At 43.4% G+C, this 288,358-nt stretch overlaps 1 protein-coding gene across 5 annotated transcripts; it reads left to right on the forward strand.

Moving 5' to 3' along the window:
• The first annotated feature begins 67,747 nt into the window (after window positions 1-67,747).
• CCSER2 (coiled-coil serine rich protein 2) lies at window positions 67,748-237,801 on the forward strand. 5 transcript variants are annotated; one of them, XM_044302564.1, is made up of 11 exons: window positions 67,748-67,962; window positions 116,313-117,681; window positions 122,737-122,939; window positions 153,141-153,231; window positions 159,504-159,636; window positions 166,250-166,454; window positions 171,975-172,061; window positions 182,103-182,189; window positions 187,287-187,385; window positions 199,890-199,974; window positions 234,247-234,495. In XM_044302564.1, exons 2-11 carry the CDS (start codon window positions 116,346-116,348, stop codon window positions 234,345-234,347), a joined length of 2,427 nt encoding a protein of 808 aa, XP_044158499.1. In that variant the 5' UTR covers window positions 67,748-67,962; window positions 116,313-116,345; the 3' UTR covers window positions 234,348-234,495. The 5 variants fall into 5 exon arrangements, with proteins under 5 accessions (XP_044158499.1, XP_044158500.1, XP_044158496.1 ...); XM_044302565.1 differs by having other exon boundaries at window positions 122,740-122,939; XM_044302561.1 differs by lacking the exon at window positions 199,890-199,974 and having other exon boundaries at window positions 234,247-237,801.
• Window positions 237,802-288,358: the final 50,557 nt, after the last annotated feature.

Genomic DNA, 288,358 nt, shown 5'->3' on the forward strand with positions numbered 1-288,358 from the left:
TTCTGAACCTGAGCACAACCTGCATGACCAGGCACCTGCATGCAAAGCATGAACTGCAGTGGAGTAAACACCTTAAAACCAAGGAAGTCACTCAGGCTCCCCCTGCTACCTCTTCTGCTGCTGCCACCTCGGCCTCTTCTGCTGCTGCCGCCTCGGCCTCTTCCTCCGCCTCTGGAGGAACGTTGGCACCTGCCGCCCAGCAAACAGGGGATGTACCACCAACACCACCACCACCTCCGTCACCAAGCGTCTCAACCATGTCACACGGCAGCGTTCAGCTCTCCATCTCACAAACATTTGAGAGAAAGCGGAAATTCCCACCTAGCCACCCTCGATCCCTGGCCCTGAATGCCAGCATTTCTAAACTACTGGCCTATGAAATGCTGTCATTTAGGCTGGTGGACACAGACAGCTTCAAACAGCTCATGTCGCTTGCTGTCCCACAGTATGTTGTTCCCAGCCGCCACTACTTCTCCAAGAGAGCCGTGCCTTCCCTGCACAACCAAGTATCCGATAAAATCAAGTGTGCACTGCGCAACGCCATCTGTAGCAAGGTCCACCTAACCACAGATACGTGGACCAGTAAGCATGGCCAGGGACGCTATATCTCCCTAACTGCACACTGGGTAAATGTAGTGGCAGCTGGGCCCCAGGCGGAGAGCTGTTTGGCGCACGTCCTTCCGCCGCCAAGGATCTCAGGGCAACATTCTTTGCCTCCTGTTGCCACCTCCTCCTTCTCGGCTTCCTCCTCCTCTTCTTCCACCTGCTCATCCAGTCAGCCACACACCTTCACCACCAACTTCAGCACAGCCCGGGGTAAACGTCAGCAGGCCATTCTGAAACTCATATGTTTGGGGGACAGGCCCTACACCGCACAGGAGTTGTGGCGGGGTATAGAACAACAGACCGACGAGTGGTTGCTGCCGGTGAGCCTCAAGCCCGGCCTGGTGGTGTGTGATAATGGGCGAAATCTCGTTGCAGCTCTGGGACTAGCCAATTTGACGCACATCCCTTGCTTGGCGCATGTGCTGAATTTGGTGGTGCAGAAGTTCATTCACAACTACCCCGACATGTCAGAGCTGCTGCATAAAGTGCGGGCCGTCTGTTCGCGCTTCCGGCGTTCACATCCTGCTGCTGCTCGCCTGTCTGCGCTACAGCGTAACTTCGGCCTTCCCGCTCACCGCCTCATATGCGACGTGCCCACCAGGTGGAACTCCACCTTGCACATGCTGGACAGACTGTGCGAGCAGCAGCAGGCCATAGTGGAGTTTCAGCTGCAGCACGCACGGGTCAGTCGCACTACAGAACAGCACCACTTCACCACCAATGACTGGGCCTCCATGCGAGACCTGTGTGCCCTGTTGCGCTGTTTCGAGTACTCCACCAACATGGCCAGTGGCGATGACGCCGTTATCAGCGTTACAATACCACTTCTATGTCTCCTTGAGAAAACACTTAGGGCGATGATGGAAGAGGAGGTGGCCCAGGAGGAGGAAGAGGGGTCATTTTTAGCACTTTCAGGCCAGTCTCTTCGAAGTGACTCAGAGGGAGGTTTTTGGCAACAGCAGAGGCCAGGTACAAATGTGGCCAGCCAGGGCCCACTACTGGAGGACGAGGAGGACGAGGATGAGGAGGAGGTGGAGGAGGATGAGGATGAAGCATGGTCACAGCGGGGTGGCACCCAACGCAGCTCGGGTCCATCACTGGTGCGTGGCTGGGGGGAAAGGCAGGACGATGACGACACGCCTCCCACAGAGGACAGCTTGTCCTTACCCCTGGGCAGCCTGGCACACATGAGCGACTACATGCTGCAGTGCCTGCGCAACGACAGCAGAGTTGCCCACATTTTAACCTGTGCGGACTACTGGGTTGCCACCCTGCTGGATCCACGCTACAAAGACAATGTGCCCACCTTACTTCCTGCACTGGAGCGTGATAGGAAGATGCGCGAGTACAAGCGCACGTTGGTAGACGCGCTACTGAGAGCATTCCCAAATGTCACAGGGGAACAAGTGGAAGCCCAAGGCCAAGGCAGAGGAGGAGCAAGAGGTCGCCAAGGCAGCTGTGTCACGGCCAGCTCCTCTGAGGGCAGGGTTAGCATGGCAGAGATGTGGAAAACTTTTGTCAACACGCCACAGCTAACTGCACCACCACCTGATACGCAACGTGTTAGCAGGAGGCAACATTTCACTAACATGGTGGAACAGTACATGTGCACACCCCTCCACGTACTGACTGATGGTTCGGCCCCATTCAACTTCTGGGTCTCTAAATTGTCCACGTGGCCAGAGCTAGCCTTTTATGCCTTGGAGGTGCTGGCCTGCCCGGCGGCCAGCGTTTTGTCTGAACGTGTATTCAGCACGGCAGGGGGCGTCATTACAGACAAACGCAGCCGCCTGTCTACAGCCAATGTGGACAAGCTGACGTTCATAAAAATGAACCAGGCATGGATCCCACAGGACCTGTCCGTCCCTTGTCCAGATTAGACATTAACTACCTCCCCTTAACCATATATTATTGGACTCCAGGGCACTTCCTCATTCAATCCTATTTTTATTTTCATTTTACCATTATATTGCGAGGCTACCCAAAGTTGAATGAACCTCTCCTCTGTCTGGGTGCCAGGGCCTAAATATATGCCAATGGACTGTTCCAATGTTGGGTGACGTGAAGCCTGATTCTCTGCTATGACATGCAGACTAATTCTCTGCTGACATGAAGCCAGATCCTCTGTTACGGGACCTCTCTCCTCTGCCTGGGTGCTGGGCCTAAATATCTGACAATGGACTGTTGCATTAATGGCTGACGTGAAGCCTGATTCTCTGCTATGACATGCAGACTAATTCTCTGCTGACATGAAGCCAGATTGTCTGTTACGGGACCTCTCTCCTCTGCCTGGGTGCTGGGCCTAAATTTATGAAAATGGACTCTTACAGTGGTGGGTGACGTGAAGCCTGATTCTCTGCTATGACATGAAGACTGATTCTCTGCTGACATGAAGCCAGATTGTCTGTTACGGGACCTCTCTCCTCTGCCTGGGTGCTGGGCCTAAATTTATGAAAATGGACTGTTGCAGTGGTGGGTGACGTGAAGCCTGATTCTCTGCTATGATATGAAGACTGATTCTCTGCTGACATGAAGCCAGATCCTCTGTTACGGGACCTCTCTCCTCTGCCTGGGTGCTGAGCCTAAATATCTGACAATGGACTGTTGCATTGGTGGCTGACGTGAAGCCTGATTCTCTGCTATGACATGCAGACTAATTCTCTGCTGACATGAAGCCAGATTGTCTGTTACGGGACCTCTCTCCTCTGCCTGGGTGCTGGGCCTAAATATCTGACAATGGACTGTTGCATTGGTGGCTGACGTGAAGCTTGATTCTCTGCTATGACATGCAGACTAATTCTCTGCTGACATGAAGCCAGATTGTCTGTTACGGGACCTCTCTCCTCTGCCTAGGTGCTGGGCCTAAATTTATGAAAGTGGATTGTTGCAGTGGTGGGTGACGTGAAGCCTGATTCTCTGCTATGACATGAAGACTGATTCTCTGCTGACATGAAGCCAGATTGTCTGTTACGGGACCTCTCTCCTCTGCCTGGGTGCTGGGCCTAAATTTATGAAAATGGACTCTTACAGTGGTGGGTGACGTGAAGCCTGATTCTCTGCTATGACATGAAGACTGATTCTCTGCTGACATGAAGCCAGATTGTCTGTTACGGGACCTCTCTCCTCTGCCTGGGTGCTGGGCCTAAATTTATGAAAATGGACTCTTACAGTGGTGGGTGACGTGAAGCCTGATTCTCTGCTATGACATGAAGACTGATTCTCTGCTATGACATGAAGACTGATTCTCTGCTGACATGAAGCCAGATTGTCTGTTACGGGACCTCTCTCCTCTGCCTGGGTGCTGGGCCTAAATTTATGACAATGGACTGTTGCAGTGGTGGCTGACGTGAAGCCTGATTCTCTGCTATGACATGCAGACTGATTCTCTGCTGACATGAAGCCAGATCCTCTGTTACGGGACCTCTCTCCTCTGCCTGGGTGCTGGGCCTAAATTTATGAAAATGGACTGTTGCAGTGGTGGGTGACGTGAAGCCTGATTCTCTGCTATGATATGAAGACTGATTCTCTGCTGACATGAAGCCAGATGCTCTGTTACGGGACCTTTCTCCTCTGCCTGGGTGCTGGGCCTAAATATCTGACAATGGACTGTTGCATTGGTGGCTGACGTGAAGCCTGATTCTCTGCTATGACATGCAGACTAATTCTCTGCTGACATGAAGCCAGATTGTCTGTTACGGGACCTCTCTCCTCTGCCTGGGTGCTGGGCCTAAATTTATGAAAATGGACTGTTGCAGTGGTGGGTGACGTGAAGCCTGATTCTCTGCTATGACATGAAGACTGATTCTCTGCTGACATGAAGCCAGATTGTCTGTTACGGGACCTCTCTCCTCTGCCTGGGTGCTGGGCCTAAATTTATGAAAATGGACTCTTACAGTGGTGGGTGACGTGAAGCCTGATTCTCTGCTATGAAATGAAGACTGATTCTCTGCTGACATGAAGCCAGATTGTCTGTTACGGGACCTCTCTCCTCTGCCTGGGTGCTGGGCCTAAATTTATGACAATGGACTGTTGTAGTGGTGGGTGACGTGAAGCCTGATTCTCTGCTATGACATGAAGACTGATTCTCTGCTGACATGAAGCCAGATTGTCTGTTACGGGACCTCTCTCCTCTGCCTGGGTGCTGGGCCTAAATTTATGAAAATGGACTCTTACAGTGGTGGGTGACGTGAAGCCTGATTCTCTGCTATGATATGAAGACTGATTCTCTGCTGACATGAAGCCAGATCCTCTGTTACGGGACCTCTCTCCTCTGCCTGGGTGCTGAGCCTAAATATCTGACAATGGACTGTTGCATTGGTGGCTGACGTGAAGCCTGATTCTCTGCTATGACATGCAGACTAATTCTCTGCTGACATGAAGCCAGATTGTCTGTTACGGGACCTCTCTCCTCTGCCTGGGTGCTGGGCCTAAATATCTGACAATGGACTGTTGCATTGGTGGCTGACGTGAAGCTTGATTCTCTGCTATGACATGCAGACTAATTCTCTGCTGACATGAAGCCAGATTGTCTGTTACGGGACCTCTCTCCTCTGCCTGGGTGCTGGGCCTAAATTTATGAAAATGGACTCTTACAGTGGTGGGTGACGTGAAGCCTGATTCTCTGCTATGACATGAAGACTGATTCTCTGCTATGACATGAAGACTGATTCTCTGCTGACATGAAGCCAGATTGTCTGTTACGGGACCTCTCTCCTCTGCCTGGGTGCTGGGCCTAAATTTATGACAATGGACTGTTGCAGTGGTGGCTGACGTGAAGCCTGATTCTCTGCTATGACATGCAGACTGATTCTCTGCTGACATGAAGCCAGATCCTCTGTTACGGGACCTCTCTCCTCTGCCTGGGTGCTGGGCCTAAATTTATGAAAATGGACTGTTGCAGTGGTGGGTGACGTGAAGCCTGATTCTCTGCTATGATATGAAGACTGATTCTCTGCTGACATGAAGCCAGATGCTCTGTTACGGGACCTTTCTCCTCTGCCTGGGTGCTGGGCCTAAATATCTGACAATGGACTGTTGCATTGGTGGCTGACGTGAAGCCTGATTCTCTGCTATGACATGCAGACTAATTCTCTGCTGACATGAAGCCAGATTGTCTGTTACGGGACCTCTCTCCTCTGCCTGGGTGCTGGGCCTAAATTTATGAAAATGGACTGTTGCAGTGGTGGGTGACGTGAAGCCTGATTCTCTGCTATGACATGAAGACTGATTCTCTGCTGACATGAAGCCAGATTGTCTGTTACGGGACCTCTCTCCTCTGCCTGGGTGCTGGGCCTAAATTTATGAAAATGGACTCTTACAGTGGTGGGTGACGTGAAGCCTGATTCTCTGCTATGAAATGAAGACTGATTCTCTGCTGACATGAAGCCAGATTGTCTGTTACGGGACCTCTCTCCTCTGCCTGGGTGCTGGGCCTAAATTTATGACAATGGACTGTTGTAGTGGTGGGTGACGTGAAGCCTGATTCTCTGCTATGACATGAAGACTGATTCTCTGCTGACATGAAGCCAGATTGTCTGTTACGGGACCTCTCTCCTCTGCCTGGGTGCTGAGCCTAAATTTATGAAAATGGACTCTTACAGTGGTGGGTGACGTGAAGCCTGATTCTCTGCTATGAAATGAAGACTGATTCTCTGCTGACATGAAGCCAGATTGTCTGTTACGGGACCTCTCTCCTCTGCCTGGGTGCTGGGCCTAAATTTATGAAAATGGACTGTTGCAGTGGTGGGTGACGTGAAGCCTGATTCTCTGCTATGACATGAAGACTGATTCTCTGCTGACATGAAGCCAGATTGTCTGTTACGGGACCTCTCTCCTCTGCCTGGGTGCCGGGGCCTAAATATCTGAGAATGGACTGTTCCAGTGGTGGGTGACGGGAAGCCAGATTCTCTGCTATGGGACCTCTCTCCAATTGATTTTGGTTAATTTTTATTTTAATTCATTTCCCTATCCACATTTGTTTGCAGGGGATTTACCTACATGTTGCTGCCTTTTGCAGCCCTCTAGCCCTTTCCTGGGCTGTTTTACAGCCGTTTTAGTGCCGAAAAGTTCGGGTCCCCATTGACTTCAATGGGGTTCGGGTTCGGGACGAAGTTCGGATCGGGTTCGGATCCCGAACCCGAACATTTTCGGGAAGTTCGGCCGAACTTCTCGAACCCGAACATCCAGGTGTTCGCTCAACTCTAGTGGCAACGAATCGATTTTTCCTGAAATGGCAGTAAAAAAACTAAAATACATACTCAACTCATCTATTTGCCTGTGGAGAGGCTGTCGTGGTCATCTTGTGCGCTCTGCTGTGTGACATCACCACATCATCACGCTGGCTGGGCATAGTGAAGTCATCAATAATGACGTCACCACGTCTGCCCAGCGTGATGACATGATGGTGTCATCATGTCAGCGCATGTGAGATTTTGCAGATTTTCTTCAATCTTCCCGCGAGCAAATGGACTGGGAACAAGTGGCCCTGGAAAAAATACTAAAAGTGGCCCCGTTTTGTAGTTGGGTTAAAATTGATGGAAGGTAGGGCCAGAAATACCATATTGTGGCATATTATACCACCCCAACAGAGCCAAATACCACAGTCCATTATAAAATACTGCCGCCGGCAGCACAAAATACGCCCCCAAAAACTTCCACTGGCCAGCCGTGAGAAGGGCCCAGATTGCCCCCTGGGCATTAACCCCCCCGGGAAACTTCCCTCTAAGGTCTATGGCCAATCCGCCCCTGATCATTGGGATTGTATCCAAAAATTCTCTCAGTTGCCCTCCACTTATGACTAGCCTTATAGCTGTGGCAGGTGAAAATACGTCGGAATTTGATTGTTTTGACTGTGCCAAATTCAGCAAGTGCTGTCCACCACTTTCATAAATGTGGTGCATGGACTGTTACCTTTATAAACAAATTTGAAGACAAACTTTAAATTTGCCCCTGTGGATAAATCAGGGCCTAAAGTTTATATGTTTAGATTTTAAGGGAATTGTTATAGGGAGTCTTATTGGTCAGGCAATGCTCCCTGGGGTAAAGAACATGTAAATAAGACCTTATCCAGGGGAACAAAAGCTGGTTCTCTAGTGTCACGTCTTGGTTGGCTACCCACTAAGTCACTGTCTGGACTTTTAAGCAGGCTTTGGAACAATGATTTGGGATATAAGCCAAGACAAGAACCTATTTAATAAAAAAAATCCATATGTTTTAGGATTTGTACCCCTCATGAGCGCAAACCACATCAAGGGCCTCTCATCCAGCCAAACCAGTGCCCTGCTCTACACTGATGAGAGGCAAAAACACAGATGTCTTCAGATGGGTGTCTTTTTCTTATGGAAAATATTCTAGTTTTGGCTTCTATCCCAAGTCATTGTCCTAAGGCCTGTATAAAATGCTAAACAGTGACTTATAGGATAGCCATCCGATAGGAAGCACAAGAGAGCCAGCTTTCACCTTTCTGAATGAGAGCTTATTTACATAATTAAAGGGGGCCTGTCACATTGAACATGGTGTCTGAGCAGCAAACAGCATGTTATAGAACATGAGGAGCTGAGCAGATTGATATACAGTTTTGTGGGAGAATATTCAGTAAAACTTGCATTTTATTCATTTAAACTCCTGGTCATTCTGGGCTTTGAAGTCAAGGAGGCGTCCTATCAGTAAAAGTAACAGTGTTCCCGTGTATACAGAGACAGCCGTAAATCACTGATAGGACCACCTGCTTGACTTTACTACATTTTTTCCCTCATAAATTATTGGGGTCATTCATCAAAGTGGTGTGAAGTAGAACTGGATTAGTTGCCCATAGCAACCAATCATATTCCACCTTTCATTTTCCAAAAGAGCTGTGAATAACGCAAGGTGGAATCTGATTGGTTGCTATGGGCAACTAAGTCAGTTCTGCCTACAGCTTACATTGCACTTGCTTACATGCAGGTTCCCTTTAAATTCCAAAGATGCATATGAAATGTTTAGTGAAACTGCAAACGTAGGAACAATGCATATGTGCCATGGCGACAATGACATTTCACATGATAATTCACTAGTACGTTGCTTGTAAAAACCTTAGATTCACACAAACATCGAACTCTGTATAGTAAGGGTACTTTCACACTAGCGTTATTCTTTTCCGGCATTGAGTTCCGTCCTAGGGGCTCAATACCGGAAAAAAATGATCAGTTTTATCCTAATGCATTATGAATGGAGAGCAATCCATTCACTATGCATCAGGATGTCTTCAGTTCAGTCACTGTATGGTTTTTGGACTGAGAAAATACAGCAGCAAAATTCCGGAACACTTGCCGGAATGCCGGATTCGCCATTATTTTCCATTGAAATGCAAGGATCCGGTTTTGCAGTCTGCGCATGCGCAGACCTTTAAAGATGTGAAAAAGATAAATACCGGATCCATTTTTCCAGATGACAACCGGAGAGACAGATCCGGTATTGCAATGCATTTCTGAGACGGATCCGCATCCGGATCTGTCTACAAATGGTATCCATTTGTATACAGATAGGAACTGCCTGCCGGAATCCAACAACGCAAGTGTGAAAGTACCTTTAAAGGGGTTGTCCGGATTCTGATATTGATGACCTATCCTCAGTATAGGTCATCAATATCAGATTGGTGGGGGCACATATGGAGCAATAAAACTTCAATTATTTCTAAGACGCTAAGGGGGTCATTTATTAAGGCCAGCCTCATAGACACCAGTCTTAAAAAGGCCCTTGATTTAGACCATTTTCTATGCCTAAAACAGGCGTAGAAAACTATGAATGAGAGGGGCATGCCGGCTTGTCCCCTTTCCCCGCCCACTTTTCTAGACCTGGATAGAGCAGGGAAAAGTCGCAGATTGCGGCACAAAGAACCTTTGTGCCGCAATCTGCGCCAGAAATACGCCTCATATAGATGTATTTCTGTAAGTAAATAATCCACTAAGACCCTGCTTTATCAGTGGTTTTGCCTTTATGTTGGAGTAAATTGGGACTTTTCTATTATTTTATTATCGTTTTTAATATTTTTATTATCAACTGCTCTCCACTCCTTACCAGCCTTCGCTGTGGCAGGCGAGAATAAGTCAGAATGTGATAGTTTGCCTGTGCTAAATTCAAAAATTGCGGTGCACAACTTTCATTACACATATGCATTGTCTGACTCTTGGGCACTGGCCACATGGCCGCTGCAGACCCAGTGGGGATCAGAGTGGCATCGTTTAGACATTTTAAATGTGCTATGCTCCATGCCCATTTTAAAAAATATTCGAAAACCTTCTAAATTATGTGTATTGTAAGGGTATTTTTAAGCTGCTATCTTGCTGAATGAAGACCACAACCAACTTTTATGACCCGTGGTGCACGTGAGTGGTCCGTGTGGACCTGATCAAGTTATTCCTGCTTATCAGTTCAGGACATAAGACTCTTGCCTTTGTATATTGAGGCATCTGTGTGGCCTGTGTTTATCACTTCAGGGCACATACTTTTGCCTTTTTAGGTATTGTGGCACCGTAAGTTATCTATATATGTTTGACTACAATATTTCTGCCCTTCTAGGGATCTATGTATACACCTGAAGGGTATTTTTTACATTTTTGTAGTCTCCATTATCAATTGATTATCAATCTTTTGCATTGTTTCTAATTTTACTGTCCTAACTATATATCCCCTGATGAACCTTTGAAGTAATTGGGGAAACGCTTCTGGACATAGGGTATTGTTTTTTTTATCCTTGATAGGGCTTCTAGGGGCATATCAGGATTAGGGCTCATTCACATCACCGTCTGTAGTTCCGTTCTATTCATCCATTCAGAGGATGAATAAAACCGTTTCCGTTTGAAATCCCATTAACTTTAATGGAGGTGATAAAGTGTCAGTTACACTCTGTTTTGCTCCATTCCAACAGCTTTACGTTATTTTAATGGATTTGTGACGGATCCGTTTTGTTTTGCATTAAAGTCAATGAGTGACGGATTGTAACGGATTGCTTTGTATGTGTTCCGTTATGCAATCTGTTTTTCTGTTCCGTTTTCTTTTTCTGAGCATGCTCAAAGGAAATTGTCTTCTATCTGCAAAAGTTCTCTAGTGATGGAAAAAAGATCATGTGACCGTCACCTGACCCTCCAAGCGGCCATCTTTACAGCTTTTCTGTATGGTAACACACTGCTGCAACTTTGTATACCTAGAAAAAGTAAGTAAAAGTTTATGTAAAGTCTGAAAAAGTGCAATAACATGTTCCTAGACAAAATGTATTACAATGTGGTGCAGGAGAGAAGGAAATATTTGCGTTTAGGAATGCCATCCACTTCTCCCCACATCCACATCACTCCAGTGAATACCATGGACATAGCCACCTTGTGTCTGCGTTTTCATTATCCTTGGTCCGAATGCTAGAAAAATTATTCTACACACAATAACGTTATAGCTTTGTGCCCATATTGTGGACTGCACACGATGGGTCCACAGTACAAAAGCCATGGCGTTGCTAGGGTCTCAAAAGATCCGGGGTCCAAGCCCCAATGAATATGGCCCAGTTCTCTAAGTCACCCCCCCCCCCTCCCCCCACACCGCATTTTGCTGTACATGCAGCATAGAGCCTCCCAGGTGACGTCTCCTCCGATGTAGATCTTCTCCGTCATCATCTTCTCCATTTGGTCCGTACAACTTCTTTCAATTGTGCCTCGTCTCTGCAGAGTGTGACACACAGACATCTTAGCTTCCTCACTTTTCTATCATCGTCCCCCAACCTGGAGCCCCCACAGTGTTATCCTGCTGTGCACTGTGCTTCCCAATGCCCCCAAATACTATCCTGAAGAAATATGAGTGTCCCTCATAGTAATAGTGCTCCTCCAAGTCCCACCAAAGTAATTCCTTTCCAGAATGCCCCCATTAGTAATACTGCCCCCTACTTTGCCCCCAACAGTAATAATGCTCCCCAAGAGTGCCCCTATTAGTAGAAGAGCTCTCCAGTATTAATAATGCCTTCACAGAGCCCCCAGAAATAAGCCCCCTATTGTTCCCCAGTGATAATAAAGCTCTCTACAGACCCCTCAGTAGCAATAAGGCCCCCATAGTGCTCTTAGTAAAAATAAGGAGGATCTATAATTCCCTCCTATAGTACCCCCAGTAGTAATAAGAACACCTATAATGTCCCCTGGATTTGCAGTACCTCCTGTAGTTATATTCCTCCCTCCCCCATACAGTTCCATGTAAATAGCATCACACCATCTCTCCTGCCCTCTCCAAAATACAGTCCTATGTAAAGAACATCACTACCCTCCCTTCAGCCCCTCCAACTTACAATCCCATGTAAATAACACTGTTTCCCTCCCTCCGCCATAGAGTCCCATGTAAATAACATCACACCATCTCCCCAGCCCCCTCCAATTTACAGTCCCATGTAAATAACATCCCTCTCTATCTACAGCCCCCTCCAAAACACAGCCCCATGTAAATAACATCACCTCCACCCCAGCCACCTTCAACATACACTCCCAAGTAAATAATATCTCCCCCTCCCCAGCCACCTTCAACATGCAATCCCATGTAAACATCACCCCCTCAACATTCAGTCCCTTGTAAATAACATCATTCCCCCCACCAGCCACCTTCAACATACAGTCCCATGTAAATAACATCGCCTCCTCAACATTCAGTCCCATGTAAATAACATCACTCCCTCCCTCAGACCCCTGTAACATTCAGCCCCATGTAATTAACATCACTCCCTCCCACAGCCCCATAAACATACAGTCCCATGTAAATAACGTCACTCCCTCCCCCAGCCCCCAGCCCCCTCCATCATACAGTCCCATGTAAAAAACATCCCTCCCACAGCCGCCATCAACATACAGTCCCATGTAAATAACATCCCACCATCCCCCAGCAACATACAGTCCCATTTAAATAACATCACTTCCTCCTACAGCCACCATCAACATTCGGTCCCATGTAAATAACATCACTCCCTCCCTCAGACCCCTGTAACATTCAGTCCCATGTAAATAACATCACTCCCTCCCACAACCCTCATCAACATACAGTCCCATGTAAATAACGTCACTACCTCCCCCCAGCCCCCTCTGTCATACAGTCCCATGTAAATAACATCCCTCCCTCCCTCAGCCGCCATGAACATACAGCCCCATGTAAATAACATCCCACCCTCCCCCAGCCACCTCCAACACACAGTCCCATGTAAATAACATCCCTCCCTTCAGCCCTAACATACAGTCCCAGTTAAATTACCACAACTCCCAGCATTGCTCTGCCTCTCCCTTCACTAACCCTCCTCCTGTAGCAGACATTACTACAGCTTCTTCCCCCAAGACTTTTCCTCTTCACTGCCGTCCTCCCCTGCACTGGTCACATGATGGTGACATCATGACAGGTCCTTCTCAACTACTGCCTGTTTTACTGGTCACATGACCTATGATGTCACCACAGGTCCTTCAGATCTTCCACTGCATTAGATTCAATTGTATTGCCATCCTGAGGACTGGGACAAAACATCAGGGGCACAGGCCCCAAATGTTTTGACCTAACAATGCCCCTGACATAAGCACTGACCATGTGCACTCCATGTTGCGCATGCTTCTGTGCACTTTCTGGTCTTTGCCTCCACTTCTAAAATGGTCTTATTGTGCGCATAGCAGACCCATTAAATTAAATTAGTCTGCAGCCAGAAGTTCGCTTGTCCGATGCATCTACACACCCATAGTTTGCAGTCTGCTATACAGGCACGAAGCCAATATGCTCATTTTTAGGAGCCTTCGAATCAATTTGTCCCTTGTGCGGTTTTGGTCCAATGTGATAACAGTTTTATAGCAAAATATTGCTCTTTTCACAGTGCAATGTTCCCAGTATGGGAACAGGTTGTTAGTCCTTATTTTCCAACATGACACGTGTTGAATAATTGATGCCAATATATGTTTATTTTTAAATTGTGTACCGTATTTTTCGCCCCATAAGATGCACGGGGGGAAATGGCAGTGCATCTTATGGGGCGAATGCTGCCATTTTTAAAATGCTAACAACATTGATACATCGCCGGCTGTGATGCTGCACAGCGCAGCAATGTATCAGCAGGGAGGGAGAAGGGGCTGGAGGCCGGCAACTGCTGTTGGAATGGCAGCAGGGCCTGGTGCAGTCAGTGTACTCTTACACCGGGCCCCGCCGCTCGCAGCAGTCTTCATATCTAAACTGTATTTATCCTTAACCTCTTGGTAATGTTAGTTAAAGTAGCGATATCCCGTGTACTAGTACCTACAGGTCCTTCTAAAAAAATTAGCATATTGTGATAAAGTTCATTATTTTCTGTAATGTACTGATAAACATTAGACTTTCATATATTTTTGATTCATTACACACAACTGAAGTAGTTCAAGCCTTTTATTGTTTTAATATTGATGATTTTGGCATACAGCTCATGAAAACCCAAAATTCCTATCTAAAAAAATTAGCATATTTCATCCGACCAATAAAAGAAAAGTGTTTTTAATACAAAAAAAGTCAACCTTCAAATAATTATGTTAGTTATGCACTCAATACTTGGTCGGGAATCCTTTTGCAGAAATGACTGCTTCAATGCGGCGTGGCATGGAGGCAATCAGACTGTGGCACTGCTGAGGTGTTATGGAGGCCCAGGATGCTTCGATAGCGGCCTTAAGCTCATCCAGAGTGTTGGGTCTTGCGTCTCTCAACTTTCTCTTCCCAATATCCCACAGATTCTCTATGGGGTTCAGGTCAGGAGAGTTGGCAGGCCAATTGAGCACAGTAATACCATGGTCAGTAAACAATTTACCAGTGGTTTTGGCACTGGGAGCAGGTGCCAGGTCGTGCTGAAAAATGAAATCTTCATCTCCATAAAGCTTTTCAGCAGATGGAAGCATGAAGTGCTCCAAAATCTCCTGATAGCTAGCTGCATTGACCCAGCCCTTGATAAAACACAGTGGACCAACAACAGCAGCTGACATGGCACCCCAGACCATCACTGACTGTGGGTACTTGACACTGGACTTCAGGCATTTTGGCATTTCCCTCTACCCAGTCTTCCTCCAGACTCTGGCACCTTGATTTCCGAATGACATGCAAAATTAGCTTTCATCCGAAAAAAGTACTTTGGACGACTGAGCAACAGTCCAGTGCTGCTTCTCTGGAGCCCAGGTCAGGCGCTTCTGTCGCTGTTTCTGGTTCAAAAGTGGCTTGGCCTGGGGAATGCAGCACCTGTAGCCCATTTCCTGCACACGCCTGTACACGGTGGCTCTGGATGTTTCTACTCCAGACTCAGTCCACTGCTTCCGCAGGTCCCCAAGGTCTGGAATCGGTCCTTCTCCACAATCTTCCTCAGGGTCCGGTCACCTCTTCTCTGAGTTTTTAAAAGCCTCAGGAATCTTTTGCAGGTGTTTAGAGTTAATTAGTTAATTCAGATGATTATGTTAATAGCTCGTTTAGAGAACCTTTTCATGATATGCAAATTTTTTTTGATAGGAATTTGGGGTTTTCATGAGCTGTATGCCAAAATCATCAATATTAAAACAATAAAAGGCTTGAACTACTTCAGTTGTGTGTAATGAATCTAAAATATATGAAAGTCTAATGTTTATCAGAACATTACAGAAAATAATGAACTTTATCACAATATGCAATTTTTTTTAGAAGGACCTGTACTATCAAACTCCCGTAGCATGCAGGGCGGCCGGCAACGTAAAAGCCACTCACGTCACGCGCCTACTCCTCCCACTTTATTAATGAAGTAGGCGGAGCAGGCGCGTGACTTTACGCTGCCGGCTGCCCTGCATGCTACGGGAGTTTGATAGTAAGTGCTAGTACACGGGATAGCGCTACTTTAACTAACATTAACAAGAGGTTAAGGATGATTACAGTTTAGATATGAAGACTGCTGTGAGCGGGCCCTGTGTATTGGGGGACACTGTTATGGGGGGGATCTGTGGATGAAACATATATAACAGTGTCATCCACAGATGCCCCCCTAACAGTGCCATCGACAGATCCCCCTCCCATAACAGTGCCATCCACAGATAGCCCATAACAGGGTCATCCACAGATCCCCTCCATAACATTGTCATCCACAGATCCCCATAACAGTGCCATCCACAGATCCCCTCCATAACATTGTCATCCACAGATGCCCCATAATAGTGTCATCCACAGACCACCATTAGTTCAAAACCCACCAAAAGCACACCTTTTGGTTCAAAATATTTTTTTCTTATTTTCCTCCTCAAAAACGTCTTATGGGCAGGTGCGTCTTACAGGACGAAAAATACGGTATTTCTCTTGTTTTCCATAAATGTCAAACAGCAGTGATAGTAGTACACCACCGTTGGAGATTGTGGTAAATAAAAAAAAAAAATTATCTTTGTCCCTCGGTCTTTTCTCTCTCTCTATGTATATATACAGGGAGTGCAGAATTATTAGGCAAGTTGTATTTTTGAGGATTAATTTTATTATTGAACAACAACCATGTTCTCAATGAACCCAAAAAACTCATTAATATCAAAGCTGAATATTTTTGGAAGTAGTTTTTAGTTTGTTTTTAGTTTTAGCTATTTTAGGGGGATATCTGTGTGTGCAGGTGACTATTACTGTGCATAATTATTAGACAACTTAACAAAAAACAAATATATACCCATTTCAATTATTTATTTTTACCAGTGAAACCAATATAACATCTCAACATTCACAAATATACATTTCTGACATTCAAAAACAAAACAAATCAGTGACCAATATAGCCACCTTTCTTTGCAAGGACACTCAAAAGCCTGCCATCAATGGATTCTGTCAGTGTTTTGATCTGTTCACCATCAACATTGCGTGCAGCAGCAACCACAGCCTCCCAGACACTGTTCAGAGAGGTGTACTGTTTTCCCTCCTTGTAAATCTCACATTTGATGATGGACCACAGGTTCTCAATGGGGTTCAGATCAGGTGAACAAGGAGGCCATGTCATTAGATTTTCTTCTTTTATACCCTTTCTTGCCAGCCACGCTGTGGAGTACTTGGACGCGTGTGATGGAGCATTGTCCTGCATGAAAATCATGTTTTTCTTGAAGGATGCAGACTTCTTCCTGTACCACTGCTTGAAGAAGGTGTCTTCCAGAAACTGGCAGTAGGACTGGGAGTTGAGCTTGACTCCATCCTCAACCCGAAAAGGCCCCACAAGCTCATCTTTGATGATACCAGCCCAAACCAGTACTCCACCTCCACCTTGCTGGTGTCTGAGTCGGACTGGAGCTCTCTGCCCTTTACCAATCCAGCCACGGGTCCATCCATCTGGCCCATCAAGACTCACTCTCATTTCATCAGTCCATAAAACCTTAGAAAAATCAGTCTTGAGATATTTCTTGGCTCAGTCTTGACGTTTCAGCTTGTGTGTCTTGTTCAGTGGTGGTCGTCTTTCAGCCTTTCTTACCTTGGCCATGTCTCTGAGTATTGCACACCTTGTGCTTTTGGGCACTCCAGTGATGTTGCAGCTCTGAAATATGGCCAAACTGGTGGCAAGTGTCATCTTGGCAGCTGCACGTTTGACTTTTCTCAGTTCATGGGCAGTTATTTTGCGCCTTGGTTTTTCCACACGCTTCTTGCGACCCTGTTGACTATTTTGAATGAAACGCTTGATTGTTCGATGATCACGCTTCAGAAGCTTTGCAATTTTAAGAGTGCTGCATCCCTCTGCAAGATATCTCACTATTTTTGACTTTTCTGAGCCTGTCAAGTCCTTCTTTTGACCCATTTTGCCAAAGGAAAGGAAGTTGCCTAATAATTATGCACACCTGATATAGGGTGTTGATGTCATTAGACCACACCCCTTCTCATTACAGAGATGCACATCACCTAATATGCTTAATTGGTAGTAGGCTTTCGAGCCTATACAGCTTGGAGTAAGACAACATGCATAAAGAGTATGATGTGGTCAAAATACTCATTTGCCTAATAATTCTGCACTCCCTGTATATAGCATATATATATATATATATATATATATACACACGCACATACACACACACATACACACATGTACACATTTTATTTCTACTTACTTTTTGTCCACCAATATTTCAGGAGCAATCCTCAACTAGCAGTTCACAGGATGCAACGGAGGAGACAAACATAAACCAAATGGAGACATTATGTATTTAAAAAATGTGGCATACTATTTTCATTAAATGCGTTATAATAATTTAATGATAGACAAAACTATCAGGAAGTGCAGTAGGGGAAATCGGCGGTACACTGCCTCTGGAGCCAACCCAGGTATACTTGATTTTCAATGGAAAAAGACATTCATAAAGTTTGCGACATAATTTATAACCATTTCTGTTCACTTTAGGATGAAATACCTGTTTCTCCTTAAGTCACAAAACCGAGAGGCCCAGTTGCTAGGGGTCGCAGAAGGAGATCAGTTCGAGGTGGTCAGGGCCATGGTCGGAGTAGGACTGTGAGTAAATATATTTGCTTCCGTTATAAAAAGTTTGATTACAGTGGTGATGGGCAACCTCTGTAACTCCAGCTAAGGTAAAACTACAACTCCAACCATGTTCCATTCTTTTCGATGATGTTGAAAGAACAGCTAACGAAGTGTGCATCCTGGAAGTCTTACTTTTACCACTGCTGGAGTGTCGGAGGTTTCCCATCAAACTTCTTTAATAACTATCACTGTCATATAGGGTTCCAGAAGCCACTCAGATGATGATGTACAACCAGCATCACTTTCAACCAGGAACTCCTCATCCATTTGGTGAAGGAGAGACCGGCACTGTGGGACCAGTCCCACATAGCTACCCGGCGCATGTGGAGTGAGATCTTTCAAGCTCTTCTGGAAAACTGGGACCAAATGAGTGAACGTGAAAAACAGGCTTGTGGTGAGTTTTTTTAAAGTGACATCCAAACCTGTGATGTTTTTTGCATGTATACGTACTAAGTATTTTAATTCAGTAGGGGAGATCATAACTATCCTGTGGAGATCGATGAGGGATCGATTTATCTGTGACCTCCACAGGGAAAGAACTGTTTCTAGCGGCTCCGGGGCAAGAAACGTTCGGACATACTGGTACGCTCCATTGCTGCAGTTCTTACGCCGGGCTGTGGAATTGAGGCAGTAAGTATTACATCTGTAGTTTAATGTTTTGGGATTCCATTTTGGAGTAGCCAAAAAATGTATTATTTGTTTTTCTCTTTGTAGGACTCGCTCAAGCACTCTTCGGCCACCAGAAGAGGAAACAGAACATGCTGCTGGACCTTCTTGTCCAATCCTGTTCCAGATACAGAGAGTATTTATATTGCACTTTAATATACAACATTGATATAAATAACTTTTAATAAAAAAAATCTTTGAAGTGGTGTCTTTTTTCCCAAATATTTACAAACAAAACAGTATACAGTATGTCTTCCCACATTTGGGAAATAAATGTAACAAATTGTTTAACATCAACGTATATGTCACCTACCCCTGACACCAACAGACTGTACAGGCATAGGGGGGTCAATATAATCTGTCAGAATCAGGTGAGGCAGACAAAAACACACATGCACACACCATCCAAAAATTATGGCATGGACAAGTCCATTTAATGAACCACACTACAAACCGGATTCCAAAAAAGTTGGAACACTATACAAATCATGAATAAAAACTGAATGCAATGATGTGGAGGTGCCAACTTCTAATATTATATTCAGAATAGAACATAAATCACGGAACAAAAGTTTAAACTGAGAAAATGTACCATTTTAAGGGAAAAATATGTTGAATCAGAATTTCATGGTGTCAACAAATCCCCAAAAAGTTGGGACAAGGCCATTTTCACCACTGTGTGGCATCTCCCCTTCTTCTTACAACACTCAACAGATGTCTGGGGACCGAGGAGACCAGTTTCTCAAGTTTAGAAATAGGAATGCTCTCCCATTCTTGTCTAATACAGGCCTCTAACTGTTCAATCGTCTTGGGCCTTCTTTGTTGCACCTTCCTCTTTATGATGCGCCAAATGTTCTCTATAGGTGAAAGATCTGGACTGCAGACTGGCCATTTCAGTACCCGGATCCTTCTCCTACACAGCCATGATGTTGTGATTGATGCAGAATGTGGTCTGGCATTATCTTGTTGAAAAATGCAGGGTCTTCCCTGAAAGAGATGACGTCTGGATGGGAGCATATGTTGTTCTAGAACCTGAATATATTTTTCTGCATTGATCGTGCCTTTCCAGACATGCAAGCTGCCCATGCCACACGCACTCATGCAACCCCATACCATCAGAGATGCAGGCTTCTGAACTGAGCGTTGATAACAACTTGGGTTGTCCTTGTCCTCTTTGGTCCGGATGACATGGCGTCCCAGATTTCCAAAAAGAACTTCGAATCGTGACTCGTCTGACCACAGAACAGTCTTCCATTTTGCCACACTCCATTTTAAATGATCCCTGGCCCAGTGAAAACGCCTGAGCTTGTGGAACTTGCTTAGAAATGGCTTCTTCTTTGCACTGTAGAGTTTCAGCTGGCAACGGCGGATGGCACGGTGGATTGTGTTCACTGACAATGGTTTCTGGAAGTATTCCTGAGCCCATTCAGTGATTTCCTTTACAGTAGCATTCCTGTTTGTGGTGCAGTGTCGTTTAAGGGCCCGGAGATCACGGGCATCCAGTATGGTTTTACGGCCTTGACCCTTACGCACAGAGATTGTTCCAGATTCTCTGAATCTTCGGATGATGTTATGCACAGTTGATGATGATAGATGCAAAGTCTTTGCAATTTTTTGCTGGGTAACACCTTTCTGATATTGCTCCACTATCTTTCTGCGCAACATTGTGGGAATTGGTGATCCTCTACCCATCTTGGCTTCTGAGAGACACTGCCACTCTGAGAAGCTCTTTTTATACCCAATCATGTTGCCAATTGACCTAATTAGTGTTAATTGGTCTTCCAGCTCTTCGTTATGCTCAAATTTACTTTTTCCAGCCTCTTATTGCTACTTGTCCCAACTTTTTTGGGATTTGTTGACACCGTGAAAATTTGAATCAACGTATTTTTCCTTTAAAATGATACATTTACTCGGATTAAACGTTTGATCTGTCATCTACGTTCTATTACAAATAAAATATTGACATTTGTCATCTCCACATCATTGCATTCAGTTTTTATTCACAATTTGTTTAGTGTCCCAACTTTTTTGGAATCCGGTTTGTACATTGGTGAGTGTGATCTTCCGTTCTGGACACCCCTTGTCTTGCCAGAGTGCATAGCATTATCATGATTGATAATTCTGTGCCTCTGCATGACCCTACTTTCGACAAAATCATACTGACATAAGCGGTCACTGTTATTCTGTTGAAATAATGCAGAGGCACATATGATTATCCGTTCTGATAATACCTTGCGCTCCTACAGACCAGAATGGAGGATGCCTCTCACTTAATTAAAAGTAGCGGGATTCGAAAAATCTACTTGCCTTTGTGCAATAGCTCTAAAACGGTATAACGCTCAGACATGGTGCAGGATTTTATGCCAGGACACACTCCTCTCAAACAACCATAATGAGAAATATAGCTGATATTCACATATACATATGCAGCAGAGCTTTAATCACAATCATAAAGCATGTGATAAATCACCAATTGTACTTGCATACGTACACTGTGGGAGATTTATCAAACTGGTGCAAAGTAGAACTTTTTTAGTTGCCCATAGCAACTAAGAAGATTTCACCATTCTTTTTTATAAGGAGCTGTTGAAAATGAAAGGCGGAATCTGATTGGTCGCTATGAGCAACCAAGCCATTTCTACTTTATACCAGTTTGATACATCGCCCGCATTGTAATTACCAAACAATTATTAAACAAATTTGATACTCTATATATTCCTGCCAAGGAACAGAACCGGGGACATAAAATATTGGGCAAAGCTGTCCCGCAAACGGTTAACAGCCATGGTTGAACGTGGACCAGTGGCATTTTCTTGAATCACACAGGCTTTAATAACATGAACAATACAGTCTGTTTTCAATTGAATAGGTCTGGTGATTATTCTCCATCGGTTGGTCGGTATCCCAAATGCACATTCGACCATACGCCTTGCCCTTGCGAGTCTGTAATTAAAGATTCTTTTACGATCATTTAGTCCACAACTTGCATACAACTTCATCAGATTACAAGACATTGGAAGGCCTCATCGCTAACCAACATAAATGACATACTAGATTCAGTGGTTCCTGGTAAAGGATACATATTGGGGAAACCAAAGTTACCAGAGTATACTCTACATCCCATATTAGAGTTTTTAAAGACTTTTGAATCATTTGTCCGACAGTAGGCCACAATATCCACCTCCACAAATTTGTACTGCGCATCTGCAATAGCCATCAAAATTACGAAGAAGTATTTTTTTATAGTTAAAATACAATGAACCACTTCTCTGAGGTTTTAAAATCCGAACGTATTTAACATCAACGGCTCCAAGACAGTTGGGAAATTGAATTATTTCATAATATTTTGTCACTATTTCATATCACTGTTGTGTTGTTGGGTGTGGAATATAATCATCATGAAGCATATCCCGTTTTGCTTTACATGTTTCTTGTACTATGTAGGAAATGGTTGATTTACCCAGGCGAAACTGAAAGAGAAGACTTTCAAGAAACCTAAAATATAAGTTCTCTAGATAACAAATCATATCATCATATTAAAGCTCAGCAAACTTACTGTACATAAAAAATGTAATTTATCTTAGGGTAACCATTAAGCATTCTTTGAGTGACACGCAGCGTCTGAATTTGGTATTCCTTTTACGTAGACGCTGGTGAAGTTTCTGCACAAACTCATTAAAGCTAAAGCTTGTGTGCCGATTCGCTCTGGTAGTTAGGATTAGCGGGTGCAGCACAGAGGTAAAGTTCTTGGTTCAAAACATCAGTGTTTATTCACACGTGAAAGCAATACAAAAAGTTCATATACCTTTTCTCCTGGGTGTTACTTCACACCCTGATGGAAGTTTTGCCTTGTCAAATCAACAGGCATGCGTTAGGCGGCCTGTTCGCCCTCACAGGGGTCTGAGCCCTCCAGCCCGGCTCTAGCCGCAGATCCCAACACAGCCCTCAGATCACAGCACACAGGCCTCCTGAGCTGGTAATCCTCTCCACCTGGCAGTGCTGGCTGGTTTTCATGCCTGCCAAAACCCAGCCTGGAACATAGGGAGTAGTCACCCACCCAGCATTTTGTCTACTCCCAGTAAGAGCCATCTTGGATCAGCTATTATAGCCATACTAAATATCAAGGTGCCATACAAGGCCGACTTCAAAGCAGAGAAAGCCTCTTTCGCCCGGTCATTCCAGTGAACCATCACTGGCTTGCGTCTCTTCAATAACCCTGTCAATGGCGCGGCTACAGTTGCAAAGTGGGGAATAAATCTCATGTAATAGACTATCATTCCTAGGAATGACTTTACTTGTTTAGTAATGTCAGGTTGGGGCCAATTTCTTATCGCCTCTATTTTGTTTACTGGGGTTTGATCACTCCGCGCCCAATGACATACCCCAGGTATTTTGTCTCCTCTAACCCTATCTCACTTTTTTTGGGTTAGCGGTTAGTCCAGCTTTTTAAAGGGAGTCTACTACAGCCTGCACTGTGATTTTTCCAGTCGCTACTGTGGATGACAATATCATCCAAGTAAGCTGAAGCGTACCGAAGATGTGGTCACAGCACAATGTCCATTACCCTTTGGAAAGTGGCGGGGGCGCCATGCAGACCAAAGGGTAACACCTTATACTGGTATAGCCCCTCCGGTGTAAAGGCCGTTTTCTCTTTGGCAGCCTTCGTTAGGGGTACCTGCCAGTACCCTTTGGTGAGGTCGAAAACAGAAAAATACCGGGCTTTTCCTAACCTCTCAATCAGCTCGTCTACCCGGGGCATGGGATATGCATCGAACTTGGAGATTTCATTTAGTTTCTGGAAATCGTTACAGAATCGTAACATCCATGATTTACATTAAAATATACTAGTATTACAGCCCTTTGTATTTTCATTTGTCTAAAAAATTGCTTTAAATCATATGTTAATTACCTTGATAAGTACTATGAACATGAACACCTTCCCAATATTTAAAATATACCTTTTAATAAATTCTCATAAAAAACTGGCCTACGGCCAGACTAAGTCCCAAGGATCAGGACGACAAATACAATCTCATAATGTGATTGTCTTCAGTATCAAAGATACTCAGTATTTACTCACGGTTATCTGAAATCACATTAGAGGGGGTGATTGTCGACCGAGTGGAGGGACAGAGACGGTAGATAGGGTCCAGAGATGACGACAATGAAAAGGTCCTTTGTAGATGGTATCAAAGAAGAATTGTGGATCACACATATGATATCAGATACGCCAAGTTACATGGACGACCTAACGTATTCCTTGTGTCGTCCCTAGATAGGCTAAGCCCAGGGACACCCCTTAAAGGTAGGGGCTCCCTGCCCTCGTGCCTAGTCTATTGAACCCTAAACCACCCTATCCTAAAGAAAGCCGAGTACAAAAACAAAAAGAGAAGACATACTGACAAAAAAATAAAATAAACACACACAATTCCCAACATTACGTTTCCCCAGCCGTTATATACCACAACTGGTTCGTCAGGGGAAAAGGAGGGTAATACTCCAACATAAAGACCCCACAATGGAGATTTACGTGCAATGTCCCACAATCGAGACCCTTTAGGAATGGCAGCCCCAGGATGTAGGCAAAAGATGACCGGTGTCCCCATGTCTATTCCAAACCTGGCACATTATAACAGGTCTGCCCCCACACTTAGTCCCTCCCCCTTAGTCAACTCCATACATAATATCTCCAATGTTAAAGCCTCACATATACAGCACACTCTTCAATCAATCATCTGATAAATATGTTCTGATTGCAATAAGTATCGAGGAGTAACTTTAGAGAGATTAGATCTCATAGAACGCCGCTTTGGAACGCATATGCGTTCCACCCACCGCAAATGACGTTCGGAGCCGGCGACCAAAGCGGAAGTGACGTCAGTCGCTACAGCTATGCACATAGAAAATAGTCCTGGAACGCACATGCGTTCCACTATGCGGATGTCGAGTCTATGGACCAAACAATGACTCAGTATTCAGGCGATCCCCAATCAGGAATGATTCACCATCAATTTATTTCATTAAATTCCACAAGGGGCACAAGTATATAATCACAATAGACAAAAAGGCACTACTGAGTCACAACCGGCCAGAGCATTATTGATATACAAAATCCCCCCAAGATTAGATACAACTTATTAATCCCCAAATTATGAATACATGGGATGGGCTATATATGGACATAGTATTTTGTATATATTTAAACTTGGAGAGTAAAGGACGGTGGAAAATCCATAAGATCTATGGGGTAAAGGGGGGGGGAGACACTCATAGAGTTATCAAGGGGGAAACAATTTTTTTTTTTTAATTCACCGGACACTTCCATAAGTTGCCCACATACATTAGACTACAGCTGGGCAACCACACATAATAAGGGAAACCCAGTTGTAGCTATAAGATACATATTTTTAGATCATTTTCGATCCGATAATCCAAGGAATAGCAGGGATAACAATCAAAATAGAATCCCCACTGAAAGCTGGATTTTTTATTTGGAGGAGGAGGAGAAAAACTCAGAGGAAAGGGAAGGGGGTAAAAATGGGGGGAGAAAAAGAATAATAATAAAATAAAAAGATAGGAGGGTATAATTCTGCCCAACTGGGCCGGGTATGAGGAGGAAAGGGAGGAGAGCATCCAGGGATCATAAGAAACAGCCAAATGAGAGCTGTTCATTGAAGCTATCCGGACTAGGTTTTTATTCTATAGATCCACTGACACTCCTTCTGTAGAATCCTTTTATCCCAATCACCCTTACGCAGAGAGGGTGGGACAATCTCAATGATCGGAAAACCTAAAGAATTGGCATTCCCACCATGGAACTCATGGACATGGTTTGCCACAGGTTTATCTCGTCCATGTTTGATATCGCTAAGATGCTCTCCCACTCTCCTACTCAATTCCCTCTTGGTTTTACCCACGTAATTCATGGGAAACTGACATGTAATCAAGTAAACCACTCCACAACTACCGAAGTCTCTCATTTCAAAGGTTCTACCCGTCGAGAAACTCCTGAATATTTTGGATACAGTGATGTACGGACATGCTATACATCCACTGCACTTAAACATTCCTAACGGTCTCCTTTCCAGCCATGTACCTGCAGTTCTTGGTATAGTATAAAGACTGTGTACTAGATGATCCCTGATGGATCTCCCCCTCCTAAAGGTAATCCCTGGTTTCTGTGGAAGTATGTCAACGAGGTCCCTATCAGTCCGAAGGATACCCCAATGTCTTCTAAGGATTTCAAAGACCCTCTCATGGGAGTTATCAAATGTCCCAATCACTCTAACAACTTTATTCTGTGGTCTACCCTTTTTCTGGGGATCTAGAAAACAGTCTCTATCTGTGGCCAGGGAGTGTTTGAAAGCTTTTTTTAGGGTCTCATCTGGGTAGCCTCTACTTAAAAATCTGTCTCTCAAGTCCTTTGATTGCATCATGAATGTGGAAGTGTTAGTGCAATTCCTTCTTATGCGAATGTATTGGCCCTTTGGAATACCTTTCTTGACTGGGTTAGGATGAAAACTTCCCCAGTGCAAGAGGCTATTGGTGGCCGTTGGTTTCCTGAAGGTTTCAGTACATAGTGTCCCATCCCTTTTCGAAATTTTTATATCCTTTATATCCAGGAATGAGATTTCCCTGTTACTAATTTAACAGGTAAATCTCAGTCCAATTGGGTTGTGATTCAGTGACGTAACAAATGACCTAAAGGCAACCTCTGGACCATCCCACAATAAAAAGATATCATCAATATACCTTCCCTAGAAGGTGATGTGGGTGGTCCAGGGTTCCTCTATGTCACTAAACACAAGTTGGTCCTCCCACCAGCCCAGGATAATGGGCGCGGCTGGGCTCCAACGGCCGGAGGAACAGCCCCTTGGGTCCTTATCGAAGTAATTAACATAAGATTAAAAGCTATTTTCTAGACAAATGAAAAGACAAAGGGCTGCAATACTAGTATATTTTTATGTAAATAGTGGAGACTGATGTGGTGATGTTAATAGCTCAGTAAGTGAAATCCAGGTGACAGTGTCCCTTTAAGACTATCGGACTGGCCCACTCACTTTTGGACTCCTCAATGGTCAGTCAGAACCTCTTTAGGTAGCCCCACTCTGTCGAACATCTCCATTAACTCCTGTGCTATGAGTTTGGCCAATGTATGTCGCAGTGGCACCGCCTCCGGGTAGTTTAGGACAACCAAGATATGTTGGTGCCCTCTAGCGGACTAAGGTACTGGGCCTACGAGATCCATAGAAATTCTTTCAAATAGAGTCTCGATAATCGGGAGATGCACTAAGGGACTAAGGAACAGGTGCTGGGGGCACCTTCCGGCTACCGTGGTTAGAGTCACCAGCGCTGTGGGGTAGTCTTTAAGTCTCCGTGAATGCACATAACCCCAACTTTTGGGCCAGTAAACTCAGCGGACCGCACTAGGGTAGCCTTTACTAGGGTCACCAAGCTCTCCAAGTCCGGCAGCTCCTCAGCTTGAGTGTCTCCCACATCCACCTGGCACAAGTGGTCTAGAGCCTCCGGGGTACCTGTGGCACACAGTTTCATATCATACAGTGACTGACAATAACCACAATTAGTGTCCATGGGCTCAACCCGATGGGGACACTCAGCCCATATATGGCCAGGTTCCTAACACCGCCAGCAGATTACCTGGGTCTGGACCATAGTGGGATCCTCCCAGGTGGGTTTCACCGGATCATACTGTTGGGCCTGGGGTGGGGAGTTCTGGGGTTCACCTGCCCCACTCCCGAAAGAATATGTCAGCCAATAGTCTATCCAGCATAGCCGTGGGACTCAGCACATCAGGCTGTAGCCACTTTTGCAAAAGGTAAAGTAAGTCATAATACTGGGGTCTCAGCCGGCTTAAATCCCCACTGATGTACCCGCTGGACCAACACATTTACCCCCAGTCTTGCCAAAATCTCACCCTTTACCTTTGGGTAGTCAGCCGCTTGATAATCTGGCAAGTCGAAATATACACGCTAGGACTCTGATGCCAGTAAAGGAGCGATGACCTCAGCCCACTGGTCTTGAGGCAGCTTTTTCCTGCCTCAAGACCAATACGCAATATTATTTAACGCAATATTCCAATACGCAATATTGTCCAACGGGGCTTGTTTCACGTATATGTGCTCCGTTTGTTGATTATTGAGGTTTTCTGAATATCATCATATATTCACCCCTATCACCCCCTGATGATCCCACTCTGTGGGTGAAACGCGTCAGGGTTTCTTTTCTTTATCACTCTAGATTATTATCCTCAACTATCACACTAGAGTGCGTGTGTGTTTTTTAATATACTTGGTGTACCCTGTACCTCCTGGCGCTCCGTCACGAGGGCTATATACAGTGGGCACCTTTTTCTATCTGTTTGTGTATGTGTTAGTTATCTACTGGTAGGCCACTCTGGTACCAGCTTTCACCACCTGTCACCATTCCAGGGTTAGACAGGAGGCGAGGCTAGGCTCGAGGACAGGGAGCTCCCCACCACCAGGGGACGTCCCTGGGCTGAGGTTTAGACTAGGGTAGCAGTTTAGTGACACCTTTCCCCACCCATTAGATAGCTCACCCAGCCAAGTGTGGGCCTACCTTGGTAACTATATAGGTTAGTTTGTCATTCTCAATAAACATTAGCTATCTTTTCTGTACTAAGGGTTTCATTGCTGGGCTTGAGCTTTTTCCTGGTGGACACTTTCTCGTACATTGCCAGGTAGGTTTTGATGTCGTCTGCGGGTTTCATCTTAGAGATCGCAGCACGTACTGCTTTCTGGGTATCGTGTACGCTTGGGGTTGCTCCTGCTGTCTGCAAAGCCATCACGTGTTGTAGCAGCAACTGGTTGGTCTCTTGCTGCTGCTTATTAGTCTCCTATTGGTGCAGGTTGGTCTCTCGCTGTTGTAGATTAGCTTCCACAAGGGCCTTCTCAATAGCCTCCAATTTGTCGTGGGGTATGGGGTATAATACCACTGGTTTGATGTACGACATACAACCGTGCCCAAAAATGCAAACAAAAAAATATATCAGAGTTCACGCCAGCCTCACTGCGCTTGCTCGCATCGTTCACCAAATGTGGGGATTCGCTCTGGTAGTTAGGATTAGTGGGTGCAGCACAGAGGAAAAGTACAAGTTCGTGGTTCAAAACATCAGTGTTTATTCACACGTGAAAGCAAAACAAAAAGTTGCTTGGTGATTGTTCAGACACATGAAAAGTTCATAAGTTCATATACAAAACAGTCACCTTTTCTCCTGGGTGTTACTTCACACCCTGTTGGAAGTTCTGCCTTGTCAAGTCCACAGTCAGGCGTTAATCGGCCTGTTTGTCCTCAAAGGGGTCTGAGCCCTTCAGCCAGGCTCAAGCCGCAGATCCCAACACAGCCCTCAGATCACAGCACACAGACCTCCTGAGCTCCACTGTCAGACAGAGGTAATCCTCTCCACCTGGCAGTGCTGGCTGGTTTTTATGCCTGCCAAAACCTGGCCTCGAACATGGTGAGTAGTCACCCACCCAGCACTTTGACTTCTCCCAGTAAGAGCCGTCCCAGATCAGCTATTATAGCCATACTAAGTATGAAAGTGTCAAACAGCAACTGCTGCTGACACATAAAACCCGGCTCTTACTCCACCAAGGCTAGGAACCTCGGTGACACGTACCTATCATCTACAAGGCCACGAGCTACCCGAGCATTGTTTCTGACCATGTCCATCCCTTCATGACCACCATGTACCCATCCTCTGATGGCTACTTCCAGCAGGATAATGCACCATGTCACAAAGCTCGAATCATTCCAAATTGGTTTCTTGAACATGACAATGAGTTCACTGTACTAAAATGGCCCCCACAGTCACCAGATCTCAACCCAATAGAGCATCTTTGGGATGTGGTGGAACGGGAGCTTCGTGCCCTGGATGTGCATCCCTCAAATCTCCATCAACTGCAAGATGCTATCCTATCAATATGGGCCAACATTTCTAAAGAATGTTATCAGCACCTTGTTGAATCAATGCCACGTAGAATTAAGGCAGTTCTGAAGGCAAAAGGGGGTCCAACATCGTATTAGTATGGTGTTCCTAATAATTCTTTAGGTGAGTGTATATATATATGTTCTAAAGCCTTTTTTTGTCTTGTATTAGTGGGGAAAAAGAAAAAGGGCTTATTAGCTGTTGTGTGGTAAAGTTAGAAATGTAAAGCCCTTTTAGGCATGTATTAGTGGCAAGAAAAAACTTTATTTCCCGTTCACGGGCGCAGTTACATATTCTAAAGCCTTTTTCGGCGTGTATTAGTGAGGAAAAAGAAAAAAGGCTTATTAGCCGTTGTGTGGTGAAGTGAGAACATTAAATACCTTTTTGGCGTGTATTAGTGGCAAAAAAAAGTATTATTTGCCATTCACGGCTGCAGTTATATGTTCTAAAAACTTTTTTGGGGCATGTATTAGTGGGGGGGGGGGGGAAGGGGCTTATTAGCTGTTGTGTGGTGAAGTGAGAAAATTATAGCCCTTTTTGCCGTGTATTAGTGGCAAAAAAAAGTATTATTTGCCATTCACGGCCGCAGTTATATGTTCTAAAGCCTCTTTTTGGCGTGTATTAGTGGGGAAAAGGGGCTTATTAGCCGTTGTGTGGTGAAGTGAGAAAATTAAAGCCCTTTTTGGCATGTATTATTGGCCAGAAAAGTTTGGGTTCCAGTTCGGTGTTCGGGCATTTAATAAAGCTTTTGAAAGGCTGCAGGGCAGCCAATGAACAAGCTTTTAAGCTGTGGGCACATAGAAGCCATCACAGCCATGCCTAAGAATGGAATGACTGTGATTGGCCAGTGCATCATGTGACCCAGCCTCTATACAAGCTGGATCACGTGTAGCACCGCCCATCAGCTCTGAGTAGTGCAGGGACAGGAAGCAGGCAGCTGAAGTGAGGGAGTGTTAGGAATCTGGCTATTTGTTTTGTGGGTGACCAATAATGATTTTTGTGGGTGCGATACACCAGCTTTGCACCCATGACACAAAATTATAATAGTTAATCCTTCTGTTAGTTCGGCTGGTGACATATGCACAAATTTATAAAAAAAATAATATATATATATATATATATATATATATATATATATACATATAAAGAAAAGAAAAAAAACTGGTTGGTACCTCCTCCTCCTCCACCGCCGCTTCCACCCACACTGCCACGTCCACCGCCTCCTCAACCTCCCACTCCACTTTGACCTCCGCCTCCTAAGTCAAGATTTTTTTTTTTTATTCTATGTTATTGTAAGTCATTTTCCTATCCACATTTGTGTGCGGGGCAACTGCCTGCTCCTATCCCCATTTCTCTTTCTGTTGCAGCCCTCTAGCCCTTACTACGACTATTTTACAGTCATTTTAGTGCACCAAAGTTCGGGTCCCCAACGGGGTTCGGGTACTGATGGGTTGATGGGTCTGCTTATCCCTATTTATTTGAGGTTCACGGCCGCAGTTATATGTTCTAAAGCCTTTTTTTGGCGTGTATTAGTGTGGAAAAAGAAAAAGGGCTTATTAGCCGTTGTGTGGTGAAGTGAGAAAGTTATAACCCTTTTTGGTGTGTATTAGTGGGGTGGAAAAGGGGCTTATTAGCCGTTGTGTGGTGAAGTGAGAAAATCACAGCCCTTTTTGGCATGTATTAGTGGCAGAAAAAACTTTATTTGCCATTCACGGCCGCAGTTATATGTTCTAAAGTCTTTTTTTTGCCGTGTATTAGTGGGGTGAAAAAAGGGGCTTATTAGCCGTTGTGTAGTGAAGTGAGAAAATTAAAGCCCTTTTTGGCATGTATTAGTGGCAAAAAAAACAACAACTTTATATTCCGTTCACGGCAGCAGTTATATGTTCTAAAGCTTTTTTTTGGCATTTATTAGTGGGGGGGAGGGGCTTACTAGCCGTTGAGTTGTGAACTGAGAAAATTACAGCCCTTTTTGGCAAGTATTAATTTTCTTTTTATTTACTTATTTGATCTAACAGTATGTCAGACAGAGAAGTGACAGGCCCTGCATAGGGGAGGGGCCTAAATGTTTCTGGCGCAGGCACAGGTCGCGGCAGAGTAAGGGGGCGTGCCAGCAGGGGTCACTTCGAGAGGCCTGAGCCCCCAGTGTCAGCTAGCAGTCGTGTCTTGACCAGCAACCCAGCGGTTCTTGAATGGTTGACTCGATCTTCGACTTTGTCACAAGGGACATCAGACACCCCCAGCCAAGAGTCGGTGTGTTCGTCAGACACAACCCTTAGTTGGCATGGCCTGGGAGCAGGCCCTGTGCCCTCACCTGTCCTCAACCTACCTCTGTCTTTTTGTGTTCCCTCAGCCAGAGAAATACTATATCCTGTGGGCTCAGCTCCACTATACAGCGAGGATGAGCTACTAAAGGACAGTCAGCAGCCACTGCCCAGCCCAGATCCTGAGGAGACATCCGCTGCTTCCTTCGGTAGGCGGGCAATTCACAGTGCCCCAACAGCATCCACATGTGCAGGGCACGGTGGTGTCATGCTGTTCTGCACCTAGTTTGCCTGGGCAAACGGCGTCACACAAGGGAGGAACTGCTCTGTGTCCTTCATCAAGAAATCAAATCCTTGCTGTCTCCGCGACAACTCAAAATCGGAACCATGGTGACCAACAACGGAAAGAACATGGTGTCGGCTCTGCGTCAAGGAGGGTTGAGCCATGTGCCCTGCATGGCGCATGTGTACAATCTGGTTGTCAAGCGTTTGTACGAACAGAAAAAGGCCATAAACAATTTCTTGATAATGCAGGCGGACAGAGGAACTCCCCTGTGTAATTTTGATGTTAACCAGTGGCAGCTCATGCGTGACACCTGCTGTTTGCTTGTGCCCTTTGAGGAGGCCACTTTATTTGTCAGTCGCCAGGACTACGGGAGGAACAACATCATTTCACTGATTCATATCCTGGAAAAGATGCTGGTAAATCTGGCTGTGGTGTCTACATCGCACGGCCACATGAGCCCTGTGGGGGCTGAACTGGAGGAGGAAGAGGAGGAGGACATTGGAGCACAAGCAATCTGTAGCAAAATGGGTGGTTTTTCTACACAGATGACAGGAGAGGAGGAGCAGGAGCAGCCGGAGGAGCAAGAGGGAGATAAGGAAGACGAGGCAGATGACCCAGACACACAGTGGCAGTATGCAGTGGAGATAGAGGCAGGGAGTCCCTCAAGAGTCACTTGCACAAATGGCCCGATGCATGCTCACTTGCTTGCGTAGTGACAGCCGAATTGTCACCATTTGGCAGAGGGATGACTACTGGCTCTCCACCATGTTAGACCCTCGCTACCGGTCTAAAATGGGGGTCTTTTTTTACACCTGCTGAAAGAGGGAGGGCAAACTGAACTACTATAGAGACATCCTATGTAGTCACTTGGCCGCTGCCTATCTGCCCCATTGTCCATCCTCTCGCAGGTCTAACCGGGCCCTCTGCACTCACATTCCACTGCCACAGCTGCTGGGTGATGGTGGTGGCTGGAGCGGTACAAGCTCCATCAGCAGCAGCCTGAGTCTAGAAACGCTGTTGAGCAGGTTTCTTCACCCGCATAGAGCAGAACCTGAACCAGCAGGTGGTGGCATACTTGGAGTGAACCCTGCCAGCAGTCATTGAAGATTCACTGGACTACTGGGCAGCCAAACTGGATTTGTGGCTGCAACTGGCTGAGTTTGCCCTGGAAAAGCTGTCCTGCCCGGCCAGTATTGTAGCATCAGAGCGGGTGTTTAGTGCGGCGGGGGCCATAGTTACCCCAAGGAGAACTCGCCTGTCCACCCAAAATGTGGAGAGACTGACCTGTGTCAAGATCAGCCAGGATTTCCACCCACCAATGCCTGATGCATTTAGATTAGATCATCCATGCTGCCTGACCCAAACCTTGACAAAAGAGACTGGTTTCTTTTGGCTACCTGCCTCAGCTACTATTATGATGCTGCCACCTGCCTGATGTCACACATCTGATGCCAAGTAGTCCTTCTTACACCCACCATTGTCAGCGTGTACTGTTAGAGCCACCCACCTCCCCACTTTGTCACCAGGTCACTCTGTGGTCTCCCGATGCTGCTGCTGCCACCTCCACACTATGTCACTGTGCCACTCTGTGGTCTCCTCATGCTGCTGCTACCACCACACTATGTCACTTTGCCACTCTGTGGTCTCCTGATGCTGCTACCACCCCCACACTATGTCACCTCGCCACTCTGTGGTCTCATGATGCTGCTACCTCAACACTATGTCACCTTGCCACTCTGTGGCCTCCTCATGCTGCTGCTGCCACCTCTACACTCTGTCATTGTGCCACTTTGTGGTCTTCAGATGCTGCTGCTACCTCCAAACTATGTCACCTTGCCACTCTGTGGTCTCCTGATGCTGCTGCCACCTCCACGCTATGTCATTGGGCCTCTCTGTGGACTTCTCATGCTGTTCCCACCCTCCCCACTTCATGACTGGGCCACTATTTTGCCTTTTTAGCCTGGCTGACATCATCATTTATTTGACCATTCTTCTGATCTGTCAGAAGGACAGAAAAATGAGACACACAACGGATCGTGTTTGTGTAGCAGCTGTAAGGACTGTATGGTCCCATCAGAATTAGCTTATGTTTTGATAGCCAAAAGCAGGAGTGGGCACAAAACACAGAAGACATGCAAATATTCCATTCACGGGTCATCTCTCTTTTCGATCCACTCCTGTTTTATTTGGCTTTAGCAATACTGATGGATTACTGACCAAATGCTGACCAAGTGAATGCGGATGCTCAAAAGACAGGATCTGTTTTTTGGGGGGTTATTGTTGTGATGGATTCGTTATCTCTAATTATTTCCACAGGTTCAGTGAGGCCACTGTTGGTGATCACCTTTCTCAGCTAGAGTTTTGGGTGTGACAGCCAGCAGTAGGTTTGCTGCTTGATGTACTTTTGCAACTGCTTGCCTGTGTGGATACTCTCATCAAGGCCAATCAGCTCCAACACTGCATGGCAAAGCTTGACTTAACACATGATAGAAAGAGGGGAGAGTGGAGCGACGCCTGTTGCTGTTAAGGATGAGAGTGTGTCCATGAAGGAGGAAGTGGATAAGGCTCCAAGGCATGGTGTCAGACTCAGAAGTCAACTCCATATCATCCTGCTATGATTGAGCGGAAGAGTGAGCCATCCAATCCAAAATCTCATCCTCTTTCTCCTCAATTATAATGTTGCGCCTTTTTGAAGCCAAGGAGAACTGCGGCCTATTACTAGAACTACTTCTGGCTGGATTTCTAGAGCTGTTACTACTCACATTCTAGTTCTGGGAGGACAAGGCCTGGCCCTGGGTCTTTCACTTGGAACCCTTCCACACTCCAGACATTGTTTGGTCTAATGTACTCAGTCACACATAGTATGGACACTAGTACTAACAATTTAAAATAATGCAGTATCAGCGCCACTAACAGATTTGTTTTATGTACGTTCAAATATTGTCATTGTAAGTGAGGATAAGAGGAACACCAAGAAAACAAACAGCAACAGGTAAACAGACTAGGCCCCAAAGCTAGGGGCCTGACTGCTGACAGTATGAGCAAGTCCTGATGGTGAACGAACTCATACGCTGGAACCTAAGCCCTGCTGACACTGTAGCAAACACTAACTTAGGTAGAGGGGAATGAGACAGTCGGTACCTTCCACTGTGAAACGACCAGCGTCTCCCTGAGACCTAGCAAGCAACACACTCACAAAGGAGAAAACAGGAGGACTTAGCTAGAGACAAGCGGGAGGTAGAGGATCCACAAACAACAAGTATAGAACTCCAGAAGGAAAATATCAACTGCTAGAGCCTCTTAAACAGCTAATGAGCAGAACCTGAGGATAGGTGGGATCCAGCCCACAACAACAAACAGAAAGGAAACACAGATCTCTCAAAAGGCAGGCAGTGACAAATATGCTGTTTCAGAAAAAGAAGCTCTCTGGTGTATAACACAAGTTGTCAATCTACTATGAGATAATTCCCCCACACACAATCACACACACACATACACATACACACCAACACTTGAACTGTCTAGCGATGCCCAGACATAGATTTCAGTCTAGTATTTTATGTGTTTTCACTCAAAGATTTAAAACGCTACTCTCTGGATTGTAAAACAGAAATTGCACACTTGTATTGGTATATTTCGAAAAAACTAAAAAATTCTTGAACTGTCTCGAGTTGCCCTGACAGATTTCAGAATTTAATTCGTTTTCAGTTAAAGATTTAAAATGCTACCCTGTGGATTGTAAAATTGTAATACACACGTTGCACACTTGTATTTGTTAGGTCTGCAGTTCCTACCTACCAGTCTCCTGCTGTCCCTTGTGGTTGCAGATACTGCACTAATCAACATGCCATCCGGCATCCTGGTCGATGGCATCCTCTCCATGTTGCAGCCTCCATCATCTTGCCTAGTGTGCCCTGTCACAGATTTCAGACTAGTATGTCATGTGTTTTCACTCTAGAAATTTAAAACACCACCCTCTGTATTGTAGAACAGACTTATATTGCTATTGTCCCAAAACATCTGGAGATGCTCTGTCACAGATTCCTCTGGGTTGTAAAATGTGTTGTACAGTTGTATGGAGCTCATTTCCACCACACCAATACAAGAGAAAAAAAGCTGTATTTCTGTTTAAATGGGAGAAAAAAAATGTTCTTGCAGGTAGCTGCTTTTGAGGTTCTGCAGCTGCAGCTGTTTTAGACAGCAGTAACAGCAGCTAGAAGGCACTTCCTAGCACAACCAACCTCAGCTCCTCATTTCTCACTCCCTGGCTGAACGCTTTCCCTGCTTTTCCCTATTCTACAAAATTATTTCTAGCCTTTCCCTTCACTGTTCCTCACACTAGAATCAAAGCTTGATTGTGACTGTACACTGTCCCTAATATCATTTTCTGCCAAACACCTCATAGACCCATCCACCCTCATTGAAAGCCCAACACAAAATAATATTCATTCTAGTCATTCTGCAAGGGCACCTCCCTGCCTATCTGCCTATCTGCAGTACTGATCAGCTCATCCAGGCGGTCTGTCTGCCTGTGAGCCAATAAGGGCAAGCCCTCCCCTTCTCAGTTGAGCATCCTTCTTCCTCCATTGTGCTTTTTCCTATCAACATCTGCAGTTAAATGGCACTGTGCATTGTGTTAATAGATTAGTCCAAAGCGAACCTGAAAAGCTTTGGGTTTATCTGGCGGACGTAATTTGGGGACGTTTGTAAAGAACGCGGTTCATTACGAACTGATTCACTCATCTCTAAAAGGGATGTGGTGCTCACTGGGTTGCCACAATTCTTTTATTTAGCTGATGATCAGAGAATCAGAAGTCGAAACTTCAAAGATCAGGCATTGATGGCCTAATTGTAGACCACAGTCCTGAACACCTTCTTATTGTTCAATAGAAGTTTATTGAAAGTGTGTTCAGTACAGTTTGAAAATAAAACATATAGGGCGAAAAACCCAAGTAAATAATTTGAATTGAAAAAACATTTTTCAGTGAAATTATAAAGAACAAATCAAATGCGAAGTCTCTGAAATAGAGGCTTAAAAGGAAGAACGAGAGAAAGGAGCAGAAGAAAGAGAAAAAGACGAAGAAAAAAAACAAAACAAAAAATACATGAGGGAAGTAAATATTAATTCTGGTATGAAGCATTCTGATCCAGTACTATACATTTTCCAGGTGCCGAAGCTGGTAAAGAACCAAGCGAAATCCAAGTCGGAAATAGCTGAGAACAAAACTGGGTCCAGGGTTGCCAAGTCTTCTAAAATTTAGAAAAAATACTCAGACGTGTTATGTTCCTCCATACTTATTAGAAAATTCAAGGGATTAGCCCATTGGTTTGTGGTTGGAGGTGAAGGCGATCTCCACTTTAGGAATGATATGCCGGTTCACCAGAACAAAGTGATGGAGCAATCCCTTTATGATCATAGAAACACTCCCCGAGAAAAGAGACAAAAGAGCCACAACTGGAGTGAGGACCAAAGAAGTATGGCAAATAAAGTTGTAGAGAGAAATTATATCTTGCCAGAAGGGAAAAATCAATGGGCAGCTCCATCAAATATGGGGCATGGTACCCGGAGCTAATGAACAATGCCAACAATTAGCAGAAACAAAAGGAAACATGCAGTGTAATTTGACAGGCATTTTATACCAATGAGTCAGTATTTTGTAATTAAGCTCTTGAATATGATTAGAAAAAACAAGAGATTTAGTCCACTGCTCCTGTTAAAATGTGCACCCTAACTCCTTTTCCCAAGTGGCAACAAAATCTGGACGAGTCCCCCTTCTCCTCCAAAAGTAACAGTTTGTAAAACAGAGATACAGTGTGTGGGGGTGGCGACCCTAAAAAACAAAGAGACTCAAAAAGTTAGAGAGAAGAGGATAAAGTAGATGTAGAGGCCAATTTAGTAATGAACCCCCATAGGCAAAAATATTGGAGTCTTCTCAGCACCCATTATATCTGTCAACTTTCGTAGCTCAGAGCCCTGAAGCACATTCCTCACCCTAGGATAGGATCCACCTTGAGATTAAAAAAGGAAGAACTAAAACTACTATCAGGGGAAGTTATCAAGTGGGAGGAATGAGCAAACCTCAACCAACACAAGTGTAAAGAGCATAAGAAAGGGGAAAGAGAAATATCCTTTACAAGCCTCTAAGGAAGCCAAAAAACGGCCTAAATGGGATACCTTAAGGGTATGTTCTGAAGCCACCCATAGTTTAGAGGACCAGTGTTGAAAAAGGTCCAGCACACAAGTGCTAATCGCTGCCTTGTAGTATCAATGAAAATCAGGGAGGCCTATGCCACCCCTAGTTCTTGGATATGTAAGTACGGAGTATTTCAAGTAAGGTCAGGACTCTTTCCAAATGAAAGAAGAGACTACCCTTCTAGGGTCGGGTCACTTGGGAAGGGTCAGACGGTAGGTGAATGCCTAGGTATTTAATTGAAGAATTAAAGGTGGAGCCCCTCTTCCACCTCAGTGGTTTACAGAGAGTGAGAGTGACTCCAACCCAGGTTAGCTTATTCAATATATCATATCAAATATATTTCTTCTCTCTTTTTTTTTTTTCTGCTACACCCAGTGCACAAATAGGAAACCAAGAAAAACCCCAGGGAGGGAATAAAGAAGGGTGCTGCCGTGGGGTCTGGAAAATCCGATTACCGGTAAGTGTAATCATCATTTTTCCCTTCACTAACGACAGCACCACGGAGAGAGATTACAGAGAAACACCCCTTCCTTATGGAGGGGCCACCACTTGCAGAACCTTAGTACCGAACAGAAGGTCAGAGGAAGAATTTAGGTGAAGCCGATAGTCCCGAAAGAAGGTAAAAGAAAAGGACCACATGGCCGCCCTGCCAATTTGCTCAATAGAGACATTCTATCTTTCCGCCCAGGAGGTGGAGATTGCCCGAATAGAATGTGCTTTTAATAAGAGGGGAGAACTTACAGAAGAGGTATAAGACAGGGAAATAATTGCCCTAATCTATCTGGCTAGATAACTCTTTGATGCACCCTTACCCCTATTTACGCCTGAAAAAAGGACAAATAGAGCAGAGGATTTTCTCCAATCCTTGGTTACCTCTAGATAGCGCAAAAGGCATCTAGGCAGTGAAAAACCTTCTCTTCCTGATCTTTAGGATCGTCAAATAATGTCGGGAGCACGATCTCCTGAAGCCTGTTAGATCTGGACGGAACTTTGGGCAAAAAGGCAGGATCTGGCCTTTTGCGCTATCTAGAGGTAACCAAGGATTGGAGAAAATCCTCTGCTCTATTTGTCCTTTTTTCAGGGATAAATAGGGGTACGGGTGCATCAAAGAGTTATCTAGCCAGATGGATTAGGGCAGTTATTTCCCTGGCTTATACCTCTTCTGGAAGTTCTCCTCCTCTCTTTCTAAAAGCACATGCTACTCGGGCAATCTCCACCTCCTGGGTGGAAAGATCGAATGTCTCTATTGAGCAAATTGCCGTCCGCAAAAAAAAACCCTGAAGGCTGTATTTCTTGAAATTTTATATATACAGGTTTCCTAGCAACCATCCGCCCCCCAAAAACGGATGTGGATGACATATGGGTGGCTTCCGTTGGTCATTTGCATTTTTTTGTGGACCGATTGACTTTAATCAGTCCGCAAAACGTTTATTGCGGACAAGAATAGGACATGCAATACTTTTTTTGCGGACAAGAAACACGGACAGTGGACGCGGAAAAGAAATGGTTGACTACACCGCAATTTTAACGGCTCCATAGAAATGAATGGGAAACCATCCGATCTGCCCAAAAAAAAAACAGAACGGAGGCCGCAAAAAAAACACTGCCATGTGCATGTAGCCTTAACTGGAAGAATTCTGTCTAATGCCTTAAAGAACCTAATCACCCAGGGATCACCACCAAAATGTTTACCAAAAAGGGCAGACAGTGCCGAAACCTGCACTTTAAGAGTGCTCTTAGCAAGCCCCAAGGTCAACCCTTTTTGAAGGAATTCTAGGACCTGAAAGACTGACGTCTCCTCTGGTAAGGAACCTGACCTGATGCCTAAGAAATCTAGAAACTTTTTCCAAATCCTGGCATAAATGGACCTAGTCACAGCTTTCCTACTTTTTAGCAATGTGGATACTAGGGCTTCAGATAACCCCTGTTTAATCAAAAGTGCCCTTTCAAATTCAGGCCGTTAGGTGTAAACTCTTGACTTTTGGATGGTAAACTGGGCGCTGTGTCAGAAAGTCCGGGATCTCCGGGAGTATCCATGGGTCTGTCACAGACATGGACCTCAGTAGTGAGAACCAAGCTCTCTTTGGCCAGAAGGGGGCTATTACAATTACTCTAACACCCTTGTCTCTGATCTTTTTGAGAGCCAGAGGAATAAGTTGAAAAGGAGGAAAAGCATATCCTAAGCGGAAACTCCATGCTTGACGGAGAGCATCCGCTCCATTTGGGAATTCCCTCGGGTTTAGAGAGTAGAATCTCTCCACCTTCCTGTTCGATCTGGTGGAAAAAAGCTTGATGCAGGGAAGTCCCCATAGCCTGAATATCTTTGAAAAGATTATTGGGTTCAATGACCACTCTCCCTGTCTCAATTGATGGCAACTCAGGAAGTCTGCCTGGAAGTTCTCCTTGCCACTTATGTGGAGAGCAGAGATGTGACTAACCTTTCCTTCCATGCTTTGAAACAAAAGTGTTGCTTCTCTCATGAGGGGAACAGACCTTGTCTCTCCCTGATGATTTACATCTGCAACTGCATACTGTTTGTCCGACATAATCCATAATAGGTTGAATGAATGAATGGTATCACTGCCTCCAAGGCTAGTCTTACTGCTAGTAATTCCTTTCTGTTTAAAGAGAAAGTTTTTTATATTGGTGACCATTTCCCCTGAATGACTTGGAAAAAAGCAGAGGGACTGGCACCATGGTCAATACCACTGGATCGGGATGATTCCTTGATTTAGATTTGACCTGTTTTCCCACCAGCTCAGATCTCTTAGAGTCTTTTTTGATATTATTTTTTAGCGCTAAAAGGATCTCCTTCTGTCTGAGCATGGAACTGAGCCCATTCTACTGCTGGTATACATAAGATCAGTGATCCCAATACTGACATTGCTTTTCGAATAATTAGATTCTGTGATGACTTCAGGGTCTGCAGTTTCGTCTGGACACGAGAAATTTTCTATTCTGTCAGAAAGATCCTCTGGACAACTGAATCCAAGAAGAGACCCAGAAAAACTTAACGAGACTTCGGTACAATTTTTGATTTTTTTCTGATTTATTATCCAACCCAATCCTTCTAAAACTTCCGTCACCCTCTGTACTGCCATCACGCAGCTCTGTTGAGAGTTTGCTATAATCAGAAAGTCGTCTAGGTAAGGCAGGAATAAAATGTCTTCTTTCCTTATAAATGAGGCTACCTCTGCAATCACCTTTGTGAATATCCTGGATGCCATTCAAAGGCCGAAAGGAAGCGCCTGAAACTGGAGGTGATGAATACATCCCCTGATGTTTACTGCAACCCTGAGAAACTGTTGATGTAAGGGGTGAATAGGGATATGATAATACGCATCTTTTAGGTCTAGGATTGCCATGAAGCAGTTGACGAATAGAAAATGGATCTAAGAGATCTTATTGTTTCCATCTTGAACTTCCTCAAAAGAAGGTATTTGTTTAGCTGCTTTAAGTTTATGATCGTGCAGAATGAATTGTCTGGTTTCTTTACGAGGAAAAGAGGAGAGTAGAACCCTTTCTTTTGTTCTGCTATTGGGACTGGAGTTAGTACTTGCTTTCCTAATAGTTCTATGACCTCTACCTCTATAGCCGACAACCCCTGAGCTTTTGTTACTACAAATCTCTGAGCAGGTTTTGCACAAAACTCTAGCAGTAAGCCTTTTCCTATGATATGTCGGACCCAAAAGCCAGGAATCTTTTCCCATGTGGAAAGGAAGAATTTTAGTCTTCCCCCCCACCTGGCGTCATTGCTGGGATGGTTTTTTAGGTTGAGAGGAGGAACCGCCAAACAAGAAGCCCCTACTTCCAACCCCCCTGGATCTAGAACTCTGGCTCTTGTCGTTACCTCGGCCTCATCCTCGGAATTCAGATGAACAAAAAGGACGTCTGGATCTGGAAAAAGAAGCGGAGGGAAACCCTGTAGAAAACCCTGGACATTTCTTCTTCCTATCTGCCAATTTTCCAAAAGGGAGTCTAATTCAAGACCAAACAAAAATTCTCTGCATAACCTTTGTTTTGAGGACAAATCTCCTCCTTTCCAATTTTTTTTACCAGAGAGCTCTACGAGTAGAATTGGAAAGGGAGGATGCCTGCACCAAAAGTTTGATTGAGAGTCCACAGAGGCATCTGCTATAAAATCCACCGATTTCTGTATAGTAGGGAAGGAGGCTAGAATTTGTTCTCTGGGACATCTTTCCCTAATTTGACATTCTAACCGTTCTAACCATATACAGGGAGTGCAGAATTATTAGGCAAGTTGTATTTTTGAGGATTAATTTTATTATTGAACAACAACCAAAAAACTAATTAATATCAAAGCTGAATATTTTTGGAAGTAGTTTTTAGTTTGTTTTTAGTTTTAGCTATTTTAGGGGGATATCTGTGTGTGCAGGTGACTATTACTGTGCATAATTATTAGGCAACTTAACAAAAAACAAATATATACCCATTTCAATTATTTATTTTTACCAGTGAAACCAATATAACATCTCAACATTCACAAATATACATTTCTGACATTCAAAAACAAAAGAAAAACAAATCAGTGACCAATATAGCCACCTTTCTTTGCAAGGACACTCAAAAGCCTGCCATCCATGGATTCTGTCAGTGTTTTGATCTGTTCACCATCAACATTGCGTGCAGCAGCAACCACAGCCTCCCAGACACTGTTCAGAGAGGTGTACTGTTTTCCCTCCTTGTAAATCTCACATTTGATGATGGACCACAGGTTCTCAATGGGGTTCAGATCAGGTGAACAAGGAGGCCATGTCATTAGATTTTCTTCTTTTATACCCTTTCTTGCCAGCCACGCTGTGGAGTACTTGGACGCGTGTGATGGAGCATTGTCCTGCATGAAAATCATGTTTTTCTTGAAGGATGCAGACTTCTTCCTGTACCACTGCTTGAAGAAGGTGTCTTCCAGAAACTGGCAGTAGGACTGGGAGTTGAGCTTGACTCCATCCTCAACCCGAAAAGGCCCCACAAGCTCATCTTTGATAATACCAGCCCAAACCAGTACTCCACCTTGCTGGCGTCTGAGTCGGACTGGAGCTCTCTGCCCTTTACCAATCCAGCCACGGGCCCATCCATGTGGCCCATCAAGACTCACTCTCATTTCATCAGTCCATAAAACCTTAGAAAAATCAGTCTTGAGATATTTCTTGGCCCAGTCTTGACGTTTCAGCTTGTGTGTCTTGTTCAGTGGTGGTCGTCTTTCAGCCTTTCTTACCTTGGCCATGTCTCTGAGTATTGCACACCTTGTGCTTTTGGGCACTCCAGTGATGTTGCAGCTCTGAAATATGGCCAAACTAGTGGCAAGTGGCATCTTGGCATCTGCACGCTTGACTTTTCTAAGTTCATGGGCAGTTATTTTGCGCCTTGGTTTTTCCACACGCTTCTTGCGACCCTGTTGACTATTTTGAATGAAACGCTTGATTGTTCAATGATCACGCTTCAGAAGCTTTGCAATTTTAAGAGTGCTGCATCCCTCTGCAGGATATCTCACTATTTTTGACTTTTCTGAGCCTGTCAAGTCCTTCTTTTGACCCATTTTGCCAAAGGAAAGGAAGTTGCCTAATAATTATGCACACCTGATATAGGGTGTTGATGTCATTAGACCACACCCCTTCTCATTACAGAGATGCACATCACCTAATATGCTTAATTGGTAGTAGGCTTTCGAGCCTATACAGCTTGGAGTAAGACAACATGCATAAAGAGGATGATGTGGTCAAAATACTCATTTGCCTAATAATTCTGCACTCCCTGTAATCATGGACCTGGCCGTAACTGTGGTTGCAATACAAGGCCTAAACGCAGAAGCATCTGTCTCCTATGTACCTTTAAGACAAGAATTCACCTTTTTGTCTAATGGGTCTTTAAGACTTCTTATGTCCTCGAAAGGCAAGGAGGAATTTTTTGATATCTTAGAGATAGCCACATCTATTCTTGACGCTTTATCCCATGAAGAGTCTTCTTTCTCAAAGGGATATTTTCTTTTGAAACTTTTGGGAGTATAAGCTTTTTTATCTAGTTTCTTCCATTCTTTATTAATTAGGGCCAGAATATTTTTGTGTAAGGGGAAGCATATATGTCTCTTTTACTGAAGACCCTCAAAACGGAATCAACTATCACTTTATCATCTTTAATATCTTCTAATTCTAACATAGAAAAAATGGCTTTTAACAATTTGCAAGTGTCTTCTATGAGGAAAAAAATTCTACCCTCCATATCATCTTCCGAGGATGAGGATAAGGGTGATTTGTATGTCCCCAGATCCTGTTAACTATCAGCTGCTGAGAAAACTACCTCCGACAACCAGTCTGCTGCTGACTTCTTCTGACGCTTACAAGACTTCAAGGAACTTTTAACCTTCGTTCCAATAAGAGACTTGATATTCTTTAAAAATCTAGGGGATTCCTCCGCCCATGTCTTGTCAATACACTGCTGGCAGAGCTTTTTAGCATATGAAGAAGATAACGGACATCCACATAATGCACACTCTTTGCTCTTTCTTTTAGCCAAAACTTTTTTAGGCTTTGTCTAAAATAAACAATCAAATTATCAAAAAGTATCATGGTTGGGCACCTAGTCCTTCTCAAAATAATATCGTTACCGGCGCAAGGCTTTCCCCTTCTGCCAGGTCAGGTCTATTTTCTTCTTCCATAATATCTGCCAATAATCTTCTAATATAAGAGAAGCAATCAGTAATTTTATCACATTGTGGAGGGGTCCAGATCTCATCTGTACCCCGCATATCTGGAACCAAGAAGAAAATAATGGTTAATAATACTCAATAATACCAGAGAAGGCAGGAATCCAGAATCAGGGTAAACCAGAACAGAACAGCACATCACCACACCAGCCCCGCTGGTGTCTGCGCATTTTCACTGCTCCTGCCCCCTCCTCCCGGAAGGCATGCGCCTGTGGAACGCAGAATTCGGCCGAGAACCGGAAGTGCGTCATGTGGAATGCACGGCTTACCAGAAGCGACATCCCCTACTGTGTGCCGCCTTCACGTCTGTGCTGCACGCTGGAGAAGGCACCGGAAGACATCACCATGACGCCGGGCTGCATGTGGTGGAATGCATCACCCCCTGGGGCTGGTTCCTTTGCTTTGCATGGCCTTACTCCCCTGGAGGGGCCTATGCACCTGCCGCAAGAGCCAGACGGAGGGCCCGAACCCCCACGACTCCAAGGGTCCTGCCGGCCCAACCTATGGGCGATGGACCTCAGCAGGTATTTACCACATAACCTTCCAGAACCTTTCTGTGACTTCTAGACTAGCAGTACCTAAAAGAAAACTGCAGGTCTCCCACTCCAGGGACAGGAAACCACTGAGGTGGGAGAGAGGCTCCACCTTTTTATTCTGCAGTTTTCCTGTCCCTAGAGGTGGATCCTCTCTCTGTGGTGCTGTCGTGGAAGAAGGGAAAATATTAAGTAATTCAGTATTATGTAACCTGGCCATACCGCTGAAATGAATGCATTATTACAGAGAGAATAATTCTCTGTGATGTAACATAAAGGAGTAGGTCATCTGCAAATAGGGATCATTTATGATCCTCCAGTCCTACTCTAAGTCTCTGAATGGACTTGTATTGTCAAAGTGCATTGGTCAAGGTTTCCTTCACCAGTACATAAAGGGAGGGGGAGAGAGGACGATCCTGCATTCCTTTATGGATTGAGAATGGAGCAGAAAGTGCATCATTTACTCTAACCCAAGCAGTATATTGATGGCCATAATACACTCCTGCATGTGATAACCCAAGAGTCAATGTAAATTCCCAAAACTTCCAATTTACCCTGTTGAAGAGCTTTTCAGCGTCAACAGTCAGTAGGCATAGGGACTGTATGGAGGCCTTAGCTCTGGAGATTAAGGAAAGGGACTTTATGGTACTGTCCCTAGCTTAAACACGGGTTCCAAAAATTTCCCGTTCACCCTGTTAAACGGCTTTTCAGCGTTGACAGTCATTAGGCATAGGAACTGTACAGAGGCCTTAACTCTGGAGATTAAAGAAAGGGACTTGATGGTATTGCCCCTAGCATCACGGCCTGGGACAAACCTCACATGATCATGAGGAATCAAATATGGAACAAAAGACTGGAGTCTCAGAGGCAGAATCTTAGCATATAGTTTTAAATCCATGTTGATCAAAGAGATAGTCCTGAAGTTGCAGCAGACAGAGGTATAGTTACCTGGTTTTAAGAGAACCAAAATAAGTGCCTGAAGAAACTGGGGATGGGGGGTTTGAGACAATCCGAAGAGATCGAGTTGAAAGTCAAAAGTAACAGAGGGGAAAGCTCAGTTTTTAACACCCTACAAAATCTGGGTGTGAACTTATCAGGGTCTGGACATTTTCCAGGTTGTAGGGAAGCAATGACATGATGTGCCTGCTTTTCTGTCACATCAGACTTAATCCCTCTGGCATCATCTGCAGGGATCAACCCTGGTGAGTGATGTTCGCACTAAGAAGATATTTCCCCAGAAGTGGGATTCTCTTTGGGATCCATAGAGCACATCCGAGAGTAGTTTAATAGCTGATAAGAGACAAGGATAGGAGACAAGTATATGATTAAGGCTACAATGCTGTTATGAGCTAAAGAATAGTAACTAAAATCCTTAATTCCTGGGTGAAGGATGCGCCACATGTCCACAAGAGTTAATGACATCATCTCTCATCGGACCCTGTGGAGTGCGGAGGAGGAGACGGAGGACTTAACAAAAGGAGAATCCAAGGAAGGATCAAAGAAAAGGTTGAAGTCCTCACCCACTATTATGGCTTAACCTGTGAGCAATCACAGCCAAACTTCTGAGGATACATATCCCGAACTGACCTTGGCCCTGGTTTGGAAAATAAACAGAGGCAAAAGTATAAATCACATCAGCAACAGAAACTTTAAAGGGTGTATTAGACACCCCAATACCACAGACGATTGTCGGGAGAGAAGCGGTCCGTCCCAGCAATCATCAGATAGCTAGCGGACAACACCATTGTGATTACACGCAGCAATGTCCTCTGTGGTGTGGGGAGGAGTGATCACTATGCCATCGCTCGTCCCCATGCAGGGCAATGGTGTGCCTGTTGCAGGTCACTATTACACAGCACGATCTGCCACCGACACCATTGTGATTTTTAAGCATGCTTAAAAATCACACCTGCTCGATAAACAAGCATTTGGAGGCAGTATTAGACTGCCAGATAAACGCTAACGAGAGTTCATAGGAACGCTCGTTAGCGATCATCTGCCAGAAAATCTGCCTGGCTAATACAGTCTTAATATATACAAAGCATCCTTTAGAATCAATATCAGTGGAGAATAATGTACAGGTGAAACTCGAAAAATGTGAATATTGTGCAAAGTTCATTTATTTCAGTAATGCAATTTAAAAGGTGAAACCAATATATGATATAGACTCATTACATGCAAAGCGAGATATTTCAAGCCTTTATTTGTTATAATTTGAATGATGATGGCTTACAGCTTATGAAAACCCCAAAGTCACAATCTCAGGTACACTTTGCTCAGGGGGTATGGAATAATTAGCTGAATAGAGCCTAGAATATTGAACCTTTTCACAATATTCTAATTTTAAGTTGTATTAATGCAACTCCTTTTAAGTTGCATTACTGAAATAAATGAACTTTTGCACAATATTCAAATTTTTGGAGTTTCACCTATATATGAAAGAGACTTATGAAAGGCAATGGAAGCACCGCAAGCTTACTAGTTGGCTGAGGACGATGAAACCAAGTAGGATAGGTTTTAGAGGCATACTTAGATATAATGCATATGTGAAAATGCGTTTTCTGAAACATGACCTAGATCTGGATCTTTTTCTTTTGGATATATGATAACATCTGGCTCCTCCTTTCAGGCTTGTTAAGCCCCCTAGCGTAATATGAGCAGAATGATATGTAAGCCATGGTCTACCGTAAGTAAGCTAAAATATAGGGATAACCCACATTGTACCAAAGAAAGAAAGAGGAGGAAAAGGAAAGGGAGAGAAATAGTGTTTTGATAAGAATTAGTAGCCAAATGACTCATGTTGTACATAGCCAAGAGCTATCAGCCCTGAGTGGGAGAGAAGAAGCTGATGACACAGCTGCTCCCTAATCACCCCCACAGGAAAGACAAAAACGACTACTAGGAGCCCCAATTAGTAAGGTAAACATGCCTATATGTACAAAAACAGAAAATAACATAATTAAAGAGGTTGTCCGGGCTTTTAATATTGATGACCTATCCTCAGGATAAGTCACCAATATCAGATCGGCAGGGGTCCTACACCCGGCACCCCAGCCGATCAGCTGTATGAAGAGATGCACAGAGCGCACATGCTGTCTCCCATCTATCTTCCTTCTCACCGCTGCTGTCTATGGCAAAGCAGCAGTGAACAGGAAGAGAGACTCCTCATACAGCTGATCGGCAGGGGTGCTGGGTATTGGAGCCTCGATGATCTAATATTGATGACATATCCTGACGATAGGTCATCAATATTAAAAGCCCGGACAATCCCTTTAAGTAATACACAAATAGATATTAAGAAACATTTAATAATGCATCGGGGCAAGGATGGTACAGCCCCACCTCTCAACAATATGCAATGGCTAGCAGGCACACAGTTGTGTTCAAAATAATAGCAGTCAGACATCACTAACCTGATCAATCACTGTTCTACATGGCAAATAATTTACTAGCAGGTGTAGTAGTGTAATAGAAATCCAATAGACCCAACAGTCATGCCATGCATGCCGCTGATTCTGTGTAATTGAATCACTAATTGAAAGAGGCATGTTCAAAATAATAGCAGTGTGGAGTTCAATTAGTGAGGTAATTCATTCTTTTAAAAACAGGTGGCAATTATTGCCCTTATTTAAGGATGGAAGGCAGCAAATGTTGTACATGCTGGTTACAGTGCATTTCTCTCAGAAATTCTGAGGATAATGGGTTGTTCCAGATATTGTTCAGAAGAACAGCGTACCATGATTAAAAAGTGTATTGGAGAGGGGAAAACATATAAAGAAGTGCAGAAAATGATAAGCTGCTCAGCTAAAATGATCGCAAATGCTTTAAAATGGCAACCAAAACCTGGAAGACGTGGAAGAAAGCAAAAAACTACCATTCAAATGGATAGAAGAATAGCCAAAATGGCAAGGACTCAGCCAACAATCAGCTCCAAGAAGATCAAAGAAGGTCTAAAGTTACCTGTGAGTACTGTTACAATTAGAAGACGCCTATGTGAAGCCAAGCTATCTACAAGAACCCCCCGCAAAGTCCCACTGGTGGAAAAAAAGACGTGCTGAAGAGGTTACAATTTTCCAAAGAGCACATTGACTGGCCTAAAGAGACATTTTGTGGACTGATGAAAGTAAGATTGTTTTTTTGGGGGGTCTAGTGGCTGGACACAGTTTGTCAGATGACCCCCAAACACTGAATTCAAGCCACAGTACACTGTGAAGACAGTGAAGCATGGTGGAACAAGCATCACGGTATGGGGATGTGTCTCATACTAAGGTGTTGGGGCCTATTTATCGCATACCAGGGATCATGGAACAGTTTGAATACATCAGAATACTTGAAGAGGTCATGCTGCCTTATGCTGAACAGGAAATGACCTTGAAATGTGTGTTCCAACAAGACAACGACCCCAAACACACCAGTAAATGTGCAACATATTGGTTCCAGACCAACAAGATTGACGTTAAGGAGTGGCCAGCCCAATATTCTGAAGCAAAACCAAGAAATAGAGAAAGGCTGTGAAATGTAGTCCAATCATCCTGGGTTGGATTACCTGTTCACAGGTGCCAGCAGTTGGTTGACTCCATGCAACACAGATGTACAGAAGTTCTCAGAAACAGCGGTTATACAACTAAATATTAGTTAAGTGATTCAAAGGAAAGCAAAATCTTCAAATATTTTTCAGTTTATATAGTGAATGTTTGAGTCTGTAAATTTTTAGAGGAACAACACAAATTTGATATATTTTTCTTTATGTTTTGATTTGGAATAGAAAGTGTAGTGTTCCCAATGCATTTGTGTGTATGGGAATAAAAGCTATTAGAAGGATTTTGAGCTTTATTCACTTTTTTAAACACACTGCTATTATTTTGAACACAACTGTATGTCAATGAAAACAAAACAATGCTAGAGCTGGTGGTATATGCTCAGAACTAGCATAACACGGGAGCCCTTGGTCCTAGGATAAAATTGAGGCATCAAAAAGCAAGGATGAGATCAGTCACAACTAGGCGCCGGTGAACGATGCCTGAGCTGTGCCCTTTGCGGCTTGGGTCCAGATACTTGGCACTGCTCCCTTTGTGGTGGAGAAGCTATGGTCGGTGAGGAAGGCCAATCCGGGAGAGATATAATGGGTAAATCAAAGGTCCCAAGGAATTTCGGGAGGTCCAAGGCGTGGTGACTGTGGAGGTATCATCTGCCATATTGCTACGCCTTAAAGAGGACTTTTGACTAGAATAAAACATCTAAACTAACTATACAGACAAGGAGAGCGGCGCCCAGGGATCTCCCTGCACTTACTGTTATACCTGGGAGATCCCTGGGCGCCGCTCTACATGTCTGTATAGTTAGTTTAGATTGTTTATTCTAGTGAAAGGTCCTCTTTAAATCCATGCCCTGAGATGGAGATGCATTGAAAAACTGAGCGATATTGCCTGCTTCATTACCGTCAGCCAGAGCAAAGGTAGGAGGTATTCTCCGTTGTGGTATCACCCAAAAATTAAGAGATAATTAAGCCTGGATGTTTCAAAATGACAGGGGTTTTTCAGGAGCTTGAGCAACAAATGTCTCATCGAACAAGCTCCGCCCCACCCTGAACACCCTTTTAAAAAGTTTACAGGATAGACACTAGACCCCAGTTGTCACAGAGCTTCATGACCAAAGAAGCTAGGAAAATAAGTCATCCAACCCATGGTCCAATATATTCATATATCCGTGGGGAACGTGCTTTATTAAGATCAGTTTCAGGCATTTAATTTTAATACAGCAATCCAATAAATGGATAAAATACATTGACGGTAGTTACACATATTTATGTTTGACATGAGCATAAGAGGGTTATGAAGAATCTAAATCGACCAGGTCATACTCTGCCACAGCCAGTTTTAACTTAGACCCCCATTGATAACAGTTCTGGGGCATGTACATAGCACTGCCTCTCTAGTGATCATGTTGATTACTGGAGTTTGTGGAGCCAGGGACGCCTGTACCTGAGTAGCTAGAATTTGGCTGAAGAGAAAAAAGAGATTTGTGTGACTGTAAAGGAGACATTTTCACTGCCTATATTCCGGTCGGATAGTGGGGAGTCCATGTGAGATTTAGCTTTGCTGATTACCAAACGCGACTGCTTTTAGGACATTGTGTTTTTTGGACAAATGCAAAAGTGCCAAAAAATGGTGGATTCACACATTTATTTTTGGCAGCATTTTTCTGCACTTTTGCATTTTTAATGCCACATGCACACGACCGTGGTGTGTTTTGCGGTCCGCAAATCGCGGATCCGAAAAACACACGGATGGCATCCATGCGCGTTCCGCAATTTGCGGAACGGCACGGACAGCCTTCAATATAAATGCCTATTCTTGTGCGCAAAGCGCGGACAAGAATAGGACATGTTATATTTTTTTAGCGGGGCAGCGGAACGGAGCAACAGATGTGGACAGCACACGGAGTCGAACACACCAGTATATTCAGTTTGATGTTTTTTGGGTCTCTCTTTTTTAATACAGCATGTTGAAGCAGTGACATATTTACTTATTGTTTCTATCTGCTTCTCTATAGGGACAAAAAAGCCTGAAAAAATGTGTGGAAAAAAACACATCCACACATTTTCAAAATAAACCATAAAAATGCAAGCGGCTTTTAAGATGTTTTTTTAGCGGTAAATAAATGCAAGAGCAAATTTGTTGCATTATCAAATTAGTAGAGTTTTTGCGATTTAAAAAGACTATGTACAGAATTGTTCAACTCTCCCTTTCCGTAATCATTCAAGAACTCTAACCTGAATCAGATTTGTTCTTTAATGTTTAGCACTGAAGCTTTTTCATGAATGTACTATGTGAATTGATGGTTGAAACTGTTGACCTAAAGGCACAATTATATATAGTGCACGGAAACCCCTCCCATGCCTTATTCTTCCTGACAAAAAGTTCTACCCTGCAAGAGGCAGAAACTTAGTCAAAGCAACATACTTGGAATTCCACTAATTGTTCTGTAAGCTGAAAGTATTTGTCTTGCCTGGAACCAAGGAATCAATGCTAGTAATGCTTCTGCAGTCATCAATGGCATGAATACACATAAAGCATAAGGCTTGTTAATAAGAATGAAATATTTAACTGCCACTTTTTTGGATGGTATCTTCTACTAGTATTCTGATGATATCATTCTAAACATGTGCAAGAAGTCCTTCTGCCAACAACTCTAAAGACTACAGTCACAATGAAAAATGGCAGTTTTTGTTTTAAGTAAATGGGGCTATTCATACAACCGATTTTTTAATGGCCAGTGAATAGCGGCTGTCAAAAAATAGAACATGTACTATATTTGGCCTTTTTCCAGGCCAGATGGACCCTATTGAAATTAATGGGACTGTTTTTATCGGCTGCTTAGACGGAAGTGCATCCTCCTAACTCACCTCATCCACTTGCACGCTGGGAGCACACGGTGATGTCATCACGCTGGGAGCACACGGTGATGTCATCACGCTGGGAGCACACGGTGATGTCATCACGCTGGGAGCACACGGTGATGTCATCACGCTGGGAGCACACGGTGATGTCATCACGCTGGGAGCACATGGTGATGTCATCACGCTGGGAGCACAAGAATGTATCAAGTGAAGAATAACATGACATGAGCATGCAAGTGGATAAAGCAACTTTTTTGTGGATGAGGCAACTTTTTTTCCTCATAAAAAAATGCTGCACTTTAATAATGTTGGGGGCCACTCTGGGGGACATTATGTTTACTGGGTTGAAACTGAAATAAAATAAGCCAATGAAAATGAAAAGGATGTAACTGACAGTGTCTGTTTTTCATGGCCATTTTGCATCTGTCACGGAGGGGTGTGGGAGGATAATTCCACGCTGACCACAAGAGGGAAGGGAAAAGGTACTAGGCCTGGAAACTAGGGAAAGGGGGAAAGGTCACCACCTAGTGAATCCCTAACCCGAGCCCTGACTATTATAGAAAATTATTTTATTGATGTTTTTTCAAAGCATTTTTGGTGGCGTAACTGTTTTTGCATTTTAAGACACGTTACAAAATAAATAAAAAATCTGGCATTTTAACATCCTATAGTGAAGCCTATGGCAAAAATGGCACAAAACCCAGAGAAGGCCACTGACTCCCGAAATATAAATTCTGTGTATATATGCATTTTTCCAAATTTTGCTATATAGTCTGGCCACAGCATTTTTGAACTTTGAAACAGACAGGAAAAAATGTGTTAAAATGTTGTTTGTAAGCCCACATGCGCACGGTCGTTGTTTGGGTCCGCATCCACTTCAATGGGGCCGCAAAAGATGCCGACAGCACTCCGTGTGCTGTCCGCATCCGTTGCTCCGTTCCGTGGCCCCGCAAAAAAAATAGAACATGTCCTATTCTTGTCCGTTTTGCGGACAAGAATAGGCATTTCTACAATGGGCCTCCCGTTCTGTTCCGCAAATTGGGGAAGGTACATGGGCGGGTTTCATTTTTTACGGATCCGCGGTTTGCGGACCGCAAAAAACGGCACGGTCGTGTGTATGTAGCCTTAATCCAGCCTTCAGAAAGTAAAAAAGTTGAGGCAAACACTGATCACATACTGAAACTGCCCGTTGCCCTTTACTTCTCCAAGCAGGATACTTTGCGATGTACTTAAATTCCTGAAAGTCTCTGGCTTCCCTGTTCTAAAGTTTGTTCGTGTGATGCCTCCTCTTTTGTCAATTTTTGAACTTCTTCTAAAGTCCTGTTACTTCTCTGGTGCCTTTTCTTCCACATTCAGCACCTACAGAGGAATCTGCTCTACTGTGTGAATCTAGGGCTGGCTGAGAAGCACTAGGAAAACTGGGAACAAGAGAACAAGAACTGACGTAATATTCCGGTGGTGTCTGAAGGCTCAAGGTTATAAAAATGTGATGAATTACTTTGCCACTGAGCGCAGTACTTTGTAAGTTGCGGCTGCAATGACGGGGAACGGTGATTGCCTCGCCCCCATCATTGAATCCCTCAGATGCTGTGTTCATTGCTGATCGTGGCATCTGAGATAAATATTAAAGGCATTTCAGGGGGTGATCAGCTAAAATAAAATAAAATTTGAGTGCAAAGAGGCCACCGCAACCATCTTGCTTGAAGATCCAGCACAAAATCTAGCACGGTGCGTGGTGACGTCTTACATCACCGCACACAAGATTTTGCATGGGATCTTCAAGCAAGATGAGGTGAGCATTATTTTTTTTAACTTTTACCGCCATTTCAGGGAAAATTGATTCATTACCACGCAGCACGAGGAAATTCGGGTTTGCGGCAAATTACTTACTGTAGATTTGGGCAACACTAGAAAAGAAAAAGGAGCTCTACAGAAGTTGATACAACAGTTCCTGACATGATATTTGAAGTTGTATCTGCTTTTATGGGCATCCTTGATGACATAATTTTGGTGGAAGAGTTAGGCCCCTTTCACACGGGCGAGTTTTCCGTGCGGGTGCGATGCGTGCGGTGAACGTATTGCACCCGCACTGAATCCTGACCCATTCATTTCTATGGGGCTGTGCACATGAGCGTTGATTTTCACACATCACTTGTGCGTTGAGTGAAAATCGCAGCATGCTCTATATTGTGTGATTTTCACGCGACGCAGGCCCCATAGAAGTGAATGGGGTGCGTGAAAATCGCATAGCATCTTCAAGCAAGTGCGGATGCGGTGCGATTTTCACGCATGGTTGCTAGGTGACAGTCTATTCACTGTATTATTTTCCCTTATAACATGGTTATAAGGGAAAATAATAGCATTCTAGAAGGTGAGTTAACTTTTTTTTAACAGCTCATTCAAGAAGTAAAGAGACCGGGAACTACGCGATCAAAAGGAGAAGGTGAGTTAACTTTTTTTTTATTTTTTTTAACCCCTCCAGCCCTATTATACTATGCATTCTGTATTCAGAATGCTATTATTTTCCCTTATAACCATGTTATAAGGGAAAATAATACAATCTTCAGAACATCAATCCCAAGCCCGAACTTCTGTGAAGAAGTTCCGGTTTGGGTACCAAACATGCGCGATTTTTCTCACGCGAGTGCAAAACGCATTACAATGTTTTGCACTCACGCAGAAAAATCGCGCATTTGTCCGCAACGCACCCGCCTCTTCTCCGGGCCAAAAATAAGACGCCCGTGTGAAAGAGGCCTTAAGCTTTGCTTTTTTCTATCACTTACTGTTTGAATGTCTTCATGATTGATGATATTTCTGGCTCTGACCCTTCATTACGCTTCAGGTTCCTCTGTTTCTTCTTGATTGTGAAGTCTTGGCTACATATATGACTCTTGAAAGCTACAGCTTCCTTAGACCCTGCAACTGTGCTCATGCTTACAAAGGTCTTCTATCTGTCCTGTGAATATAAATAGATGAACAAAACTATTACTTAACACCACATAGCAAAGGGTAAAGAGACTCTAGAGTTCATAAAAGTGTAAACTTGTCTTTTCTTCACTAAAAATAAAAATAGTCCCTATATATTGTACATCTGAAATTCTTATAACCATATTGAGTAAAGTTGGTTTGCAAAATAATATATATATTTTTTTTTTTATTGTGCCTGACTACGAAGAGGGCTCTTTGCCCTCAAAATGCACTGCAAAATAACACATCTACATTTTTGGGGTCATTTATCAAACTGGTGTAAAGTAGAACTGGCTTAGTTGCCCATAGCAACCAATCAGATTCCACCTTTCATTTTACAAAGGAGCAATCAAAAATGAAAGGTGGAATCTGATTGGCTGCTATGGGCAACTAAGCCAGTTCTACTATACACCAGATTGATTAATGACCCCATTTATCTATGCCTGCTTTGGAGTCCACGAGAGACAGTGCCTAAAACTAGGTTACATTTTTCTCTCCAAATAGAGTTTACCTTATATCTTGGCTCATCTCTCCTAGAGCATGGCTAGCTGAGAACTGAGGCTGCAGTCCAGGGGGACAAAAAAAGCATGTTGTTAAGTTGTATTACCAAACATTTTCAGGGTGTACCTCCACTTTTTATTCTTCTACATATTACCATATTGAGACAGACTTAGTAGTAGAGACGCGTTCACGGTGAATCTATCGTCACAGTCGAGTGCCATATTTAACACATCCGAGTGGAATGGTACACTAGTCATATAGGAACCTGAGCTAGTGATCATGAGGAGAAAGTGTGAAGTAAAGCAGAAAGAATGTCAGCTGTCCATTGTTTACAGAGAGGTACATGTTCCTGTGAAGCTTTCAGACATCATCTACTCAAAGAACATCATGAGAAATCAAAACCTTACACTTGTAGGCACTAGGCAATGCATTTTTTTTCTAGAATTCTATCTTCTAGGATTGCTTTATAAATGAAAGTTCTTAAACTAAAGTTGAAGATGTTACTAAAAATGCCACAACTATAGCCTTCTGTAAAATAGGATGTTGTGCCTTAAAATCATGGCTTTCAAAGGTCTCCTTCACACAATTTTTGCAGCGGTTTAGAATGGTTATCAAAAAAATAAAATGTTGCAACCATTTTCATGGTGTTTTTTTTCCAAGTGCTTTTTGTATCATTTAGGGCTCATGCACACAAAAATGTATTTTTCTTCTGTTTCCGTTCCGTTTTTTTACAAGTCCATATACAGAACTATTCATTTCAATGGGGCTTGCAGAAAAACGCAAATGACTCCGTGTGCATTCTGTGTCCGCAAGTCTGTTGGTAAATTAGAGCCTCAAAAAAACTGGATGCAACACAGACATCACACAGATGTCATCCATTTTAATTTTTTTTGCGGATCCATTTGGACTGCAAAATACATACGGTCGTGTGTATGAGCCCTTATTTTGTAACATTAGAAAAGCCTACAGGTGTAATGCCATAAAAATACTCTCAGCTGCTGCGTTTTGAAAAAAAAATGCAAAAAAACCCCACAAAACAAAAAATCTAAAAGTTCATCAACCAAAACACTTTTTATGTATGTTTCACTAAAAATGTTAAAGGGAATCTGTCTTCAGTTTTTTGATGTCCTAAGGGCAGCATAAACTGGTGACGATGCAGAGGCAAAACTCGCGTCGAGGTATTTTAGCTGACTTGCGCTGCTCTGTATACCCCGAATCATGTCCTGTGGTATGTATCGCACATAATATTGTGGCAACTTGTGGCAAATTTTGGTCACATTGTTATTGGCTTTCCTGACCAGGTTGTGAGTGGTGGCTTTGGGGGGTTTCTCTTCTTCCTTTTACTTTTCTTATTTTTTCATTCTTCTATTTTCTGTTTTCTTTATTCACCCCTCCCCCCCCCCCCCCCCCCCATTTTCTCCGTCCCATTGCTTATCCCTGGGCTCATGCTGTACCATTCTTTTGGGCAATATTTATTAAGGAGTGAGGATACACTTCCTAAATGTGATAAAGGTATCTACCTGTACTGAGGGACATACCCATGCATGTAGTAAGAGGTAGGCCGTTTGTGATATTCATGTTTTATAGTGTATATTCTTTGGACATGGTGACACTTGACATGTGGAAGATCTTTTTGGGAGTAGTAGCAGCATAACTCAGGTGATTCTGGCACCCTTATACATCACTTGTTTTCCTTTTATCATTACTATTATATTGTTATATATTGGGTACATGGATTTTTATGCAATAAAGTAGATATATTTTTAACTATATGGGGTATGTCTTTGTTGTTTGTGAGTGAGCAACATTATAGGTATATGTTCTGGTCAATATACATACCCCGATTTGTTGTTGTATTGAGGCCTGTTTAGGTTTTGTACATACGGTCGTGTGTATGAGCCCTTATTTTGTAACATTAGAAAAGACTACAGGTGCAATGCCAGAAAAATACCCTCAGCTGCTGCGTTTTGAAAAAAAAATATATATATTTAAAAAAAAATCACAAAAACACCAAAAAGTTCATCAACCAAAACACTTTGTATGCAGTGCATTTTAATGTGTTTCACTAAAAACATTAAAGGAAATCAGTCTTCAGTTTTTTGCTGTCCTAAGGGCAGCATAAACTGGTGAAAGATGCTCTTAAAGGGCATCTGTTAGCAGATTTGTACCCATGACCTGTTTCATGTGCACTTGGCAGTTGAAGGTATCTGTGTTGGTCCCATGTTCATATATGCCCACATTGCTGAGAAAAATTATATAATTAAATAAATGCAAATAAGCCTCTAGAAGGAATGGGGGCATCGGATGTCCGTAGAATGGGTGCGGAAAAGATGCGGACAGCACATAGTGTGCTGTTCGCGTCCGCATTTCTAGTCCGTGGCCCTGAACTTCCGGTCCACAGCTCCGGTAGAAAATAGAGCATGTCCTATTCTTGTCCGCAGCTGTGGACAAGAATAGGAATCCTCTATTAAGTGCCGGCGATGTGCGGTGTCAGTGTTTTGCGGTCCGCAATATCAAAACGCTAGACGTATGAATGGACCCTTCCACCTAGAAGCTTTTCTCTATCTGTAATTGCAGCGCCCTCTCCACTTTGATTAACAGGGTCAGGCAGTGAAATCATCATGTTTGGCCCTGTCAATCAAAGTTGAGAAAGTGCAGCAGTTGCAGAGAGAGCTGAGCCTCTAGGAGTAACGGAAACACCCTAATTGCTCCTAGAGGCTGATTTGCATATTAAAAGTAACGTTTTCATGCAAATCAATGATAGGGTTACATGAGACAAATGAATGAGACCAGCTGAAAGTTGTGGATCTGGTAGCAGAACCCCCACTTCTACCTGAAAGTTGTTCATGGTTCCTCTTAGTAAGCAGCCTGTTTTCGGTCTTAGCGACCAAGCAATTTTTTTCATTGTTGCATTCCAATAGCTATGTATAGCTGTATGAGGGCTTCTTTTTTTGTGGCACAAGTTGTAGTTTTTTATGGCACCATTTTGGAGTACACATAACTTACTGAGTAACTTTTATTAAAGCTATATTCACACGACGGCCATCTGACGGCCTTTTTTACAGCTACCATCACATGGCCATCTTTAGAACAAATTGAAGTCTATTCTTATGGCCTTTGTTTTTCAAGGGCCAGTGAACAGCGGCAGTTAAAAACTAGGACATGTCCTATTTTTGGCAGTTTTCATGGCCAGACGTACCCTGTTGAAATCAATGGTGCAGTTTTTAACGGCTGTTAGATAGAAGTGCACCTATGGGTACACTGGTGGAAAATAGCGTTTTAGGGATTAAAATAAAAAATACTCATCTCATCCACTTGTACGAGCATGTTCGCCGGGAGTGCAGGTCCTTCAGCATCAAGATAGGAGCGACTGCCTCTGCAAATTGCACATTGTTAATGCTGGAGGCCACTCTAGGGAAATTATTGGTGCGGGGGACCTCTATGCAGTACATTATTACTTCTGGAGGTCACTATGGGGGACATTATGTATACTGGAGGGGTTGGGATTTAATTAAATAACATTTTTATTCTAAAGGGGTTGTCTTATAATGGACAATGGGGGCATATCGCTAGGATATGCGCCCATTGCCTGATAGGTGCTGTTCCCACTGCTGGGACCCATACCTATATTGAGAATGGAGCCCTGCAAGGTGGTGGCTGGAGGACTCTGGTCCGGCCACTACCAAGCCAGCTACCCATAGAAGTGAATAGGAGCATACCATGCATGTGCGGCCCCCACTCCCATTCATTTCTATGGGGCCGACGGAAATAGCCGAGCCAGTGCACGCGCAGTGCGTCCTCCTTCACTTGCAGGGCTCTGTTCCCGATACAGGTGCGGGTCACCCCAGCGGTGGGACCCACACCTATAAGAAAATGGGGGCATATCCTAGCAATATGCCCCTATTGTCTATGATGAGAAAACGCCTTTAAAGGCCATTAAAAATGGATGCAGAACAGCCATTCTGTGTCAGTTTTTTCATGGCCATTACTCTCGTGTGAATGTATCCTGTTTCTGGGGATTGGGAGAAAGAGCAACGCTGCCACTGAGTTTTAACGTTATATATTTTGCAGTGTTCACTTTTCAGCATAAATAACATGATAACTTTATTCTCTGGGTCAGTATGATTATAGCAATACCAAACACATAAACTTTTTTATTTTTTTTCTACTTTTGCACAATAAAAACCCTTTAAAAAAAAAGGTTCTGCATTGCCACATCCTCATTTTTTCATTCTACAGAGCTGTGTGAGGGCTTGATTTTTGGGGTATGACTTATACTTTAGTATCATTTTGGGGTACATAACAGTTTTTGATCACTTTTTATTTTGTTTTTAATGGCAAATAAGCAAAAAAGATTTTTATTTTATTTTATGACATTCACCATAGGGGATAAATTACATCATAATTGTGTAGTGCAATTTATTACGGACGCAGAAATATCAAATATGAAGGTCTCCTGTGACAGCTGAGCCTCTGTTGTACTGGAGACCCATGCATCGCTTAGACTGGGCCGCTATACAAAGGCGGCCATGCCTAAGAGTAATTGCTGTAAAAAGATGTATTGATGGTCACTGATGGGTTAAAAGCAAAGTTTTCCTGTTAGAAAGGTGTATATTTTTTAAACAACACTCCTGTAAAACAATTTGGTTTAGGTTGGTCTTGTTTTATCTCATCAGATAGGTTATCGGTTAAAAAGAGTTGGGAAACCCATTTAAAGAAAGTGAGTAAAAGCCAAATTTTATACTTACCTTAGACACTGGAGTCTTCTGCTACTGCTTAGGTTGAGTTCACATCAGCATTCACCCTTTCGGTTCTCCTGCTCCATTATAGGAGCAGGAGAACGGAAAGGAAGGATTCGGTACATAACTGAGCCGAACGGAGCCTACGGACCTGTTTCCGCTTCAAAAATCTTCCTCCGAGCAGAAATCTAACGGACCCCGTTATGGTCTATGGCAGTGATGGCTAACCTTGGCACTCCAGCTGTGGTAAAACTACAACTCCAAAGATGCCCCCCTTGCTTGGCTGCTCTCAGAACTCTATAGAAATAAATGGAGCATGCTGGGAGTCGTAGTTTCACCACAGCTGGAGTGCCAAGGTTAGCCATCACTGGTCTATGGTATCCTTAGGCACTGTTATGTGCTGAATCCGTTCCCATTCTCCTGCTCCTAAAATGTACTGCACATTTGGCATTCGTTTGAGCCATTTCCATCTGAGATCTGTTGTTTTAGACGGACCAAAAAAGTACTGCATGCATCCTTGTGCTGTCCACATCTATACGTCCATTCTGTAAATTATAGGACATGTCCTATTCTTGTCCTTATTGCAGAAAATAGTGATGGGATGGAGAAAAATGTTGATTGCACATGGGAGGTATCTGCGCTTTATGGATCTGTGGTTTGCAGACCGACATACAGACGATATTCAGAGATATAAACAAGCCATCGGAAAGGGTAAAATGGTAGAAGGTAACAATTTGTTGGCTTCATTACGACACACAATAGAAGAATCTGAGATTTCATGGAAGAATATATAACAGCTGTAGTTTGTTGAAAAAGCTGTCCCGGGTATTCATGGCTCTCAATTGCTGCTTTATGCTTTAGAGTTAGAGAAAAAAAAAGGTCACACAGCTGCTGCCTGGCCATAAAGCTGTCCTTCTTGGAAATATAGATTTTCTCAGTTTCATGATCTATGAAGAGGCACCAGCCAGGGTGGAATAGAAAAAAGATCTGGTGTGCTCTCTTTCCCTCACACAAAGGCAGACACATCTAGAATAGTAAATCAGCTTCTTTTCTGTTTAAAACTGTACTAGAAAGTAAAGCAGAGAGAAAGGCGTAAACGCTGCTGGAAGTAGAAGATCAGTATTAAGTGACTGTCCTTCCAGATGTCAAAGACCCGAGCTTGTAGCAAGCAGCGCTGCTGTAGACTGTTAATGAGCCGAGAGAAGCGAGGTGTTTGTGGTCAGCTTCCTGTGGAGCGCTTCTTTACTCTTACTATGTAGTGGATTAGTCACTTAGGAGACGTACAATGCTTTAATCATGATTGCAGATCCGCAAAATATGGATACCGTCCGTGTTGCCTCCACATTTTTTGTGGACCCTTTGACTTCAATAGGTCTGTGTACAACCAGTACAGAACATGTTCTATCTTTTTGAGGAATGGACATACAGATGTGAAAAGCACATAGAACATGTCCGCAATAGGCAGACCATGGACCCACTGAAGTTAATGGGTCTTCAAAAAAAAAACGTAATTAGACTTACCGGTAATTCTGTTTCCTTGAATCCACCATGACGGCTACACATGAGATTGACCCCTTGACCTCTGTAGGGGCAGGAACACACAGAGTTTAAAAGGTCACCACCCACCGCCACCCTCAGTGTTTACAAATTAACAAAGTGGGTGCAAACCTTTTTTTTTTTTTTTTTTTTTTTAGTATTACTTCATTCTTGAAATTTGATAACCTAAGGGAGGGAATATATGAGCCATCATGGTGGATTCAAGGAAACAGAATTACCGCTTAGTCTAATTACGGTTTTCAATTTCATCCACCATGACGGCTACACATGCCAGATTACGTGGTAGGGGGGGCTACTGCTTGCAGGACTTTCTGGCCAAAAGGTCAGATCTGTAGAAGCAGAGACATTTAGATGATAATGCTTTATGAATGTATTTATAATTGACCAGCAGCTCTACAAATGCTGTCAAGGGAAACAACAGCTTTTTCCACCCAAGAAGATGCCATTGCCCTGGTGGAATGGGCTGTAATGTTAGCGGGACTAGTAAGACTCATTATAACAGCAGGATATTGTGGTTTTAATCCAACTGCCTATGGAAGCTTTTTTTCCTTTATTTTGACCTGCGAACTGAATAAGAAGAGAGTGAGCCTGACACTACTACTGCTGTAATGCATGATGTCATCATTCCCAGGATGCTGATGGCCCCTCTGATAGAGCACTGTTTCAGAGATTGGAAGTTCCTTATTTTCTCCCTGAAAGACTCCATATTTTCCTGTGGGAGAGATGATGTTTGGGTAATTGAATTTAGCATTACCCCTAAGAACTTTCTGTCTATTTCTGTCACTGGTACTAGGCAAGATTTTTTTTTATATTTATCAACCAGCCCGATTCCAAGATTTTATGTATCACGTATTTAGTCTGTCTGGTCGTTTCTAGTTCTAAATTCCCTACTATGAGGAAATCGCCTAAGTATGGAATAATTTGTAGCCCCTCTAGTCTGAAAGGGGAAATCATTTCTAATACCATCTTTGTGAAGACTCTTGAAGCGGATGATATACCGAATGGTAGAGCAATCAACTGGAAATGATTGACTCTGCCCTCTTCGTCTTTCAGTGCAAATCTGAGGTATTTTTGTGACTTTTGATGGATAAGAACATGGTAGTAGACATCTTTTAGGTCGATGGATGTCATATAGGCTCCCTTTTTGATTAAGGGAATTATTGATGAGATTGACTCCATTTTAAAGTTTCTGTAGGTTATTGATTTTTAGTCCTTTTAAATTTATAATAGTACGGGAATGTCACGGATGTAGTAGGAGAGAACACTAAAAGACAACAAGAAGGAAGAGGAAAGACACTAGGCCTCACCGCTAGGGAAGGAAAAGGGTCAACCCCTATAAAACCCTGCTCCTGGCCCTAACTCCTATCCGTATGGGCACCTCTCGATGGTAGAGATGCCCATACAAAGGAACCTAGAAAACCCTGGTAAGCCGTCATGGTGGATGAAATGGAAAATGCAGATGGCACAAAGACTCAATTGGCAGACTGCAAAACGTGACTGTGTGCATGGTTATAAGGGAAAATAATAGCATTCTTAATACATTTTTTACAAAATTAAACTCGCCTCATCCACTTGTTCGCGAAGCCACGGCTCGTCTTCATTCTTCCTTCTTCTTTGAGGACCTGGGAGGAAAAGGACCTTTGGTGACGTCACTGCGCTCATCACATGGTCCATCACCATGACGTCACCAAAGGTCCTTTTCCTCCCAGGTCATCAAAGAAGAAAAAAGAAGACGAGCCGGGCTGCGCCAAGTGGATGAGGCGAGTTTAATTTTTTTTTTCAACCCCTCCATCCCTATTTTACTAAGCATTCTGTATTAAAAATGCTATTATTTTCCCTTATAACCATGCCGATCGCCACCTAGCAACCATGCGTGAAAATCGCACCGCATCCGCACTTGCTTGCGATTTTCACGCAGCCCCATTCACTTCTATGGGGCCTGCGTTGCGTGAAATACGCACAATATAGAGCATGCTGTGATTTTCACCCAACTCAGAAGTGATGCGTGAAAATGCGTGAGCTGTGCACAGCCCCATAGAAATTAAGATAAGATGCCTTTATTGTCACTGTACAATACAATTAATACAATGTACAATACAATGAAATGTTGTTTGGAGCAATCCTAGATGCCATGGACAGGGGCACAAGAACTGACATTTAAACTAAAGCATTACACTAGAAAAAAAAAAACATTGCACTAGAAGGCATTACTATTCACAGTTCAAAGCATATACAGGTCCTTCTAAAAAAATTAGCATATTGTGATAAAGTTCATTATTTTCTGTAATGTACTAATAAACATTAGACTTTCATATATTTTAGATTCATTACACACCAACTGAAGTAGTTCAAGCCTTTTATTGTTTTAATATTGATGATTTCGGCATACAGCTCATGAAAACCCAAATTTCCTATCTAAAAAAATAGCATATCATGAAAAGGTTCTCTAAACGAGCTATTAACCTAATCATCTGAATCAACTAATTAACTCTAAACACCTGCAAAAGATTCCTGAGGCTTTTAAAAACTCCCAGCCTGGTTCATTACTCAAAACCGCAATCATGGGTAAGACTGCCGACCTGACTGCTGTCCAGAAGGCCATCATTGACACCCTCAAGCAAGAGGGTAAGACACAGAAAGAAATTTCTGAACGAATAGGCTGTTCCCAGAGTGCTGTATCAAGGCACCTCAGTGGGAAGTCTGTGGGAAGGAAAAAGTGTGGCAGAAAACGCTGCACAACAAGAAGAGGTGACCGGGCCCTGAGGAAGATTGTGGAGCAGGACCGATTCCAGACCTTGGGGGACCTGCGGAAGCAGTGGACTGAGTCTGGAGTAGAAACATCCAGAGCCACCGTGTACAGGCGTGTGCAGGAAATGGGCTACAGGTGCCGCATTCCCCAGGTCAAGCCACTTTTGAACCAGAAACAGCGGCAGAAGCGCCTGACCTGGGCTACAGAGAAGCAGCACTGGACTGTTGCTCAGTGGTCCAAAGTACTTTTTTCGGATGAAAGCAAATTTTGCATGTCATTCGGAAATCAAGGTGCCAGAGTCTGGAGGAAGACTGGGGAGAGGGAAATGCCAAAATGCCTGAAGTCCAGTGTCAAGTCCCCACAGTCAGTGATGGTCTGGGGTGCCATGTCAGCTGCTGGTGTTGGTCCACTGTGTTTTATCAAGGGCAGGGTCAATGCAGCTAGCTATCAGGAGATTTTGGAGCACTTCATGCTTCCATCTGCTGAAAAGCTTTATGGAGATGAAGATTTCATTTTTCAGCACGACCTGGCACCTGCTCACAGTGCCAAAACCACTGGTAAATGGTTTACTGACCATGGTATTACTGTGCTCAATTGGGCTGCCAACTCTCCTGACCTGAATCCCATAGAGAATCTGTGGGATATTGGGAAGAGAAAGTTGAGAGACGCAAGACCCAACACTCTGGATGAGCTTAAGGCCGCTATGGAAGCATCCTGGGCCTCCATAACACCTCAGCAGTGCCACAGGCTGATTGCCTCCATGCCACGCCGCATTGAAGCAGTCATTTCTGCAAAAGGATTCCCGACCAAGTATTGAGGGCATAACTGAACATAATTATTTGAAGGTTGACTTTTTTTGTATTAAAAACACTTTTCTTTTATTGGTCGGATGAAATATGCTAATTTTTTGAGATAGGAAATTTGGGTTTTCATGAGCTGTATGCCAAAATCATCAATATTAAAACAATAAAAGGCTTGAACTACTTCAGTTGGTGTGTAATGAATCTAAAATATATGAAAGTCTAATGTTTATCAGTACATTACAGAAAATAATGAACTTTATCACAATATGCTATTTTTTTTAGAAGGACCTGTATATAGCAAGAGCAAAGTAGGAAGTGCTTATGGGGTCATGAATGCAGCAGTCACTTTCAGTCTGTGGTAGTTTCTATCCTAGGAAGGGGCAATAGTCTCTGAGCATGAATGGGTCCGGATTCAGTGCGGGTGCAATGCGTTCACTTCACGCATTGCACCCGTGAGGAAAACTCGCCCATGTGAAAGAGGCCTTACTCTGGTGGTGGTAGAAGGGAAGAGGGAAAAAAAAAAAAAAAAAAAAGTCTTCCCATGGCCACAAAATGGTTAAAGGGGTTATCCAAGACCTATAATGCTCCCCCCCATATGCCCAGGCCCTCACAGAGCAAGGTAAGTACAATCTGTGTGAGGGGTCAGGTCATTTGGGGGGAACTATATAGGTCTTGAATAACCCATTTAAAAAAAAAAAAAAAAAAACTATGCTCACCTCATCCACCGCTGCTTTTCCACTTCCTGCTCCTGTTTTGACACAACAGGAAATGCTGCTCCTCCAATCACAGCCATGACCCGCCTCACCCAGTGATCGGCTGAGCATGCATGTAGGACCCAGGCCCACAGCTATTGGAGGTGTATGACATGTATGCTGTGAAACTACAACTCCCATCATGCGCAGCTCTTGGTCTAACTCCCAGAGAAGTGAATGAAGCACTCTGAGAGTTGTAGTTTCTGAACAGCTGGGGTGGGGGTGGTTGTGAGCAGATCTAGGGGTGAAAAACTTAGCACCTCGTTTTTTTGGGATACATTAATTGGCTATGAAACCAGTAACATGGAGTTCATGCGTCTGAGAGTCAGATATTAGCAATCAGGCGTATGGAATGGCTGGCAGCAGCTGCTATTGAATCAGTGCACGCCTCTATCCAGCCCGGGGATGAGTCAAACAGACAGCGGCCATATGAATGGAACACTACCCCCACCATCCCGGACGACTGCCCCCGGCGCACAACGTTCTGGCTGTGACGCAACATCAATGACGCGCTTGCGCTTCCAGATCACTAGCAGCCTCCAGACGCGCATGCGTGTCCCGAAAGCTCAACGTCACACACGTGCCCGAGCACCAGGGCGAAGATTGGCCAGTGCCCGGTGTCCTGACAGGGCACAGTCACCAGGACAACTCGGGGTCGGCCGCAGCCGGCGATGGCTGCCCATCAGCTGCTCTGTTATCCGTAGTGTCAGCGTGGAAGAAGGGATGTGAATCAGAGACAGGAAGAGGTTAACGGGCACCGCCAACCCAAAGGTAGGTAGTATGCGTCAGCTGGAAGGGCGGAGCAAATGGTAATGATGGTGTGTACCTTGCATCTCACCTTCAGGCCGCTGACGTGACTTGTGTCAATCACAGCAGATTCAGTGACCACATAGTGATCAGACCATGAGTGATCTGGAGAGGTGTGATCCAGTCCTGATGGTTACACATGATTTGTGGACCAGTCCTGATGATCTGGAGATGTGTGATCCAGTCCTCATGTTTACACATGATGTGTGATCCAGTCCTGATGGTTACACATGATTTGTGGACTAGTCATGATGATCTGGAGATGTATGATCCAGTCCTGATGTTTGCACATGATTTATGATCCAGTCCTGAATGATCTTGAGAGGTGTCATCCAGCACTGGTGATCTGGACCTGTGTGATCCAGTCTAGATTATTGTGTGATCCAGGTCTGGCTATCTGGAGAGGTGTGATCCTGTCCAGATGGTTTCATAGGATGTGTGATCCAGGCCTGATGATCTGGAGAGGTGGTATCCAGTCATGATTACTTCACATGGTGGAGATGAGTGATCCAGCACTGATTATCTGGAGGTGTTTCATCTAATCCTGGTGATTTCACATGATGAGTGATCTGGAGATGTGTGATCTAGCCTTGACTGGTTTACATGATGCATGAAATGGATGATCCGACTAGCTACCTGTGGAAAAAACAAGTGTTGTCATGGGTTGTCCTTAACAATCTTTCATGTTGGTACATAGTTGTCATCTGGGCCAGTTATTGGTTACTCCATCAGTAAAATCTGTATTTCTGTGGCCAGCTCCATGGTGATGTCATATTGAACGTACGGGTCATTTGTTTGTGAGATATTACCTAATCTGCGCACGCAGTGCCATAATGTCATTTGGGTTAGCACAGGCCTGAAGGATGGTAGGATGTGGACTCCCAGATGCCCCACACCCTTGTTCTTCTTATTGACAGGTGCTGGTACATAGAAGTTACCATACAGATGTTGAGGACTGGACAAATTACATGAGTTAAGGACCTGAGGAGCTTGGTGACAGATCCAACCATGCTTACACACATCCTCCTATAATGGTGTACAAGTCACCTGCTGACCTTCCTGGTCTCTGTTCTTCCAGCTCTGGTAATGACGTGTCTACACAACATGCATATGACCGCTACGGTCAGTCCATGGTTATAGCTTTGACGTTTGAACTGAGGTTGCCACTCTGGCCTGTGATTGGCTGCCAATGTCACATGTTGACACGTTATCGTTAGAGCATGAAGAAGGGGATAAGTGAAGCGTTGGCATCAGAAGTAAGGTGAGGATATGAACGTTGTAGGCTGTCAGTGGATCATACGAGATGGTGAGTCCATCATGTTACAGTCTCAGAGATGGCTGCTGACTGCATGTATCCTGCCAGGGTCAGAATTGGGCCTAGCCGTGTAGGTGGACTCGCCTTTTCAGTATATTTTCCTCAGACTAGATTTGGAAGAAGAACAAAAACATTTCCAAAACCGATCTTCAGATGTCTTGCAGATTGTGGCAGAAATACATCTGGAAGGAACCAGACAGCAGCCATCTAGAAAGCCTACACATAGAGAGGCACGTACATGCGGGCAATCCGATTTACACACCGCCTTCTTCACATTTACAATTTGTGGGGTGCCATTATAACACCGTAGAAAGCAGAAGGCTGTCATCTTTCCTTTCTCATTTGACAGAAAAACCTGCACAGATTTGAGGGCATACAGTGGAAATTGCAATGTGTGGCGTTCCCTGGCTGGAAAATGCTGGGGTTGTCACCCGTTGTATAAAGATGCATGTATATCCAAATGGAAAAGGGGGTCTTTCACCTAAACTGACCATTATAGAACACTAACCCCATGATCTGCATTATAGTCCCCATATTGGAATGCTACTTATCGTATAGCTGTGCGACGCTTATTATCGCTAAAAAACACTTTTATTCGATATGTTAATTAGGTTCTGAAGGTGCCCAGGCCCCTCGTCGCTTTTCATATGAAACCCCTCCCCTCTCACCCCTCTGGCCCGCCCTAGGTTCTTCAGAAATCCAGATCCAAGATTCGCCACCCCTGCGCACCTCATTCCCCATTATGGGCAGAGGCACAAGAGCGTTTATTTTAATGCGCATGTGCCAAACCGTACATCTAGCAGGCCTTGTGCCTCTGCCCATAATGGGGAATGAAGTGCGCAGGGGTGGCGAATCTTGGATCTGGATTTCTGAAGAACCTAGGGTGGGACAGAGGGGTGAAAGGGGAGGGGTTTCATATGAAAAGCGACGAGGGGCCTGGGCACCTTCAGAACCTAATTAACATATCGAATAAAAGTGTTTTTTAGCGATAATAAGCGTCGCACAGCTATACGATAAGTAGCATTCCAATATGGGGACTATAATGCAGATCATGGGGTTAGTGTTCTATAATGGTCAGTTTAGGTGAAAGACTCCCTTTAAAGGTTTTTTCCAGGACTTTCAAATTTACAGCTAATTCTTGCGATGGGCCGTCAGTATTAGATATGTAGGGGCACGCCTTTTGTTACCCGCACCAATCGGCTGTTTTAGGGGCCGGTTCATTACAAATCACAGTGCCATACGTTCTGTAACCGCTGTGCGTGGCACTAACCCTGGGTTCACACCTGAGCGTTCTGAAAGGAGCGCTCTGTATGCGCGATTGTACGGACGTTTGCAATCGCGCATACAGAGACAAGCGAACTCCCATTGTCGCGCGTTCCCGAAAGTCTATGTACGGGAACGCGCGACAAGACGCCCCAAAGAAGCTCAAGAACTTTTTGGAGCGTAGGGCGTTAAGTGTGAACCAGGGCCATAGGGAAGCATTGGTTTTCATGTGTTGAGCGTTTTACAGCGCGTTTGAACGCGCTGTAAAACGCTCAGGTGTGAACCCAGCGTAAAGCTCCATCCCTTTCAGCTGAATGGGACGAGTCACAGTACGAGTACTACCACATGTCCTATGCTTGTCTTCAAAGTGCTGACCCATCGAAGTCGATGGGTCTGCAAAAAAATGCGGCATGCATACACACGGCATCTGTATTTTGCGCATCCGCAGTTTGCGCATGAGGCTTTAGGCATACGCCTGGCAAATGTAAGTTTTCTTTTGTGAATAGCTCAGGGTACTTTTCAGTCAATAATTCAATGTGTAAGGCTACTTTCACACTAGGGTTAATATTTTCCGGTATTGAGATCCATCATAGGGTCTCAGTACCGGAAAAAAAAACACTTCAATTTTGTCCGAATTCATTGTCAATGGGGACAAAACTGAACTGAACAGAACGGAATGTTCCAAAATGCATTCCGAGACCAGAGAGCATGCTACAGTTTGCTTTCCGTCCTGGGATCCGGAACAAGACAGATCCGTCATGACCCCCAGTGCAAGTCAATGGGGACAGATCCATTTTCTCTGACACAATAGAAAACAGATCCGTCTCCCATTGACTTTCAATGGAGTTTATGACTGATCCATCTTGGCTATGTTACAGATAATACAACCGGATCCGTTCATGACGGATGCAGACGTTTGTATCATCAGTAACCGAGCCCTGCCGGATCCAGCAAAAACGCTAGTGTGAAAGTCGCCATATTGTGTTGTGAATGTTATGATTGGCCACTAAAGAAAAAAAAAAAGTACTTTCCAACTCTTGGCGTCTACAGCATTGTCCATCCCCCAATTCTACTGTTGTCAAGCACTAGTACAGCCTTCCAGCCCATAGGCTTTTATTTCCCCCTATTTCCAAAAGAAAAAAAAAGTACTTTTTGCCAGACAGTGATAAGCATGCAGCCTATTCATTGATGTGGGTCAGAATTAAAGGGGCAGTACAGCAATTTATATTGATGACCTATCCTATGACGGGAATCTGACACCTGGAACCCCCGCCGATTGGCTGTTGATGCAGTGCTCCATGTGAGTGCTACTTCCTTTCAAGTGAATGGAGCAAGTACTTCCGAGAGGAAGTGCAATGAACAGGAAGCGGCGCTCACATGGAGTGCAGTCTCCTCTTCAAACAGCTGATTGGCGGGAGACCCAGGTGTTGGATCACCACCATTGACATATTGATATAAATCACTGCACGACCCCTTTAACTCACAGAACCATGTGACAAAAAATTCTATTGGACCTAAACTAGGAATTTTTAAAGAACTATCCTCAGGATAGGTAATCAGTATCCAATCTCAGCTTTTCCTAGGCTCATCGGTCATGTTGTCCTAGGAGCAGCTCAGCCCAATGAAGTGAATGGGGCTGAGTGTGTACAATGTACTGCGCTGTGGTGCCCACAGGAGCACGGGTGCCTTTTTAAACAGCTGATCGGCGGGGGTCCCAGGGGTCCAATCCCCACCAGTCAGATACTGATGACCTATCCAGAGGATGTTATACTCATTGTTTCCAACCTTTTCTGATCCTCCGTTCCTCTGCAGCCATGACATTGCTTCCCCTATACCGCACGTGACCATTGCAGCCAAACACTGGCCTATGTGTCACATGACCATTGAGGCCAGTGATTGGCTGCAGCAGTCATGTGGGAATGTCACTGCTTCAGTCATGTAACAAAACAAAAAAAAGTTTTGGCTAGGAGGCTCGGAGCGCCAGAGCAGTGGAGCGGTTAGGCATCTTTCACACGGGCGAGTATTCCACGCGGGTGCAGTGCATGACGTGAACGCATTGCACCCACACTGAATCCAGACCCATTAATTTCAATGGGGCTGTGTACATGAGCAATGTTTTTCACTCATCACTTGTGCGTTGCGTGAAAATCGCTGCATTTTCTATATTCAGCTTTTTTCATGCGACGCAGGCCCCATAGAAATGAATGGGGCTGCGTGAAAATCGCATCGCATATGCGAGTAAGATGCGATTTTCATGGATGGTTGCTAAGTAGACGAAGGATGAGCGACCCGGGACTCCATTTACTTTATTATTTTCCATTATAACATTGTTATAATGGAAAATAATAGCATTCTTTAATGTCAATTGAGGGTTAAAAAAATAATACAAACATAACTCGCCTCATCCACTTGTTCGCGCAGCCGGGATCCTCTTCTTTGTTCTTCTTTCAGGACCTGCAAAAGGACCTTCACTGACGTCATCGCACTCACCACGTGGTGACGTCAGTGCAGGTCCTGCTGAATGAAGATAAAAGACCTTCTATCTTCATTCAGCAGGACCTGCGCTGACGTCACCGCACTCACCACGTGATGAGCGTAGGTTACGTCATCAAAGGTCATTTTTGCAGGTCCTGAAAGAAGAAGCAAGAAGACGATGCCGGCTGCGCGAACAAGTGGATGAGGCAAGTACATTTATTTTATTTTTTTACCCCTCCAGCCCTATTATAACAAGCATTCTGTATTTAGAATGCTATTATTTTCCCTTATAAACATGTTATAAGGGAAAAATAATACAATCTACAGAACATCTAACCCAAACCTGAACTTCTGTGAAGAAGTCCGGGTTCAGGTCTGGGTACCACATTGAGTTTTTTATCACGCGCATGCAAAGTGCATTGCAGTCACGCAGCAAAAACTGAAGAACGCAACGATTTTCCCTGAACGCACCCGCGACGCCAGTGTGAAAGAGGCTTTAATGTAACTTCTTTGCTATAACCCCTTCCCCTTTAAGCTTGGTGCCGTTACTGATAAAGTTTCAACAGTTGTTGTCTCCCACCTTTTCCAGAGACCTGAATGGCACCCATCTAGTTGTGCAGGTGCAGTATACAGGAGCAGGGCAGGTGGGGCACAGTTTAGCAAAGTTTGTCCTAAAGTTTCTCAAAGTTTTGCAGATCCAAAATAGTTTTTTGAGATGCCCTTATAGGCGCAGTTGGAAGTTCCATAGATAGGAGCGACTTCAATATCCAATTTTTGTGCCAAGGTAGGAAACCATTCATGCAGTGACTCAGTTGCCACCCGTGACGTCCGATGGAAAGTTACAGGAAGCGGTTTTCCCTGAGCATCATCTTTATGCAAAACTGGTTTGGTAGCATTTCAAAATTCTGGATGGCACCGAGTATATGTACCTAGAATTCACATCCATGGACTACTTTTATGATGACATTCCACCTCAGTAATAATTTCAACATAATATGATTGACACACTAACCTTTTCAAGAGGTTCTGCAGCTGCATGTGGTCTACTGTAGAAAACACCCTGGCCTCTGCAGAACGTACTAGTTGGTCATTGAAACTTACACAGTTCCAGGTACTGCAGAACCTCTTAGGTCCATCAGTATTTAAAGTGAAAGACCTTTCTCCTGAGGGTTCCTTGGTCGTATTATAATTTCTAAGGTGCCATACCATAATTCATGTTATTAGCATAGCCTAAATCAGTATGTAGGAATATTAAAGGTGTTTTCTGGTGCTTTAATATTGATAGTCTATCCTCAGGATCACGGAGGTCCGACACCCTGCACCCCCTGCGATCATTGCAAAAATAAAAAGTCCTACTTGCGTTTGTTAAAATGGCACTTTTTAATATACATCATTGATGGTGTCCCGACCTGAAGATATTCTCTTTGGTTCTGGATCTTGGCTCCTCCGGCTCAGTGCTGTGTGTGACTGGCTCATTTCAGTAGTTCAGTAATAATGAGGTCCACCCATCATCTGTGATGGAGAAGGGGGCTGGCTTAGCATCTTCACACACAGGACTATGATGTGCCAATACGAGAAATGCTGTCCTATGGAGGAGTCAGAACCTAGACCAGGTTCTAAACCTTGCTCACAGGACAACCTCTTTAACTGAAACATTTGTCTAGTTAGGCTAGCGCTAAAATTATCCGGCAGGCAGTTCCGGTAGAGGAACAGCCTGGCGCAGTTCATTATATCCAGCATAACCAGATCTTACCTTTCCACGTTGGAGCCCTTTGACTATAATGGGACCCATCAGGGATTCTGGCATTCAAGCCAGGGATTGACCGGACAAAAAACTCTCCTTGTAGCGGTATTTGTCTAACCGAATCTCGGCTCAGTATGGAGCGTGTCTCCACAGTTACGTAAACAGAAGACAGAGGAGGATTGCTATAGCTCAAAATGGGCGTATGAATGGTCCGGATCCATTCCGCAATTAAGTTGTTGACAGCACACAGTGTGCTGTTTGCATCCGCATTTCTGGTCCGTGGCCCTGAACCTCCGGTCGGCGGCGCCACAAAAAAAAATAGAGCATGTCCTATTCTTGTCCACAGCTGCGGACAAGAATAGGAATCCTCTATTAAATGCCGGCCATGTGCGGTGTCAGTGTTTTTGCGGACCGCAAAACACTACGGATGTCTGAGTGGACCCTTAAAGTGTAACGGTCATTCATTAATGTGTAGGGGCAGTAATGGTGACCATTTTTGTAATATACTTTATTTACTCTAATCGTACATTTCTATCAGAAAAATTGCTGTAAAGTGGCCCATTTCGAGCCTTAGCAACGCTCCTCTGTCTTCTGTTTAATAACAGTCAGTGTGGAACGTGGCTCCACTGCTATGTAAACAGAAGACAGAGGAGCGTTGCTAAGGCTCGAAATGGGCCACTTTACAGCTATTTTTCTAATAGAAATGTACGATTTCAGTAAATAAAGTATATTACAAAAATGGTCACTATCACTGCCCCTACAGATTACAAAAATAAAAAACAGAATGACAGTTACACTTTAAAGGAGTCAATATAATATAGCCTGCGCTATGGTATAATGATAGCATGGGCTTTAACAGGCTGCGCGAGCAATCGATTGCTTGAGTGAAAGACTGACTGGGACCTCCGAGAGAAGACAAGAGTGCTGTGTATCTCGGCGGTCATGTGATTAGTCACCTAGGAGGTATATGTATCAAATAATACTTATTTACAATAGACGATGGTAAACACAAATTAAAAGTCTGTTAATTCTTACTAACAGAACAGGTTAGGCTACTTTCACACTAGCGTTCGATCGGATCCGTTCTGAACGGATCCGATCATATTAATGCAGACGGAGGCTCCGTTCAGTACGGATCCGTCTGCATTAATAACTTAGAAAAATTTCTAAGTGCGCAAGATGCCTGAGCGGATCCGTTCAGACTTTCAATGTAAAGTCAATGGGGGACGGATCCGCTTGAAGATTGAGCCATATGGTGACATCTTCAAGCGGATCCGTTCCCATTGACTTACATTGTAAGTCTGAACGGATCCGCACGCCTCCGCACGGCCAGGCGGACAGCTGAACGCTGCAAGCAGCGTTCAGCTGTCCGCCTGTCCGTGCGGAGGCGAGCGGAGCGGAGGCTGAACGCCGCCAGACTGATGCAGTCTGAGCGGATCCGCTCCATTCAGACTGCATCAGGGCTGGACGGAGGCGTTCGGGTCCGCTCGTGAGCCCCTTCAAACGGAGCTCACGAACTGACCTATGAACGCTAGTGTGAAAGTAGCCTAACATTGCTAACAAAAATGTGCCTATTTTTGGCGTATCTCTGGCGTACATTGCGGAGCAAAGGTTATTTGTGCCTCAACCTGCGCCTTTTCCCCGCTCGCTGGGGCGTGGTGTGGGCAGGGAAGGGGACGGGCCAGCAAGGTCTAAATTTAAGCCAGCAAGGAAGTGCTGTAGAGGCCGGCGCCTGTTCAGAACTTCAGCAGATTGACCTCCAGGCTTAATAAATGACCCCCTTAGTTCTCATCAATGTGGATGCCCAAAACAGCTGATCAGTGTGAGTGCTGGGTGTTGGGCATCTACCATTCTGATATTGATTACCTATCCTGAGGTTTGGCGCAAATCTGCAGCATGTACATCCTTACTAAAGTGTTCGCTGGACTTCAATGAAAGTTTTCTGATATATTGGGGAGCTGCTTGTCAGTTCTAGTGACTTATTTTATTTTTATTTTTTTTTAAAAAGCTTCTTCGTAAATTTCCAGGAGGAATGCCTAAGGCATGGCACAACGAGGGAAAAAAAAAAAGCATGAATTCATGGTCATTACAAGTATTTAGTGAAACAGATCTAACAGGAGAGCAGCCACCAATGCATGTGATTTTGCACATTTCCTTAAAGGGGTTGTGCAGGCCATACATATTAATGACCTATCCTCAGGATAGATCATCGGTATCTGATTGGCGGGGGTCTGACATCCAGCAGCCCCGCCGATCAGCTGTTTGAAGAGGAGGTGGCGCTCCATGCCAGTGCGGCTTCCTTGTCATTACACTACGCGTCGTCTCGCTAGTAGTGGCGGTGTAGTGAATGGAACGAGTGCTTACACCAGTGTTTCCCAACCAGTGTGCCTCCAGCTGTTGCAAAACTACAACTCCCAGCATGCTGGGAGTTGTAGTTTTGCAACAGCTGGAGGCACACTGGTTGGGAAACACTGGCTTACACTACGCTATCGCTGCAAGGGAGATGGCGGGTAGTACGCCATAGTGGCCTCACCCCTGCGGTTAATGTCTGCGACTAGCCATAGCGCCGATCACAGGCATTTAACCCTTTAGATCAGGGATGTCAAACTCGTGGCCCTCCAGCTGTTGCAAAACTACAACTCCCATCATGCCTGGGCATACTACAGCTATCAGGGAATGATGGGAGTTGTAGTTTTGCAACATCTGGAGGGCCATGAGTTTGACATCCATGCTTTAGATGGTTAAATGTGACCATGGCATCTACATGCAGAACACCTGGAAGCGCACGCTTATGGGCTGTGAACGGCACCTCCATCCAGCAATCGGGTGAACAGTTCCTTCTCTCTGAAGAGACCCAGCGTACCAGAGTTGTAGTTCCTTCCTATGGAGGCTTGCAGGTGGTATGGCTACATTCAATTACAGCAAATGGAGCTTACATTGTAGTTCTGTTGATGACCTATTCTAGCCTCCTAAAAATTTCCCCAGACTTAAAATAAAAATAAACAATAAAAACAAAAATCATAGGCTTCACTGCATCTGAAAATGCCTGAACTAAAAAAATCTTAAAATAAAAGCAATCGTATCGCGATAATCGATGGTTGCGATATTCCGATTTGGCCGACCCAAAAATGCTGCTATTACCTACAATGATACACGGCCGCCGCTTTGCCGCACAGCGCGGTCGGCGGGTGTATCAACAGAGGGAGGAGGGGCTGGGGGCCGGCATCTGGATTAGGAATGACAGCGGGAACCGGTGCAGTCCCTGTATTCAAATGCACCAGCCTCGCTCGCTGTTGTATAATCTTATCTAACCTGTAGGCATTGTTAAAATATAATAATCATGTGTAATCCAGCTGTATTACTTACAACTAAGTTCTGTAGGAGGGAGGAGGCAGGTCGGGAGGGCGGGCGTGTGGCGTGTAACTCACTACGTCATGCACCTGTGCCGCCCACTTTATGAGTGAAGCGGGTGCGTGACGTAGTGAGTGACGCGTCGCCTGCCCGTCCTCCTGGCCTGCCTCCTCTCTGCTACAGAACTTAGTTGTAAGTGATACAGCTGGACTACACATGATTATTATATCTTAACAATGCCTACAGGTTAGCTAAGATTATAAAACAGTGAGCGGGGCCGGTGCATTAGAATACAGGGACTGCACCGATCCGTGCTTTCATTCCTAATCCAGATGCCGGCCCTCAGAACCTGTATTGGGGGGCATTCACACTGCAGGGACACTGTTTTATGGGGGGGGTGGGGGGGGTTCTGTGGATGGCACATAGCATAAGATGCTATATATGTGCCATCCACAGATGCCCCCATAGAACAGTGCCATCCACAGATGCCCCCATATAACAGTGCCATCCACAGATGCCCCCATATAACAGTGCCATCCACAGATGCCCCCATATAACAGTGCCATCCACAGATGCCCCCATATAACAGTGCCATCCAGAGATCAAGAGTGTGCAAAGCAGTAATCAAAGCAAAAAGTGGCTACTTTGAAGAACCTAGAATATGACATATTTTCAGTTGTTTCACACTTTTTTGTTATGTATATAATTCCACATGTGTTAATTCATAGTTTTGATGCCTTCAGTGTGAATCTGCAATATTCATAGTCATGAAAATAAAGAAAATTCTTTGAATGAGAAGGTGTATCCAAACTTTTGGTCTGTACTGTGTGTGTGTGTATATATATATATATATATATATATATATATATATATATATATATATATATATATACTGTGTCAACTTCAAACGGATCCGTCCCCATTGACTTACATTGTAAGTCTGGACGGATCCGTTTGCCTCCGCACGGCCAGGCGGACACCCGAACGCTGCAAGCTGCGATCAGGTGTCCGCCTGCTGAGCGGAGCGGAGGACAGACGGTGCCAGACTGATGCATTCTGAGCGGATCCGCGTCCACTCAGAATGCATTAGGGCTGGACAGATCCGTTCGGGGCCGCTTGTGAGAGCCTTCAAACGGAACTCACAAGCGGAGCCCCGAACCCAAGTGTGAAAGTAGCCTAACTGTGACATCCAGAGATTCCCCCTCCCCATAACAGTGCCATACACAGATCCTCCATAATAGTGCCATGCACAGACCAGTTCAAAACCCACCAAAAGCACACCTTTTGGTTCAAATTTTTTTTTCTTCTTATTTTCCTCCTCAAAAACCTAGGTGCGTCTTATGGGCAGGTTTGTCTTAAAGGGCGAAAAATATGGTATATTACCTTATATTGGTGCTGCTGACTATGGTGTTCTTTAAAAAGTTCCTGTTTGTTCAGTGTGAAAATCTTATTTTAATGAACACATGTTCTTGTATCTATTTTATTTATCTGTTCTGTGCAGCGCTATTAAGAAAGTGGAAAGTTTTGTATTTTGTACTGTTGCAGTAATACAAATATGTTATTTACTTTAGTAAAAGATGTTTTATTTTGAAAAACACTGTGCATTTCAGTTCTTGAGTTAGGGCTCTTTCACACCTGCGTTCTTGTCTTCCGGCATAGAGTTCCGTCGTCGGGGCTCTATGCCGGAAGAATCCTGATCAGGATTATCCCCATGCATTCTGAATGGAGTGAAATCCGTTCAGGATGCATCAGGATGTTTTCAGTTCCGGAACGGAACGTTTTTTGGGCCGGAGAAAATACCGCAGCATGCTGCGCTTTTTGCTCCGGCCAAAAATCCTGAAGACTTGCCGCAAGGCCGGATCCGGAATGAATGCCCATTGAAAGGCATTGATCCGGATCCGGCCTTAAGCTAAACGTCGTTTCGGCGCATTGCCGGATCCGACGTTTAGCTTTTTTAGAGTGGTTACCATGGCTGCCAAGATGCTAAAGTCCTGGCAGCCATGGTAAAGTGTAGCGGGGAGCGGGGGAGCAGCATACTTACCGTCCGTGCGGCTCCCGGGGCGCTCCAGAGTGACGTCAGGGCGCCCCACGCGCATGGATGACGTGATCACATGGCACGTCATCCATGCACATGGGGCGCTCTGACGTCACTCTGGAGCGCCCCGGGAGCCGCGCGGACTGTAAGTAAAACGCTCCCCCGCTCCCCGCTCCTACTATGGCAACCAGGACTTTAATAGCGTCCTGGGTGCCATAGTAACACTGAACGCATTTTGAAGACGGATCCGTCTTCAAATGCTTTCAGGACACTTGCGTTTTTCCGGATCCGGTGTGTAATTCCGGCAATTGGAGTACACGCCGGATCCGGACAACGCAAGTGTGAAAGAGGCCTTAAGCATAACTACATTTCAGCATTATCAGTGATTTGTGTGTGCTTTTGCCTTGAAAATCCAAGCAAATAGACCTCTAGCACAATTCCCTTAAAATATCACATCGCATACCGTTATCGCAATTTTTAGGGCCCTAATCGCAATCGCACAAAATTCCCATATCGTGCAGCGAATATTTTTTTGTGACTCTGCAACTTTGCATCTTTTATTTGGTCAGTGGACATAGACTGGGCGTAATTGTTCGGTGTATTCGGTGCTAATTACGGCTGGTTGGGTTTTTTCCAGGCTGTCCAGGAACCACCTGGATAATGTTCAGAAGTATCTCCTACAATGTAAAGGGGTCCCACTGAATTTGCCACACGTGGTCCCTCGATCACTCGTACAAGAAGTAAGACTTGTTATTTTGTCCTGTGAGAGTAATGTAGTGCATTTCTTTACCCAGGACTCCTCGGTAAATCACATATTTATTTCGTGAGGGCCAACTAGCAGCGTCAGTCTTTTTTTCGTGGAGCCCACCAGAGAAAATTATTCTCAAAGCCCAACCTCTGTATCGTCAATAACGTTTATTAGGTTTTGATTCAAAGAAATAGATCCTACTGGCTAGCGATTGGCTCCAGATGTTGTGTTTTTTTTCTCATGGAATTTTGGGGACCACTACTGCGCCAGAACCTGGGCCCGGCAGAAGGGATAACTCATGTAAACATTACATTGGCCATATGCCAGTACATTATACAGGACCTCTGTTCTTGTGATAGAGGTAGGTCCCAGTTGTTCGACCCCTACTGATCAGACAAGTATCGACTGACGAAGCCGTAAGGTGAAACGCGCGTCGAGGTTACGCGCTCAGGGTCCGACAATCCATCTACCACCATGTCTTCAGGTACGTTCTGGCATTAGCATTGCTTCACACCGTCCATTGGGACTTCCGCTCATATCCATAGTGAGTCCCTTATATATTCGTTGTGCATACTGTTACCATCTTCTTCCTGACTGAGATACTGACTCTTATATCGAGTACTTGTTATCACTACGGTCGGTTTAGATATTTATGCACTGTGTCATGTGTGAGAAAGCTCATGGTTCACCGGGTATGGTCACTTGCACAATCTGTGCATAGTTTTACTGCGGTGACCTTGCTGCTTGGCCATCCTGGTTATCCCTGAGCTTTCATTATTCTCATGGATTGTACCTTTCTGTGTGTTATATCTCACAGACATATTGGTGTTTTTTGGCATCAGTGACCCTGCGCTTCTCCGTATCTTTGTATGTCATCCTGTAGTTTCCACATCCTTTATACTTTATAATCAACTTATATTTTTATACATCATCTCCACTTGTTCGTTTTGGTTTACCTTGTATGTTTTACGAGTGGTAATTGTAGCTGTCTAGTTGACAGGTGGCCTTTTGTAGGTTAAAGGTATCGACTACACTGTGGATAGGTGATAATTATTTTTTTTCCCCCACTATTTCCACTTTAAAATTCACTTGCCCCAATGAAAAATGTTTAATAGGCCATACAATTGTCAAGTTCCATCTATCCCTTATGTTGTAGGTGGACCCTCTCATGCACCTTAATCCAGATCAGCTGATACATCCACTGCCCTATAGCCCTGGCACTAAAACCCACAAATTTGTATTGGAGTAGACGTATCTCATAGCATCCATTTTGAGTCTCTGTATTATTTTCTAGTTTACAAAGTGAGAGTTTCTCAGCAGGAAGCTGTGGGCAAAAAAACCCTCTTTGATACTTTAGTTCTACTGATTTTGTGCATGGCTTCATTGCCATGGCATTGACTCATTTGGGGCTAAAAAAAAATAGTTTTTTGCGTAATCGTGGATTTCAGACATGCATTTTTCTTTCATTATGCTATCATTGTATTTGTATATATTGAAATCAAAATTACTGTCCATTTTGCCTTTACTTTGACTCCAACTGATTGGTTCACTTAACAGCCAAGGCTACAAGGCCTCTCTAGACAAACCCTGTCCATATGCCCTACTAGCGCATATGGGCATCGAGGGCAGTCCTCTGTTCATGGAAAGTCCTTTTTTTTTTTTTCTTGCATCTGACATTTCGGGGAGAAAGGCATGCTCTATTTACATCATGTTTATGGGCTTCAGTTTGACGTTGTTGGTTGCTCTCATATCATCGTCTCAACCTGAATATCATAAATTTACTCAGTTTTGATAGTCCCTTGTTAGTGAATTCTTCTGTCCCTACACCCTTCCTGAAAATGGCTGCTGGAGGGGTATGTGGCACTGCCCGCCCATCAGCACTTTCCGGTGAAACGCACTGTGCCTGTGCTAGTTTCCTACATCTCCAGAAGCTGCGCAAATGCAGGTGAAAGCATTGTACCAAGTTCTTATCTGTGCTTGGGCACTTTCTGGACACGCTAGGAACTAGCGCAGGTACGGTCCATTTCGATGGGTGGTAGTGATCCTTCAAGCATTCACCATGTGCTGTTGGGACAGATAAACAAGGAGCCTTGGCTTGAGGAACAGTCGAAAAGGTCCAGATCTTGTAATAAAGATGTAATTAGTAAGTTGATGATATTTAGGTTTCTAACGCTTATGACAAGATTATATGTCAACTTGTGGCATCTGTCATCCATTGGCTCTCAATGTAAAATAAAAAGTAAATGTTTAATATCTATCTTTTTATTTTTTATTTTACTGGATACCTTTCTATGGATTAGTCAGTCTACTATGCTTATTTTGTACAGTTTTTCTTGTGGTTCACAGCAGCAGACTAGTGATTGAGATATTTTTAAAGGGTTCCTTATATAAATAAAAAAAACACACATCTCGTGATTTCCTAATTATTCCAGTCCATTGTGGTGTGACTGTACAGCCAATAATATAACCCAGTGAGTCTATCCTGCCCTGTTACAGGAGGGCTGGGACGTACAGGGTTTGGCATCCTTTTGATGATTGTGACGTGCTTGATGCTGCAGCATCTGCAGAAACCTCATAGGCCTGAGGATGTGTCATTGCAAAGCATAAGCTCAGAAAGGAGTCGCCTTCAACCTGTGCTCAACATTAACTATTTATGAGGAGGACGATGACTCTGCTCTTCCATAGCGTACGTTTTACTGGGAGGGAATACATTTTTCATGAACAAAACAGAGTTAGATGCTGAAGGCTAGGAGGAAGATGAAGGTCTTCCATCCAACAACTTGAAATACCGAAAGGTAACAGCAATGTATATAGAATATTTTCCATTGTGTCCATTTAGCTTTTATTTTCTTTATAAAAAGTTGGTCAGGATGTCCAGTTGCGAGAGTTTTCTTGGCTTGTATACAGTTTGACATATGGTCCTTCAGGTCCATCTTGAAGATGAAAGAATTCAGCAGTTGTTATATGGTTTGTAGCATATACAGTAATTGAAGTTGTGGAAAAAGAAGAATTTATAGAATGTGGGCAGTGTAGGAGTCTGGATTCACAGAATGTTTCAGCCTCTTGCACATAAGAAGTAGTGTCATGAAAAAAGTGCTTGTCAGACAGGATGGTTGTAGTGTATTATTCGGTACAGATATGAATTGTTAGCTTCCTCGAAATTTTAACAGGTTCTACATCAGAAACCCAGCCTTGATGCTCTCGAAGGGAAACAGTTTTATTTTTTTCTTCTTCCAGGAAAGAGCCACACTTGTTTGTGGGTTTTGTGTGCTGTCAGATGAACGGGGCTGAGCTGCAGTACCAGACATAACCCATAGACAATCGTGGGACTATTCTTGGGGGTGGGGACGGGGGACTCAGTCTAATCTTGGCCAACCCCTGTAAAAGCAAAGTATGGTACATTAACTGCTGACCTTGTGCTTTTATCTACCCTGGATTGGCATGTGATGTGTTTGCTCTGTCTCCTTATATTTCACAATGGCAGACCACATTAAAGGGGTTATTCACCTCCGGGGGCCTTTCAGGCAGGTCCTGTAGATAAAATCATACTTTATCTGATCCATGCTGCTGCGTTCCAGCTCCTTCACTCCACTTCGCAGCACATCTTGGGTCTTCCTGCCCCGACATCCGTTTTGATGTGGGTCACACGACGCATGGGAGACACATTTCCACTGTGGCCAGTCATTGGCTGCAGCGGTTACGTGACCTGCAACAAACTTGATGTTTACGTGGGAGACCGATATGTGGAGTGGCGGCAGGAGAGCAAATGATCTGGAACCCAGTGTGGATCCCTCTGCAGATCTACCCAAACGGCCCCTGGGAGTGAACTACTTCTATGTAGCTGGTCTATTTAGAGATGAAGCCCAGCTAATTGGTGCACTTAGCCTATTAGACTACCCAGTAGATGATGAGCACAGTAATGGGCGCCTGGTTGCATCAGTCAACGAAAGTGAATATGAGAGGACCAGTTGCTTCCTCCCTCATACAGTTCCATTCATTATTGGCAAGACATCCCTGGACAAGGTGTGAAATCAAAAAAGAGAATCTGTCCTTTTATATGGTCTCTCCTTTTATGATCCACTCCTGATTTGGGCTTCCAGAACTGCATGCAGAAATTTGACCATGTGGTCATACCCTTATGTGAGCCAGTTATTGGTAATGGGCATCCCTATCAGCTCTTTTTCTTGATAACTGACCTGAAAATCACTGTGCCTAATAGGATGTCAAATGAAGTGTTATCTGTATATATATTTGAGCCCCTCAGTGAGCTCTCTTAACCCCTTAAGGACCTGCGCCATACGTGTACGGCACAGGTGGATGTGATTTAAGGACCAGCGCCGTACATGTACGGCGGGCTGAACGGGCGGGTGCAGGTGCTGCGCCCGCCCGATCAGCAACAGGGGTCCGACAGTCACTGACAGCCGGACCCCTGCTACATACTCCGTCGTCGGTGAAAACACAGATGCCGGTGTGTTAACCCCTTGTATGCCACGCTCAAAGCTGACCGCAGCATGCACAGGGTTTGCGGACTGTACACGTCCCCTCCACTTCCCCATCGGGTCCTCGCACTGCAGTGACAGGGACCCGATGGCAGAGAAGGCAGCCTGATGCTTTTCATAGGCATCAGGGCTTGCCTTCTATGGAAGCCTGTGAGATCCAGCTCTTAGGCTGGGTCTCACAGTCAGGCTGTTAGTATACAAGCTGACATGCAATACATTGCAATACACGATGTATTGTAATGCATTTCAGAGAGGATCAGACCCCCAGAAGTTGAAGTCCCAGAGTGGGATGAAAATAAAAAGTAAAAGAAAAACGTTTTTTTTCCATAATAAAGAAATAAAGTTAAAAAAAAAATAGCATTGTAAAAAAAAGAAATTGAAAAAATAAATAAATGGACATATTTGGTATCGCCGCGTCCGTAACGATCGACTCTATAAAAATATCACATGACTAGGGCTGCAGTAAACAATTATTTTAGAAATCGAGTATTCTATCCGTTATTTTTTTACGAATAATCGAGTATGGTAATCTAATAAGAAAAAATTAATGAATAGACTGTGTTTTCCTTTATAAAAACTCCATCAGACCCCTACCATCAGTCCCAAACACCCTTTGTTCCCCCCTGTACGATCATCCCAAGTGCATCAGTTCCCCCCCGGTGCCATCAGCTCCACTATTCCCCGGTGCCATCAGCTCCACTAATTCCCCGGTGCCATCAGCTCCACTATCTCCCGGTGCCTTCGGCTCTGGCCCACCCCGGTGCCTTAGTCGCACCATCTTACCTTTCCAGCAGGGGCGCTGCCGACACTCCATTGTTCCGCGCTGCTCTGCACTTGACGTCACACTGCGCGTCAGGTGACGGCATGCGTTCGTCAGGGGGTCAGTGCAGCACGGGACCATTGACTTCCTGTGGAGTGTCCGGAGGCCCCATGGAAAGGTGAGTATTCCGAGTGCAGCGGGAGACCACGGAGCGGGGGTAATAGCAAGAGCTTCACTCCCGCTCCGTGGGCACGTGACACAAATGAATCCTCGATGCAAAAAATTTGCATCGAGAATTTTTTTGTTTCGAACTACTCGATTTAGTCAAGTACTTGTTGCAGCCCTACATATGACCTAACCCCTCAGGTGAACACCGTCAAAAAATAAAATAAAAACTGTGCCCTCATCCCGCAAAAAATGAGCCCCTACCTAAGACAATCGCCCAAAAAATAAAAATAAACTAGACTATGGAGACACTAAAACATGATTTATTATTTTTTGTTTCAAAAATGATATTATTGTGTAAAACTTAAATAAGAAAAGTATACATATTATGTATTGCCACGTCCGTAACAACCTGATCTATAAAAATACCACATGACCTAACCCCTCAGGTAAACACAGTGAAAATAAAAAACTTAAAAAAAAACAAAAAACGTATCAAGCCATTTTTTGTCACCTTACATGACAAAAAGTGTAATACGAATTGAAATCTGCCCTCCAAAAACCACATAGTGCTCCTTTCTTTCTGCGCCCTGCCATATGCCCATACAGCAGTTTGCGATTCCAAATGGGGTGTTTCTGTAAACTACAGAATCAGGCCTCATGCACACGGCTATTGTTAGGGTCCACATCCGAGCCCGGTGGCTCGGATGCGGACCCATTCACTTCATTCACTCCATGTGCTGTCCGCATCCGTTGCTCTGTTCCGCGGCTCCGAAAAAAATATATAGCCTGTCCTATTCTTGTCCGCACTTTGCGGACAAGAATAGGCATTTATATTGACGGCCTTCCGTTCCGCAAATTGCGAAAGGCACACGGGCGGCTTCAGTTTTTTTTGTGGATTGCGTACTGCAAAAAACGCAACAGTGGTGTGCATTAGGCCTCAGGGTAATAAATATTTAATTTTGTTTGGCTGTTAACCCTTGCTCTGTTACTGGAAAAAAGGCTAAAAATGGAAAATCTGCAAAAAAAATGGGAAATTCTGAAAGGTCCCCTACATTTTCCAACTAACGCTGGGTTCAGACCTGAGCGTACTGAACGTACGCTCTGTATGCGCGATTGTACGGGCGTTTGCAATCGCTCATACAGAGGCAAGCGAACGCCCATTGTCGCGTGTTCCCGCTGAAGTCTATGTACGGGAACGCGTGACAAGACGCCCCAAAGAAGCTCCTGTACTTCTTGGGGCGTCGGGCGTTTTACAGCGCGATCGTACGCGCTGTAAAACGCTCAGGTGAGAACCATTCCCATAGGGAATCATTGGTTCTTGCCTGTTGAGCGTTTTACAGCGCGTAGGAACGCGCTGTAAAACGCTCAAGTCTGAACCAGCTGAAAGGGTAACCAAAGTTTGTAAAATCAGTTTTGAATACCTTGAGGGGTATAGTTTTTAAAATGGGGTCATTTTTGAGTGTTTTCTATTATGTAAGCCTTACAAAGTGACTTCAGACCTGAACTCGTCCTGTCAAGATTTACTTCTAAGCCTTCTAACGTCCCCAAAAAATAAAATGGCATTCACAAAATGATCCAAACATAAAGAAGACATATGGGAAATGTAAAGTAATAACTATTACGGTGGGGCAGAAAAGTATTTAGTCAGCCACCAATTGTGCAAGTTCTCCCACTTAAAAAGATGAGGCCTGTAATTTTCATCATAGGCATACCTCAACTATGAGAGACATAATGAGAAAAATAAATCCAGAAAATCGCATTGTCAGATTTTTTTTTTTTTAAAGAATTTATTTGCAAATTATGGTGGGAAATTTTAATATTTGGTCAATAACAAAAGTTCATCTCAATACTTTGTTATATACCCTTTTGTTGGCAATGGTCAAACATTTTCTGTAAGTCTTCACAAGATTTTCACACACTGTTGCTAGTTTTTTGGCCCATTCCTCCATGCAGATCTCCTCTAGAGCAGTGATGTTTTGGGGCTGTTGCTGGGCAACACAGACTTTCAACTCCCTCCAAAGGTTTTCTATGGGGTTGAGATCTGGAGACTGGCTAAGCCACTCCAGGACCTTGAAATGCTTATTACGAAGCCACTCCTTTGTTGCCCGGGCGGTGTGTTTAGGATCATTGTCATGCTGAAAGACCCAGCCACGTTTCATCTTCAGTGCCCTTGCTGATGGAAGGAGGTTTTCACTCAAAATCTCACAATCCATGGCCCCATTCATTTTTTCCTTTACACGGATCAATCATCCTGGTCCCTTTGCAGAAAAACAGCCCCAAATCATGATGTTTCCACCCCCATGCTTCACAGTATGTATGGTGTTCTTTGGATGCAACTCGGCTTTCTTTCTCCTCCAAACACGACGAGTTGAATTTTTACCAAAAAGTTTTACTCTACTCCTCTGACCATATGACATTCTCCCAATCCTCTTCTGGATCATTTAAATGCTCTCTAGCAAACTTCAGACGGGCCCGGACATGGCGTACTGGCTTAAGCAGGGGGACACGTCTGGCACTGCAGGATTTGAGTCCCTGGCGGCGTAGTGTGTTACTGATGGTAGCCTTTGTTACTTTGGTCCCAGCTTTCTGCATTGGACTAGGTCCCCCCGCGTGGTTCTGGGATTTTTGCTCACCATTCTTGTGAATATTTGGACCCCACGGGGTGAGATCTTGCGTTTAGCCCCAGATCGAGGAAGATTGTCAGTGGTCTTGTATGTCTTCCATTTTCTAATAATTGCTCCCACAGTTGATTTCTTCACACCAAGCTGCTTGCCTATTGCAGATTCAGTCTTCCCAGCCTGGTGCAGCTCTACAATTTTGTTTATGGTGTCCTTCGACAGCTCTTTGGTCTTGGCCATAGTGGAGTTTGGAGTGTGACTGTTTAAAGGTTATGGACAGGTGTCTTTTTATACTGATAACAAGTTCAAACAGGTGCCATTAATACAAGTAATGAGTGGAGGACAGAGGAGCCTCTTAAAGAAGAAGTTACAGGTCTGTGAGAGCCAGAAATCTTGCTTGTTTGTAGGTGACCAAATACTTATTTTACCGAGGAATTTACCAATTAACTTATTAGAAATCCTACAATGTGATTTCCTGTATTCTTTCCCCCCATTCTGTCTCTCATAGTTGAGGTATGCCTATGATGAAAAATACAGGCCTCTCTCATCTTTTTAAGTGGGAGAACTTGCACAATTGGTGGCTGACTAAATACTTTTTTGCCCCACTGTATATGAGGTATCACTATCTGTTTTAAAAACAGAGAAATTGAAATGTGGAAAGTTGCAAACTTTTCCAATTTTGGGGTATTTTATTTTTTATAAAAATGAAAAATATTGACTGAAAATTGCCACTATTATGAAGTACAATATGCCACGAGAAAACAGTCTCAGAATGGCTTGGATAAGTAAAAGCGTTCCAAAGTTATTACCACATAAAGTGACACACGTCAAATTTCCAAAAAACGGCCTGGTCCTTAAGGTGAAAAATGGCAGGGTCCTGAAGGGGTTAAGGTGGCCATAAACATTAGTCTGGATGGAATTGACTGAGTGTCTAATGTGTCTAATATGAGGCTGTCCCATGCAGCAGATGTTGGAGGAAAGGAGGGCCAGGTACGTTGGATTTCAATATGCCTGATCAATTTTTTCTCAAGTGAGATAAACTACTGCCAGAGACTTCGGTTTATTCCTCGCTCCCTGTGGAATTGCATCGGATGATTGGGAATTTGGTCAGCAGCTATCCAAGATGTATGGCCACCTTTAACTTGATAAAATGGAAAACTTACAGTCACACATTAGCGGCCGTGGCTAGTGCTCGTGGTTTACTGCTATTTGCCAGCTGCGCCTGCATCTGCCATTGTTTCGGGTAGCAAGTCCAGATACAGCCCAGCCGTTAGTAAATCGAGATCTCTAACTATTGTCAGTATTTCCCACATAATAGCACCCTTTTGCTGATTTACAGTAGAAGCAGGTGCTAAAGGAACAGAAACATATGGCGCAACATAGGGTACCGTAAGTACGTCTCGGAAATAATCAAAATGGAGTGCAACGCCTAAACTGGACGCTCCGCTTAGTGTGTGGTGCTAGGATAGGAACAACTCTATTGTAAGCATGAAATGTAAATGCGGGGTCTGCTGCCACAGTTGGATGCCTCCAGTGGAGGTCCCTTATATAGCCTGATGAAGAGGAAGTGTAATCCCCGAAATGCATTAGGTTATACACATCTTCAATAGAGCAAGAATATCTTCATCACTGCAAGCTGGAAGTTTTCTTTTGCACCATGCAGTGATTTACTGTGGGACTTCCTTTTGCTGGTTTGACATGGCTGTGTCAGATGTGTGAAACAGGCTCAGTTTGGCGCATTTTCCGGACCGACCATGACTTACCTGAGAGGAACTTACTGCTTCATCATCATTATTGATGATTTAAAGGGAACCTGTCACCGGGAGTTTGTGTATAGCGCTGAGGACATGGGTTGCTAGATGGCCGCTAGCACATCCGCAATACCCAGTCCCCATTGCTCTGTGTGCTTTTATTGTGTAAAAAAAAAAAAAAAAAGATTTGAGATGAGTCCTGTCCAGGACTCATCTCAGGTTAATTTGCATATGTATCAAATCTTTTTTTCTTTTTTACACAATAAAAGCACACAGAGCTATGGGGACTGGGTATTGTGGATGTGCTAGCATCTATCTGGCAACCCATGTCCTCAGCTCTATACACAAAATCCCGGTGACAGGTTCCCTTTAAGTTTGGTTCAGACAAGTTGCGGTATGTCCGGAAAATAAGGCTGTTAGTGTTGAGCGAACTTGTGTTTTAAGTTCGGCGTCTAAAGTTCGGGTTCGGGTTATCGAAGTATCCCGTTATGGATTCCGCTACCATGGACCATAACGGAATTTAGAATCCATAACTGGATACTTCGATAACCTGAACTCGAACTTTAGACGCCGAACTTAAAACACAAGTTCGCTCAACACTAAAGGCTGTCATACAGGACGTGTTTTAGGCAGCACAAAAAGGCTTTCTGGATCCAAGGCTCACTCACTTGAGTAGCATGGTTGCATTGGGACACCTTCATGGAGGTTCTGTGTTCTCCCTGTACTTGTGCTTTTCCAGGTTTCCTCTCCTTTTCCCAAATGTATGGAATATATTGGCACTGTATAAGCAACAGGGAATAAAAAAAGCTCCTGACTTTGCCATTGTTTGCTAAAAGGATGAGTTGGTGGTGGCCGCTGGGTGATCTCCTTGTTGAGACTCTATATAATCCCATTTTATTATAAGTAAATATTTCTTAGTTCTTTAGCGGTTGGACTTCTAATCATCTCAGTGTCCATTACATGCTTGTCCAGCTTTCTCAGATATCTACAGATAGGTTCTCATTGGTGTAACTGGAGTTTCTTCACTATCCTAATTCTAGAGTTACAAAAGAAGCTATTCAAACTTTAACCATTTTTTTGCTGGATTTTTTTTATTTTTACACTGGACATAGAAAAATCACCAAAACATTTTGTCCTATATTGCAGTTAAGCCTGCTAAATATATAAATGAATCTTCTCTCTGTGTCTGCAGAGAGATCTCCTAAGAAAGAGAACCATCTCACCAGCGTCACCTATTGGAAGTGCCTTCCCATTAGGGCTGAAACTATTACTCAATTAAATTGAGTAATTTGACATCGAGGATTCGTTTGTGTCATGTGACCACAGAGCGGGAGTCACATGACCGCTCTGTGGTCACCTGATGGCCCGCACCGCGCTGCACTTTCCTCCTGACACATTGTGAGGACATAATGCACACTTACATGCACTATGACCTGACGCTGTGTGACGTCAGGACGTCAGTGCAGCGTGGGGAAAAGATGAAGGAGCTGTGGAGCGGCGCCCCTACAGGAGAGGTAAGTACATTATTTTATTTCACTGGTGCTGGTGGCACTGGGGGCAAGCTGATGCCACTGGGGGACAGCTGATGGCAGACAGCAAATGGCACTGGGGGTGGGGGTGGCACTAGGGGGGGAGTGAACTAGATGAACTAGATGGCACTGAGGGAGCAGCTGGTGGCACTGTAGGGGATCCTGATGGCACGGGGGGCGGCGGGCGGGGCTGATGAGTTTTTATATAGAAAAACATTCTTTTAATTAGTTTTTGTTATTAGAGTACTCAATTAATCGTTTGATTAATCAATAGACCAGTGAATCACAGACGTGTGCTGTTCATGTTCTCCATGGAAAGTGCACTTATCCATTGATTTCTCCATGGAGAAATGCACTTTTTTTTGGTCCTAATCAAATATATGTTATTATAATTGTTAAAAACATCTCCAGTAACACCTTCACGTTGTGTTCATTGTCATAATTAAGTTACATGGATTGGACATTTTGTAGGCTTTATGAGCCAGGAGTCAAATTATTGGCCTTCAGAAACGGCACTATTTTTGAGGTGACCAACAGCAAATCTTTGCTTGGGTGATCAGCCACCGGTGTTTATCGAGCTCCATTCACACTGAATTCCTAGACTAGAGCATTATACTTTTTAGTAGTACATCAAGGTTTCCCTTAAATTCCCCTCTGCTCAATTATCCTGTTCACTGGTCGGCTGTGGTTCTGACTTTGCTTTTCCAGTTAATGGTTTACAATTGTTTCCATACTGGAACATTTAGTGTGGGCTTCGGTAGCTCCTTTTTGCAGTACTTTATCTGCAAAATCCATTAAGTGAAAAATAATGGTCGGTCTGGGAAAAACCTGTCTAGTGTTGGACAATTCCGCAAATGAACGCATGGCTTTAAGTTTGTGTTAATGGATTCCTTCTAGGGGAAATTATTTTTCTGTAATATTTTATTGGAGCCTGAGCTTCCCAGTACTTGTATTTCTAATATTACTTAGGCCTCATGAACACGACTGTTGTTGTTTTGGTCCGCATCCAAGACGCAATTTTTGCCATTCACTTCAATGGGGCCGCAAAAGATGCGGACAGAACTCTGTGTTCTGTCCGCATCCGTCGCTCCGTTTCGTGGTCCGCAATTTTTTTTTACCCGTCAGTGTTTTGCGGATCTGCGATTTGCGGACTGCAAAACACACCGGTTGTGTGCATGAGGCCTTACTGTCATAGTAATGGTAAAGTTGATATATACCGGTCAGCCACAAGTGAATATGGATGTAAGGATCTAAGTGACAAGGGACAAATTGTGATAGATAACTGGGTCAGAGCATCTTCAAAAGGGCAGAATGTTTGGAGTGCTCCTGGTACGCAGTAGTTGATACCTAACAAAAGTGGTCCACGGATGGACAACTGGAAAACAGACATGGGCACCCAAGGCTTGTTCATGCATGTCCAGTCCATGGAGGCCCCACCTGGTTTCAGAGCACACAACCCGATCTGCACTCATTCACCATGAATGAGTGGAGCATCGGAGCTTTTCACACGATGCTCCCCCTGGCCCTGTGCTGAATCGTTTGCTTATATTTTGTCACTGCTAGGCGGAGGCCTCCGCCTAGCAGTGTTCCTGGTGAAGTCACTGGCTCTAATGGTCGTGCTTTTCCACTGCCCTAGTTATGACGGATATTTATGGAGGAATACCCAAGTGCCCTCTGTTGGATTTGGGGCGATTAGTGTGACATCACAGCCTTTATTACTCTTGGGCTATCTAACGTGTACAGCTACCTTTTTTGTTTCATAATGTAAGAACTGGATCTCGATGCTCATTACCGTACTTTGCCTTATGATGCACATTCTGCAGACAAATCTCCATGATTTCATCCTGCAATCATTTTCTAGCTATATTTAATTATTCACCATACGGCAACGCTAGACTTTAGACTATAGCTTTTACTCTTAGATGCTATCCTTCAGAGAGCCATTTATTGCAGTGCTGACAAGATAATTTGCTGTTATGTTCTGTTATGTTTGCACTTATGTTCTCTGTGCACAATGAAGCCGAGGCTAACCATCTTAATTTCTCACACATACACTACCACTGTGGCCCATTTTATATGAACAATTAAAGGGTATCCAAGAATTTGATAGTGATGACCTGTCCTCAGGATAGGTTATTAGATTGGGGGGGGGGGGGGTCAGACTCCTGGGACACCTGTCGATCAAATGTTTAAAGAGGCGGCTTCGCTTACCAGAGGTCCGGTGAGTGCTGTGGTTTCTTCACAGCTTACCAAACACTGCACCGTATGTTGTATACTAGCTGTGCTTGGTATCGCAGCTCAGCCCATGGACCTAGGCCATGTGACCGATGTATGGTGACATCACTGGCCTAGGAAGAAGCCTAAGCGCCATGGACCTAGGCCATGTGACCGACGTATGGTGACATCACTGGTCTAGGAAGAAGCCTAAGCGCCATGGACCTAGGCCATGTGACCGACGTATGGTGACATCACTGGTCTAGGAAGAAGCCTAAGTGCTCCGGAGCAATGCAGCCTCGTCACTGCAGGAATTGTTCCCCCACCGATCTCAGGATAGGTCATCAATATCAAATTCCGTGATAACCCTTTTAATGGCAGACTGTCCTTATGATAGTTCACAATTAAATACGTGTAGGTACTCAGGAGCAATAGAAATAAATCCTTTGAGGGATATGGACACCTTCCGGGCCAATTTTTTAAATTATACGATTCTATTTATTTTCGGCTAAAATGTGTTTTTTTTTTAAACTGGTCTTTATTGAACATTTTTCTCTTTACAGCTGCCAGTTTCTGTCTATTTGCAGACTATAGGGGTAATTTATCAAACTAGTGTAAAGTAGAACTGGCGTAGTTGCCCTTAGCAACCAATCAGATTCCACCTTTAATTTTTGGCTCCTTTGGAAAATGAAAGGTGGAATCTGCTTGCTATGGGCAACTCGGCCAGTTCTACTTTACACCAGTTTGATAAATGACCCCCTATGGCTTTGTGTTTACACTCCTGCCATGCAGCAGCTCTATCAGTTCTGTAGCTCTTATCTCTGAACTCCGGACAGCTCATAAACACTCCCTATAGCTCCCTTCTTATCAAACTGATGAAAACTGAGTGGCATTCTCATCTGGTATAGATTTTCTAGCGGTATTGTTTCCATTTCTTACGAAGCCTGTCGGCTTCTGATTTCTGTTATAATATTTTAATTTTGCATTTTATATGTTTATTTTTGTAACTCCTCATTAAGTGATGCCCTGTGGCCCTTAGTGTGCTCAGATTTGTCTCCGTCAGGACACACCCATGTAATTATGATGATTCATAGTTCTCTATGTTTTATACTCTTCCAGACAAACTACGGTAAGACAAGAACATGTGTTTCCTTTTGAATGATTTATTTTTCTATTTTTCATTGTGTTTGATCTGGGTTTAAAGGAGCATTTACCAAAGTCTCTACCCTCCAAATCTTCCGATGTGTGGGGCTGTTGTGTGACTTTTAGTTTTTCTCTGGTCGCCCTCAGCCGTACTCCTCATTACTTTTTACTAATCAGTGAGCGTCTTTACCACCACCAAATCGTTTGTATTTTTATATACCTTCTTTGTACTGTTAGGCTAGTTTCACACTAGCGGCAGGGGACTCCGGCAGCCTGTTCTGGCGGTTGAACAGCCTGCCGGATCTGTCCTGCCCCTGGACTGCATGCAGTACTTTTAGTCTGGCCGCCTCTCGGCGTGCGCTGCTGCCTCCGGAACTCTGCCCCCATTATAGTCAATAGGAACAGAGCGGCAGTCCGGGGGCACACGTGAACTAGCGGCAGGACGGATCCGACATGCTGTTCACCTGCCGGAGTCCGCTAGGGTGAAAGTACCCTTAGTTTGTACTTTTCTCATAGTATCTTACCACAACTGAAAATTCAGTAGGGAAGGTTTGCTAAGGCTACTTTCACACTAGTGTTTTTTGCTGGATCCGACACGGTTCAGCAAAAAACGATTCTGATTCTGAACGGATATGGTTGTATTATCTTTAACATTGCCAAGACGGATCCGTCATGAACTTCATTGAAAGTCAATGGAGGACGGATCCGTTTTCTATTGTGGCAGAGAAATCTGATCTGTCCCAGTTGACTTGCATTGGGGGTCATGCCGGATCCGTCTTGCTCTGCATCCCAGGACGGAAAGCAAACTACAACATGTTGCGGTTTTCTCTCCGGTATGGGAACACAACTGAGGCTACTTTCACACTTGCGGCAGAGTGATCTATTCTGAATGCATGGGCATATAACTGATCAGTTATTTTCTGGTATAGAGCTCCTAGGACGGAACTCTTTGCCGGAAAAGAAAAACGCAAGTGTGAAAGTACCCTAAACGGAACGGAATGCATTTTGGAGCATTCTGTTCTGTTCCGTTTTGTCCCTATTGACAATGAATTGGGACAAAACTGAAGCGTTTTTTCCGGTATTGCGCCCCTATGACTGATCGCGATACCGGAAAATATTAACGCTAGTGTGAAAGTAGCCTAAGTCTGTAGATGGCAAGAAGGGGTTGACCTAATACTGTATTACTAGCTGCACATGCGCTGGGGACAGTATTAGTAGTAGGCATTAGTAACCCATCAGCTGTGATGGTTTAATATGACCAATTTACGTTTACTTGCAGGTCCGCCCGCCCGTCTCCCAGAGCTGCGCTCCCAGAATGGCCACTTATGGAGGGTCCCATCCATCAGCGGCCTCCTTTCACTTATACTGGGGACGGACAGGAGAACTAGTGCATGCACAGTCTGCCCCAAATTTAAGTGAATAAAAAGCCACTAAAGACTGCAACAAAAAAACGCAGGTGCCAAAAATGAGGTGACAATTAGGCCTCTTTCACACGAGCGTGACGGATTAGGTCCGGATGCGTTTAGGGTGCGTTCAGTGAAACTTGCACCATTTTGCAAGCAAGTTCAGTCAGTTTTGTCTGCGATTGCGTTCAGGTGTTCAGTTTTTTCCGCGCGGGTGCAATGCGTTTTGATGCGTTTTTTCACGCTCGTGATAAAAAACTGAAGGTGTACAAACAACATCTCTTAGCAACCATTAGTGAAAAACTATATATTTTGCGTTTTTCACGCAGCTTTGGCCCCATAGAAGTGAATGGGGCTGCATGAAAAACGCACTGCATCCGCAAGCAAGTGCAGATGCAATGCGTTTTTCATGCAGCCCCATTCACTTCTATGGGGCCAGGGCTGCGTGAAAAACGCTGAATATAGAACATGCTGCGATTTTTACACAACGCAGAACTTATGCGTGAAAAACAACGCTCATGTACACAGACCCATTGAAATGAATGGGTCAGGATTCAGTGCGGGTGCAATGCGTTCACGTCACGCATTGCACCTGCGTGGAAAACTCGCTCGTGTGAAAGGCGCCTTAAGGTATGCACAGCCATAGGGTGCGTTTGCCCCCTACGGGCAGAGGAAAAGGGGCCTTGCCAGCAAGCAGACCACTGCTTACGTAGAGGGAATGAGCAGGACCGACAGCTGGACCTGCCAGGAGGAAGGGAGCAGTGGAAGGTAAGGCTACTTTCACACTCGCGTTTGGTGCGGATCCGTCATGGATCTGCACAAACGCATCCGTTCAGAATGGATCCGTTGTATTATCTTTAACATGGCCAAAACGGATCCGTCTTGAACACCATTGAAAGTCAATGGAGGACGGATCCGTTTTCTATTGTGTCAGTGAAAACGGATCCGTACCCACTGACTTACATGGTGTGTCAGGACGGATCCGTTTGGCTCAGTTTCGTCAGACGGACACCAAGCGTTTTGGTGTCTGCCAAACTGATGCATTCTGAGTGGATCCTTATCCATTCAGAATACATTAAAGGGACACTGACAGGCCCAATAAGCATATTTAGCTATATATATATATATATATATATATATATATATATATATGTCTTCTAATGTGTATTAAAAACATATAAGTATAACCCCTGTCCACCTTCTAAATACAGCAAACTCATGTTTGATAACCTGATGTAATTGCTCTCCTTTCTGCCCAAGGGGCGGCATTTCAGCTTCACTTGTGCCCAGCCGTTTTCAAGCGCTGCCCAGCTCCGAGATCTTTCTATTGGGCATGCGCGGGATCTCGGAACGTTGGGAACAGCAGAAGCCGCCCAGCGAAGTAAATATTGATGAGCTGGGCGGCGCTTGAAAACGGCGGTTGGGGCGCGTGTGTGCGGCCATGTGGAGCTGAAACGCTGCCCCTTGGGCAGAAAGAAGAGCGATTATTACATCAGGTTATCAAACGTGATTTTGCTGTATTTAGAAGGTGGACAGGGGTTATATTTATATGTTTTTAATACACATTAGAAGACCTATATATAATGTGTGTGTGTGTGTGTGTATGTCAGTGTCCCTCTAAGGGCAAAACTGATCCGTTTTGGACCGCTTGTGAGATCCCTGAACGGATCTCGCAAAGTGAAACCAAAACGCCAGTGTGAAAGTAGCCTAAGTCTGCGCTGGCCCTGGAGGACGAAGGCAGGTGAGCAGGGTCCCCGCAATGCAGGCAGTGTATCTGTCTGTGCTAATGGTCTCCAAGTCCAGATAGATACTTTTTCTGGTAATTTTAATTTCTTCAGGGGTTTGTCCCTTGAAAAATATTTTACATTATTCAAACCAACGCCTGGATCTGATTAGTTTTGTAACTTCATGCAATGAAAAATCTTAGTAAAGCCATTGAGCTGTTCAATAAGAAGTATCTGTATAGCGCCACCTGCTGTTTGTTCTGTTTTTTTTTTTTGAGATGGTCATGTACTATATGATCAATCGTTGGATAGACGTTAACCAAGCAGCCAGGTAAGATGTTACCTGTGAGTGTGTACAGTCTGGTTGCTGGAGGCATTTGTATGACGCAGTGACTGTGTGATTTATTTATTTCCATATACCTTGGCTTTATTCAGAGGTGTGTCTTCTCTTGGAATTCTGTTTTGGGATGGACATGAGACTATTCTATTACCTTGTATCCCATTTTTTTATTGCTTTTATTTGTCATTTAGTTTTGTTGGTAGCTACACATAATGACTGCTGATGAGTCAGATCTCCACGATGATTGTTGATTGCAGTGGAAACGCCCTCAGTTATTGTACGTTTGTCATCTCTTCCCTAGAACTTCTAAGCAGGCTATGATGACCAAGGAGGTTTGAACTTGTGCAAGGAACTTATTCATTGGTGTGTAGTAGGGCTGCAAACGATTATTTCAGTAATCGAGTATTCTACCAATAATTTTAACGACTAATCGAGTATGGTAATCTAATAAGAAAAAAATAATTATTAGACTGTTTTCCTTTATAAAAACTCAGACCCCCTGCCATCAGTCCCCAACACCCTTCATTCCCCCCATGCGATCAGCCTAAGTGCATCAGTTCCCCCCCATCAGCTCCGTTCCCCCCCAGTGCCATCAGCTCCACTATCCACCAGTTCCATCAGCTTCCCCCCGTGCCATCAGCTCTGTTCCCCCAGTGCCTTCAGCTCTCCCCCACCCCAGTGCCATCAGCTCCACTCCCCCAGTGCCATCAGCCCCTCCAGGCCATCCATTGCCATGTGATGTCCCTCACTTCCCCAGTGCCATCAGATCAACCCCTCCATGCCATGTCCCCCCAGTGCCATCTGCCCCTCCATTCCATCCATTACCATATCCACCTCCCCCCAGTGCCTCCATGCCATCCATTGCCATCTGTCCCCCTCCCCCCAGTGCCTCCATGCCATCCATTGCCATCTGTCCCCCACTCCCCCAGTGCCATCAGATCAGCCTCTCCATGCCATGCCCCCCAGCGCTACCGGCCCTTCTATGCCATTTCCATCCATGTCCCCCCAGCTCCATCAGCCCCTTCAAATCACAGGTGCCCCCCAACCCCCTTCCCCCCGGCAGCCTCTGCTAACTTATACTTACCTTTCCTGGCAGTGCACGGACATGGAGTCCGCAGGAGACGGACCGTCTCTTCTTCCCACTTCCCGGCATGCACTGGGCAGGACCTGACGTCACACACAGCGTCAGCCAGCGCGCTGACTAGTGAGAGGCTTCTCTTGACTCGCGCTTCGTGGTCACGTGATTTAAACAAATCCTGCATTGAGGATTTTTTTTGCATCGATTGCATCGATGAATCATTGCAGCCCTAGTGTGTGGTTATTTTTACATTATCTAGTTCCTTAATGTCACATATCATCTTAAAGGGGATGTCCAACTAGAGATTTTCCCTGTGCCACCTAAAGCTTTAAAATATAAATTCATTATATAACTCGCCTACTTATCCTGCACAGTTTTCAACACCACCCATTCTGTCGTCCTCTTGCTGTTTGTATACAAGGCTGGAGCGGGTGATGTACAGTTATATATCATGTGACTGCTGCAGACAATCATTGTGCGGTACACTGCTGAGGACGGTGATAGGCTTCAGCAGTCAAATGCTGCATATCTCTACATCACAGCAGCCAGGGGCGTAGCTATAGGGGGTGCGGAGGTAGCAGACCCTTGTACCACATAAAAAGACACTGATATTATAGAAAATGCATGTGGTCAAGTTACACCTCTGGCTGGGGGGTGGGGGTGGGGGGAGAGGATTGCTGTTTAAATTTTATGCCTCAGGCAGTATGAACGCTATGTGCTTCCCTCTCCCTGGCCACAAAGCACTCAGGGAAGCGGGGGCCCAAGCTGAACTCTTGCACAAGAGCCCATGAGTCTTTAGCTACGCCCCTGACTGCAGCAAACTTGTGTGCAAACAGCAGGGGGGGGACTGACCGACGGTGCGGAGAACGACGTAGGAGAAACAGTTGACTATATAATGATTTTTTTATATTAAAGTATGGGGAAAACTTGCTACCTTAGTCAACCTCTGTTAATGGGTATTCACATCTTGACCTTTCATGGTTGAGGTGGAGCTTAGGCAGGGTACTGGCCTTCCTTAAAAGGGTTATCCAGGATTTTGATAATGATGTCCTTTCCTCAGGATAGGTCATCATTATCCCATTGGCATGGGTCTGGGCCAATCACTGGAACTCCAGCAGGTGCTACAACGTCCTGGCAGCTTACCTAGTACAGCGCCGCACATTGTATAGTGTCTGTGCTTGGTATTGCAGCTCAGCCCCATCGAGTTGAATGGGGCTGAGCTGCAGCTAGGCCATGTGACTGATGTACAGTAACACCACTGGCCTACGTAGAGGTGTAAGTGCTCATGGAGTGCTACTGCCTCTTCTAACAGCTGATCGGCGGGGTCAGTCGTACGTGCCACTCTTGCCATCAGAAATATCAGAATAGCATTTGGACACCCCAACAGGTTGTTATTAGAGCCTAATACTAGTCATAAATGGTCATGTGGCGTATATTGAAAAAAATGGTTATGTGGGCCATTTCATTTCCTTGACACCTGAATGTGAACCGTTTAGGAGCCCTATGAGGTCCTCCTATGTGTGTTGGTACTTAACCACTTCAGCCCCGCTAGGTGAAACCCCCTTCATGACCAGGCCACTTTTTACACTTCGGCACTACACTCCTTTCACCGTTTATCGCTCGGTCATGCAACTTACCACCCAAATGAATTTTACCTCCTTTTCTTCTCATTAATAGAGCTTTCATTTGGTGGTATTTCATTGCTGCTGGCATTTTTACTTTTTTTGTTATTAATCAAAATGTAACGATTTTTTTGCAAAAAAATGACATTTTTCACTTTCAGCTGTAAAATTTTGCAAAAAAAACGACATCCATATATAAATTTTTCGCCAAATTTATTGTTCTACATGTCTTTGATAAAAAAAAAATGTTTGGGCAAAAAAAAAATGGTTTGGGTAAAAGTTATAGCATTTACAAACTATGGTACAAAAATGTGAATTTCCGCTTTTTGAAACAGCTCTGACTTTCTGAGCACCTGTCATGTTTCCTGAGGTTCTACAATGCCCAAACAGTAGAAAAACCCCACAAATGACCCCATTTCGGAAAGTAGACACCCTAAGGTATTCGCTGATGGGCATAGTGAGTTCATAGAACTTTTTATTTTTTGTCACAAGTTAGCGGAAAATGATGATTATTTTTTATTTTATTTTTTTTTCTTACAAAGTCTCATATTCCACTAACTTGCGACAAAAAATAAAAAATTCTAGGAACTCACCATGCCCCTCACAGAATACCTTGGGGTGTCTTCTTTCCAAAATGGGGTCACTTGTGGCGTAGTTATACTGCCCTGGCAATTTAGGGGCCCAAATGTGTGAGAAGAACTTTGCAATCAAAATGTGTAAAAAATGGCCTGTGAAGTCCGAAAGGTGCACTTTGGAATATGCGCCCCTTTGCCCACCTTGGCAGCAAAAAAGTGTGACACATCTGGTATCGCCGTACTCAGGAGAAGTTGGGGAATGTGTTTTGGGGTGTCATTTTACATATACCCATGCTGGGTGAGAAAAATATCTTGGTCAAATGCCAACTTTGTATAAAAAAATGGGAAAAGTTGTCTTTTGCCAAGATATTTCTCTCACCCAGCATGGTTATATGTAAAATGACACCCCAAAACACATTCCCCAACTTCTCCTGAGTACGGCGATACCAGATGTGTGACACTTTTTTGCTGCCAAGGTGGGCAAAGGGGCACATATTCCAAAGTGCACCTTTCAGATTTTGCAGGCCATTTTTTACACATTTTGATTGCAAGGTACTTCTCACACATTTGGGCCCCTAAATTGCCAGGGCAGTATAACTACGCCACAAGTGACCCCATTTTGGAAAGAAGACACCCCAAGGTATTCCGTGAGGGGCACGGCGAGTTCCTAGAATTTTTTATTTTTTGTCACAAGTTAGCGGAAAATGATGATTTTTTTTTTTTTCTCTTTTTTCCTTACAAAGTCTCATATTCCACTAACTTGCGACAAAAAATAAAAAATTCTAGGAACTCGCCATGCCCCTCACGGAATACCTTGGGGTGTCTTCTTTCCAAAATGGGGTCACTTGTGGGGTAGTTATACTGCCCTGGCAATTTAGGGGCCCATATGTGTGAGAAGAACTTTGCAATCAAAATGTGTAAAAAATGACCGGTGAAATCCGAAAGGTGCACTTTGGAACATGTGCCCCTTTGCCCACCTTGGCATCAAAAAAGTGTCACACATCTGGTATCGCCGTACTCAGGAGAAGTTGGGGAATGTGATTTGGGGTGTCATTTTACATATACCCATGCTGGGTGAGAGAAATATCTTGGCAAAAGACAACTTTTCCCATTTTTTTATACAAAGTTGGCATTTGACCAAGATATTTTTCTCACCCAGCATGGGTATATGTAAAATGACACCCCAAAACACATTGCCCAACTTCTCCTGAGTACGGCGATACCAGATGTGTCACACTTTTTTGCTGCCAAGGTGGGCAAAGGGGCACATATTCCAAAGTGCACCTTTCGGATTTTGCAGGGCATTTTTTACACATTTTGATTGCAAAGTTCTTCTCACACATTTGGGCCCCTAAATTGCCAGGGCAGTATAACTACCCCACAAGTGACCCCATTTTGGAAAGAAGACACCCCAAGGTATTCTGTGAGGGGCATGGCGAGTTCCTAGAATTTTTTATTTTTTGTCGCAAGTTAGTGGAATATGAGACTTTGTAAGGAAAAAAGAGAAAAAAAAGAAAAATCATAATTTTCCGCTAAATTGTGACAAAAAAAAAAAAATTCTAGGAACTCGCCATGCCCCCCACGGAATACCTTGGGGGTGTCTTCTTTCCAAAATGGGGTCACTTGTGGCGTAGTTATACTGCCCTGGCAATTTAGGGGCCCAAATGTGTAAGAAGTACCTTGCAATCAAAATGTGTAAAAAATGGCCTGCGAAATCCGAAAGGTGCCCCTTTGCCCACCTTGGCTGCAAAAAAGTGTCACACATCTGGTATCGCCGTACTCAGGAGAAGTTGGGCAATGTGTTTTGGGTGGTCATTTTACATATACCCATGCTGGGTGAGAGAAATATCTTGGCAAAAGACAACTTTTCCCATTTTTTTATACAAAGTTGGCATTTGACCAAGATATTTTTCTCACCCAGCATGGGTATATGTAAAATGACACCCCAAAACACATTCCCCAACTTCTCCTGAGTACGGTGATACCAGATGTGTGACACTTTTTTGCAGCCTAGATGCGCAAAGGTGCCCAAATTCCTTTTAGGAGGGCATTTTTAGACATTTGGATCCCAGACTTCTTCTCACACTTTCGGGCCCCTAAAAAGCCAGGGCAGTATAAATACCCCACATGTGACCCCACTTTGGAAAGAAGACACCCCAAGGTATTCAATGAGGGGCATGGCGAGTTCCTAGAATTTTATTTTTTTTGCATAAGTTAGCGGATATTGATTTTTTTTTGTTTTTTTCTCACAAAGTCTCACTTTCCGCTAACTTAGGACAAAAATTTCAATCTTTCATGGACTCAATATGCCCCTCACGGAATACCTTGGGGTGTCTTCTTTCCGAAATGGGGTCACATGTGGGGTATTTATACTGCCCTGGCTTTTTAGGGGCCCTAAAGCGTGAGAAGAAGTCTGGAATATAAATGTCTAAAAATGTTTACGCATTTGGATTCCGTGAGGGGTATGGTGAGTTCATGTGAGATTTTATTTTTTGACACAAGTTAGTGGAATATGAGACTTTGTAAGAAAAAACAAAAACAAAAACAAACAAAAAATTTCCGCTAACTTGTGCCAAAAAAAATGTCTGAATGGAGCCTTACCAGGGGGGGGGGTGATCAATGACAGGGGGGGGTGATCACCCATATAGACTCCCGGATCACCCCCCTGTCATTGATCACCCCCCTGTCATTGATCACCCCCCTGGTAAGGCTCCATTCAGACATCCGCATGATTTTTTACGGATCCATGGATCGGATCCACAGAACGCATGCGGACGTCTGAATGGAGCCTTACAGGGGGGTTATCAATGACAGGGGGTGATCAGGGTAATCAGGGTGATCACCCCCCTGTCACTGATCACCCCCCCTGTAAGGCTCCATTCAGACATCCGCATGATTTTTTACGGATCCATGGATACATGGATCGGATCCACAGAACGCATGCGGACGTCTGAATGGAGCCTTACAGGGGGGTTATCAATGACAGGGGTGATCAGGGTGATCACCCCCCTGTCACTGATCACCCCCCCTGTAAGGCTCCATTCAGACGTCCGCATGATTTTTACGGATCCATGGATACATGGATCGGATCCGTAAAAATCATGCGGACGTCTGAATGGAGCCTTACAGGGGGGGTGATCAATGACAGGGGGGTGATCAATGACAGGGGGTGATCAGGGAGTGTATATGGGTGATCACCCGCCTGTCATTGATCACCCTCCTGTAAGGCTCCATTCAGACGTCCGTATGCTTTTTGCGGATCCGATCCATGTATCCGTGGATCCGTAAAAATCATACGGACGTCTGAACGGAGCCTGACAGGGGGGTGATCAATGACAGGGGGGTGATCAATGACAGGGGGGTGATCAATGACAGGGCGGTGATCAATGACAGGGGGGTGATCAGGGAGTTTATATGGGGTGATCAGGGGTTTATAAGGGGTTAATAAGTGACGGGGGGGGGGTGTAGTGTAGTGTGGTGTTTGGTGGGACTGTACTGACCTACCTGAGTCCTCTGGTGGTCGATCCTAACAAAAGGGACCACCAGAGGACCAGGTAGGAGGTATATTAGACGCTGTTATGAAAACAGCGTCTAATATACCTGTTAGGGGTTAAAAAATTCGGATCTCCAGCCTGCCAGCGAACGATCGCCGCTGGCAGGCTGGAGATCCACTCGCTTACCTTCCGTTCCTGTGAGCGCGCGCGCGTTCACAGGAAATCTCGCGTCTCGCGAGATGACGCGTATATGCGTCCAGGAGGAGTAAAGCAACCACCTCCCGGACGCATATGTGCGTACAGCGGTCGGGAGGTGGTTAAAGGGATTCTGTCACCTCCCCTCAGCCAAAAAACGATTTTAAAGCAGCCATGCAGCACAGCTTACCTGGATTAGGCTGTGCTCTTTTATCTTGAAATCCGTCCAGCAGTTACTTCAAAAAACAACTTTGATCAATAAGGAAATGTGTCCTGAAGGTGCCCAGAGGGGCGTTTTTTTCTTCTTAGTGAGCCCAGTACCGCCCCTCTTTCAGTGCCCAGCCCGCCTTCCTTGTACTTTCTAACCGCCGCCCCCAGCCTGCCACAGCCTCTCCTGCCTCTCCTCCCCCTCCCTCACGCCGAACGAAGTCTCGCACAGGCGCAGTACCCACTGAGGGCTGCGCCTGTGCGATCATCAGGAGACTGAGGGCGGCAGCTTCATCTTCGTCACTGGGCATGCGCCGAGCCCAGTGACGTCCGATGTTAGCTCTTTCCCTCAGTCAGCCTGGTAGGAAGCGCAGAGGATTGCCGATCGGCTGCTGCACCCTGCGCTTTCTCCAGTCTGCCTGCCACAGTGAGGACGGCCAGCGATTTCTTTCCCCACCCTCCCTTCAGGAAAGAAATAAGTATTTGTTGGGGCGAATTAGGTCTTATTATATTAAGTAAAGGCAGGCAGACTGGAGAAAGCGCAGGGTGCAGCAGCCGATCGGCAATCCTCTGCGCTTCCTACCAGGCTGACTGAGGGAAAGAGCTAACATCGGACGTCACTGGGCTCGGCGCATGCCCAGTGACGAAGATGAAGCTGCCGCCCTCAGTCTCCTGATGATCGCACAGGCGCAGCCCTCAGTGGGTACTGCGCCTGTGCGAGACTTCGTTCGGCGTGAGGGAGGGGGAGGAGAGGCAGGAGAGGCTGTGGCAGGCTGGGGGCGGCGGTTAGAAAGTACAAGGAAGGCGGGCTGGGCACTGAAAGAGGGGCGGTACTGGGCTCACTAAGAAGAAAAAAACGCCCCTCTGGGCACCTTCAGGACACATTTCCTTATTGATCAAAGTTGTTTTTTGAAGTAACTGCTGGACGGATTTCAAGATAAAAGAGCACAGCCTAATCCAGGTAAGCTGTGCTGCATGGCTGCTTTAAAATCGTTTTTTGGCTGAGGGGAGGTGACAGAATCCCTTTAAAGGGTATTCACCTTGTAATAGATGCTCTTTAAAGCCACGTAAAAGGGCAGAGCCGTCCTTTAAGGCTTTTCTTGTGATGATTAACATCTAATAAATCTTTTTTTCTTGTTGGTACAAGGGCACAAATGAAACCTTGATTATACCTTTTGTGAAGGAATCCTGCAGTAGACGAGCCCCATTCTTTTCCAGGCTTTAAGGCCGTGGGCTTCTTTACATTGTGCACCTATAGGGTCTTGATGGTTTGGTAATAAACCTATTGTAGAGCATACAGAATATTGTTGGGTGTGTGCAAGAAATAGTTTCAGATGAAATTTCTTCCCCAACACATAGAAGACTGCACACCTCAGTGACTCCATTTAACTTGTCCACCATGCCCTTTGTTAAATATCTTTGATCTTTAAGTACATGGTTATTTTTCTTTTATTTATTCCTTTCTTTTCATTTTTTGGAATATATGATTTGTTCTGTGTTCATTCTACCATTTAGATATTGTGCTGCAATTGTATTTGCCCACTGACCCGTTGTGAGCTCTGATGATGTCCTTTCTTTCTTAACAATCGTCGATAAAAGTCATCTAAAGGGTACCAACGCTGTATGCCTGTACAGTGTCTGCTATGCATTTGCGCTGGGTTGAATGTTTAATTCAGCCATCTTGCAAAAGTTCTTGGCATTCAGTAAACTTAAATAGGTTTCAGTTTACTGGTAATTCTTACCGGGTCCCCACTGGTCTCCACTTTCTGGTCCACTTTTGGCCCATGGGAAATGCCTGGAGATGCCTGCTCAGCAAGAACTGGCTTAGATTGGACACTGCTGCGGCTAGTGAATGCTGAGAAGGCATATCCAGGTGTTTCCTGTGTGTTCAGTTGGCACCAAGAAGTAGAGTCCAGTGGGGAACCAGAAAGTAATGGGACATGAGCGGCAGGGGTCCCCTTCTAAAGAATTTTCACCCACTGGACAAATTTCTAAAATGTTGCATTGGTGGCCTATCCTTAGGATCAGTGAAATAGGAGAACATCAGTGCCCAGTGTCCCGTGTACCGTGGAAACGGCAAAATCTATGTTCTTGTGGTTGTGTCCGGTATAGTAGCTCAGCGCATTCAAGTTAATGGGGTTGAGCTGTACCGGATCCGCCAGCATCTATCTTGTGTGTTTGTAGATTTAGATTCAGTAGTCTCACCACAGACGACTGTGTTGGTCTGCTGGTGGTTGAGTAGTCGTAGCGGTTACTGAAGTGATATTAACTAGGATGTTCTATATAAATAATGCAGAAGTAATCATTGCTTTTGTTTGAATGGGCTTCATGCTACCAGTGCTGAACTGTTCATTGTACTAGGATAATCGTTTGAGCCACAGAATCCTCTGTAAATGTCTCTTTGTGTAGAACAAACAGACTATAAGTTCCAGATCATTTCATGTGAATTTTCAATCTCAATAAATGAACTCTTAATAACCCTACATAGAGACCTTGTATCAACTAGATCTCTTTCACTTAAAGGGGATCGTTTCATAATGCCCTATTACAGGGATGGACAACCTACAACTCCCAGCATGCCTAGACTGCATACAGCAGGGTATGGTGGGAATCATAGTTTTACAACAGAGGGAGAGCTGCAGGTTGGCCATCCCTGCCCTATTATGTGGGTTGTCCCTTCTACAAGCCAGCATGGAGAGTTGCCCTGTATGAAGTCTCCTGCTGTTGTAGACTCATAGATGCATTACATGGATATATAATGCATTCGGAAAGTCAATCTGCTCTCAATACCCTATAATGAGAAAGTGGAAACAGAATTTAGAAAATTTTAACAAATATATATATATATATATATATATATATATATATATAAAAAAAAGTTTGCATGGACATAAGAATTCAGACCCTTTGCTATGACACTTGAAATTTAGCTCTGGGAGCCTTCCAGCTGACATCAGAGCAAAGACCAAGCCATGAGGACAAAAGAACTGCCTATCGAGCTGGATTGAGACAGGATTGCCTGGAGGGGCAGATCTGGAGAAGGGTACAAAAAATGTTTGCTGCATTAAAAGTTCTCAAGAGCACAGTGACCTCCATCATTCTTAAATGGAAAACGTTTGGAACAATAAGGACATTTCCTAGAACCAGCTGCCCCACCAAACTAACTAAATAGGGAAGAAGGACCTTAGTAAGTGACCAAAAAACAAACTCATTCTTAGCTGAGCTCCAAAGATACTGTGTGCAGATGGAAGAAACTTCCAGAAGGTCAATCATCACTGCAACACTCCACCAATTTGGACTTTATGGCAGAGTGGTCTGAAATAAGCTTCTCCTTCTGCCATGTCAGACTGTGAGAAACAAGATTGAACTTTTTGGCCTCAATTCTGAGCACATTGTTGCATCAGACCCAAAAAGATTGGAGGATTGGAGTCTATAATAGCTACCAAAGGTGCTTCAACTACATACTTAGTAAAGGGTCTGAATATAATGTCAATGCAATATTTTGACATTTTTATTTTTCCATACATGAGGTATTGAGTATAGAATGATGGGGAAATTATAATTTTTATGTATTGTTTTGAAAGGGGCTGAAAACTTTCTCAATGCATTGCAATACTATGTATTTTCTGCTGTAGCCCGTTCCAAAGGAGGTGTCGAGTCATTTAAGGCTTCCCTGTTGGCTGTGCTGCCTATTCTGAAAGCGGGTGTCTATTTAGGCCACACACTTTAAAAGAGCAGTTAGATAATTGCAAGCTGGTAGGCGTAATGCCAAACGCCCATCTTCCCAAATTCATTATCAGAATAAGAAGTAAGGGATCACATGTTATATTCTAAATTGGCCTTCTTTCTCAACTATGGTACATATTTGCAAATGAGTTGTGAACGTACTTTCCTGATTCTTCTGAGACAGTCGTCACACTCTGAGTCACCACATCTTTTCGATACCAACTGCTGCTTTGCAATAGTATCAAGTAAAAGTTGTCTGTTGTAATAGTTGTTAAAGGGGTTTTCCAGGCTCATAATATTGATGGCCCTATCCTGAGGATAGGTAATTAATATTAAAAGCCTGGAAACCCCCTTTAAGAACTCCTTCAGACTCCCTTCTGAGTACATTTTGTTATGCAGGGTATTTCCTAGACTGCATCTGAATATGTTTAGCAGCAGGACGCTGGTCTCCGCGCTCTTTTGGAAACCGGTGTAGTAGCCTGCTAGTCCATATATGCCCTGATGATTTGTTTTATGGGGGAATTTTCATCCACAGGGTATGCTATAACTGCTTGATAATTGCAAGTCCCACCTCTGAGACCCTCACAGAAGAGCAGAAATCCTGTGCCCCCTGTTTGCTAATATGAACTGACTACTTGATCCATTAAAGGGGTTGGCCTATCTCATACATTGACTTCATATCGCTAGGATATGCCCCCAATGTCTGATATGTGGGGTCCCACCTCTAGAATGTATGTACAAAGCGTGGCCTCCATTATATCTCTGCAGAGGTTGTTACCCAGCTTTCCCAGACTGCTGAATTCCAAATTGTCCTAGTTATGTAGTGATAAATCCCTTCATATATCTATACCAACTTGTCCTTCAGGATCCTGGAAGAGCTGGGTGTCAAGACCGTAGTGCTGCATTTGGTGACAACAGATTATGCTGCTCTGGTACCATATGATAGATTCACGTAATGTATCAGGGCAGCGTTATGTGTATTTTATAAAACCTATTTGTCCCCTATCATGGCCCCACAGACATTTTTACCCAGCTTTCCCAGACTGCAGAATGTGAGATCAGCCTATTTCTGAATTGGTAAATACCCAGTATTGTAGAATACTTGGCTGGATTTGCTAGCCAGGAGCCTGGAAAAGCCAAGTGAATCCTATCCGGTAGCATAGCTAGACAGATTTGCCATTCAGAGCTCTGGGAAAGCTGGGTAACCCATTATGAGGAGATTCTAAATACTAAGTTTGTCTAAATAGTGCTAGAGCTAGGCAGATTTGCCTTTCAGGGTCCTGTAGGTCACCACCATGTGGAACTGTAATAGACTTCAGAATACCCAATCTAACAGAATAAATCCCGCTCCCCATTCCCATGTAGTGCCATACCTAGACAGATGTGCTTTTCAGGGTCTTGGGAAAACTGAGTTAGTCTACTCTCACACTAGCGTTTTGGCTTTCCATTTGTGAGATCCGTTCAGGGCTCTCTCAAGCGGTCCAAAACGGATCAGTTTTGCCCTAATGCATTCTGAATGGAAAAGGATCTGCTCAGAATGCATCAGTTTGCCTCCGATCAGCCACCATTCCTCTTTTGAGACTGACACCAAAACGCTGCTTGATGAAACTGAGCCAAACGGATCCACGGATACGTCCTGGCACACAATGTAAGTCAATGAGGACGGATCCTTTTTCACTGACACAATCTGGCACAATAGAAAACGGATCCATTCTCCATTGACTTTCAATCGAGTACATGACGGATCAGTCTTTGCTATGTTAAAGATTATACAAACGGATCCGTTCATAACGGATGCAGACGGTTGTATTATCTGAACGGATCCGTCCATGACAAAACGCGAGTGTAAAAGCAGCCTTACTTGCATAATGTAAGGGTGATATTATCTGGATCGAGTGTACTGACCCACTGATGGATGCCTTTATAGACAAACTTGACATTCAGGCACCTGAGGAAGCTGCCTAGTATCTCTGCACATTGGAGGAGGTTTTGAAGCTAAGTTTTGCACTTTGTAGCCCTTTCATAGTGCTTTGTGTGTCTATTGAAATGTATTGGAGTTAAGCCCTGACACTTTCCGGAACTTCATGTGTGACTGAGAGGTCAGGTAAATGGACATAAACTGATAACAGCCTGTCTCCAGCCGAAGATGGAGAGGCAGGGAGTCATGAGGGGCTTGTTTGACTGCAGGAACCTCCTAAAACTACTTTATGTAGCAGTTTGAAGATGTCCAAGCAGAAGGTAAAGACGTGTCGAGGGCCATGTGGATATTTGTAACATCGTTCGCGGGCCATACAAAATTCTCAACTTAAAAATTTGACTGCTATATTTGGTCAAACATATTACTGACTTAGGGGTAAGTTACAGAAATTGTGCTTCAATTTTAAAAAATCTAGAGCATTGTATTTTTGCAGCACAAAATGGCGCCTGCACCATATATATTACATATAGTACAGGGGCCATTTTGAGCACATACAGCAGTCAAATTTTTAAGTTCAGATTGTTATTTATTTAGTTCTTTATTTTGCATTAATGGCAGCCAAGCTAAACCCAAGGGGGTCCAGAGAGGTGTTCACCCAGCTTTCACTCTGCCACTGTCCCTGCCTCTTCCTTCTCAACTGTCCCTGCCTTTTTCCCTTTTTCAATCTCAGATATACCCCCCCCCCCCACACAGCCTAAATCAGCCTCAGATTAGACTCTCATCAGACCTCTCAGCCTAAGGTCAGACCCCATCAGATCCTTCCTAGCTTTAGATCAGACCTTCCCTAGCCTCAGATCAGCCCCCATCAGACCCTTCGTAGAATCAGATCAGCCCAATCAGACACCAGTCAGAACCCTACCCAGCCCAGATGTTTCTGGATTTTCCTTTTGATAGCCTTTGCTCAGGATAGGTCATCAATATCATATCGACGGTGGTCTGACTTTCAGAACCCTTGCCGATAAGCTGTTTGAGTGGCTCTGGTGCTAGAACTACGCATTTATGCCCATTGTGTAGTGATGGATCTGGTAACTGCAGCACTGCCCATTCTCTTCAGTGGGTGCAGCGCTGCAGTTTCTGAGCATAGGCTATCAATAGCAAAATCCCGGAATACCCCATTCACGGTTTATCCTTTTGGGTTTGAGAACAACCGATAGGCAATCACTCCACCCCACACCCTCCTTCTTCCAGTTTGGAGCACTAAATTGTGGATGCAATTAAGATGAGTTGGCTAGCTAGAATACTTCACACATACCAGCCATGTTACATCTAAACAGGTTTTCTGGGCACTAAAGAAAATCTTTTGTGGTTTAAACCTATTTTGGTAACATACTGAACATATTGCTGTACCTCTCTCCATAATTTCAATAGACGATTCAAACCCTGTTCTTCTGCTATGTCCCGCTGTTTACAACTCGAACTTCCAAGTTGTGGACATTTCAGAGCTGCACCCAAAAAATTTCCCTTAGTGCTGTGGGCTGCTAGCTCATCCCCAACTGTAACCGCCCACTATACCTCCTTCCTCGGCAGCCAAACCCACCCACCACACGTTCCATCTTCCATTGCTCCGTCCATGCACCACTCCTCCGACCTCATCAATTCAGTTCCCCACCCCACATCACATTCGTATGGGACAACCCCTTTGTCAGAAGGTAAAAATACCATCTAAACATCACAACATCCCAAGTGGTAAGACAGAAGAGAAAAATAGTTGCCTCGAAAAAGAACACATTTGACTATTGCGATTGGATGACAGCCGCTATCAGATGCGTACGAGCCTGTGCCTTATGTGACTGCAAGTGCGCTCATGTGTCACTCATTAATTATGACTTTTCTCTTGACTATAATATTGATTTACTGTGTTCATGGTCAATGTAGCTGGGACACATGAGCTTCTGTGCTACAGTGTATTGAGAAGCCCCTTTTCACATGTGCATTTTTTTTTTTGTAAGCTTGTACATGGGCATATACCAATATTTATGCAGAGATTTTAATACTGATGACTTCTCCTCATAATGGAAGCGCTCATTAGTATTAGCTTTATAATACGCATTGACACTTTCTCCCCACTTTTGAAGCAAAGAAAAAAAAATTGTGTGTGTGTGTGTGTATATATGTATGTGTGTGTGTGTGTGTGTGTGTGTGTATATATATATATATATATATATATATATACACAGTACAGACCAAAAGTTTGGACACACCTTCTCATTCAAAGAGTTTTCTTTATTTTCATGACTATGAAAATTGTAGATTCACACTGAAGGCATCAAAACTATGAATTAACACATGTGGTATTATATACATAAAAAAAAAGTGTGAAACAACTGAAAATATGTCATATTCTAGGTTCTTCAAAGTAGCCACCTTTTGCTTTGATTACTGCTTTGGACACTCTTGGCATTCTCTTGATGAGCTTCAAGAGGTAGTCACCTGAAATGGTTTTCACTTCACAGGTGTGCCCTGTCAGGTTTAATAAGTGGGATTTCTTGCCTTATAAATGGGGTTGGGACCATCAGTTGCATTGTGGAGAAGTCAGGTGGATACACAGCTGATAGTCCTACTGAATAGACTGTGTTAGAATTTGTATTATGGCAAGAAAAAAGCAGCTAAGTAAAGAAAAACGAGTGGCCATCATTACTTTAAGAATTGAAGGTCAGTCAGTCCAAATAATTGGTCAAATTTTGAAAGTGTCCCCAAGTGCAGTCACAAAAACCATCAAGCGCTACAAAGAAACTGGCTCACATGCGGACCGCCCCAGGAAAGGAAGACCAAGAGTCACCTCTGCTGCGGAGGATAAGTTCATCCGAGTCACCAGCCTCAGAAATCGCAGGTTAACAGCTGCTCAGATTAGAGACCAGGTCAATGCCACACAGAGTTCTAGCAGCAGACACATCTCTAGAACAACTGTTAAGAGGAGACTGTGAATCAGGCCTTCGTGGTAGAATATCTGCTAGGAAACCACTGCTATGGACAGGCAACAAGCAGAAGAGACTTGTTTGGGCTAAAGAACACAAGGAATGGGCATTAGACCAGTGGAAATCTGTGCTTTGGTCTGATGAGTAAAAATTTGAGATCTTTGGTTCCAACCACCGTGTCTTTGTGCGACGCCGAAAAGGTGAACGGATGCACTCTACATGCCTGGTTCCCACCGTGAAGCATGGAGGAGGAGGTGTGATGGTGTGGGGGTGCTTTGCTGGTGACACTGTTGGGGATTTATTCAAAATTGAAGGCATACTGAACCAGCATGGCTACCACAGCATCTTGCAGCGGCATGCTATTCCATCCGGTTTGCGTTTAGTTGGACCATCATTTATTTTTCAACAGGACAATGACCCCAAACACACCTCCAGGCTGTGTAAGGGCTATTTGACCATGAAGGAGAGTAATGGGGTGCTGCGCCAGATGACCTGGCCTCCACAGTCACCGGACCTGAACCCAATCAAGATGGTTTGGGGTGAGCTGGACCGCAGAGTGAAGGCAAAAGGGCCAATAAGTGCTAAGCATCTCTGAGAACTCCTTCAAGACTGTTGGGAGACCATTTCAGGTGACTACCTCTTGAAGCTCATCAAGAGAATGCCAAGAGTGTGCAAAGCAGTAATCAAAGCAAAAGGTGGCTACTTTGAAGAACCTAGAATATGACATATTTTCAGTTGTTTCACACTTTTTTGTTATGTATATAATTCCACATGTGTTAATTCATAGTTTTGATGCCTTCAGTGTGAATCTACAATTTTCATAGTCATGAAAATAAAGAAAACTCTTTGAATGAGAAGGTGTGTCCAAACTTTTGGTCTGTACTGTACTTATTAGACAGTTTTTGGGTTTTTTCATAGTTAAAAGGGTTTGCAATTTATCAAAAAACAAGTTTGTTTTTAGCTCTTTGCCACTGGAATAGGCATGGTGCCCACTCTTCTGCATGACATTTATGGAGTCTACACCATTTTTTTTTGTTTTGTTTTTTTGTATGTGATCTGTGCTCCTTTAATGTCGAGATCGGTTCTACTTGTAGCTGTTGATTTTAATGAATGATGGACCATCCAAAGCAAGAAAACTAAATATACCTAAAACCTTGCATTGCTGTCTGGCATTGTCAGGCATCTCCACTAAAACCCTATTCCCTAAGGACTAGTTTAATCAGAAGCAAGGTATACAATAAAGACTTCCATATGTATAGTACCCTTGCTAAGGCATACGTATACATAGCTATTTCATATTGTAGCTGCTCGCCGGGTTGCTGTTGCTTCTTCTATGCCTGCAGTGTGGTGTATGACTTCTGTTAATTGTGATTGATATTAATGGAACAATAGGTATTACTTAGACTTCATGGTGGTAAAATTTTCCTTTTCTCATTTTCTTTAGATCTAATCGAAATCTGAAGGCACCTGCCCTCTCATGGAAGAAAAATTACAGATTCGAGCCCCTTTAGGTTCAAAATTACCTAAATTTGGTGGGCCCAAGTCCTCAGGAAGCTTCATTCAGCGGGCACCCAATGACACGCATTCCAATTTGTTAACTAAATCAAGCCTTGTTGGGGAGAAGCACAGTGACCATGACCGGGCATCAGGATTTTCATTGAACTGGAGGAAACTGCAGCAAAATGGTCAGATTTCTAGAGAACTTCCTAATACTGCCACAGAAAAAGGATTTTCTCCGTACCAGATAGCATTGGGAAAAGACTTCCAAAAACCCAGAAAGCAAAGCAACATGTTGTTGTTGTCACAAAAAGAAGACCTGAATGAAAACTTGCTTTCTAATTCAAATAAGTTTTCGAAAGTTACGCCGTTAGGAAGGGCTGCTTACCATGGGCTCAATGGCTGTAAAACTCTGGTTAATGGGTTTTACACAAACAAGCCCCCAACAGGTTTACATAGACCAAGAGCTAATTCTGCTTCAAGTAGAAACTTTCCAAGTAAGGCATTATCAACTGAGAACAAACCTTTCTCCAGTGTTAGAAGGTCTCAGAGTTTTTCCCATTCTGTTCAGAATTCTTTGCTTCCAAATGCACCTTTGACCAGGTCTCATTCATTTAATAGAGAAGTAGATCCAGCAAGGCCTTACCAGTCACAGTATACACCCATGCAAACCGCTTTTAGACACAGTGCTTTATCAAGGACTGTAAAGCAATTTGGGCTGTCCAATGGTAATGATCCACAGATGAAGTCCAATTTTACAAGGACATATCCTGGAGGCTCTTCTCTTGGTCTAAAGAAACCTGGCTTGTCAAATAGTCCATCTGTAACTGTACCCTTAGGTTATAGAATGAGCCGTCCATCTCTACAGAAAAACAAATTATATTTTAACAGGGAGAACATCTGTAATGACAGTAAAGGTCCTTCTGCAGCCCCACTTATAGACAAAATAGAACCATTGTCAACTGGAACATGCCAAGCGACTGTTATACTGGACAAGGACGTGGAAGAAGAGTTAGACGTTGATAATTGTTCCTCTTTTGAGAATTTGGATAAACAAAATTGCAAGGATAGTTATTATAGTGAAGATGTTGATGAGCTCTCTATTTCTTCCTTATCATCCTCTGACAAGAATGACCTCAGTGAAGACTTTAGCGATGATTTCATAGATTTGGAAGATGGGAATAAGACTGTTATTGATGTAGACTCTGAGAATAAAGTGACAGAAAAGCCAACGGAGCAATTATTGGCTGAATTGCGGGACAAGAATCAGATTGTTACCAATCATTCAGATGAATGGATAGATGTGAATATTACAGGTAAATTCAACTTTATTTCCAAATTTTAGTCTTCTTTTCTTCAATTTAAAAATAAATGCACAACTTGTACCAGTGTGGCTTTCAACATCTGTTTGGTGGAGGTAAAATATATTTATCTGTGTAAAAGGCTTTCATAGCCTTTAAAAGTATTGGACAAAATTAGGATAGAAAAAGCATTGTCAGGTTGTGGGTAGTTTTGCAGCTCAGCATAAATAAATAATTTCACAGGAACTGAGCTGCAATACCAGACACAACCAGTGGGCAAATGTAGTGTTTTTTTAAAGGAAGGAAGCTGCCATGTTCTACCGGTATACAGCCCATTTAAAGAGGTTGCCCAGGACAAAAAAGGTGTGTGCCATTTTTCGAGAAGCACATTTTTCCAGAGTCACGTCTGTCCATGGGCCTTGTTTGGTCCTGCATTTAATCCCCGTCCTGGATCTTGGGGAAAACGGCAGATTGTTTCTCGGCAAGCCCTTTGACTTGTGTTGATCTTGAGTTCCCATTATTTTCGAAGTCCATGTTTTGTGTCTGTTCCCTAATGGGATGTTGCCAGTGGTCAGACAGCAAAATTTCAAAAGCATTACATGGATTGTTAAGGATTAGAAGAATATGTTTGCTTTCTTCCAAAAACAGAGCAACAGCTGTATATGGGTTATACCTGGTACTGCAGGTTGACCTATTGAAGTCAGTGAACTGAGCTATAATACCATACTCGAGCTGTGTACAGGTGTTGAACTGTTAGGCTATATTCACATGACCAAGTTGAAGATTGCAAACCACAGATCCGCAAAACACGGTTGTCCACACCACCATGCGTGTTCACCCCCACATCGTGGTGTGGACCCATTGTCTTCAAGACGTGGAAAAAGATAGGCTATGTCTTATCTTTTGTGGTGCAGAGGCATGGACTCAGAAGCACACGGTTAAGACCTAGAACTCCAGATCTCCTGTAATGTACCAGATGGGTGCCAGGGGAAAGTATAGGTTACTGGATACAAGTGGTGCAGAATGACCATATGACTCAAAGCACCAGATTAGGGAACTCGTACGATACCAGCTACTTTGTACAGTTTTATTCTGTCCAACCTAGCTAAAGGGTAGCAGTAGGTTCCCCAACATAGGAGCTTTGTAGAGCTATTGGGACTTTCTGTTGGTTGGTAAATATGACAGCCTTGGCGTTTTAATCTTCAGCAACACTAGAATCTGCCCAACTCTGAAAGCCAATGTCCTGAATTTTGTGTGTGGACATAACCACTTAATAACCTTGTGCACTAGGGCTGCAGAATGTGGTGGAAAGTAGTAGTGGCACCACTACCGCATCCATTTAGATGCTCAGACAGTAGCTCATATGTGCTGGGCTCTATGATTGTAGTCTTAATTTTGTACTGTGATAGCGGCCAATTCATTTTTGTGTATCTTCATTGCACTTTTACCCATTTTATGCCAAATTTTACACTACAGTGTGTACCACTGAATATGACAGTACTATATAAATCTATACAGGGATTTATAGCTGCTGTCTTACTAAGGTTATGTTTGTTCTTGTGTGATGACTTCCTTTCGTAATGAAAACTATGACACTCTCCCAGACCATATTGCCACTACCCTATGGTGTCCAGTAAGGCTTGATTTAAATCATAGTTTTCTACATAAAGACTAATTCTTGCTGGTATAACTTATAATCTGCAAGTAGATGAAGATTTTTAGAATAACAACTTTTCATATTAGTTTGATTAGGTTGATTCTGTATTCATAGGTTTGTAGAAGTTAGGATTAAGGTCTTTTTCTCAACTATGTTCATGTTATAAAAATTTTGCTGTAAAGAAGAGGCATGTGATCTCTGCTGAGTCAAATTCAGTTTTGAGAACTGCAAAAGTAAACCAAGCATCTGTAATAATATCTTGTAGGCAGAGAAACTGCCAATAATCTTGCAAAAACCTCTGGAAGAGCATGACATTGTGAATGGATTAATGGAATTTATTTATCAAAAAAATTGCACATATAGAAACATAGAATGTGTCGGCAGATAAGAACCATTTGGCCCATCTAGTCTGCCCAATATACTAAATACTATGGATAGCCCCTGGCCCTATCTTATATGAAGGATGGCCTTATGCCTATCCCATGCATGCCTAAACTCCTGCACTGTATTTGCAGCTACCACTTCTGCAGGAAGGCTATTCCATGCATCCACTACTCTCTCAGTAAAGTAATACTTCCTGATATTACTTTTAAACCTTTGCCCCTCTAATTTAAAACTATGTCCTCTTGTAGCAGTTTTTCTTCTTTTAAATATTCTCTCCTCTTCTACCTTGTTGATTCCCTTTATGTATTTAAAAGTTTCTATCATCTCCCCTCTGTCTCGTCTTTCTTCCAAGCTATACATGTTAAGGTCCTTTAATCTTTCCTGGTAAGTTTTATCCTGCAATCCTTGTACTAGTTTAGTAGCTCTTCTCTGAACTCTCTCCAAAGTATCAATATCCTTCTGGAGATATGGTCTCCAGTACTGCGCACAATACTCCAAATGAGGTCTCACTAGTGCTCTGTCGAGCGGCATGAGCACCTCCCTCTTTCTACTGGTAATGCCTCTCCCTATACAACCAAGCATTCTGCTAGCATTTCCTGCCGCTCTATGTCATTGTCTGCCTACCTTTTAAAGAGATTCTGTCATCAGAATTTAGGCCTATAAGATAAACATATGGCGAGGTCCCTACCAATACACAGAATCCTAAAGTGATCTTATCAAATGCGCCTGTGGCTCTATAATCCATATAAAACCTGTCATTCGCATCACAAATGTGTCCAAGGGGACGTCTTACGATGCAGGGTGCCCGGCTGCAGCCATCTCCTTTCGGTGCCCAGCGCCACCCTCTGAATTGAAATTGCCGCCCTTCCTTTCATTAGAGCCTCAGCCAGATCGCACGGCGCATCAGGTTATACCTAGTGCGCATGCGTGGGGACTCCTGTCAGCGGCCTCGTTATGTGAAGCATAACGAGGCTGCTGCCAGGAGTCCCTGTGCCTGCGCACTAGTTATAACCTGATGCGCCCTTGTGATCTGGCTGAGGAGGCGTCCCCTTGGACACATTTGTGACGTGAGTGACAGGTTTTATATGGATTATAGAGCCACAGGTGCATTTGAAAAGATCACTTTAGGATTCTGTGTATTAGTAGGGACCTCGCCATATGTTTAGCTTATAGGCCTAAATTCTGATGACAGAATCTCTTTAAGTCTCCTGAAATAATGACCCCTAAATCCCTTTCCTCAGATACTGAGGTTAGGACTGTATCACAGATTTTATATTTTGCTCTTGGGTTTTTACGCCCCAGGTGCATTATCTTGCACTTATCAACATTAAATTTTAGTTGCCAGATTTTTGACCATTCCTCTAGTTTTCCTAAATCCTTTTCCATTTGGTGTATCCCTCCAGGAACATCAACCCTGTTACACATCTTTGTGTCATCAGCAAAAAGACACACCTTACCATTGAGGCCTTCGGCAATTTCACTGATAAAGATATTAGAGGGTTTCTATTACTTCGTTTTCACATAATTAGCTTTCAGCGGATCACTAGTGTCTGAAAGCTAATTATGTGAAAACGAAGTGGTAGAAACCCTTTAAACAATATGGGTCCCAGAACCGATCCCTGAGGTTCCCCACTGGTAACAAGACCTTGGTCTGAATATACTCCATTGACTACAACCCTCTGTTGTCTGTCCCTCAGCCACTGCCTAATCCATTCAACAATATGGGAGTCCACGTACAGCCTTATTCTACATAATTTAAAAAACGAATCTTTATTTCATGATGGTAAATCTCTTATTCCTTGCGGAGATCAGGAGACCGAAAGGGAATAACCAGCGGTAGTTGATCCCAGCTTCCCTCAACGCCACTGTTAGGGGTTTCAACACCCTTCTCTTCTGCAGCGTGGTGGGCGAGATATCCTGAAACACTTGGACTTCTGAGCTGCCTATAAAAACATCAGGAAGGTCCCGCGCTTTCTTCAGCAAAGCCTCCGTGTCCCTATAGCTGAGCAACCCACAATGATATCCCTCGGGTTCTCCGAGGGTAGGGGCTTGGGTCGGAGGGAGCGATGCACACGTTCCACCGCTATGGATGTGGCCCGGTCAGCGCCTACCAAGAAGGAGAACAGTTCCCTCATAATGCTGAACAGATTTTCCTTATCGGATGCTTCTGGAAAGCCTCTTATCCGTAAGTTCTTTCTCCGGCTTCTATTTTCTTGATCTTCTATCATCGCGATAGTCATTAAGAGCCGTTTGACATAATGACAATGATTGTCTGACCGCTGTGTTGAGAACTTGCTGGTCCTCGCTCCGCTGCTCCAGGGTTTCAACCCTGTCTCCAATATGGCGGATATCAGCTTTAATGAGGGAGAGGTCTTCGGCTAGCGGGGCTAATGCCTTGCTCAAGGCTAAGTCCAGATAAGCAGCAGTCAGCGGAGGGTCGACCACTGCTCCTGAGGAGGGCGAGATGTAATCCTCATCTGCGTCCGAGCTATCCAACAGGCCACCGGCCCCTCCGTCTCTCCGCTTCGCGCCCGCCTGCCCATCTTGGGCTGCACAGTGTCTGAGCGAGGTCTCGGTTTGTTCAGGTATTTCTCCATAGATTTGTCCTGCTTGGCGACTTTACTCACGCTGGACATCTTCTCAGCAAAATCCTTAGGTTGGATCTTCACCATGTTAGGCAGAACGTGCTATAGACAGGCTTATGGAGAGCTTGGTGACGGGAGCTCTATTCAGATGCAACCGCCATGAAGCGAGGTCAGGCTCCGCCCCCCCTTTATTTCATGATGGAATAACCTTTGGCTGGTAATATATTTTCCTCAAAAAGCATTTTATATAAAAAAAATCTGATTTCATTTTAATTTTTTTTTTTTTTTTTTTTAATCATAGATTTTTATCCACCCTGCTTGTCCTTAGAGACTCTGTATAGATGTGACTTCATAACTCTCCAGACTTGACTGTTGTGTGCACATATATTTTTTTCTTTTAATGTAATTCTCTTTAAATGAATCTCTTTAAATGAATCTCTTTAGTAGAAAAAGAAGCGGAAGTGGGCAGCAGACCTTATGGAGAGACCAGGATTTCCCCAGATATGGATTATCGAGATCCGTCATCTCTTGAACTTTCTCCATCTGACAGCTCTGATGGAACTTACATGTGGGATGAAGAAGGAATGGAACCTATCGGAAATGTCCATCCATGCGGGAGCTATGATTCTTCAGAAATGAACAGCCTGGTACGTCACCGTTTTTACACTCTCTGTTGATGCACTGCTCTGCTTTTGGCCTTCGTTTTACAGTTTACAATATTATTTCAGGGTTAGTATCTTTGCCATTCCTTTGTTTCTGGTGACTGTTCTTGGATTTCTTGTCATTGGGCAGCATGCCCAAGGAGTTGACTTGTCAGGCAAATATAGTTCTGCAAGATGCCGTCCACCACGTGTAGTAGACACTTCTGGGTGCGGTCATCCATAATCTGCTGGGTGTTTCCCAGTTTCATACTCCATTGACATCCAAAGTTGCATTTAAAGTGGATATGTAAGGACTCGGATGCTATTCCAGGACAGCTTAGGATAAAGGGCGAGACGCTAAGCCCTTTTTTTTTTTTTTTCTTTTTTTTTTTTTATTAGAGGGAGAGGTGCTATACCCTTTTTTAACATGGCAGCTATTGGGAACAGCTAATGCACTAAATGCCTTCACTGCAGTATCTCCTAAGATACAGAAGAGGAGATGGTATAAGGCTACTTCAGTATCTACTTTATGAAGCAGTCGATGTTTAATTGAATTAACTGTATAACTGAAGGCGTTGGGGTCAGGTTTGGCACACAGAGTAAACCTCTTAAACCCCTGACCATGCAGGAAATTATCATTATTCTGCAATTGTAACATGATGCAACCCATTAACTGAGAAGAAGAATTCTTTACATCGTGATGACATGAAAAACAAAGAGCAATGTACCAGTCGCCAGGTTATCTTGTATGCACCAAATCCTTGAGGTTTGCGTTTTCATCCCTGCAGTACCTTTCATCCTATTGTGTTAGTTTACTAGTGACACCTAGTGGTAGGCAGTAGAAAGCACCACTGTCATCCAGCTAACGCCTTTTAGACTCCAGAAAATGATTTTTCAGTGTATGAGTATTTGCATTTGCTTTAACCTGTAGCTTATAGTCATCAGAGAAATCATTCTCTGTTTCATAGCGTTTTGCTGAAATTGTCTTTCTGTGCTTTGGCAGAGTTCTTTTTACTTGTGCCTTGCATTGACAGTCTTTGTAAGACAAGCTCCATCAATAATGCATGGCTTGGATACGTTTTAATTGGGTGCCTGTACGCCATGTGGGAGTCACAATACTGCTTAAGTAGGCAAAAACCAAGTAATTATTAGTCTTTAAGAAACTTTAGTCTTTTCTAGCTGTTTCAGAGTGAGAGGCACATTCAGAAACTTTCAGATACAATAGAAAACGCAGTTTAATCTCACAATAAAGTCCCACAAGCTGCAGTAATTCTTCCTGCGGAGATCAGGCTATTGGATAGTATTTACCATGGGGAACAATTGCACATACAGGTGAAACTTGAAAAATTATTTATTTATTTTATTTCAGTAATGCAACTTAAAAGGTGAAACTAATATATAAGATAGACTCATTACATGCAAAGCGAGATATTTCAAGCCTTTGTTATGATTTAGGATGATTGGGGTTTCATAAACTGTAAGCCATAAAGTCACAATTTTGAGGTCCCCTTTGCTCAGGGGGGTATGGATTAATTAGCTCACTAGAGTGTGACACTTTGCCTAGAATATTTCACAATATTCTAATTTTAATTTGCATTACTGAAATAAATGGACTTTTGCACGATATTCAAATTTTTCGAGTTTCACCTGTATGTCTCCTCCAGAAGCAAGTAAACTGTCTCTGAAGTGCCTCCAATGGAAGGCTCTCCTGTCAGTGGCCACCTCCTCATCAGCAGACTAGCCTGCTTCTGAGCTGTTGCTCCTCATCAGTACAGAATGTGGTTCTGACGCGTGAGATCCTCGGTGTACAGTCTTCTGATTCTTCTTATGGAGGTCAAGTTGGAATACATTGCAGTCTGCAGGTAGTATGTTATAGAGCAGGAGGAGTTAAGCAGATTCATATATAGTTATATAGAGAAAAAAAAAATCAGTAAAACTTGTCATTTATACTTTTTCAATTTCTGCTATTTCTGATTTCAGTGTTAATGGGGGAGGTGTTATGAGTCACTGACAGCTATCTATGTATACACACTTACACAGATAATGCTATCAATCACTGATAACGCCTCCCCCATGTACAGCTATCTATGTATACACACTTACACAGAAAATGCTATCAATCAATGATAACGGCTCCCCCATGTACAGCTATCTATGTATACACACTTACACAGATGATGCTATCAATCACTGATAACGCCTCCCCCATGTACAGCTGTCAGTGACTGACAGCTATCTCTGTATACACACTTACACAGATAATGCTATCAATCACTGATAACGCCTCCCCCATGTACAGCTATCTATGTATACACACTTACACAGAGAATGCTATCAATCACTGATGACACCTCCCCATGTACAGCTATCTATGTATACACACTTACACAGAGAATGCTATCAATCACTGATAACGCCTCCCCCATGTACAGCTGTCAGTGACTGACAGCTATCTCTGTATATACAAATACACAGAATGCTATCAATCACTGATAACACCTCCCCCATGTACAGCTATCTATGTATACACACTTATCAGTGATTGATACACAGATGATGCTAAGTGTGTATACATAGATAGCTGTACATGGGGGAGGTGTTATCAGTGATTGATAGCATCATCTGTGTAAGTGTGTATACATAGATAGCTGTACATGGGGGAGGCGTTATCAGTGATTGATACACAGATGATGCTAACGCCTCCCCCATGTACAGCTATCTATGTATACACACTTACACAGATGATGCTATCAATCACTGATAACACCTCCCCCATGTACAGCTATCTATGTATACACACTTAGCATCATCTGTGTATCAATCACTGATAACGCCTCCCCCATGTACAGCTATCTATGTATACACACTTACACAGATGATGCTATCAATCACTGATAACGCCTCCCCCATGTACAGCTATCTATGTATACACACTTGCACAGAGAATGCTATCAATCACTGATAACGCCTCCCCATGTACAGCTATGTATACACACTTACACAGAAAATGCTATCAATTGCTGATAACACCTCCCCCATGTATAGCTATCAGTGACTGACAGCTATCTCTGTATACACACATACACAGAATGCTGTCAATCACTGATAACATTTGCTCCATGTACAATGAAGTTAGAAATAGCACAGATTTAAATGAATAAGTTACAAGTTTTACAGATTCCCCCCCCACAAAACTATATATCTATCTGCTTAAGGCCTCATGCACACGACCGTTGTTTCATTCCGTGTCCGTTGTTCAGTTTTTCGTGATTTTCTGCGGACCCATTTCAATGGGTCAGTTGAAAACTCGGCTAATGCGCCATTTGTCATCCGCGTCCGTGATCCATGGTTCCAGTCCGTCAAAAAAAATATAACTTGTCCTATTTTTTTTCACGGAAAATGGTTCGCGGGCCTATTCAAGTCAATGGGACCGTGAAAAAACGCGGAGGCACACAAGATTGTCATCCGCGTCCGTTTTTTTCCTATCATTTGCATGGCAAACTTGACTTGGACTTTTCTTTTACTTTCCTTCACGTCTGGTTATCCTCCAAAAATAAAGGACGACATACGGAAACAAAAACGGAAATGGATCACGGAACAACGGAACCCCATTTTGCGTAACGGAACACAACAACGGTCGTGTGCATGAGGCCTAACTCCTCCTGCTCTATAACATGGTGCCTGTATAAAGCTATGCAGTCCCCAAATTGTGGAACGCACATGGCCCTGTCCGTGTCTTGCGGACCGCATAACACTTGCAGACATGTGAATGGACCCTTAGGCCTCATGCACACGACAGTTTTTTTTTCACGGCCCGCAAAAACGGGGTCCGTGGGTCCGTGATCCGTGACCGTTTTTTCGTCCGTGGGTCTTCCTTGATTTTTGGAGGATCCACGGACATGAAAAAAAAGTCGTTTTGGTGTCCGCCTGGCCGTGCGGAGCCAAACGGATCCGTCCTGAATTACAATGCAAGTCAATGGGGACGGATCCGTTTGATGTTGACACAATATGGTGCCATTTCAAACGGATCCGTCCCCATTGACTTTCAATGTAAAGTCTGGAGTTCTTTTATACCATCGGATTGGAGTTTTCTCCAATCCGATGGTATATTTTAACTTGAAGCGTCCCCATCGCCATGGGAACGCCTCTATGTTAGAATATACTGTCGGATATGAGCTACTTCGTGAACCTCAGATCCGACAGTATATTCTAACACAGAGGCGTTCCCATGGTGATGGGGACGCTTCAGGTTAGAATACACTACAAACTTTGTACAAGACTGCCCCCTGCTGCCTGGCAGCACCCGATCTCTTACTGGGGGATATGATAGCACAATTAACCCCTTTAGGTGCGGCACCTAAAGGGGTTAATTGTACTATCATATTCCCCTGTAAGAGATCAGGGCTGCCAGGCAGCAGGGGGCAGCCCCCCCCCCTCCCCAGTTTGAATATCGTTGGTGGCACAGTGTGCCCCCACCATCGCCCCCTCTCCCTCCCTCTATTGTATTAAATCGTTGGTGGCACAGTGTGCCAACCACCATCGGCCCCCCTCCCTCCCTCTATTGTATTAAATCGTTGGTGGCACAGTGTGCCAACCACCATCGGCGCCCCCTCCCTCCCTCTATTGTATTAAATCGTTGGTGGCACAGTGTGCCAACCACCATCGCCCCCCCCCCCTCCCTCTATAGCAGTAACATTGGTGGCAGTGTGCGGTCTCAACAGTAGAAGATTCATACTTACCTGCTTGCTGCTGCGATGTCTGTGTCCGGCCGGGAGCTCCTCCTACTGGTAAGTGAAAGGTCTGTGCGGCGCATTGCTAAAGAACTGTCACTTACCAGTAGGAGGAGCTCCCGGCCGTTCACAGACATCGCAGCAGCAAGCAGGTAAGTATGAATCTTCTACTGTTGAGACCGCACACTGCCACCAATGTTACTGCTATAGAGGGAGGGGGGGGCGATGGTGGTTGGCACACTGTGCCACCAACGATTTAATACAATAGAGGGAGGGAGGGGGGGGGGCACACTGTGCCACCAACGATATTCAAACTGGGGAGGGGGGGGCTGCCCCCTGCTGCCTGGCAGCCCTGATCTCTTACAGGGGAATATGATAGTACAATTAACCCCTTTAGGTGCCGCACCTGAAGGGGTTAATTGTGCTATCATATCCCCCTGTAAGAGATCGGGTGCTGCCAGGCAGCAGGGGGCAGTCTTGTACAAAGTTTGCAGTGTATTCTAACTAGAAGCGTCCCCATCACCATGGGAACGCTTCTGTGTTAGAATATACTGTCGGAAATGAGTTTTCACGAAGTGAAAACTTAGATCAGAAAAAGCTTTTATGCAGACGGATCTTCGGATCCGTCTGTATGAAAGCAACCTACGGCCACGGATCACGGATGCCAATCTTGTGTGCATCCGTGTTCTTTCACTGACCCATTGACTTGAATGGGTCCGTGAACCGTTGTCCGTCAAAAAAATAGGACAGGTCATATTTTTTTGACGGACAGGATACACGGATCACGGCCTCGGCTGCAAAACGGTGCATTTTCCGATTTTTCCACGGACCCATTGAAAGTCAATGGATCCGCGAAAAAAAACGGAAAACGGCACAACGGCCACGGATGCACACAACGGTCGTGTGCATGAGGCCTTAATGTGTAAGCCAGAGCTGTGGAAAAGTGAGCATAGGCAAAGAGATGAAGGATGATGGGGTGCTGCAGTAGAGCACATGTTCAAAGACGTGACCTCCTCAGCTAATTGATTAGGCCACATTAATGGAGCCTTAGCAAGAATGGAGGCTTGCATACCTTCATGTGGTTTTTCTCATCTAATTGTATATAGGCAAACTCTACAGTTTGTTCTCGTTATGGTCTTACAATTAAAGCAAAGATTGTATGCTAATGAGCTCTTAAACAGGCCTTGAGACATGACTTGGATAATAAGTTTGCCAGCACCACATCTGCAGACAGCTGTTTCGGGGTGATTGCCCCTCATCAAACCAGAGAGTACTGGCTTAACTGGATTAGAGGCCTAGGTCAGGATTTTGGGGGACTATATCTCCTTATGGAGAGCACCTTAATCGATCGAAAAGGCTTTTAGGCCATACATAATCTTCTGGAATTCTGACAATAAGGTATGCAAATGCTCTGTTAACGAGCTCTGCCTCTAATGCTACCAGATGTAAGGCAGCTATCATATAAGTCAATGTTCAACCCATTAAATGGGCTTTAAGAAATGACTTGAGTAGTAAACGAGCCATCACCTCATCTGCGGACAGCTGTTTCGGGGTGATTGTTCCTCATCAGTGCAGAGCAGAGAGTACTGGCTTAACTGGCTGAGAGGCCTAGGTCAGGATTCAGGAGATTCTATATCTCCTAATGAGCGTTGCCTGGCTTATTAGACTTCTCACACTGTTTAGGTGTTCTCAATTAAGTCTCATTAAAGCCTCATTCACATATCAGTGATTTTGAGCCAGAATTAGGATTGGAGCCTCCACAGACAGGTATAAGGGAAAGATTTGAACCTGTCCTGTATTTAGAGCTGGGCCTGGTTTGGGCTGACAATCACTGATGGAAATCACTGACCAAAACACTGATGTGTGAATGAGGCGTAAGGAGATATAGTATCCACTGAATCCTGATCTAGGCCTCTAACTGCTCTGCACTGATAAGGGGCAATCAACCTAAAATAGCTGTTGGCAAATGAGGTGTCGGCTTAGGCCTCTTTCACACTTGCGTTGTCCGGATCCGGCGTGTACTCCACTTGCCGGAATTACACGCCGGATCCGGAAAAACGCAAGTGTACTGAAAGCATTTGAAGACGGATCCGTCTTCAAAATGCTTTCAGTGTTACTATGGCACCCAGGAGGCTATTAAAGTCCTGGTTGCCATAGTAGGATCGGGGAGTGGGGGAGCGGTATACTTACAGTCCGCGCGGCTCCCGGGTCGCTTTAGAGTGACGTCAGAGCGCCCCATGCGCATGGATGACGTGCCATGTGATCACGTCATCCATGCGCGTGGGGCACCCTGACGTCACTCTGGAGCGCCCCGGGAGCCGCACGGACGGTAAGTATGCTGCTCCCCCGCTCCCCGCTACACTTTACCATGGCTGCCAGGACTTTAGCGTCCCGGCAGCCATGGTAACCATTCAGAAAAAGCTAAACGTCGGATCCGGCAATGCGCCGAAACGACGTTTAGCTTAAGGCCAGATCCGGATCAATGCCTTTCAATGGGCATTAATTCCGGATCCGGCCTTGCGGCAAGTGTTCAGGATTTTTGGCCGGAGCAAAAAGCGCAGCATGCTGTGGTATTTTCTCCGGCCAAAAAACGTTCCGTTCCGGAACTGAAGACATCCTGATGCATCCTGAACGGATTTCACTCCATTCAGAATGCATTAGGATAAAACTGATCAGGATTCTTCCGGCATAGAGCCCCGACGACGGAACTCTATGCCGGAAGAAAAGAACGCAGGTGTGAAAGAGCCCTAAATTGTTATCCATGTCACGTCTCAAGGCCTGTTTAAAAGGTCAAACATTGACTTATAGGATACCTACCTTACATCTGGTGCCAAAAACATTCTAACTGGTTATATGACCTCATATGAAATAAGCTCCAATGTGTATGTGTAGTTAAGAGATTATTTAGGTGGTGAAACCCCACTGTGGACAGGGATTGATGCGAGTGATGGCAGTCTCTGTACAACACTGTGGAATATGTTAGCGCTACTGTGTATAAGCATTAAGCAGCAGGAAATAAGCACCGTGATCTCTCAAGATACCGTGGCCTCAGGATACAAGATTTTCAACATACAATGGGCTTTTCTGACCCATCGTAAGTTGAAACCAGACTCAACATACAATGCCTCAGACCCAGATCCAACCAATCAAGGCTACTTAGTTGCTAGTTAGCAGCTATTCCTGATTGTAATATGTAAGGACTTGTTTTATCTGTCTTAGTTATCTGCTTATTTTTCTTAAATCTTTATTTTCTCTTATCTTGGGTGACATTTTGGGGCTTTGGAACCGATAACTCAAGTTACAATGGTTTCTACTATGGTTGTCCTGGAACCAATTAATATTGTATCTTGAGGGACCACTGTACTGTAAATCCTGCTCCTCAGCAGACTCTGTATGAAGAAACATTTCCTGTGGAACCTCTGGCATTCCAGCTGTAGTGACACTACATCTCCCAGCGTGTTCACTTTTATTGGAGTTCTGAGTACAATCAAGTGTGCACGCTGGGAGTTGTAGTTTTGCAGTAGCCGCATCTCCAGCAGTTGATAACCTCTTGTTTATGATGTAGTGGGCAGGAAGGTCGCCAGGAATCTCTCTGTCATGGGACACCAGTAATTTGTATTTTGGAGACCACAGAGCATCTATTCTCTAGGCCAGCACTGTGCCTTTTTATAAACTGATTTCCCAGCTGGACCCTAGCCCTTTTATTACATTTACATACGTGTGGACAGTACGATATCCTTGATTTTTCATCTGACTTTGGTGAGAATACCAAAGTGATGATATTTGGCTGAAGCTCCCAGCACACCATGTCGGTGCTTAATATCATAAGCGCTGAATTTAATGATCCTTTCATGAAGCGGTTGCCCTGTTGACTTTCTCTTAATTACTTCTAATGAGAACGCACTGCAGCAGGAAACTAACTGAACAAAATAAGCTATTCAAATAGATTATGTGCCACAATGTGGACATTTGTTTTCTGGTGGAGGGGAGCAGAATGCTTGTAAAGGAAGTCTTTCAGTACAGAAGCCTATGAAAAGATGAACACCTGCGAAGCCCCCCTCCCCCTTAATTTCTATGAAGTGATATGAAAGGGATACATGTTTTGGCTGTGCCAGTCATTTTCCAGACTTTCCCCTTTAAGCTGCCCATACCTTAAATAACCTTTGGCCAAACCTAATGTGTATGAAGGCCTCTGACGGCCATCCCAGATGATGTCAGGTGATATAAGGATTTGAAGTGCATGATCTTTTTGTTTTCTGGAAGTAAGCCGCCATCAGAGGTGTCTTCAGCATCTTATGTATACCTATCTCCGTTCAGCACACATGCATGCTTGGCCGAGCACTTTCTCTCCCCAACCCCTCCACTCTGCTCTGGGGTGACGGTTCTTGCAGTCTCCCAGTACTAGAGGGTCCTTCACTGTAAGGGAACGCCCAGCAGACACTTAGTATTGTGGCTCATGACTGATTAAACGTGATTTTCTGCAACATATCTGGCCAAAGCGGCAAAATCCCCATCACATGGTGCAGATTTGCCACAAATCTGAAAGTGTACATTGGGATATTAAGGGGACATTGATTTTAAAAAAAACTTTGATATGTCGTAAGGACATATATCAAAAGTTTTGATTGGTGATAGTCCATCTGATGAGGCCCCCACCGATCACTAGAACAAAGAGAGATTAGCCCGTTTCCTGTAGCGAAGAAGAGAGTGCAATATATGAGCAGCTTTCTCGTCTCATTCTAGAGATTGGCTGGGGTCTCAGCAGTCGGACATCCACCGATTTTAAAACATCAAAAGTTTTTGGAAAGATCAGTGACTCTAACTCCTTTTACGTTGAAATGACAAAAAGTATTATAGCAGCCATGCCTTTATATGCCAACCAGACAAATGATATGTTCTGGCCATCAGGCACAGAGGCTCATGAATTACCGGCAGAAGTATGTGCGTTTCGCTTAGTCATTCATTCGGAATCCGGCCTGATGAAGGAGCCTCTGTGCCCTGATAGCCAAGACATATCATTTGTATGGTTGGCAAATAAAAGGTGTCGCTGCTATAATAGCTTTGTTTTTTTTAAGTACAATAGTAGTTAACATCACATAGATTTTTCTGACCGACACGGCACCACGGAGGAGTCTGGCTAACACGGTACAAATATATACAAATATATATTTGTTACTTTAACAATATGTCCGTTCATAATTTAAGTTTTTCCTTTTTAATAAATTTGCAAAAATTTCTAAAATGTTATTTTTTTTCTCTCCACATTTTGGCTTATTGGGTGCAGACTTTTTTTTATTTTTTTTATTTATTTTTAACTTTTTTTACAATTTTGTTCCTATGTTTTGAATGCTTATATGCAATGTTTCACCATGAGTACATCTCTATACTAGGAATGCAATGTGAACCTATACGATGAGTGCATATATGTAATATTTCACCATGAGTACATCTCTATACTATGAATGCATATATTCACCATGAATACATGTGACCCTATACGATGAGTGCATATATGTAATATTTCACCAGGAGTACATCTCTATACTATGAATGCATATATTCACCATGAATACATGTGACCCCATACGATGAGTGCATATATGTAATATTTCACCAGGAGTACATCTCTATACTATGAATGCATATATTCACCATGAATACAAGTGACCCTATACGATGAGTGCATATATGTAATATTTCACCAGGAGTACATATGTCTCTATACTATGAATGCATATATTCACCATGAATACAAGTACCCTATACGATGAGTGCATATATGTAATATTTCACCAGGAGTACATATGTCTATATAGTATAAAATGCATATATTCTCCATTAATACATGTGACCCTATATTATGAGTGTATATATGTAATAATAATTTATGACTACATGTGCATGTCCCTATAGTATGAAAGAATATATGTAATCATTTATGTGTTAGTGTTATTGTCATATTATGATTTTTCTTATTGTTTGCTTGATTAGAAGATCTCCAATGGGTAATTTTTTTGGACTGTCATCTCCATTGTCTCCCTGGGGCCTCCAGGGGCTTAGCGTTATTATATTACAAATGAATATGAGCTGGGCTTGGCATATGGCTCTTACGTGTCCCTTGCTACCCTCAATGCACAGACCACCCCTCCTTTGTCAGTACCATTCACCATTTGTAAGGATTCCATCAACCGAGGATAGTGACTTTCATGGCCTACTTTCCCAGATTAGGTGGCAGATACAACTAGGCAAGCCCTGATCCAGAGGAAATCTGTTGAGTAGGTTAAGACTTCATTATCCCTGCACCTAAGTGACTGGTGAGATATTCCAGATTACCAAAGTACTTCTGACAGTTTTTTTTTTGTAATCAGATGATTGATCTAATCCTCAGGCTCAATGAGAAGCCTGCCAGCTGCACGAGGGTAAGTGTGTTTTGATGTGCCCGAATATTTTTATATCGACACTTTCTTCCTATTCATGGATGGTTTGGTTGATTTCTCTTGAATGTTTGATGTCTGATAACCGTGTTGGCTCCAGGCCCTTTTAGTGATTCAACATAGAAGAAAGCTGTTCTTAGACATACAAATGTTGAGCTTTTGTGGCCGCCTGATGAATGAGATCTGAATTAGTTTTCTTGGTTGGCTTTATTTTTTGTGATTATTTCATTACTTGTATCAGCTGAGCTTGTAGATTGTTGAGATTATGTGTTATGCACCTGCAGTCCTAAATGTATTTACCGTAGATATTTTTTATGACCTGAAACACTGGAGGTATTTTGGTGTATCCAGAATTAGACATGGGGTATGTTATGTCTCATTGGTTGGGGACCTACCTATAGATTGAATGTGGGTGCAGAAACCCCAGTTCATCAATCTAAAGTGGGAGGTTGTGGATGTGCAAGGGAGAAGGAAAGAGAAAGCTGAGCATGTGTGAGTCTGTCTACAGTCTATGGGCATTAAGGTATGGTACGGCTTGCAGCTCGCTGCATGCAGTCAAGCGACATCTACCCACCCAAAAAGCTACAAAAACCTTTATGTGAAGGAAGCCTACCAGAAACAGCCAATGGCCACACAATTTTGCAGTAAAATTCTACAGCTGTTGTCTGTCATGGTTGGGCGTGGCTTGGCCATATCCTGCCAGTTGTATCGTCAAGCCGTCCACTTAGGAACATTTCAGTCAGCTACTCCTTTTAACATATTCTTACAGATAATAGGATGACCACACGTGGATTACTGTTGATTGCTGGGCTACAAGTTAAATCACAGCAAGGATATGTGCAGCCTGGCAAGTAGCGATAATCCACATGCAGTTACTGCCATTCAGCTGCAGGCATCCATAAATGTTCTACTTGAAGGGGTTTTCTGGGAACAAGGGATTTAGAATAGGTCATCAATATCTGATCAGTGGTGGGCTGACTCTCGGCGCCATCGATCAGCTGTTTAGTGCTCCAATGAGTAGTACCCCCCAAATCCTTACATTCATCAGTCACATGGCCTATTTGCAGCTTAATGGGCCTGGCATACAATAGCAAGCACAACCACTATACAGTGTATGGTAAGATGTGAGGAGGCCACAACATTCACTGGAGCGCTGAGGCTTCTTCCAACACCGGACCGGTAGAGGTGCTAGGATTCAAACTCCCCCGCCTCCTACCAATCACATATTGATGACTTATCCATCAATATTCTTCTGGAAAACTGAGTATTATTAGTGCACGTTCTCACAGAAGCCATGGAAATAAAATTCAAGGCACACATAGATATACTGTGGCCCCATAGCATACCTGTGCCGTATTATAGATCTTTTCATCCCAGATCCATTATACAGTCATGTACATGGAGCCAGAGCGTGCCAAATATTTTAGTTGAGTGCTCTCATTAAGAGAAACAAAATAAGAGTATTGCAGGATTGATACCTTTTAAATGGCTAACAAAAATCAAAGTAATGATGTTACATAGTGAGCTTTCGAGACATCACCAGTCTCTTCATCAGGCGTACTACAAGAACATATGAAGAAACAGCAATATATATACAATACGAACAGAGACATGGGGGACTTAATGGGCATTTGAAAGATAACAGAACAACATATCCAAGATCTTGAGAATGAGTCCTTTATTATCTCACAGATAAGGGGTGTGAAAGTTTTATGGTCTCCAAATTGATGTTATCTCAGAGACCTGGTGCCCCGTCTATGTCTTCAGAAGACTCTTTAGATCTTGTAGTGTGTCATAAATCCTGGGGACAAATTCAGTCCAGTATTCAGTGTCAAGCAGTGTTATAAATTTGTATTCCCAAATTCTTCTAGCTCTTTGGCATTTGAAGTTACCTTTTAATATGAGAACTTTCCTGTGGCTAAGCATGTCTGTAGCCCAGGACACAATGAAGAACACATGAAAGTGTAGCTTCTTCTCTTTAATTGTGTGGCGGTGGGACCTCGTCCTTGCATTGAGTCTCTGTCCTGTTTCTCCAATGTAGAGGTCTCCAACAGGACATTTAGTGCAGAGAATCAGATAAACAACATTAGATGTAGAACATCCACATTCAAACAGTAAGTGAGGAGGGTACATTAATCTAGACAATGGAGAGGGACCACTCCTGACCAGTCTACGTTAATTACACCCCTCCCAATTTGCTCCTTATGGCAGGGGATTTTATTACGGCATTACTCATCTGTTGCCTACCAGTAGCAGCTGACAGCAGTTGATTGTACATCTGCACAGTTTTGTCTAGTGCCGGATTATTACAGAGAGTTTTGCAGACCCGCTGTGCACAGCATTACATATTTTATTATTACAAAGAAATAATCTATTATCAGGTTGGATTTACAATAATGTCATCTGTTTTTTTCTATCCCAGTTAATAACAGGAGGATTTACATTTGTGATGCGGTAGGCTTGCTAGGATAGTGCATTTGGAATCTGGTTTATGAGAATTTGGATGTATGTTTTTCTGTTTTGTTTATTGCTATTTTTTTTGAGATTTAGCTTCATTTGATGTGTTTTTATACCACCATATAAGCTGCTGTTAACTCAACGCGCAGGTTACCATCCATGCTCATGCACACGTTTCCATGCATGATGCCATGCCATGTGCTGTCCTCATTCGTATGTGTGTTTCGCCGCACATTTCTAGAAGAATTTGAAAAAAAATGGTGGCATGCACACGGCCGGGATTTGCTATTTGCAGACCGCAAAACTGATCCGGTTGTCTGCATGAGTCCTAATGATGATTTACTCACGCCATTGACATTCACCAGTTTTCACCTAAAATGAAGGAAACAAGCCATGCATTTTTTTAAATGTTGGCCCAGATGTACTAATGTGTCTGCACCAAACATCTGCCTAAAAAGTGTTGCAGTTTGGAGCATCTAGAGCAGTGATGGCTAACCTTGGCACTCCAGCTGTGGTGAAACTACGACTCCCAGCATGCTCCATTTATTTCTACAGAGTTCTGAGAGCAGCCAAGCAATTGGGGCATCTTGGGAGTTGTAGTTTTACCACAGCTGGAGTGCCAAGGTTAGCCATCACTGATCTAGAGTTTCTACACTTTATTCTGACATGCCTGGTAAGGGGCGGGGTTTAGCAGAAAGGGGTGGAGCTTCACATGAATGGGGACAGTTCCTACAATGCACCATTTTGCTTTCCTGCAATTCAGATTGACAGTTTCTCTCAGCCACAGGATAGTAAATAGCTATTGGATCAGTGTGGGTTCTAGCGCATGCCCAACCTGCTGCTTCGTTCATTTCAGGGGAGTACATGGTCTCCATTCTCACGATTGGGGAGTCCCAGTAGTAGGACCACCACTAATCTAGCGGCTGTCCAAGACCTGTGGAAGAAATCCACAGACATTTTTTCCCTTCTGCTCTCTAAGAACGGAGTCATATCCGCTGCCACAGCCAATGCAGTAATGTGCCCCCAATTTTTTCATAAGTCTTGGTGGCTGTGGAAGGTGGAGGAGAATGAAAAAAAATAATCCCAGAAATCCCTTTAAGAACGTTAGGGGTCTTGGAAAGTTGGGCGACAACTCATGTGGGAAGTGTGTGAGTGGCCATGTTGGTTAATGTCCAACTGGGAAAAAAAAAATGGAATAATTCAGCTCACGGTGCAAATAACTCCCCATCTTCTAGGAGATATCTTCTCATATAGAGTGGTCTGTCGTGATCAGGAACCCTAACATTCTCAGAACAAAGGATCACAACGAGCGTGTCCATATTAGGTCCGGATGCGTCCCAGTGCATTGCGGCAAACCCGCGCCAGTAGGTACGCAATTGCAGTCAGTTTTGACTGCGATTGCGTTCCGTTGTTCAGTTTTTATCGTGCGGGTGCAATGTGTTTTGCACACGCGTGATAAAAAAATCGACTGTGGTACCCAGACCCGAACTTCTTCACAGAAGTTCAGGTTTGGGTTCAAGGTTGTGTAGATTGTATTATTTTCCCTTATAACATGGTTATAAGGGAAAATAATAGCATTCTGAATCCAGAATGCATAGTACAATAGGGCTTTTCTTTTTTTTTTTTTACTCACCTTAATCCACTTGTTCACGCAGCCGGCATCTCTTCTGTCTTCTTTCTTCAGGACCTGGGTAAAGGACCTTTGATGACATCACTACGCTCATCACATCGTCATTCACATGATTCATCACCATGGTGATGGATCATGTGATAGACCATGTGATGAACGCAGTGACGTCACCACAGATCTTTTACCCAGGTCCGAACGAAAGAAGACAGAAAAGATACCGGCTGCGCGAACATTGTTATTTTACTATGCATTCTGTATTCAGAATGCTATTATTTTCCCTTATAACCATGTTATAAGGGAAAATAATAATGATCGGGTCTCCATCCCGATTGTCACCTAGCAACCGTGCGTGAAAATCGCACCGCATCCACACTTGCTTGCGGATGCTGCGATTTTCACGCAACCCCATTCATTTCTATGGGGCCTGCGTTCCGTGAAAAACACACAAAGAGGAGCATGCTGCGATTTTCACGCAACGCACAAGTGATGCGTGGAAATCACTGCTCATGTGCACAGCCCCATAGAAATAAATGGGTCCGGATTCAGTGCGGGTGCAATACGTTCACCTCACGCATTGCACCCGCGTGGAAATCTCGCCCGTGTGAAAGGGGCCTTAGGTACTTTTGTAGATTCTCAGAACTTTAAATCTCTGGTGCAGTACTGTTAGAAGAGATGTCCTCTGTTAACCCCTTAATAATCGGCTCATTTCAAAGTGTCCCCCTTTTGGCATCCCCAGCAATCACCTGTAATCCATGGGGTGTTCAGGTCCATTCACACGTCCGTATGTATTTTGCAGATCCGCAGAAACACGGACACCGACAACGTGCGTTCCGCATTTTGCGGGCCACACATTGCCGACACTCATAGAAAATGCCTTTTCTTGTCCGCAATTCCCTCTGAAATCTGTCAGTTGTTTGTGTAATGTACGACAAGACAGGTCCTTCAGAGTAACTGTACTCCATTCTGACCAAGAAGATACTGAACAGAATTCTGTACTAGGGTATATGAAAGTAGTCAAGCCCTTTAATTGTACAACGGATAATCCCAACCAGCCCAAAAGAGGTTAAAAGGGTCTTCCTCTTCTAAAAGAGGTTCTCTGGTAATGATTTAAAATGTCCTAGAATGTGAGGAGGGCTCGTTGCCTCCACTTTTAGAGCTGCCTAGAGGGGTGAGGGACTGGGGCCTCACTACGCTGCTGTACAATTGAATAATGATGAAATCCTGCCTACTATATGCCATCATGGCTGAGCAGCCTGACAGGACAACTCACCAATTTGTATTGTAGTATATGCAAGTGCTAGAGTGTAGTGAGGCCCTGCCCTAGGCAGCTCTGTAAGTGGTGACAATCAGTTCCAGCTCACATTGTAGAACAGGCTGCTGGTAGCACTTTTAAGCGTGCATTCACATGACCGTATTTTCGGCTCCTCATCCGTTCTGCAATTTTGCGGAACAGGTGCAGACCCATTCATTTCAATAGGCATTTCTATCATAGGGCGGCTACATTCACACGGCCGGTATCCGTGTTTTGCTGATCCACAATCTGCGGACCACGAAACACATAGTCATTTGAATGCAGCCTTAATTAAAGAAAGGAAAAAAAAAAAAAAGTCAAATGGGTTAAAAAAAAAGGATTACTCCCCTCTAGAGATGAGCGAACTTCTGTTTTAAGTTCGGCGTCTAAAGTTCGGCTTCCGGTTAGCGGAGAATCCCGATCTGGAACCGGATATGGATTCCGACTTCCGTTGTGGTCCGTGGTAGCGGAATCAATAATCGGCCATTATTGATTCCGCTACCACGGACCACAACGGAAGTCGGAATCCATATCCGGTTCCAGATCGGGATTCTCCGCTAACCCGCCCCCGAACTTTAGACGCCGAACTTAAAACAGAAGTTCGCTCATCTCTACTCCCCTCCACTGATCCTCCACCGATCCTCCACCGCTGCCATTCCAGTGACTGACAATCCCTTGCCTCTGCTATTCTCCATTTCCCGTCCTGGTTCATCACACAGGAAATGCCAGGAAAGATCTGCCCAGCCAATCACTGGACTTGGTGATTACCCCTCTCATTTAGTGATTGGCTGAGCCGGCCTTTCCGGGTGTTTCTGCCATGTTGATCCAGGACTCGAAATGGAGAGCAGTGGGGACTGGACCAGCACAAGAGAAACAGTGGCAGGGGATCAGTGGCGATGAGTCATCCTTTTTTAAATTTTTAGTGGGGTCATCCAGCCGTTAATATTGATGACTGATTGTCAGGATAGGTCATTAATATCTGATTGGTGGGGTCTGACACCCGGCACTGGGAGGAGGCACTTCATGCGAGCACCGCTTCTCGTCATTACACCGCCCGTGGTCTCCCCTGTAGCGGTGGTGTGGTGTAATTACAAGTACTCTCTTCATTCAAGTGAAAGGAGCGAGTGAGTACTTGTAAGTACACTGCACTTTGTAGATGTAGTGTAATGAAGAAGAAGCAACACACACATGGACCACAGCTGATCGGCTGGGGTGTTGAGTGTCTGACCCCCATGATCCTGGTGATAGGTCATCAATATTAACGGCTGCAAGTTTAAACCATTCTGAAAACCTTATGAACACCTCAGAAGAGAACTCTCCTCTAGGGTGCATTCACAAGACCAGATGTATTTTGTGGTCTGCAAAAATGCGGAACGGTTGCGGACTAAAAATATGGTCGTGTGAATGGGCCCTTAATGAAAGCTAGAGTATGCTTTATCCAGTGTTCGTGCCATAGCCTTACCTTTTGAGTAGTGACTGTTAGAAAGCCTGTCAGCCAGCAGGTGGCAGCAGCAGCCTAGAGTTGGCCGTGCCGTCTAGTAATAAGCTGGGATTTCTTCATGAAGAATAGACGCATATAATAAAGTTCATTTGCATCATGGACTCCCGTGCCCTTAACATAAAAAAGAAATATTGCTTTATTTTAAAACATAAAAATGTTCATGTAAGGCTCTTTTTTACATTGTGACATTAAAGTGACCCATTCAATGGATGCCGCTGAGGGGCACTCTCCCCTGTTGGTACCCATTTAAAAATCAAATGTTTTTTAGCGGACAGGTCTGCATGGAATAGAGCAGCAATAGGCAATGTAGCTAAAGAAAAACTAAAACCTCGCCAGATTTTGGCAATCGGAGGCCAAAGGAACATCCCTTTGTGTCCGTCTGTGAAATGGGTCAGTTTAAGGGATGCATTGGGGGCTTGTTACAGGGCTATATGGAAGTTGGTCTCATGCACTGACCGGGGAATCCTGTCTTATAAGATGTCCTTTGAGAATGGATGAAAGGGGGCCAGATGAATTTGGAATGTTTTTTTTTTTTTCCCCATTGTACCCTATGTAACCCAGATAATTTTATCCCAGCAGTGCCATAGCGAGTTCTGAATAATTCTGCAGTCACCCATTCTATTGGGATGTATGGGCGATGGCACAGTGCAGACTCTCAGAAGCTGCATTAATAGGCTCAGTGACACAGTATGTACATATGCAAATCTACAACTGGGGTGCAGAGATTTAGGGCTGCAGTAAACAATTATTTCAGTAATCGAGTATTCTACTGATTATTTTTACGATTAATCGAGTAATCTAATAAGAAATAAATTGACAGTTTTTTCCTTTATAAAAACACATCAGACCCCCTGCCATCAGTCCCCAACACCCTTCGTTCCCCCCTGTGCGATCAGCCCAAGTGCATCAGTTCGGTTCCCCCAGTGCCGTCAGTTCGGTTCCCCCAGTGCCGTCAGTTCGGTTCCCCCAGTGCCGTCAGCTCGGTTCCCCCAGTGCCGTCAGCTCGGTTCCCCCAGTGCCGTCAGCTCGGTTCCCCCAGTGCCGTCAGCTCGGTTCCCCCAGTGCCGTCAGCTCGGTTCCCCCAGTGCCGTCAGCTCGGTTCCCCCAGTGCCGTCAGCTCGGTTCCCCCAGTGCCGTCAGCTCGGTTCCCCCAGTGCCGTCAGCTCGGTTCCCCCAGTGCCGTCAGCTCGGTTCCCCCAGTGCCGTCAGCTCGGTTCCCCCAGTGCCGTCAGCTCGGTTCCCCCAGTGCCGTCAGCTCGGTTCCCCCAGTGCCGTCAGCTCGGTTCCCCCAGTGCCGTCAGCTCGGTTCCCCCAGTGCCGTCAGCTCGGTTCCGTCCCCCCCGTGCCTTCAGCTCTCCTCCACCCCAGTGCCATCAAGAATGACATTATACTCTATGGGGTGGCTGGGGACAAGGTGACATTATACTATATGATATGATTATACTGAATGGGGTGGCTAAATGGTGACATTATACTACAAGGGGCAACAGTCCCCACCCCAATACAAGATCTATTCAGTGTCTGCATGGCATAAATAGCTGAGGGCTTGCTGGGCTTTGTAGTGCACTTAAGGCCACAGGTTGCTTCTTTAACATTAGCTTATTGTATGATGCAAAGCCAAAGCATTGCCTACCTCAGGCAGTAACAGAGACAACCCCATGACAGCAGCTCGGGCCCACACAGGGTGATGCACTGCAGGTAGTCACCAGCCCCAGCCACACTAACCTTGATGCAAATCCTTGATGCAAAAAAAAATTGGTGTGGAATTTTAGTACTCGTTGCAGCCCTCCAGAGATTGGAAAGCCTTTGCTATGGCCGCTGCCCCTCGCTGCATGCCGTGCGCTGGTGCAAAGAGTACCCGTAAATGAAAGAGTCGAGCGGCTCAATTGACTTTTTGACATCTTGCAAAAAGACGAGGCAGCCTCTTCTTGTTTGCGGCTTCTGTTAGCTGTCATATTCATGGTTTATTCATGCGTTCTTTTCCATCGCTCTAGTCGCTTCTATTGTATTTTGCTTTTGTATTCCCTTCAGTTCAGCACCTGGAACACAAGCCGCTCTTATTAATATAATTATTGGATCTGATATAATTGCCGATCAGCAGTAAGCAACAATAGAGCTTGGCACATGATGACGGCTGTGCGCGCAACAAATCCGGGCGCTTTATTCTTTCACAATATTTGATAGAACTGAGATAACGTAGATCTTCACCGTTCATTTACATGTATGAGTCATGTATGTGTGTATTATTTGTTGCATGCCGTCATATAGGACTATAGACCTCCGAGAGAAGTAGTCATTTCTGGCTACAATAGTCGTTTGCAGCTTTAATAGGTTACATTTGCTGCATGTGTGTATGTTAGAGGATAGTCTAATCAGGACAATACTAAGGTAGCCTCCGCTCAAGACACCTCTCTGTGAGCCACTGACAAGCTGCGGATGTCTCTGGAGGATTCTGGATGTCCATGTATAAGGCGACTTTCACACTAGCGTTTTTGCTGGATCCGGCAGGGCTCAGTTACTGCTGATACAAACATCAGCATCCGTTATGAACAGATCCGGTTGTATTATCTTTAACATAGCTAAGACTGATCCATTATGAACTCCATTGAAAGTCAATGGGGGACGAATCCGTTTTCTATTGTGTCCAATTTTTTGTCAGAGAAAACGGATCCGTTGACGTCCCCATTGACTTGCATTGTGGGTTATGACGGATCTGTTTTGCTCCGCATCCCAGGACAGAAAGCAAATGGCAGCATGCTGAGGTTTGCTCTCCCGTATGAGAACGGAACAGAATAAATTTTGAAACATTCCGTTCTGTTCAGTTCAGTTTTGTCCACATTGACAATGAATTGGGACAAAACGGAAGCGGTTTTTTTTTCGGTATTGAGACCCTATGATGGATCTAAATAGTGGAAAATATTAACGCTAGTTTAAAAGTAGCCTTACTGTGGCTACCATGTAAGGCTGAGTACTGGTCAATGGCTTTCTGTGTACAGTGGCTACCATGTAAGGCTGGGTACTGGACAAAGGCTTCCTGGGTAAAATGGCTACCAAGTAAGGCAGAGTATTGGACGAAGGCTTCCTGGGTACAGTGGCTACATACTACAAAGGCTTCCTGGGTACAATGGTTACATGTAAGGCTGGGTACTGTACAAGGGCTTCCTGGATACAGTGGCTACCATGTAAGGCTGCGTACTGGACAAGGGCTTCCTGGGTACAATGACTACCATTTAAAGCTGGGTACTGGACAAGGGCTTCCTGGGTACAATGGTTACCATGTAAGGCTGGGTACTGGACAAAGGCTTCCTGGGTACAATGGCTACCATGTAAGGCTAGGTACTGGACAAAGGCTTCCTGGGTACAATGGCTACCATGTAAGGCTGGGTACTACAAAGGCTTCCTGGGTACAATGGCTACCATGTAAGGCTGGGTACTACAAAGGCTTCCTGGGTACAATGGCTACCATGTAAGGCTGGGTACTGGGCAAGGGCTTCCTGGGTACAATGACTGCCATGTAAAGCTGGGTACTGGACAAGGGCTTCCTGGGTACAATGACTACCATGTAAGGCTGGGTACTGGGCAAGGGGCTTCCTGGGTACAATGACTACCATGTAAGGCTGGGTACTGGGCAAGGGCTTCCTGGGTACAATGACTGCCATGTAAAGCTGGGTACTGGACAAGGGCTTCCTGGGTACAATGACTACCATGTAAGGCCGGGTACACATCAGGTTTTTCCCCTATGAAAACTTCCCGACATACTTGCCAAACGTGTCCATTAGTCAGTCGGAGGCCAAAAGAGTATATTTTTGACGGCCGGCCAGTATCAATTAGTATATCTATTAGATTGGTGAGGGTTCAATGACAAGAAAGGGGGCTTTTTACCCCGTCAGGCCCCCTAATATCTATGTAGCAGCTGTAACTCTATTCATTCTCTATGGGACTACTGAAGATGCTGAGCCAGACCCTTGCTCTTGATCTTAAGGGGGAGTGGGGCTAGTCTGATGGTTGATAGGGGATAACGTGATATGAGCAGAATATAATTTCCATCCTGTAAGTCCTTTTACTGTGCAGCCCAGAAGGATTTAAAAAATACTGAAAAAAATGCTTTAAATGTTACAAAATAAAAAATGCTACTAAAAACTGTTGTGAAAAAATCTTGACAAAAACCTGCAACCATGTGTTTTTTTTTTTTTGTTACAACCATTTAAAATATTGGCAAAATAAAGGGGACATTCACATGACAGATCTTACTGTGGAATTTTGACGTGAAAACCAGGCCGCGTCCTTTCTGCTTTTATTTCAATGGGAGAACGTTCTGAGGATTGCGGAGCTGCAGCATAAAGCTGCGGCAGCGTCTATAAGCCGTCTCTCCGCAATCGCTACCTCCCATTGAGATGTAAGGGGTGCAGAAAGAATGTGGCTGGCTGCGATCTTCGGTGGAATTTGGGTGCATAAAATGTATCATGTGAACGTCCCCTTAGGCCTCTATCACACGAGCGTGTCCAGTGCAGAAAACACACTCCATGTGAGACCTTGATTTCCCGTTATGGACACTACTCATTTCACAGGATAGCATAATGATTTCTAATGCTGTGTGTCTCTGCATGACCCTACTTCTTCTACAGAATTATATGTATGTATCAGGCAGAGACACACAGCATTAGAAATCAGCAGTGTCCATAACGGGAAATCACGCCCCCACACAAACTGTGTTTGTCTGAAAGATGTTTTAGGCCTCTGTGACAGATTAGGTCCGGATGCGTTCAGGGTGCGTTCAGGGAAACTTGCACCATTTTGCAAGCCAGTTCAGTCAGTTTTGTCTGCGATTGCGTTCGGTTGTTTGTTTGTTTTTCCGCGCGGGTGCAATGCATTTTGCAAAACTGAAGGTTTACAAAGAACATATCTTAGCAGCCATCAGTGAAAAACGCATCGCACCCGCACTTGCTTCCGGATGCAATGCGTTTTTTCACTGAAGCCCCATTCACTTCTATGGGGCCAGGGCTGCGTGAAAAACGCAGAATATAGAACATGCTGCGAATATAGATTCATTGCGGGTGCTATGCGTTCACGTCAAACTCGCTTGTGTGAAATGGGTCTCCTCGCCTCTGCCCTAGCATTATGGTTCTCTATTATATCAGTGAATCACATGCACGCTTTGTGCCAGCTAAATAGAGCACGGAAAAAGAAAGAATGGATTCCTAATCATTAATTACATTTTTAGATGAACATACGTGGCCGCTAAGTCAGCGGAGAACAGAAATGTGCAGTTCTTTTTCTTAGCGCTATTAAGAAAAGAAATGATGGCATATGCCAGGCACTAAACGGTTCCCTTCGGTTTGTATGAAGCCCCCCTGTACCTGAAGCATACGGCGGGGGATTTATTAGCTGTACTAGTTTGTGGAGTGATAAAGCTGGACTTGTGTATACTGTAGACACCTGTTACTGACCAAAAATATATCACATATAATGTTCTGGAAAGGTCACCTATGATAAAACGCTGTTCAAGTCCCACATATTGAAAAGGTTTAAGGCTACTTTCACATCTGCGCTTTCCTTTTCCGCTATTCCGAATAGCGGGGGAAAACACTTGCCAATGGGGATAAAACTGATCTGAAGGGAGCAGAGGGCACTAGAATGCATTCTGTTTCTTTACGTTCCCACGACGCACACAAAAGCGCTGTAAGCAGCATTTTTGAATGCGTCCTGGCGTGCGAAACAAGGCGTATCCATCACGACTCACAATGTAAGTCAATGGTGGAAGATCCGTTTTCTATGACACCAAAAGAAAACTGATCTGGCGCCCCTTGGCTTGCAATGGATTTAGAGACTGATCCGTCTTGGCTATTTTAGAAATAGTACAACCGGATACGTTCATAACGGATGCAGTAAACGATTATTTTAGAAATCGAGTATTCTTTCTGTTATTTTTTAAGATTAATAGAGTACGCTAATCTAATAAGAAAAAATGAATAAATAGACTGTTTTCCTTTATAAAAACTCATCAGACCAACAGCCGTCATTCTCCCCTGTGCGATCAGCCCAAGTGCATCAGTTTCCTCCAGTGAGTGCCTTCAGTATACCGGTACGTTCACAAGACCAAAACGGGTCCGCAAACAGGGATACCAGCCGTGTCCGTTCTGCCTTTTGCAGAACGCACACAGTCAGCCCTATGATAGAAATGCCTATTCTTGCCCACAATTGCGAACAAGAATAGGACATGCTCTATATTTTTGGCGGGGCCGTGTAACGAAACTATGGATGTGGACAGCACATGGTGTGCTGTCCGCCTCTTTTGCAGCCCCATTAAAATGAATGGGTTCGCACCTGTTCCGCAATTAGTGGACCCATAAATCCGGTGGTGTGAATGTACCCTAATACTGTGCGATCCTGTGAGCGGAGGGAAGGTCAGCACGGGACCTGTCACGGACACGCTCACTGGTGTCTGTCTGGCCTTATATGCTGCCAACAGAGATTCGGATTGAGGTGCAGGGTCACTAGATTCTGCTGCCCTCAGGTAGGGCACATCTAGCTGGTACACCATAATACTGGGCACCTCTACAACTACGGACCAGAAACAATAGGGCACTAAGGACAGCGCTATCTATGCCAATTTTAGTTAGCAGGGAAAACGGTGAGTGAAGAGTACCATGCAAGGCTGTACTTGTCATACACACAGGTCGCCATATTGCTTGTCATCTCCAGAAGACCATCTTAGCAGCCTGTGACTTGCAAGCAGAGCGCATAGGTCCAGACACCATGGCTCTCAGCCTGAGCACCAGTCTCCTCCACAGGATGGGTCCACCTTCCTTCCCTACACATACATGCCAGCCTAGTGGCCCCGCGGGTACATTACAACCAGACCTAACCAGCCATGAACAGCAACATCCCGTTCACTTTGTCGTATATGAACGCGCTAGTCACCTGGTGGAATTTCTTCTTAAGCTGAAACGTGTCTAACCAGACCCCGCACTCTTCTGGCTGTGGCAGGGCACATTTTCTGCTCTTCATCTCGGGCACGGGCAGCAATGGAGGAGGACCACTGAGCTGGTGTCGCTGGCTGCATGTTAGACGGGCTCTGAGAGGCAGTTTCCAATTTCCTGTGCCGGGTCCTTGCTGTGAGCCTGCGGTGTCCTGCGCACGGCCTGCACTGTGTGGACTACAGCCTAGTTGTCCATGTAACTGCCTGCTCTCCGGTACTGAACATTGTACTTGAAGGCGAGAGGGAGACAAGCAGCCAAAGGACATTGCAGGTGACCACGGAGCGGTGAGTAATAGCAAGCGCTTCACTCCCGCTCCGTGGTCATATGACGCAAACAAATCCTCAATGCAAAAACTTTGCATCAAAGATTTTTTTCTGTCCAATTACTTGATTTAATCGAGTAATCGTTTCAGCCCTAAAGCAGACGGTTGTATTATCACGACTGAAGAATTTTTGCCCATCCATGACGCATCCAGCAAAAACGCAGATGCGAAAGTAGCCTAAGCAGTATCCGTATTAATCACCTATCCACCTCAGAGTCTCCCACCAGTCATGAGAATGGGGATTTCATGTCCTCAATTCCTCATCACCTGCAGTGAATGGAGTGCTGCGCCATTGTCTGGGATTGCCAAAGATAGGCTCTGCAGTAACGAGTCATGGGGCCCTTATTCTGGATGTGTCTGTTTAGCATCTACTTACAATCCCCATGTAATAACAATTTTGGATCATCTATTATTATCCCTGCTAGAAATTGTGAATGAATTACTAGCAGTTTATAGTGAGGTCCAGATGGGTGTTACCAGTTGGTGTGTCCCTGCACAGCCTGATCATGGCCAATCAGTGCTTCCAGTGTTGGACTGTGCAGGGACACAACTGGTAACATCCAGCTAGACAGTCATTGCAAACAGCTAGTAATTAATGTATAAATTCTAGAAGACATAATAAAGAAATGACACAACATAGTCATGAAAATAGATGGTCCAGAATTATTATTACATGGTGAATACATGTAGTTACTAAAACAGACATGTCAGGAGAGGGGACAGGTCCTCTTTTTTTTATATATATATATATATATATATATATATATATATATTTGTTTCTCTCTGTGCACATTTCAGTGGTTTCAAACACTCTCTCCTCTCAGGATGGCTCTGCTTATCCTGATTCATGGCCAGAATTATACCATTTAGGGTCTGTTGCAAGCTGGATGACAACTATTCTGTACCTTGTAATGACTGCCATTGATCAGTTGGTTCCTACTTTATATAGAAAATGATTTTCTTTTTATTGTCTACATGTACAGTTTGCAAGCACTTTGAACATTTTTATGCCTCTGGGATGTAATACTGTAGGTGAACCATCTCTCTTTATAATGCAGTATAATCACCAGACATTATGTGTAATGATTGGGAATTCAGCATCTGTTAAAGGTGTTATCTTATGAAGACAAGGGCATATAGACTTCACAGAGGGGGGAGTCGGACCTCTTTTATAAACCAGACTATACTAGCAGCTCAGATTGTGGTGGAATTCAGTCATCCTTGCCTTACACGGATAGCTATTTATCTAAAAGGCCGCCATGTAAAACTACATTGCCCTATATGGGACCTGCTTAGCTGTGACTTACCTTAGCTAAATCTGACCAATTGGCGTTTTCAAAAGAGTTGTTTGTTATGATACAACCCCTTTAACCACCCAACAGTTCTGGCCGAGCACAGTAGGGGTGGAGGGTGGGGCCTAACGGTTTAGCTGCTCATATCTCCAGATTGGTAGCAGCTAGAGATAAGGGCCCTTGTCTTGTTTGAAAGCTGTCCAAGCTTTCATACAAGTCCAGAATCATATCATTGCACAACATCAGCAGGGGAGTATCACTATTAGAAACCAAATTGGGAATAATCTGCATCCCAATTTCTAACAGTGATATCTTCAGATGTAGTGAAGATAAGTGATTCTGGTATTGTTTGAAAGCTTGGAATGTAAGCTTTCAAACAAGACCAGCCCATATCTCTAGCTACTGCCAATCCAGAGATATGAGCAGCTAAGGCAACCCTTCCCCTGCTGCTGGAGCACTGGGACACTGTTAGGAGGTTAAAGGAGTTGGCTCATCTTACATTTTGGTGGCATATTGCGAGGATATTCCATTAATGTCCACCTATCTCTAGAACGGGGCCCCCAAAATGAATGAGGCCACACTGCGCAAGTGTGGCCACCCTCCATTTCCATGGGAGGGCTGAAAATAACCGAGCACTGGCTCAGCTGTTTCCTGAACTCCCATAGAGGCGAATGGATATGCCACCAAAGTTTGAGGTTGGCCAACCCTACAGCAAGTGTCTGAAGAAAGCAAAGGAAAACCTAATTAGATTTAGCCCACATTTTGTGTATACGGCATATAGGGTGACTTTTTATCGTTGAATTAGCTTTGTGTATATTACCACGTCCATGTTCCATCTTTATAAAGAGAGTACCGTTATATCACAAATGGAGACCAGGATAACATTTACCTTCCAATTTTTCCTTCCTCTTGATTGTATTTCTTTCTTGGAAGTGAAAAGACAATTGCCTGCCTTGTTCCATTACACAGACACTTATGTGTATAACAGTGACTATTGTACAGAGTCAGAAGCCATTGCAGAACAGACTAGTTAAATTAGGTTCTTAATGATTTGCAGCATCGTGTGTACTTTGGAGTGATTCACTTTAAATGGATCCTGACGAGCCGCAGAAACGGACGCTGAACATGTTACATAAGTGTGCACAAAACACCCATCGAGAAACATTTATTTTATTAGCTCCAAATCAGATGTCTGCCCTGCAAACCCACATCTGCTTATTCATTTGTAACCTGCGAGATTTCCACCGCACTGAAAGCAAATGGATCTGTAAATGTGTCTCCTGCTATAAGTGGACATGTACTCTGTTCTGCTATGTGGATGGCCATCAGCCTCAACCAGTCCATGTGGGCATTTAATTACTTTGATTATTTTCTTTTAGGGATAAATGACAGTTAAAGAGGCCCGTTTTTAATAGCTTCATGCATTCCCAATGTAATAGCAATTCTGGATCATCTATTCCTATGACTATGATGTGCCATTCCTGTATTCTTTCTACTAGAAGTTATGAATGAATTGCTATTGGCCTTCAGTAAGGGTACAGAGGGGAGGTAACCAGTTGGGGGTGTGTACCTGCACAGGCTCACTCTATCCAATCAGTGGTGCCATTTTCAGCCTGTGCAGGTCCACACCCCCAACTGGTTACCGCCCCTCTGTACCCTTACTGAAGGCTAATAGCAATTCATTCATAACTTCTAGTAGTAATAATAAAGGAATAGCACAACATAGAGCCATAAGAATAGATGCTCCAGAATTGTTACTACATGGGGAATGCATGAAGCTATTAAAACAGACATGTCAGGAGTGGTGAAAGGTCTTCTTTAATATGTATCGGCCACTAAAAATATCACGTTGGCTCTCAGTATGATCTGCTTACAGTCCCTCGTCCATCCCCGAAGAAGCTTTATAGAAGCAGTATCATAATAATGTAGTCATCACATCACAGTTTTCATCTACATTTCGCCAGTATTTCGAGAGAGCCTTTGACATACATGTCCGTAGCTTACGTTATTCTGTTGTGTTTAAAATTTTTTATACATTTAATGGATGCCATGATAGTCTGTGTGTGATGGGTACCACAGTATTGTATCGATCTATGGCCTTCAAACAACATATATGTTGGCAAGCTCCAGGGATGTTACTGTCCACATATGGACCGTTACCTCTGAAGCTTCCCCAGGTGACGGTCTTCTTGTAGCCATTCTGCTGCCATGTGCAGAGCTTGCCACAAAGTCCAGAAGATGCAGGGCAGGCCATCTCCAAGTCCATGCCAGTTAGAGGAGGATGGCGTGCTTGACCTCCCCAGAGGTACAAGAGGAGGCACAACTTCAAGAGCTTTCCTCAGCAGCAACTATTGACCATAGCCCAGTGGAATGAGCAGGAGAGGAACAGAGTTAAGGTGCGCTGGACTGCCAAGGCAGCTGTGACTCTGTCTGAATTCTCTGCCTCAGAATACTCTGACTTGTCAGTGGAACTTCCCACTTGAGCTACACTGTCCATGTTTTATCAGTTTTGTTACTAGAGCTGCTTGTGGAGGCTCCAGTCATGTACCCATCCATATACAGACAGTTATGTAACAGCCCATATTCTGTCAATCATACAGCCCCCATGGCTCTGCAGCCGCCTAATCAAATTTTGTGGCTCGGGGGCAGCTCAAACGACTAAATCCAGCGGGTTGCTGAGGGGAAGAATGGGAGAGCTATGGAATTAAAGGTTTCCATTTTTTTTTAATTTATATTGATGACCTATCCACAGGATAGATCATCAATATCTGATCCATCTGATCTGCTGTTTGAAGAGGCTACAGTGCTCAGTAAGCGCACCGGCCTCTTCATAGGCCATTGATGTCTCGTTCATCGGTCGCATGGCCTAGGTGCAGTTCAGTCCCCTTTAATTGCATGAAGCTGAGCTGCACTACCAAGCACAGCGCTAACCAATGAATGGCACTGTGCTCGGTAAGCTGCGAGGAGGCTGCATCTCTCCGGAGTGGCATCTTCAAACAGCGATCAGCAGGTGTGCCGTGTGTCCTGTGGATAGATCATCGAGAACACCCGGAAGACCTCTTTAATGCTGATTTAGATGTATTTGGAGCCATTAATCATTTTTGTAATAAGGCTTTAAGTTTTGCACTATATGGCTTCTACAAGTGCAATATTTGACACTATATAGCAGCCTAAGAAAGTTGCACTGTGATAATTTTGTCATAAGACGTGTTCTCCAGGCACTCCTCTGACCTCCGCTGAACTTGCTTTTAAGCTAATCTCTGCCTAAGTCTGGAGGACAAGCTGTCAGATGACCAGTCTGATGGGTGTATCACAGAACTGACTTTAGTGTGAAATATAGCAGCTGTAGAAGCTAAGCCCATTATAGAAATGTTTATTAACCCCAAATATTTGTAAATCGGTAATAAGAATTTGGCCCTGAAGGTGTCGATGGCCTTTAAGACATAGATATGTATATACTGCATAATAGAGTCCATTGAATCCACTGAGAAATGTATGTCTTCAAGATCATGTCAGAATCTGCTTTGGTGTCCATTACTGATCCATTGTTTACATTGTGTTCATATACAGGATATCCTCAATAATCTTGAATCCTGCGATTTAGAAGATGATGATCTTATGTTGGATGTGGATTTACCGGAAGACACTACATGTGACATGGGTTTGTGTTTCTTATTTATTTTTGTTCTGTACCCGTCCCCAACTCTTAGGCCCCTTTCACACGGGCGAGTTTTCCGCGCGGGTGCAATGCATGAGTTGAACACGTTGCACCCGCACTGAATCAGAACCCATTAATTTCTATGGGGCTGTTCACATGAGCGTTGATTTTCACGCATCACTTGTGCGTTGCGTGAAAATCGCAGCAAGATCTATTTTGTGCCTTTTTCACGCAACGCAGGGTTGCTAGGAGACGATCAGGATGACCCGATCTTTATTATTTTCCCTTATAACATGGTTATAATGGAAAATAATGGCATTCTGAATCCATAATGCATAGTACAATAGCGCTGGAGGGGTTAAAAAAATATAAAAAGATGTAACTCGCTTTAATCCACTTGATTGCGCAGCCCGGCTTCTCTTCTGTCTTCTTATTTGCTCTGTACAGGAAAAGGACCTGTGGTGACGTCACTCTGGTGATCACATGATCCATCACATGATCTTTTACCATGGTGATGGTTCATGTGACGGACCATGTGATGACCGGAGTGACATCACCACAGGTCCTTTTCCTATACACAGCACAGAAGAGAAGCCGGGCTGCGCGAGCAAGTGGATTAAGGCGAGTTAAATTTATTTTATTTTATTTTTTTAACCCCTCCAGCACTATTGTACTATGCATTCTGTATTCAGAATGCTATTATTTTCCCTTTATAACCATGTTATAAGGGAAAATAATAAAATCTACCCAACACCTAACCCAAACCCAAACTTCTGTGAAGATGTTCGGGTTTGGGTACCAAACATGCGATTTTTCTTACGCACGTGCAAAACGCATTATAATGTTTTGCACTCGCGCGGAAAAATCGTGCATGGTCCTGCAATGTACCCGCACCTTTTCCCGCAACGCCCGTGTGAAAGGGGCCTTAGACTGTAACAGTTAAACTTGCTTGCTGAATATTATTTTTGCAGTGAATAGACACAGTGGGGGAGATTTAGCAAAACTGGTGTAAAGTAGATCTGGCTTAGTTGCCCATAGCAACCAATCAGATTTTACCTTTCATTTTCCAAAGGAGTCCTTTTCTTTACACCAGTTTTGATAAATCTCCCCAATGTCTAAAATGGTACTTCAGGATTAGAACCAGTGCACCCAATTATGTTTATTGTATGTAGCAAAGGTGGAGCCTTTCCTTTTGGGGGTTTTCTACTATAGTATTGGATGCCACATGGCCCGGCTGTCAGAGCTTACTGACTGTTGGGAGTCTGACTGGGAACCCCAGGCCTTACATTCACTTGAATGTGGTCTGTGTTGCAGTTGCCTGCATAGGGGGTCACCAAAAGTGGCACCGTGCAGGAGAAAAGCCTAAGAGGCCTTCACCACTTAGTTCTCCTAATCTTCAGGGGTATTCAAATTCAGGCTCCCTCCAATAATATATGATGGAAGTAACCATTTTAAAGCTTATTATTTTGTTATGTTATTGGAATCTCTGCCATTTTGAGTGTGAAGGATCTGGTAAAAAACAGGAAATTCTAACCAAAATCAAATTTCTTCTCTGCAATGTGTGTTCATATACAGAATTCAGGCTGCTGTAAGCTGTGGCCTGTGTTCTGCTATTTAGAGGTGTTTTCAAGATCTTTTTGCTGATGACTAATCCTCAGAATATCTGGTCGTGGGGGTCCGACACCCGAGACCCCTGTCGATCAGCTGTTTGAGAAGGCAGAGCTCTTGTGAGCGCCACATCCTTCTCTCTGCTTTTCCTAGTTGAATAGAGCCGAGTGCAATGCCAAGCACAGCCGCTATGTAATGTACTGCGCTCTGCTTGGGTAAGCTGTGTGAGGGCCACTTTGCTCACAGGAGCGCTGGTGCCTTCTCAAAACAGCTGATGGGTGTCGGACCCCTACCGGTCAGATACTGATGACCTATCCAGAGGAAAAATATCGGAAAACCCTTTTAAGGTTCAATCACATTTGTATACTGTACATATTTCTATTTGTTGAAGAAAAGTCTATGACTGTATCAATTGTTTAAATGGAGCATGTTGAAATATGTTCCATTTAGATCAATGGAACATATTTTCAGTCGCAAAAAAATTCTGCTTGTAAATTAAAGGGGTTATCCAACCCCTATAATGCCCGGCCCCTCACACAGATTGTACTTACCTCACTCCTCAGCACCCGCGTCACTTCTGATGACCATGCATCCGCCGCTGCATCTCCCCGCCATGCGTATCAAAACATCCAGCGACCGAGAGTGGGGTATTGGCAGCCAATAGCAGGCCACGACAGGAACAAGTCTCCCTAGCATCGTGGTTGACGCTAAGGAGGCTCGTTCTTGTCGCAGCCTGCAAATGGCTGGCCATTTTCTGTCCATAAAATGGCTGCTGATGGAGGGTCATATGACGTTCATATGATGTCTCCTCTGTTCAAATACACTGCCCCTGCCATCTGCTGTTCAAATGGCGAGAGTTTAGTGCAGGTGCGGTGTGTTTGAATAGAGAAAACACCACATGGAGGTGATTTGCCTGGTCCATCAGCGACCATCTTATGGACAGGACTTCTGTGTTGATAGCACAGAACATTTACCTAAAGGTACATTCACACGACCGTATATTTGGCTCCGCATCCGTTCTGCAATTTTGCAGAACGGGTGTGGACCCATTCATTTCAATAGGGCCACAAAAGATGCAGACAGCACACAATGTGCTGTCCGCATCTGTAGATCCGTTCCGTGGCCCCGCAAAAAAAGATAGAGCATGTCCTATTCTTGTCCGATCGCAATCACGGACAAGAATAGGAATTTCTATCATGGGGCCGGCTACATTCACACGGCCGGTATCCGTGTTTTGCGGACCGCAAAACACATACGGTCGTGTGAATGTACCCTTACAAGGGGACATGGCTTATAAAATATAACAGATGGCACATAATATCAACAAAGGCTATGTTAGCAATTGCGATATAGTCATATTACATACATATTGGTCATAAGTAGCCAGAAAGTGGCCAACCTCTTTAAATATCATTTACCTAGAGAAAGGAACGGTTTGGTCCATTCTTGTTTGATGGTTATAATGTACATTGTCCCTAGCCATCATTAGGGCATATTCACACAGATTTGCTTCAGAAATGTTTTGTAACTGTCCAGGTGATACAGATTGCCTGCCCACTCCTACACTGGGTCCCCACTTCCTGGTCCTGGCTCGATAGGAGGAAAATCAGTAGCCGAGCAGGGTGATGGCTACATCCAGGGCTTGACTGAGTAGATATATCCTACCGTTTCTTGGAGTGGAAGCCAGCATGTACTTTTTTTTTTTTTACTCATTCTGCCTAAAAAAAAATATATAATCCTGTTAGATACTCCTCTGAGACCGGGAGACCACTTTACAAAAAAAAAAAAAAACTGCCACCAATCCAGTTCCAGCCTCTCGGTGAGTGGAAGTGTGACATGCTGTCTACACACACATCTCCTCTGCCAGCCAATCTACGGCCAGCAGTGACCTATGCAACCGCTGAGGCCACTTATTGACTAGCAGTGGTGATGTGCGTGTAGACAGTATGTCGCACATCCGGTGCAAAAGGGACCAGAAGTTGACAAGAAGAAAGGTTGGTGCTAGAACAAAGAACAATGTTGACCAGTTTGCAGATATGAAAAGGAGTTCCCAGTCTCGGAGAACTTCTTTAAATAGTAATGTTCAATTAGAACAACCTCTGTCTGTACCTCCTAATAAGCCATATGGACTTAGGAGGGATCTCGATTTAGGACCTCTTCTATTAGAATGGAGATCTGATGGGCAGTGAATGAGCACCATGTAATACAGTACAACACCTCTTGTCCTGGTGATGGCCAGCATGTACATGGAGAACTTCCTAGACTTTATGGAATTGCTGTTTATGCAGATCCCTGGCTCTGGAGACTTTATACATGAAACATTTCTTACTGGTCATACTTTGGTAGATGGTAAGCATTTCCGGCACATTCAGTCACTCCCTTAGCATATGTCCTGGTCTTGTTGCTTTATTGGTAATAATTAGCATGGCTATATATTCTGAGACTGAACCTGCCTTAGAGATCACATGAATGCATCTCCTATTTGTCTCCACACGGCTTGTTAAGCCTTTGTAGCTGCACTGAAGCTCATTAATGAATGTTTGAGGGTTGTAGTAAGCACCCAGAGCATGACTTTACATGAAGAGCCCCGCTTCGCTTGTTTAACCTCTAGTGCTCAGTGCAGCAGATCCCTGCAGCGTTCCTTTTCATACGTCTTGGGTTTATCTTGATGTCTAGCGAGGCCGTCTAGGAATCTGCTGGGTAGAAGTAAATATGGTGCAGTAGAGGCCTTCCCGCATTAGGCTGGTCTACGCTCCAGCAGAGGCAGCTATTTAAAGACTCCAGTCTGCTTTGCTAGCTATGCAAGTGGTTAGTCAGGGCTGTTTTTTTTTTTTTCCAAGTCACAGGACGAAACTGGGCCGTATTCCCAGCCACACGAAGGGTGGGAATTCAGTAGGAAGGAAAGCCTGTTTGTTTAAATGTCTTGTATGCAGTAGTGCTAGAGTCCGCTGGAAAATGACACAATGTTCCCCTTGTGTAGGTCTTGTGTTTGGGTAAGTAGATGCTGGAGCTCCGCTCAGACTTGCTAACCTTTCTCCGATTACTTCACACGGTGTTTCTTGCTGCTTTCCCTGTTTCTTCAGGACTTTTCTGGTCTCTTATAGAATGAGGGGTATAAATATTCTTGTCTTTGGGTATATTGAAGATTGGCACAAGCGTTGGGAGCAGCATTAAATAACCCTCAGACGAGGAAACGTATCTGCTGAAGCAAGGCATTCTTGGTGGGAAGAAGCAGCGTTACATTATATTCTGACAACTATGAGTCACTTGTGGAGGCAGAAAGTTGTTGTTTGGCACAGTCTGCTGTAGCAGTGGAAGCCGTAGAGAGATGTAGCAGGGGTGACGTTGTTATTTAGTTCTTGAAAACCTCTAACCGTCTAAGATATTTTGGGAAGGTTATCTGCAGTCTTATAGAAAACTGTTATGATATTTCTGGCAGCTGTGACAGATGACGAGCTGCTCGATTCCCCTCTGCTACATCCACCATTCTTTCCTCTGCCCCACCCGGCTGCCTCCCCTCTGCTGCAGCTGGCTGTCTACCTACACTCGACAGCCTCTCCTCTGCTACACCTAATAGTCTCCGTTATACCCAGTAGTCTGAGTGGTGTTCCAGTGTTATAGCTGTCTTCCCTAACATCTGACTAGTACCCCTCGGCTATATCTCTGTTACATATGACTAGCACCTTACTAGTCCCCTCTTGTTACATCTGATTAGCACCATGCGGCCCTCCCTCTGCTACATACCGTTACTACCTACCGTCTGCTGTATCTGACTAGAACCTTAGTAGCCCCCTCTTCTACTTCTGAATGGCACCCGTTGAACACAGATTTTTTTGTCCTTCACACCATATTCATATGGCACTGATTTTAAAAATTACAATGTATATATCTGTTTAATTGGCGTTTTATTTTTGTTACATTTTAAAGGGCGACTCCTTTTTAGTTTGTTTTTAAAGGGAATGTTTTATTTTAATTTTTTCTGAACAAAGGGAAATTATCAGAATAATAAATAAAATTACTGCCCTGGGCCCCCTCTGGTCCTACACCTCTGCCCCTTCTGCCACTACAGTCGTGACATGATGTTTTGGCTGCAGCAGTGAAGTGTGGTATACAGGCATGGCACAGCTGGTGGAGAGCACTGGAGCAGAGGGGGGTTTTAACAGTAAGTATAGCATTCTTTTATTATTCTGTTATGATTCTGAAAGTTTCCCTTTCTTTAGAAAAACATTGGAAACACCTTTAATATGCAGTGCTGCTCTACTGATTAGTAGATTATTGGTGTTTTTCATAAATCTACAGTAGCAATTTTCATGCAGTGCAGGCCATCAGGTTCCAGTACAAATAAAAAACTTATATTGTAGAGCTGTGTGAACAAAAATGTATAGCAACCAGAAAATTAAACCTCTCCACCCACATACAGGCCAGTTTCATACGCAACTGTATTAATACTTTTGGAAGTAGCCAGTGTTTTTTTTATTTTTTTATTATAGCGTAGACCATGGATGTCAAACTCATGGCCCTCCAGATGCAAAACTACAACTCCCATCATTCCCTGATAGCTGTAGTATGCCCAGACATGATGGGAGTTGTAGTTTTGCAACAGCTGGAGGGCCACGAGTTTGACATCCCTGGCGTAGACGTTCTGCTAACTTTACCATTCATTTCAGGGAAAATTGAAAGCATGAGCCGAGCCGAGCGGAGTTTGCGACAGAAGCAAGTGTTTTGGAAAAGGGCACCTCCCCGCCTAAATGGGCAAGAACAGTACCACTTAAGCAATCCTGACCACTACGAGAATGGCAGGTGGGTGACTCACTTCTTACCAAGGATCCAGTATAACTTTTTCTAGTCTTTATTTATCATTTGACGAAGCATTAATGGCCTCCAGCATCAGAACACCCTGGCAGAGGTTATACAGTGCTTTCAGGAAGTCTTCTGAGCCTTTCACTTGTTCACACTTTGTTGTGGCCTTGTGCTAAAATAATTCATCATTCTTCATGATAAATCCTCATTTTGTACTCAAAACCTCATAATGACAAAGTAAAAAAAGAATGTTAGAAATCTTTGCTAATTTAACTGAGAAAGAAATACTACAACAATGTTGCATTAACATAAGTACTCCGACCTCTTACTCAGGACTTGGTTGAAGCACCTTTGGCAGCCCTTACAGCCTCCAGTCTTCTTGCTTATGATGCCACAAGGTTTTCACATCTGGATTTGTGGATTTTCTGCCATTCTTCTCTGCAGATTCTCTAAACCTCTGTCAGGTTGGAATGGGACAGCCATTTTCAGATCTCTCCAAAGATGTTTGAGTTCAAGTCAGGGCTCTGGCTGGGCCAATTGGGGACATTCACAGAGTTGTCTGTGCAAAGCTACTCCTATGTTTTCTTGGTTGTGTGCTTACGGTCATTGTCTTGTTGGAATTGTCCTGTCTGAGGTCCAAAGAAAACTGGATCAGGTTTTCATTAAGAATATCTCTGTACTTGCCTCCATTCAGCTTTCCATCAACTCTGACCAGTCACCCTTTCCTAGCCACTAATAAGCATCCCCACAGCATGACTCTGCCATGACCATGCTTCATTGTAGGGGTGGTATTGGGCAGGTGACGAACAGTGCCTAGTTTCCTCCAAACATGACGCTTAGAATTGAGGCCAAAAAGTTCAATCTTGGTTTCATTAGACCAGAGAATCTTGTTTCTCACAGTCTGGGAGTCCTTTAGGTAATTTTCTGCAGACTTTCATGTGTCTTTTAATGAGGAAATGCTTCTTTCTGGCCTTGCTGCCATAAAGCCGAGATTGGTGGAATGCTGCAGTGATGGTTGACCTTCTGGAGGATTCTCCCATTTGCACACAAGATCTTTGGAGCTCAGACAGAATGACTATTGGGTTCTTGATCACCTCTCTTACCAAGGCCCTTTTCCACAATTATTTAGTTTGGTGGGGCCACTGTGCGTTTAGGAACTTTCAGTGCAGCACACATTTTTTTTTTAACCCTTCTCTAGACCTGTGCCTCCACACAATCCTGTCTCTGAGCTCTACAGAAAGTTCTTTCCTCCTTACGGCTTGTTTTTTGCTCTGATATGCATTGTCAGCTGTGAGACCTTATATAGACAGGGGTGTGTCTTTCCAAATCATGTCCAGTCAACTGAATTTACCACAGGTGGACTCTGATCAAGGTGTATGGCAGGCGGGGACGGGGCTCCCTAGCTCCGCGGGTGCCATTGACTTCTCCTCCCCCCGACATCGGATGTTTTTATCCGTGTACAGGGAGAAGCAGCAGTGGTGCGGGGACCAGGAGCAGCGCCGGGTGCGGGGTAAGTATATTCCCACGGAGGGGCCTGGCACATGGGGGGCTGTTGTAGATACTGGATAACCCCTTTAAGTGTCGATCGGCACTCCGTAATATGCATAAATCTGCCAGTGTATAAAGACCCTAATAAACATGGTGGTAAAGCTAAAAGATAATGCACACAGTGATCTCACTGGACATGGATTAAGTGATTCTATAATCAGGGATCAATAGGAAAAATACCTACACCTAAAAACTGGTCATAAGCCTGAAACACCTATGATCATACTTTCTGTTCCACGTTTCCCACCACTACAGCCAGCCATAGATACACACCGTTGTTCTCCCAAAGCTCATTTGACCTATAACCATGCCCCCAACCCCTCCATAAACTTTGCTGTAAGAGTGCAAGTTTATTTTGTTAAAGGGGTTATAATTATACATCATATAGTAGATGACAATCTCTTTCTAACAAAGCTAGAACCAGCCCTGTAACATGGATCCAAAGATCTCTCCATTCATTGCTCTGTTTGATTTATATCAATCTGGCAGCTCAAGGGGAGTGTCCTTTCTGCTGCAGCTCAGGGGGTGTGTCCATTCTGCAGCTCTCATCCTGTCACCGCTCAGGAAGCAGTTGAAAGATGAAACAGAGCATGTGCGGCCATCTGAGTGAGCCGGACAAAGAAATAGGGTAAAAACTAAGAGCAGTTAGCGATTTACAGATACATTTTAATTAAATAACTTTCAATTTCTTTTATTACATGCAATTACAAAGGTATTCAGATCCAGGTGCTGGTTTGAAAACTGTAGAACCCCTTTAAGCCCCTGTCCATATCATCTTAAATAGCCTACATTGGAGGTATACATTGGTACTGTTGTGCCTCACTGTTTAGACGCAGTCTGCATTCGGGGACTATAGTGGGAGGAGAGTCACTAACCTGGCAGTCCATGAAAGCACATTCAGATCCTCTTTTAACCCCTCCAACAGTTTTTCCCAAGACACAGTGAGCCTGGTGATGTCAACGGCACTAATGGACGGGCTTTAGAGCCTGTGAAACGGCTAGGCCAATGCTAAAGCCCGTCCATCAGAGCTGGTGACATCACCGTCAACACTGCTAGGTGGAAGCCTCTGCCTAGCAGTGTAAAAATATAAACTAAAAAGCTATTGCCCTGCACCATACTTGCACCATGTCCAAGTGGCCGGAGGGGTGAAAATGTTCAGCTCTGAACCCGACAACTCCTTTAACAGTGCCTAGCAGAGGATAATTCAGAATGACTGCACTCAGTAAGTATTCTGACACATTGCACATATCGTAGTGCAATGTGCAGTGACTGTAGGCACTTATTTTGTTGATTGAGAAGGCCAGGCATCTGTGCCCTTTACATTTTCTCCCGCACTGTACACCAGAATTTCGGCGCATGCTCAGTACAGAATATCATTTTTGTCCAGGAGTGAAAACCTTTACTGCTCATGTGCTGAAATTCTGGTGCATCCAAAAGCACAAGAATACGGGGCCAGACGAGAGCAGGGAACAGACACCTGTCAATCAAAAGGGAAAGGAGGGGCTTTCTGACAAGGGAGTAACTTGGGTGCACCGAGAGGCCAGATTCTGACCCTCAGTCCTCTGAACATCTATTTAACATATTTTGAAAAGTGCTTTTTCTCCTTTATGCTGCAACAGATCTGCATAGTAAAGGTTTAAAAACAGCAAAATTTGGTGGTTCTCCTCCAATGTATAAGTGTTCACGTGCTGTGCCGCTCCAGGTCTGTCCAGTATAGGTGATCGGGAGGTGGCATACAGTTTTTTATCGATTGATCGTCGCTGGATCGGTAGCAAGTCAAACCAGCATGTCAAGCTAGATGCGTTTTCAGAGCAGGTCTCCAGTAGTGCACCCCTTTCCAAAATATATAAGCAATAAATAAATAAACATATTACATAGCGCTGCGTCTGAAAAGTCCAAACTATTCAATTATTAAAAAAATATCTCCTATGCGGTGAGCGCTGTAACAGATATAAATAAAAACCATGTGATTCGCCATTTTTTTGTCACCTTGACACCCCAAAAATAGCATAGGACTGTTCTATTATGGGCCGAACATTTCATAAAATGGGAAATGCTTGTGGCTTTTTTGGTGTTTTTTTTTTCTTCCCGCGTGGTATTGAGTATCGCAATACTTTTTTATGGTGACGAAAGCTATTCAGAATTTTGGTATCGAAACAACAGATTTCGATTTGGCGACAAAAAATTTAATTTGGCTCCTAAATTTTTGAGTTCAGGAGCCAATGGCTACTAGGTATTTTTTTTTTTTAGTCTGGAGCACTGCAGAGTAACGGACTCCTTCCTCAGTGGCTATATGCCACGGGTACTCCAAACCGGTCGGGCTTGACATGCTGATTAAAATGGTCTATTCAAGGGCTACATGCAACTATAATTGGTTTAATGGGGTAAAACAAGCTGACAGATAAAGCCCCCCGCCACCCACACATAGGGTTTAGTAGGACTCACAGGTCACCTCTAAGAGTCCTGGCATCAGATAACCAGCGTTTTACATTAAAATACAGAATCAAATAATAGAAAATGATATATCTACAAACTCAGCATCATTGTGTGGTGCACTTAGACAGGATAGGATAACTGCCAGATCCGCTTTAAAGTAATTGTGTACTGGTGCCCACTGTCACACGTCACCTACGATATATTATGTCTTACTGCTATACACTGCAGGATTGTTTCCTCCTCTCTATTAACCTTTTTTTTCTATTGATCCTGATCTGGGAAGTTAACCTTGAAGATGAGAAGAAATATTCATAAATTTTTCATGTAGACAAAATGAAAAACCTTTTGTGCTGGAGTTATTCATGCTCCAAAGGCAGCCATTGATCAAGGTCTTAGTGACAGTCGCTTAAATAACCTTTATACTGTATAACTTCTGTTGTCTATGGAAGAAAGAATAGCTCCAATTTACTACTTGTTATTGCTCACATCTGTGTGTGGGTCCTGAATAGGGTGAGACCCTGCTAAGCAATGGTACAGCAGACTTGGATACAATTCTGTGCCATCATAGGTAAACCAAAAGTTAGGGTCCTTTTTCAGGGGGCAATTTCAGGATGAAATGAGCGGCATTGTCTATCGTTTCACACGGCCTGATGTAAAGTGACAGCCGGCGGCACATCCTCCATTTAAACAGGGCAAACGGCATGAATGATACCTTAAAGGGGTTGTCCGGGTTCAGAGCTGAACCTGGACATACCCTTTTTTTTTCACCCAAACAGCCCCCCTGAGGCTAGCATCGGAGCATCTCATGCTCCGATGCGCTCCTTTGTCCTGCGCTAAATCGCGCAGGGTACGGGCTCTTTTGTTTTCAATAACACACTGCCGGGCGGTAACTTCCGCCCGTTAGTGTGTTCGGTGACGTCACCGGCTCTGAGGGGCGGGCTTTAGCTCTGCCCTAGCCGTTTTACTGGCTAGGCAGAGCTAAATCCCGCCCATCAGTGCCGGTGACGTCATTGGGGTTCCTGGCAGCCCCATGGAGAGCCCCGGTACGTCACCGGATCTCCAAAAAATGCCTTAGCCCTGCCCAATTTAGCGCAGGGCAAAGGAGAGCATCGGAGCATGAACTGCTCCGATGCTCATGTCAGGGGGGCTGCCGGGGAGAAAATGGAGGGATGTCCAGGTTCAGCTCTGAACCCGGACAACCCCTTTAAAGGTGTTTTCTGAAAGTAAAATATTGAGGACCTTTCCAGAGGAAAGGTCTTCAATTTCAGATTGTTGGAGGTCCTGGCATCTCCACCGATCAGCTTTTTAAGAGGTTGTGGTTCTCCATTGGGCGCTGAATCCTCTTCCCAGGCCAAATCAGTCCCATTCAAGTGAATGAACCTGGGCTGCAGTACCAAGCCCAGCCGCTATATAACATAAGGCGCTGTGCTCCGATTATGCTGTAGCACTTATCCAAGCGACCCTTTCAAAAAGGTGATCCGTGGAGGTGACGGGAGTTGGACTTCCCAAATCTGATATTGATTACCTATCCTGAGGATATATCATTAAAGGGAGTCTGTCACCTTCATATGGCCATATATAGTGCTTACATGGCTCTGTAGCACACCTATACAGGATTGTAATGGTACCTTTGTTCTTTTCTTTAGACTTGCACCAGCAGGAAAAACGACGTTTAATTAATATGCAAATGAGCACTCGCAAGTGCCCAGGGGAGGAGTTCAGTGTGTAGGTGCCCAGGCTGCTCTGCCTTCTTTTCACTTTACTTCTCCCCAGCCTCTGCCTTTGCCTGCCCTCCAAGTCCGGACCTATCGATGAGGCAAGAGACTTGGAGGGCGGGCAAAGGCAGAGCAGCCTGGGCACCTACACACTGAACTCCTCCCCTGGGCACCTACACACTGAACTCCTCCCCTGGGCACTTGCGAGTGCTCATTTGCATATGAATTAAACTTTGTTTTTCCTGCTGGTGCAAGTCTAAAGAAAAGAACAAAGGTACCATTACAATCCTGTATAGGTGTGCTACAGAGCCATGTAAGCACTGTATATGGCCATATGAAGGTGACAGACTCCCTTTAATGTTGTACTCTTTGAAACCCGGCTAGCTTCATAGAGTGCTTATGTGTTAACCTATTCTCTAAGTGTGAAATGTGGAAGGCCTAATAAACAGGGGGGGAGGGAATAATTAATTAAACCACCTCTCCACCACCACCACAGAGTACACCTCTCATCGCCATCTGTACAATTATTTACATCCTGCACTTTTAGAGACCTCATTACTGCTCATAGCAAGGCTGAGGACCATACATAGGGGCATCTCAGACTGCTTCTTTCCCTGGAGGGAAGTGCTAATCATGAGTGCTACTGAGATCCTAATGATGAAAAAATGTGTCCGGGCTGAACAAGAGTTATTTTACCCCCACACTTTTGTCCAGTATTTCAAGCTATTTAGGAAACTTTGAAGCATGTCGATCGAAAACGAATAGGACTCAATTGCTCAGTAGATACTTCCAAATATTGTGGGCTGTTATGAGTCTTTACCTTATGTAAATTTGGTTTGTTATGGTATGAAAGTGTCATTTCAAATGCTAATGATAAGAGCGCAGAAAATATTAAGAATAATTTTGTATTTCAGGGGTTCCTCCTACCTAGATTCTCCAACCGACCATAGAGAAAGCTATGGAAGTCCCAGCTTTTACTCACAATCCCCACGGTCTACACAGATGATGGGTCTTCGAGACAATACTGTGATACTTGATGAAATGACACTCTGCCACATGGTTCAAGACTGCACAAATGTGAAGACACAACTTCTCAAGCTGAAACGTATGCTGCAACAAGTAAGTTTCCTTGGAACTTTGCTGGTGTATTTCAGTTTAATGGACAAATCAAGGTGTTAATTTTTCTGAAGAAGCCTCCATGACTATTAAGGGCAGTGAGAGGTCTACGGGTAGCCTCTCTCATCACTACTACCACTAGCGGCTTTTCTCTCTGTGTCGCTATCGCCTTCAGGAGAGAGGCCTTGATTGACAGACTCCCTCCGCCAATATCGGATGTTGGATGATTTAGACCTTGAGATGGCGTAGTCAATATTGTTCACCGCGGTACAGCAAGGCAAATAAACGTATTTAAAATGCCCAGCAGTAATATATTGGGATATGTAGATACAGCAATCCATCAAAAGTCCCCTACTGGGACTTTAATCTTAAAATTAAATCAATATAGGTTAAAAAATAAAAGCAAATAAGTCTTTGTTAAATCTACTTTGGAAGCTCCGTCATAGTTGCCAGAAATAATAGCGCAGCATGCAGCACACTTTTATTGGATCCTAATGGAATCTGTAGTACATTACAGCTTAAATTCTGCCTTTCTGCTTCTATGACGGAACAGGTATCCTACCCCAGGTGTGAACTGACCCTTTCCGGCTGGAGGGATTAAATATATATACAGTATATCTATATTTATTCCTTCCTCCATGGGATATTCCCTCCAGGACACTTAGGGCATATCAAGAGGAGAGAAAATGGAGGCTCCGTTCTCCCACCTCTGGCCACGACCTGCTACACTAGATTGACAGGGCCAGGCAGCCTTCACCTCCAACTGCCGGCCCTGTGCGCTGGGGAAATCTCGTGCCCATCACTCACTGCACCTGCACCGAATGCTGAACGGGACGACGCAGGCACGAGATTTAAACGGTAGACAGGGCCGGCAGTAGGAGACCCACACTGCCTGGCCCTGTCAATCTAGTGTAGCAGGTCGTGGCCAGAGGTGGGAGAACGGAGCCTCTAGGAGCAGGGGCAATGCCCCCCCCCCCCCTGCATCTAGAGGCTGATTAGCATATTATACACATTTTTATATTTCTGGTGTAATGGGGGCATAGATAAAAGTAGGAGTAGGCTAGTTGGGTTTAGCTGACATTAGTACATCGCTAATGTCAGCTAGTTTAATAGGGTTAATTCTGGTGACAGAAACCCTTTACATTTATTGACTAGTAGGGTAGTAAGGGTCATAGTAATTTCCTTATTGTCCTAATTTCATAAATAGGTCAAATGAATCAAAACTAATGTCATTGAGGGAAATTTATTAAAACTGGTGTAAAGGAAAACTAGTTTAGTTGCCCATAGCAGCCAATCAGATTCCACCTTTGATTCTTCAGAGCTCCTTTAAAAAATTAAAGGTGAAATCTGGTTGGTTGCTGTGGCAGACTAAAGCAGTTATCCTTTACACCAGTTTTGATGAATCTCCCCCAATGTGTTTAGGAACTCTTTCCCCCTTTGATGAAATGGATTGCAGGGAAAGCCCCTAACATAAGCTTAGTCGCATGTAATATGTGCCCGCATTGCTGAAGTTTTAATATATGCAAATGAGCCTCTAGGGGGTGTTTCCATTACACCTAGAGGCTCAGCAATCTCTGCAACTTCCGCACTCTCTCCACTTTGATTGACAGGGCCAGGCAGGGTGATCACGTTTGATATCATTGTGTTCAGAAATGCCCGAACTATTATAAGATAATATTTATTGTGTGCGGTGAATACCGGGTCGGAAATAAAAAAAGCGATTTGCTGTTTTTTGGTCATTTTTCTTAACAAAAAATTGAATAAAATGTGATCACAAAGTCATATGTATCCCAATGGTGCTAATAAAAACTACAGATTGCTCTGCAAAAGAATGAGCCCTCACACAGCTCTGTAGACAGAAAAGTAAAGAAGTTATAGCTGGCGGAATATTGGGATGCAAAGAAAAAATATTTTATAAAGGTAATGTAGTAAAGCATAATAGAAACAATATAAATCATACCGACCCATAGAATAAGGCTAGTTTCACACTAGCGGGAAGGAACTCCGGCAGGTGAACAGCCTGTCGGATCTGTGCTGCCGCTAGTGCACGCATGCCCCCGGTCTACCACTCCGGCCCCATTGACTATAATGGGGACGGGCCGGAATTTCAGCGGCAGGACGGCAAACATGTCAAGAGGCAGCCAGAAAAAAACTATGACATGTTGCATGTCATATTCTGCATAAAAAGATGAACAAAAACCTCATGTACATGAAGGTATTCAGGGTCTGTATTAGAACCACAGGTCTTGAGTGGCTTGCTAATGTTATCCCTTTGATCTACAGAGGTAGGTTAAGTATACTAAGGTAATTCTACACAAAAGAAAAAATGACCACGTGCTCCATCAGATGCCTTATGCTGGCAGACGTATGAGCCGGAGGCACAAGTAGTCTCTACCGCTCCGGAACACCAACTCGGGGGCCACTGTATGATTCCTTATGGGGAGCCACCTGTTGGAGACATTCTCCCCAGATGCAATGCTTCTGGTGGCGAATATCTGCATAATATGACTACTAATGGTCCATTTATTCATACCTAATGTAAACTGCATGAAATCTAAGTTATACGGAGGTATAGTACAGCCTCGTACATTTAATGGGCGGATGTACATTGGCCAGATCAATATGAGGCCTACACGTGAATCTCCCATAGAATATTTGTGGCTGCTGTCGTCGTGTTAGAATTGCAGTCTTTTCTTGCTTTATAGAGAAGTAACATGATTATAGCGTATGCCCTAAGAACAAATGGATTGATCTCCATTTTGTAAGCCCAAATTCTTGTGACTTGATGAAACAGTCGCGGATGTTTTTTATGCCCTTCATTTTCATACTTTACAAAGTGCCAAGCGTCCTCTTATATTAAATCTTTTGCTGCTTCATTGCTTCAGTAACATAGCTGCCCCACGAGAGGAGAACCATGGCCAGCGGACACACTGTCTAGTGCTTTGCAATTTGCTTGTCTCAGTTGACATGGAAAGAATTGCATGAGGCTAATAGGCGCTGCATCTTTAAGTTATTCCCTGATGATGCAACCGGCGCGGCTGCCCTGGAGACAAACAATCGGACTTTTGATGGCTGCTGTATTAACTGGCTCTGTGTGGGCAGACAAAGCCTTCAAACCCTGCTTTTCAGCACAGAAATAAAGCCGGCATGATCTGGTCGGGGTTAGGCTGATTTGAAACCTCTATAATTTTCTGCCACTGTTTTATTTTTTTAACCCATAAGGATATGGCCTGTTTTGTTTGGATTTAGGGGTCCCCTTTTTTTATAGCTATAAGAAGGGTTGTATTTCTAACAGCACTATTTTTGGAATCTTTTATTAACATTTTTGTGTGTGGTTATGGTGTGAAAAAAAAACACAGCGATTCTGGCATTTTTTATTTTTTTTTTTAGGTTTTGTTTTTATGATATTCCTTTTGGTACCAGTGACATGAAAAGTTTATTTTGTGGGTCAGAGCACTTATGGCAATATCACATTTATATAATTGTTTATGTTTTTCTCATTTTGTACAATAAATGCCCCTGGACGCTATGGCAACCTTTCTGTAGCCTGCATTCTCCTCGCCGGGCACTGATGGGGTGACAGAGGGAGGCCCCTCCTCTCTAAACACTTAGATGCCACGGTTAGCACTGAGTGGTGTAGTTACAGGATATGTCACTTTTGGTGAGGGAACAAGTGACGGCCACCTCCAGGAGGAGAATAAGAGCTAGCAGTATATCTACACAGCTGCCACCATTCACTTTTATAGATGCTAGAGCACCTTTTGTGCTTTTTCCCTATCCTATTTACCTTGTGGCCACCTCTCCAGACAGGATGATGATTGGGGAAGCCTTCATTATGAAAATAGGCGCAGGTCCTTGTGGATGTGCCATAAATGTCTACAAATGATCTCTTTTTGGTAAAGGTTATGCCCACATGGAATATAGAAAGCACGGGTCCATACAGTAAAAAAAAATTAATACTAGCCTCCATTCCCTCCATGGTTCCTCTTCAAGCTCCTGGCTTCAGATTCTAGGGGGCAGGAAGACGCTGGTAAGTGACATCAAAAGCTCTTCCCATCCACTCCATTCAATATTCTGTGCTGACATCTATTACAGATATTAGCACAGACTTAGACTACGATACCCTCCCATATGACCACCAAAAGACGTGACCTGAAATATGTCTTTTGACTGCCATCAGGGACATGGTGGTGACTACGAGCTGTTAGCATAATACTGGGGCTAATAGAATGTCAGTGCTGCATATAGCTATTCAGTCCTAACCTCATATCTACAGTGACTTGTCACACTGAAAACCGAGTTCACACGCTAAGTGGCTGGGATGTTGGCATCACCGCAGAGGAGCCTCAGACTTCAAGCCAGTATTATGGGTTTCAGATTCATTTTAGCCCTACCACTACGGTTTTGAAAAGCATTTTATGGCCAATATTTTGGTGAGATGAACCCCAGCCAAGGAGATGCCTTTAACAGTTAACAGTCTAGTGCAGTATCCATAGTCTCCAGTCACAAAGGCCACAATTTCCACGATCTCAGCCCTCACACAATATTTATTAGCACTATTTTCAGTCCTACCAAATGATAAATGTATCCGGCTGTTCCTGGTAAGTTTTAGTAAATGTTGATTCCAAAATAAACAAGCCATTACTCTCTGCCCAAACTAGCAGTGACGTGCCCTTCAACCAGTCTGTGTAGCCATAGGACAGATGGCTGGTGCCCCGGTCATCCCATTGCAAGTCTTTGTTCATTGTGGCCACCTTTACTCTCTTTCTGGATATCCATTTCAATGTTTGTTATAGGAGGCCCATTTCATACACTGCTGTGACTCTCATCCTCCTCAGTCACCAGGGCCTGCTTCTCAGGTTTCCCAGATTTCATATATTAGAACATAGGCTTATGCCTCTGGGCTTTGTTGACGTTCCCAACCCAGCTGTTGCATTGTCCCCAATCCTTGGGTTCCTCTTACACTCGAAACACAGCAGCCATCAGGACTGCATCCTAAGGGAGCAGAAGGCAGACATGTGGAGACCCTCTTCAGGAGGATGAAGCTGGTCACCATCGTTCTGCATATTAAATCCCAAGAAATAGAAAGCCCAGGCAGTAAAGGTGCTACTATAATGTGAGGTAGACCACAATATTTTCTGGTGACTTTTACATTTTATTTGAATGAAAAAAGGTTATCTGACTACTTCTAGGAACCTTTTTATATGCAGGATTTGGTCATTTATCCCTGTCTCCTATTCCAGTACATTATAGGATAGTTTCGAGATGCTGTGCTGAAAGATCACTGAGAAATCAGTCATTGCATATTTTTCAGAAATGATTGTTTTACAGATGAATGATTTTAAATAGCTAAATACGGACCTGTAGCCATACCAGAAAGGTCAAAATCATGCAGTGAAAATGTACATTATGTGAGCATTTCAGTAATACTGTACATTTGAAAGTATTGGTAGTAGATATAACGTGGCACCATCCTTTGTTTATTCCATTATCTGAGGACTTATCTCTTTTGTATTTCCATAGGCGGATGACCCTGAATTCCCGCTGCAAGAGGTACAGCAGTCTGTTCCTACTACACCTGAACCACAGGACACTGACACGCTCTTAAAGGTAAATGTTCTAAAATGTTATCCTTCCATTATGATGCTTTCACACACACAGTAATGTGTCAAAGAGCCACACTGTTACCTGCTGAGGTTTTCTAGAGGGCCATATGTAGAACTTGAATTTACTTGAACACCATTAACACCCATTTTTCTATAGTATTTTTTGTTTGTATTTTTTACACACCCCGGAAAATAGAAAAATGTTCTTTTTTTTTCATTTTTTTTTTTTATTATTTAGTTTTTTAATAGCACAAAGTGTAACTAACATTTTAAATTGGTTCCCCATCGGTTACTGTCATTTAGATGAAAGTGGCATTATTTTTATGATTTTTTTATATTACAGTTTTTCTTCTGTAACTGGGACTGACATAGTAACCCCAGTTACAGGTGGAATACGGCCTTTTAAGCTTGTAACAAGGCTTACTGCAGTTCTAATCTGGATCTGCGAAGACCCTCCAGGTTTTACAGTTAATTGGAACTTAGCACATGATTAGCAGAAGTAAAGCAGGATACTGATCTGTGTACAAAATACTTATTTTTCTTATTATTGCCTTGTGCTTATTTTGGCCTAAAAACATTTTTCTAATTGGTCTTAAACATTTTCAGCTGTTTGTCCTCTAGAGCCTTCAGGTTTTCACTGATCTGCAGACTGTTGTTGCTTTGTCTGCTTAATCTGTAACTGTTATGTCTTTACTCCAGACATCTCAGTTTGATAATAAGATCATAATTCGGCATAAATGTGTGTTTATGAGCGGTCAGAAAAGTCGACATAAGGGCACAGATTGAGCCATTAGACCAGCTCAATGATGGATTTCAGTGAATTGCAGAAAGAACAGACTACAAAGTCAGTAGAGGGCAAACAGCTGAAATTTTGGGAAAAATTATTTTTATCCCAATATAAGCTCAGCGCAATAGAGAGAACTGTGTGGCTGTTTAAGGGACAATGTTTCTAGGTATCAGAGAGACCAGTTTGCAAGAGACATGCAAAGTGAGTTAAAGGGAACCTGTCACCTGGATTTTGGGTATTGAGCCGAGGACATGGGTTGCTAGATGGCCGCTAACACATCCGCAATACCCAGTCCCCATAGCTGTGTGCTTTTATTGTGTAAAAAAAACCTATTTGATACATATGCAAATTAACCTCAGATGAGTCCTGTACGTGAGATGAGACAGGTACAGGACTCATCTCAGGTTAATTTGCATATGTATCAAATCGTTTTTTTTTTTACACAATAAAAGCACACAGAGCTATGGGGACTGGGTATTGCGGATGTGCTAGCGGCCATCTAGCAACCCATGTCCTCAGCTCAATACCCAAAATCCAGGTGACAGGTTTCCTTTAACCAATGAGTACCAGGTATTCACCCTCCGCCATCTTCAACATATGCCAACAGGCATTAACCTTTCCATTACCCTTGCCCACCATAGAAGCAAGCAGTACCCTTCCACTAGCTTCTACCATAAGTGAAGCGGATACTGACCCTTCTATAAGCATACATTAAAGGGGTTAGCCAGTGATATATAACGATGTCCTATCCTCAGGATAGACCATCTTTATGAGATTGGCGGGGGTCTGAGTCCTGGCACCTCTGCCGATCATTTGTTACTGGGAGCCACTGCGTTCAACGGAACTCTGATCAGCACAGCTGTCTGGCATCTCTCCCAAGTACAGCACTGTACATAATAAAGCAGCTTGGTATTGCAGCCCAGCTCCATTCACTTCAGTGAAGCTTAGCTGCAAAATGTGATGGATGTACCGTGATGTCACATGAGCGCCGGCCTCTAATAACAGCTGATCCTGGCTATAGATCAATATTTATTACCGGATAACCCCTTTAAACTTACCATAACCATAGTCAACCAGAAAAGAAAAAAATAAAGGCTATGGACACATTTTTTTATATTGCATTCAATTCATTTTGGGTTACAAAACTTTTTTCAGTTTTATTAAAAATAAAAATAAAAATCACCAATTTTCTTTAACTTTCAGTACATCTGCAGTTTGTTGCTTTCTGCTTAACAGTGAATCCATCAGAGAGCTGCCCAATGTCTGTGTAATCGGTGTACTTTCGTAAACGCTCATTATAGCTAAAGTCTTAACATACAGTAGCTCAGCTTGAATGAGTATTTAGAGCAGAAAGCAGCAGTCTATAGATGCAACAAAAGTGAAAGATTAGGTGACAATAAGTAGAATGCAATAATAAAAAATACTGCCTTCAAAGGCATCTTCGTAGTCCTTAAAGGAGTTCTCCAGGAATTAAAAAAATGAAAATACTTAAATATTATTTTATAATAAATATATTCAGAAATATCTTTCATTACTTAGAATGCCTTGTTTTGTCTAGGGAGCAATCATTCGGAGAAATAAAATAGCCGCCGTCCTATCAGTACACACAAAACCTGTCCTAATCACATAGTAGGACAAGTTACTTCACCATAGTGCTGTCTCATCCTCCTCTCTGCTCTGCTTGTCAGGAATCATGATCCTGAATACAGGTGAATCTCTGTGGGAATGGAGATGAGACATCCAAGGAGAGTGAGGTGTGGCTAATGAACAGCAATACTTTTTAACCATCTCCATTACCACAGCAACACATTACCACAGCCTGTCCTGTCCGTCCTCTCTGTACTTCATGTCTCCTCATGAACTAAATTCTCCAGAGATTCAGCTGACGATCTTATCATCTGTATTCAGGATCATAATCCCTGTCCTCATGTGTGATCAGGACATGTTTTGTGGGAACTAATGGGACAGCGGCAATTTTGTTTCCCCTGATGATTTCTCCCCAGACAAAACAAGCCATTATAAATAATGAAAGGTATTTGAGAATATATTTGTAATAAAGTAATATTTAAGTATTTTCATTTTCTTAATTCCCGGCGAACCCCTTTAACTCATGCACTACCCTGAACTCTTGGAATCTAATGTTAACCACTCTACTGTAGATCTTCAGTCTCCCTTGACTTGTAGTTCAAATAATACAGCTGTCCTGATGACTTTACTTGCACACTTTTGCCAGTAATTCGACCAATAGATGGCTTCTGCATACTCACATACAATTCTAAATTTTTATTTTTGTATATGACAATGGGTGTGTTATAGGAGTTTTCCAGGATCAGTTTGCCCATTGAGGGAAACAGCATAAAATAAGAAGACACAAGACTCGCATAGTAAAAACCCTCACTGTTCTAGCACTACTGATCCGATGTTTTGTTTGCCTAGCTGCAATGTTGATGTCATGTCAAAAACCTGACCACTGCAGCCAATCACTGGCTTCAGCAGTACAGAGATCCAAGACAACACTTAAATGAGTTACCCCTACAATGTGCAAGACAAATAATGTCTTGTTTATTCAGTATGTGAGAACTAAAGGTCAGGAGATGGTTGTTTTGGTTGAAGTACAGCAATCTAATATAGAAGCAAACTAACCTGATAAAGGTGTCTTTGAAGAGTAATTGGATTTTAACTCCGCTTTCAGTGTGTCTGCAATCTATAGCACAGGGGATAGAAACATATTACATACACAGCATAAGACCAAATGTATTTTGTTTAAAGACATGCTTGACATGGGGTGATTGTTGCGTGTAGAAAGGTTCAACTGCTATATTTACACATAATGAGACCCAACCTGATATGAAAGAATACATCAGTTCAAAGTAGATACCCTTGCACCCAAGCCTCTTAATGTTAAAAAGACATATTGATTGAAGCTACCAAACTATTTGCTTCAAAATAGAAAGCCTAGAAATTACGCAATCGTATTTGACAAGAGATGCCAACAAAATGTACAGGGTCTACAAAAGAAATAAGGCAAAATATGTTGAAGCCATTCCCCAAAGGTTGACGTTGGCAATAATCAACCAGGAACTGAGAAGGTTGATGTATATATTTATGGGAAAAGGTTCAGTGTAACTTTGTGTGAAGGAGTCCAGTGGATGGTTCTACTCTGTGCCTGACAACTGCCTGTATGACCAGTCGTACAGGAAAGGCTGCCAGTCACTGATATCATCACCCACTGGGTCTTTAAGTGTTTGCTTCATAAAAACTTCTCATAAAACCCAAAATAAAATTATTTTACAGCTTAATATAGTTTAATATTTCACAATCTCCAGTTCAGACAACCTTCTCACTTGGCAACAAACCATAGGCAAAGTCCACATCCACATTCCGATCCAGCACTAAAACTCCTGACTCTTGCGGTTCCTCACCTTACAGTAGCATAATACCACCAGTGCTTTCCTGCACCAATTCAAGATGGATATCCTTAGCATAGAGAGAAAACTAGGACAGCTCAGTCGGATGTAGAGTGATTAATAAAGTGCTTTATTATACTCGCATGTTCTTTGAGTTAAAAGCTCTTATCTTAAAATTCATAAAAGCAGCATGCGGCACACCAGGTCTCCAGCCAGACCCAGGGTTTCATCTCTTGGCTTCTTCTGTCTGTGACTTTAAAACTTTTGGTATGTCATAGTGACACATTAAAGGTTTTGATTGGTGGGGACCCAAGTGTTGAGACCCCCACTGATAGCTAAATTGAGGAGTGAGCAGCAACAGTTGCCTATCTTTGCTACAAGAAACAGACTGGAGACTTACTCAATACAAAATCTGTAAACCCATTTTGACAGAGACAGCGCTAATGTGTGAGAACTTCTTTCCCCTATTTTTAGGGATTATTGAGTCACCAACACCCACCAACCAAAACATTTGTCACTATGACATATCAGAAGTTTTGCTAAGGTTTTATAAGATGCGTTTGGCCGTTCAGACACAGTGCCCAACAAGACTGGTTCACGTCAAACTTAATTTCTCCAACAGTTCTTTAATATACCGTACATTATTACTGGGCAGCATTAAGCAGCCATAACTGGTACTTGCAGTATGTGCAGAAATTAAAATCCTGACCGTGGAAGTGGAATTATGGTCTTATTGCACATTTTGTGTAGCTTACAAAAGAGAATTATTTTTATCATTATATACTACAGTGCAACCTAGAAGTTCTAGGTGGTACACTTAGCATCTCTTTCATGTGAATTAGAAGTAATGAACTTATCAGTTCTAATCGTTGGACCGTGCAGTCATTACATAGATAATTTGGTACATCTTGTTCTGTTAGGTCAGACATTACATGCCTTATGACCAGAGCTTTTATACTTAATCACTAATAGATAATAATACACATCACCCCATGCTGTTGGATTCCCATAAATTGGCTGCAAATTAGGCTTACATTTATACTCTTCTTATTACTGCTGGGAATAATGTCTTGCTCTGTGTCGTTGTTCAAGTAATCCATTGCTGTTTTCTTGCAATAGATGCATCCATTTCATTTGGAAAAGATAAGTATGTAGCATTTAATAGCCTGAGAGCTGATCATACTATTATTCATGACCTTAATGTCCATTACAGTAGTCTTCTTTGGCAGTAATTTCTCAGGGAAGAATCTTTAGTTTAAAAGCAGCTAAAAGACTAGAAAGCCGTAGTATTTTTTTAGTTCAGTATATGCCGTAGTAGAGGTCTGACACTAAACACGCCGAAACGGTCAAGATGATTTAAAAAAAAAAAAAAAAAAGTTCTTGGACAATTTATTTTTGTTGTTGCAAGAATGTGGCGCAGTGGAGAGACACGCTGTCACACTGTTCTTCTCCATAGTGCCTGGTAAGTCATTAAAAATGTTAATTGCCAAATCTTTGTTTAGCTGTGTGAATCGCCCAAAAAACTAAATGGTCTAAATGGGTGGAAATGCTCCAAACCCAGACACTGTAGCGTGTCTATAACCGGGAGAGCAATTCCTCCGCATGCGGTCCCCGGGACGGCGATCCCCAGCAAAAAATGCATACAATGGAGGATGCCGGGGTGGACTGCATGCACCACAAGGACATCTTACACAAAATACAATGTGCAGAAAATATATAAATACAAAAATCACTGCAAAAGTTGCACCAAAATGATACGCAACTGACAATTCTAGCTAATTCCTCAGGCCGATAATAAGAGCTGAGAACTTTGCCAATATCTTCCAGTCAGGAACATATCGGAGCCCCTCATGCACCACGTCACGGTGTCTCAGCAAGCATGGGGTCCTACCACTAAACTCACAGTGTGAGTTGGTTTCTAGTACTGTTCAGACCTTGTTCACACACCACGGGCAGTTTAGTGGTAGGACCCCATGCGTGCTGAGACCCCGTGACGTGGTGCATGAGGGGCTTGAAAGGAAGGGGTTAATAACCCTGTATCTCTCTGTTAACTTCCTTATCTGCACTTCACCCCTCTATGTTCCCTGGATGAAGCCACGCCCTTTCTGGTACCAGGAGAGCTGGGCAATCAGACAATTGACACAGGGTAGACTGAAAGACAGCTCTGTTTATTTTTAGCATTGCACTTGTATATATAAGGTATGTATGCACCATGTCAGCATAAAGGAAGTTGTCGTAGCTCCAATAAGAACTAAACACAAGCAAAATGTGCTTATTTGGCAATTGCATATATGTTTATCATATGCTAAAAATGTCTTCGGAAAGTACCTGTAATTTTCCTAGAACCTTGTATATGTCTGCTAAGCAATAGTCACAAAATTGAGTCTGGTTTCGTTATTAGCTATATGTCTGCTAAGCAGTACTCACAAAATGGAGTCTGGTTTCGTTATTAGCTATATGTCTGCTTTAGCAATAGTCTTAAAATGGAGTCTGGCCTCCTCATCCTCTCTTCAGGGCTCCGATATGTTCCTGACTGGAGGATATTGGCAAAGTTTTCAGCTTTTAATATTGGCTTGAGGAATTAGCTAGTATTGTCAGTTGCGTATCATTTTGGTGCATTTTTCGCAGTGATTTTAGCTGTGCGAATCACTCAATTTTAACAATGTGATGAAAAAAATAGTAGGGAAAGTACATTCAGCAGCACCCCTGCATGACATTCCCATTATGGTAGGAGGAGGGTCTGCCTTTGAAAGCTGAAAGTTACCATTTTACGCTTAAAGGGGTTGTCTGGGAATTTTATACTGATAATCTATCCCCTGGATGCGGTCATCAGTATCTGATTAGTGGGGGTGCGACACCCAGGACCCCAGCTGATCAGCTGTTTGAGAAGGCATCTGCGCTTCTGTGAGCGCTGCGGCCTTCTCACAGATTTCCCTAGGCCAGTGACATCACGTGGCCTAGGTGCAGTTCATCCCTATTGAAGTGAATGAGGCTGAGCATGATACAAGGCACAGCTCCCATACAATAAACAGCGGACACTGTGCTTGGTAAGCTGCGAAAAGGCAGCGGCACTCACAGGAGCTTCTGTGCCATCTCAAACAGCTGATCAGCGCGGGGCCCGGGTGTCGGACCTCCACCCATCAGATTTTGATTGGCCATCAGAGGATAGGAGATCAGTCATACAATCTTGGAAAAACCTTTTAAAGGGAACCTGTTACTGGGATTTTGGGTATAGAGCTAAGGACATGGGTTGCTAGATCGTCGCTAGCACATCCGCAATACCCAGTCCCCATAGCTCTGTGTGCTTTTATTGTTTATAAAAAACGATTTTATACATATGCAAATTAACCTGAGATGAGTCAGAGCTTGAAAATATGACTCTTCTCAGGTCACACAAGTAAGATATGACTCTTTTATGTTAACTTGCATATGTATCAAATTGGTTTGTTTTTTCAACAAAAAAAGCACACAGAGCTATGGGGACTGGGTATTGCAGATGTGCTAGCAGGCCATCTAGCAACCCATGTCCTCAGCTCTATACACAAAATACCGGTGACCGGTTCCCTTTAAGGATTTAAAATAAAGCTGAAACTGTGATACAACCAAGCAAGACCATAGAGAGGTATAGGATACATGTTTCTACTTGAATCATCATGGTTTTATGTAGTCATACTATTTGTCAGCAGTAAGTCAAAGTACTGTAACTAGGGATGGTCTAGTTACCTCACTTTGAACTACTGAGTGAGGGGAGACTGGGGTTTTATGGACCAATTCCACTTATAGTAGCAGTAAACCTTAGTATGATGGCAAACTGAGCTACAGTTTATCAGCTATTCTAGGTCACCTTTAAAAGCTAAAAATGACTTTACTGCACATGACTGTTTTTTGGTGGAAAAACTCTGAGTTGTCTCATGAAGGCAACTCAGGTCCCTACTTTATTAGACATTGTGGAGTAAAGTGAAATAAAATTTGCTCCTTCTGCTGTGAAACCAACCCATTCATGTATCAAAGGAGTTTCCCCAATAACATTTATCTATCCGCAGGATATATGAGAAATATATGATCCTGGAGGTCCAACTGCTAAGGCTCACTGTTCACGAGAATGGGATCTCTGAGTCCCCTGTGTTAGTGGTGGTGTGCACCGATCCACTCTCTATCTGTGGAACTGGAGAGTACAGTGCTTGGCCAATCTCTGTCCGTCCCTTGTTCCTGTGAACATTGGTGTCCCAGTGACCTAACTTCCAGTGTTCATGATTCTGTTTAGATTTTGTCAATGTTTGAATGTAGAGATGTATGTTCCTCTGCTGATTGCGTATGTTTATTCAGTGGGGAAAGCAGGGGTGTTGCTAGGGTCTCAAAGGATTTATTGCTCAAGCCCCAAACCCTCAGTCCCCATTGCTAAAGGCATATTTAGACAGGAGAATACAGCACAACATACCTCTTTCATCCAATGATCTCTCCTCTGATATAGATGTTCTCCTTGCTCATCTTCCCAATTCAGCCTAGATTACACATGGCAACATCTATCAGCCACGATCGTCTCTGCGCAATTTGCCACACAGACATTTTAGATTCCTCCCTTTTCTATCATCCTCCTCCACCCGGTGCCCCAACAGTGATATTATGCTGTTGCCCCAAAATACTATACTGTAGACATAACAGCCTCCAAAGTGCTCCCAGAAGTCCCACCAATAATAATAAGTCTCTCCCACGGTATTCTCATTAGTAATAATACCCCCTACAGTGATAATGCTCTTCAAGAGTGCCCCTATTAGTAATAGTACCCCTTATAGTGTGCCCAATAATAATAGTGCCCCCATAGAACCCCCAGTAGTAATAATGTCCCACAGTACCCCAGTAATTACTCCCCTAAAGTGCCCCCAGTGGCAATAAAGACCCCTAAAGTGCCCCCAGCAGTAACAAGGCCCCCAGTAGAGCCCTCAGTAGTTATGATACCCCTTTGTAAAGCCTCCTATAGTACCCACAGTAGTTATAATACTGCAGTAATACTTTTAGTAGTTATAATGCCCCCCCCCCCTCCCCCTTCCTTAGTCACCACATTGCAACTGGCTGTGCTTTTCTACTATCTTCCGTACTGGCTCACTGGTCCTGCCGCAGTAATGCAACTGTTTTGCTATCCTGAGGATGGCGGTACAGTTGAATAGTCTACAAATACAGAGTTTGAGGGCCCAAGCCCTGGATGTGTTGGTCTAGTGATCTCCTGCGGGAGAGGAGCATAAGCCGCTGTCAGACCCTTGTGACATTGTCTTGTCTCTCACAGTACCTTCAGCTGGATTTACACTGGCCAACTGAGCGGCTGATTGTCGGGAAGGAGGCGTTCCTTCCCGACAGTCGGCTGCTTGTTCAGTGAAGGAGACTGTTGCATTTACATGCTGCGATCTCCTTCACATAATGAGGGCGAGCGATAACTATTGCAATCCCTTGTCCTTCTACAGAATCATGGTTTCTCAGCAGCAGTTCACTGATTAGACATAATGGTCTGCTGCCTAAAAGCCATGATCGGTGGTGCCTGCAAGAGCGACAGGATCACCTGGTTAATGAGCATTTCGCTTGTTAATTGGCTGATCGGCGGCACATTTACATGGCCGGATTGGAACGGTCTTTCCCGATAACCTGCCCGATATCCTGGGCCTTGTAAATGCAGTTTAAATATTGGACAATTAAACATTTCAAGGGACAGTTGGGAAGCCCCATAAGATCATTGGCTGATTCTGCTGATATCAGTGACTAGCTTTTATCTTGCAATCAGAAAAGATTTCTTATTTCCATACCCCATGTTAAAATGACGATTAGCTTCTAATTTTTTATTTTTTATTTTTCCCCCCCAAAGACTGAAGATCTTCTCAGAGAGATTCAGCAGCTTAAAGAAGAGTCGAAGAAGAAGGATGAAACAATCAAGCAATTACAACAACAACTGGTGAGCAAACCGTAGTCCATTTTTCTAACCTTGGTTAAGTTAAAGCGGTTGTCCAGGATTTACTTGTATTTTAAATTCCATCCTCACCCTGCTTTTCTCTTCCTCTCAGTTCCAACTTTGTGATTCTTGAGCTGTCTTAACTGCACTTTGGTCCCTGCGTATATCTACCTCTTGGCACAGATGGGTTCATGTGCGCTGCTGCCACAGGAGTGACCAGTCTCCAAGTGGCTCATCACTTTTGGATGTGCCTCTTGGGGACAATTACTTCTGAAGCCAGTCGTTGGCTGCAGTGACTCGCGTAACTTCATCCATGAGGACCAAAATCCAGTGAGGACAGTCTAGAATCCACGGGGCCAGAACAGAGCAGTGGGGAACAGGTAAGTGCAGGTCCTTTCACAGGTCTGGTGGAGTTAGGGTGGGTCTAAAAAAAAAAAAATAGTAAACGAGACAAATCTTTTAATGACTCAAGCACCCAGAGCTTTCTTCCATAGTCCGTATGACAGTATTTGAAGTACTATGGAGCCACAAATGGTCTGTGGGCACCTGTATCATGCTCTTCTTGTTGGTGCTGTAGCAATGATCCTCAATGAGATTAGGGCATACATATGCAACATTTCTTTTTCCTTTGTATACATTTAGATTCAAATGCAGGTACAGTACAGTAGCCCTGTGCGCAGTGAAGTGGGCTTTGATACAGCAATATTATGGCCATGTACATGTGGCAGTAAAGAGATCTTCGGAGACAGCACCTGAAGACAGGAGCTGCTGCAGCAGTTGGATGATAACACACTTCTGGCTCCCAGCAAACCGATAGAATAGTCTTTTTTCCTGCAGGGGCCACTGTAGTATTACATGGCAGCCATTCACATGAATGGGCATCCATGTAGTATGCCAAGCAGGGGACCCCTTCTAATATGTGCATATGCTGTAACACAGTATTAGTACAGTTTTCTTCATGAGACAACCCCTTTAAAGGGGTTGTGCCACTTCATCACATGGCATTTATCATGAAGAGAAAGTTAATACAAGGCACTTACTAATGTAATGTGATTGCCCATATTGCTTCTTTTGCTGGCTGGATTCATTTTTCCATCACATGATACACTGCTCATTTCCATAGTTACAACCACCCTGCAATCCATCAGCAGTGGCCGTGCTTGCACACTATAGGAAAAAGCACCAGCCTATGTGCACTTCTATGGCACGGGCCACCAGAGAGACTGGCGCTTTTTCCTATAGTGTGCAAGCACCACCACCACTGATAGATTGCAGGGTGGTCGTAACCATGGAAACAAGCAGTGAATAATGTGATGGAAAAACGAATCCAGCCTGCAAAGGAAGCAATATGGACAATCACAGTATATTAGTAAGTGCCTTGTAGTAACTTTCTCTACATGATAAATGTCACTTGCTGAAGTGACACAACCCCTTTAAGCGCCTACCCCTTTTTTTACATCTCTGCATACTCTGCCAATTTAGCGGAGAGAATATATTTATTGAATTAAATCTTGATGACATTATTCGTTTTGTGTAACAAGTAGATTTCAGGGACAGATCCACTTAATATGTCAGCGGGCTAAGGGCAGACAATATGTTGGTGACAGCCACATTAATAAACTACTACTTTGCTATATTTTAGCTTCACTTTTCCTTGCTAAATGACTTCAGGACTTGAGAAAATATAGAGCAGTTTAACGATGCGCTCCAGCACCTAGAATATTTTACAGAGTGATGTTTTAATTTATCAAGAAAGTCCCCACATCTAATTCCCCAACTGGATCTGACACGGAGTGCTACTATTTATTTTATGGGTCGTTTTGTCAGAAGACCTTTCTTTTTTTCGGCTGGGTCTCATCCATAAAGCTCGACAGATCCAGATTGCTTGTCATGCAGAACAAAACTGTTTTGCTGACTGATACACTTAAGTATTTCCTTTGTGAAAGTCTTCTGTCGACTCCTTGCTTCCATCTGCCTTGCTTTACAAACTTATGGATATCAGTGTTTTTCACTCTTGCATGTTCTCAGCCAGCTCACATTCTCTTCAGCATTCTTGTAGGGCTCATTATATTAAGCTATGGGTTTGTTTTTGTATCCTTATCTACCTTATTCTTTAAAGGAGTTGGACACTTTCTGGCTACTTGTAGCCAATGTGTAGGTAAGATGATTATATGGCGCTTACTAGTAGAGCTTTTGTTGAAATTACACTGCCTGTCCAAAAAAAAAAAAGTCGACACCTGGATTTAACTAAGCAAATAGTTATGAGCCTCCTATTGGATAATTACTGCATGGGCGATTATCTTTCAGTTGGCAACAAGTTATTTAACCCCAACTGGTGCAATAAGTTGCTTCTCATTTCTTAAACAACCATGTCGAAAGACACTTCTCGTGGTCGTGGAAAATATGTTAGTCTGTTTGAGAAGGGTCAAATCATTGGCATGCATCAAGCAGAGAAAACCTCTAAGGAGATTGCAGAGACTACTAAAATTGGGTTAAGAACTGTCTAAAGCATTATTAAAAACTGGAAGGATAGTGGGGACCCATCGTATTCGAGGAAGAAATGTGGCGGGAAAAAATTCCTGAATGATCGTGATCAACGATCACTTAAACGTTTGGTGAAATCAAATCAAAGAAAAACAGTAGAACTCAGGGCTATGTTTAATAGTGAAAGTAAGAGCATTTCCACACGTACAATGTGAAGGGAACTCAAGGAATTGGGACTGAACAGTTGTGTAGCTGTAAGAAAACTACTAATCAGTGAGGCAAACAAGAAAAAAAGGCTTTAATTTACTAAGGAGCATAAAGATTGGACTCTGAAGCAATGGAAGAAGGTCATGTGGTCTGATGAGTCCAGATTTACCCTGTTCCAGAGTGATGGGCGCCGAAGGGTAAGAAGAGAGGCAGATGAAGTGATGCACCCATTATGCCTACTGCTTACTGTACAAGCCTGTGGGGGCAGTGCTATGATCTGGGGTTGCAGCAGTTGGTCAGGTCTAGGTTCAGCAACAGTATGTGCTCCAAGAATGAGGTCAGCTGACTACCTGAACATACTGAATGACCAGGTTATTCCATCAATGGATTTTTTCTTCCCTGATGGCACGGGCATATTCCAAGATGACAATGCCAGGATTCATCAGGCTCAAATTGTGAAAGAGTGGTTCAGGGAGCATGAGACATCATTTTCACACATGGATTGGCCACCACAGTGTCCAGACCTAAACCCCATTGAGAATCTTTGGGATGTGCTGGAGAAAGCTTTGCACAGCAGTCAGACTCTACCATCATCAATGCAAGATCTTGGTGAAAATGTATGCAACACTGAATGAAAATAAATCTTGTGACATTGCAGAAGCTTATCGAAACAATGCCACAGCGAATGCGTGCCGTAATCAAAGCAAGAGGCGGTCTAACGAAATATTAGTGTGTGACTTTTTTTTTTTTTTTTTGGACAGGCAGTCTAAGTGCTGTTTTATATATTTTATAAGCCATGCCCCTTTTTAGGAAAATCTTCTGTGCTGTCCACATAGAGACCCTGTCTATAAGATGGCTGCCAATGATGGAGTGTCTTGTGACCAGACATTACTCAGCCGCCTCCATTTACACAGTACCTGCACTAAACTCCCAACAGACTGCAGATGCAGTGTATTTAAAAGTAGGAGACATCACATGGATGGGATTTGCCTGGTCACATGACCCTCCATCAGCGGCCATTCTATGGACAAGACCTCTGTGTGGACAGAACAAAAGAATTATCAAACAAGGCTATAATAGTAAGTGCCATATACCCATTTTACATATACATTGGTCAACAATAAACAGAAAGTGGCCAATCCCTTTTATTCAGACTTTTCAATGCTAATTACTATCATCTGATCAAAGAGCACTTGTATTAGGGTACAGGCAAATGCTGTGGCATCAGCATGCCACTGAACTTGTGGAGCTGCAGGATTTTGACTGTAGTACCTCAGTTCGTTCTTCTGATAGCTCTCTCACAACATCCTCCTTACACGCACCCACCAGCTCAACCAAGCATGCATATGTGAATGGGGAAAAGGGACAAATACTAGGGCTGCAGCTATCGATTATTTTAGTAATCAAGTAATCTAATAAGAAAAACGCTCTTAAAATAACGTATTGCTTTATAAAAACAATATTTTTATTTCTTACAGTGGTATAGCACATAATTGCACACACAAGGCTTCTTTCACAGCTGCAGAATAACAGCCAGCCAGAATGCACCATATCGGGTATAGCTGGATTATCTGCCGGCTGCTGCAGCGATTGACTGTAATGAGGTCCGGCCCAAAAAAAAAATGCTTTAATTAGCGTTTTTTGGTTTGGACGATACCCAGCAGGTATGCCGAAACATAGTCAGATGGCCTTGGACCACATTATATGAGGGCATATAGCTGGTAGTATCCGGCTATACCCAATACGGTATACTCCAGCATTCTATTCCGGTGGAGGAACACACTGCCGGAGTTTACTGGCTTCATCTGTCATAGCTGGATGCCCATTGACTGTTATGGGGATCCGGATCCAAGCCTGAACATGCTCCGATGCTCTCTTTTTGCCCTGCCTTCAGTCGTGTAGGGCAAAGGCATTTTCAGGACATCTGGTGACATACCGGGATCTCCTTAGGCCTGCCAGGCGGAGGCTTTCGCCCAGCAGTGAGCCCGGGACTGATGGGTGAGCTTTAGCGTTGCCCTAGCCTGTAAAGTGGATAGGGTAGCGCTAAATCCGGCTCATCAGAGCTGGTGACATCACCGAACACACTGCTTGGTGGAAGCCTCTGCCTAGCAGTGTGCCTAGGTAAACAAATAAGCCCTTGCACGGCGCGATCCAGCGCAGGACAAGAGAGAGCATTGGAGCATGAAATGCTCAGATGCTCATCTTAGTGGGGCAGCCTGGGTGAAAATATGGGTATGTCTGGGTTCAGCTCTGAACCCAGACAACCTCTTTAACACACTCACATTATGACTGGGATCCATCAAGGTGCTCAATATTTACGAAAGATTCCAGTTTTCTATAGCTTTATTTTCCAAACTTCTGTATACATTTATTATTATTATTTTTTATGATTTTCTCTCATCCCTCAAGAAAACAACATGCAAATGTCAAAAAGAAAGCCAGGAATCCAAGGTGGTAAAGCCAAAACAGCAGGACAAGTATACTCAGACCACCTGGAGGAGAAGCTCAGTGAGTAATTGTATTCAGTGCCGCCTTGTATTTTTATGCTATAAAGTGATATATTGGTTCATAAAGAAGCAGATTTCACCACTAAACCTGCCATTTCATGTTAACAGCCAACTTTAGTTCAGATAATTACCTTTTTTGCGTCTTGCTTTAGTAACTTTTCTTGCATGTTTTAAGTTATCTTTAATCCATATGTGTCTTAACAAACCAGGTTATGGGACTAATGTACTGTATGTCTGCTGTTTTCTGGGCTCTGCTGTTTTGTGTTTTGTTGTCTTTCAACTGCGGGATTAGACCCATTTAGGACAATTTATGGATACCAGTGCATGGCAAAGAGGAAGAAGTTGACCAGAGTAACCAATCTGATATTTTTAGAGAAGACATTTTTAAAATAGATACTAAAGGGACTTTTTTTATACCTGTGGTGCGTCAAAATAAAACCCTTATAAATAAAGCAATTTGACCTCAACTAATCAATCCTCCAACCACCCCATAAGGGACTTAAAGGCCATCTGTCAGCAGATCTGTACCTATGAAACTGGCTGACTTGTTACATGTGCCATTGGCAGCTGAAGACATCTGTGTTGGTCCCATGTTCATATGTGCCCGCATTGCTGAGAACAATGATGTTTAAATATATGCAAATGAGCCTCTAGGAACCACAGGGGCGTTGTCGTTACACCTAGAGGCTCTGCTCTCTCTGCAACCGCTGCTCCCTCTCCACTTTGACAGGGCCAAACATGATGATGTTTACACTACCTGGCCCTGTCAGTCAAAGTGCGGAGGCCACTGCAGTTGTAGAGAAGGCTGAGTCTGTAGGAGTTAAGGCAATGCCCCCATTTGCTCCTAGATGCTAATTTGCACATATTAAAACATCCTTTTTCTCAGCAATGCGGGCACATGTAGGTATAGGACCAACACAGATGGCTTTAGCTGACAAGCGCACATGCTACAGGTCAGCCAGTTTCATAGCTACAAATCTGCTGACAGATGCCATTTAAAGGGCTTGTACAATGGGCAATTTTTTTTTCAAATGCTCAGAGTGAATTAAAAATGGCTGACTGGCCATTTTGTGGAATCTCTGGTGTGTTAAGAAGAAACCCAGGAAATAGTGTCCAGCGGAGAAGTGGCTATGATTGCGAGAATCGGTGAGATGAGTATCTCCTGTGGACAACCCTTTTAAAAGGGTTATGCGAGATACCAGTGAATAGGGTTGATCTGCAATACCACACATAGTCTACTATGGTAAGGTTCCTTCATACTATAGATGGAGATGGATAAATAGTTATGTAAGGAGTTGGACAAGAGCGATGGTTTGATTATTCTATAGATTACAGCAGGCTCATAAATGGGTGTAATGGGTGTATCATTAGATAATTCCTATTAGCCAAATCACACTTTTTTGTGCTGTTATGGTGAGTAGGAGTACTATACTGAAATTATCCAAGGCAACATATTAAGCTGACAGATCTCCTTGGGGGGGGGGGAGGTACTAGGAGTCAAAACCTCAAGGATCACTAAAACCCTTTAAATCCAGAACACACACCTTTCATTTTGTTAGACCCATTTGCAATTTTTTTTTACTTTTGGGGTCATTTATTAAAAATGGCGATTTATACGCCAGTCTTAATCCCCCTGCGCTGGCGGTGGATGTGCCTAAGTTATGTAGAGGCGCTGGCGGCGAACAACAAGCTTGAACGGCTCTCTTGCTGGCATAGATTTCAACAATTTTCTACACTAAAAACTGGCGTACAAAATGATAAATGAGACTGGCCCGCCGGCCTGCTCTCTTACATGCCCATGCCATGCCCCCTTTTCTCAGCACTGGCATGAGCGGCGGGAAGGGTCACAAATTATTTGCGATAAAATCTGTGCCTACTATATGCTATAAAGTGGTGTATATTGGTTGATAAATGACCCCCTTTGTTTTGACATGGGAAGCCTGCAGAGAAGTGAATGCTTCCCAGTTCATAGGTGTATGTGAAACCGATTCTACAATTTCTAGAACACCTTTTCATAGCAGTACCTGAGTTACACTGGGTTTTAATGAATTAGCGGAACATTCGCCGCAGTAAATGTGTCTTAGGAGTGGAGCGCCAGCAGTCTCTCCTTTAAATACAGCATGGGGGAGTTGGAGGAACAGGAATAGCATACAGATGAGTCTTCACATATCAGTCACTGTCACTTAATCAGCTCAAGCTGCAATTTCCCAAGTCTTATCAGATAGTCTAAAGCTGCAGTCAATATCACAGGAGTTTGAGGATTCATTTAAATTCAGTTTACTTCTGAAACAATCGTCTTGATACACCAAAGAATGCTATGAAGATATTGCGATTTCAGTCTACACTTTCTTTTTTTTCCTGGTGTATATACTGTATATGTGGAAGGTATGTTTATATGCATACACCTATCCAGAAATATATATACGTATGTTATACTACAGTGCGATGAACAATAATAAACTAGGATCTATATATATATATTAAAGAGATATATATATATATATATATATATATATATATATATATATATATATAATTTTTTTTTTGTGTGTGTGTGTTACATTTGCTATAACTTTTTTATTATTTTTGTTCGATTTGCTGTATGTGGACATACACATGTTTAAAGGGGTTTGCCGGGATTTTAATACTGATGACTTATCCTCAGGATAGGTCATCTATATCAGATTGTTGGGGGTCTGGCACCCCTGCCGATCATCTAGTTGAAGATAAAGCCACACGCCATGCGAGCACAGCCTTCCCTTCATTGTTTACCTGCTCGCCATCCACAGCGCAACGGCGAGCAGGTGTAATTCCAAGATGTCCCACTCACTTCTATAGGACGGCTTGTCATTACACCTGCTCGAAGCTGCAATGTCGACGGCGAGCTGGTAAACAATGCAGGGAAGGCTGTGCTCGCATGGAGTGTGGCTTTCTCTTCAACCAGCTAATTGGCAAGGTGCCAGGTGACGGACTTCTGAGGATAGGTCATCAATATTAAAATCCCAGAAAACCCCTTTAATCTGTTGAATCTGCTTCTTACAGTGATGTATGGGCCTATTGTGCTGCCTACTGTTGTATTGTGTTTCATGGATCTATGGGATTTAGTGACCTTGGATTAGCAGTGTTAATATTATGAAATATATGCTAGATGATTTGAAATCTAGTCCCTAAAAACCCAGGAAAAGTTCATAGAACATAAGTGCTCCTTGTGCACCTCAAAGTATCATGTAATCAGAATCATGTAGCATCCTATGCAAGTTCTAGTAGGCCTTCCTTTTTGTAAAAGGCAGTTCATTGTCTTATTTAACCGCTTCTGGCCCTGTGCTGTGTTTATGACCACACATGTGGGAAGGTGGTCGCGCTCAGGAGCTGTACCTGCAGCATCAGCAGTGGTTGTCAGCAGTAATATGCCACAACAAAGGACTGCATGTGTCTATCCAAACCGCTTAGGTCATGATTTACCAGACTTTTACTATGATCCAATAAAGGTGAAGATTTTGTGGATGTGCTGCTGCATTTCTCCTCACCTCATGGCAGTTGAGGTCCTAATTAAGGCCTCAAGGTCCACCATCTTAGAACACCTTTTAGGCCTAAGGCTAACTTCATGCGCATGTTCAGACCTTGAAACACATTTTCTGTGATGGTTCCTGTAACCCAAACTTTCAGCATCATAATGATGCTGTGACCTTCTTCCTGTCCGCAGGTCTTCCTTACTATACTCACAGCATTTTGAGAGTACAGCACAGTAGACCCGTGGTCAGGCAGGAATTCATGGCATCATAAATCATTATGATGCTGTGAGTTTGGTCAGGGGAGCCCAGTTCTATCCAGGACATCCAGCCATCAACGTATGGAGTGTGTTTCCTGGACTGAACATGCTCATGTGAAAATATACCTCTCGCTATTAGGATCACTATAATTGGTTATAATTGGATCCTGTCAGTGTCCGTTTGGGAGAACTGTTTTTTAGCTTCCTGCATGCAGAACTTTACTCGCTGCTATTTTTGACACAGGTCCGAATGGTGCCTCCAACGCAGATGTGAACATGCCATAAGAAGTATATAAAGATATCTTTTTTTGTCCCATGAGCTTTGTTTTTCCTCCTCCTCCTGCCGTGAGACAACTGGCTGGAGCAGAAGCCTCCTTGCTGAGCCCTGATTAAAGTTGCTCATACACATTGATAGTTGTCAGCTGAATCTTTGCCGACAGATCTCTGCTGACTCGCACAGAGCAGTTACCCCCCCCCCCCTCCCCCGGCCAGGCTTCCATATACATGTTTGGCTCGGCTGAACGTTTTTGTGTATTCCATAGGAGGAGAACTTCGCTGCCAGCAGAGGTCGCAATAACGCCAGTACAAGCGTCATAGACGCCTGTTCAGGCCATTTTACTCCCTGGAAAAAGTCTAAGGCGTACCAATAATAATTTAGTGGGGGTCCCATATCTAAGCGCCTTTTTTTTCACTATAATGATGAGTCTGAAGCACTCAGCCGAGCGCTGTCTCTCCTCCCTGCTGAGCGCGGTACTGAAGACGGCCTCAATAGAAGGTTTATGGGACCTTTTTCACTACCGCGCTCAGCGGTGAGGGAAAGTGGCTGAGTGCTTCAGACTCCTGCTTATAGAAGTCAGCGAGGGTTTCAGCGCTAGACACGCCAACAGGAGACCAGCAGCAAGCAACACCAACCTCAGACTTGGTTCTGACTGCATTCTGCAAGACAGGGAGGACATGGGAGGGAGACCCTCAGAGCAGGTCATTCTGTTGTGTTGTAACCAGAAAAATAAAGGAGGAGCAGCTTATAGATGCAACAGACTGTGATGTGCCTGTGTATCCGGCGCGGGGCCCAGCACAAGCCTCCAGACTGATACACAGATGTCACAGCATGACTGACTTATAGATACCCCTAGTCTCATTGCCAATGCTAATCCTGCAAGCACCATGAAACAGGAGACTGCATGAGGGCTAGGGGCGGGTTCACACACAGACAGAAGTGGCCAAGGAAAATCATCATTGTCCCACTATATACCGTACACTATTAAAATGTGCACCATAGTCCAGGACACTATGTCACTAAATACCGTATACTGTATCACTATATACCGTATACTGTATCACTATGTACAGTACATTATCACACTATATACACTATAATAGTATAACAGTACATAATCACACTACATCCCACTATGTGCACTACATACAGTACATTATCACACTGTGCTATCCTAAGCCTACCACCCTGACCCTGCAGAGCTCTGTGCCACCCTAAGCCTACATAGCCTCATACTGTGCCAACCTGACCCTGCAGAGCTCTCTGTGCCACCCTAAGACTACATAGCATTAGCATCCAATCTGAGACTGCTGCAAAGGGGGAAGCCCTCGTGTGCGTGGTGCTTTGTATCTAGAAAGCCCCTAAACTCCATTTCCGCTGAGTGCAACAATGTCCCCAGCTTTGGGCGTTGGAGGAATGACTGTAATAATGAGTCTACTGTTCACATCTATAAAGGCAAGAACTGGTGGCACTGTTTAGGTGGCAGTGGTCTTATGTTTAGTATATGATGTCAGCTAAATTTAAAATTGTAATGGTTTTCCTGCATAAATAGCAACCACTTAATGTTATATAGGCCTTCGTATTAACTATTTTAATTACTGTAATTTTCGTACTCCTCATCGGCTAAAAATACTCTGCAGATCAGCAGGGGATTAACCCTGTGTTTTCTGCACTGTTTTTACAATGACTGTTTCAAAATTGTTCAGAAAATGCTGCAGACTCCAAGCAATATTATCTCCTTTTTATTTTTATCACTTATTTCGAAGTTTATTTTTCGTTTATATTTGTAAAACAGACCCACCATCTGTTTCTTACATCTTAAAACAGAAAAGCATATTTTAATTAAAGCAAAAACACCACACAAAAAAATAAAAATAAATAATGCGTATGCTACTGGGCAAAAATCATTTGTCCTATACTAAATCGAGTGTGCGGATTACAAATCCAAAGTCAGAATTGTTGTAACACGTCACAAAATGTTGTGTATTGTAAATAATTTGTAAATTTTCAATTACCTGATCTACATCAAAGTTTGCGTAGTAAACAGTCTATGAAAATGTAATGGAATAACAAAATTTCAAAAAGTCTCATTTTTCAGTTTAAAAGTCTTACTTGAGCAAGGCCCAGTACTGTTAAAAATGCTTTTGCATTTGTGAACGGTCATATTTTCCTGTTGCAAAAACCAGCAGTAGTTCCCCATCATGTTGGGATTCCAGCGGCCTTGATACCTGTTCTCCATTGTAGAAATATCTTTATGGAACCGCTCTCCATGTTCGTCACTTACGTGTCCCAAATTGGGGGGGAGTCAAGATGGGAATGTCAGAAATGCACTTTCAATGACATTCGGCAACCAAGTTGTTCATATGCTGTAAGTATGTTGTCTACTAATTCAGCATAGTTTGCAGTTCGTCTGTTCCCAAGGAAGTTCTGCACTACGAGCACAAATGCATCCCAAGCTGCAAGTTCCAGAGGGTTGAGTTTTGTTCTAAATGTGTCATCATGGATTAGTTTGTTGATTTCGGGGCCAATAAAAATTCCGGCCTTTATCTTAGCATCAGTTTTCAGTGTGCTAAACTTCTCCTTCAAATACTGGAAACCATTTCCATCACGATCAAGTGCTATTACAAAATTTTTCATTAAACCAAGTTTAATGTGAAGTGGTGGAAGATAAATATAGTGAATCGACCAGTGATTTGTGTTGTACATTGTACTGACCAACTGTGTGCTCAACTCTGAGAGGCCGCTGTCTCATTTTGTAATGATTGTCATCACGACTTTTCCATAGGCACAAGAAACACATATGCTTTGTGTACCCTAACTGTAGGCCAAGCAGCAGTGCTACCACTTTCAGGTCAGCACAAATTTTCCATTTATGTTTATCAGCATTTCATCAGGATTTCATCATTTTCAAAATTAACTCCATAGAAGCATGGGTCTGTTTCATTCCAAGCGCATGAGCCAATGGAACAGATGGTTTTTCGTTACCATTGTGCAACAAGACAGCTTTCAAACTTGTTTTGCTAGAGTCTATGTATAGCCTTCATTCATCGGGAACATATGTACCATCTAACTCCATCATAAGACCATTTACATCAGTACAGAAACAGACATTGCTTTCCATTGCATAGTATGCAGCTAACTTGGTGTGTCGATGACGAAAGTGTGAAGTTGTGGTGCCTCGTTGTAGCAAATTCCATTCCTGAAGTCTAGAAGCTAGCAGTTCTGGCTTTTCTTTGGATAATGCCAGATCTCTTACCAGATCATCTAAATCTGATTGGCTCGGCAAGTGCGGCTGACCCTCCAGATGTTCTGTATCAGGAAATGCATTGTGACAATCAAAATCTTCTTCATCAGGATCAGAACCGCCTTTTTCAATTGCCGTTCCTGCTGTGGGAGGGGCAGGCACTGGATTCTCTACATCGTGTGGTACTGGTTTAAGAGCAGACTCAGTCAGGATACACAATTTGTGACTTGTTTCTCTTTAAATATCCAGTGATTTTAGTCATGCAATAGTAACAGTCTGAATGGTGATTTTTCTGCCCACGCCAAACCATAGGCACTGCAAAAGCCATTCCTTTCCTTTTACCATTCAACCACTGCGTTAGCCCAGAGTAACACACAGTGCAACAAACATGAGGTGCCCAGCTTCTATCCTAATCTCCAATTTTACAGTCAAAGTAATACTTTTAAGACGTACTCACCTTGTCAGACTCTTCCACTGACCATAAGTAGTGTATTTGCCACATATGTAGCAGAAATTGTCTGGATCGTTAACACATTTGTATTTATCCATCTTAAGTTTCAAAAATGATAGCACTATAACAGATCACTTTATCAACATCTGTCCAGCTTGCCTTATATACTTACTGCTGACATCAGCCTGAGTGTGTCTGGACATGTCCATTGGAATATTTCCAATATAATGCATTAATATTATAACTTATTAGGCTTTGCATGTATAACTTAAAATCTAACAGGCAAATTCTGAGTTCATATTTGGAATCAGCGCGCTCATTTTAGTATAAATCACATGTTCTTCTTTCAGTAGCAAAATCATTGTTGCGCGGTGAATAGCTAAGGCCATGAACATTTCATGGTTATCTGAAGCTGCCTGTAACTAATGTGATAATTTTTAAGATTAGTAAGTGGTTGTTAAAGGCGCTTCTAAAGAATTTATTGTAATCATACTCAAGATTCTTGTCATTAGCCTTTGATGTAAACTGACCTAGTTTTGTATAAATGTATTTGGCACAAAGATTACAGTAATCTAAATATCTCAGCTACCTAACAGGAACTATAGCCATGCACTGTGGGGTATTATTTGGGAATCATTAGTTGCGCTTGCTTAAAGCACCAGTAGATCTAGGTTTAATTAATATTTCTCCCTTTGCTTACAAGTTAGAAAGTATGCAGGAATCTTTAGTAATGGAAGGTCAGAACAGATGGTTCTGCAGCCAAAACCCACCTAAAGATAATGCCTCCATATCGCAAACACTTGCATGTGGCTACCGGACCATCTGAGAGGAGCAAATCAGTCCAGAAGTTTTAAATCGGCTAATCCGACATTTGTAGTCTGTGTACAGGTTTAGATGCCGTCAGATTTCCAAACACTTTGCTCCATCTCTGAGTATAGTGTGCTGTCATATCTGTTTATGTGGGCAATTCAGGGATGTCTTCATCTAGTAGTCAATAGTAGTAAATTAATTTCACAAATTAAATGGGTGTTGGGGGGGGGGGGGGACACATCTTTTCAGGGTAAGAATGGTTTGAAAATGAAAAAACTAAGCTTTGCTCTCCTCACCAATGCTCTGACTCTGCTGGAGTCTCTGCTGTTCTCCACTTCCTGGTCCAAGTTTGGCACACAAGAAATATCAGGAAATGCTAGCTTAGGGAGTGACCAGTGACTCGGCTGGCATCTGCAGCCATTTGCCATCTGTTGAGACTGGCCCAGGAAGTGAACAGCAGCCGGGATCGGAGCAACGGCAGAATAGAATTAAAAGGGGATTGGAAGGATTTTTTTTTATCTTTAACCCATTCTGGCTCTTCTTTGAAAAACAAAAAGCCCCCCCGCCCGTGGAGAACATTAAGATCATAGAAGCATGATGATCGACTACAGTTTTTTCTATTACTGGTGATGTCTACAAAGTAGGATTTCAGGTATACATTTCCAGTCTGTAACACATTGAATAGTGATCAGTTGTTATTAAGGAACTTTAGCTTGGTAAGTTTGATGTCTTTTGATTTTATGATTATGTTATTATATATAATAGGATCACTCTAGGTAGACATAATTTTTAGCATGTAGCTTTAAGGAAATATGCTTTTTAACTTGTCACCTCTGCTTTACCACTTTAACATTGCCACAATTTTGTTACATTTTTACTAGTTTGGTTTTGCTAACATTATCACGTGTGTTCCAGATCCTCTAAGCATCAAACACAATAATTCATGCATTAAAATTTTTAAAGGAGTTGTCCAGGCTACAGATATTGATGACCTGTCCTCAAACAGATTGGTGGTGGACCCCGGGCACCCCGGCTCGTGCGAGTCCTGCATCCTCTTCAATGTTTACCTGCACGCCGTCTCCCTGTGCAGTGTAATTACAGCTGTTCATCCTGTAATTACACCGGACCACCGATACAAGCTAGACGTATGGTGGCAAACATTGAAGAGGATGCAGCACGAGCACCACGACCTCTTCAAACAGCTGTGGTGCCAGAAGTCAGACCACCGCCAATCTAGATATTGATGGCCTTTTCTGAGGATACCTAATCAATATCTGTAGCGCAGAGAACCCCTTTAAGCTTTGACACTTGCGTACAAGTTTTGATAGCCTTTAGTTAGGTCTTTAATACTGCAAACTTTACTTTTCATCTTCATGTTCTTTTACTTTGTAATATATGTTTTTAATATTGCATGGCATATTGCTAAGAAATGCTATAACTATATGATCTGTGGGGGTCTAATGTCTGTTAGACCCCACCATTGATTCTGAGAATGTCAGGGACACAGCCTTGCTTTAGCGTTGTGTCCAGTTTACCTTCTTCCTGCAGCGTTGGCCACCCAGTTGCCTTCCTTATATACTATATTGTATGTGTAAAATTCATTTTGATTGAACGCATTTGCCGATTGCTTGTGTAAGATTTCAGTGCACACACTTTTATATCCATGAGCCTATTCGGCTGCCATTGATTTAATGCTTGTCTAGTTGCCACTTCTGCATGCCCGCTGCTCCATTCAGCTGTAGGAGACTGCCGGAGATAGCCGAGTATACGCGCTCAACTATCTCCAGCAGCCCCATATAGTTGAATGGACTGGCGGCACACATTCGTGTCCGCTACTTAATTTAAGCAGGGGAACAGGGGCCTCCGTTCCAGTGACCCCGTCGATCAGATATTTAAAGGGGTATACCCATCACATACAATGGGGGCATATCGCTAGGATATGCCCCCATTGTCTGATAGGTGCTGCTCTATTGTCTGATAGGTGTTGCATTCATTTATATGGGGCAGATGGAAATAGCCAAGCCAGCGCTCTGCTATTTTTGGCAGCCCCGTTGAAATGAATAGAAGGTGGCTGTGTATGCGCAGTGTGCCCTCTGTTCATTTCCCCGATCTGATCTTGTTGTAGGTGCAGGTCCCACAGGAGGGACTCGATATGGATCCTAGCGATATGCCTCCATTGTATGTGATGGGAAAACCCCTTTAACATCTATCCTTTAATGTATTAGTCTATGATCATCTTTAGAAGAGGTCTATAGGATTATTTCAATAAATTACATATAACAGGGCATCTAGTATTAACGATCATGTGTGTTATATTTTCCAAATTGTTAAAGGAGTTGCCTAGATACCATCTTTCCATATAATGGGCCCCCAGAATAATGCTGTGCTACAGGGGTGTACCCAGCTCCTGTGAAAAAGAGAAGCAGTCCCATTAAGCATACAGTATGATCTGCAGGCTGCATATTACACAGCAGATTTATATATAGGTAAAGTAAAACTGGCTTAGTTGCCTATAGCAACCAATCAGAAACCACCTTTTATTTTCCAAAGGAGCCGTCAAAAATGAAAGGTGAAATCTGATTGGAAGCTATGGGCAACTAAGCCAGTTCTACTTTACAAAAGATTCAGTACAACTTATAATGATTTAAAAGATTTGCTCTTTTGTGCTGCGGAGTCCAGTGGGTGGATAGATAGTTCTGTATACACTCTCATACCAGGAAGGCTGTCAGTCAGTAAGTAGGGCCATCCACTGGACTCCTAAAGCATAGAATAGGGCAGAGATTTCAGTCAATGAATGACAAGCTTTTCAATTTTCTCAGGTTGTCCTGCTCTATAATATGATGCTGTTAATCTTCCAGGGTAGAGAACTATGCAGTAGCTAGTATAGGGTGGGCTCAGTAGGGTCCTCCACTATGTCTCTGAATGGGTTATCAGACACAAGTCTCCAATTTTTCAGACATTTTTATACAGGTGACCTTTCCTCAGTGGTAGTTTAGGCCATTTGACGTTGCGCTCATCGGTCACATGGCTAGGCACAGCTTGCCCCATTGATGTGAATGGGGATGAGCTGCAGTACCAAGCACAGCCACTATAAGGGCTCTTTCACACGAGCGGATGACGTGCGTGGAATCCGCTGCATGAAAGACCGCCAAGCCCCGCTCCGGACAGCAGAGACACGGAGCATTAACATGATTGATAATGCTCCGTGCCTCTCTGTGATCTTTTTACTACAAAATCACGGTGACAACTTTATCTCACTGATTTTGTAGTAAAGAGATCACAGAGAGGCACGGAGCATTATCAATCATGTTAATGCTCTGTGTCTCTGCTGTCCGGAGCAGGGTTTTGCTGTCATTCACGCAGCGAATGTCGCACATGTCATCCGCTCGTGTGAAAGAGCCCATAAAGGTAACGGTTACTTCGTGCGTCGGTGCCTTCTCAAATAGATAATTGGCAGCGGTCCCGGGTGTCGGATAGGATAGGTCATCAGTTTTAAAATCCATCACCCTTTTAAAATCCATTTTTTTTTTTTCTTCTTCCTGTTTCTGGGAATGAAAAAATGTAATAACAGCCTTGTATGTTGTCAAGGGGAAAAGAACTTTAAAATGTTGCTGCGGGTAGGGGGGCAGTTACCGATCCACACTTCAGTTTAGGAATGTATATGAGCATGGTTCTTAGACAGTCGCGCTCTCGATGTTTATATACTATAGCTGAAGATATTTTATGTTGTCTGTATGTTGCCCTTAACATTACATCTGTACGTCATGATTTTTGTCTGGAATTCATCTTCTGCTATTGTTCTATTTCTTCACAGCAAGTGTTACATTGTGGTTGAACATTGCTCCATTATGTGAACTATGAGTCTGTGCTTTGTATTATGGCTTTCGTGACACTTTTTTTCCTCCACCTTTCCTACTTTTTATTATCCAATTTCCCCTCTTTTTTTCTGCACAGAGTGGGTATTCTGCTCCCTCCTTCTCTCCCTGGCAGGGCCCATACCAGGGGAGTCCTCGGACTGGTCCACCGCACCGCAGACAGAGTGAGTCTGTACTCCTCTCACTCATCCCTCCTGACCCTATGTGTCTGCCTGTTAAATGCTGTGCATGCACCGTCTCCTCACTAGCACCCCTGCCCAAATGATGAATGGTGTAAAGACACTCGCCACCTGGTTCTAACACAAGTGTTTTGTTTGTTCCAGCTAAAACAATGCATTTGCCTTCACAGAGCAGGTTTTGTGCCCATCACTTGCCCAGATTGTATCGCCGTTTCATTCCGTTTGTCACTTTTTTAATATCGCTCTTCCTTTTCTCTTGACATGATAGCTTGGCATATCATGTGCTTGCAAGCAATTTTAGCTCCCAGAGATTTAACAGGTTATCTTTCAATAAAGGTTTATATGGCTGCTGCCATACTACAGTTTTTTTGTTTTTGTTTTTTTTTAAAGAAAAAAAACATCCAAAAATGGGAAACTACTGCTGCTACAATTTCAAATAAATGCCTTTGGCCCCAAAAGAGCAAGTATATTCCTTAAAGCATGAAAACATGACTATTGCTTCAGACACAATGGGGTAGATTTACTTTTTTTCACTTGACAAAGAGGTGTATATTAGTGGACTTGCACCAAAATTACATCAACCAATGGTTGATGTATCGTTAGACAAAGGCATCTAACAGTGCATACAGTGTGAGCCACCATGAAAACCCTGGCACATCTTTATACTGTATATTCTAGTATTATAGTGTCTATATATTAGGCACTCCCTGCAGTATATTAGGAAGTTCCATAGCATTTTTGTATGCAGAAAATAAAGTTTATTTTCTAAAACTGGAAAATTCCTTAAATGTACACTGTTTACAGGTGTCTGGTGTGCCACAGTGTATTTTTTTAAACAGTTTGTGCCAAAGAAAATGCAACCACAAGGAATCTGTCTGCAGTCTCTTTAACTTAAAGGTGTCTTATTTTGATATTTATAGCTGAGGATTAAAAGGGAGGTTATAACTCACAAATACAGTCACTGGTAAGAATATCACCTTCACTACAGTTTGCATCATGTACCTTTCTGACAGGTCAGAGAACAACATTTTTGGTGGGAGTGCTACTTTAACACATTAGCGTCAGTATGGAGGTAATGCAAGAGAGGAGAGGGATCAGAAGAGTGATTAGGATATTTTCAAATATATGGTAGGTACATTTCTGCTCCCACAATGCTGCACAATTTTGTATGCTGGTCATACACATAGCTGTCGGTTGAACAACTCTTTGCCCCAGTAGCTTAGATTATTGGATTATCCCACTGAAATGGCCAAATCCAGTGTGCACGACTAGCCTAAAGGGGTTGTCTTACAAATAGGAGCTGACCTGTTGGTCAATGGATTGCTGCAGTTCTGGCTTCTCAGTTATTATGTCTGAGAAAGCAATATCTGGCTATTAATTGCATGTCCCCGAATAGTCAACCATGTAGTACATGGATAGGCCGAGTGGAAACTACTGCTACAGAGCAGTTTTCCATTCTGAGACCCCATGAACATAGGCCCTTTGGATAAGGGTTGTCATCCTTTGACAACTCCTTTAGGGCTCATGCACACGACCGTGGTTTTGGTCCCCCTCAGATCCAAATTTTTTACAGATCAAATTCAGACTCCTTCACTTCAGTGGGGCCACAAAAGAAGCGGATAGTACTTCCGCGGCCCGCAAAGAAAAAATAAATAAAAAAATAGAACATGTCCTATTCTTGTCCTTTTTGGCGGACAAAGATATATCACAGTTCTACAGAGGGCAGAATGTTCCTTTCCACAAAAAGCGCACAGTCAGTGTCATTGTTTTGTGGATCCGCATTTTTCGGACCGCAAAAACTGCTACGGCCGTGTGCATGAGCCTTTAAAGAGGACCTTTCATCAGTCCAAACATTGTAAGATAACTATCAGGCTGTGTAGAGCATCGCCCCGGGATCTCGCTGCACTTACTATTATTCCGAGGCGCTGTTCCGTTCTCCCACTATGCCCCCCGGTATTTTCGCAGATTTGGTTATACTGGGAGGAGTCTGCCCTGTTTCTCCCTGGGAGTTCCTTCTCCCAGGCTGTAGCTCTGTCGAATCGCAGTACAGAGATCACGGCCAGGGAGAAAAAAACCTCCCAGAGAAGGAATGCCCAGGGAGAAACAGGGCAGACTCCTCCCAGTATAACCAAATCAGCGAAAATACCAGGGGGCAAAGCGGGAGAACGGAGCTGCGCACTGGAAAAATAGTAACTGCAGTGAGATCCCGGGGCTTCGCTCTACACAGCCTGATAGTTATCTTACAATGTTTGGAGATGTAAGGTCATCTTTAAGTGTCTGGGCTTGTGGACATCTTTAATAACATGAGTGTTTGCTTAAGTATTCTGCTTAAGTACTCTGCTGCATCTCCATTTACATGGCCCCTTGGAAGGAAGAGCTATACAGAAGAATTGATAAACGGAATGGCTTCTTTCCCTTTTTTCTGAGTGCATTTTATTTTTATTGTAACATCTGGAGCATGTGTCACCTCTAGCTTTTGCTAACAGTTTCTGTACATTTTAATGGCATGCCTGAATTTTGTGGTCTGCTTTTTTCTTTTATTTTATCCTCCAAGCAGTGTGTTTTCATTTCCCCATGTTGGAAGGGTAAGTAGATCTGTAACTATACAAATCACTTGTGAAAGACAAACAGATTGTACTTCTAGAATTGATTTACCCACCTCAAGGTTTGTGGCGAGGATTTCAGGGTTATTATCTCTTGCTTACCTGGTCCCTTAAGGACACTTATATACCAAACATAAATTGAGATAAACATATATTATACAGCGAGATCATTAAAAGTCCCAGTCCAGGTTGAAATGTTGGAAAACAAATTAGCCATTCACCACTGGGAAATTTAAAAAGAATTGCCACTTAAATGAAACGTGCATTTAAAACAAGGCCAGCAATGAGGCAGTAAAATCGGCACATTAGCATGATATTGAAGCCTTAAATAATAATTTGATCCCAAGAACGCATTTTCTCAGTGTTTTGAAGTGTTCTAATGAACTTTCTTGTTTATGAAGTATGATTTCTAAGGAATCGAAAACATCTTTATTTGCAAGCTCTCATATCATTACAGATACTTTGCAGGATAATGACTTTCCTTGTTTCCAATAGACATGTGGCCAGTTTATGGATTTTTCTTTTAAGTACTAAATCTGTTCCTCCTGCCTAGCTGATTCCAAATAGACAGGAGAAAACAGTAAGAGTAAAACTAAGAACGCAATAAAGAACGTAGGGTATATAAAGGGGAAGCACCTCAGGATTTCATTTCTTCAATTGTTGTCCATTTCCAACTTCAAGAAGATAACCTCAAGGGCTAGCATTATTGAAGGGTCTACTGAGGTTATGAGTATTTTTTTTTTGTGCTGAGAAAATATGTAGGTTGTACAGCCTTACTTGTCTGAGTGGATGTTCGAGTTTAAAGGGGTTCTTTGGGAATTAAGAAAATGAAAATACTTAAATATTTCTTTGTTATAAATATATTCCTAAATAACTTTTATTCATTATAATGGTCTGTTTTGTCTAGGGAGCAATCATCAGGAGAAATAAAGTGGCTGCCATCCTATTAGTACACACAAAACCTGTCCTAATCACACAGCGGCACAAGTTACTTCACAGCACTGAGATAAAGAGCTGCCTTATCCTCCTCTCTGCTTTACTTGTCAGGGATTATGATCCTGAATACAGAAAAGATCTTCAACTGAATCTCTGTTGGAAAGGAGTTCATGAGGAGACATGAAGTACAGACAGGACAGACTGTGGTAATGGAGACTGCATACAAGTGCTGCTGCTCATTACTACACCCCCACCATCCGCTCTGTACTGCATGTCTCCGCATGAATTCCACTCCTACAGAGATTCAGCTGAAGGCCTTATCAGTCATATTCAGGAACATAATCCCTGACAAGAAGAGCAGAGAGGAAGATGATGCAGCTCTTTATCTCAGTGATGTGAAGTAACTTGTCCTCCTGTGTGATTCGGACAGGTTTTGTGTGTACTAATAGGGACTGGGACATCTAGGGTTTGGGATAGTGAGACCAAGTTTGTTTTCTTGTTCTAATAGCATCCCTGCCTTAAAAAAAAAAAAAGGAGACAACCCCTTTAAGTTAACATAAAATCGTAAATCAATTTTTTTCCCCCCTAAAATGAGCAACATTGGCTTTGTCTTTTGCAGCCTTTTTGGCTTTGCAGTGTTTTTGGCTTTGTCTTTTGCAGCCTTACAAACTACCGTATGTTACTATTTTTAAAAAGCCTTTGAGTTTCAAAAAAAAAAAAAGATATTTCATTTTAGAAAATTGTTTACAGCACTTGACATTTTTTACAGTTCCGCCAAAGTTCTTAAAATCCTAGGCTACAAAGTAGCTGTTTACATTTTAACTCCATTGCCCTTGATAAAAGTAATATTTACTCATGTTTTTCCGTCCATTTTATCAGAGGTAAATCTTGTTTGAAGGATTTAGTTTGTAATGTTTGAAATGTTATTTTCAGTTCATGGAATGTATTATTTTTATTTATTAATTCAGGGTTAAAAGCTGGACATTCACCTTTTAGCATCTGTGATTCACATACAGACCTGATCTACATAAAAAAATAAATAAGGCAATTATGCAAATACTTAGTTTTACTTATTTAGAACTTATCTGGAGTGAAAGGGAATCTGTGGGCAGTTGACAGTAGTAGGTAGGGGTTGGGAGAGCAGTACAAACATACCTTTTGTGGAGTTTTAATTATTTTATGAGGAGAGTGTAAAAATACGTTTTGATTCTACCAGATTCAGCTCCCACATTGCACTGGAAACAGAGCTTAAAGGGGTTCGCAGAGAATTTAGAAAATGAAAAAACTTCAATACCACTTTATGCTAACTATATTCCCAAAAACCTTTCATTAGTTATAATGGCTCATTTTCTCTGGGGAGCAATCATTAGGAGATATAAAATGGCCTTCGTCCTATTAGGACATACACAACCTGTCCTAATCACACAACAGGACAAGTTACTTCAGAACACTGAGCTAAAGAGCGGCCTCATCCTCCTCTTCTATTTGTTAGAGATTTTGATCCTAAATACACCTGATACGATCTTCTGCTGAATCTCTGTAAGAATGGAGTTCATGAGGAGACATGAAGTACCAAGAGGATGGACAGGACAAACTGTGGTAATGTGGTGCTGTGGTAATGGAGACTGCATACAAGAGCTGCTGCTCATCAGCAACATCCCAACCCTCCTCTCTGTACTTCATGTCTCCTCATGATACTTCATTCCTGCAGAGATTCAGCTGAAGATCATACCAAACTGTATTCAGGATCATAATCCCTGACGAGTAGAGAGGAGGATGAGGTGGTTCGTTAGCTCAGTGTTCTGAAGTAACTTGTCCTGCTTTCTGATTAGGTTTTATGTGTACTAATAGAATGGCAGCCATTTCATGTCTCCTGATGATCTCTCCCTAGACAAAACAAACCATTATAAATAATGAAAGTTATTTGGGAATATATAAGAAAGTAATTATTTTAATTGTTTTAATTCCTGGAGAACCCCTTTAACTTTGACATGCTATCTGTACTGAGATGCTTTACAGCCCCTCCCCTCTGTTTGGTGTGACAGCTCAGTATCCAACCAGGAGACTACTACAGCTGGGGTGAGGAGTTGTGATGCAGCTCAATGTTGAGAGCACTTAAAGGGGTTGTCCGGGTTCAGAGCTGAACCCAAACATATCCCCTTCTTAACCCCTCTGACATGAGCATCAAAGCATTTCATGCTCCAATGCTCCACCTTTCCTTGTGCTGTATCGGGCAGGGCAAGGGATTTTTTGTTTACATTTTTACACTGCTAGGCGGAGGCTTCCACCTAGCAGTGTTCCCAATGAGCTCACCGACACTAATGGGCGGGCTTTAACGCTGCCCTAGCCATTTTACAGGCTAGGGCAGCGCTAAAGCCCACCTGTTAGTGCCGATGGCCTCACTGCTAGGCAGAGGCCTCCACTTAGCAGAGGCCCTGTACGTCACTGGATCTGCAGAAAAAGCCCCTGCCCTGAGCGACTCTGTGCAGGGCAAGGGAGGGCATCGAAGCATGAAATACTCTGAAGCTCATGTCAGAGGGGCTGAGTGGAAGAAGGGGATATTCTGGGTTCAGCTCTGAACTCTGACAACCCCTTAAAGGAGCAAAATAAAACTTCATATTCACGCAAATCCTGTTAATAAAAGCTCCACCAAAGTGTATGTTTCTACTGGCCTCCTGGGCCACTACCGAGTGCTGTCAGCAGTTTATCATGGTCAGAACTGCTGACAGATACCATTTAAGCTACCCATGCACATTAATGTTGTCCTATTCTTAAGACCTATTGTATATTGTTGGCAGATCCAAACAATTCCCTGACAGCAGATTTCACCATAAATCCTTTGCATTGCCAGGAGTTATTCTGTTGCCAGAGATGTGTGGCCACCCCTGGTCTCCCTTTTTCTAGTGAAATAAACATACTTATTTGCGGGTAGGTTAGGGAAGAAAAGGGTTTACCAAGCCTCCAAAAAGTATGTGTATGCCACCTTTACAGCCTGAATTGTAGCCTAGAGCTAAACTTTAAACACCTTCCCACTTGTATAAAATATAACTTTTAATAAATACTTTTAAAATGTAAGCTCAACTCAAACCCAAATCAAGTGGGTCTTCTAATACATACAGATGGTACACTTGTTGTCAAAAACAGTAAAACGGATTATTTCATTGATATTACTCACAGTTTGTTGAAATCTCAGCACTTTGATACGGATGTCTGGCCCCTGAGGATTGTGAATGAAGGTCTGAGGTAAGTAAAGTCTTCAAAATGCAAAGAGGGGCCCGGGAAAGAGTGGACGAATAGTTATCTATACTCTCCCTAGAAGCCCCTCCCTAAACCTCAGCCCAGGGACACACCTTAGTGGTAGGGGTTCCCTGTCCTCATGCCTAACCTATAAATCCCTGTATGACCCTATGTAGCAGAGTCCCATGGGTAGATAAGGCATAGTAGGCTAATGTAAACTGCTGAGAAGATTATTAACAGTGTACCAAAAAAGAGGCAAAACCAAATGGTATGAACAGATATACACTGAAACAAAATCCCGACGCAGTGTTTCCCCAGTCACTAAAAAGACTGGTTCGTCAAGGGATTATATCACATAAAATACTTAACTAGAATCTAAAGGTAAAGACTCTCACAGTGGTGCCTACAATCAGGACCCACTATGAGACTTCAGTTAGGATACAGGCTTCTTAGATGGCAGGTGTCTCAATGCTAGATTCAACACTGGCGCCTTTTATACCACACTCCTCCCCCCCCTCAAACTCCACCCCTCTACTTCCCCCCAATTGTCCTGACTGCATATCAATCCAAAAGCTCCCCTATACTTTCTGCATGGCTCTAATTGGCCTCAGGCCTAGCACCCCATCAGTAGTTCATCATGGGTGTCCTTCGATTTGATCATTATATGTTTTAAGAGCCGAATAACCGAAAGAACGCCACTGTGGAACGCATATGTCAAGGATGGCCAACCTGTGGCTCTCCAGCTGTTGTAAAACTACAATTCCCACCATGCCCTGCTGTAGGCTGATAGTTGTAGACAGTCTGGGCATGTTGGGAGTTGTAGTTTTGCAACAGCTGGGGAGCCACAGGTTGGCCATCCCTGGCATATGCGTTCCACAGACCAGGAGTGCTCACCTCACCACATCTGTGCGCTCCACAGCCGTCAGACCCGAAGTGTGAGCATCGGACGTTCCGTCTGGAACGCATATGCGTTCCACAGACGGAAAACCAAGCAGCACAATGGCAGCGATTGTGCTGCTTGGTTTTCCATCTGTGGAACCCATATGCGTTCCAGACAGGCACTTCCGATGCTCACACTAACAGCCTGATGGCTGTGGAGTGCACGGATGTGGTGAGGTGAGCACTTCCGGTCTGTGGAACGCATATGTGTTCTACAGTGGCGTTCTTTCGGTTATTCGGCTCTTAAAACATATGATGATCAAATCGAAGGACATCCATGATGAACTACTGATAGGGTGCTAGGCCTGAGGCCAATTAGAGCCATGCAGAAAGTATAGGGAAGCTTTTGGATTGATATGCAGTCAGGACAATTGGGGGGAAGTAGAGGGGTGGAGTTTGAGGGGGGGGAGGAGTGTGGTATAAAAGGCGCCAGTGTTGAATCTAGCATTGAGACACCTGCCATCTAAGAAGCCTGTATCCTAACTGAAGTCTCATAGTGGGTCCTGATTGTAGGCACCACTGTGAGAGTCTTTACCTTTAGATTCTAGTTAAGTATTTTATGTGATATAATCCCTTGACGAACCAGTCTTTTTAGTGACTGGGGAAACACTGCGTCGGGATTTTGTTTCAGTGTATATCTGTTCATACCATTTGGTTTTGCCTCTTTTTTGGTACACTGTTAATAATCTTCTCAGCAGTTTACATTAGCCTACTATGCCTTATCTACCCATAGGACTCTGCTACATAGGGTCATACAGGGATTTATAGGTTAGGCATGAGGACAGGGAACCCCTACCACTAAGGTGTGTCCCTGGGCTGAGGTTTAGGGAGCGGCTTCTAGGGAGAGTATAGATAACTATTTGTCCACTCTTTCCCGGCCCCCTCTTTGCATTTTGAAGACTTTACTTACCTCAGACCTTCATTCACAATCTTCAGGGGCCGGACATCTGTATCAAAGTGCTGAGATTTCAACAAACAATGAGTAATATCAATGAAATAATCAGTTGTACTGTTTTTGACAACAAGTGTACCATCTGTATGTACTATAAGACCCACTTGATTTGGGCTTAAGGTGAGCTTACATTTTAAAAGTATTTATTAAAAGTTATATTTTATACAAGTGGGAAGGTGTTAAAAGTTTAGTTCTAGTTTGATACTTGCCTTAATTTTTTAATCTAGCGCCTCGGCGGTTTGTTTATTCTGTATTGAAGCCTACTATCAGTCTCATGTGGTTATGCTAGCTAAGTATTACAGGTCCATGTTTTTGATATTGATGGCTTATACTCAGAATAGGCCTTCATTATATGATTGCGGTGGGGACTGTGTGTGTCAGCTATTCTGCAATAGTTCTGGTACAGTCTACTGCAGCACTGATCCCATTGAAGTGAACGGGAGTGCCACTGCACTAGCTAGCTACATCCACTATGGAGCTGTGTAGTTCTGGCGCCACAGCTACACTGAAAGAGCTGATTAGTGGGCATGTGAGGTGTTGGACAACCACCTATAAGATTTTGATGGCCTGTCCTAAGGAAAGACCATCAATAATATCATCCTGGATATGTGATAGCATATCTTAAGGACGATGGTTTGGGCCCTTCATTCTCAGAATTGTGGGTGTTCCATAGATTATGTAAAGTAATCACATATCCTAGTGACATAAGAAGGAAATAACCCTTTCGCTACTAGCGCCGTACAAGTACGGCGTTGGAGCGATGTATAAACATGGCGCCCGCTGCATATGGCCGGCAGATCTCTGCTGTTTCAAACAGTAGAGACCTGCAGCTAATTACCGTGACCGGCAATAATGCCGATCACAGTAATTAAATGCTTTTAGATGCCATGATCAAGTGAGATCACAGAATCTAAATGCGCAAAAACCCAGAAGCTCACTCCTCTGGGCTTCCTACCGTTGCCCCTTGCGGCCAATTGGGGCATCGGTAGTCGCACTAGCACTTTCAGCCTCGCTGACAAGGCTGAAAGTGTTCATGCTGCAATTCTTATTTTGGCCAACAGATGAAATGCCAGGATAAGAAATGAGCAATATTCAGTTTAGATCGCATTTTAAAAATCCCTGATAGAACGAAATGAAAAATGTAAAAACATAATTTAATAGGCTCGTATATGAAAAATATAAAAGTTTAAACCCCCCTTCCGTATAATTAAAAATAAATGCCTAAATAACAATAAATATAAACATCATGGGTATCACTACGACCAAAAACACCCATAATATTAAAATAGAAAAAAGTGTTTCCAATACGGTGAATGGCGTAACGGAAAAAAGGGTCAAAATGGGCGATTTCTCATTTTTTTCATTGCTTCTCTTATCCAAATAAATGAAATTAAATGTGATCAAAAAGTCGCACACACTCTAAAATGGCATCAATAAAAACTGTCCCGCAAAAAAATGAGCCCCTAAACAGCTCAGTAGACAAAAGTATAAAAAAAAGTTATGAAGATCACAATATGGTGATGTAATTTTTTTTTAGCAAAGTTAAAATTTATTCCTTTAGACATAACAAACTATACAAATGGGGTATTGTTGTAATCATACTGACCCAGAGAACGAAGGGCATGGGTCAGTTTTGCCCCAAACAAAATGCTATGGGAACAAAACTCGTAAAGTGGTCGAGGAATTGCATTTTTTTTCAATTTTTTTTTGTTTACCGAGTCCCACTACATTTTATGCCATAATTGATGGTGGCATTGGAAAGTACAACTTGTCCCACAAAAAATAAGCCCTCACACAGCTATGTGAACGGAAGTATAAAAAAAGTTATAACTCAAGAAAAATAGGAAAGAAAAATGAAAACAAAAAACCCTCCGGTAGTGAACCGGTTAAAGGGTTTCTACCACCAGAAATACCGTTATGTAGCTGACTGATATAGCGATGCGCTAATGTCAGCACTACATAACAGTATGTTTCTGACATTTGTCCCTGCAGCCGTTTTTGTAAAACAACCACTTTTATAATATGCTAATGAGCCTCTAGGTGCTATGTGGGCGTAAAATCTGCACCTAGAGGCTCCGTCTACTCACGCTTTATCCCGCACAGGTCCCCTGTTCTGCCTGCCCCGCTCCTCTTGATTGATGTCACTGTTCCCTGCATCGCAGACGAAATCCCGTGCCTGCGCCGTTCACTATTGTATTCGGTGCAGTGAGTGAATGATGCGCTCCTGGTGCCGGATTCCTCACAGCGCCTGCGCCGACTACGTCACAGTGAGGAAGTCGGCATCAGGAGAGCGGCCTTCACTCACTGCGCCTGCGCTGAATACAGAAGTGAACGGCGCAGGCGCGGGATTTCGTCAACGATGCTGTGGACTGTGGCATCAATTAAGAGGAGCAGGGCGGGCAGAACAGGGGACCTGTGCGGGATAAAGCGTGAGTAGACGGAGCCTTTAGGTGCTGATTTTACACCCACATAGCACCTAGAGGCTCATTAGCATATTAAAAAAGTGGTTATTTTAGCAAAAAATGGCTGCAGGGACAAATGTCAGAAACACACTGTTATGTAGTGCTGACATTAGCGCATCGCCAAGGTCAGTCAGCTACATAACTGTATTTCTGGTGGTAGAAACCCTTTAAAGGGAATCTGACAGCTCCAAAACACCCTTCAAACTAAAGTAAGTGGTCAAACTATTATGAATATGAAGATAAAAATTACATAACCGGACTCGACATCACTTACACTATACACCGCTTACTCTAGTTTTGGGGGTGTATTGGAGCTGACAGACTCCCTTTAAGCTGACCTCCGCTAATGTAATACATTTATAATAGTACAATGCAATTCTAAATATTAAAACAAATATTTTCAAATCTACTGTTGATTTAAATAGGACAGGGAACCTGTCACTAGGTCTGTAAACCACCCTTTTATACTGGTGGCGAATAGCTGAGCAAACTTGCCCCTGTCAAAATCTTTCATTTTAACATTATGTATAAAGACCTTAAAAAAGTAAAGGAGAACTGTCATATTTTTACTCAAAATTAAATTTTCATATATGTTGTTGCTGCTGTGGTGATAATCCATAATCACTAATTATTGTGTTCACATACCACTTATTTAATAAGATTCCGTCCATAGCAACCGCTCCTCACAAGACTTCTTTCTGACTATCTTCTCAAGATGGCAGCTGATGCCCTTATCCTGAGGCTAAGACCTCCCTCCCTAACTACACAGAATTTATTCGGCTCATCCCGGGAACGAGCAGCCTCACCCCAACCATTTGGCTTTCTCCAGACTTGCACACGTCCTCTTCCTCCTGGGTAGTGTTGAAAGCGAATATTCTAATTGTGAATTTTTAGCGCGAATATTCTAATGGTGATTTTTTTTTTTTGCGCAAATATCGGCACTATCCCGGTCCGACGGGAGCGCGCATGCAGCGTTCGGGACTGGCCACTACTACGTCCTCCGTCTTCTGTATATAGAAGATAGGAGATGGAGGACACCTAGCAATGCTGTTTTAGCCGCACCCCTGAAATGCCTGGGGGAGGAAAGAACATGCTGCAGTTACTAGGTAATTCAGTACCTATACAAAAGTATTGACTAGGGAACTAAGGTAAACTTAGTCAAACCAATTCAATTACATAAAAAATTAAAAAATGACAGTTTCCCTTTAACTTGTAAATTTCCAAAGAAGAGGAGTCCTGATTTCTTTGATGTCTTACAGGCCAGAATACCTAATTATAAATCAGCTATGGTGGCATTTGGCACAAGAAGCAGGTGATACAGGCCAGTACGCCTTACTTCCCTTTCCTGTGGGATGTCAGTCAACCCAGGACTGCTTGAGACGGGGACCATCCACATGTACTGCCCTGGTCATACAGGTTACACCGTGTACCAGTTCTTTTTCTACATTTGCATCCCTTTCCTTCCAGAATTCCAGAGGAGCATGTTTGGCCTATAAGTCTCCTCACACTGATTAATGAGCTCTCTCCCTAAGGAGAGATAGTTCCCCCCGACCCTTTTTCTGCATACTGCTTACACTGATTTGACAGGGGCATGTGTAGAAAGCTGTTCCCCAGCAGTATATAGACATACTGATGGTTTTGAGGGTGAAAATCTAGTTACAGGTTCCCTTTAAGAATCATTTTCTACATTGAAAGAGTATGAGATGATGAGTATAGTCCTCTTATGAGTGTGCTGCCCTTCATTCAACATTTGAAAGCAACAAATTCTAGATGGTGTTTAGAATATAAATCCTTGCCTAGGTGGTATTTCGTAATTGATTTGCCATCACTGCTTTTACTGACGACAAAAATAAATATCTTCCATTTCCCTGTTTCCTGTGAAAGATGATCTCTGGATACCTGCCTACCAGTGTTCAGCAATACATTGCACTAGCATTCTGGAAGCTGTAATAAAGAGTTTATATAGATCTGCATTATATTGTAACCTGTATAAAAAGTGCTTCATTTAAAGCTTACCGATTCTACATATACCCATCATGTAGATGCAACTCCACCTATAACAAGCATGTCATAAGCACACAGCCTTGTCCATATTTTGGTCCCCCATCAATAGAAAAGACAATTCTTGTGCACTATATGGACCAGAATAGGAAATTCTGTTTATTTGCATAACACCTGCACAATTCCGCAAAAAAACATATTTCTGTGCCCGGCCCAGTAGAAATTAATGAGTTTTTGTGCTGTTCGCTAAAAACATGAGACCTTAAAGGGGTTGTCCAACGTCAGAAAAACCTAGCTGATCTTCCAGAAACCGCACAACTCTTGTCCATTGACTGTGTCTGGTATTACTGCTCCACTCCGTTGTGGTGAATGGGGCTCAGCTGCAATACCACACACAACCTGTGGACAAGTTTGGTGCTGTTTGTGGAAGAAATCGGCCATATTTTTCTGATCCTGTCCCTAACCATTCTCCAGTATGACGGTATGATTTGTGTCTAGAGCACAATTTCCATGCAGTACAAATGGGCCTAGAAGAAAGAGTCCGCCTATCAGAGAGAGCCTGTCACAAAGCCATTCTGTGCTCCCTTGCACCTGTTCAGACCATCTTATTCCTGGGCTCATACATTCAGATCACTTATGATATAAAGAATTTCTCCAGTAAGCATTCTCTGATGCTATGAGGTCTCATTAACAATCAAATTGTAAAAACAAAAGGATGCGACACGTAAAATAAGTTGACCTCATTTGGTGATCCATTTTAGTAACATTTAGGAACCACCATGCTTCAGCTTCTGCAGTCTTCAGGTGCCAAGTCTGGAGAAGAAAGAGACAGTTATAACCTCTTCTACCTTCTCATTTGTAGTAGTCCTAAAAAAAGTGCTATACAGTGAATAGAGGAAGTCACCATGCTGCTTCCTCTACTGGACCCAGTAACCACCGATGTGTCTCCAGGTGTAGCCTGCTGGATTCACCGATTGACACACTGTATATGGTCTGTGTATAGAGAGCAGACATGCTCAGTTGGTCTAACTTTATACTGAGCCTTTCTTAAGATTTGGATGTGCTCTAGTGAATACTTTGGGAGCACACTTGAACTTTAGATACACTGAACTTGACCCATCCTGCGCTCACTCGTTGTGGCCATATTGCAGTTTTGGATGTGGCTTCTGAATTCATAGCAAAACCATGTGATAGAAAGTCTTGGCAAAAACTGCATTGTGACTGCAACATGTGATCACAGTCTTTTAGCTGTCCAGCTGCTTTTTTAAGCCCTCCATGTAAAAGAGGAAAGGGAGTAGAACAATAAAAGGTGAGTCATGCTCACCTTACTGATTCCTGCCAATGTCATTCTAATGTTTCATATTCCCCAACAGTCTCTTATTATTCGTCTCACTGATGCACAGGAAATGGCCGCTCAGCCAAATAGTGGTTGCACTGGTACTTTGCCTCCACTAATGGTTTTGATTGGTTGAGTGGTCATTTCCAAGAGGAAATGGAGACCTGACAGGGCCCATGAAGCTTTGGAACAGGAACAGCAGGGAAACCGTAAGAGGAGTATGATTTGTTATATTATATACTTGTACACAATATGGAGCCTGGAAAAAAATAAAATAAATTGTATGTGTATGTATGTATATATATATATATATATATATATATATACAGTACAGACCAAAAGTTTGGACACACCTTCTCATTCAAAGAGTTTTCTTTATTTTCATGACTATGAAAATTGTAGATTCACACTGAAGGCATCAAAACTATGAATTAACACACGTGGAATTATATACATAACAAAAAAGTGTGAAACAACTGAAAATATGTAATATTCTAGGTTCTTCAAAGTAGCCACCTTTTGCTTTGATTACTGCTTTGCACACTCTTGGCATTCTCTTGATGAGCTTCAAGAGGTAGTCACCTGAAATGGTTTTCACTTCACAGGTGTGCCCTGTCAGGTTTAATAAGTGGGATTTCTTGCCTTATAAATGGGGTTGGGACCATCAGTTGCGTTGTGGAGAAGTCAGGTGGATACACAGCTGATAGTCCTACTGAATAGACTGTTAGAATTTGTATTATGGCAAGAAAAAAGCAGCTAAGTAAAGAAAAACAAGTGACCATCATTATTTTAAGAATTGAAGGCAAGTTAGTCCGAAAAATTAAGAAAACTTTGAAAGTGTCCCCAAGTGCAGTCACAAAAACCATCAAGCGCTACAAAGAAACTGGCTCACATGCGGACCGCCCCAGGAAAGGATAAGTTCATCTGAGTCACCAGCCTCAGAAATCGCAGGTTAACAGCAGCTCAGATTAGAGACCAGGCCAATGCCACACAGAGTTTTAGCAGCAGACACATCTCTAGAACAACTGTTAAGAGGAGACTGTGTGAATTAGGCCTTCATGGTAGAATATCTGCTAGGAAACCGCTGCTAAGGACAGGCAACAAGCAGAAGAGACTTGTTTGGGCTAAAGAACACAAGGAATGGACATTAGACCCGTGGAAATCTGTGCTTTGGTATGATGAGTCCAAATTTGAGATCTTTGGTTCCAACCACTGCGTCTTTGTGCGACGCAGAAAAGGTGAACAAATGGACTCTACATGCCTGGTTCCCACCGTGAAGCATGGAGGAGGAGGTGTGTAGTTGGACCATCATTTATTTTTTAACAGGACAATGACCCCAAACACACCTCCAGGCTGTGTAAGGGCTATTTGACCATGAAGGAGAGTGATGGGGTGCTCCGCCAGATGACCTGGCCTCCACAGTCACCGGACCTGAACCAAATCGAGATGGTTTGGGGTGAGCTGGACCGCAGAGTGAGGGCAAAAGGGCCAACAAGTGCTAAGCATCTCTGGGAACTCCTTCAAGACTGTTGGAAGACCATTTTATGTGACTACCTCTCGAAGCTCATCAAGAGAATGCCAAGAGTGTGCAAAGCAGTAATCAAAGCAAAAGGTGGCTACTTTGAAGAACCTAGAATATGACATATTTTCAGTTGTTTCACACTTTTTTGTTATGTATATAATTCCACGTGTGTTAATTCATAGTTTTGATGCCTTCAGTGTGAATCTACAATTTTCATAGTCATGAAAATAAAGAAAACTCTTTGAATGAGAAGGTGTGTCCAAACTTTTGGTCTGTACTCTGTGTGTGTGTGTGTGTGTGTGTGTGTGTGTATATATATATATATATATATATATATATATATATATATATTTTATATTAATAATCATCTGTACTACCCTTTAAAAAGGTTCTGCTTTGTACAGAAGACCTGTCACCAGTCCCATATCTGTTTTAAGGGTGTGTCCCTACACAATCTATTCTTGTACATTCAGGGCTGCAAGTGTCAGACTGTATATGGACATACCCTCCTGACACGGGGAATGGTAACACCAAGTTGTCACTCGATACCTAAATTTCTAGTAAGAATAACAGAGGAAGAAAACCAATGCACAGGTATAAGAAAAAGATGCTCCAGAATTGCTATTTCATGGCGAATACAAGCTACTTAAGGGATTTTGTCATCTGGACATTTTTGGCATATCCACAGGATAGGTCATAGGTACAATGCGCACCTCTGTGTTTGGAAGTCCTACTGAAGTGAGCAGAAAGACTTGTGCACGGCCACTTCTCATTTTCCTGTGTGCGAAGCACATGTCAGACATTTATCGAATATCCTGTGGATATGCCACAAACATCCGAAATCGACATTTCAAGTGTGTTGACAGGTCCTCTATGATAAGAATAAACATAGTAAAAGGCAGGTAAGGTGTTAAAACAATATAATAAGTTATGCTCACCTGTTCAAACTCCCGCCACTTCAGCGCCGCCACTCCAGTCCTCCATGCAGGGCTTTGTTTACATTACTGCAGCAGTGACACGCCAGTATCCTGTACGTGACCACTGCAGCCAGTCACTGGCCTCAGCTGGTGACTGTACCGGTGATTAGCTGCAGTGATCACATGTAGATCTCGTTGCTGAAGCCAAGTACATGAGGTCATGGCTGCTGTGGTAGAGAAAGTTAGAGCTGTAGTGGAGTGGATTTGAACTTGGGATTGTAGCGTCTTTTATTGTTTAAACCCCTTGTCTGCAATTTTTCATACTTTTTTAAACCTTAACAGCTGCTTTATAATTATTAAAAAAAAACACATAAAAAAACATGACTAATCGTTACAAGAAGCCAAACCCAATTGTCAGAAGGTAATACCTTGGCAGTGAAAAGCATTACTTGAGATAGAATTTATTTCAGTTTATTTCGCCCTCTATTATAAGTAAATAGAAGTGTATTTGTTCGGTGCTCAAGGGCCATATTTTCTTGGCAAACAATTTGAAAACTTGGATTTATGTTTAATTAGAACCCGTTTTGTGCGATTGAACTTGTGTGCGCCTCTGTGGGATAGCTCATAGCTTTGATTATTGCATAAACAATTAGATATTCTTTGTGACCTAGAATTTTTCTCCCTCTGCAGTTCAGGTGAACAGTTTATGACATTTCTTCAAAGAATAGCGCTTTAGGTTTAGCGTCGCTTTTGTTACATATGTTGTTCTTCCAGCAGTCCTCTGCTGAGATTTCCCCCGAGGTGTATACTAAAGATAAAACAGTCTGAGAAATAGATTTGAGTCCAGGAATTTCTATGCTGTTGCTGCATGCTCTATGTGCTTCTCTGATGCCATTTGTCCTTGTCTCCCTGTCTCTGCTTTCACACTTGCCTTTGGAAAGGAGTTGAGGAGTTAGTCCATTACTTCTCTGATAAAGCGTGGTATAGTACAATTTCCGATTTCTACCCATGTACTGCTTGCCCCTGTATGATGACATCACCTATGTTGATATTCGGTACTTCCTGCATGTTGCATGCAACACTGAGAGTTTTTAATGTTTATTTTAATGTTTTTATGTCTTATTCACTTGATCTGAAAGGGCAAAACTAGATCACAGATAATTGAATATGTTCTTTAGGTTATATCTTGATGGGGCTGTCTAAATTATAACAACCCCCCCTCCGGTGTCCCCAAGTGTAGTAATATACAGGTCCTTCTCAAAAAATTAGCATATTGTGATAAAGTTCATTATTTTCTGTAATGTACTGATAAACATTAGACTTTCATATATTTTAGATTCATTACACACAACTGAAGTAGTTCAAGCCTTTTATTGTTTTAATATTGATGATTTTGGCATACAGCTCATGAAAACCCAAATTTCCTATCTCAAAAAATTAGCATATTTCATCCGACCAATAAAAGAAAAGTGTTTTTAATACAAAAAAAGTCAACCTTCAAATAATTATGTTCAGTTATGCCCTCAATACTTGGTCGGGAATCCTTTTGCAGAAATGACTGCTTCAATGCGGCGTGGCATGGAGGCAATCAGCCTGTGGCACTGCTGAGGTGTTATGGAGGCCCAGGATGCTTCGATAGCGGCCTTAAGCTCATCCAGAGTGTTGGGTCTTGCGTCTCTCAACTTTCTCTTCCCAATATCCCACAGATTCTCTATGGGGTTCAGGTCAGGAGAGTTGGCAGGCCAATTGAGCACAGTAATACCATGGTCAGTAAACCATTTACCAGTGGTTTTGGCACTGTGAGCAGGTGCCAGGTCGTGCTGAAAAATGAAATCTTTATCTCCATAAAGCTTTTCATCAGATGGAAGCATGAAGTGCTCCAAAATCTCCTGATAGCTAGCTGCATTGACCCTGCCCTTGATAAAACACAGTGGACCAACACCAGCAGCTGACATGGCACCCCAGACCATCACTGACTGTGGGTACTTGACACTGGACTTCAGGCATTTTGGTATTTCCCTCTCCCCAGTCTTCCTCCAGACTCTGGCACCTTGATTTCCGAATGACATGCAACAGTCCAGTGCTGCTTCTCTGTAGCCCAGGTAAGGCGCTTCTGCCGCTGTTTCTGGTTCAAAAGTGGCTTGACCTGGGGAATGCAGCACCTGTAGCCCATTTCCTGCACACGCCTGTACACGGTGGCTCTGGATGTTTCTACTCCAGACTCAGTCCACTGGTTCCGCAGGTCCCCCAAGGTCTGGAATTGGTCCTTCTCCACAATCTTCCTCAGGGTCCGGTCACCTCTTCTCGTTGTGCAGCGTTTTCTGCCACACTTTTTCCTTCCCACAGACTTCCCACTGAGGTGCCTTGATACAGCACTCTGGGAACAGCCTATTCGTTCAGAGATTTCTTTCTGTGTCTTACCCTCTTGCTTGAGGGTGTCAATGATGGCCTTCTGGACAGCAGTCAGGTCGGCAGTCTTACCCATGATTGCGGTTTTGAGTAGTGAACCAGGCTGGGAGTTTTTAAAAGCCTCAGGATTCTTTTGCAGGTGTTTAGAGTTAATTAGTTGATTCAGATGATTAGGTTAATAGCTCGTTTAGAGAACCTTTTCATGATATGCTAATTTTTTGAGATAGGAATTTTGGGTTTTCATGAGCTGTATGCCAAAATCATCAATATTAAAACAATAAAAGGCTTGAACTACTTCAGTTGGTGTGTAATGAATCTAAAATATATGAAAGTCTAATGTTTATCAGTACATTACAGAAAATAATGAACTTTATCACAATATGCTAATTTTTTGAGAAGGACCTGTAATTAGCACTTAATCCTCACCTCTTTCATGCACTGCAGTTCCAACTCTCACCTTGGTTTCTGCGTACAAGCTGTAGCAGTGACGTACCTGTATACGACATGTGATTACGGTAGTGTTGAGCGAACTTGTGTTTTAAGTTCGGCGTCTAAAGTTCGGGTTACCGAAGAATCGCGTTATGGATTCTAAATTCCGTTATGGTCTGTGGTAGCGGAATCCACAACACGATTCTTCGATAACCCGAACTTTAGACGCCGAACTTAAAACACAAGTTCGCTCAACACTACATGTGATCGTTGTAGCCAATCGCTATCCCCAGTGGTCTTGTGTGGTATACCGCTGAGGCCGGTGATTGACTGCAGCAGTGATGTACCGTGTACCACTGCAACCTGTAAACTGAAATCAGCAGTAAACATTGGAGCTGCATCTATGGAGGAGGCAGGGGATTCATTGGTAGTTTTGTGTTCTTTCATTATTTTATTTCATTTTGGGCATTGAGGGAGTTTTGTTATAATTCTGACAACCTGATTAAAGTTTTTTTCTGACTTTTCAATCTTACATGTCATTTGGTCATGTTGTAACGTCATCAGCGTCTGTCTTTGACCTGGGGTCCCCACTGATGCTGTGAAGGAAGGAGCAATAGTGCACTCATAATGGACTTAGTCCTTTTGTCTCCTCTCCTTGGTAGCTTTGGCTGATCAGAGATTCAAAGTTATGGAAATCGGAGGGTAGAGCAGGAGTCCAGGTGGGTACCAGGGCCCCATCATTTAAAGCTCTAAAGCTTTTTGGGGTTCCAGCTCACAGACACACAATGATGTAAATGTAAGCTAAATCAAAATACGTGAGAGCCATAATAGATATAAAGATATATATATATATAGAGATAGAGATCAGGAGATACAGTCATATTGCATCGCTTTATGTTCTTTGTATGTTTGGATGTATACAACACCTATTCCTCTGTATGGCCAAGTGCACACCGACCATTTCTCTTGCGATCTGGCAGCGGCGGTATTTTACCCTACTGGTCAGATGAATCATGTTAGAAAAAAAGAGTCGTAAGAAATCCCATTCGCACATGGTGACCTTGAGCGCACGTGATACAAAAATGCAATGCGACAGCAACCTGCAAACATTGAATATATGGATTATAATTTTTACTAATGCTACATTCACACTATAAAGTTCTTGGCAAATATATCAGTCATTTGTGTCCATCCACCATGAGTGGACATGTTGCAATGTTTTTTTTCATACTACAGCATTCCTTATGCTTTGATATTTGCACAAATTTCTCAAAATGAAAAACTGGACTATAAAAACAGTAGTCGAGATTTACGAACGTGCATGCTCGTAGAATCTGTCTTGCAAGTGGTGCAAGTTTGGACATTGTTTACCTTGACTTTCTCGAAAAGAGCATAGGGCTGGAGTGGGAAGGGGTGACCTAAATGTAACTCTGACGTAAAAATCTGTCTTGAAGTAAGACCACCAATAGTTGGTAAGTGTCCAGCCCTGCTCCACATTTATCATCCAGGGATAACTGTGCAGATCCATCCCTAGTTTTGGTTGAACTTTAGTAAAATCACTGATTTGAACAAGCAGTTTGTTGTTTTCTGACAACAGGTACTTTGGTTTCAGCAAATAAATCTAATTATTTGTGGGATGAAAAGTTGTATTTATTTTATTTTTACTATACCTTCATTATAATCCCTTCAAGATCTCCAATTGGTGTCATTCTAGAGGAACCATGATCCTTTTATGATCTCCTATTGCTGTCATTCCCTAATGACCATTTTTACTTTGAGTGGATAAACTCCTGACCTATAATGGCATCATAACCCTGATAAATGACTATAATGTGTTCTGTACCTGTGATGTAATGACGGTTCCTAATGACTGACTACAGGAGAGCTCATGGGAAACTATTGGGAATTCATATAGTGGATAGTTGTGTAATGTTACATTATGCAAAAAAATTGCATTGTAGTTCAAAAACATAGAAAACCAGACTAATATGTGCATATTACTGGGCCTATATGCTGTATGTATTCACCATCAGCTCTGTAAAAACAGCCTTTTGATATTTAAAAGGGTTTGCAGGATTTTTTTTTTACTGATGACCTATCCTCATCAGTATCTGATCGGTGGGAGTCAGACCCCCTGGACCCCCGCCGATCAGCTGTTTTGAGAAGGCAGCAGCTGATCGAGCACAGCGCCCTACATTGTATAGTGGCTGTGCTTGGCATTGCACTCAGCCCCATTCACTTGAATGGGGCTGAACTGCTCCTAGACCTAGGCCATTTGACACATGAATGTGTCGTCACTCAGCCTAGAAAAAGCAGAGAAAAGGCCACTGCGCTCATAGGAGCTCTGCCCACTGAAACAGCTGATCCAAAGGGGTCCTGGTTCTCAGACCCCACCGATCAGATACTGATTAACTATCCTGAGGATAGGTCATCAGTAAGAAAATCTCAGAAAACCCCTTTAATGAAAAGGTCTTCTTAATTTTAGCAAAACCTTTGATCTCTCGTAGAGACATATCAAAAGTTTGTCAGTGGAGCTCTGAGCACCAAGACCCCCACTCATTGCTAGAACGTGGCGAGAGAAGTGTGCGGAGGATGGAATTGAGATGGGCCTATAAACTTCCAAAGAGCCTGTTTCCCGCAGTGAGGAGAGAGTGTGTGATATGCGTGTTCGGTTATAGTCTCAGACCCCCACCAATCAAAACTTTTGATATGTGTCTATGTACAGTATCTCAGCATCGGGGGTGATGATAGGGAGGCTCGTCCCTGCCTGCCATTCGCTGCTCCTAACCCCCCTCCCTTCCCTGACACTAGATGTTTTCATCCGTGTGCAGGGAAAAGCATAAGCGGCGGCGCCGCCAGGAGCGAGGTAAGTATATTAACTATGATGGACCCGGCACATGGAGGGGATGTTTCAGAAATCGAATAACCTCTTTAATGGCTGTGTCTGAGTTATTTTGAGGGCACACCAAATCTACACTGTTATACTAGCTGTACACTGACTACTTTATATTGTATCAAGGTGTCAGATCTTCAGTGTTGTCCCATGAAAAGATATAATAAAATATTTATAAAAATGTGAGGGGTGTACTCGCTTTACTGAGATGCTGGAAATAGATAGATGGATACAGTATTACAGCCTTTTGTTGTCCCAAGGCCACATGGCCACATTGAATCATTACAAAGGGCTGCTGTAAATCATCTGACACATTAAACTTGATGTCTGAGATGAAAAAATAAAATTATAATAACATAGACGCAGTAAAATTATACTAGCCGTCCCCAACCCCCTCCATTTCAATGCTGCTGATCCTATACTCCCCACTGCTGCATCTATATACATTTTTTTGTTGCAGTGATGATGTGACCGTAAACTACACATGACAACTGCAGCCAATCGCTGTCCTTAGCAATATGTTGAGTCCTGTGACTGGTCACGTGAGATATGCGGACACATCACTGCTTTATTTAGAAGTGAGTTTTTTATTTTTATTATCATTATTATTATTATTATAACACTATACTTGCCGTTTTGCCATGAGTGTCTAAAAGAGTTCAAGAGGGGCCTAGATGTATTTCTGGGGTGTAATAATATCACAGTTTAGGCTACTTTCACATTTGCAGGAGTGTGATCCGGCAGGCAGTTCTGTCGTCAGAACTGCCTGCCGGATCCGCCGATCTGGATGTGACTGAAAGCATTTGTGAGACGCATCCGGATGCGGATCCGTCTCACAAATGCATTGCAAGAACGGATCCGTCTCTCCGCTTGTCATGTGGACAGACTGATACGCCTTGTATCTTTTTTCACATTTTTACTGGTCTGCGCATGCGCAGACAGGAAGGATGGATCCAGCATTCTGATATTTTGAATGCTCGGATCCGGCATTCAGGCAAATCTTCCGTTTCCGGTGATAAAACCGTAGCATGCCACAGTGGATCTGATCCCAGGGTGTCCTGCAAGAACAGTATCGTGATGTTCCTTAAACACCTTGTGTTGTGTTGTAGTTCCGAAGGGACAAAACAACTTCCCCGGAGGACAGGAATCGGGTGTCTCTCCCTGGGCCTCCAACACCTCTGCCTCAAGTTCAGGATAAAGGGCAGATATAACCACCCCATCAGCCAATATCTAAATAGGATCCTCCGAATCGCCCCCGCCCCCAGGAAAGCTTCGCGTCAAAGCATCCGCCTTGACGTTTTTAATCCCAGAACGATAAGTGGCAATGAAATTAAATCTAGTAAAAAACAATGACCATCTGGCCTGCCTTGGGTTCAGACGTTTAGCAGTCTGCAAATAGGCCAGATTTTTATGATCAGTAATCACCGTAACGGGATGAATCGCTCCTTACAACCAATGATGCCACTCTTCAAAAGCCAATTTATTGGGCAACAACTCTCTATTACATCATAATTTCAGAAAAAAGCACAAGGGTGCCTTGGAGTGACCTTAGATTCTGCCCTTTCCTTTCGACCGCACATCCAAGCCCTTTCCACCACCTGCCTCCTCCAACTCAAAAACATCTCCCGCATCCGTGCTTTCCTTAACTTCGAATCTGCGAAAATGCTCGTACATGCCCTCATTATCTCCCGCCTAGACTACTGCAACATTCTCCTCTGTGGCCTTCCATCTAGCACCCTTGCACCCCTCCAATCTATCCTCAACTCCGCTGCCCGACTAATCCACCTCTCACCTTATTACTCCTCTGCCTCTCCCCTCTGCCAATCCCTTCATTGGCTTCCCATTGCCCAACGAATCCACTTCAAAGTACTGACAAACACATACAAGGCCGTCCATAACCTGTCCCCTCCCTACATCTCTGAGCTACTTTCCCGATACATCCCCACACGCACTCTCCGATCCTCACAAGACCTCCTTCTCTCCTCTCCTCTTATCGCCTCTTCCCACAATCGACTCCAAGATTTCTCCCGTGCATCCCCCATACTCTGGAACTCGCTACCCCAACATATCAGACTCTCACCTACAGTGGAATCCTTCAAAAGAAACCTGAAAACCCACCTCTTCAGACAAGCATACAACCAATGACCCTGCTGCCTCTATACCACCATGACCAACTCAACCCGCACCTACTGTGTCCTTCTCCCATACCATGTAGATTGTAAGCCCTCACGGGCAGGGCCCTCTCTCCTTCTGTACCAGTTTGTAACTCATCTTGTTTATGATTAGTACTATTGTCTGTGTTATGTATGTGCACCGCTTATCATATGTACAGCGCTATGGAATGAATGGCGCTTAAATAATAAATAATAATAATAATAAAATTGGCTAGGAGAAGAACCCTGCTACAAGACTGCTCCAACCCCTACCTCTGATGCGTCAACTTCCACAATAAATGGTTGTGACACATCCAGTTGCACCAGAATAGGCGCAGAAGCAAAACATTCCTTTATTGCTGAAAAAGCATGCAATGCTTCTTCAGACCAGAGTGAGAAATCTGCGCCTTTCGTAGTCATATCAGTTAATGTTTTAACAGTTGAGTAATTAAAGATAAATTTACGGTAGTAGTTGGTAAACCCCAAAAATCGCATGAGTGCCTTCAGGTCGATCCCAGTCCAACACAGCATGGACTTTTTCCGGAGCCATCCGAAAACCGAAGATGAGAGTATGTACCCCAGGAATTGCACTTCAGGGATTGCAAATACACACTTCTCCATTTTGGCATACAATTTATTCCCTCTTAGGATCTGTAAGACCTGTCTCATGTGATCCTTATGCGTCTCCATATCAGGTGAATAAATTTAAATATCATCTAGATAAACCACCACAAACCTGCCCACCAGATGATGAAAGATGTCATTGATGATGTGTTGAAAAACCGCAGGAGCATTAGACAAACCAAAAGACATGACCAGATTCTCAAAATGACCCTCAGGAGTATTAAAGGCTGTTTTCCATTTGTCCGCTTCGTTGACTCTGGTCAGATTATATGCCCCCCTCAAATCCAACTTGGAGAACACCTTGGCGCTGACAATCTGAGTAAATCTGGGATCAAAGGAAGGGGATAGGGATCACTGATAGTAATGCGATTAAGCTCACGGAAGTCCAAACATGGCCTAAGCGTTCCATCCTTTTTTTTTTTTTTTTAACAAAGAAGAACCCCGTCGCCATTGGTGATTTGGATAGTCTAATATGAGCTTTAGCCAAACTCTCGGTGATATATTCTCCCATAACTACTCTTTCGGGTTTCATTAAAATTATACAGCCGAGACTTTGGCAATCTAGCTCCGGGAATAAGGTTGACAGGGCAATCATACTCCCAATGAGGATGCAACTCCTGGTCTCCACCCTTAGAGAATACATTAGAAAAATCAGAACGGAAAGGAGGTAAAATTTTAGTAGTTACAACAGAAAGTGACGTTCTAAGACAAGGCAGGTTGTCAAGGCAGAAATCACTCCAATTGAGAATCTCTCGCTTGCCAATTGATAGTAGGCTTATGTTTGGTTAACCATGGTAAACCTTACACCAGAGGAGCAGGCAAACCCTCCAGCACAAAATATGAAATGGATTCAATATGAGAATCTCCCACCTTTAGGCGAATGTCCTGCACCATTTGAGACGGACCCTTTTGAGAAAGAGGGGCAGAATCAATCACAAACACAGAAATATTTTTGTCTGATGCGCTTGTTGTCAAACCATGCATACGGACAAACTGGTCATCCACTAAGTTAACCCCTGCCCCACTGTCAATAAATGCTTCCATTTCTACAGTTTTGGAATCTAGCGCCACCTTGGCAGTCAGGAGAAATCGGGTACTACCGGTAAAAGACAAAAGTACCTTCTCAACTTCCCCATCCACACTACCAAGAGTGAGAAGAGGACTTGACACATTAGGATTTTTTTCCCATTTTACCTTGATGTTTAACATAAGGACATACGTTAACAAAATGTCCTCCTTGACCACAGAAAAAGCAAAGTCTTTTCTTAACCCTAAAGTTTTTATCACCTGGTTCAGGTGTGACCTGACCCAATTGCATTGGCTCATCACCAGACACGAGCTAGAGTGTCTCTTTACCCAGAGTGTCAGAAGAGACCGCTTCCCTGTATGATAATACATCCCGAGCGAGAGGAACTTTAGATCTCTCCCTTAGGCATCTATCAATACGCACCGCCAGAGACATGGCCGCCTCCAATGACTGGATTTGCGTGAAATGCCAAGGCGTCCTTCAGGTTCTCAGACAGTCCTTGACAAAATTGACTACGGAGAGCTAGGTCATTCCACCACGTATCAGTTGCCCACCTCCTAAATTCAGAGCAATAGGACTCAGCTGAAAGCTCTCCCTGCCGCAAGCAACACAACTTAGATTCGGCCAGGGAAACCCGATCTGGATCATTGTAGATAAGTCCCAGAGCTTTAAAAAATTAATCACCCAAACGGAGGGATTGTGAACTAGTCGGCAAAGAGAGAGCCCACGACTGAGCATCACCTTTCAGCAACAAATGAATAATCCCCATTCTCTGACACTCTTCCCTAGAAGAGCTAGGACGCAGTCTGAAATATAATTTGCACGATTCCCTGAACCGAACAAAGTTGTCACTTCCCCCAGAAAACCTATCCGGGAGAGCAACTTTCGGTTCAGGGCAGGCCTGGTTCCCGCTGCCGTAACGCACCGCCTGTGGTCTCTGAAACTGTGCAACGGACGTGTGGAGGTCATCCACCTCCAAAGACAGCCCCTGCCTACGATCGACCAGTGCAGAAACAGTATCCATAGCTGCACTGATAAAACAAAGGATAACGGTTATGGGCAGTTGATAATGTCCCATGTTAAGGGGAAGGGAAAACACCAAATACACACCACAGCGAATAGACAACAAACTAGGCCAGTGGTGGCGAACCTATGGCACAGGTGCTAGAGGCGGCACTCAGAGCCCTTTCTGTGGGCACCCGCACCCTGGAAAAAGTCTACGGTGTACCAATATGCCTTAGACTTCTCCCGCCATTCATCAGTGCAGGGCGCACTATGGACAGCACAGGCAGCGCACTGAATGTAGGCCGGCTATTATAGCTAAAGGATAAAGTACATGGAAGATACTATACTGGACTGTAGTATTCAAGGTAATGCCGAGTTGGCACGTTGCGATAAATACGTGGGTTTTGGGTTGCAGTTTGGGCACTTGGTCTATAAAAGGTTCACCATCACTGAACTAGGCTTTAAAGAGGGATGGTGACCTCCTAGTAATCCCTAGGCTTTTTCAGAACTCCTGCCAGTATGAGTAGATCCTGATGGTGAAAATACTCATACACAGGATACCTAAAGCCCTGCTAAAACTGATTAGCCCTAGAATAGGTAGCAGGGCATGAGACAGATGGTTCCTTCCAGAATGAAGGAACCTGTGTATCCCTGAGGCCTAGAAACAACACACACCAGATAATAAGAAACAGCGAAGGCAACAGGTACTTAGCTTAGAGATGTATGGAGAAGCAGGCGATCCAAGACACACCAGCACTTTTCTGTCACATGTTCTACCAAAAAGCTGAAGGCATCTGTATTGGTCCCATCTTCATATGTAGAACCGAAAAAAGAAAGAAGGTCTCACTTTAATACCGTAAATAGGGGCAAACAGAGAACCAATCATATAAACCTATACATGCTGCTATAAAAACAACCATAGAATGCCCAGTAGAAATATAAATACTTTATTAGATCATCAATGGATCACAAAAATTCATAAAATATTTTTTACACAGATTTGCTATGGAGAATAATCAGCAAAACAGACTGGATGCAATAGTCCCCCCCGTCGGTGCCTCAAACACCCGCCAAGCAGATGAAAAACATGTCAGTGTAATATGCAGTGAGGTGATTCACCAGTAGAAAATGTCAGTGAACATCCACCATCTTCATATGTGCCTGCATTGCTGAGAAAAATGGTGTTTTAATGTATGCAAATGGACCTCTAGGAGCAACAGGGGCGTTGAAGTTACACCTAGAGGCTCTGCCCTCTCTGCATCTGCTGTGCCCTCACCATTTTGATTGACCGGGTCAGGCAGGGAAAACATCATAACACCTGGCCCTGACCTCCTAAAGTCATTGAAAGTGCAGGGGCTGCGGCAGTTGCAGAAAGAGCTGATCCTCTAGAAGTAAAGGTTTTGCCCCCGTTGCTCCTAGAGGCTCATTTGCATATAAGGAAAACATCCTTTTTATCAGCAATGCGGGCACATATGAACATGGGACCAACGCAGATGCCTTCAGCTGACAAGCACACATGCAACAGGTCAGCCACTTTCATAGGTACAAATCTGACAGATTCCCTTTAAGAATGGCTGAGATTGTTTATAATGAAACAAAGCGGAGACCATTTGGCTGATTTCACACATAGGATTTGGCTGACGGTTTTTTCCTACACTTTATTTTTAGTGGCAATTTTGTACCTACATTTTTTTTGTGGGGAAAAATGCCAGGTTCAGATGTTAGCTGAAGGTCAGTGGGAAATAGGAAATGCAGGACAGACAAGTATTATTTAGCTGATTTTGCCATTTTTGTTAATTAGGTGACATGTTTTTTTTCTTTCTGGCTCTTGCCTTTTTTTCTGACATTTTGACATCTCCTTTTATAGGGAAAAAATTGATTTTTAAAAATTGCAAGTGTTCAAACATATGGACCTAGATTTACTAATCGTACAGATGGAGTAAGCTTAGACAGGCTGTGTAGACCTGCCCTAGATTTATCACAGTGGTTCAGGCAGAATGGTAAATGTGGTGCGGGCAATGACCGTTTTCTCTGACTCTATACCAACCATTGGTTGTCTTACTTTGAGACAGATTAATGACTAGGGTTGAGCAAACCTGTGGAAGTTCGGGTTCAGCTGAACTTCAGGTGAAAGTGGACCTGAACTTCATTTTATTATTTTCCGTTATAATGGAAAATAGCATTCTTCAGAATGTTAAATAAAATGTCTATTGAGGGGTTAAAAATAAACTCACCTCATCCACTGGATCGCGCTGCCGGTATAATCTTTTCTTCAGGACCTGTAAAAGGACCTGAGGTGACGTCACCATGCTCACCACGTGACGTCACCTCAGAGAAAAAGTCAGAGTTCGGATTCGCTCAACTCTATTAATGGCGCATCTTGAGCTCCGCTTCTTTCCCACATTTCTCCATCCCTTGTCGAGCTTGTCTGAAAAAAGTGTAGAAACCCTTTTTGGTACCACTTTTTAAACAGATTTTGGCGCAGACAAATCTAGGCCACTATTTAAAGGGACTCTGTCACCAGTTTCTAACCCCCCCTTTTAAAACTATTGTTCTCTCCATGGTGCCCTTGTCATTACAAGGCTGTTGTTATAAGATAAATCCGCCGTGTAGTTTTGATAAAAATCGCTTTTATCTAACCTGTCAATCTTCTGGATAAGGTGCCCAGGGCGTTTCTGAAGGTCTGAATCTGCCGCTCTCCGCCGCCGCCGTTGGTGCCCAGCTCCTCCCCTGATCCTTTCAGCGCCACCTCGATGTAATGAAATCCGCCTCCGGCTCTCCTCAGTGCCCCCTCCTCCTTTTCAAAGATCCCGCGCGTGCGCACAGGCCTGGGATCATGGGAGGAGCTGGGCACCAACGGCGGCGGCGGAGAGCGGCAGATTCAGACCTTCAGAAACGCCCTGGGCACCTTATCCAGAAGATTGACAGGTTAGATAAAAGCGATTTTTATCAAAACTACACGGCGGATTTATCTTATAACAACAGCCTTGTAATGACAAGGGCACCATGGAGAGAACAATAGTTTTAAAAGGGGGGGTTAGAAACTGGTGACAGAGTCCCTTTAAGAAAGACTTGCACTATTGATGGCATTTTCATGTGAACAGGGACCCTTAGTCTGAATACTAAAGCGATATGTTGATGGCTAATTTTGTAGCTCACTGAGTTTGGAAACTGGCTACTCTAATCTTCTTAACCTGCCTTGTTATTAGTGTCATTTTAATTCATTTTTCTTTATGGAGCATTAATATTTAGCTCACACACAAGCATAATCCAAATAGCGAATTCAATAAAAAATAAATTTGAGTCGATCTTATAACATGAGGGAGTTTTGTTTATGGATTGTGATAAAATTGTCTTTAGTCTGCTGGTCAGAACCAGGGAAGTTACAAGACAATTGGGTTATTTAAAAAATGTGTACACCAAACGTACAAAAGTTCTACATCTTTTTTACTGGTTATTTTTAAAGTAGGTGGAACTTAGAGTAAGGGCTGGGACCACCTCCAACACATTTACTATAAGTTACGACAGAAAACTGATGTAAGTTATGACTGAAATGTAGGCCAGCTCCTTGCTGGCGTAGGCAGTGAATGGGATCATAGTTGTCTCTGATCCCGGTAATTTAACCCCTCATACGCGTGGTTAATGATATCACAGGGCTCCCATCAGTTACAATGGCAGCCTTGGGCTTTGCAAAGGCTCCCATGCCTGCTACATTTGACTCTGTTAACAATGTTTGCATCACGGCTTAACAAGAAGCCTGTCAAAATCCCATAGACTGAAATAGTATTCCCTTTCAGTCTATGGTAAGCGGTCAGAAGATGACATGTGTAAATCTCTAAGGAGACTAAAAATTACAGTAAAGAAAAGTTACAAATATAAAACCTAAAAATAACATTTCAAATCACCCCTTTCCCAATTTTGCATATAAAATAAACAATAAGAAATAAACATAATTGTTATCACCATGTACAAACTATTAAAATATAACAATACATATCATGTGCAGTGAACGCCATAGTAGATATACGGTATATAGAAATGGCCATTTTGCTGACTTAGGCAATAAATATCGGACAGGTTGTAGTTTTATTCCGGCAGCCTCTCGGCGTGCGCTGCCGTGCCTCGCCAGAACTCTGCCTCCATTATAGTCAATGTGGACGGAGCGGCAGTCCGGAGGCACACTGTCACTAGCGGCAGAATTATAATTTTTTTTCCTACACAAGTTTGGCAAATTAAATGGTACCAAAATAAGCCGTAATATGGCTATGTGAATGGAGCATTTAAAAAGTTGGCTCTTGGTATGTAGGAAAGAAAAAACAAAAGCACATACATTTTATTGATTTTGTAAAGTATTTCTCAAATTATATCTCAACTGTTGTACATATTTGTTGAAATAATTATTGCCAAAATCCCTTAGCAAAAAACATTTGTGTCACAATAGGGACCATGGGATTAAACATGGCAAGGAGGATCAATGCATGAAGCTACAAGGAATAATGGAAGATGGCTCCTACTGCTGGGCTAAATTATAATAGCACATACAAACAAAAAGGTGGCAATATGCTAGGAGGTCTTGTCAGATTAGTGAAAATCATTTTGTTTTATCAAAAATGTGACTGGATTCATACAGTGCAAAAAAACATTAATTGCTTTTATACAAGAGTCTGTATCATGGAACCACTGATGGTATTACCAATAAACCGATATGTCCCATTAGTCCATCTCTCTGCAATGAATGGATATATATCGTTAAAATGTATTCATAGTTATGCTGTATTTTTCACACCATAAGATTCACATTTACTGAAAAGATAGATGTTACCAGGTGTTGGTGTAAGTTGTAGTGGTATAGTGATGAAAAGGATTGTGAAAAAATGCCCAGACCTGTAAAGGAAAGATTACTTACCTGCTTTCCAGCGCAGACTCCCTGCTTCTTCTCCAGGCTTGCAACCCCCCCTTCATCGCACAACCCCTTTAATGAGCCTCTGTCAGCATGATCAACCCTATTAAACCAGACATTATGCCTATTAGGGCTGACCATGCTGATTAAAACTATACCTTTCTTTGTAGCTTGAATGGCTTCAGAATTTTTATAGTCATGCATATTATGTAGTTATACAGTTCAAGCATCAGGGGCTGGTAGTAGCGCTTGGAGCACCTCTAAATCTAAGCCCATCAATACTCAGTACACTACCCCCTCCTCTTTGATTGACAGTGCTAGATGAGATAACCTTGTCTAATCGGGCCTGCCACTGTGCCACCAATATTGATTGCTCCTTGGAAATATTGTAGATCATTGGTGTCAGTATGTTCAAGCAAAAGCATGCATTCCACTAGTGATGCATGATTTTGCTAATGCACTTGGCTTATATTAGTTTGCCTGAACTCCTTGGTGGCAGTGGAGCTTCTCCAGACGGGAGAGAGCTCTGTACAGTGACAAGAGAGTACTTGCCTTGCAATCCTTCCAGCAGCTACGTTCCTCCACCTGCACCTCTACTTCCGGGCAGAGGAGGAGCAAAGCTTCTGGAAAGATCACATGATTTTGCTTGAAACCACTGACACCAATGAATAATAATCATATTTACAATGACAAATCATATTGGTGGCACAGTGGCAGGCCTGATTAGACAAGGCTATCTAGTCTAGCCCTGTCAATCAAGGGGGAATGTACTGAGCACCAATGCGTACCTGTGGCGGTGCTCCAAGAGTTACTGTGAGCCCCTTGGTGCTTAAACTGCCTAATAAGCATAAATATAAACATCAAGATATCGCCACAGCAGTTCAATGTACAAACAAAAGAAAGGCATCTTTTTAATCAGCAATATGCCTGGTTTAATACAGTTGATCATGCTGACAGAGGCTTTTTAAAAGATGTGGGTCACTATGAGGTAAGAGAAGCTTCATTAGCATTTGGCTGGTGAATAGGTACAATTAAGTATACTGGTTTTTGTATAATCCCTATAGTAGTTCACTTTTTTAAGAGGGGTTGTCCAAGATTGGAAAAACATGGCTGCTTTCTTGTGAAAACAATACCACCCCATGGGTGGTTTTTGGTATTGTAGCTCTGCTCCATTGGAGTCAAGAGTACTGAACTGAAATACCGCACACAACCTGTGGACAGGGGATCTGCTGTTTTTGGAAGAACACAGCCATGTTTTTCTGATCCGGAACAACCCCTTTAAAACATAACCTTTGAATATATTTAATGTGCCAGGCCGAAATGTTCCACTGGTGCCAAATTGTTTGAGTTGTTTCCTTTTAAAGTAATTTCAAGTCCTTATAATCTAAGCTACCATACTACAAAAATCGATAAGTCTGATGAAGTGATCTAATTAGTTCCCAAAGTCTACAGGAGTTTCTCTACCCCTGGGTTACATATTGTCATACACTTTGCACTTATACATAGAACTAGTAATTTCATAGAGATTCTTATTTTGCCCTGTGGCAGCTAATCAATTTTAGGGCACTTAGCATCAAATACTCTTTCACTGCTTGCTGAAAAAATGTTTTATCTATATAGATTTCACCTTGCGTGTGAGTTATTTTGATGGAATGCCATTTTTAATGGACAACATGTGCATGTTTCGAATTTCCTATTAGCTTGTATTTTTATGTATAACCAGACATTTTGACTTATAATAATGCAAATCTTATACTATATTAAGCTATTTGATTTGTCTGTGCATGTAAACTGACAGACTTGTATATTTTGCACATATGTAAGTACTGATGTAAGAAAACTTTATACATTTTAAAATATATATATTTTTATGCCTTATTAAATAATATCCTGATATTTTTGTCTTGTGCAGCCTCAAATACTACAGCGTTCCATCAGCAGCCCCAATTCTACAGACCACACCTCGGGAAAATTAATAGCACATCCACATGCAGAGCTCCAAAATATACCTAAAGACAACACCCACCATTTTGTTCCTTATTGTCAACAAGGAGATAGTGGAACTATAACTGAAGTTCCTGAAAAAGAACTGAGTGATCTTTTGAGTAAGCGGTTGAAGATAGACGATGTAGATGACAATCCTGAACAATGTAAAAAAGAAGTTGATAGTAACAATCAAGAACAGCTTGATGATAAAAACTTAAGACCACAAGAACAACTTGATAATAACAAAAATATAAGACCACAAGAAGTTTTGGATGGTCCAACACCTTTTCCAGTTAATATAAAGAAGGACGTAAAGTCAAAAGCTAATGTAAACTCTGCTGCACCAGTGCCTGGAGAGATTTTGAAGTCAAGAACGTTACATCTTCCGAAACCCAAAATGCACAGTGCTTTATCACAGAAAGGAGTTACCCATTCCAATTACCAAGTCTCTTCAAACCCCTCTTCAAAAGAGACTCAGATGTTGAATATGGTTTCAAGTCGTTCTTTGAGCCAGTCATCAAATGACTCCCAAAATATGGTACAGAAAAGTCAGCCAACAGTACACAATGATCCTTCATTACATCAGCCGCCTGATTCATCTTGTCCTGTTCACTCCCAGTCACGTATTACAATGTTGGGCACAAAGCAGTTAAATCTCAACCCGTCACCATCAGTGAATAATAGCAAGTTGTCCTCTGAAGTAGCTCTACCATCTGAAATCCAAGTTCCTACATCTGAAACCTCAAAACCAGTAAGCAGATTAATGCCCAAGGGCTCTTTGCTCAGACCCCCAAGTAACCTTAAGAAACCAAATAGTTCCAAGGCTGATGCATCAAGTGAACATCAGAAGTCTCCAGTAAAATTTTCACCTACAGTCATCACAAGGCCACTAAGCAATAAAAGAGATAGTCTGCAAGAAAATGTTGAAAGCTTAGTCCCAAAGAGACAATCGCGTCTCCCACAACCAAAGGCACATTAAAAAACATATATATAATTATATGCGTTAAAGTTCTTTTAAGGAAAAATAAAGAATTCCTTGTCCATTTAAAGTTTTTGTTCTAAGGCTTTAATGCGCATCTGTCAATGTTGTAATTACACATAACCCCATATGGATTGATTAATTTATTTTTTTACTTTGTTACTTTGGTTTCGACCTTGGGGTAGTAATCCATTTACTGTTATGTTCCCTCCTATGTAGGTTAAATGATTATTTTAATAATTATTTTCTTATTTGGTGGCCTTTTTCGTGTTCATTTTTCTACAATTAAAATCTGGATAAGACCTATTTAGTTAGACATGTCCTGTTTGCTGTAAATTACATAAGGACCCTCTCTTTATATTTACAACCTTTTAAAGCTTGCTTTGCCACATTTCAACTATTCAATCTTTGCTCGCAGATTTCAACAACCTGGTACTAAAGCCTACATTATTCCATAACTCAACAGCTTATCATATATGTATAAGTAATGTATAGTTTTCTGTCCGTTGTACATTGTCTTTTGCCTTTTTAAGTGCTATGCAAGTATGTAACTTATTTATCTAATTATTGAAGAGTATAAATTGTATTTATTGCATCAAGGTTAGCTTTTTGCACATTGCCCTTACAATTTTTTTTAACAATTGAATAACACAAATCTACACAATCTACTGTACACATTTGAGTCTGTATATTGATGTCAAGCCATTGACTGTATCTACACATGCACATACCATGAATGTGGCATTTCAGTTAAGGGGTTCTCCAGGATGATAAAAAATGGCTGCTTTCTCCCCAAAACAGCACCTCATCTGTCCACAGGTTGTTTGTGGTATTGCAGCTCAGCTCCACTGAAGTGAATGGGGCCGAGTTGTGATACCATACACAACCTGTGGACAGGTGTGGTGGTGTTTTTAGAGGAAATCCGCCAACTTATTGTAGTCCTGGAGAACCCCTTCAATTCGGGCTGTAATATGCATTTTTATTAATAAACATGTGGACTGAAATTGCACAATTTCAGAGGGCTTTGGTAGTATTAGCTCAGCTACATTAACAAAACCTATCCGTTAGCACATGTTTTTAGCATTGAATTACTGCAAATATGTATAAGATATTATGGAAAAACCTGGAAACATGCAGATTAGTTTATGTATTCATGAATGTAACTGTTTTTCTGTTACACAACAGTAATTTACTTTCAATTGCCAAACCATATATGCCCTTTAAGTAGAAGCAGGTGAAGATACTGCATTGCACAAACAAAGCATCAGATTATTTTGGAACACCTTAGCACCTTTGGCTTGACGCACCGTCACCAGGCTCATTTAAGAACACGCCTGTGCATTTGCTAAATTATATAGGTCTATATTTAATCTGTTGGTTTAATAGTATGTGTTATGACAATTTTAATGTGTTTCTAGTAGTAATGTTGGCACTTCATCATTAGAGAGAATTTTCCATGCAGCAGAATACAAAAGAGTACTTCCACGAGAATAGTTGAGGTTAGTTAAAGGCCAGAATGAACCTATAATCATGCATCATTGGTTGACTCTTTCCAATGCACCGCTTTGCTAAGCAACTGCAAGTTAAAGAAGGGCATGAAAGTGATTGTCCACCTTTTTTAAAACCATCTGAATCTTAGATCCACCTGTCTGTGCTGGTTCATTTCTTAAAGGGCTTCTTTGGGCTTTTAGTATTGATGACCTATGTTTTGGCGGGGGTCTGGCGCCCCCTCTGATCAGCTGTATGAGGAGATGTCACACAAAGTATGCACGTGCCATCTCCCCTCTCTCTTCCTGCTCTCTGCTCCTTTGCCATAAACCGCAGCGGTGAACAGGGCGACAGAAGGGAGACTGCACATGAGCGCGCCTTCTTGTCATAGAGCTGAACTGATATTTATGACCAATAGGTCATCAATATTAAAAGCCAGGAGAATCCCTTTAATATATTTTTATTGCAGTGCAAGGGATTTGCCGATCTGTATTGAAAAAAACAAATATTCCAGTTGCTATAAAGTAAAATGCTAACATTTTGGCTACTTGCAACTTGGAAGCATAATGCATATTATTTTACTATTGAGTACAATATACAGACAGTATGTAGTAAACGCCTAAGCTCTTTCTACTGGCAACTGTAGGAATATATCATTTTCTATGTTATCCATATGGCAATGCAAGAAATATTACGGTATTAAAGGGATTGTCTAACTTCAGTAAATAGTATTTATCATATACAGAAAGTTAATACAAGCCACTTACTAATGTATTGTGATTGTCCAGATTGCCTCCTTTGCTGGCTTGATTCCTTTTTCCATCACATTATACACTGCTCGTTTCCAGGGTTTACGACCACCCTGCAATCCAGCAGCGGTGGTCATACTTGCACTTTATTATTGCAAAAGGGACTGGTCTTTCTGTAGGCTTGGATCACGGGAGTGCGCATAGGCCGGCACTTGTCCTATAGTTCAAGCATGGCCACTGCTGTTGGATTGCAGGGTGGTCATAACCATGGAAAAAAGTGTATAATGTGATTGGAAAAATGTATAAAGCCAGCAAAGGAGGCAATCTGGACAATGTGTCTTGTATTAACTTTGTCTACAGGATAAATGCCATTTGCTGAAGTGAGAAAAACCCCTTAAATAGCACAGAGTTTTGGACCTAAAAACCCCATGGTGAGAAAAGGTGAAAATGAATTTTAAGTTGGCTTTTAAGGGTGGCACAAGTCAGTAGTGGTTAATGTAACATTGTATTGTTGAGGACACTACTCGGTGACTCAACCGTTCCTTCATCATCCCATGCAAATTACTCCAAGGGAAATGACAATATAACTTAGGTTACATCCACATCTGCAGTTGTAATAGGTAATAAAGGTATTTTGTTCCAGCATAGGAGCAGAATATCGTAATTGTCGTATTCAGCATATGCCAACACCAACAGATCTCATTATATTGAATGAGATTCCATTGGGCATCGGCGGTCTCTGGCATATGCCGAGTATGCAATTCCGTTATCATGTTCCTGTGCCAGAACAGAATACTACAGTTACAACCACAAATGTGGACACAGCCTTACTCTAGTTTATTCTCACCAAAACTATTTAGCAGAATAAGATTGGAGCCCCTGATTTGTTACAGGCATTGTGATTGAATCCAATCTTCATGTGTAGTAGGGAGTAGCTTATTTGGTATTAATGTGATGAAGGTCACTAGTTCTTTAGCACTTGCTATAAACAAACTATGAGGGAGATTTATCAAAACTGGTGTAAAGCAAAACTGGCTTAATTGCCCATAGCAACCAATCAGATTCCACCTTTCATTTTTCAGAGGCCCTCTGGAAAATGAAAGGTGAAATCTGATTGGTTGCTATGGGCAATTAAGCCAGTTTTGCTTTACACCAGTTTGATAAATCCTCCCCCTATATGTCTACATATGGAAGATGTATCTAGAGGAGTAAAATTCTTTAACTGTGAGAACAGTTATATATTTTGCTCGGTTTTTCCTAGAAGTGATAGGTTTGCTGCTAAATTTAATCAGTACCTTGTTAATTTTTTGATCTCTTCAGGATTGTGGAGTAATGCTGAGCAAGCAGTAGTGCTTGATTTCTACCTGTACCAGAATCATTGCCTGACGCCGTATGGCCAGTTATTAAAAAATATTAGTGACATGTTTCTGTTACTAATAAATTAGTTTAGCCATTTTATGCTAGATCCTACTCTTTTTTTCTCCTTGAGGCCTGATCCGTTTTTACTCATTTTTTGAAGTGCCAGTCTACAGTATTTAAGCTTACTTAGTTACGTCAGCTTAGTTATGGCTGTACATATATTAACACAAACCATGTTTAAATTAATAATTATCATAGATGACCAGTTAAACTACAGTAAAATATTTTTCCTGGGTCGCTATGTGTATTTCACCATCAATGTAATAAAACTGACATCTAAGCATTGAGTCTCTCATAGTTTACAACAAAACATGGTTACTTTTATGTACATGGTCACTGGTTTTAGTCACATTAGCAAAACCACTGTTTACAACAGTTATGGAGGTGCTATCATAAGACTGACATTAGAATTTACCAAAATGTGTATTTTGGACCATATAGATACCCATATTGGAGGAATGGCTCATTTTGATGTCTGTAGTTCATAGGAGCCATGGAGTAAAATGGCTAGCTGTGCCTAAATATTTCCTTTACATTTCCCCTTGCTAATCCATATTTATTTTAAAATGCATGATATTTGCTAAACTGTCTTGTATTCAAGAATAACTGTCCTGGAAACACTACTGGATTTTACTGAGACATGGGAAAGAATAAAGCCAGTCAATGTGGAGACAATTTTGGCAATGATTACCTCCTGGCAGAATATGCCAGATATTTGTTTCCCTTGACATCGGGAACAGTAGCTGGGCCCCCATACACATTAGAATCTTGGATGATCTTCCAAAATCAGTGTGCTCCACCGGCATTCATATTTATAGTCAGTGCATAGCTAAAGAATTAGTAGAGGCAAGGCAAAGGAAAGTGGTATATGATCGCGTGCCTTTGACTAGACTCAATATTATGGTTTGTCACTCTCAGATGTGTCATCCTTGGTGACCCAGCCCTATCAAGTGTTTACAGAAAGTTGGTTTTGACGTAATCCATTAATGATCTACTAGGCTACTACAGAATTTACTGACACTATTCTAATATTTTGTGCAATATCTTTAATAAAAAAAGGAAATCTAAACTACTGTACCATGTGTAGAGAAACGAGAAGTTAAGATGGGGGGGGGGGTGGGAAAAACTATATGCACTTTAAATTGAGCTTTACTGCTTGAAGTTGTGCCTAAAATTATCAACCTGCCTCCTGTTGTTCGGCTTTCTTTCCATGTACAAATAATAAAAATGTATTTGTTTTATAATTGCTGTGTCTAATTTGTCTTTAAAAAGTAAAATAAATATCACATCTTTGTAACATGTTTCTTACTTATTCATCCACTAGATTTAAACTGAGACCTACACGCCCCTTACAGATGACAAAGTAAATGAGATATTACCATATTTACCCTCCATCCTTATTTAAAAAGTGATCTCATGCACATCACTACATCAGTTTTTAGTTACGATTATTGAAGATTAAGGACCATTAGAAGCCTTCAATGAAGTCTTGCTTTACCATTCATACATAGGATCATTGAAACACTTCCCACATGGAGCTTATGGACATTGCTATGCACAATTTTAATGTGCAGATATGTGTTAAGTGCTCGGGCAGGGAGATTTTTGGTTTAACTACTAAGGACAAAGGTAGCCCATTAATCTGGGTTCGAAGCCTGCAGCATTGTGTTTGTACAGTAGATGACATTCTGCTTATATATCCAAGCTTGCTCCATGTAGTAGTAGTTTATTACAAACCTTTTATGAAGTAGTAGACATTGGGGATTTTTTTAAACTTTGCAAATATATTGGATTTCAATAATTAAACCTTAATATACAGAAAGGCAAATGTTGAGGGCCTAACATCTGAAATATAGTGAAATATTCGGCACATAAATCCATCTTAGCATAGAAGTAAAATCGTACAACTGCCCTTACAGTTATAAAGACAAAAGAAAATATTGAAGCAATAATAAAATGAATAGTTGTCCAAAAAGCAAAGCAAGAAATGTTCAAGAGAATGTTATTCCAGGTAAGGTCACATAGCATTCTATGTGGACTAATGTCGGGGAATACGGAAATAACGTTGAGGGGGAGGTCTGTGATTACTGTCATAATGCTACTTGAGGGATATGTTCGGTTAATGAGCTATCTCTCCAAGTTTGCCATCTAAATTATCTCATGCTGTAAGTATTGGTTTATGAGTGCAGTTCAGAAATATTTGTAGTTTTGTTTCCAGTGTCTAACTATAATTTTCTGAGTAGCGGTCAAAGCATGAGTCCAAATCTATCTACAGCAAAGTGAAATATTAGAAATACCTATTCCTAAAATAGCTAAAGTAGGGGAAAGAACAATTAGGGAGATGTTAGACAATTTGGACATCATATAAGACAATTGCACACTTTAACCCCTCAGATGTCATGGTCAAAAACCAGCACTGCACGCTCCTGGCTGTACACTATCTCCCCCAAGCGAAGATCAGGAGAGCCATAAGGTGTGTGTGGAAGCCTTGGTCCTCCTGAATGATATGAGGCTGCCACACATAAATTCCTACAGAGAGACTGTGGCAGGGCTCTATAGGAACATTGGGGGTCATTTATAAAGCTGCTGTAAAGTAGAACTGATTTAGTTTCCCATAGCAACCAATCAGATTTCGCCTTTCATTTTCCAAAGAAGCTGACAAAAATGAAATGTGGGATCTGATTGGTTGCTATGGGCAACTAAGCCAGTTCTACTTTATACCAGTTTGATAAATCTTCCCCATAGTGTATTTCTCATAGATTCCAATGGTAATGCATTGAGGTCTGTGAGAGAATCAATATAATGATTGCTTGTTCAAGTTCACTATGGGGACTATTAAAAAGTGGAAAACAAAATGTTTTAAAAAATTCTAATTGCCCACCTTGCCCTAAACTTAAAATAAAAATGCATAAGAATTTTAAGAAATAAACCTCACGGGCATTGCGGCATGCAAAAACACCTGTACTTTTTGTTATTAATATATAAATAATTATTCCATGTGGCGTAACGGAAAAAAAAAATCTAAATAGGCGGTTTGCTGTTTTTGGGTCGCTTCATCCCCCTCAAACAATTTAATAAAAAGTAATCAAAAAGTCATACACAACCCAAAATTATATCAATTAAAAGTACAGATAGCCCTGACACAGCTTCGTACAAATAAAAAGAAAACATTTATGGAGATCAGAATATGGTTATACAAACAAAAAATTATAAATAATCATTCTGAAAGTAACAGGTCATTTTTACCGCATAGGAAATTCTGTAAAAACAAAACCTATAAAACTGGCAGAGTTGTTTTTCTTTATAATTCCAGCCCATTTGGCATTTTTTCCCCCGCCTCCCACTACATTGTATGTAATTATAAATCAAGCCATTAGAAAGTACAACAAACCTGATGAGATCAGGAACTCTCATTCAGCCTCCTACCCCAACCATTTATTTTATCTCCCTTCCTTAGCTCCCACAAACTGCAGTTGGGGAGCTTATTTGCCCCTTTTCTCACGCTGAAATCCTATCGTCCATCAAACTATCTAAATGGATTTGTTGGGGAGTACTACAAAGCTGTTTAAAAATGCTCTCTGCCACGGTCACTATCCCAAAGCCAGGGAAGCCATCTGACTCACCAGGTAACTTTCGGCCTATTTCACTACTTGTGATTTAAAATTATTTGCTAAAATGTTAGCTATCAGGCTTCACAAATCCCTTCCACTTCTTCTCTCCCCAGATCAGGTATGGTTTGTCGCAGGATGACAATGCATAGATGGCACCAGGTGCATCATTGATTTGATGCAGATTGTGGAGCTTGGAGACCCACACTGTGTTTCTGTCTTTAGATGCTGAGAATGCATTTAACAGGGTGCACTGGGGGTTCCTTGAGAGGATCTAGCGTAAATTTGGCTTTGGCGGTAATTTTATTAATGCTGTGATGGGTTCCTGAAGCAGAAGTTTTGGCTTCCGGCTTCAAAACATCGAAGAGCACTAGACGGGGTTCTCCGCTCTGTCCATTATGTTTTGCACTTATTATAGAGCCTTTGGCAGAGCGGCTCTGCACATCCTTCGACATATCAGCAATAGGTGCCCTATCACATTTTATCGGTCTCTACACAGACAATGTGTTACTTTCTCTCACCTATCCCAAAAAATTATTGAATTGTGCTGTTGACATTTTGAGGGAGTTTGCAGCTGCTTCTTATAAATGGAATTTTTCTAAATCTAACCTTCTAATTAATATCTCGGAGGACACCATGTCAGGTCATCCTTGGTGCCCACGACTTTCACTGGGAAACAAAATTGATCCAATACTGGATGTTAACACTTTGTAATTTTCAATTTAGTCAACACTAATATGCACTCCTTATGGAAAAAATCAGGAGGGGGGGGGGGGGGATTATGCCACTTACTCAAAATGCCATTTGTTCTGGATTTCTTGAATTCATGCTGTTAAGATATTCAAAGCTAAAAGGGACAAAATTCTACAGAACAAATTTAAGTCTTTGGATGAATTATATGGAGGTATGATCATATAAAAGTACTAACTAGAGAGAATGAAACATTAAAAGTGCTGCTGCTATGTCTGTTAGCAATCGGCTAATTGTAGCATAGAACAAATGTTTAAAAGTTGAAAAGGAAAAGCTTACTGAGAGGCTGAAGGCAGCAGGAAGCCATTTTGTTTGGCCCATTTCCTCCAGCACAAATCAGGTTGATCAATCTAAAAGAGAAAGGTGTGAGGCACAGGAGAACAGGGTCCAATTGTCTTCTGTTTGAACTCTTGATACAAATGGTGGATTTAAGCCTTATGTTCAGTATATGCCAGTAAAATGCTTTTCTTGTGGTTATCTGGGTCATATTGCAAAGTATTGTCGGTTTTCTGTTAGTGAGTCACAAGAAAAGGACAATAAGGTTAAGTGCTTTGCATGTGGACATGTGGGTCACATTGCAAGGCATTGCCCTTGTGGTAAGAATGGTCATATTTAAAGAAATTGTTACACTATAAAAGGTGCAGCAAGGGTCCCAAAAGCTGGGGGGAGTGAACCAAAAATGGAGGGGAAAGCAGAAAAAGACTTCCTCATGGTGTAAGTATAGACAATGGCAATATTGCCACCAAAGACCTTCCTACTGGGTTCCATTTCATGTGGTCAGGACCCAAAATCTAGAAAGTGAAAGAAGGCAACTTAAATTGCAGATAAGACCATTAGAATGTGAAGGTTTAAAATCACTGAATTGTGTTAAGAGAACAGTAGAGCGGCTTCCCAATTTGAATCTCTCTTGAGGATGTCTTATCTTGCTTTATTAATGTTTCACTCGTTTTTTCTTTCAGGGAAAAATAGAGATTTGCAGAAGAACCTGGAGATGCATGATTTTAACGGTATTTTTTCTTGCAGACAATAACTAGATATTAGTGGACCTGTCTGTATTGTTATTTTTTTCCTTTTTTTTTTTTTTTTTTTTTTTTTAAGGAGAAGCCTGTAAATTTACTAATGTAATGTACAGTCAGGGATGCTAAATTCTAAATTGACTTTTTGTTATGTCCCCCCCCCCCCCCCCCCCTCGCTTTGCATGTAATGAGTCTATCGCATATATTAGTTTCACCTTTTAAGTTGCATTGCTGAAATAAATTAACTTTGCACGATATTCAAATTTTTTAAGTTTCACCTGTAAATTTGCTGAGATATAAGTGACATGGGCAACCTTAGCACTTGGCTGGAAGTACAATACCCAAATTTGGGTTAGATTAGTAATAATACCTGAAGCCATCAGTATGTAGAGTCATCTTGCACCACAGGTGTCATGTGTCATATGTGAATATGTTTGCATTTCTGCTTCAACCTGAATAGTGACTTCTCCAACACTAGTGCGTCAGCAAGCAAAAATCTGTCCCGCAAAGTGTGTTTTCTGTGATGGGCTAAAGACTTAATGATGTGAGTGGCACCAAATAAAGGAACAAGCACAGTTAAGAGAAATCCTAGCAGATGACCAGAAAGAGCCTCAAAGGAACAGTGTGAGCTTGCATAATGGTGGTGGACACAAGTGTATTAAAGAGCAGATTGTTTTTTGCTATGAATATAAAACTTGTTTGTGTGGTGTGGTGAGAGGTCTTGTACGGTGTCTGATAGAGCAAATAATACATTGAAGTGTCTGTAAATAATATCAATAGTTACAAATTTAACTTCACAGAGCATGAAATTACAGTTGCAAGAAAAAGTATGTAAACCCTTTGGAATGATATGGATTTCTGCACAAATTGGTCATAAAATGTGATCTGATCTTCATCTAAGTCACAACAATAGACAATCACAGTCTGCTTAAACTAATAACACACAAAGAATTAAATGTTACCATGTTTTTATTGAACACACCATGTAAACATTCACAGTGCAGGTGGAAAAAGTATGTGAACCCTTGGATTTAATAACTGGTTGAACCTCCTTTGGCAGCAATAACTTCCACCAAACGTTTCCTGTAGTTGCAGATCAGACGTGCACAACGGTCAGGAGTAATTCTTGACCATTCCTCTTTACAGAACTGTTTCAGTTCAGCAATATTCTGGAGAGGGCAGAAGAGAGACAAGGATTTGAGGCCCTTGTGTGGTAACTATAAAATGTAAGGAATTTTAATGTTAAGTTACCAAATGGTCTAAAAAGTAGTATTATCTTGGAATTTGTAAGTAACTGTAATTATTGTTATGTGTATTCGCCTCTCTGGTTGTAATCTCTCTATTTGTAATATTTTTTCTTTTTGTTCCACTGTTACTCCATATATGCTCATCAATAATAATAATTGAAATATCAATTTTCCACACTATACAATATACATTTTTCATACGCTCACTCTTGTGTCTTATTTATTGCATCCGGCCTTCAAATCAGACCCAGTAAGAGGGTGTATTATATATATATAGTATATATTTAATATATATATTTATATATGATAATCTCTTACATCACCACCAGGCAGGAGGAAATTGCAGTCAGTTAATTATAACCAAGTGGGCGCAGTTAATGCCACAGACATGCCTGTAGTAAATAATCCATAAATTTCAAGTGTTGGGCACATGAGTCAATATCTGGTTAAACAATTTTCTTTTGCAATTTATTTTTCTGATTCTTTATATTTGAATGCACATATAAATCAGATTAGACAAAAATCTGTCATAGGTGCCAAGTTCCAACTTCATTCACCAAGTACATTCTCAAAATAATTGTCTTCTTGAGTGTATTCTGTAGAAGGGGATTAGAACATATTTTTTTAACTCTTTGTATTTTAGTTGAATGGGATTAGAATATTTTTTTAAACACACTTTGTAGTTTAGTGGTACAGAATCCAAACAGTGCAATAGGTTGTCTGACTGTGTACAGTAGGCTGTCTACCTTCAACAGCAGAAGCACTTCCAAACATAAGACCCAGACCTTGTCCTTCAAAGGTAAGAATGTGGCTAGTAGAAGTGGCACAGGTCATGTAGGTGGTACCAATAGTAGTAGTAGTAGTAGGCCACAGTTCTTCCTGGCTCTCAACATTATCTTAGAGGAGAAAGTGGATGAGATTGTGGAATGAATGGCTCATTCCTCCTCTCAGTCACAGCAGGATGACGTGCCTTCTGAGTCAGACACCATACATTGGAGCCAGGGGTCAGAGTGATCCTCCTGCTCCTCCTCCTTTCAGCCCCAGTGAAGCCTGTCATTTGGGTCCTCTGTGTCTACATTGCCCCCTCCTAGTGTTGCACCTTTTTTTACCTAAGAAGAGGCCACCAATCCCCACCACACACTATGAGATAGTATTGAGAGTCTCCCTGATGACTTTTTAGAGAGCAGTCAGCTTTTGGACTGCCCAGAAGTGGAGGTTTGTGAGGAGGTGAGGGACCCTGTGTGCAGTGGTAGTATTAGAAGTGGCACCTGTAGCCAGGGTGGTGGAGGTAGTGCCAGTGGTGGCACATTTAGAGAGGAGAATCTAAAGGTGGATCAAGGAGCTCAACATGAGCTATCGCAGTCTGATCGGGCTGGTGAGCCGGATCGGGCTGGTGAGGAGGAGTTAACATCAGAGAACAAGGACAGTGGTAGTGGCAGAAACAAACGGCAGAGGCAAAGTAGGGCCAGACCTACTTTGGGAACTTGGGAGGCCGCATGGGGGCAGATTCGGGACCGCAGCGTGCATGGTCTAAAGCGACCTCTGCCACCTCTGAAGAGAGTGGGTGACAATATGGCATCTGGAAGTTCTTTTCCAATCTGCCAGCAGATAGCAGCGCTGCTCTGTGCAGGCTCTGCAAGCTGAAATTGAGCCTTGGGTCAAATGACTCAAACGTAGTCACCAATGCTCTGTGGAACCTCGTGAAGCGGGTCACCCCATGCAGTTGTCAAAAGAAGGTGGCTGCCAGCTGCCACAAGAAGAGTTTGTTCCTTCTCCTGGGCTCCCTTGCAGCAGCCAACTCTCATTCATGGGCAGTACTAGGTCTTTCATGTCCTCCTCATCATCCATGTGTGCTTCTCCTCCTTGCTCCATCACACTTGTCAGGCATCAATAATGGAAGACGTGGCAAGTTTATGCAGATGGCAATCCCACGGTGCGCAAACTTAATTCCCACCTGGCCAAGTTGCTGGCGGTGCAGTCACTGCCTTAGCTGTCTTTAGGGAGCTAATGGCCTATGCTAGGCCGTGCTGGAAGATCCCTGGCTAACATTACTTCTCCCAAAAAGCCATCCCTGCCTTTTATTCACACGTGGCGGACAACATCGCTGCTACCTGCAGTTGTCCCTCTGCAGCACTGTGCACGCCACGGTGGACACCCGAGCAGCACATATGGCCAGGATTCTTTTGGAACCTGCATGCCTTTATCAGCCTGGATTCCAGGCCAGGCACTTATCCGCCCCTCCACCTCCTCTTCCATGGACACCCTCTCGTCGCCAACAGCAGCAGGGCAAAGTGTTCATTCCCCTTCCTATCACATGTGTCAGGTTAAGAGCTGCCACATGGTGTTGTACTTGATCTGACATGGCGAGAGCAGCCACACAGGCGAGCGATTGCCGAAGCACATCAGCCATCAAACAGCACACTGGCTGTATCCCCGCAAGGTTATGAGTGACGGCGGTACCAATATTGTGGCTGCACTGAACCAGGGCCAAATGACACATTTTCCCTATATGAAAAAGTTCCCTGGCCTGCGCATAGCGCTGACAAAGTTCAGAAAGCTGTGCAATCATTTCAGCCATTCCTACTTGGCACGAAACACACTCCTGGACTTGCAGCATCCAGACGGTCTGTCGTTACACCGCATGATCGGCGACATGCCAATTCGCTGGAATTTGAGACTGCACATGCTACAAAGGCTCTATGAGCAACAGAAAGCAGTGACCAACTTTGTCATGCACCAGCCAGAATCGTCAAGGATAGGAAGCATGTGTTATTTCGAGATCCGGCAATGGAAGCTGGTCTGAGATGCCTGTAGCATGCTGAAGCCCTTGGAAGAGCCCAAAACATTCATAAGCAGGGACAGCTGCAGCCTGAACTACCTAATTTCCATTATATTCGTGCTAGAAAAAATGCTGACACTCATGCAGCACGGGACAATAGGAGGATGAGGATAAGGAGCTTCAGCTACAGGAGGAGACAGTGTTGGAGGAGCATGAGGATGATGACAATGACACCGACGATAACACACAATCGTTACAGAGGGAGGCAGAGATGGAAAGAACTGGCTTCTTGGATATGCTGTCCAGGATGGCGAGCTGTATGCTAATTTGCTTACACAATGACAGGAGTATTGTAAACATGAATCAGGCTGAGAATTACTGGATAGTCATGCTTCTAGACGCATGCTATCACTCCAACATGGGGGACTGTTTTCCTCCCGAGGAAAGAGAGGAGAAATTGGCTTACTATCGGGAAACACTGTGTACGACTCTTGCCGCAGCTTTCAGCCAACAGACTCCTGCCGCCAAGGTGTCTGAAAGGGAGGCTTATCTTCGTTCCCCGCAAAGTCACCCACCTCACTCCTTCCTCAAACAGCAGCCAGTTTAGCCTACTCCATATGATGGAGCAGTTTTTTAATGTCCAACACCAGGCTCAGGCAAGTCAGCTAGCCCAGTCCCACTGCCTCAACGACCAGGTTCAGGCCTACCTGGACTTTGGCTCGTAAAGCCTGTACTCGGACCCCATGGATTTCAGCATCAAGTGTCCTCTCGGAGAGGGCTTTTAGCGCAGCCGTAGCTGGGGGAGTTGTTGGTGACACCTAAACATACCAAGCTGTCCTGTGTCAGTGTCCAAAACATCACCTTTGTCAAAATGAACCAAGCCTGGATTAGGCAGAATTTTTACACTCCTTATTCTGAGGCAGATGAGTTGATCTGTCCTTGCTTACGGTGTCCCATCTTGCCATTCTTGCTGCCTGCCTGGCTACCCTGATGTTGCCTGCTAACCATTATGTTCCTTACCTTTACCACCGACCAACACCATTGCAGCTACCACTCCATGCTGCTTATCCCCCTACTGCCACCACTATTAACGCTTTGCATCTGTCTCTACTACTACTACTACTACTACCGCCCATAAAAAGTGGATCTACTACTATGCCAGGTTGCTACTGATGCTACTAATGTTGCAGCCACATGCCACTAATACCTTACCCAGCCTTAATCCTCTCTAATTATGCTGCTCTCTAGTAAAAGGGACCATTTTTCTAGGCTTGGTCCAAACAAGCTAAGCCATCCTTTCTTTTGTTAGCACTGTGACTGTGAACATCTGGCCACATAAAGGTCAAATTTTTTGAGGCTGCATCCAGCCAACCATTCTTCGTTCTGACAGTTAGCACTTTAACTATGAACATCTGTGCACGTAAAGGTTACATATTTTGAGGCATCACCCACCCACCCTTTTCTTTGTTCTGATAGATAGCACTACAACTGCGAGTATCTGGCCACTTAAAAGGTCAAATTTTTTGAGGCCTGGTCCCGCATTCATCGTAATATTTTTTTTCCAAATAAAATACTGTGTGTGTTTAAACTATCTGCCGCTGATAAGGGACAATGTACATTGTAACCCCTCATGGGCAGGGCCCTCTCTCTTTCTTTACCAGTTTGTAAGTCGTCTTGTTCATGCTTAGTGCAATTGTCTGTATTATGTATGTATATCCCTTTTCATATGTACAGCGCTATGTAATGAATGCCGATTTAATAATAATAAATAATAATAATAAAATTGTTGGAAGGAAAATAGGAAAAAGCATAAAACGTGCCATTGCATGGTGTGTTTTTAACGCCTTTAAACATGCATTTAACCAAAGCTATGTGTGCCAGTGTCACTCTGACATGATTTTCTACTGTTGTCATTCATCCTAGAGCTTAGGGAGGAGGAATGGGCGAGGCAAAAAGAAAAAAAATGTTTAAAAAAATTTAGGAAATGAGATAGGTGCCTTTTATGAAAAAAATATATTTTAGTGGACTAAAGGGGGTTAAATACAAATTTCCAGGGGAATTGGAGCAACTTTGGTTTGTAACGAATAGATTCGGAACCGAACCGAACCAGAAAAATTTGGCAAATCCAAATATGTTCAAGCCACCTTATCTTCTTTTTTGTTTGGTACATATTCTGTTGGACATGGAGCAGGGGCATCGCTTTGTCAAAACATTCGGGACTTGAGCCCTGAATGTTACGGCTGCTAGTTATACAACTGCCTCGCCGACCTAAGGACAGGGATACAGTTGAATTACTGTGGCATCTTGCTTGTAGAACGGCGTGGGCCGTCGCCAAGCAACTCCCTGTGCCGGGTCTCAGTCGGCGTGATAATGTCATCACGCACGACTGCGCCAAGACACAGTCTGAATCCAGAAGCCTGCAACTTGGACCTCCGGCGGTGGGAAGTCAGGTGAGTATTTTTTTTATATCTTGTCCACAGTGGTGGCTTTGTGAATTTTATGGGCACTAAATGTTGGCATTATACCTGCTGGAGCAACTGGGAGATTGGTTATAACTACAAGGGCCTTTGCAAGTACTGGGACACTGAAGAGGTCATTTTACATGGGGGCACTATGTGGGGGCCATTATAACTGTTGGGGGGCACTATATTGCTGGAACTACAGGGGGCATTATACCTTCTAGGGCACTATAGGAGGATATTATACCTATTGGGGGCAGACAGGAGAGACTTATTACTACTGGGGCACTACAGGAGGATATCATACCTATTTGGGGCACAACAGAAGGGCCTTATTACTGCTGGGACACTACAGGAGGGTATTATACCTATTGTGGGCACCACAGGAGGGACTTATTGCTACTAGGGCACTATAGGAGGGCATTATACCTTCTGGGGCACTACAGAAGGGCATTATACCTATACAGGGCACCACAGAAAAGCCTTATTACTACTGGGGCACTACAGGAGGATAGTATACCTATTGTGGCAACACAGGAAATCCGTATTACTACTGGGGCACTACATTAGGATATTATACCTATTTGGGGCACCACAGGAGGGTCTTATTACTCTCAGGACACTACAGGAAAGTATTATACCTATTGGGGGTACCACAGGAGGGCCTTATTACTACTGGTGCACTACAGAAGGATATTATACCTATTGGGGGCACCCCAGGAGGGCATTATTAGTATTGGGGCACTGCAGGAGGGCATTATTTCTATAGAGGCAGCACAGGAGGGCCTTAAACTACTGGGGTACTACAGGGGAGCACTATAACCACAGGGGCACTATAGGGGGCATTAGACAGTAACTACTGGGGGTCTTATAGGGGACATTATATGTTCTTCCCAGCAGACATGCCTAGACATGCAATCTCATGTACAGGCAGCCATTTTACCATGTGCTTCAGTGTTAATGTAATGTTATAGTACATGCTACGCTATGCTTAATACTTAAACATGTTATTTGTATTGTATATTTACCACACACTTGCACAATCTCTCACTCATGCGCATTGCGCAGAGATGCCCCCCTGTGGTGCCCCCAAAATTACAACTACTAGGGACATTATAATGGTGGATAAGTACTACAGGGGGGCCTTATTACTATTGTAGAGAGCATTATTACTGCTGGGTGCACTGGTGGCCATTGTTATTGGGCACAGTATGGAGGGTACTATCACTAAAAGGGGCACTCTTCGGGAGTAGTATCATTATTGGGGGCATTGTAGGGGTCAGTATTACTAAAAAGGGAACTCTGGGAGGGAATTATTGCTATAAGTAGGACTTTTATATTACTATAGGTGGACTAATCTGTATAGCAGTATAATTTCTGTGGTATAGTATTTAGGGGCATTGGTGAGCACAGTAGGCACAGTATTCTGGGCAGCACCAGAATAATACTGTTGGGGTAGACGGGTGAGGAGGAAGATGATATTACAAAAGTGAGGAACCTAAGATGACTGTTTTGGTAAACTCTGCAGAGAATAGATGCAGTTGAAACAAGTTGTCTGGCCCGAATGGAGAAGATGGGGAAAGAAAATGTCTACATCAGAGGAGACATCACCTGGGAAGTACTGGATGTGAGAGGTATATAGTGCTGTATTTTTGTTAGTTTCCATGCCGCAAGTAAAATACAGGTCCTTCTAAAAAAAATTAGCATATTGTGATAAAGTTCATTGTAACGGCACCGTTTCAGCAGACAAGGGGTTAAAATCCGTTTAGGCGATATGCCCCTTTCCGAGAGACAGGCACAGCTACTGCAGAACACCAACCTCCCGAACTGGATACAAAATAGCACTCCAAACTGGAACCTCGCAAATAGCTGTCAGTCAGACGAACAGGAAAAGCGTATCAGTCAGCTTACACTCCTGGCAATCAGTCTCCAACAGCATACAGGGAATCCCTCCAATAACGAGACAAGGCTCCGTCTTGAGGGTCAGCAGTGATCTGACTGTACTTCAAGTACAGCCTCTTTTATTGATAAAAACCAAACATAGTACTGCCCACAGGGTTTTGAAATCCAACCAATCAGTAATTTACAACACACACAATGTAAATACAGCAACCAATCGTTCCCGCCCCCTAGAGGACCAGAAGGGAGACTGCGACACAGAACAGATACAACATATCCCCACAATGCATCATGGTTTCCTCTTCTCTGCCTGGGAGACGACCGAAGACAATCCAATTATCTCAGGACAAAGGGGAGATCACCAATACACATGTGGAGACAACAGGACAGGAATCACCAACCAAACACACAATGGCACACCCCCACAGCAAACACAGACATTTAACATATCCCCAGATAGCTCAAGTCTGAGTGCATATCATTAGGTGAATGGCACTCAGAATACATGAATACAATAATATTAGCTATCTGGGTGCCCTCACATAACATACAATTTAACCGAACGCATAATAACATAAAATACAATTCTACAGACAGATTTAAGCTGTGCGGCCGGTCTGTTTTCTCCTTTAAAGTTACTATGGGCCATAATCCTGAGGCAAGAGGCTTTTAAACAGCCCTCTCCAAAACCCAGTGGCGAGGTTGGTTTCGCCACACATCTCCCCCCCCCCAGGGAAGACTAACCAGATACCTGACCTCACGCCGGTCGGTACCTGAGTTAGTCTGGCAGCCCACCCACAACCCAATACTGGACCTGTAGAATTTAGTAGGCTGTCTCTGTCCAGTGAATCCACCAAGGTTATATTTGTAGCTGGTACTCCCGGTCTCTGAGTTGCTCCCTGGCTTGGAGTGGAGGTTGCTTTGTGGGCAGGGATCAGCGGTACTCTGCCCTGGTACCAGCGTTACCACGGAAGAAGCCTGGTTGGAGTCTGGTTGTTGTTTGGGGGGGGGGAACCGACTGTCTCCCCTTTGTCTAAACAGCCCTGTTGCTGGGGGACAGGACCGACTGTCCCTACCCCCTGTGCTGTAAGTGCAGAGACCACGGTCCCATCTGCACAGTTGTGGGGCTTACTGTCTCCCCCTGGTGCGTTAATCTGCCGCTGGGGAGAGGGGGTAACAAGCTCCTCTCCCATACATACTTCCAGCCGCTGGGGAGGGCGACCGACCGCCTCCGCTCCCAATACAGTGTCCTGCTGCTGGGGAAAGGAGACTGGGCTCTCTATTCCCTGTAGGACACTCTGCCGCTGGGGGACAGGACCGACTGTCTCTGCCCCCTGTAACTCCGTCTGCCGCTGGGGAATGGAGACTCGGCTCCCAATTCCCAAAAAATCATGCTGCTGCTGGGGGGCAGGAACAACTACCTCTGCCCCCTGTAACTCAGCCTGCCGCTGGGGAGGGAGGCCGCTGCTCTCCTCTCCCTGCACTTCACACTGCCGCTGGGGAATGGAGACTGGGCTCCCACTGTCCCGCAACCGTAACCTCCGATGGAGGTCCACCCAACGTGGCAGCTGACCGTCACCTTCTGCCCGGTATAGTAGGGTCTTAGACACTAGATTCCTCACGAACTTCACGTATTTCTCAGCTGGATTGGGTCCGAAGAAGTTCAGCCGCAACCACATCATACGGTCAAATTCCTCCACAGAGTATCTGTACTCCACTGCTGGTTCCATCCTGGTGCTTTTAGGGTCACTGTACTGAGACATGCGTTGCCCTTAAGTTGTAAAATCCAAAGAAATGGTGTCTCCTGTAGCTGTCCTTCTGGCTGTAGGAACGATCCCGCTGCTTGCCACCAATGTAACGGACCCGTTTCAGCAGACAAGGGGTTAAAATCCGTTTAGGCGATATGCCCCTTTCCGAGAGACAGGCACAGCTACTGCAAAACACCAACCTCCCGAACTGGATACAAAATAGCACTCCAAACTGGAACCTCGCAAATAGCTGTCAGTCAGACGAACAGGAAAAGCGTATCAGTCAGCTTACACTCCTGGCAATCAGTCTCCAACAGCATACAGGGAATCCCTCTAATAATGAGACAAGGCTCCGTCTTGAGGATCAGCAGTGATCTGACTGTACTTCAAGTACAGCCTCTTTTATTGATAAAACCAAACATAGTACTGCCCACAGGGTTTTGAAATCCAACCAATCAGTAATTCACAACACACACAATGTAAATACAGCAACCAATCGTTCCCGCCCCCTAGAGGACCAGAAGGGAGACTGCGACACAGAACAGATACAACATATCCCCACAATGCATCATGGTTTCCTCCTCTCTGCCTGGGAGACGACCGAAGACAATCCAATTATCTCTCAGGACAAAGGGGAGATCACCAATACACATGTGGAGACAACAGGACAGGAATCACCAACCAAACGCACAATGGCACACCCCCACAGCAAACACAGACCTTTAACATATCCCCAGATAGCTCAAGTCTGAGTGCATATCATTAGGTGAATGGCACTCAGAATACATGAATACAATAATATTAGCTATCTGGGTGCCCTCACATAACATACAATTTAACCGAACGCATAATAACATAAAATACAATTCTACAGACAGATTTAAGCTGTGCGGCCGGTCTGTTTTCTCTTTTAAAGTTACTATGGGCCATAATCCTGAGGCAAGAGGCTTTTAAACAGCCCTCTCCAAAACCCAGTGGCGAGGTTGGTTTCGCCACATTCATTATTTTCTGTAATGTACTGATAAACATTAGACTTTCATATATTTTAGATTCATTACACACCAACTGAAGTAGTTCAAGCCTTTTATTGTTTTAATATTGATGATTTTGGCATACAGCTCATGAAAACCCAAAATGCCTATCTCTAAAAATTAGCATATCATGAAAAGGTTCTCTAAACGAGCTATTAACCTAATCATCTGAATCAACTAATTAACTCTAAACACCTGCAAAAGATTCCTGAGGCTTTTAAAAACTCCCAGCCTGGTTCATTACTCAAAACCGCAATCATGGGTAAGACTGCCGACCTGACTGCTGTCCAGAAGGCCATCATTGTCACCCTCAAGCAAGAGGGTAAGACACAGAAAGAAATTTCTGAACGAATAGGCTGTTCCCAGAGTGCTGTATCAAGGCACCTCAGTGGGAAGTCTGTGGGAAGGAAAAAGTGTGGCAGAAAACGCTGCACGAGAACGAGAAGAGGTGACCGGACCCTGAGGAAGATTGTGGAGAAGGACCGATTCCAGACCTTGGGGGACCTACGGAAGCAGTGGACTGAGTCTGGAGTAGAAACATCCAGAGCCACCGTGTACAGGCGTGTGCAGGAAATGGGCTACAGGTGCCGCATTCCCCAGGTCAAGCCACTTTTGAACCAGAAACAGCGGCAGAAGCGCCTGACCTGGGCTACAGAGAAGCAGCACTGGACTGTTGCATGTCATTCGGAAATCAAGGTGCCAGAGTCTGGAGGAAGACTGGGGAGAGGGAAATGCCAAAATGCCTGAAGTCCAGTGTCAAGTACCCACAGTCAGTGATGGTCTGGGGTGCCATGTCAGCTGCTGGTGTTGGTCCACTGTGTTTTATCAAGGGCAGGGTCAATGCAGCTAGCTATCAGGAGATTTTGGAGCACTTCATGCTTCCATCTGCTGAAAAGCTTTATGGAGATGAAGATTTCATTTTTCAGCAGACCTGGCACCTGCTCACAGTGCCAAATGGTTTACTGACCATGGTATTACTGTGCTCAATTGGCCTGCCAACTCTCCTGACCTGAACCCCATAGAGAATCTGTGGGATATTGGGAAGAGAAAGTTGAGAGACTCAAGACCCAACACTCTGGATGAGCTTAAGGCCGCTATCGAAGCATCCTGGGCCTCCATAACACCTCAGCAGTGCCACAGGCTGATTGCCTCCATGCCACGCCGCATTGAAGCAGTCATTTCTGCAAAAGGATTCCCGACCAAGTATTGAGTGCATAACTGAACATCATTATTTGAAGGTTGACTTTTTTTGTATTAAAAACACTTTTCTTTTATTGGTCGGATGAAATATGCTAATTTTTTTAGATAGGAAATGTGGGTTTTCATGTGCTGTATGCCAAAATCATCAATATTAAAACAATAAAAGGCTTGAACTACTTCAGTTGTGTGTAATAAATCTAAAATATATGAAAGTCTAATGTTTATCAGTACATTACAGAAAATAATGAACTTTATCACAATATGGTAATTTTTTTAGAAGGACCTGTATGTCTTTAGTCCTAGGGCGAGCTTGTGTGTGTGTGTTTAGGGCAGATACTTTGAGAATATGGCACATATGTATTGGGACTTGGGCCCCGGATCTTTTGAGACCCTAGCAACGCCCCTGAAATGTAGTATGTCTTGCACCAGGGCAATTATTAGGGGTGCCAGACCCCCCCCCCCCCCCCATTTTTTTATTTTGTTTGAGTTGTAGTTTTCCTAAAGATTGGATTCTACATGGAACCATAGTAGCTGCAGCACAGCCTTAATGTGGGCAAAACAGTGCTGGCATGCAGTTTTGCCACAGAGCAGCATGGTTTCTAAATGATTTGTTAATGGTCTTGCAGTTTTGCGTGTAGCACTGCATGTTGGTACAATTTTTGCTGATGCTGTGACTACTACATATGTGAAATCTCATCTTCTACTGGCTATGCCATAATTGTCAGTTCTGAGATTATCACTATTTGGTAAATGGGAGTCTTGCAGTTCTCTCCCTCTGCATTCTTCATATATTGTGTGTATGTGTATGTGTATGTGTATGTGTATATGTATATATATATATATATGTTTTTTTTTATTGTATGTTTTTTTTTCTCCAAAAAGCAGCTACATCCTTTTGGCTGGTAACTAGGTATTGAAAAGGGACACAAATGAATGGTTACAATTGTATAATAATCTGCAACAGTCCACTGCAAATTTAAAAGTCCACAGTTTTACACTGTTTGTAAGTGGGGTTTCTTACAACCTATTGCATATTAGTTTGGATTTTCAGGATTGCTTCAGTGCCTGAAAGTCTGCTCCAAATAAGCAGTGTATAAATCCAGCCTAACAAATGTTTTATCAGGTTTTCTATGACTAAAATGTGAGCTAAGTACATAGTTTAGTCTAGATTTCCCTTTTACATTTTCTCTGCAGATATTAATGTTTTTGTTCGGCAGTAGATGGCAGCAAGACCCAAGCTGAAAGTTGTGGCTTAGCATTTCCTGATGTACTGCGGTAGATGCTAAAATGTATGGATTACAATTGCTAATTAATATAAACCTTATATCTGGATATTATTAATTTAGTTTATTCATCCAAGAGTAAAATTACAAATTACAACTAAATAAAAACAAATACAGAACATCGGATATAAAATGATCTTTCAGATTTATAAAAAAAAAAAAGGTCTGAAATACCTGACACATCTGTTTTAGTATATATACTAAAGCAGCTTTTCTTAGCGCTCTGCACAGTGCTGTTCCTCTGGTATTCCTTTTTAGAAATGTATGATTAAATTGACATCCCTGTTGTGAAAGGGATGTGTACCTCACAGTCTAAGAGCACTACAGGAGCAAAAGAACATAAATAACTAAAGTGCTGGATTCTTCACATAACTCACAGGAATGGAGCCTAACATATCCCTTTGACCTAATAGGATCCTTCAGGTTTCTGTTCAGGAGAACTTTTTAGCATGCAGGACTTTTCTCTCCTCTATTTTTAAAGAACTCTGTGATTGAGGCTCTGATTGGAGCCCAACACTGTCAGCACTGTATGTGAGTGTGTAGGGATAACAGAGGAGGGACACAATGCAGAGTTGTAAGAATGTTGCTCCAGAATTGTTACTTCATGGGGAATGCAAGTACTAAAATACATGGCAGGGGAGATGACAGGTTCTCTTTAAATCTCATGGTTCTACCCTGAGTTGCCTGGTGCCATAGAAGGCAATGTTCAATTATATAATTGTTTGTTTGTGGAACGTATGTACAGCCGAGCATAATCTGTTCTCAACATGTCTGTTTTCACTGAACAATCTGTCCCCATAGAGGTTTGACTCTACTGAGCCGTCTTGTACTTTCAGCTACAAATAGTAATCCCACATCATTCAGACAGTAATTCTTCCATGCAGCTTCTCCGGTTTTATATTAGAACACTGAATTTTTACCAGTCAGTTAGATTTTAAAGGGGTATCTAATAAAGTGACATAAAATTATTAGAATATGCCATCAATTGTAAACATTATGATCAGTGGGGGTCTTTTCTTTTGAACACCCATTGGCCCTGAATAAGAAGGTACCTCATGTCTGCTTCAGGTATGTGGCCCCCTCACCATTTTTTTTTTTCCAGCACAGTGGACTTTCCAACTTCTAGCTGTGCAGGGCGACTGCAGCACAACTTCATTCAAGTGCAGCCTCTTCATTCTCAAGATTGGTGAGGGTCCCAGCAGTTCGACCCCCTTGACAGTGGCATACCTTCCATGGAGGCAGACCATGTAATTGCTACAAGGCCCTGGGGTTAAGGGTCCCCATCACTAAAATCCTTCTGTTCCCAAAATGCATTTCAGTAAAAATGCAAAGAACAGAGAGGAGCTCATAGGGCGAGTATGTCAAGCATAATGTTTCCCGTGGAGGTGTTACTCGCCCATAAAGTACAGTTGTTACTTCTAAACTACTGTGAGCTGTTGGGTCGAGGTGAGGGCACGGTGCTGCTGAGGCCATTGTTGGTCCTCTGGCTTGTGGTTGCCAACCAACTGGAGGAGTTCAGAGGAGGCTCTGGATAGGGAGTACTGGACCAGTTAGGTTTTAACACAAAAAATGGCTTGTCCAGAAAGCCCAAAATAGACCAGACCTTAGGTGTAGAAATGAGTAAATCCATTCTAAACTAATCTGATTTGTTACGAATTTAATATAATTTCATCTGCCAAATGAACCTGAAGTTTTGGCAATTTGCTTTGTGCTAATCATGCACGAATGGTTAACCCTTAGAGGACCTTGCGATTTTCCATTTTCTGTGTTTTTGTTTTTCACTCCCACATTTCCATAGTCCTAACTTTTTCATTTTTCTGTTCACATAGCCTTATGAGGGCTTATTTTTTGCGGGACAAGTTGAACTTTCTTGTAACATTTTTTCATATGAAACAGGCATACAAATCATTTATGTCAGTATATATTCCAGTTTCGATGTATACATAAAGCAAAATATACAATGTAATATACATAGCATTAATAGTCATGCATAGTATATAATGAGTAAATATTCATGTAATTGTGTGCACAAGTAGAAAAAAGCAGATACAAGAGGAAGCAGGTGGCGTGGAGGCGATACTAGATGTGGGTGAGATACTCCATCCCCCATTGGGACATAATGTGGTAAATTTGACCGACATCGTTTTGAACAGTGACTGTCTCTCATTATTATCCAAGGGTCTGAATTATGGACTGGTATCGGAATTTAATGTGGTACATTTTGAAGTGGACATGTTTAAAGCTATAAAAAAACTGAATTTATTTAAACATTTTCAGACAAATAAATATAACATAGAAGAGCATGCCCAAACAACACAATCAACATCTATGGGCCCTTTGGGTTTTCATTTGGGATATGAGGTGGAGGAGCAGGACAGCAAGTGGTTCTCACATTATTAGATCTACAGAGCAGTGGGGATTCAGAGTAACAGGGTGGTACAGAGGAATCAGAGCCCTTCATACTACCTCCTTGTCGGCTGGAGGTAGTTTGGATCTTTTTCAGAAGCAGGTTTCAAAGGAAACCAAGGCTCTGATATAGCCACAGATTAAATCAAACCTCAGAGAAGGTGAGAAAAAAGCACTAGATTGGCTTGTAAATTGTAAAGAGATCATTATCAAACCAGCTGACAAGGGGGGCAACGTGGTTGTTATGTACAAAACCCATTATATGCAAGAGGCAGATAGACAACTCAGAGATACCAACACCTATATCTCCCTGGCCTCAGATCCCACCATAAAATATCAACAACTTAAAGCGTTATTGTGGAACTATGTGGACAGAGGATTCTTGACTAAATGTATGGCGGAGAGACTCTACCCTCAGATCCCCATTAAACCAGTGTGGTATATAGTACCCAAGATCCACAAATCGGTGGTACATCCACCCAGGCGCCCCATAGTGTCGGGAAACGGTTCTTTGATCGAACCCCTCTCTCAATATTTGGATTGGATGCTGCGCTCGGTGCTGAAAAGAGGTTCCCTCATATTTGGAGGATATCACAGATTTTTTGGAGGCTTTGGGTGAAATACAATGGCAGGACGGTTTTTATTTAGCCGCGGTGGATGTGGAAAGCCTGTATACTAGGATTCCACAAGAACTGGGGGTGAAAACTATCCGCAACATTTTACAAAAGATAGGTAAGAGTGACCCATATATTGAATTTGTTACAGAGTCTCTGTCATTCATACTGACACATAATGCTTTCAGTTTTAACCAGGAATAAATGGTAGTAGTCTTAACTTCTCAAAATTATGTAGTGTGTGCATTTCCTTTAGCCATTCTGGAATTGAAGGGGGTGATTTCTCTTTCCATATTCTAGGAATTAAAAGTTTGGCAGCATTGAGTATATGTAGTGTGAGGGGATGTTTGATGGTCGAGGAGCGGCAGTCGAATACACCAAAGAAGAATAGCCTTGGTGGAATCTCAACTCTGGTATCAAAAATGTGACCCAGAATAGCAGAAATATTCCTCCAAAACACCTTCATGCACTTGCAGGTCAACCATATATGTGATAGTGTACCATGTTCTTCCTCACATCTCCAACACAGGGGAGACACAATTGAGAACATGCAATGTAATAGTACCTGAGTTCTGTACCATCGCTACACCAGTTTAAAATGCATCTCCTGTATTTTTGGGGACACTGACTTCGACCTAGCATGTAGAATGATATCTCTAGTTTCGGTGAGTAGTCTGCCAGGCATGTGAGCGGACGTGATCTCTGGACTTTTCAGCGGCCACCATGTCCAAACGGGGAACCGGGAAAGGAGCCAGCAAGGCCTCACAAGATGGCGCCGGGAGTGCTACACCGCGACGCAGAGACCGAGTGACGGATATGCAGCAGGAGGTTGCAGAGAGGCTGAGTCAATTCGTGCACACACCGGAGCTTCTCGGGGAGAGCTGCGCCTCTGGCACCGGACACAGTGAGTCCTCCTTGACTGGAGCGGGACTGGAGTCTGAAGGGGAAGGGCCTGAGGAAGTGATGGGCCTGAAACAACACCCTAACAGATTCGCCGCCATTCAAGATCCAGATGGCGCTGGGGACTCTGATGCAATGTATTCAGATGTGGAAGAGCCCACTATAAAAGACGTTCTCCAGGCCATTTCTAAGTGAGGCAAATCACTTATTATCCTGACCATGCAGGTGGGGGCTATCAAAGAGGACATCTCTATTGTCAGACACGATATTAGAAAGCTGGCAGATCACACTAAGTCCCTGGAAGATCGCATGGGAGATATGGAGGATGAGGTGCATCCGCTAAAAAGAGAAACAGCGGAACATTCTCGCAGGCTTGATATTATCTCTGCCAAACAAGATGACATGGAAAATCGCCTGAGGCGTAATAATGTGCGCTTAGTGGGTGTGCCTGAAAAGGTGGAAGGCCCAAATCCCACAGAGTATTTTGAGAAATGGCTCAAGGATCAGTTTGGAGAGGGTGTACTATCGCCTCTATTTGCCATAGAACGGGCGCACAGAGTTCCGTCGCAGCCATTGCCACCAGGGGCGCCACCAAGACCTGTCCTGATGAAAGTACTGCACTACAGGGATAGGGACTCTATTCTACACAAGGCCAGGGATATGCCTGATCTCTCCATAGATGGTCACAGAGTCTCGTTCTTTCCTGATTTCTCTATGGAGGTCCAGAAAAGACACGCCCGTTTCCTGGATGTAAAGCGACGTCTGCGGGTACTTGGAACATCGTACTCAATGCTGTATCCGGCGAAACTCAGAATAGTGGCTCTTGGAACCACAAGCTTCTTTGAAGACCCGAAAGAGGCATCCAGATGGCTAGATCGACATGAGCGGAAGGGAACCAAGGCGACTGAGAGGCCCATTTGGAAGAAGGGACAATGCACCCGCCGAAGGGTGACTATGTTCTGTGTAGCAGCGCAGTTTTGAATCTTGCTAAATTTTGATGTCCGTTTTACATGTTCTATATGGTTTAGTAAGAGGTCCAGCTGCATATGTGCAGTACTTTGTAGTTATGCTTTGTAGTTGTAGTTTTGTGCGGTTATTTGTGGGATTTATATACCACCGCCATATTCCCCGACTGCCCTTAAAAAACTGATAGCCTTTATGTCAGACTATCCGGGTGTACCTGCACTGATTTTGGGGGACTTTAATAATGTGATCTGTACGGAATGGGATAGGCTGCAGACTTCTGATGTTCAATCGGGGGGCAACTTACACTATTTGGGAGACTTCTGGAGGAAGCATCATTGTTGGATTTCTGGAGGCTGCGCAATCCTTCTGTGCGGCAGTATTCTTGCTGTTTTAGTACCTATCAGACACTGTCGAGAATAGATCTAGCACTGGGGAATGAAGCAATGGGGTGCCGTGTCTGCAACATTGAATATTTACCTAGGAAAATTTCTGACCACTCCCCCATTTTGGTGTCTGCCAATTTCCTCACCCCCTTGAACAGTGGGAGACCACTGTGGAAGTTTAACCCATTCTGGTTGTCGGTGATACCTACAGTATCAAATATTGGGACAGCGTTGACAGAATTTTTTACCATTAACCTTGTGGGAACTTCTCCATTGATAGCATGGGATGCCATGAAGGCATTTCTGCAGGGAATACTAATTGCAGAGGTCAATAAAAAACGGAATGAGTCTCGAATAACAATTAGGAATTTGGAGCGCCTTTTGGTGGATGCGGAAACCATAGAATGCTCAGTAGATAATCATCAGCATTCTATGATTATCTACTGAGGAAGGAACTTGTTTCCGAAACGCGTCTAGTATGTATAGAGACCAAGGCTACTGGTGCGGTTTTTTACAAAATAAGCAAGAAGAGGACTTTCTTCAATCTTTTCAACTTCTACAAGTATTTGAAGACGTACCCATACCGCTTGGAAGGTTTTGCATCCATCAACTACTTATAAAGTGGACTAAAAACCTGTGATATCATATTCAACATTACCGCAAATTCAAGGTAAAATCCTGTTGTATCCACTGCTGCTGGCCTGACAGGTTCAGGCAATCACCAGCTCAGCTCAGCTTAACCAGCTTCCGTGGGTCTGACGGCTACAGGCGCCTACGTCACTAACCAGCGATCGACTATCTGGCTGGACACGTGGGACGCTGAGCGAGCGGGTCTGAAGTCTTGCTCCGCAAGTAAAAAGTAAGTGGAACATTGCCAAACAAGTGCGGTTATGATCTGTTACAGGACACTTGAATAGAGAACCTTTCCTGTGGGAATTACAGCAAAGACGTTCTGCAACCTTTTGGAACTTTTGTTTCAACTATCTGGCAAATCGACATCTATGTCTTGGATATTCAAGCGGTTCAGTTTAAGTGAATATCTCTTGCAGCCTCACTCTAGCCATTTGGTCTTATTTTCAGGAGTACTCCAACCATCTAGGTTTGTGCGTGAGCTCCGCACATATTTACCTATTTGTACACATTTATTCATGTATGTATGCTGATATGATGGCACAAAGCTAGTTTGTTTTTGATTTAGTGTATTAATAAAAAAAAATTATGCAAAAATACTGTGAGCCAGCCTATATTATTATTGATTTATTCCTTCTTTTCAGTTGGTAACTGAAAGGCTGAGCTCCAGTAGCTTGCTGGTTGAGCCTCTCTAAATATTTGACAATAAAAAGCAACCTCTTCGGTTGTACGATAAGCGGCGGGAGGATATTGACGATCTGACAGAGGCGCAATGGCGTGCAGTCCTAGAAGGGTTCACAGATGTTGTGGTTAGTGAAACGCACAGAATGTCACAATTGCTGCTGCATAGAGTTTATCGAACATCTGTCCTTTTGAGGAAAATGGGGTACAGGTCGGATGACATGTGTCCTAGATGTGGTGCACCCAATGCTACGCTGATACACCTTATGTGGAACTGCCCTAGGCTGAGGAGATACTGGGAGGGCATAATAGATCTAATACGAAAAGTGTTCGAGATAAGAGTGGAGGCAGATGCCAGATTATGTGTATTAGGCTGTACTGAGTCTGTACAACTAGCTGCTGAGCAGAAATTAGTGGTAACCCGCATAATGTATCAAGCGAGAAAGGTAATTGCGTACCATTGGGTGGATCATGATCCTCTGGAGGTGGGGGAACTTGTTGGTAAGGTGCACACACTGTTACAAATGGAAAACTTTGTGTACCAGAAGAGAAATAACAGTAAAAAGTATGAGAAGATTTGGGGAAGGTGGAGGCAATACTACAATATTGTAGACTAATGTCGCTTAAGTGGATACTGGAATCCACATTGTCCCGACTCTACTCATTTTTTTGGGGGTCACACATAAGAGACAAGGGTGTCATGGATTACTGGGAGGAGATGCGGGCTGTGTGCTGCCAAAGGGCATGGGGTATAGTCTGGGGTGTGGAGTGGTATACACGTTCTGCTATGCTGCATGTGCCGGATGTCCAGTTATATTGTATAACTGATGCATTTCTGTATCAAACTCTTACTGGAATAGACTTTTGGAGGGGTTCTACCTGGATCTAGGACGCTTGGTTATGGGGAGGTGGGGGGGGACTGTTTTGTTTGTCTCATAAAATGCTCTGAAAATCTCAATAAAAATAATCTGATTTAAAAAAAAGAAAAAAAAAGAAATCGGTCTCTTGACTGGAGAGCCAATATTTATACTTTTTTGGATCGTGGTCATGGGTAAAGAGAGGGAGTTATAGGCCTCAGAAGCCAAAATACATCTTGTAAACTGTATATATTCTTTACTTGTAAAGTTTAGATTTTGACAGTATAAATTTAAATCATCTTTCGATATAAATGTATTTCCACTAAATAGGTTCCTTATTGGGGAGTTATACAGCTCTGTAGTGCCTAGAACCTTCACTTTTAATAATTTCAGTTTAGAAGGGATCAGTGTGCCTGTTAGGGTGGTTGCGCAGTATGTTGGCAAAAAGCGAATATGTTTGTTCAACCCATGCCAAACTTTCAGGGATAGTGTGGTTAAGAGATCTCTAGTTTTGGATAGAGGAGGCTTAGCATTGTTTTCCTTGGTCTTCCATAAAAGTGTTTGCGGATTAGGAGGAAGAGATTCTCTCTCTAGTTCAAGCCATAATTTTCTGCTTGGTTTAACTGTCCATTCCAACAATTTGGTATTATGTTCCGACATGTGATACTTCTGAAAGTCCGGGACTGCCAAGCCCCCTCTAGAACTGGGTCTAATAATTGTATCATAAGAGATTCTACTGCATCTTTTTGTAAGCCTGCCCTGAGCCAACTACTACTGAAAACAAACTTTTTTTCCTTCAGTTAGTCAATATCAATACATAATCGGCAGCCATTTTATGCAACAATAGTGCACCACCACAGGCTATCTGCATGTCTGCAAGTCCAGAAATACAGCTTTTTGCTTACTGGGGTGAAAAAAATACATCTGTTTCATATAGTGCACATCTGGGATTAGACTTGCATAAGCGAGTGTCACATTTAGGCCAGAAATACAGCTTTTTGGTTACTGGGGTGAAAAAAACATCTGTTTCATATAGTGCAGATCTGGGATTAGACGTGCATAAGTGAGTGTCACATTTAGGCCAGAAATATGGCTTTGTGCTTACTGGGGTGAAAAAAATACATCTGTTTCATTTAGTGCACATCTGGGATTAGACATGCATAAGTGAGTGTCACAATTAGGCTAGAAATACAGCTTTTTGTTTAGTGGGGTGAAAAAAATGCATCTGTTTCATATAGTGCACATCTGGGATTAGACGTGCATAAGTGACTGTCACATTTAGGCCAGAAATACGACTTTGTTCTTACTGGGGTGAAAATACCCTCTGATATACTGCCAATCTGGGATTAGACGTGCATAAGTGACTGTCACATTTAGGCCAGAAATACGGCTTTGTGCTTACTGGGGTGAAAAAACCCTCTGATATATATACTGCACATCTGGGATTAGACGTGCATAAGTGACTGTCACAAATAGGCCAGAAATAGGGCTTTTTGGTTACTGGGGTGAACAAACCCTCTAATATACTGCACAACTGGGATTAGACATGCATAAGTGACTGTCACATTTAGGCCAGAAATACAGCTTTGTGCTTACTGGGGTGAAAAAACTCTCTGATATACTGCATATCTGGGATTAGACATGCATAAGTGAGTGTCACATTTAGGCCAGAAATACGGCTTTGTGCTTACTGGGGTGAAAGAACCCTCTGATATACTGCACATCTGGGATTAGAAGTGCCTAAGTTACTGTGAAATTTAGGCCACAAATACTGCTGTTATCTAGAGTAAAAAAATAAATAAAATTGAGTGCAATAACCTATATCAGGTTTTTTATTGGCGGTTAATTATTTTTAACAGACTTAACCTCCTTGAGAAAACCACTTCTATGTCTCCTTGAGAAAACACTTTTTACTTTGCTTTGTGAACGCTAACTATGAGCCAAACATTTAATAAGGGACGCGGTCATGGTCGTGGTGGTGGTGGAGCCTCTGGTGCTGGGAGAGGAAGTTGCCGTTCTACCACAGCTACACGTCTTACTGAACCTATTACCTCAGGTCCCAATAGCTGCCAGAATCTACAGCGATATTTGGTCGAGCCTAATGCCGTTCTAAGGATGGTAAGGTCTGAGCAAGTACAGGCGCTAGTCAATTGGGTGGTCGACAGTGGATCCAGCCGCCGCTTCCGGCGTTCTCATCCTGCCGCCGCTCGGCTGTCTGCTCTACAGCGTAACTTTGGCCTTCCCGCTCACCGCCTCATATGAGACGTGCCCACCAGGTGGAACTACACCTTGCGCATGCTGGAGAGACTGTGCGAGCAGCAGCAGGCCATAGTGGAGTTTCAGCTGCAGCACGCACGGGTCAGTCGCACTGCGGAACAGCACCACTTCACCACCAATGACTGGGCCTCCATGCGAGACCCGTGTGCCCTGTTGCGCTGTTTCGAGTACTCCACCAACATGGCCAGTGGCGATGACGCCGTTATCAGCGTTACAATACCACTTCTATGTCTCCTTGAGAAAACACTTTTTACTTTGCTTTGTGAACACTAACTGTGAGCCAAACATTTAATAAGGGACGCGGTCATGGTCGTGGTGGTGGTGGAGCCTCTAGTGCTGGGAGAGGACGTGGCCATTCTACCACAGCTACACGTCCTACTGAACCTACTACCTCAGGTCCCAGTAGCTGCCAGAATCTACAGCGATATTTGGTCGGGCCTAATGCCGTTCTAAGGATGGTAAGGCCTGAGCAAGTACAAATTGTCCACATGGCCAGAGCTTGCCCTGTATGCCTTGGAGGTGTTGGCCTGCCCTGCAGCCAGTGTACTCTCTGAACGTCTATTTAGCACGGCAGGAGGCGTCATTACAGACAGACGCAGCCGCCTGTTCACAGCCAATGTGGACAAGCTCACGTTCATTAAAATGAACCAGGCATGGATCCCTCAGGACTTGTCTGTACCTTGTGCAGAATAGACAGTTCTAGCAGCCTCAACCATCCATCCTTGTACTCAAGTGCACTTATTCCTTTTTTTTTTTTTTTTATATGTCCCAATATTTTGGGGGGTAAAGTATCCCCCAAAATATTGGGACATATAAAAAAATAAATAAAGGAATATATGTAAAAAAGCAAAATAACACACATCTGTGTTGGCTACCTATTCCTCCTTCGCCGCCGCTTCCACCTAGACCGCCACGTGAGCCTACAGGGCCACATCCACCCATTCACCACCTCCTCAAACTCTTCCTCCTACATAATTCCTAATTTTTATTTTTTTAAGATCTTTTATGTTTTTTTTTATTCATTTCCCAATCCACATTTGTTTGCAGAGTATTTGCCATGCTCTTAAACACATTTTGCTGCCTTTTGCAGCCCTCTAGCTCTTTCCATGACATTTTTACAGCCATTTTAGTGCTCAAAAGTTCGGGTCCCCATTGACTTCAATCGGGTTCGGGTCCAGTACCCGAATTTTTTTTTTCAAATTCTGCCGAACCTGAACATCCAGGTGTCCGCTCAACTCTAGTGATTAAAAATGTGTCGGAAACCGAATCATTTACTCTTACTGCAGCTGACAGGGTGGTATACATTGCAAGTATTTTTGATATAAGTAACTCCAACTTATCCTATCAAATGCCTTTTCAGCATCAGTTGTGACAAATGACAGGGGAAAGTTCTTAGATTGTGCAAGTTGTATGGCATGAAGAACCCTATAGATATTATCTTTGGACTCTCTGCCTTCTGTAAATCCTACTTGATCTGGATGTAGTATACCAGGGAGGATATGCTGAAGTCTCATGGCAATAAGCTTAGCATAGATTTTATTGTCAACATTCAATAATGATATTGGCCTGTAATTAGAGCATACAGAATTATCCTTACCTTCTTTTGGTATGACTGTGATGTGAGCCAACAGGGACTCTGTGCGGAATGAATCTCCATTCGCTATACCGTTAAAATAGGCACTTAAATGTGGGAAAGGTCTTTCAGAAATGTTTTATAGTAGCCAGCTGTCAGTCCATCTGGGCCTGGGCTCCTACCGATTGGGAGAGATTTTACAACTGATTCTTTTTCCTCCTGCGAAAAAGGTCTGGTTAGTCTAGTCTGCTGAGCTACTAATATTTTAGGGAGAGGAAGTAAACCTAAGAAATCTCTTTGTATTTTTGGTCTATTAGGGCAGGTAAACTTTTTCCAAGGTTATATAGCTCTTCATAATAGCGCCTAAATACCTCTGTGATATCAGTAGTTGAAAGTCTTAGGGCGTTCTTTTGATCTCAAATTTTTGTGATATATGATTTATTTTTCTGTTTTTGGAGGAGTCTAGCCAGTCTCTTACCACATCTATTGTCTTCTAAATATTTGCAGAATTTTGCTAGGTATAAGTACTTCTGATTTTTCTGATCTAATAGGTCAAGCAGTTTAGATCTCAGAGCGACAAGGTAATTCATGATCTTTTTCTTTAATGAGAGTTTATGGGCAGATTCAAGGATGTGGAAGAGATCTGATATCTGTTTCTCTCTTTGTCTTCTTTTGTACGCTCCTAATCTAATAAGTCTGCCTCTTATGACGGCTTTATGTGTTTCCCATATCGGCAAATTACAAGTACCTGCCTGTACATTTTCCGGAAAAAAAAAAGAGTCTATGTCAGTTGCAAGAGCTGTAACATCATTAGGGTACTTCAATAAACTTTCATTTAGTGTCCATTTATACTTGTTGGTTGTATCATCTCTGAGGGAGACATGCATCAACAAAGGAGCGTGATCTGAGAGATGAAAGGATTTATAATTAGCTTTTTTCAATGTTTGAATATCTTTGTGGTTTACAAAGAAGTAATCTAACCTGGAGTAGGTTTCATGGGCAGAAGAGAAAAAGGAGTAATCTCTACAAGTGGGATTCAGCAGTCTCCATGTGTCTATTAAATTATTTTGACGTAAAAGTTGTTTTAAGGTTCTAAGATTGCTATAAGCTAGCCTCGCCTTTCCTTTTGTGGTGTCTACAGTCGGCTCAAGGGGGGTATTTAAGTCTCCTCCCAGAATCAACATCCCTTCTACAAATCCATCTAATCTGTTAATAATTGTTTCCATAAACCTATGCTGTAGTATATTGGGGGCATAAAAATTAGCAAATGTGTACAGTTTACCGCATATGGACCCTTTAACAAATAAATATCTACCTTCAGGATCAGATAAAGTGCTCTTATGTTGAAAACCTACATTTCTACTGAAAACAATGGAAACACCTTTTCTTTTGCGGGTTGGGGTGGTAGAGTTGTACCATTGGTTATAAATGGAATGTTTTAGAAAAGGGAGTGAATGTTTTTTTTTAAATGAGTTTCCAGGAAAAATGCTACACCTACTTTCTCTCTTTTTTTTTTTTTTTTAAGTACATTAAGATTTTTGATGGTTTCTTTGGAATGTTTAAACCATTCACATTATATGATGCACATATAAGATCAGCCATCTTCATAACATTTACTAGTAATTTTGTGACTTATCTTAATAATGAGTCCCTGATGTTGAAGCAAAGGGTGGGTTGGGGAAATTGCAAAACACAGTACATTAATAACATAAAAGTAGTACATATTCAAATGTGAATATGAGTACTAAAGAAAACAATTTGTCCTGTCTGTTATGGCACCCACGTCAGTTATATATCAGGATTGACTTCCTCCCTGGATGGTAGTGTGGGTGGGGGGGGGGGGTGTAGAAGGTGCCGGTTCAGTTAAGGCCTTTTCAGATCTCAACAGAAGGGCAAACTGATTGAGAGCAGCACGGATAATTTGGCCTGCTTCTCAGTCTCAGTGAGAGCGTTTAACTCATGTAACATATGAATCAACCTAAAAGAAAAACATTGTTAACAAGTAGATTAATTATCTATAAGTCATGTTATCAACTCTAGGAGTATGCAAACAGCTTATGTGACCAGCAAGAATAAGAACTTACTCATGCAACTAGGTGTTAAAGTGTGGTATAAGTGTATTATACCAGAGAATTTCGCTACATATTTCAGTCTCCAGCTGGTGTTCGTTGCAGCTTCTGCTTTAGGGACGGGTGATCTTCTGAGTTTTTCGCTTTCTTTGTCTTTGGTGTGGTTACTATCGTCTATTTGGGTACCTCTAGAACAGGTGGCTTAGCTTCTTGCATGTCACCTACAATCCAATCTTTGATTGTCAGTTCCTGAAGATTAAATTTCTGGGTGACAAAAAGTACATCTTTGGGTTCTCTGATCATCATGGGTTTTCCATTAAGGGTAATGAGGAGTCCAAACGGGAAAAGCCACTTGTATTTTATTCCTCTTTCTCTTAGTGTAGTGGTGAGTGGTTATAGGTTCCGTCTTAATTCTAAAGTTTACCTGGAGATCTCCTGGAAAATAAGAATCTCTCTATCCCCAAATTCAATATATTTTGCCAATCTAGCTTTCTGTAGAATTTCTTCCATTATTTTGAAATCCAGGAGGCAGCAGAGTATATCTCTTGGGGTATCGTCAGAATTCCACGGTCTGTACACTCTATGGATCCTCTGGAAACCTAGATCAAAGGATTCTTCTTTGTTCAAAAGTTCATAAAAAATATGGGAAAGAACTATTATTAATTCTTTGTCTGAGACTTTTTCTGTTAGGCCTTTGATCCTCAGATTGTTTCTTCTAGATCTGTTCTCTAAATCATCTAGATGCAGTCTAAGCAAATATGTCTCTTTTTGCTGGTCCTTTAACTTTTTGGAAAGAAAGTTGGCATAAGAAGATAGTGAGTAGGTAGACTCCTCCACCTGCGACATTCTGGACAAGATTTGTCTGATGTCTCACCTTAGTTCAGTGATATCTTCTTTGATGGTTGTTGTAAACTCTTTCAACATATATTTAATGCAGTCTATTGTTGGAAAAGATTTAATAAGAGAATGAATGTTCTCTGGTTCAGAGGATGCATCTTCTACTTCTTCACTGTCAGACCATTCTTCAGTATTAGAAGCAATGTTTCTTTTTTTCTTTCTGTTTTGACGATCTGTCTTGCTCCATTTGATAAGACCTTACGGGTTTTTGGGTGATCTGACGGTTTCTTGGTAATTTTAGGAACTTTTGTGCTTTTTCTAGCTGTTGTCCCTTAACAATTTTTGTTAGATACACTGTGGCAAAATTTTGGTGGACCACTGTAGCACTGAGGTACGTATATGGAAGGATGCACTCTGATCTACATTAGCTACATAACTGAGGAACAGCGTAAAGAAGTATTCATATTATCAGATTTCAAATAGTGGTTAGAGACATATCAGGATTTAGTTTCTCTGTGAAAATCATAAATTTTGACCAAGTGGTCAGCAGATTTTTGCGTTTTAAAGATGGTTCTTGCAGTTATTTCTTATATAGTGAGTGTGCAGCGTGCATACCATGTTCTGATTAACAAATAGAGTCCGCTGTTTACAGCTGCTGTGCAGGCCGCGATTTTTGGAAATTTAGTCCAGTTTTGGCGATTTTATTTCAGGTTATTAGGCTGTGTACAGCGCTCCAGAGGGTTGCATTCACATAGCTATGAAACTAGCTCCGCCCCCTCACCCAGTATGTCTGAAGCGATCAGTGAAATTGTGATTTTCCACTTCTGCAGTGCTTTATGGGATAATCAAGAGTAGTGAAGTGAAAAAGGAGGAAGATCTTTCCAATAGGCTTCTGCAGGGCGGATGCATTTTTATTATAGCAGCCCCTCTTCAACTAGCCGCAGTACTCAATCGGCGCTTCAGTCCCTGGTCTCTGAGGCGATTCAAGCCTCGCGATGTTTTGCTCTGGCACCCGCTCAAGAAGCGCTAATATGTGAGTTCCCCGATGCCAGCGATGTCTGCCTGTGCTGCTGTCGGGCTGAAGTCTCCCACACTGCGCGTTTTAGCCTATTAAGTGTCGACCCCAGGAGACTTAGATCACACTCCACTTGCGGCTCCCAGCGCCGGAGTCGGCTCTTATCAGTTACGGGTCCCGTCTATCCCTGGACCTGGCGGTACTTACAGCAAGACCCGGGTGTAGAGAGGATGATCCTCTGAGGCTTCGGGTGACTTATATAGTCCCCAGGGGTTTGTAGGGCTTGCCAGTCAAGCGCAGTGGTTTTTCTATTCTTTCGGCCGGCAGCGGTTCAGACCAGGAGTCCAGCTCCCGGTGTCTGCAGCGCTCAGGCCCCGTTGTTATCAGCATTGGTTATGGCCCTTGAGAGGTTGTTTAAACAGCACCTCAATGTCAGTGCTGTTTATCTGAGCCAGTGATGGCCAAAAATCCACATAAAATGGGATTTATAGTAATAAAATCAGGTATTTAGAGCAGAGCTCTAAGTCTGTGCAGCCACTCTGCTCAGCGGCTAGCTCCGCCCCCCACAAGTTGAACTTTCTAATGGTGCCATTTATAGTTGCATACCATGTAGTGGGAAGCATAAAAAAAAATCCAAATGGTGTAGAATTGGGAAAAAACACATTTCTGACAAAGGTTTTTTGTTTTGTTTTTTACATCGTACGCTATGCGGTAAAATTTACCTGTTATCTTCATTCTCCAGGTCAGTACAGTTACAACGATTCCACACTTGTATAATTTATATAGCCATCATTGAACACTTAATTTTCAATATAACAATACAGTGCTGCCACCTAGTGGCCTGTATTGGTATATTCCTCTAATAGACTCCTAAGCCTGCTTGAAGCTTCGGTCTATTAGAGCAATGTAACAGGTTCTCCGATCTCATCGCGCGGCTTCCACTTCCGGACTGCTCTGATGCCGTGGTCACATTTGACCATGGCATCTGAAGGGGAAAATGTATGCGATCAGCCTTATGGCTGATTGCATACTTGTGCCGCGGGTCTCTGCTATTTTTAATAGCAGAAACCCGGCGCTATGGCGCCTGCTGCAAATGCGAGTGGGCGCCATGTTTAAAGACCGGACTTCTGCCGTACATGTACGGCAGAGGTCCTGAAGGGGTTAAAACTGGCTGGGAAAATGATATGATGGATGAAAATGAAGGACTCCATGACCCTGAGAGGGAGGGTATGCCATGATTGGCTGAGGCTGACAGCCTGATAATCCAATCAGGGGCAGAATTCTGAGAGGTCATTCTGCTGAGATCGCCATTACACACCATTCTTTCTCAGTTTGCATTCTGATAGCATGTGTTGTGGCTGTGTCTGCCAAAAAGCAATTGCAGAACAGACACAAGCCAGTAATCCAGCTGTCATAGGGACACACTATAGGGCTAGAGAACAGTGAGGTATAATTGGGTATATTTTATGGTTTTATCAGGGAAAGCTTAGCATAGAGAGTGAGGAAATGGTCTGAGTTGAGCTGACGCTTGTGCACTCAGGACAGCGTTGGCCATGAACCACCATTCTAACGATACCATTGAGTTACAGCAAAGTCATTTTACTGCAAAAACTGCATTAGTATGTCCGTGTTAGTGAACACTTTTTATTGCAAAAATGGCATACTATACCCATGGAAATTAACATGTTTTACTGCAAAATGTTAATTATTATGCCTTTGTTAGTGAATGTGTTTTACTGCAAAAACTGCATTACTATACCCGTGTTAGTAAATATGTTGTAAACAGTGATGAGTGAGCACCAAAGTGTTCGGGTGTTCAGTCGCGATATTCGTGCGCTCGGCCGAGCATCCGAGTATAATGTCCCCAGGCCGTAAGCACCAATACCCCGCCACCCACCCACAGGCTATAGCACTAAATGCGCACCTTTCAAAATTTGTAGACATGGAAATTTTACCATCTAGGCCTGTGGACACTGAGGCTTTCCTCAGCCTCATGGCGGCGGCTGTCCTTCATTACTCAGACCCGAGCCACCACTATTTTTTATGGTGTGCCGCCCCCGCATTACACCAGCAATTGTGTTTGTGTCCCGTAACATCACCCGTTCCCTGACCAACACAGTTATTGGGAAGGTTCACTTAACAATGGACACATGGACAAGTGCTTTTGGCCAGGGACGCTACATTTCCATTACGGAACACTGGGTGAACCTTGTGTAGGCAGTTAGCGAGTCGGACCCTGGGATGGCACAGGTGACACCGATACCAAGGATTGCAAGGGCACTACTGCCATCAGGATTTCTGCCACCACCTACATTAGTGGCAGCAACCCCCCCCCCCCTTCTTCTCCTCCTCCTCCACTGCAAGCTCTGAATTCTTATGGGGAAGCGGCAACAGGCCTCGCTGAAATTACTTTGCTTGGGTGACAAAAAGCACACCACCGCAGAGCTGGGGCAGGGTTTAAGGGACCAGGTTGGCTGTGTCTGATAATGGCCAAAAGTTGTTGACAGCTTTGTAGCTCGGCAAGCTCACACACATGGCAATCATACAGCATATATGTACCATGCCCAACAAACATCCCAAACTTATACACTAATATAACTAAAAACCTACCAAACAAGAGTTGAGTTAAACCAATGGCATGTACTTTTTAAGAACTCCTAAATAAGCATAACATATTTTACAACTATAAACCATAATAACAATTATAATACCAACTATATTCAAACAAAAAACTATAATAATAACAGAACAGAATGTCATTGCAGAAATATTTACAGCTGACAACGCTGGTGGCAGAGTACGTAGTTCCTTTGCCAACCCAGGAGGGGAGATGAGGGGGACACACCACAGTTTCAACAGAGGCAGGACAACACTCTACAAGGCCTGGGACAGTTTCATGACACCCGCCAGCACCCTCACCCTGATGCGCGGCCTAGTGTCACAAGGAGGGAAACATTGTGCAAGATTGTGAAGGAGTACATAGCAGACCGTGTCAGCGTCCTCGGTGATCCCTCTGTGCCTTACAACTATTGGGTGTCCAAACTGGACACATGGTACAAACTTGCACTCTATGCCTCAGAGGTGCTGGGATACCCTGCCGCCAGCCAATTGTCAGAGCGGGTATATACTGCTGCTGGGGGCATAATAACTGATAAGTGCATCCGTCTGTCAACTGAAAATGCTGACAGGTCGACTCTTAAAAAAAATGAACAAGGCCTAGATTGCCCCTGACTTCTCTACTCTACAAGGAGAAAGCGGCTGAACTTTAAATGTGTTGTTTGTAAAGTACTGAATACACTGTATTCACATGTACCTCTGTCACCACCAAAAAGGTTATATGGTTTAATCTTCCTTTTCTCATCCTTCTCCTCCTCCTCCATCATATCAAAATGCTTTTTAGGCTTCCCTCGCTCATAATGTTTTATAGGGTCAGCAAAACCCTTGCACAGGTGCCAGGGGTGACACTCAGAGCCATCTCTGTGGGCACCCTTACTCTTGAAAAAGTCTATGGTGCACTAATATGCTTTACAGTTTTCCTGCCATTCATCATCACATTGACTGTAGGCAGGCCACTATAGCTAAATAATAAGGAACATGGAAGATATACTATATGGGACTGTAGTATTCATGGTAAATGATCGTGTGGGCACTTTGATAAATAAGTGTGTTTGTGGTTGCAGTTCGAGCAATCAGTCTCTAAAAGGTTCACCATCGTCTTCACTGTTTTAGAGGGTTAGCGCACCTGGAGCCCCCCATCTACATTATTTTACTCTGTTTCATTGAGCCCAGGGCCACAGCCTCTGCGTGAACCATCAGCATCACGACCACTTCCACGTCCCATACTGGCCGCCTTCTTAATATGAAATGTTATATATACTTAAAAGTATCTAACACCTACAGTATTGTAGGATATGTACGTGTACGCGACAATTAATTAAAACAGGTATTTTGGGTGCTCACACTTTACACAGGGGATGTAGCTCTGATAATGTCACAGAGTACCATACACCGTCTGCGGATGAAGTACAGTATATGTTAGTAATATGTATGAAATGCACACACAGTAGATGTGGCACAAATATTTTACTGTCCCAAATAGAAATAATTATCTGCGGAATTACTGTATATATAGTTGCAGACTCAATTCACACACACTTGAGACACAAAATACTGAAATTTGTCCCAAATAGAAATAATTCTCTGCTGAACTACTGTATATATGTTTGTGGCCTAAACGCAGACACAGATGTGCCCAAAAGTATAGACATTTGTCCCAAATAGAAATCATTCTCTGTTGAACTACTGTATATATGGTTGCGGCTTAAACGCAGACAGAGATATGACCCAAACTAGTGAAATTTGTCCCAAAAAAATATAATTCTCTGGTGAATAACTGTATATATGGTTGCTGCCTAAATTTACGCACAGATGTGACCAAACTAGTGAAATTTGTCCCAAATAGAAATAAATCTATGCTGAATTACTGTATATAACAGTTGCGGCCTAAATTCTGTCACGGTCTTATTGCTGCTTGACCGGTGGCTAGAGGTTAATCTTCTAGCTAGTGGGGATTATGGTGTGTCCTGGGTGTGGCCGCAAGCTTGATATATTCCTGTGGCTTGCAGGCTGGGGGCAGTTGTACTACAGCATTGTTTGGAGATGGAGCTCTGCTCCTTGCCTGGATGATTCTGCCCAATCCTTGAGGGCCACCTTATTGGACATAAATTGTTTGTCCTTATGTTTGCTCCTGATTCCCTACCTCACTTGTTATTTTTTAGGTGTGGGTTTATTTTCAGGGTGTGTTGTACATGGTTGTTACATGTCTGGGCTGTTGTTGGTCTTTGTCCCTACATGTATGTTTGACGTTTGCCCGGTATGTTGAAGCCTGTTTGCAGCGCTGCTTGGGGCTGCCATGCACTGTGTGAGCATGGGGGGCTCTGGCAGAGTTGGTATGCTGGATTCCTGTGTGGGTTGTTTGTACTGTGACTTGCTGTGTGTTCAGGCTCCTGTACTGATGCACTGGTTCCAGTTGTGGAGGCTTCGGCAGGTAAGTGAGTTGTCTTGTTGTTCTTACCTGCCGATCCTCTTGCTGTGTACGGTCTTTCCCTTTCCCTTTGTTGCTAAGCCTGTGGAGACTCTGGTTCATCTGTGTCTTGGATGAACCAGGTTGTCTCAGGTCCCTGTCTCCTAACCTCAGAGAAATTCAGGGATTTCAGGAATCTGAGGTTCCAGCGTATGGGCCCTCCTACCTATGAGTCAGCTCATACACTTAGGAGAACAGGGCCAGATTTAGGGATGCTTTAGGAGGTGACCTGCTTCCCATTTCCTTGCTTCCTGGCCCAGTTGCTACTGTTATGCTTCTTACATTGTACGGTGGGGGGTTTCTCCCCACAGTGACAAATTCACACACAGATGAAACCCACACTAGGGATTTTTGTCCCAAATAGAAATAATTCTCAGCTGAATTACTGTATATATTGTTGCGGCCTAAATGCAGACACAGATGTGACCCAAACTAGCGAAATGTGTCCTAAATAGAAATGATTCTAGGCTGGAATACTGTATATAACGTTTGTGGATTGAGAGCGCACACAGATGTGGCACAAATTAGGTTAATTTCCCCCGAAAAATACATTTCTATGATGGAGCGGTGTATATCTCACTAGCAGGCACACTCTAGTGAATAAGCCCCTTTTTAGAATTTCAGCTCTCCCTGACGCTGAATGATCCGAGCTCGGGACGTCGGCTCCTATATAAACTAGTACCACGTGTTCCGGCCAGCCAACCAGTGTAAGGCTTATAGCTAACATGGCTATTGCATTACACTGGAGGGAATTACTTACCGGAATGCTGATTGGATTGGATGGAGGCGCCAAACGCGCGGGGCGGAAACTCGAGCAATGCGATGAGCACATGTGGTATTCGGCCAAGTACCGCCACGAGCCGATCATAGCGATGCCCCAGCCAAGCCTAGAAAAATGTTATTTTATGCCACAGGAGTATGGGCCTTAAAAATTAGGCATTCACCTGACATAAAAGAAATTGTGATTATGTGGCTCGAGGTACATTATGGGTCACTGAATAACAATTTTTCTGTAGCCCACTTTTTTGGGGGGGCAACTCGTATATCACACCAGTAGAAATTATTCGTTTCAATGGCGTTTATCACTCTGTCTAGATGCGGTAACGCAGCAGAACCGCAAACAAATGCTGCACTACCCAAATGCACTATATAGAAAGTATCTTATAGGAATATAACACCCCTGCTTCAATCAGTTTTTTGGGGGGCAACCGGTATATCACACCAGTAGAAATGATTTGTTCCAATAGCGTTTGGCACTCTGTGTAGCTGGGGTAACGCAGCAGAACCGCAAAAAAAGGCTGCACTACCCAAATGCACTATATAGAACGTATATTATTGGTAAATAACACCCCTGCCTCAATCAGGTTTTTTGGGGGGCAACTGGTAAATCACACCAGTATAAATTATTTGTTCAAATAGCATTTGTCACTCTGTATAGCTGTGGTAACGCAGCAAAACTGCACACAACTGCTGTACAATACAAATACACTATATTTTCTATGTTAGAAAGTATATTATAAGTATATTACACCCTTCATTATATCACACCTATCGATAGCACACCTATACCAGTCCTTTAAAGGACTTTTGTGGCCCTGTTAGCTAGTGTTTGGTGTCGCCCGTTCGACGAACCGCAAACAAGAAACGTTTGCTGCAAAACCACCGCAGGGCGAACCATAAGGCCATCTCTACACATCATTACAAATGGGAATGAATATGGCAGTGTGCAAGAATAGATAATGACTGGATTTCATCCGCTGGGAAATGCCCTGTAGATAATATAACTACATCCAGACTGTCAGGCCCTACTCATGTTATGTGCGGAGGTCTGCCAGGTTAGCAGCACGTGTGTAGTTTGTTTTGTTTTGGATTGGATTTGAGCTGTATCCGCCTCCTTTCAGGTGCACTGGGTCGGGTCGTTTGAGTTTAAATTGTGCCCCGCCCCAGTGTCCTTTGCGGGTTATAGCTTCTATCTTGCTCTGAGGAAGGAAGGAATTGCTGTTTCTGCTCTGATTCAGATTGGTTTTGCTTCTATCTTGTTTTCTGTCTAGGCTGTTAGGGAGACACCTGCTCCCTCCTTGCTTGAGGAAGCAGGCTGCCTCTCTTCCCCTTTTACACTATCTTAGGGATTTCAGGGTTTCTTCTGTCTTAGGCACGGCGGCACGTTTATTCCCACCTTCAGGGTCTGAACGTGGGCACAGAAGTCCAGGGAGAGTTTAGGGATTTGTCAGGAGGTGACCTTTATCCACAGCTTCTGGCCTAGACACTTGTTTTATGATTGTCTGTGTTTCTATTGTATCTTGTATGCTACCCAGCGCAACACTATAACCCGCCAATACTTTTCCCAGCTGTTTTGAGATGGAGTCAATTGATGCACTAGTTGATCACATGCAGGGATTATCCCTAGAGGTTGCTGATCTGTCAGAATGCTCTGGCATTAGGTTCAATAGGAGGAAGTCAAATTTATCTGGAGCCTAAAGTCGCTCTCCCTGATAGATTTGCAGGGGGTGTGGATGACTTTATCTGCTTTAGAGAGTCATGCAAGCTGTATTTTCGGCTGCATCCATCTTCGTCTGGTGATGAGAGTCAGAGGGTAGGGATAATCATATCCCTGCTTAAAGGGGACGCGCAATCCTGGGCCTTTTCTCTGGTGGAAGAATTTTTTAAAGCCTTGGGATTAATTTATGATGACCCAGATCGGGTCTCGATGGCGGAATCTAAATTGCATAATTTATTACAAGGTGAACATACTGCAGAGGCTTACTGCATTGAGTTTAGGAGATGGGCTACTGAGTCAGAGTGGAATGACCCCGCGTTACGTAGTCAGTTTTGTCAGGGGTTATCTGAGAGATTGAAAGAAGCCCTTGCTTTTCATGAGTACCCGGATACATTGGAGAATGCCATGTCTTTGGCAGTACAGTTAGACGTATTAGAGAGAGGTGTAAGGTTCCCTCCGGGCAAGGGATTCCTTCTGTGAGTGGTTTCGTCTTACTTGCTCCTCAGGGTGATATGACATATAACTCTGGGGTAGGGGAGGAACCCATGCAGCTGGGTCAGGTGTCTATCCGTTCTGGTAGTAGGAACTTTAGGAGGTTGCATAAACTATGTTATTACTGTGCAGAAAGTGGTAATTTTATTTTTGCTTGTCCTTTTGTTAAACCTCATGTTGATGAGAAAGAATCACAAAGAGGTTTACTTAAAGAAAAAGAAAAAAACATCCCAGACTCTTGGTAGTGTGAATGGGGTGGTGGGGCAAGCAGGTATGCAAGCTCCCTGTAATACTCGTTTTCTCCTTCCAGCTATGACAATGGACTGTTCCAGTGTTGGGTGACGTGAATCATAAGTCTCTGCTATGATATGAAGACTGATTCTATGCTGACATGAAGCCAGAATCTCTGTTACGGGACCTCTCTCCTCTGCCTGGGTGCCTGGGCCTAAATATCTGACAATGGACTGTTACAGTGGTGGCTGACGTGAAGCCTGATTCTCTGCTATGACATGCAAACTGATTCTCTGCTGACATGAAGCAAGAATCTCTGTTATGGGACCTCTCTCCTCTGCCTGGGTGCCTGGGCCTAAATATCCGACAATGGACTGTTACAGTGGTGGCTGACGTGAAGCCTGATTCTCTGCTATGACATGAAGACTGATTCTCTGCTGACATGAAGCCAGATTCTCTGTTAAGGGACCTCTCTCCTCTGCCTGGGTGCCTGGGACTAAATATCTGACAATGGACTATTGCAGTGGTGGCTGACGTGAAGCCTGATTCTCTGCTATGACATGCAGACTGATTCTCTGCTGACATGAAGCCAGATTCTCTGTTACGGGACCTCTCTCCTCTGCCTGGGTGCTGGGCCTAAATATATGCCAATGGACTGTTGCAGTGGTGGCTGACGTGAAGCCTGATTCTCTGCTATGACATGCAGACTGATTCTCTGCTGACATGAAGACAGATTCTCTGTTACGGGAACTCTGTCCTCTGCCTGGGTGCTGGGCCTAAATATATGACAATGGACTGTTGCAGTGGTGGCTGACGTGAAGCCTGATTCTCTGCTATGACATGCAGACTGATTCTCTGCTGACTAGTGTTGAGCGCGAATATTCGAATAGCGAATTTTTTTCGCGAATATCGGCACTTCGCTAATTCGCGAATATTTCGAATATGGTGATATAAATTCGATATTTCGAATATTCGTTTTTTTTTTTTTTTTTATATTTTTTTCTTTCCCACTTCCCTAAAGTTGTTCTACCTGTCCCTTGGATTCCGGGCTTCCTGGCTGCTCCAGTCAGTGCCCGTTGCCGCTTCTGCCGACTTGCGTGCTCATGGAGCGTCCCCATCACCATGGGAACGTCTCCATATACTAGAATGTACTGTCGGATTTGAGAATTACGTTGAAATCGCAATTCGATTATTTCAAGTTATAAAAATCGAATTTCGATTTTAACTTAGCACTGCTATATTCCATATTCGTTAATTCTAGCCTAATATGGACTATAGCAGTGCTAAGCTAAAATCGAAATTCGATTTTTATAACTTGAATTAATCGAATTGCGATTTCAACTTGGACCTGGTTTACTATGGTTGGCTTGGTAGAATTAGCGAATATGACGAATATATTCGTTATATTCCACAAAACGAATATGGCGAATGTATTCGTTATATTCCACAAAACGAAGATAACGAAATATTCTCCATCTCTAGCTAGCTACCTACCTATCCATCAACTTCGCTAATTCTAGCAATCATATAGCAAAGTTTACTATAGAGACAGCTAAGTTTAATTCGCTATTCGATTATATTATATATTTTTTTTAAAATAAATACAATAATTATGATAATTATCAGGTATTATAATTATTCTATTTACTTTTCTAAAAAAATCAAAGTAATTTTCGCATAGCGAATTAAACTTAGCTGTCTCTATAGTAAACTTTCCTATGATTGCTAGAATTAGCGAAGTTGATGAATATGGAGCTAAAACGAAGATGCTGAATACTTCGTTATCTTCGTTTTGTGGAATATAACGAATATATTCGTCATATTCGCTAATTCAACCAAGCCAACCATAGTAAACCAGGTCCAAGTTGAAATCGCAATTCGATTAATATAACTCGAAGGAATCGCATTGCGATTTCAACTTAGAAGTAATGCTATATTCCATATTCGTTAATACTAGCCTAATGTATTTTGCTAAATCGTAATGCGATTACTTCAAGTTATATTAATCGCATTGCGATTTCAATTTGATGCTGCTGCTGCTGGGTCTTTAATGGAATGGGTCTAGAATAGAGTTGAGCGAACACCTGGATGTTCGGGTTCGAGAAGTTCGGCCGAACATCCCGGAAATGTTCGGGTTCGGGATCCGAACCCGATCCGAACTTCGTCCCGAACCCGAACCCCATTGAAGTCAATGGGGACCCGAACTTTTCGGCACTAAAAAGGCTGTAAAACAGCCCAGGAAAGAGCTAGAGGGCTGCAAAAGGCAGCAACATGTAGGTAAATCCCCTGCAAACAAATGTGGATAGGGAAATGAATTAAAATAAAAATTAAATAAATAAAAATTAACCAAAATCAATTGGAGAGAGGTTCCATAGCAGAGAATCTGGCTTCCCGTCACCCACCACTGGAACAGTCCATTCTCAGATATTTAGGCCCCGGCACCCAGGCAGAGGAGAGAGGTCCCGTAACAGAGAATCTGTCTTCATGTCAGCAGAGAATTAGTCTGCATGTCATAGCAGAGAATGAGGCTTCACGTCAGCCACCACTGCAACAGTCCATTGGCATATATTTAGGCCCAGCACCCAGGCAGAGGAGGGAGGTCCCGTAACAGAGAATCTGTCTTCATGTCAGCAGAGAATTAGTCTGCATGTCATAGCAGAGAATGAGGCTTCACGTCAGCCACCACTGCAACAGTCCATTGGCATATATTTAGGCCCAGCACACACACAGGCAGAGGAGAGAGGTCCCGTAACAGAGAATCTGGCTTCATGTCAGCAGAGAATCAGTCTGCATGTCATAGCAGAGAATGAGGCTTCACGTCAGCCACCACTGCAACAGTCCATTGGCATATATTTAGGCCCAGCACACACACAGGCAGAGGAGAGAGGTCCCGTAACAGAGAATCTGGCTTCATGTCAGCAGAGAATCAGTCTGCATGTCATAGCAGAGAATGAGGCTTCACGTCAGCCACCACTGCAACAGTCCATTGGCATATATTTAGGCCCAGCACCCAGGCAGAGGAGGGAGGTCCCGTAACAGAGAATCTGTCTTCATGTCAGCAGAGAATTAGTCTGCATGTCATAGCAGAGAATGAGGCTTCACGTCAGCCACCACTGCAACAGTCCATTGGCATATATTTAGGCCCAGCACACACACAGGCAGAGGAGAGAGGTCCCGTAACAGAGAATCTGGCTTCATGTCAGCAGAGAATCAGTCTGCATGTCATAGCAGAGAATGAGGCTTCACGTCAGCCACCACTGCAACAGTCCATTGGCATATATTTAGGCCCAGCACACACACAGGCAGAGGAGAGAGGTCCCGTAACAGAGAATCTGGCTTCATGTCAGCAGAGAATCAGTCTGCATGTCATAGCAGAGAATGAGGCTTCACGTCAGCCACCACTGCAACAGTCCATTGGCATATATTTAGGCCCAGCACCCAGGCAGAGGAGGGAGGTCCCGTAACAGAGAATCTGTCTTCATGTCAGCAGAGAATTAGTCTGCATGTCATAGCAGAGAATGAGGCTTCACGTCAGCCACCACTGCAACAGTCCATTGGCATATATTTAGGCCCAGCACCCAGGCAGAGGAGGGAGGTCCCGTAACAGCGAATCTGTCTTCATGTCAGCAGAGAATTAGTCTGCATGTCATAGCAGAGAATGAGGCTTCACGTCAGCCACCACTGGAACAGTCCATTCTCAGATATTTAGGCCCCGGCACCCAGGCAGAGGAGAGAGGTCCCGTAACAGAGAATCTGTCTTCATGTCAGCAGAGAATTAGTCTGCATGTCATAGCAGAGAATGAGGCTTCACGTCAGCCACCACTGCAACAGTCCATTGGCATATATTTAGGCCCAGCACCCAGGCAGAGGAGAGAGGTCCCGTAACAGACAATCTGGCTTCATGTCAGCAGAGAATCAGTCTTCATATCATAGCAGAGAATCAGGCTTCACGTCACCCACCACTGTAAGAGTCAATTTTCATAAATTTAGGCCCAGAACCCAGGCAGAGGAGAAAGGTCCCGTAACAGACAATCTGGCTTCATGTCAGCAGAGAATCAGTCTTCATATCATAGCAGAGAATCAGGCTTCACGTCACCCACCACTGTAAGAGTCAATTTTCATAAATTTAGGCCCAGAACCCAGGCAGAGGAGAAAGGTCCCGTAACAGACAATCTGGCTTCATGTCAGCAGAGAATCAGTCTTCATATCATAGCAGAGAATCAGGCTTCACGTCACCCACCACTGTAAGAGTCAATTTTCATAAATTTAGGCCCAGAACCCAGGCAGAGGAGAAAGGTCCCGTAACAGACAATCTGGCTTCATGTCAGCAGAGAATCAGTCTTCATATCATAGCAGAGAATCAGGCTTCACGTCACCCACCACTGTAAGAGTCAATTTTCATAAATTTAGGCCCAGAACCCAGGCAGAGGAGAAAGGTCCCGTAACAGACAATCTGGCTTCATGTCAGCAGAGAATCAGTCTTCATATCATAGCAGAGAATCAGGCTTCACGTCACCCACCACTGTAAGAGTCAATTTTCATAAATTTAGGCCCAGAACCCAGGCAGAGGAGAAAGGTCCCGTAACAGACAATCTGGCTTCATGTCAGCAGAGAATCAGTCTTCATATCATAGCAGAGAATCAGGCTTCACGTCACCCACCACTGTAAGAGTCAATTTTCATAAATTTAGGCCCAGAACCCAGGTAGAGGAGAAAGGTCCCGTAACAGACAATCTGGCTTCATGACAGCAGAGAATCAGTCTGCATGTCATAGCAGAGAATCAGGCTTCACGTCAGCCACCACTGCAACAGTCCATTGTCATAAATTTAGGCCCAGCACCCAGGCAGAGGAGAGAGGTCCCGTAACAGACAATCTGGCTTCATGTCAGCAGAGAATTAGTCTGCATGTCATAGCAGAGAATCAGGCTTCATGTCAGCCACCACTGCAACAGTCCATTGGCATATATTTAGGCCTAGCACACAGGCAGAGGAGAGGTTCATTCAACTTTGGGTAGCATCGCAATATAATGGTAAAATGAAAATAAAAATAGGATTGAATGAGGAAGTGCCCTGGAGTCCAATAATATATGGTTATGGGGAGGTAGTTAATGTCTAATCTGGACAAGGGACGGACAGGTCCTGTGGGATCCATGCCTGGTTCATTTTTATGAACGTCAGCTTGTCCACATTGGCTGTAGACAGGCGGCTGCGTTTGTCTGTAATGACGCCCCCTGCCGTGCTGAATACACGTTCAGACAAAACGCTGGCTGCCGGGCAGGCCAGCACCTCCAAGGCATAAAAGGCTAGCTCTGGCCACGTGGACAATTTAGAGACCCAGAAGTTGAATGGGGCCGAACCATCAGTCAGTACGTGGAGGGGTGTGCACACGTACTGTTCCACCATGTTAGTAAAATGTTGCCTCCTGCTAACACGTTGCGTATCAGGTGGTGGTGCAGTTAGCTGTGGCGTGTTGACAAAAGTTTTCCACATCTCTGCCATGCTAACCCTGCCCTCAGAGGAGCTGGCCGTGACACAGCTGCCTTGGCGACCTCTTGCTCCTCCTCTGCCTTGGCCTTGGGCTTCCACTTGTTCCCCTGTGACATTTGGGAATGCTCTCAGTAGCGCGTCTGCCAACGTGCGCTTGTACTCGCGCATCTTCCTATCACGCTCCAGTGCAGGAAGTAAGGTGGGCACATTGTCTTTGTAGCGTGGATCCAGCAGGGTGGCAACCCAGTAGTCCGCACAGGTTAAAATGTGGGCAACTCTGCTGTCGTTGCGCAGGCACTGCAGCATGTAGTCGCTCATGTGTGCCAGGCTGCCCAGGGGTAAGGACAAGCTGTCCTCTGTGGGAGGCGTATCGTCATCGTCCTGCCTTTCCCCCCAGCCACGCACCAGTGATGGACCCGAGCTGCGTTGGGTGCCACCCCGCTGTGACCATGCTTCATCCTCATCCTCCTCCACCTCCTCCTCATCCTCGTCCTCCTCGTCCTCCAGTAGTGGGCCCTGGCTGGCCACATTTGTACCTGGCCTCTGCTGTTGCAAAAAACCTCCCTCTGAGTCACTTCGAAGAGACTGGCCTGAAAGTGCTAAAAATGACCCCTCTTCCTCATCCTCCTCCTCCTCCTCCTGGGCCACCTCCTGTTCCATCATCGCCCTAAGTGTTTTCTCAAGGAGACATAGAAGTGGTATTGTAACGCTGATAACGGTGTCATCGCCACTGGCCATGTTGGTGGAGTACTCGAAACAGCGCAACAGGGCACACAGGTCTCGCATGGAGGCCCAGTCATTGGTGGTGAAGTGGTGCTGTTCTGTAGTGCGACTGACCCGTGCGTGCTGCAGCTGAAACTCCACTATGGCCTGCTGCTGCTCGCACAGTCTGTCCAGCATGTGCAAGGTGGAGTTCCACCTGGTGGGCACGTCGCATATGAGGCGGTGAGCGGGAAGGCCGAAGTTACGCTGTAGCGCAGACAGGCGAGCAGCAGCAGGATGTGAACGCCGGAAGCGCGAACAGACGGCCCGCACTTTATGCAGCAGCTCTGACATGTCGGGGTAGTTGTGAATGAACTTCTGCACCACCAAATTCAGCACATGCGCCAAGCAAGGGATGTGCGTCAAATTGGCTAGTCCCAGAGCTGCAACGAGATTTCGCCCATTATCACACACCACCAGGCCGGGCTTGAGGCTCACCGGCAGCAACCACTCGTCGGTCTGTTGTTCTATACCCCGCCACAACTCCTGTGCGGTGTGGGGCCTGTCCCCCAAACATATGAGTTTCAGAATGGCCTGCTGACGTTTACCCCGGGCTGTGCTGAAGTTGGTGGTGAAGGTGTGTGGCTGACTGGATGAGCAGGTGGAAGAAGAGGAGGAGGAAGC

Source organism: Bufo gargarizans, chromosome 8 (assembly GCF_014858855.1).
Source record: "Bufo gargarizans isolate SCDJY-AF-19 chromosome 8, ASM1485885v1, whole genome shotgun sequence".
NCBI classification, from domain to species: Eukaryota; Metazoa; Chordata; class Amphibia; order Anura; family Bufonidae; genus Bufo; species Bufo gargarizans.

What these genes read in the sequence shown, in the direction of transcription:
- CCSER2 (XM_044302561.1), top strand. Translation starts at nt 116,346, where the DNA reads ATGGAAGAAAAATTACAGATTCGAGCCCCTTTAGGTTCAAAATTACCT. An exon ending in CTTCAGAAATGAACAGCCTG is followed by an intron (nt 122,940 to 153,140) that starts GTACGTCACCGT and finishes GTTCATATACAG; the next exon opens with GATATCCTCAATAATCTTGA. An exon ending in AGACACTACATGTGACATGG is followed by an intron (nt 153,232 to 159,503) that starts GTTTGTGTTTCT and finishes CATTCATTTCAG; the next exon opens with GGAAAATTGAAAGCATGAGC.